Source organism: Crotalus tigris, unplaced genomic scaffold, assembly GCF_016545835.1.
Source record: "Crotalus tigris isolate CLP2741 ecotype Arizona unplaced genomic scaffold, ASM1654583v1 scf7180000018388.308857, whole genome shotgun sequence".
NCBI classification, from domain to species: domain Eukaryota; kingdom Metazoa; phylum Chordata; class Lepidosauria; order Squamata; family Viperidae; genus Crotalus; species Crotalus tigris.
In genome coordinates this window covers 12,488-300,845 of record NW_024096976.1, presented here as the reverse complement: position 1 = coordinate 300,845, position 288,358 = coordinate 12,488, and the positions used below count along the sequence as shown (strand labels likewise).

Genomic DNA, 288,358 nt, shown 5'->3' with positions numbered 1-288,358 from the left:
TCTTGCGGGGGAAAATATACCCCCTTCGGAGCGGGTTCGCAACTTGGGTGTCCTCCTTGATCCACAGCTGAATTTGGAACATCATTTGACGGCTGTGGCTTGGAGGACCTTTGCACAAGTTCGTCTGTTGCACCAGTTGCGACCATACCTGGACCGGGAGGCTCTCCTTACAGTCACTCATGCCCTTGTCACCTCACGTCTGGACTACTGCAACGCGCTCTACATGGGGCTACCCTTGAAAAGTATTTGGAGACTACAGTTGGTCCAGAATGCAGCCGCGCGAGTGATAGTGGGTGCTCCTCGATACACCCACGTTACACCTATCCTCCGTGAGCTGCACTGGTTGCCTATTGGTCTCCGGGTCCAATTCAAGGTGTTGGTTATTACCTTTAAAGCCCTATATGGCTCAGGGCCTGGCTATTTGCGAGACTGCCTACTACCTCATAGTTCCCTTCATCCGCTTAGATCCCACAGGCTGGGCCTCCTTCAGGTCCCATCGGCCAAGCAGTGCCATTTGACGGGGCCGCGGAGGAGGGCTTTCTCTGTGATGGCACCCACGTCTTGGAACCAGCTCCCCCCGGAAATTAGGACCACTCCCACCCTGTTGGTTTTCCGTAAGTTGCTTAAGACCTGGCTTTTCCGGCAGGCCTGGGGTTTATAAAATCTGACCCCTGGATGACTGTTCTTGTACTGTTTGTTTTGTTATGTTTTATGTGTTTTTATTGTTAGCCGCCCAGAGTCCTTCGGGAGTGGGGCGGCTTATAAATTTTAAAAATAAAATAAAAATAATAAATAAATTTGTTTCCTTCCAAAGGTGAAATGTCTATGGAACATTGAAGTCTATAGAAAATCCACACACAGAGATCAATATTTACATTTTGATTCTCACCACCCACTGGAGCATAAAATGGGAGTTATCAGAACCCTACACCACCAAGCTGAAGGCCTGCCTACCAGCAAAGATAGGAAAGAAAAAGAACTAAAACACATCAAGGAAGCCTTCAGAACATGTGGCTATTCCAACTGGGCCTTCATCAAATCCCCCAAAAGACCCAGCAGGAGCTCCTCCATAACAGAAGAGAACAATAAACAAAGCAATGTTGTCTTCCATACGTTGCAGGAATATCTGAAAAGCTCAGGACGATCTTCACTAATACAATATACGTGCATACTTTAAACCCCAAAATACACTAAGGCAGAAGCTTGTCCATCCCAAGGATAAAACACCCTGACACAAACTAAACAACATGGTATATGCAATACAATGCAGTGAAACATGGGCAGATCTGTACATTGGTGAAACAAAACAACCACTTCATAAACGCATGGCACAACATAGGAGAACAAACCCATCAAGACAAGATTCAGTAGTCCATCTGCATTTAAAAAACAAAGCCACTCTTTTAAAGACAGCAAAGTCCACATTTTGGACAGAGAGGATCGCTGGTTTGAAAGAGGGGTCAAAGAGGCAATCTGTGTTAAAATTGAACAGCCCTCTCTCAATAAAGGAGGAGGGATAAGACATCATGTATCTCCAGTCTACAAAGCAGTCCTTTCTGCAGTTCCAAGAAGGCTCCACACCCATTTGCACCACTCAGGTGACCTTGAAGATACAGATAAACCTCCCAGTGGCCTCAATGACTTTCTAAAATAATGCAAATGTCCAACTGTCTGCAAGGAATATAAATCCTTCCATTCCCTACCATCCAGTCAGAGCTGAAGAAGCTTCTTGGATTAGAAGTGAAACATCTTAAAAAAAAACCAAGGAAGTCCAGTTGCCTCTTGAAAAAGCATCTTTGGTCCAAAGGTGAAAGAACTTTGCTTTGTCAAAGAGAAAAAATAGCATGCTAAGAAGGAAGCACAGTGAAAATTCCAGCATGCTTTAAAAAGTAAGGCATTTAATCCATGAAAAAGCCACTAAATTTGGAATTTTCATTATACTCTGCCCACATCCACACTCTAGTGCTCCTGGCTTCAGATATATTTAGAATTGCATCTGCTAGAATTCCCAGCTAGCCTTGCAATTAACTGGCTGGGGATTTAAGGAGTTACGTTCCCAATTTATCTTCCCTCAGTATATTGGGGAAAAGCTAGTTGTGTTTGCAGCAAGTCCAACATGAATAAAAACCTTCCAGCTAGTTTTGTATGTTAATATGCATTTTTTTCATCAGCATTATTTTACATACATTGTTTGTGTGTAAAATCACCTTTTCCTTCATAACCTCACAGCCAGTGACAGATGAAAATATAAAAGTCCTGATGCTACGCAAGTCAGAAGGATCAGAGTTGCCCTGGCAGGTATTAATATAATAAAGCAACTCCTTCTGTCAAAGACTGGAAATGAATGATTGGGGCCATTCTGTTCTAGTTCATTCTGCCAGAACAGTCCATCTATTAATGGCATATATGAGTCAAAATAGATGAGCTTCTTTCTTAGAGAGGCAGTTCTTGCAATGGATAATTACAAATGCTTCCTTTCTGAATGTAAAGCCTTAGCACACAAATCTTCTTTTTCGGGAAAAACTAGTCTCAGTGGAGCTGCAGGTTGAAACACCCTCCATATCTGGGATTACTTCTAATGAAACAAACAACAGGCAGGACCCAGTAGAAAATTTCCACTGGGAACTGTTACAAAGCCCCTTCACCAGCCCTACATTACAACTAACAATCAGCATGATGGATTATAGATCTCTTCTTACAGTGAGAATGATATTCCCAGGAAATATGGAGAGTGCCAGAAGGGGAAAGGCTGATTTACACGATTTTACCAGGTTGGTTCTAGAAAGCAACAAAATCAGATGTCACTCAGAGATTAGCAGTTGATGCACTGCCCTCAGTCCATGAAAAGCCAATTTTGTATGCTGGAATTACACATTTAGGTGTCTAGATTAAGCATCACAAGGGATGTACAATGGTCCCCAATGCAACTCACCACTTGACAGTCACCTTCATCAAACTGGCCCAACAAGTTTTGTTGCATCAAAAAAGGAGACAAGATAGCAAAGATCTCTTTCACTGATCTTGTCCCTTCTTTCCCAAATGGTCCCCAGCATTAAATAGGATGCTAGATTCTTCCTCCCCTCTTCCTTCTTTAATCTCTTAATATGCATACTCTTATTCTGATTTGTGCATGTATTGGACAAGTCCTTATGGAAATGAATTAGTGTTTCAGAGAAAGGTGAGCAATCTGATGGACCAGAGAGATGGATATACTCCATGTTTTTGAAGCAGCAACCCTAAAAATGCAGTGATTATAAAATTTGAAACATTGCTGTGATCCTTGACCAGTGTAGCCCCTGGCTTCCCCAAAAAATCGACCCCTGCTTTAATATATCATTTAGTTTTCTGAAATATACAGAACAGGATTTAAACTGCTTCTCTCTTTTTTTTTTTTTTAAGTAAGGCCAATTATCCATCATATGTGGTCTTCCTCTGGAGTGTCTTGCTAAGAAGCAGGGCAGCCAAGGAAACAGCAACCTCTAGTGCTAAGTACTGCACCCACACCATGCCAAATTTAGCAGTGTCACTGAGTCAATTTCAGTGCTCCAAAATGAGATCATGAAGCTGAACATTTTCTGCCTCTCAGCCATCAGCTCAGAAGCTTAATCTCCAAAGTCTGCTCTGTAATTTTCCAACATTTTCTTCTCCCATTGAAAAAAGGAAAAAGAAGGATAATGTGAAAAACACTTTTTATGTTGTTATTTTTTTACTTTAGTTTCAGGATTGAAGTAAATGTCATTCCGTTGTCTTTTAGTGTTTTGAGCATATTTTAACCCTGGAGATAATCTATTGTACTGCTCATTTTTCCATCACACAAAAGCATCCCTGTCTCCTTTTTCCAGATTGAAAAAGCTTGTGGATGGAATTCAGATTGCTGAAGAGATAGTGGTACTATCCAAAATAGGACACCCTCATAAACACACCTTGTGGCATTCCATAAATAAGTAAGTGCAATAGCAACACACCCACTTGTGAGAATGTCACCAAAATGCTGTTCTTCTCTGAAATAATTTTGAAAAATACATTCTCCTTCATTCACTTCAAGAACACTTTTAGCCTAGTGCTGCAGGTCATAGTGTCAGTATCATGAAATTTGAAACCAGCCATTAAACAGTGCATGAACTGGACAGCATTTTTATATTTCATAAGGGCTTAAAAACATGGTGCAAATTTATTATGAGTGGCAATTACCCTTGAGTAGGTGTTCACTCTTTCCCTGGGTTTTAAATGGCAGATGTAAATTCATAAGCCTAAAGAAGACCCAGTTAAATCAAAACTACTTCCCAACACATTGATTGCTTTCTGGAAATGTTTGATAACATTCCATCCTTCCAAAAGTCTGTTGAAAATCCTTTGTGTGGCAATTGCTGTTTTTTCCCCTTATAACACTTCCCTCCAGAGATAAGTGCCAAGAAAAATAGCCCAATCCAAGTCATGTAATCGAAATATGCTCTCCTAGATGCAAATTTGCTTTGAGTCTCTTTGTGGTATCATCCTATTAAATCATTTCAAGCTTCTCTATACAGCAACTGACTCTGGGAGACCAGCTTCTGCCACAAAGAGGCCCAAAGATGATGTATAAGGAACTAATAACTAACTCAAGCTGGTACCTGCAGGCTTACTGGACTGCAATTCACATCACCCCAATCAATATAGCCAACAGTTGGGAATGAGGATATGTACTCCAGAATATTTGGAAATATGGCAAAGGTTGCTTTACAACAATGCAGAAGATCCTGCAATGACAGAAGACTGAAGCTTGAGGGATAGAGTTCCTGTTTACATGAAAAAGTTTTAAGAGTTCAAATTAGAATTGTAAGCTGCCCAAAGTCACAAGGTTAAGTTGGACAACTATAGAAAATGAATATAAACATACATACATGTAACCTGATAAATCAGGAAAGCTCTTGTCAAAACCCAAGAAATTGATTCTGGTCAATGAAGATAATGTAAATAAATTATGTTATTATTCTAACATATCTTTTAAAGTCTTAATCCTATCCTGTATGATGTAGCATACCTTATAATATTATTAAAATGATACAAAATATATTCAAGAGTTTTATTCAAGAGACAGAACACTAAAAAAAAAAAAGAAGTCTCTAGATCTCGGGTTGTAACTCCATTTAACTCCCTGCAGGAACATTCACAAATGAGAAGAAAAGAAATATCTTTTGAAATATTTCAAGAAATCCTGTGGTAGGCAACTTATAGCAATGTTCTTTTTGGGTGGATCCTGCATTCACTGAAATTTAGCAGCATAATTCTTAAAATTCTTAAAAATTGGCATTGCATTTCCCTGCCATTTTGAGGCACGAGACATATAAAATTGCAGTTGTGGCCCAATAAACTATAGTGATTAAAGTGGTGGACTGGGATATGCACAATGAAATCTATTCTCAGAAATGGAAGTTCATTGAATATGTTTATGCTGGTCTCTAAATTGGGACAGTATGGTTATATGGAGAAAAATTTAAGGAAAGCTGGCAATTGATGCAATTTTGAACTCTTAACAGGAAAGCTGGTAAGTAAATTTAGCCAATAAACAACAAATTGGGCTGAAAAAGTAAAAGATCCCTCAAGACAAACTCAATTCAGGGTGAGCTTATTAACATATCATGTTTTTTCTGCCAATAAGATAGAAGAAACTTGCCATTTTCTTCTTCCAGGATGTCTGCCTGCCCTCCCATCCCAGCTTGGCCCTTTCCTCTGATCTCTTATCAATGTACAAGCCATGTCTGACTTCTTAATTTTTCAAGATCAGCTAAATCATTTCACATATCTCTTTAAAAGATCCAACCCCCTTGCAGTTAAATGATGCAAAATTCTGATTTTACCCACATGTAGTGAAGCCATTTTATATGAATACCCATAGGCCTTGCCCTTCTTTCCCCAAAATTAAGTGCAACCTCCAGCCACTGGAAGACCTTAAATTTATACCTTCTTTCTCAATCTGTACCCTTCCAAATGTGTAGGATTCATGCAGCTCACAGAAATCATAACCATCATGCCTTAAGGCTCCATGAAACATTTGCACTTTCCTATTTGATCTGAGTTTATACAATTTGTCAAATCATATCAGATTAAGGAAGATATAGAAATAGAGATAGATAGATAGATAGATAGATAGATAGATAGATAGATAGATAGATAGATAGATAGATAGATAGATCTTCCTTCCTCATCACACCAACTCACTTTCACCCATCACCATCACTTCCCTTCTCTCAGTATATTTTTGCAGCAATTTCAACAAATCACTTTGATCAAGAGACAGTCAGGGAACGAGGTTGTACACTCTGTTCCTTGGTGTGCTTTCCCTGCATTAAAGGCAGAAAAATGGCAATTTGCTGCAGTCAGCGTTTCCACTTTTCTTGCAGCAGCCTTGGGCAATGAATCAAGGGACAGGGCGGAGGGGAACAGAATGGAGGTAGGAGATGAAGTCAGGCTTGCACCATTTTCTGAGGAGCATCTTATTCAAACAAAAACAAGAAAAACCTAGAGCTGATTTAGGAAGGTTTAAAACCTCCATTTCAAGACAGTAGCAAAATGCAGTTATTACAAGGGGTGGGGTGGGCAGAGGCTATACACTGCATTGTGTGGATCTGCATTACTCTTAGTTTGAATCCCCATAGAAATGAAAAGCTGGCTGTATTTTTGCCATTTCTGTCTCCCATTCTTGTACTTTTTATCCTCCTTTCTGTTATGTTGTCCCCTTTTATGGAAATATAGACATTCATATACATCCTGCAGAAACAGAATATAGTATTATATGGCTGCATTCACACAACTTGCTTCCCTTAAGTACTGATTTATCATGTTTTCAGGATTTTTTTTATATACCACATCCGTCTGTCTGTCTGCCTGCCCGCCTGCCCGCCTATCTATCTATCTATCTATCTATCTATCTATCTATCTATCTATCTATCTATCTATCTATCTATCTATCTAGGCGGTGAACATAGTGTACTGTATATAACACTCTGTCTCCTATTTTCGGCATTTTCTGTGAGATGGGTTGTGCTCAGAGTGACTGACCCGAAGTCATCCAGTTGGTTTTCTAGGTAGGCCCAGAACTCACAGTCTTCTGGTTTCTAGGCCAGTATCTTAACCACTATGCCAGGCTAGCTAGCTAACTACATAGTCTGGGTTCATACAACATGCTAAACTCTCCACTAAGAAACCTAAACAAATACACTGGTTTCTGTTATGTCCCGAGCCTTTGCAAACGGCTCGGGCGTTTGCAGGCAGTCCCGGGCAGGTGCAAAGCTGCCCGGGACCAGACAGGCTGTCGCCAGCGCCGTGCGCATGCGCGGGTGCTGGCGCGGGAAAAGTAACCCATTTACCCGGGAGTTGCCTATATAAGAGGCTGCGAGGCGTTTGGGCGAGGCTGAAGCCATCTTCCTGTAAGCTGAACGCTGAATAAAAGAAACTGAGAACTCCAGCTGCTTCTCGTGTCTGTTTTCCCGCCAAGGACGCAACACTGGCGACGAAGGTGGGATGCCTTGCACTACCTGGAAAGGAAGAAGTGTAAGCTTACCCAAGGAGTCCTGAGCGGCGGAAGAGGAACGGCGTCGACTCGGCAGCTGCCCGCCAATCCGGTGCGCATTCGGGGGTAGGCTGGCTGATAGACCCGTCTCCTGAAGATCCGAAGATGGCGAAAATCGGAAGGCTTTCGGAATTCGACGTCTCACATCCAGAGCGGTGGGAGTCCTACGTATCCAGAATGGAGAACTACTTCAAGGCAAACCAAGTGAGGGAAGATAGCTTGAAGGCCGCCACCCTGCTTTGCGTTTGCGGCCAAGACGCCTTCGAAATCGCAGAAAATCTTGTAGCACCTGTTCCAGTAGAGTCTGTAAGCTACGCAGACCTGAAGAAGCTGCTGAAAGAGCACTTCCACCCCAAGGTGTCCGTTATCTCATGGCGCCACACCTTCGAGCAGAGGGATCAACGGTCCGGTGAAACAGCCAAGGAATACATCGCCGCGCTACGGAAGGCCGCCAAGCCCTGCGAGTTCAAGGACCTCGAGGAACGACTGAGGGACCGATTCGTGTGCGGGCTAAGGCATCGAGAGCTACAACAGAGACTTTTTGCCAAGGAAGAATTATCCTTCCAAGACGCCTTAAGGGAAGTCACCGCAGAAGAAGCAGCAGGCGGCGCCATCAAAAACATGCGGCCGATCAGAAACAGTGCAGAGGGTGCGTCCGTGCACCAGGAAGACGTCCGACGAAACTCCGAGGAGGATCCGGACGAGGAAGTCGACCGTCTACACCCCGCGAAGGAAGAGAACCAGAAGGGAAGCTCTTCGGCTCTGCTCAAGTGCATCGGCTGTGGAGGTCGCCACAGGAGAACCGACTGCAAGTTCCGCTCCGCTACCTGCCGGGCATGCGGCAAACAAGGGCATATTGCAGCTGTGTGTCTGAGCCGACGAAAGGCACAACCCCAAGAAGAACGCCTGAAAGGTACCAGATTCCCCAGCCAGAATAGGGTAGGGTTTTGCGCTTCGCGAAGAAGCATCTGTAGAACAGGCACACACAAGCCCATGAAGAAAAAGCTGTCACTCAACGTGAAGCTACAAGGGGTTCCATTATCTATGGAACTAGACACAGGGTCTGCCCTGTCCATCATTTCATTGCATACATTTAGGAAGATTTGTTCCAGTAGTGGGTCTAAGGCCAAGTTAAGGCCTTCTGATATTGTATTAACAGATTTTCAGAACTCAAGAGTGTGTGTTAAGGGGGAGGCCACCCTTAACGTGCAATACAAGAGCTTTGAAGGTCCACTAGACTTATTAGTAGTAGGGGGTGAACGAACGAGTCTCATAGGACTCGATTGGTTTGAGGCCCTGGGGATACACGTCACAGGACTCAACAGCTTACAAACACTCGACCTACAGGAAGTCTGCAAAGAATTTGCAGATGTTTTCAGCCCCCAGCTGGGCACATTCAAAGGACCACCTGTGTCCTTAAAGCTAGACCCCACTGTCACTCCCATTAGGATTAAAGCAAGAAGGGTCCCTTTTGCTTTAAAAAAGTAAGATTGACACTGAACTAGACAAACTAATCCAACAGGGAATCCTAGAACCTGTTGATTCCAGCCCGTGGGAGACCCCCATTGTCACGCCTCTAAAGGCAAATGGGGACATTCGCATTTGTGCTGATTACAAATGCACACTCAATAAGGCATTGCAGCAACATGCCTATCCTGTTCCTGTGGTCAGTCACATCCTGGCCTCTCTCAAGGGGGGGCGTGTTTTTGCAAAGCTTGACCTAGCTCAAGCATATCAACAGCTGCCTGTTGATGATGATGCTGCTATAGCTCAGACCATTGTGACCCACAGGGGAGCCTTTAAAGTAAAAAGGCTACAGTTTGGAGTAAATGTCGCTCCTGGGATTTTCCAAAGCGTAATGGAAAACACACTACGAGGTATACCAGGGGTCTGCCCCTACTTTGACGATGTCTTGATTGCAGGAGACTCCACACACATTCTAGCTGAAAGACTTAGGGCTGTCCTGTTAAGATTCAGGGAATCAGGCCTCAAGCTCAGAAAAGACAAATGCAAGATCGGGGTGCCTTCTACTGAATTTCTGGGATTCAAAATTGATGCTGCTGGGATTCATCCTGCTGAATCCAAACTAACTGCTATTTTACAAGCACCCAGGCCAAAGTCTAAGGCCGAACTTCAGGCCTTCCTAGGCCTCCTGAATTTCTACAATTCTTTTCTTCCACATAAAGCTAGTGTAGCTGAGCCTCTTCACAGGCTACTAGACAAACAAGCTGTGTGGCTGTGGTCACAAGCACATGAGGCTTGCTTTAAAGAAGTCAAGGCCTTGCTCACTTCTAACAGTGTTCTTGCACATTTCAACGAGTCTCTTCCTGTGTGCATCGCTTGTGATGCATCCCCCTACGGGGTTGGAGCTGTCCTGAGTCACCTCAGGTCTGATGGAACTCAGGTTCCTATTGCATACTACTCCAGAACACTGTCTTCTGCCGAGCGCAACTACGCTCAGATAGACAGGGAGGCTCTGGCTGTTGTTGCTGGAATTAAAAAATTCCACGATTTTCTATATGGCAGGCATTTCACGGTCTTCACTGACCATAAGCCTCTGCTGGGACTGTTTACCACACGTAAGCAGACTCCCCACATCATTTCCCCTAGAATGCTTAGGTGGTCTATTTTTTTGTCTGCATATGATTTTTCATTACTCCACAAGCCTGGGAAAGAAATGGGCCATGCTGATGGCCTCAGTAGGTTGCCTCTGCCAGTAGTAGAAGCTGACCCCGCGCCAGCTGTCAACATTCTATCAATCCAAGCCTTGCCCGAGCTCCCTCTTAGTGCCAGGGATGTTACCGCTGAAACGGGTACAGATCACACACTTTCACGTGTCCGCTCCTGGGTCCTGTCCGGGTGGCCTGAGCACTGCCCTAGTCCTGAGTTTCAGAGTTTCTGGTCCAAAAGGAACGAACTGTCCCTTTCTCAGGGTTGTCTGCTTTGGGGAAACAGAGTTGTCATTCCCACCTCAATGAGGACTAGGGTCTTAGAATCCCTCCACGAGGGTCATCCTGGCATTGTTCGTATGAAGGCTCTTGCACGAAGCCACTTGTGGTGGCCTGGTTTAGATAAAGATATTGAGGCTAAGGTACACGCATGCCACCTGTGCCAACGATCTCGCCCAGAGATGCCCCAAGCTCCTGTGCATAGATGGGAGGAAACACAGTCCCCATGGTCTAGGGTGCACATTGACTACGCTGGGCCCTTTCAGGGCCAGTTCTTCTTGGTCCTTGTTGACAGCCATTCAAAATGGCTTGAGGTTGTGCCTGTCTCATCCACCACCACTGCAAAGACTATTCAGGTACTGAGGGGGATTTTTGCTGCACACGGGCTGCCAGATGTCATTGTGTCCGACAACGGCCCTCAATTCACCTCCTCCGAATTCCAAGCTTTCTTACAGGCAAACCTGATTCGTCATGCCACGTCTGCGCCTTTTCACCCGTCCACCAACGGTATGGCTGAACGCATGGTGCGCATCGCAAAGGACGCCTTGAAGAGACTCACCTACGGGGACTGGCATCACAGGTTGGCTGACTTTCTCCTTTCTTATCGCACCACACCGTCCACTTCTACAGGGAGAAGTCCAGCTGAACTTCGTTGGGGGCGCCAACTTACTACTAGACTTGACCGGTTGCATCCGGACAGACTGCCTTCATCTACCTCACATCCTAGGGCACCTAGACAACTACTTGTGGGTGCCCCGGTTTGGGCTCGCAATTACGGGCCTGGTCATACATGGGTCCCCGCTTCTGTGTCCAGGATCACAGGTCCTCTCTCCTACGAGGTTGCCCTGGACAACGGTCGTGTCCTGCGTCGGCACATCGACCAACTTCGCTCTAGGCGAGACTTTTCTGCTGAGACTCCTGGGTCTTTTCCAGGGGGGAGGGGGACCCTTTGGAGCAAAGGGAAGGGCAAGAGCTACTGCCCACCTCCACTGAGGGAGCCACAAACGGCTCGTCCCAAGGTTCTGCAATTGCTCCGAAAAGAAAGTCATGGAGCTTACCCACACAACAGGCACTCACGCCTACTCCAGCAACGGAGGATACCCGGGGGCATCCCAACAAATCATTCCCCGCAAGAGAACTGGCACACAATTCCCAAGGTTGGCCTGACCTTACCCCAAATCCTACAGGGGGTCAAACATACACAGAGTTAGTCGAGGAACCAAGTCCCGACTACAACAACCCTAGCACAAATCAGGGAACACCTGAGTTTTGGGAAAGTACAGAAACCCACACGAGCCCGAACACAGAATGGGGTTCAGGGAATGGACAGCCTCCTGACAGGTCTTGGACTGACCTAGGAGGTTCTACAGAGACGCCCAGCAGCGGCTATCACTTCAAGGGGCCTGAGGGTCTACAGCTAGGTAGGTCAACCAGGTCACACAATAACAGAAGCCCTGGCCTGACGAGCCCGGTGGGCAAGCAAGCAGGCCAGGCATCGGGGCACAGTCCTTGGAAGACACCAGGACACAATAGAGAGAACAGGCTCACGCCTCCCTCCAGTCAGGGGACTTATGCCAGTAACCCAGAGCTAAGAAGGTCACAGAGAGCAAAGAAATCTCCCAAGTACCTAGAAGACTACATAACATTGCTGGCAAGGCAAAGGCCAGTAAACAGTGGGAGCACTGGGGAGCAAAATGTCATATAAAATAAATGTTGTATGTTGGTAGTAGTTTTAGCCCGGGGGAAAGGGGTGTTATGTCCCGAGCCTTTGCAAACGGCTCGGGCGTTTGCAGGCAGTCCCGGGCAGGTGCAAAGCTGCCCGGGACCAGACAGGCTGTCGCCAGCGCCGTGCGCATGCGCGGGTGCTGGCGCGGGAAAAGTAACCCATTTACCCGGGAGTTGCCTATATAAGAGGCTGCGAGGCGTTTGGGCGAGGCTGAAGCCATCTTCCTGTAAGCTGAACACTGAATAAAAGAAACTGAGAACTCCAGCTGCTTCTCGTGTCTGTTTTCCCGCCAAGGACGCAACAGTTTCTCTTTAGAACTTATAGCCTAACCAGATTCAACATATTGTACAAATATAGCTGAGAGATGTATAATATTAGCCTCCTTTACAGGGAGCTGATAAGGTTGGACAGTAAAGTATGTAAATTTACTTTTTTTTTACACCTATACAGCAATTATGGGAAGGATATATCTACATCAGTATTACACTACTGTTACATTGAGAGCAAACTGAAATGTGAAAGATCTGGATGAGAATGGAATGTAAAACTCACTTCAATTTTCACACACCTCCCATACACAGGGTACTGTAAATGTGAGCTTGTATTTAGAACAGTAGGAATGTACAGTAGGAATCTGAGAATTTGTTTTTGGAGATTTTACATTACATTAATAATAGCCAGTAAGGGTCGGACCAGAAAAAGATACAAAACTGAGGATAAATCCACAGTGATGAATCTGGGGCAATAATATTCAAATTCTTTTGAATCCAGAAATCAGGTAATTGTTAAAAACTAAGTGCATTCGAATTGTATAACTTTTAAACAACTTTTCATCAGAATAAAATTAGAATTGTAAGCCACCCAGAATGAAAGAAAGAAAGAAAGAAAGAAAGAAAGAAAGAAGGAAGGAAGGAAGGAAGGAAGGAAGGAAGGAAGGAAAGAAGGAAGGAAGGAAATCTTTTTCTATAACATAACAGTCCTAGAAATTTCCATGAAGACTAGTCAAACTTGGCTGTCTCAACAGCTATGATAATTTAGCTCTTGTTAGTATGTGGATGAGAAAATACCAGGCTGTAAACCAGAAAGAGAAACCCATACTAATAAAACTACACAGACATGGCAGATTTGAGCTTAGTGAAATCAATATGAAATTAACTTGAAAGAGATTTTTCTTTACAAAAATGAAGAACTATATAGGTACTTAAAGGTTGATTTTGTCATTTGACCTTACATTTACAAAATATTTTGAGAGATATTTCATTGGAAATCAAAGATTCTAAAATTGTCTAGATAGATTAAATAGTTGAATGAGCAATATCACTCTGGGAATATTGCAACCTCTTTTTAACAGTAGTATGTAATGGAATTTCTAAGCAGGTTCTCGGTGAATCTGCTGCAAAGGTTATCATCACTCAGTAACATTATTATCTACAATAACTTGGACTGCAAAATTCATTTTCATTAATTGTGGTGATACATGTCATTTTAGATTATTTGAAAAGACAACTGGACAAATCCATGAAGTAATAAGCAAATGGTGGCTATTAGTCTTGATAACCATTTACTTTCTTCTGAAACAAAGGTGGAAAATCTTAAATACCAGCTGTTGGAGGCAACAGTGGGAGAGGACTACCCTGTCCATATTGATATACTTCTTGGGTATATCTGGTGAGCTATTGTATAGGACAAATTAGTTGGGCTCCTTATTGGATCCAGCACAGATCTTATGTTCTTATGAAAGACTCAAAAGACAGACAGACAGACAGACTGACTGACAGACTGATTGACTGACTGACTGACTGACTTATATAATATAACATATACTGTATATTGTCCATAAGAGATGAAATTGCTATGGGCACCTCCATGACTCCTTTAGGATAATTCTGCATGCCTCAAAAGCATCTTTGAAAATGGCTTTTCTGTGGTTTTCTACTCAACAGACTGCAAATTAAAATACTTACAGTTTCTTAAAGTGATATATGTTGATTTAAACTGGAATTATTTATACCAAAATAGATGGAAATATGTTATTCTGGACCTATAGTTATATACATCTTGAAATAACATATTTATGTATTTATTTATACTCCGCTTTTATTTCCTTTCATATCTGCGAGATTCTGTTTATTCTGTAAAGGTGACAGTGGGAGAATTGTACTGGTAGACCTGCAAGACTGATACTAGCCTTAGCAATCAGCTCAGAGAGGAAACATAGCCAGATCAGTGAATTCTATTTTACTGTAAAATAGAATTCACTGAATCTGGCTATGTTTCCTCTCTGATCTGACTGCTAAGGCTAGTATCAGTCTTGCAGGTCTACCAGTACAATTCTCCCACTGTCACCTTTACAAGCCAATAACTTAGGGAGTGTCTCTCAATCCAATTCACCTTACAGCATTGTTATTGTGGGGACAATAGGAGGAGGAAGGTGTGATGGATATGTTTGCTGCCTTGAGTTGTTTGCAAAAATAATAAAGGCAGGATACAAATAAATAAAGTAAACATGATTTTTTGATATGTGGTTTTGGATAATGAAGGAAAATTTTGGAAAGTACTCTGTTTCATGCTTAAGTTCTGCATCAAAGCCTGTCCGAGAGCTGTCTATGGTCCTGACTACATGATTACGTCTAGCAACTTCTCTTGGGTTTCTGTGACAACCGGCTTCTGTCAACATAACCAGCTTAGCTGGTCAAAGCAACATACACATATGTGGAATTGTTTCATGTGTGATCCTTTCTTAAAAGAATTTGTTTCTTAAAAGAGTTTTTAAAGCACCTTGTCTTGGCATGGAAATATGTTTCTCAGTACTTGCAAATTTTGATATGCAAATTTCATGTATGAACATAGAAACTTGCTGATGATGTTTTAGTTAAACATATACAAACCATACCTAATTAGATATGACATACCAAATTAACTGTAATTTTGATGTAGGAAGGAGATCAAAGAAATGCTTTGTTCTTGCAGTGAAGGGGGAAATCTATCATTCTATCATGTTGTATAAGTTCAGGGACACAATGCAAACTGACATGGGGAAAATTGCCTCCAGCAACACTGACTTATTGTAAAAGCCTTGCTCACTAATAAGGCTCTAGAGCATATTTACAGTATATCTGTGGTATATCAACTCTGTTTCTAACAGAGGTAAGAAGAAATTGAAAAGACAATTGCTAGAATTTTTCTAATTGTCTAGATCAGATATACAAGTTAGATAGACCATTTCTTAAAATATGTTCACATTGGAATTTTGTAACATTTATCATTTTGTAAGGTTTGTTTAGTGTTTATCACTTGTTATTCCAGGATATCTATTTGTGGACATTTAAAGTGTCCAACAATAAAATATTAAATACAAAATATATAATATTATTATTCATCCAACATCCAAAACCTACTGAGAAGGGGAAAGTTGTGATTTCTTCCTTGAAAGCTGAACAAATGGGGTAGAAGTATAAAACAATCGTTGAAAGAGTGCATTCCATAATTAGAATATTTTTAATTATTGATTTATGCAAAAACATTCCAAGTTCCATAACCAAGCTGGGATGGCCTCCTTAGCTATTTTTTAACTATAATTATTAGAAAGCATGGGATGACTAAAAGTGAACTGCCTCTTAAATGTGAGGCAGTTTGGCAATATGGCTAAACAGACGATCAAGAACTGATCCCACAGGCAAGAAACTGGCTGGGCGACTTTAGGCAGTTATATTCTGTCAGTCCTAGGAATAAGGCTAGGGCAAATCACTTCTGAAAAATTTGCCAGGTAATCACCAGAAGTCAACACTGACTTGAAGGTACCAAAACAAACAAACAAATAAAAACAAGCAATCCTTATTTGAATGGGATTGATAAATTTCATTAAACATCTCCTTCCTCATTTTTCCATTATCCCTACACTGGATGTATTACAAAACTTTTATTCTAGGAAAGAAGACCAAACAATGTTGATATGGAATTCAGTGTTTGGACTCAGCTTGACCTTAGACAGATTTTGCCTATTGTTAAGAACATTAATTTGAATTGGCTTAGGGATTCACACATATTGACTTTTTTAAAAAAACAAATTTTATTGGTTTTTTGATTCTTAGAACAAAGTGCTTAAGACACATCGTGGTGCTGGGGTAATCAAACATCCAGAAATAAAACCATATAAGAATAACTCAAATCAATACATTAAATATTCCCTCTCTATTTCCCTCAATTAACCTAATACATTTAAGATAATCTATTTCTAATTTAAATTTCTAAAAATCCTAAACTTGTTTTAAAGCTTTGTGAATTCACAATTAGCATAATCAAATTTGACTTTAAAGAAACAGATTATCAATTCAGGTATCCCTTCCAGATATATTCTAGATCTCAATCTCTTAAATCCTTAATTTTATCACAAATCTCATTTATTTCTTCTTCCACTACACAATATATCTCCTAATTAAAATAAAATATTAGTCTATCCTATACATGTATAATCCATCCATCAATCAATATCTTTAAAATAACAAAATAACAAAATAATATCAAACCTTAAATCATTTCAGCCCATTGGACCAAATTCAAATTTCATCCAGTTAATTATCATACCTTATAACGTCCATATTATCAGGCAAGAACATCATCGTACTAATTTAACATACTCAATTAGTTATTAAATCAATCCAGATCTTAAAATGCCTCTTCAGTTTTCTTCATTCCATTACATAATAGTTTTCATACAAATAAACCTATTATTCCAAAGAATACATTCTTAATCTATTTAAAATATATATTCTAATAATCACTCATTTTTCTCTTACTTCTAACTCTAAATCCTAATCCTTAAATCAATCCATAATTCTACAGTGCCTTTGATCCATCACATATAATTTTGAATTTAACTTTTCACTCTTATTCTGGCCTTTTTTTGTGCCAGGCAGGTTTTCATAACAAAGCTTCCCTTTCAGCCAATAAGTCTCTCTTTGTTGTTTGTAGTATCATTTGAGACAGTAAGAAGCATCCCGTCCTCTGCATTGGGCATCTATTTCTCTTATCCTTAAAGCTTTGTTGCTTTAAAGGCTCAAATCTCAGTCTTTGATTTTTTTTGATCCTCAAAGGTATAGATGAAATGCTTGTAGGGTAAAATAAATTCCTCTTTAGTCTCAATTAAATCCTCTTCTAGTATGTTTTGGTTTGTCGAATAGTCAGATGTTATCTGAAAGTCAGTTTGAAGGTTTGGAATATGGCTTCTGACTCTTAATTCTGTAGAAATCTCTTTCATTGTAGCACATATTTCTTTAGTAGCCTCGTAGATCTTTTCCAATATAAGTTTATAGTTCAATTGTGAATAAGGTTTCTCCATTTAAATAATAATTGAAAAGAGTCACTTTTTTCTTTTAGTGGAGGCTATATTTAATAAAAGTAAAGCAGTATCCACCCCCACAGTTCCCACAGCTGCATCCGCTTATCTTTTCTCTTCAAAAGTAATTTGAAGGCCAAGTCTATCTCATCTCTAAACAGTAACCAGCAGTTGCAATATTAACTTTTCACCACTAGATGTCCTCAATTGATTTAAAAATCTTTTCCAGACACCATTTTTCCCCCTTTTTCTATCTTTTAGAGAAAAAGGTGGAAAAAGAAACAATCTTCCAGTATAATATGATAGTAAAGCTCTTTAAAAAAGTTTTTTTCTGTACCCCAAAGTAGATAAAAATAAAGTGTAGTCTTTAAAAATTTTTATTTTAACCTTTTTGTTCAGCGCCTTTCTTCTCACACATACCAAAGCTGCTTTTTCAAGACGGGGAAATGATTCCAACGGAGCTTTTATAGGCAAAAAAGAGAACAAAGTAGGGTGAAGAGAGGAGGAGAAGGGGTCTCACCCGGATCATCCATGGTGGGTCTATTCACACTTAGATGTTGCTGTGACTTTTGGCTGGTGCAGCAGAGTAATCAGCTATCTTACAGGGTGATCTTTTGCTCTGTCAGCCCTCAGGAAATAGCTGGAGCCATGAGAGAAGCTGCCGCCCTCATGCAGTCTCCAGCAAGCCTCCTCCTCGGTGGTCGCCCCTCCAGGGTGACTTTCGACCCACAAGGGGTCTACTGGCGAAGAAAAACCCAGCCGGTGTGGAGACAAGTCTCTAGACCTGACCGGAGTCGCCGTGAACCGGAACCAGAAGTCCATACATATTGACTTTAAACAGCCTTAAAATTGCATGAATGTCTGACTAATAAACATTTGAAACAATTAATTGATGAACCACAAAACAATAAACAAACTCAATCACTCCAGTTAAAACAAATCCCTCTTTCTGATAGTGTAAGATTTATTTTCTGGAGGCTCATTTCGGATTTTCTGATGTTTCCAATACACTGGGTGTTACAGACTCTTGGGAATAACATAGTTCTATGAGTACTTCGCCTATGTGTCAAAGATTACTTGATACTTAAGGGAAAACCTTTGATTTTTTTCAAAGAAAAAGTCTTCCTCATTATTTCTATCACTTGGGGGTAGTGCCCTCTCTTATCTTTAGATGGTATGGGTGGCAGGATAAATTCTGCAGCCAAAATAACTTATAAAAGCACATGGGAGAATGGGGCACAGGAAAGACTTAAGGTTAACACTTTTTTAGAAAGTAGATTGTTGCTTTGCCATCCTATCACCACACTACCATGTTCAGTCAAGATTATCCTCTGTTGATCTCCAGCAGTGCTCTAAATGTCTCTTCTTCCATTTCATGTCTCTCAGCTCCTTCATAAACAAAGAGCAACAGGAACAATTGGAAAGAAGGTGTTGGGTGGACACCATCTGATCAAGGCCACAGCTACTCTCTTATTCCAAATAGCAACTAAGGCCTCTACTGGACAATGCAGCAAACTACAAAGAACAACCCACAGTTCCCTCTGGAACTCTTATGGTCCATCAGTCACTGAGGACAGATCAATCTAATAGTTTGAGCCTCTCTGCACTGTGGTTACCAGGGCATGATCTGATCATGACAGAAGGCACAGAGAGCTCCTCCAATCCCAAATCACTTTACCAGTACTCTGACGGAAAATCAGGAGTGTGACCACTACCCCATGTCAGGTATTGTATGAGCTGGTACAGGGCCATGGTTGTCAGGGTGGCCATCTCAGACCCTGTTGCCAGGGTAGGTAAAATAAAATCTCCCAAAGCCATGAGCCTAAGGATTTTCACTTTCCACCCTGAGACAGGCAGGGAGATTGTTGTGCAGCAGAGAAGCTGGCACAATAGCAGCAGACACAACTGACCCCTAAAATCCAATTTAAAGAACAGGGTCACACATCCAATATCTGTTAGTCCAATACCCATGAAAGCCATAAGAGATACCTAATTTACAACTGCCACATTCCCACCCATCCTGGAATCTTTAATGATTCCATATCTTAGAATCAACTGAGCACATTTCAGAGAGGGGAACCTGCCAGACCTAGCCAGGTCTTGGTAATACACGCCAGGTCATTCCTCTCATCTGTGAATCATAGATGAAGGATGCTTTATTATAGGTGAACCTGATATTTAGTAGTAGCAGCCAAAAGCCAGGGTCTCTGAAGGTTTGTTAACCAGGAACTGGGATTGAGGTTCAGGGGCCAGAAGATCAGTACAAAGCACTGGACCTGTGTTCCCCAATACTGGCCTGCCCCTAGCCTCCCATCATACATTCCCATACCCATCATCCCTGTGATATTCCATTCCACTTCCAATCTTGCCCCCCAAATCCCCATACGCCCTAACCCATATCCTCTGGTTTTCAAAACAGGACATCCTCCCTATGATCATTCATTCATCTAAAGCAGGGATGAGCAATTAATTTTTCAAGGGATCATACGAGAAACTGTTGTGCAGGGTTGCCAGTGCTTTCCAGCCACCTCCCAGTTGCTGCCAGATATGGTCAGCCAAAGAACCAGATGTGGCCTACGGGCCATAAAATACCAGGTCTGACCTAAAAAGAAGAGTAATCTGAGTCCTCCAGGCACTTCAGCTCATATACTTAGTACCATGAAGGACTCAACAGAGCTTCCTTCCACAACCAATCAGCCATGCCCTCTCGCACAGTGCTGTCACTGGCTAGCCAGAGTCACCTTCCAAACCATACACCATACACACATCCAATCCTCCCCCTGCCCCATAGTTTTCACCCAAGGGAGAATAGTTTAACTAACAAGTGGCATTGTAATATATAGAGATTATGAAAACTCACATTCTTTTTTAACCTTCATGTGATATAAATTCACTACAATCAATGGAAGTGTTCTCATAATAGAATATCTGGATACATTTATATTTACATTTACTTTTATTGTTACTATTCAGTAAAAAAAACAAATTGATTCCATAGCTCAAGTGTCATATTAATTCTATAGTAATAAATATGACTGTGCTTTCGAAAGGAAGACTTAGTATTGAGAATTCAAGGCTTACATAGCAATAAAAATTGAATTAGACTTGAACTTTAACCTGTATTCGTTCATTACAGAAAATCTTGATTTAAGTTAGGTTGATATGGTGGGCTGAAGTTCAGCTATGATAGTGTAACTGTATGAAGTGACAAAGTGAGCTCCATCACTAAATGGGAAAGAGCCCAGATCTCTTTGTTCCCAGACTGACATTTTAAGAACTAATAAAGGAGAATATCTGTAGTTCAGGACTGAAATGAGGGGTCCTTGCTGCTGTCTGAGCTTGGTTGTTTCTTGCAGACATTTAATTATCCAATCTAGGTAACAACATCAGTGCTAATGATGATATGTTACCTAGTTTGGGTAATGAGACATCTGCAAGAAAACAAGCTCAGAAAGTACCAAGGACCCCTTATTTTATGAAATACCCTACACTGGCTCTCAATTATGGAAGCTTTGCTTTTGTTAAGCAAAATTATCAAAAGCCATGTTGTTGGTCATTTATTTCTCATCTGGACTTCAGTTCAAATTCATTACTGTCCCTAGACTTTCAATGGTGTCTCTGGAAGGTGATATCACTAGACAGATCTGAACTACCTACTGGTGCAGAATAGATATTAAAGATATATTAAAGGAATGGAAAGAAAGGAGGGAGAAAGGTTAATTATGTTATAGTTGAACACCCCCCCCCCAAAAAAAAAAAACACTGCTGGATTAAATTTGCTTCCTGGTTGGGGAATCTAGGATAACTATCCAAGCTAAATACAGATTCTTACTGCAAGGTTAAAGAGACAAAAGTAGCTATCAGAAAGCACTAAACTATTCCTTTGATTTCATGAGATTTGTTAAACTAGGTCAAATAATATTTGTCTTTGTGAACCAAAACAATTACTAAGCAATCTTTGCAGCAAAAGCCATTAAACAAGGGCCACGGAAGGTGTATTTTGCCAATCGGTAGAAGGAAAATATCTTGAGTAATACATTTGGTCTTCTCAGAGTTCTTCCTTTGGACCAGAAGTTAAGAAGATGAAAACAAAAGTTTTCATGTTTTATGTCAGTGCGTTTATGCATGTTCAGCTAAATGGCTACCATGTGGAAGGATACATAAGCAGGATCCATGTTAAGGATATTGAGCAGGGGAGTATCAAGGTGCCACTTATAGATAAATTTGGATGGCCTCTAAATATAAAGCTTACATATTTTCCCTGAATTTCAGGCTCAAGACATGGATGAAATACTGTACACATATCTGTTCTGACAACCCTCTTTCCAGTTCTATTTTCAGAGACAGAGAGCTCCTTAGCCAGTTAAAGAGCTCCTTTAAGATAAAAAAATTATTTCTACTGCTCAATCCAGTATTTTCTAACTTAATGCCCACTAATTTCATGGGTTCCAACTGCCATCAGCCCAAAACTCATATGGCTATTCTGGTCGGAGATAAAGGGAATCAGACTTCGACACATCTGGAGACATTTTGTTGGGAAAGGCACACTAATTTTCCCCTATTCCCTCCAAGCTTAAGCATCACCCCTCCTCACCCTTTATCTATCAAAGAGCAGAGAAAAATGGCAGTACTAAAATTTCTTTTTTCCAGCTTGGCTGGAATATCCCACAACTATTAGCACATCACCCTTCTCTCCTTCCCATCCAACCCTTTTAATCTTCTTTTCTCTTGGGCAAATGTTCCTCTTCCTTAAAGGCCTTTTTTCCCTACTCCCTCAATTTTCTTCCATGTCTTTTGCATTCTTGGCCTGCCTCTGTGCCTCACTGCATCTTCCTCCATAAAAGCTTCTAATTCACCTTAGATGCAGGGAGGTGAGTGAAAGTGCAAAATGGTTTAATGGCAGCTGGAGGGAGGTGGACAGAATGGAATAATTCTCCTCTCTGATGGAAAAAGACTGGGGAAAGGAAGAAGAGTGTTATTAAAAAAAAATTCTAACCACTGCAGCCTGCATGTAGCCAACTGTCAATTCTGCTTTCACTGCAGTGCTGTCAGCTGCAAAACATGGCTACCCTTCCCTTCCTTAGCAACATTCTCTCTTTGCCCCCACATGTGCACAATTCTACTTGCCTTACACACACAGAGAGAGAGAGAGAGAGAGAGAGAGGGAGGGAGGGAGGGAGGGAGGGAGGGAGGGAGGGAGAGAGAGAGATGCATACACATTGAGATTTATTCCAGTGAAAGGGTGACAAGAAGTTGGAGGTGATTTGACTGACCTCCCCCGAAATCTACTTCCTAACTTATCTCTCTCTGCAGTTCCCTTGCCGACCTTACTCAAGCCCTATAGCATTTATATCTACTGTATATGTGTTTTGCTTGAGACAGGTTTTAGGAGATAGGATTGAAGTTCTAAAATATCATTTGAATTAGGCACATACTGTACATCTTACTCACTCTCTGAACACACACATGCACACATTCTGTCCCTGTCCTTCTAGCCATCTAATTTTCCTCTTTAAACTGGAACTAGCAAGCTTTTACCAGAGGTAGGGTTTGAAGATAAATAAATGCTGACATACATATGACAAAACTGACAACAAAATCTCCAAATCTAAGGTTGACAATCCACGCAGGACTGATAACAACATATAAACATATTTTCCATAATTTTCAGAATATACATGCATGCTGAGAATCCCCAAAACGTGACTGTTGAGCAATAATCCATTGTTCCAAAAATGTTGTATGTGATGCATAATTCCGATATATAGATTTAAAAAAAACATTGCAGTACAACCTTTAATGTATTTCAGATATACATAAATGTAGCATATTCTGTATTAATCCACATTCATGAATGGCTGCTAATGTGTGCCAAAAGGGGGGGGGGGTCAGTGCCACCTATATGCACACATCATTACATACAATGAGAGGGGAAAGGGGATGGATGGGGGTGGATGGGGAGGAAGCTGTGCATTGTCTGAAGAGAAAAGAGTGTGAAATTAACACATTAGAACCATAAACCATGGATTAATTTACATTCCCCAATACGGAATCACTTGAGTTTTTATCTCTAGGTAAATGTTCTGGAATTCCAGAATATTTTGTGGGGGGGGATGTATCAGCTGATCATTATTGCTCCAAAAGGTTGTGGGAATGGTGGAGATTTTCCTGTTTTTAAAATCCTTTTCCTTCTCCTTTTCAGCAGGCCATGGAGAAGGAAGGCAGGAAGGCAGGAAGGAAGGAAGGAAGTTCCTTGGGTGACCTTGGGCCAGTCACCGTCTCTCAGCCCAATCTCACAGGGTTGTTGTGGGGGAAAATAGAAGGAATCCGCTGCCTTGAGTTATTTGTAAAAATAACAATCATGGGATACAAGAAATAAATAAATAAAAAAGTTCAGGTGATGTTTGTGACTGAAAGAGAGATAACTGAATGGGGATGCTAAGCAGGCAAGCAGCAGAAATGAGCGTGGGGGACAAGATTTGAATAGTGGGTTTTTAGGGAGTGACTAATTAATCTCCCCCAGAATCAAAAAAGGTGAGGGCGGGAGAGAAATCTGCTGGCAAGATTTCCAGAATAGATAGTGAGCTCAGAGCAGGGGCTTGGCATGGGAAGGACTCCTGTAAGGGTTCCTCTGCCTCCTCCCTCTTCAGGTTATCCATAGCCTCCTCCCACGTCCATCCCCAGCCCCTCAGCCCACCCCATCCCTCTGCTGAAGCTCGCTTGGGCTCCAACTTGAGGCACAGCTTGCAGTGACTGGCAACCAGCAAAAACGCTGTGTGCCTCCCTGCCGTTCTCCCTCTTGAGTGGCGCATCACATCTTGGATCTTCACTGGAGATGGCCGACCTCGCTTGCCCTCCAGGGGCTTCCCCACGGACCACCTTTTGCCTGTCCAACCATGGAGGAATCCGGTCCTACCAGCGGATTTTCAATTTTATTCTTTTCAAAACATCTCCGAGGTCAACCTTCTTTCTCACCATTCCTCCCCATCTCCATCTCTCACAGCCTCCACCCCATTCCAGCTTGCCCCTCCACCCCAAAGGAAGAGATTGCGGGATGCAGCCCGCCTACCCCCAGAAGACAATCCGGAGAAGAGACAGAGGATGCTCAGCTTTCTGCTCTTGAGTGGTCGGTTTTATTGGGAAGAACAGAGCTGGGGAGTGGGAGGGTCACAAGCGACCTCTTAAGAATGACATAGAGGAGAGCTCTATCAATGGTTAAGTGGAATCTCTCCATTCAGAGGCAATCTATCTCTGAGTATCGACTCCTAGAAGGGTAAACAGCTCAGGAGGAGGGGGCTATGCCTAGTAGCTAGGGGAGACTGTTGGTGGGTTTTCTGGATTCATCTGGCTGGCGTCTGTTGGAAGCAGAATCGTAGACCTATTGGCCTGACCCAAGAAGATCCGTTTGGATGTTTGGGCTCTGAGACTTGACTTGATGCAAGCTTCTCTTAAGCTTTGGGAAATGTAGAATTGTCTCCATCTGTCTTTTTTCTTCCTATTGGGTTTGGGAAAGAGAGGTGAGGGTGCGGAGAGACCTTGGCTTGGGGTAGGTCATAAAAGAAATGGAGGAGGGAGGGAGTTGTAAGGTGTGCAAGAGAGAGATTTTGAGAAATTTAGCCAGCCTGCTGGGCTGGGTATTGGAGGCAATGAGCTGGCTTTTGGATTTAGTGGGGAAAGTGTTATGGTTGTTACCCTCCCGCATTTAAAAAAAAGGGGGGGAAGGAGGGAGGAGACCAAGGCAATCCTTTTCCTCTCTGATAAAGATGGGAGGGGGTAGCTTGAAGGGATGCACGCAATGCAGTCAAGTAATCCCTGAAATCAGGTTCTCTTCTTTCCCTTCTCCCCACCCCACCCCCAAAATCCAATGTGGTGCGACCTTTGATCATGCTGTAGCCAAGCACATCTACTTAGAAAGGCTTCGGGTGGGGCAAGAATGGGGTTTTGAGTGGGGGTGAATGTGCTCTCCCTCCCTCCCCCTCCCTCCCTCATTCCCCCACCTTCCCCTCCCCCTTCTGTTTTTGCTGCTGCATTTTGCATGAGCTATCTAGGTCATTAGCATTTTAGCGTATGCAAGACTTGACAAAGCTGAGCGCAAGCCAGATGGGCCCCCGCTTAGCTGTCCTTCCCTCTGCTTTTTTTTTTTTTTTTTTTTTTATCCTTGGGGGGAAGGAGGACCGCTTGGTACCTTATCATTAAAGAGACGAATGCAGCAGCCCGAGTTCGTTCCCTCCCTCCTCCTTTCTTTTCCTTTCCTCCCTTCATCTCTCCATCTCCCCTCCCTTCCTCCTTCCCACCCTGGCCTTGGCTAAGCATCTTTGCAGGCAGACCAAACAGCGGCATCTGCCGCAGCAGCAGCAGCCGCAGCATCAGGACCAGCAGGGATAAAAGAGAGAAAACGGAGACCGAGAGAGAGAGAGAGAGAGAGAGCTGGTCTAGGGGGAGGTAAGGGCACGCCAGCCATCGCCTCGCCCATCCCAAGCTGGATGTTCTCCCCCACCCCGCCCCCATCTGCCCCGCTTCTCGTCCTGGCTGAGTGACTAGGGCACCTGCAGCAGCTCTTGTGGGACGGGGGTGGGGTGGGGGTGGGGTGGGGGTAGGGAGGGCGGAGAAACAGGCCCCACCGCCTATTGCAGTGGCGGGAGATCTCCGCGGCGCTGCGAGGAGGCTGATAAGAACAAAGACGCCCTTTCGCAGAGGCAGCTTCCGCGCCTCTCGTTCCCCGCTTTTGTTTGCGGGTGGGGATAGGAGGATGAAGGCTCCGGCTGACCTGCCCGCCAGCCGCAACTCCCCCTCTTTGATTCCCCCCCCTCTACACGCCCACGCCTTGCCAGGAAGGAATGGGTCCTTCTCGCTTTCTCCCACCACCCACCCTGGTCAGCATCAGGACCAGCAGCTGCTGGCAAAGGCCCCTCTCTGCGTGTTCACAGCGGACCTTGATTTAAATGTCCATACAATTAAGGCACGCGGTGAATGCTAAGAACGAGGCTGGAAAAACTTCGGGCCGGCCGGGAAGGGGGAAAATTCTGGGGGTGGAGAACTGCAGGGAAGGATGGATAGGAACTGGAGTGTGTGTGGATGATGCACAATGGGCGCAATTTGGCCAAAGGTTGGTACTTGGATGTCAATAGCCCCAGCCTAGACCTGCATCCTCAGAAAGAATTCCTACTTGAATCCCAGGTAAGTGTGATGCACCATAGGCCCCTTCCTCCCATATCGTAGGACATAAACATGATTTAATTAGGAGAGGGTATATAAAAGTCAATGATTTGGGGCCCAAAGCCCACCCCCACCCTTTCCCTGCACTCTCTCCCCCCCACCCCCTTTTCATTGGCAACTGCGGTACAGATTTGCTGCACATGTTTACTTAGATGCAAGCTCCAACTGAGCTGGAAAGCCTTGCTCTCAAGGAAGTGTGCCCGCAGGATATTCCCTGGTTCCTTCTGCCTCTCAGTTAGCAATCCCCTGCATGATATTTTAAATCTGGAATGATGGCCTCCCTACTTAAAATTACTGCAATGAGGTGGAGGATGGGAGACCAAATCTAATATGCCTGAGACATTATGATAGAGTATAGGTTTATTGTTTTTTTTTTAAAAAAAAAACACTTGTGATGATATATTGTTGGGCATTTAATGATAGCAATAATAATCAGATTCCATGTGCCCATATCTCCAGATATGCCTATTAATGCAGAGCATCACTCCATTCTTAATGATATCTACTCCAATGAGCCAGGAATAGATGACAGTTAAAGCAAGCATATTGGTGCCCTTGCTAGAAACTCTTCCACAGCACCCCCGCTCCCACGCCCCCAACCCCCAGCCCTGGTTATTTTGCAAAGGACAGCAAATCCTGCACAAAAATAAATCCTCTTAGGATTAAATTTGAAGCCAAAATTAATATTTTAGATATGATGCAGTAGCATATACACAATGGAAAAAGAAAAAGAGATCCTTTGCAACCAAGAACAGATACTGTAATGGCTGGATGGATGAAGAGATAAATTATTTATAGTATCTATTTATATGTCAATGCCTTTACAAAATCGTATACTTCATTCATACGCAGTAGATGTGGGAATACCTGAAAGAGACATAGATAAGTATTCTGACAGATGTCATAGATGTATAAATATCTATTTCTAATCATACTCCAAATAAATGAATATTTAGCTTATTATATATAGAATACATATAAAACTACTAAGTCAGAACACAGGTGAGCCAGAGACAAATACTTCTAGTATTTGCAAATAGGGAATTAAATATAATACTAAATCATTTAAAGCAATGAGACAACTGGTTCCATTACACACTGAATATCTATGCCTATATGTATGCATATTAGAGTGATGGTGATGATGGAGATGAAATTGTATCATTGTATCACAATCAACGGCCAAATTTCATAGATACTAGGATGAGAGAATAATTACAGCATTTATTAGTTTCAAATATAACAATAAAAGAAATTATACATACTTACATAACTGCCGTCCCTAACCTTTAAATGTGATTTAGCACTGTGCTGTGCTGGGATAGAATTATATGCTAGTGTGAATTGTAAAAATGCAGTCCTCCATTGCAGGAGTAATATATATGGGTTCTGCCTGATTCCATAAACAGCACATAATGCTATTGCTTCTGCAACTTTTTTTAAAAAAAGATGTTTGAAATATTAATTGAGCTTTTCTAGCAAATGATCTTTCTCTTGCACACCCACAGTATTGCTGTAGATGATTCTACCGCAAAAACAAATATCTTTTTTTTAACTGGCATTTGTTTTTCAGTGGAATGGGGTCAATCAGAATATTCAGAGTATGCTAGAAATCAAAAGAGAGAAACAGCATTTTAATTATTTCAGATCAACATAAAATATACCATAAGAATGCAGGTGAGTTCTCAGAATGGAGTGTGTGTGTGTGTGTGTATTTCTCAAGGTCACTATATGCTTTCTTTCTTCTCATTTCTTATTTTAAAAAGAGGGGAAAAATAAATTGGAAGGAAAGGGGTACCTTCATATATGTATGTATATATGTATGTATGCATGAGGCGGGGGGGGGGGAAGATGTCAGTCTGTTTGGTAAAAACATACTCATTTGTTTCCTTTGTATGGTAATATAGATCCCTCCTCACAATCTCCTCACCCCCAGCAGCTGCCCCAGCATTTCCAATAATGGGACCAATTACCCTCCAGAAATGACCCCCACCCTCTATTTAATTTGTTACAGAGCCCTCCCCTTCTTCCAGCCAAGGAAAGAAGGGGAGGGTATCAATAACTACATAATCTATTGAGCCAAAAGGAATGAAAAAGGAGGGGAATATAAAGATGACGGAAAGACATAAGCTGGCTCCTTGTAAATAGGGGATGAAAAATTGCTCAGGGACATGAAGCAAAAGAGACTTGGTAAGACAAAGCCTGGATGAGGAGGAAGAAAAAAAAGGAAGTTGCCTTCCACAGAAGGTCTGGTTTGTGAACTCCCTCCCTACTTTTTTATGGCTCCTATAGGACAAGGAAAGAACAATTGAATCAGGTTTGGATAAAATTAGAAGGCTTTTCTTTTTTATTTCATGTTTCCACAGTCTGTTTAAGGCAGCCACTGATTTAACTGATTTAAAGTTTCTACTCCCCAAGAGAATGCACTAGTAGATTATACTCTTACTCTAGAATTTCCTATTAAAAGGGTACACACACACACACACACACACACACACACACACTGCTTGGATGTATGTATACACCATTAGAAATATGTCACTGTATCTCTACATCTTCCAACGCTATAGAACGAGCCATATTTTTCACATCCATTTCATTTTTTCTTCTTTCTTTAGACAGGACTTTAACATTCAACATTTTTCAACTGAGTTGCCTTTTTAGACTGAGTCAGCCAGAAAGATACTTTATCCCAGGTTACACTATTTATCCCTTTGACTCAGGCCTGTCTGTTCTGCCTGGGATTGACTCTTCAAAGACTCATGCAAAGAAAGGTGTTTTTTTTCCATCACCCGCCGCTGCTGAGCATTTTAACTAGAAATGCTGGCAATTGAATTTGAGGCCATCTAAATGCAATGTAGAATTATCACTGTCGTCTTAGTCCCCTCATTTGCTGCAATTTAACCACTGTGCAATAACTTAGTAAACATGTGCATGCAGCCTGCCTTGCAGTGGGGATCCAACAAAATATATTTAGATTCATCTTCAGATCAGATCATTTAATATTGCATGATGACCCTCCAATCTTGCTTCCACGTCAGATATCCTTTGAAAGCAGGGGGCGGAGGGCACCAACAATTCAGCCTAATGCAATCTGATTGAATGGAGACTACCATGTTTCAGAGCAAGGCTGCATTGAATGCATAGTCATAGCTAGATGATATACGTCCATATTCAAAACTACATCCATATTGAATTCAGTGAGTTTTATTTCTAAGTTTACTGAAGTTTTACTTAAGGATTGAAGGTTCATCTGTAGGGTAAATTTTATTAAATTCAAGGACATTTAATTCTGAATATGTGTGTTAAGTGTATATATATTTAAGGTTTTGTGATCAAAAAGTGATCCAAATTGCAGAATTTTGCCTGATTCTTCTTACAGATGATTTACATTTACTTATTTCTACCTTCAACATCCTGAAGAGTCTGACATGGCTAGAAAGGAGCCATTGAGACTTATAATTTTTCAAACTCAAAACACTGAAGTTTTCATCAGTGAGCATGAACTAAAAAGATACAATAAAATAACATTAGATAAAAATTGGTTACCCAGAAATCATCAACAGCCGTATGATATCTAAACAAATAACATAAAAACAAATGTTTCACAGGATTTCCTAAATTCCATGGAGATTGGCTAAAGTAAATTTCACTCAGCAAACACCAGGTTCTGGTTGAAGGTTCAAACTCTTCCTTAATTTCAGCTCATTTGGTAAGACTTCCTTGATTTATGCATGAAGTTCCAAGGTCAGCAGAGTGAGTAAAATCATTTCCTGTGCTTGTTCAATACAGTGGGATTTTTTTAAAAATCTAAGATTCAGGTCATATGTAAATGCAGCACTGGGCCGCAAACTAATCTTAATAGCTTGATTCAAGAGTAGGGGAGGCATAGTTAATGCTGGCTTCTTGTACTCAAATTCTGACATTTGCAGCAGGCAGCTAAAGCAAACTAAGTAGGTGGACATTAATACAATGTCTTGAAAAGTATCTTTCCTTTAAAGCTGGATTGTCATGAATGTATTTTCTCAGTTGTCATTACAGATGAAAAAACCTGTTTTTAGCCATTTTACCCTCCACTATCATAAATATTACTTCTTTTGTCCTGAATTAAAATATAAGCTTAGATTGGATCAGAAAATAGTTTATTTCTAAGGTTTGAGAAAAGAACTTTAATTTTTATATATTTCCATCAAACAACATTCCTCCGGCATCCTGCTTTCTACATTAACAAACCAGATATCCCTGGAAAGCTAATTGCCAGGGCACAAAATGGTGGTCTTCTTCTGATTTGTTCTCCAATATCTGATAGTCAAAGTTCTATTGTCTTGGTTGTCTGAGGTCATGTTTATTTTCCAAACTGATGACTTTTAACAGACATTTTCTCATTTTTTCTTGCAAATGCTATACAATTGAGAGTTGCTTTTTGAGGTGGTTTTAGAGCCAAATTCTATGGCAGTACTGTGATAGCCAATCCATTTTACAGCAAAAGGTTCTAATATGGAAGTGTCATCCATTAAGGCAAGCATCAAAGTCTAATATTGATGAGCAACTGCTGGGACCTAAGTTCTCCAGCAGGGACCTTTCCAGGCCCTACCTACACTGGCCAGGATCTTTGCAGTAGCACCTGGATCTAGGATTCACCTGCCCAGATAACATTTTCCACAATGGCCTGAACTGTTTTCCTGGCTAATCCCAAAGGTGAAGACGACCCTTTGTGATTAATCAAGAGTAACTTGCATGGGTTCTGCCATCTGTTTTTATTTAATTGGGCTTCCCAGGCCTGAGCTGCTCATGTACATGGCTTTCAGAAAGCATTAGACATATTTCTGGAAAACGAAGAAAGGATCGGCAGTTTCCTATTAGTCTAAGGCTATGGCTGAAAAATTCTCAGGCTGAGCCTTGGTTTAGTACAGTGCTATCCATTCACCTCCAGCTCATATTTAATCAAGTGGAGTTTATGGGGTTTTTTGGAATGCTAAACTTGGTATCAAATGTTTATTATTCATCTGTTTTTCATGATCATAAATAAATAGTTTGTTTTAAAAAAAACAGTGTCTGTCCTTTTTCCCCCCATGTGCTCTCTTCACCACTGAATTTTAACCTTTCAAAAATAAAATTTGAAGATCTACATCTGAAAATGGCTTGGCAGATTGTCCTAAAAATCTGTTCACAAGAAGAGATATGAAAAGTAAGCTGACAAACACTGGGCTTGGGAATCAGAGCGCCCGATACAGATGGTCAAGATGGGATGAAGCTATTACGCCAAGAGTGCTGGGCTGCCATAAGAATTACTGTTCTAGGAATTGCTTTGAATACTTTAGTGCCCAAAGCACTTATGTTTGTCTGCTTATTGAAAAGCTGCATGTAGGAGAGGAATTTCTTATTATCCAAAGAATTCTCTGTTGAGATTTGATCCAGTGCATAACCTACTATTAACCAGCCTTCTTTATTCTTTATTGTATTTATTTTCCTCTTTTATTGGTGTTGCAGACTTCCCTAGAAACATTTATTTTGAAGGTTTTCTCAGAAGCAGAGCTGAGCAAAGCAAAACAAGAACAAAACAAACAACTGAATTCTTGTGAACTTAATCATGTTTATACAGGTCTACTTTTTTCAACCTGTGCTCAGGAAATCCCACTTCAGATATTTGGATATGGGATCAATTTTCCATTTTGAAACTGGAAAAACAGTGGTGAATAATTAAGAAGATAACAAAACTCAGTGACCATCAAAGTTTCCTTTAAGCAAATGCACTACAGTTTCATGAAACAGTCTATGATCTTTTAAAATGTAAACTTTTCTCTATTTCCATACTTGTGCTTTCCAAATGTATTAGGCTAAAACTCATTCTGGCAACTCTAGCCCAGTACACTTGAGCAGGAAAGATAGGAAAGGCAGGTTTATAAAATGCATTGAATATGGCCATAAAATATTTGCAAAACCCAACCTTTCTTTTTTTAAAAAAAACAATATTTTATTATTTTTGTATAATCATAAATCCTTAATATTTTATCAGTGACATATTGTCTTGGTTCCAATATTTAGCTTACTAATATTAAAGTATTTTCAAATAGTTAAGAAAGTGAAATACTTGGGGATATACTTAACAGCAAGATGTGCAACAATAATAGAAGACAACTATGTAAAATTATTAAAACAAATAAAACTAGACTTGGAAAAATGGAAAAATCTACAACTTTCAATACTAGGGAGAATAGCAATGGCGAAGATGAATATTTTACCAAAATTACTCTTTTTATTTCAAACAATACCTATAAAACTGGGGGGAGGAGAATTATTTGATGAATTAAATACATTGATCTTGAAATTTGTTTGGCAAGGAAAAAAAAGCCAGAATTAGATTGAATATGCTACAAGAAGTGAAAGAAAATGGAGGATTTGGGCTGCCAGATTGGGCTTTATATTATCAAGCATCTGTATCAACATGGTTAAAAGAATGGATAATTCTTAAACATAAAAGATTACTATACCTAGAGGGGCATGACCTACAACTTGGATAGCATGCCTTCCTATGGTATAAATATGGAAGAATAAAATACATAGATATTTTCAAAACCACTATAGAAGAAACACACTTCTACTAGAATGGGAAAAGGTAAAAGCAAAAATTTACATGAAAATACCTGGATGGCTTTCAACAATGGAAGTGTTTGTTCACCCAAACCTAATTAACTAAATTGTAACTTATAAAGACATTTTGAATATTGAAAGGAAACTAAAATCTAGACAAGAACTGAAAGAACAGAGCATTGATCTATCATGGTGGTCTGCAAATTCAAATGAGATATGAAAAAGATGCTAAAACATCTGGATTTTATAACAAACAGACAGAATTTGACTAGATACTATTGACATCAGATGAAAAATTGAATAAGAAACTGTATAAGTATATGTTAAGTTTAAAGATGGAAGAGGAACAAGTTAAAGAAACAATGATAATATGAGCAAAAAACTTTGGTCATAACATAGAGTTAGAAAACTGTCAAAGCCATTGGGAAAGAAACTCTAAAATAACAAAGGTGGTGGCTTACAAAGAAAACCTATATAAAATGTTTACAGATGGCACTTAACACCTATAAGTTAGCAAAAATGTTCAAAAATATGTCTAGCAATTATTGGAAATGTAGATAAAAACCAGGCACATACTATCATCTTTGGTGGACATGCCCTAAAACCAAAAGTTTTTGATCAAGAATACATATATGGTTAAAGAAAATGTAGACTTTAAGCCAGAATTATTTTTGTTAGGTATAATTGTAGGAAATTATGAGAAAGAATGTGTATATTTAATGTTACATGTACCAACTGCAGTGAGAATTGTATTTGCTCAACATTGGAAAGATGAAGAATTACCAGCAGAGGAAGAGATAATTAAGAAAATTTTGGACTGTGCAGAAATGGATAGACTTACACTGAAAATAAAAGAGAAGATTCAGAATACTTTATAACATGGGATACATTTTATCAATGCCAAAAAAACGAGGTAGAGAAAACCCAACCTTTCTTATCCACCAACCTTCCTTCTCTTTAATCACATAGTTCTTGAAAAGAAGTTCCACCTCGGTAGATTGGTCAACAGGCTGCTGCTTGAATACTTGTTTCCAAGGTGGTGAAGATAAAAGAAGTGAACCCTGGAGGTTCTTGGCTTCCAGAACATCACTGGCAAAAGGGAAAGTCATGAATTGTGGTGGGGGTGGGTGGTGGGACTGATAAAAGGAAGCTTCTTGAAAGCTTATATAATTATCTGCCTAGTGTCCCAACTGAAATAAAGAAGGGACTATGAAAAGAGAAGGGAAGGATCAGCTTGACTGTTATGGCTGACCCTCCTGCTGTACCATTACGTTATCATTAACATCTGCACAATCTTAGTAGAATAAGTTGCATGGGAACTTTCTAGTACTAATAGTACTAATAGTGACATTTCTTAGTATAGGTAGATATTCATTTTTGAATAAAAGAAAATGAATACCAATATTTCATTTCTAATTAGCAAGAATAGATAAGACAGTATAAGGTAGGACAGTAAAGATAAAGAAACATCTGATACTGTTCTTTTTGGTTTAATAGCCAACCAAAAATTATTTGGTCAAATGATTTAGTTTAATGCTAGGAATTGTTTAATTTTGAGACTCTTGGGCCCTGATCCCACTTTAAAAACTGACTAAAAGATAAAATAATGCGTCCTGGTATACCAATATGATATATGTTGACCATGTTGAATAACTCTATAAGGCTAAATTTATCCCTAAACAAATCCAATCATGCACAAATTTAAATGAACCCCTTTCTGTTAGCTGTTTTGTGGGAATAATTAAAGTTTTAATTCAAGTTGCATTTCTAATCCTCAAAAAAAAAGAATTAGAATTAAAAGTGATTGAAAAATTATGTCTCTCACTGCCAAAGCCTGACAGCAAAAAACACAAGTTCTAAACAAATGAAGGTGAATATATGTGTCTTAGGATAATGTTGTGGGTCCAATCTGCATCAGTATAGGTGAGAGAGAAGTTCCTTGAGGATAGGGGCTCCATCATGAGTTCAAAAGCTCTGAAGACAAAGCCTCTGGTCCCGGTGACTAGCCCAGATTGCATCCTGCAATAAGTTCTAAATCTTGATTTGCTGTAGTTGCCAAATTATAATTACTGTTACTTCTCTGGAGTTGGGATTAGTGATGCCATGAAGCCTGCCAGTCTTTTCCTGAGGCAAATGCTGTTGGAAAAGTTGGCTACATTCTGAAAAAACAGGAAAGAGATTCAGAATGACAAACACTGAGACTGCTTACATTATAATTACAGTATAATTGTGTTTTGGCATAAGTACCAGCAATGAAATTACAGCAGTTGTCAGCTGACCAGATTAAGCATGTTATGGGATCAAGCTGTTACAGTAGTTTGGATTCTATGACAAGCTAAAATCAGTCGAGAAAGGTTATGGTTAAATGTATTGTGAGAATCTGTTTTAGTAACCAGACCATCACAATAAATTATAATATATTTGTTTGTACAGAACATTTTAGGTGGACAGCAATTGTGTTTGTTAACTAGGAAAAGGGTTAGCATGTTGTCTGAAACCAACTATTATCTTGTATTGGGGCTTAGGGTTAAGGTTCTATGAACCTTTGCAGGACAGGTGTTGCTCAAAATCTAAATTTAAAAATGCAGGCAGAAATTTCCTGAGGTTGTAACAATCTCATTCTTAGAACATTCAAGCTCTCAACTAAGAAAGCTGTTATCTCATGGCCTCACTTACAAGAATACTAACATCTCATTGACTTTCATGTAACACCCACAAAATTTGGTAACACATTTTTATTTCAATCATGTGTATGTGTGTTGTCAGTGCAACAAACATCTTCATGTTCACACTGCTCCTAAACAACCTCTTTCTGGACACAGAACAGTTCTAGTTCATTAGAGATTCCATTCTCCATGCTCAGCAAAGATCTGCCAACTGGAGCAGAGCCAAAGTAAAATAGACTGTAGAATCTGTGGAATCAGTGCTGCAAATAACTTTACCAGGCAAGAATTTTCCATTCAGGACCATGGACAGCAATGGTGCAATTACGGGAGACTGCAGACTAGCAACTGCAGCTTTAGGTTGAAGAGAAAAATAGAAGTTTATAGCCTGGCAAGCATACTCTTGAAAAAAACCCTCACCTTAAGTGCTTTTCAAATAAAAGCACTTTTTTTTGTAGGAACTGATTTCTTTTGGCTGATGGGCATTGGAGGAATATATCATTGTGAAGGTTCTAATGGATTTATAAATGCCACTATTACTACTACTAATTAAATCTTGATCCCCTCCCCACTAAAACCTATTAAAAGCCTTTTAAATTCCATCCATCAACAGAGAAGCATGAACCATTTTAAAGCAAGTTTGCATAACAAAAAAAATATAAGAATCAGATATCTGGAAAAGAGTTTCAGGCTCTTCTTCTTTTAAAGGTTCTTTGATAACTTTTGAAAGTTATCAACTTTTAAATCATTTTTATGTTTGTGAGAGTCCAAAGCTCTTTTCTCCCTTTATTCCTCTTTTCTCCAATACAAATCTTCATCCACAATGGAACACACAGTCTTTGAAAGGATGTAGAAACTCTCATATTTAAGGTGATTGATTATGTTTCATTAAGTCACTGTTGACTCTTGGTGACCATATACTATAGATAGATTTTCTCCATGGTGATTTGTCCCTAGCCTGGTCCTTTAGCTCTTCCAATTGTGCATTCATTGTTTCTATCCATCTTGCTGCTGGTCAGGCCCTTCTTCTTTTCCCTCTCCACTTATATCAACATCCATGCATATACTTGAGAAAGGGAAAGAGTTGAAACACTGAAGAGGTTGACAGGAAGAAGTTTAAATTGGGATTGGCCCATCCCACCTGTGCTAAAAGAGGATGAATAGTCAGGTCCTGTCAGCCTGACTATTCCAGGAGGCGGGCCTTCTCTGCTGTTGCTCTTGTCCTCTGGAACAACTTGCCCCCTGATGTGAGGTTGGCCTCAACCCTCCTATCCTTTCATAAGGACCTAAAGACATGGCTCTGCCAGTTGACTTGGAGACCCAATGGGGGAATAGCACAGTGGAGGTGATTGATCAGCAAACAACAGATCCCATGTCCCCCCCCCACTCCATCCTCACCCTTTGCATGTGTCCTTAGGTTTTAATGTTTGGTTTAAATAATTTACATTTTAATTTGCAAGGCAAAATGAAAAGGCATGGAGCTGCCATTTTCTTTCCATTTTTTTAGGGTTAGCTATTGGCTCTAATAAACCTGGGATTTTCCCGGGCAATTGCTTCATAGAAGCGCAAACTGAGCAACTAGCAACTGAGCAACTAGCAACATATAAGGAACGGCTGCTGGAATTGGGTATGTCTAGTTTAATGAAGAGAAGGATTAGGGGGGACATGAGAGCAGTGTTCCAATATCTCAGGGGCTGCCACAAAGAAGAGGGTGTCAAGCTATTTTCCAAGGCGCCTGAAGGCAGGACAAGAAGCAACAGGTGGAAACTAATCCAGAAGAGAAGCAACCTAGAACTAAGGAGAAACTTCCTGACAGAACAATTAACCAATGGAACAACCTGCCTCCAGAAGCGGTAAATGCTCCAACACTGGAAGTTTTTAAGAAGAGACTGGACAGCCATTTCTCCGAAATGGTATAGGGTTTCCTGCCTGAGCAGGGGGTTGAACTAGATGACCTCCAAGGTCCCTTCCAACTTTATTATTATTATTATTATTATTATTATTATTATTATTATTATTATTATTATTATTATTATCTTTTTAATTTATACATATAGACATATTTTGATGACTGTAAGCTGCAAGAGTTATCCTATGGTAAGATGGCTGGCTAATAAATTTTATGAAAAAAATAGAGGAGAGGGGTAGCGGAAATAGACACAGAGTAGTAGTGATTGTTGAAAATAATCAACTATTAATTTTAATGCAGAGAAAGAATGGATAATGATCCTAAATTAGATTGGACAGTGTTTATACTGCTCAAAATTGATTCATTTTTTAGTGGTCACAACTCAAGAAAGCATATGAGTATGAGACCCAGAAAAAGAAGAAAAGCACTGTGGGACCTACCATACCAGTGCAGGGGACACAATGTATGATCAAAAGGTAGATAAAAGATAAAAATCAAAGATTTTACCTGTCAGAGAATCACCCATTAGATCTAGTTAGCTATCAGTTCATCAGACTGACAGAGGAAAATGGCCAGTAAATTCTGTAAATCCATTTCTTAATTTCAAATATGAGTGGCTCATATTTATTGGCAATGTAAAAGAATGGATGCAATCAAAGTATGTCAGTGTTTCCCAAACTTGACAATTTTAAGGCATGTGGACTTCAACTCCCAGAATTCCACAGCCAGCAATGCTGGCTGTGGAATTCTGGGAGTTGAAGTCCACATGCCTTAAAATTGTCAAGTTTGGGAAACACTGAAGTATGTACATATCTTAAGCTCATATCAATTTGCTAAAATATCCATGTTTAGAACTGCCTTGAGCTAATAGAATTTAACAGGGAAATCTCCTTGTCTTCTGTACTTTTACAACAGATTGCTAACTGGGAGGGGGGAGAAGAGATCACTATAGAATAAATAGCAATTAGTGGGTTATAAATCATTTACACATCTTGGCTTAAACTGCTTTTCACTGTCTTTGAGGATAAATAGAGAAAAACTGGAATACTATATGGCACTGCCTCCTTCAATCAGATCCTCCAAATGTATCCTCTGATGAGCCCACAAATATTAAACGTTTGTCGGGAATAGAGGGCAAATGCCAATGTATTGAAATTAAATGTGTTGAAATTAAAAGAAAGCAGAATCAAGTTGAATTTTAGGAAGAATTTCCTGATGATGTGAAAAATTAAACAGTGAAACAGTTTATCTAAAATGGTGTTAGGATCCTCATTTCAGGGTGCTGTATGTCTTACCTATCTGGAATGAATTCCTACAATGAATAGGATGTTGGATTAGATGACTGACATGGTCTCTTAGATTTTATTGTCCTTTCTGAACAAGTAGTTCTTTCTATTTTTATTGACTTAGCTTATGTGACTATAGTATGATCAGTTTGATAATAACGAATGTATTTGGAGAACTCCACACTGGTTGATCTGATTTTTGAAGGATATTTTGTTGATGGTCATTTTAGTTCAAAGTATAACTGCTTGGGGTTGTGAATCCATTTTAGATATTGCTTTGCTGACTTAATGTTTGTTTTGCCTCCTAGTATATTTTTAGTCTTTTGCTGATTAGCCTTACTAACTTTTAAACATATTTCCTTTTTTTGAGTTTATTCAGTTGTAAATATATAAGGCTAACCTTTTTTCCAATCCCTTTATGATTGTTGTTTGCATTCTAGCAATAGATACGCACAGATATTTAATCACTTTAGGCCATTTTACCACTGGTCTGTAGCCCACTTAAGGTCAGTATTGAATTATAGTAGATTTAGCATTTCTATCCTTTAAAGATATATACACATATCAAGTTGCAGCTAGTCACAATTGCAACTGATTTTATTATTTTTAAATATTAATTTATTGAGACTTATTAGATATTTGCTGTGGTATTTTTTTGCATCTGTTAACTCAGTATCTAAATCCAGTTTAATGCTCTCTGATTCTTTTTCTTGTTGATTTTGTAGATTGCTAGTTTTCTGCCCAGTTAGTTGGGTCTGTACAAAGGCACTCTACTCTTTCCCTTTAGCCAAGAACTTACAGGAGAGAAGAATATTACCTTTGTTTGTAAACATGAATTTTGATTATGGCCAATATTTTTATTTTCAAGTGATCACAAGAAAGGATACGGCATGGCAATGACACTACACATGACAAAAGTTAATGGACAATGATTGCTGAACATGAAAATTTGAAATGTTTGGAGTGGAAGAATTAAAAGTTCCTTCTCTTAGGCTAGTTTAAGCATCCTCTTCCAAGTAGGACAGGGTTCACCTCTTTCAGTTCAAAGATTATACTCTTTGGCTAAAGGGACAATCCTCAGTTTTTCTGGGTGTATGTCAGAACACCCACAGAATGTCCACTGACATGCTATAAGCACCACTTCTTTGGGGCATAGGCATAACATTGCAATTTATTTATTTATTTATTTGACTTATATACCGCTTTAAGTGCAAGCACTCTCTAAGCGGTGTACACCAGTAAGCAATGTATATATATATTTACATTGCCCCCAACAATCTGGGTCCTCATTTTACCTACCCCGGAAGGATGGAAGGCTGAGTCAACCTTGAGCCGGTGAGATTTGAACCGCTGACCTGCTGAACACAGTCAGCTAAAGTAGCCTGCAGTACTGCACTCTAACTGCTGCGCCACTTCATGTAGGAAAGGGGTGAGGCTCTATGGTGATGCTGCAATGTTATTTTCATCAACCTGATCTACTCTTCTTCCAGCCTATGCTTGCATCTTCTGTGTTAGTGCCCTTTGTTCTGCATTTAGTAACCCATACTGACCATTGAGAAAAGATTACTGAACTTGATAGGCTTTGGGCCTTATTCAGCACGATTCTTCTAATCTCCTGGGATGTAATCAAGATATTATTCAAGAGGATATAAAAGTCTTGTTCGCATCTTGGGAGTTTTCATCTCCTTTGATCTGATGACTTTTGACTAGAGAAGATGTCCAAATGTATATTGTCTATATGCCTTCTGGTTTTGACTACCCATAGCAAGAAAATGCACAGACCATAAGAACTTAGCTTAAGTTTTATTGCCTATTTATGTAATTATTTATCAAGCTTGTATGTGGCCCATCCCGCCAAAGGCATCTCAGTCATTATAGTCTTAATAAAACAATCTATATTGTAATCTTTGCATTGATAGTAGATTGATAGTGCTCATACTGTAACTATATCCTGAAATAAATTTTAAAAACCATTACCTATTGAGCAGTGAATAGTAAAAAAGAGTGTTCAGTTTATTTCTTGCAGTTTCCTTCTAACGTATACCTTCTATGCAAAAAGGGTGTAAAAAAGATAAATCATACAACCTGATTTTCAGCTCTGATCCAAACTTCCTAGTGTTTTAATCAGATCTAGCCACCATGTGGTTTCCAACTATTATCTCAAAGAGGATGTAGTTCAAAGGAGAAAAAAAGTTCCTACCTCTGGATTTGTAGGAAGAGAGCCATGTTAGTCCATAGTCATTCAAAATCAAAAGAGGTCTGATAACACCTTTTTTCAACTAATACATTTTATTAAAAGGCATAACATTTTGAGAGCAATGCATAATTCAGTGTTTCCCAAACTTGACAATTTTAAGGCATGAGGACTTCAACTCCCAGAATTCCACAGCCAGCAACGCAGGCTGTGGAATTCTGGGAGTTGAAGTCCACATGCCTTAAAATTGTCAAGTTTGGGAAACACTGGCATAATTTAATAACATTGGTTGATCAGAAAATATGTTCCCAAACTGCTTCTGGTTTTGGGCCGTTCCTGAGTCTCCAGTATCAGAACTAAGATTTTAGAGCTATTGGTTAAATCCTAAACTCAGTTAAAAATACATAGAGGAAATCTGGGCCATTTAGACCTTTCAGTCTAATCCAATTCATAGGACTGTTGTCAGGAGAAAGTGGCAGGAAGAATTTACATAACTCATCCTTGAGCTCCTCAGAGACAAGTCAGGGTCTTTCAAAGTTAGCTAGCTCCATTAATCTCTTCTGGTTCTTTCAGAGAAGACTCTTAAAAGATTCTTAAAACTGGCTCCAAATAATAAAAGATTAGAGGAATAAGTAATTTTGATTCATCATCTTTTTTTAGAAAACCGAGCAAAGAAATTAGGCAAACTTTCAGCAGAAGTGCCATTTTGAGGACAGAGAAGAATAGCAATAGCACTTAGACTTATATACCACTTCATAGTGCTTTGCAGTGCTCTCTAAGCCAGGGGTCTCCCAGCCTTGGTAACTTTAAGACTTGTGGACTTCAACTCCCAGAATTCCTCAGCCAGCTTGGCTGGCTGAGGAATTCTGGGAGTTGAAGTCCACAAGACTTAACGTTGCCAAGGTTGGGGATCTCTGCTCTAAGTGGTTGACAAGGGTCAATATATTGTCCCCCAACAATCTCGGTCTTCATTTTACTGACCTCAGAAGGATGGAAGGCTGAGTCAACCTTGAGCCAGTCAGGGTCGAACTCCTGGCAGTGGCCAGAGTTAGCCTCCAATACTGCATTCTAACCACTGCACCACCACGGTTCCAGAAGAATTTTTTTTCTTATGGATAACGATAATTAATTAAAGATGAAATAAAAATTACCTTTTATTTTTGCAAAAGAGGCTGCACTTTTCAACTTGGCAGAAGAAGATATCAGCTTTTCTCAAACTATGCCCCTTCAGATTATAGACAGGACTTACAGAATCTCTGGACACACACATATACACACAAGCACAAAGAAAAATATGTTCACACACCAAGCATTTACCACTTCAATATGTGTGTCAAGATGGATGGATTGATGGATACAGATTGACAAAGAGAGAGAGATCAGAATTTTTAATAAAGGTCACGAAAAACACTGGAATTTCCAAGATGTGAAATTAGACAACTAACCAGAATTTAGAAACTAATCTAATCTTTAGTTCATTACAACCACACAGAATGGAAACATATGGGTTATTCAAATTAGCTCACAACTATTTGATTAAATCTATAAAAGGTACTGAAAAGGAAGAATTTAGGAAAGATGGAGCAGCCTGCCAAAGGTAGGTAAAGGCAATGTTAATGTTGTTATATGGAGACAAGAGGACAGTAGACAGTTAATAGTAACTTTGTTCAAATGGAAATGGCAGAACAGGATAATAACTAAATATTACTTTTATTGGGGATGTTATTAGAAAAATTGAATTGAAGATTTAAACTTTACAGAAAATTAGGTATATGCTAAAACTTTATACTTTTAGTTCAAATAGCAGGTTAAAAATATTTCCATATCATAAACAGGTAAAAAGGAAATCATAAATTTATGAAGCATAAAGAGCCATTGGAAGGACAATGATGTCATGGTGTGTGTGTGATGTAACTTGGCCCCTTCCCTGCTACCAAAACTTAATAACACTATCTTGAAATGTAATAACTGACACCAATAACCAAGAGCAATGGAAAGTGAATAACATTATCTAAGGAAGGATGAACATTCTAATAGTAATCACTATCCCCATTTCTGCTCCGTATGATGCAGCCTGTGTCTTTTGGTTATTTCAAAGGGTTATGACAGATCAAAACCCAGTTTAAAAGTGACAGAATTCTTACTTTCCCTCTACTGTGGGTGGTAAATGTAAAGGCATATAGTGTTCAACAATGGTCTCAAATAAATGCTTTGGATCAAGACTCCTTATTCTGAAGATTTATAGGAAATAACTGAGTGCCTATGATATCAGTGATAAGGCAATGCTTTCTTCAAGGTACTTCTGCTCTTTGAAGTGTTAAATTAATCAGTTAATTAGGGTGAACCATGAGATTCAGTTGCATTAGGCAATAAGAATGGAGTAAGTTATTTACACATCCCCAAAACCCCCAGCATACTGAACTGAGAGTGCAGGCTGCACCTATTCCTACCATCAGAGGAAAGCAAGTGTACACAGTGACCTACTTTTCTGAGATGATTACGGCTGCATTTTATACTACTTCCCAGCGAAATGGCGATTCTTCAAGCCAAGGCAGTTCATAAAATGGTGGACAGCCATCCCTACTTGCTAATAATTTTTCAGTCGATAGCAAGGCAGTTCTAATTCTTCTTACTGAGCTATTTTTATGACTGAGATTAAAATTTTGAAATGAGAATAACACGTTATGTTCAATTCTGTTTAAGCAGATGTTCTGCCTGCTTGGGTGGCTGCATCTAGCTAACCTTGGGTGATCCCCAGAAAACTAAGCTTCAGGCCAGAAGAAAGAAAAACATATTTGGAATAGCTTTGAATCTGTAGGTCTTACTACTTTTTGTATGCTACTCTCTTCCTTATCACTTGCTTGTCATCTCTGCAAAATCTGTAAGCTCTTAAAGACAACCCTCTTTTCTGCTGGAAATTGCAACATACACAGAGTTTATGTCTTTTTCCTGTTCCATTTCTCCTATTATCTAGCAGAAAAAGATATTTTAAAAAACAAAATAAATCTTGTCTAATACATTAATCATACCATACTCATAGCCAAAGAATTCCTCCTTCTACATGGCCACTACTCTTTCAGAAACATTGTTAATTAAGATGCTCCTACAGCATGTAGTCCGCTTTACAGTTGCACTTCATCCATCAGAAACTATTTGCCAATCAATAGCCAAATATTTCAAACAATGAGATTTTAAGAATTTTGGCCATTAGTGCCATGGAATATTCTCGAGCTTAGCATCTATCACATGGTTTCAAGACATTTTCCATTTGCATTTTAGTATGACTCTCACCATCCTCTTTCTAAAGGTCATATAGCTTCAGAATGCCTCTCCCATTCTCTGGACAAAAGCCTATTGGACCAACAATAAGACAGTGTCCTTTACTGCATCTGGAAATGCCAGATCGGCTTACGGGCACAAGGAAAACTATATAAGCACAAAAAGCCTGCTTACCAACATCTTGCCAATCCAAGGTACTATTTTAATTATTTAATGATAATAATTTTCTTTGTCTTAATATTTCCTAGTACAACGTCAGTAGGTTCAGAATCTCTAGATGCACAGAAGTAAAATGGGCCATATAACTATGTCCCATTAGCTATGTTTCCCTAGCTCATTTTTCCCTTTGCAGAAAAAGCTTAAATGTAGGTAGATCTGTATTTCTCAATGGCACACAACTCTTTGAATAAACTATTCTGCTAAAGGTGGACTTCATGTCTTTCACAGAAGAAACATCAATCCACTCTTCATAGAAAAGAAGTCAATTTTTCATATATGTGAGAATCCTGGTAGTATCTCAAGATGGAAAAGGAATTAAAGGGACTTGGAGGTTTCCTACTGAGAATAATAGAGGCATTTGTGTGCAGATTTGACATGAGATCTTAAGATGAACCTGTGTTCAGTTGTGACAGGGAGACTGACACAATTCACAATTTACTACTAATCATTTTATGATTCCTGTGGGAGTGAAGAGTACAGCTTGAAAAAAAATTATCTCCAATGGATCTCTAAAGAAAATGATGCTCTGGGGAATGTGCGAAAAAATTGGAGTAATGGGTAGTGATTTCACCCATCCTTCCTGTTAACAAGGTGTTGTTAGGAAAAGCAGGATACTAAGGATAGGTACAAGGACTAGTGTTGGCAAAGAGGAAAAACAATTGCCTGGAATCAAACAAGACCATTTTGTAAACACAAGCCAGGTATAATCAATCAGCTAGCATGAGAAACAGACTACAAACAGTTCATTATAACAAAAGGGGGGGGAGTCAGGATTGAAATCTTAGGACATGCACAGAAAGTGGGGGGTGGGAGCAGAGAACCTGATATGTTATAAATATTGTATCAGCAATAAAGTATTTTATATGCCTTGACTTATTCTCCAAAACGTTGGAATTAAGATTGCCGGGAGAAATATCAACAACCTAAGATATGCAGATGATACCACTCTAATGACAGAAAGTGAAGAGGAACTAAAGAGCCTCTTGATGCGGGTGAAGAAGGAGAGTGCAAAAGTTGGCTTGAAACTCAACATTAAGAAAACCAAAATCATGGCATCCGGCCCTCTCAGTTCCTGGCAAATAGATGGGGAAGAAATGGAGGTAGTGACAGATTTTATTTTTCTGGGCTCCAAGATCACCTCAGATGGGGACTGCAGCCAAGAAATTAAAAGACGCTTGCTCCTGGGGAGGAAAGCTATGGCAAATCTAGACAGCATACTAAAAAGCAGAGACATCACCCTGCCAACAAAAGTGCGTATAGTCCAGGCCATGGTTTTCCCAGTTGCAATGTATGGCTGTGAAAGTTGGACCATAAGAAAGGCTGAGCGCAAAAGAATTGAGGCCTTTGAACTATGGTGCTGGAGAAGACTCCTGCGAGTCCCTTGGACTGCAAGGCGTTCAAACCGGTCAGTCCTAGAAGAGATCAACCCCGACTGCTCTTTAGAAGGCCAGATCCTGAAGTTGAAACTCAAATACTTTGGCCACCTAATGAGAAGGAAGGACTCACTGGAGAAGGGCCTAATGCTGGGAAAGATTGAGGGCAATAGAAGAAGGGGATGACAGAGAATGAGATGGCTGGATGGAGTCACTGAAGCAGTAGGTGTGAACTTAAATGGACTCCAGAAGATGGTAGAGGACAGGAAGACCTGGAGGAACGTTGTCCATGGGGTCGCGATGGGTTGGACACGACTTCGCAATTAACAACAACAACAACAACAATTCTCCAAAACACCAGAAGACAGGACAAGAAGTAATGGCTGGAAGCTTGTTAAAAAGGGAACCAATCTAGAAGAAGAAATTTCTGGACAGTGAGAACAATTAATTAATGGAATAGCTTGCCTCCCAGAGTTGTAGGTACTCCATCACTGGAGATTTTCAAAAATAGACTGGTCAACCATTTGATCAGGATAGTATAAGTTCTGCTGCCTTGAGCAGGGAGTTGGACTAGAAAATCTTGAGGTCCCTTCTAGACCAATAATTTTTATGCTCTATATTCTATGTCCTTGTTTTCTTGTAAGTGCCAGATTCTAGAGAAAAAAATATTGGATGTTATGTTTTTATGTATCTGCACTATTTGGTATGGTTACCATATCTATGGTGCAAAAATCTGGATGACACCAGAATTAGAAGCTTTTGTATCTCTTTGATACATCCAGATTTTTTTAGTCTTGGGCAGTCTTGCCTACCATGGAAACCACTGTTGCTTTCCCCTTCTTTGATGAAGAAAATGTTATTTGAGAGAAGGAATGTATGTAGATGTATTAATGGAGAATTCCAAGATGGGCCTGATTTAGCACTATTTCAAGTACAGATTTATGCTCAGAGAACTTTTTCTTGCAAGCTTGCACCAGACTTTTCAGGGGCCAAATAAGAGAATACAGTGTAGTTCTGCTGGATCTGTAACTACATAAGACCCTCCTCTTCATACACATAGGGTTGTTTCCTTGCTTCAGTGCAACAGACTAATAGATGTACTCTGGAAGCAATTGTGTCCCATATTATATTTGCAGGATCCAATCTGGGTCAGTCACTCGGATCAGAGATTTAGTTTTCCGAGCTTTTGGACACATGTTTGAGCTCATCCTTAGGGAATTTCTCGCTAGCGGAGTGTGTAGAGAGAAATTCCCCGAGGATAGGCTCCATCACAAGTCCTATAGCTCAGAAGACTAAACCTCTGGTCCTGGTGACTGATCCAGACCGGATCCTGCAACATTATCCTGGGAAATGTATATTCACCTTCATTTGTATATTATATTTCTCTAAAATATTATATAACAATTGCTTTTGCCAAAACCTCTTTCTGGGATGTCCACTGCTGCAGGCAATTATATTTTGAGAAAAAGGTGATGAGCACCCTCTTGTGGCCAGCATCAAAATAACAGAGATAAACGGAATGCCTCCCATTTTAAATCCAGCTATTCTCTATCTTACATGAAGCCTTTTATATCAGCTGTGTGCGCTGGAGGCAAGGGGAAGTGGATCTGACTATTTTACACCTACACATTGAATTTTCTTTGTAATACAAATAAAAACCTTTTTCATCTTCCAAATACAACTATTTGTAGCTGAAATATTATACTTGATCTGCCACATCAGCACAAAGTAGTAGAATCAGCTGGACCCTTTCAGGCATTGCCAGAAGAATTGGTTCCACTAGGTCAGGCATACCATATCACAGAATGACTCAAAAGGTGCCTTCACAAACATGGAAAGAGAGATGGAGGACCTCTTCCATTGTTATCCTCAAGATACTTAATATATCCAAAGACATCCAGCCTAGTAGCCACTGATAGGAGGTCAATTCTAAAACTGATATTTACATTTAGGCAGGAAAAAACAAAGGTACAAGTACCGATTGGTCGAGAGCAACTAAGATGATTAAAGGCCTGGAGACTAAAACAAATGAAGAACGGCTGCAGGACTTGGGTTTGGCTAATCTAAAGAAAAGAAGAAATAGGGGAGACATGATAGCAGTATTCTAGTATTTGAGAGGTTGCCACCAAGAAGAGGGGGTCAAGTTATTCACCAAAGCACCAGAGGGCAGGACAAGAAACAATGGTTGGAAACTGATCAAAGAGAGAAGCAACATGGAATTAAGGAGAAACTTCCTGACAGTGAGGGCAATTAACCAGTGAAACAGCTTGCCTCCAGAAATCATGGGCGCTCCATCACTGAGATTTTTAAGAACAGGCTAGACAATTACTTGCCTGAGATGATATAGGTCCTCCTGCTTGAGCAGGGGGCTGGACTAGAAAAACTCCAAGGTCCCTTCCAGTTCAATTCTATTCTAATTCCACTATGAAAGCAATGTAATTAGTCTTGAATCTTCCTGCATTTTATTTAAATGATGACTTTAAACAGTGAGAGAAGTAAGAAAAACTTTTTTCAGATTTTCTATACTTTATATAGTGTCTTATATCTCTGTCATACCTCCTTTTATCCACATTTCCTCCAAGCTACACCACAATGATAATAGTAGCTGAATTTATTTACAGTTCCATTCCAAACATGTGGTGTGCCTTGAAAAGAAAAAAAAAGTTGTGGACTGTATTTTCACTGAACACTAATGGACCACGCTCTGCTTTATTTTAGAAGTCAAAATATAGTTTAAGGTGATGAAACACTTATGCATACCATGTCCGTATTATACTCTTTAAAGCAGCTGGGTATTTTTCTAATGTGGCACGGTTGTCTTCTACAGATGTAGAACAAGCCTATCAAAAGAGAGATTGCAGACAGATGCTACATGCAGGCCCATGAGTTTTTGCCTTAAAAAAATGAAGTGCTGCATAGCCCTACCAACTAAAGCTATGTACAATTCAAAAATTGTTCAGAAGTGCTTTGGAATTCATCATCAATACTTGTAGGAGATATCCTCTGGAAATCTCTGCAATCTCTGTTTGATTTACCATCTTGAATATTTTGGTATCATTGTGATTCTGCATTCCTGCCCCAAGAGGCAAAGAGAAAGACTCTCTCAAGACCATCTTGACTTCTTATGATTCCTGTAGCTCCTCTGGCAGCAACACAGAACTATTTTCCCAACATTCTTTCCCAGGAGGCTTCACCTTTCACATCTCTCCAAATGAAAAAAAAAATGCATGTGTAATTTTATTCTCTGTTTCCTTTAATCAATCCATGATAGCAGCTACTCCTTTGCTTGGGGGACTTAGCCAAAAGCTTTGAAAGTCAAAGAATACAGTCTCTGATGGATGTTTTCTGTCTGAGTACTTATTGACCCCCTCAAAATCTCATAAGTTAGTGAGACAAGAATCCTCCTTGTAGGTCATGTTGGCTTTTTTCAGCAAGGCCCACTTTTCTAAATGATTATTTATTTTCTCTTCAATAATATTCTCTCTCTCTCTCTCTCTCTCTCCCCCCCTCTGTGTGTGTGTATTTAATAAATAGGCATGCTGGGCTTTATAAGCCTGTATATTATAGTTCACAGAAGACTCCTGCGAGTCACTTGGACTGCAAGGCGTTCAAACTGGTCAGTCCTAGAAGAGATCAACCCTGATTGTTCTTTAGAAGGCCAGATCCTGAAGTTGAAACTCAAGTACTTTGGCCACCTAATGAGAAGGAAGGATTCACTGGAGAAGAACCTAATGCTGGGAAAGATTGAGGGCAATAGAAGAAGGGGACGACAAAGAATGAGATGGCTGGATGGAGTCACTGAAGCAGTAGGTGTGAATTTAAATGGACTCCAGAAGATGGTAGAGGACAGGAAGACTTGGAGGAACGTTGTCCATGGGGTCACGATGGGTTGAACATGACTTCGCAATTAACAACAACAAAATTATAGTTCACAGATCTTGTTTTGCACTCCTTAAACTCCTTCACATCCTAGATGTGCCCATGGAAATTCAACGATCCTTTAATGATTTAGCACACCTATTTTTAAAAAACAAAATAAAAATTTAAAAATTGAAAACAAGTCAAAATTATTTATTTTATTCATTCATTCAACTTATATATTGTCAGGTGCCATACAACTCCTAGCAATTAACAATGTACAAAATATAAACAAAGCATATGAATCAATAAAGTATCCCTGATAAGCTAGATAACAAACTATAAACCATTTGCAGAAAGAATAAATTAAAAAATTAAAAAATAATTTGCAATCATTAGCAAAAAAACCCAGATATAGAATAAAGCTGGAAGGAACCTTGGAGGTCTTCTAGTCCAGCCCCCTGCTCAAGCAGGAGAACCTATACCATCTCAGACAAGTGACTGTCTAGCCTCTTCTTAAAAATCTCCAGTGATGGAGCGCCCATGATTTCTGGAGGCAAGCTGTTTCACTGGTTAATTGTCCTCACTGTCAGGAAGTTTCTCCTTAAGATCCACCAGGTAGAGCCAGAACTGGCAAATGAGCTGCCAAAATCTCATAAGGCTTTGTAGGAAGAATGCAGAAATTTAATGAGATTTGATAATACAAGATTTCTATTATTTTGATTATATATTGATTTATTTGATTTAACTTTGGCATTGCTCGACTCCAAAACACTTTTACATTTTGATAGGGAAAGGTAAAGTCTGCCATGTTCTTATAACAATATTACTGCAATATGCATCTGATATCTTTTGGGGGATCATGTTGCATTTCACCATTGAGTATTTCTTTCTTTTTTATTTTTGAGTTAGGACAAGAACCTGGAAGTCAGTAGAGTTGGGAAGGGTAAGTCTAAACAGATGGAATGGGTAGCCCTTTCCACTCAATCTCCTCTGTGGGCAGCACTAATAGGAGAAAACTGTAAAAGAAATGAAAGTGAAGGAGAGAGGAGAGGACAAATTCTCTTTCTGTTGCATGTTGTTGCTTTTGTTTGCTTCCTTCTTCCATACTTGTGTTGAAAGAAAAATCTTCATCAGGGTCCAATCCAAGCTGGAAATAAACAACACGGAGACTGCTTTAGAAAGAAGGTTGTAGTTTATTTAAGAGAAGAGCCAGACAGAAAGACGCTCTGGAAAAAAGCTGACCACATCTAGTAGGGAGTGGGTTTTTATACCTTCTTGGGCTTTTGTTTGGTGTTGTTCCTATGGCATGAACTTTGACCTGAGTCTGAATATGCCTTTCTGGTATTCTAATGGTGGTGGGTTAATCCTATTATGTCCCAAAGGTCATATCCTGCTTCCCTGGGGCTGTGGCTGATGACCGTTGGATTTTTTGGTATGAGGGATTGTTGATTCTAGGGATCTTTTTTTCTAATCCCAGCTTCCTGACTCCAATCTTTCTGACAAGATTATCACATCTGCATTTCTGCAGACCTGGTTTCTGTTTGGGGCAGAGAGACTTGGGGGGGGGGTTCTGCCTTTAAGATCCTTTGGGGAAATACAATATTCTACCTTTGGGGAAATCTATTCTGCCTTTTTAATATTTCCCAGAATATTTCTTTCTCTGGATTCTTCCCACACTTTTGAATATTTAATTTAGTTTATGCTAACAACTGATTATGAATTAAAATTATAAACACATTATTTTGCAAAGAACATGTTAAATCCTATAGTGGTAGCAGGGGCTCTGCAACACATAGAGCTGCTGACGCATGTAATTGTCAAAAGATGTTTTAATTGAACATATTGCTGCTTTGAATTTATTGACAACTCTTAAAGCAGAGGTCTTCAAACTTGGTAACTTTAAGACTTGTGGACTTCAACTGGCTGAGGAATTCTGGGAGTTGAAGTCCACAAGTTTTAAACTTGCCAAGTTTGAAGACCCCTGTCCTAAAGCAAAAAAAAGTTATCCTCTGATACTACTGATGACTTTAAAGCAGGCATGTCAAACTCGTGACTTCACATGATGTCGCACAACGTATCGGGACTTTTTCCCCATTGCTGGCAATGGGGTGGATGTGGTTTCAGCGTGACGCATCCGCCCCACAGGCCGGCAGTTTGACATGCCTGCTTTAAAGCCTACACTCTACTCTCTATTAGTCTTTAAAATGGATTGCTTGTTGTTGTTATTTCTCAAAGAGGTGGCTACTGGTAGTAAGGAGAAACAAGAAAAGTATCAGCTTTCAGTTCTATCCAACTCATTGGAAAGGTATCTACTTTTATCTACTAGTTGCAAAATGTCTATTTGTAATTATCTCTTATATGTGTTATATGGATTCTTGTTCTCAAAACAAAAGTTACCAGTAACAAAATAAAAACACTTGTGTGAAATATTTATTTAGAGTGAAGTGTAATCACACCACCAGGTGTCAGTCTGTCTTACACGTAAAGTCAGCTATTTTTCAGAGATGATCTCCAAGCTATTTTGTTCCTAAACATTAGCTGAATGTAAATTCCTTTCCTCTGAGCTAACAAAACAAGAATCTTTCTGCCTTTTGATTCCAGAAGTTGATTTTGCTTCCCTGCACTTATTTAATCAGATGCATGGAAATATGGTGGTTGCTCAGTAACTACTTCTGGAAAAAGAGCAGGTAGACACTTCTTGAGTCATTTTAGAATCCACATTTGTCCTTGAAGCTCCAGGCAGCTACAGTAGATTTGGGGATGTTATGGCTGGTTGTTTCTAAACAGTACTGAAATAGTTTGGTCCCAGTGACACATGCCTTGGTAATCTTGGGGCTTGGAACTGCAATGTGCTCTTTGTGGAGCTTCAGCTGTTTTAAGTACAGAATCCTCTTACAGTGTGATTGTCACAGGCTAAAAAAGTAACAATGATTGTATGAAATGAGGAAAAGCTAACTGAACCTTTTTTTTCCTTTCACCATATGAACCAGAAAGGCATAACTTCATTGCTTCCTACTCATTAAACCTCATTGTATATCCCAGACAGTTGATAGAAACAGAATTTCTCAATCATATAATTCTTACCAAATAATTTTTACCAAACAGACAGCAGGAGACTAAAAAAAAAAAAATCAAGGAAAAAAATGTTGCCATTCCAGGAATTATTGTTCTCAAGATTTCAGAGAAAGGAAAACTATGAAAAGAAATATGGAAGAACGGAATTAAAAAGAGAGCAAGGAGGCTGCTAGTGAGGGCTATAATCATCCCTCTGACCTCAGAATCTTTCCTCTCATTCTTTGCAGAGGTGGCACAACTTTGACTGATACAGCACTGAAGGCATTCTCTGCCATGTATTTGAATCATCTTGCATTTTGGCAATAAAAACTGGTTGTGAGGCCAAACCCAAATGAACCAAGCCTTAAATTAAGCCCTGGATGCAACTCATCTGTCGGGTATCTATTCTTTGGTTCCTTGACAAACAAACAAACAAACAATAACATGCAATTTTGTTTGGAATAGGCATTGGTAGGCATGAACACAGCAATAAAATTCAGTAATCCCATCTCTTTGTTACTATTTTTAAATGTTCCTATTCTATAAGAGTGAAAAGATAAATGTGGGCAGTGCCTGATGCAACAAGGCTGGGTGGGTGTGGACCAGGCCGGGTATGGACAATGACTGGTGTTGTATGAAAAGCAGAGGGTGGAACCAGACCAAAGTGATTCTGGAGCAGGATTTCAAGTACCTGCTGGGTGAAGGGGGGGCTTGAGTGCCATGAATAATAAGAGGAGGGGTGTGTACAACTGTGTGTTTGCATGCACAAAGTAAGCCAATGGCACTCCTGATGAAGCTAAGAAAACACAGAGCTTGATATGCATGAATACTTAAAGCATTTTGGTGCTGACTCAACTATTAGTCAATCTTCCTCAGAACAATTTCCTTTGAATGGCAGGTGTTCTTCAAAGTTGTAAACTGCAATCTTTCTTGGCTGAACTCTGAGATCTCTTTAACTGGAAATAACAAAACTTGAATCAGAGATCATCTGATTGCAAAAGGTGCATGGCTGGATTCACACACTGCATTGAGGTATAAATCATAATGTATAATCCATAATGGCTGGTTTCATACAATACACGACGGCACAATTTAAAAAAAAATCATACTGTGGGTAATTTCAAAGGATGTCCTTTTTTGTAGATCAGGGAACTTTGAGAGACTTTCTGGAGGCTGTGTTCCAAAAAACAGGATAACTGAATGGATGGGACCAGCACAAAAATTAATTATTGCATTTAAATGTAATTCATTAAATTGAATTAATTTACTTCAATGTAATTAATGTAGGTAATTAAATTGAATTAATTCTGATGGACAGCAGTACATTCAAAAAGGGTCTCAGAATCTACCGGTAGCTAGATCACAAGCTGAACATAATCCTAAAGGATGGTACAACTGCAAATAAAACAAACGCAGTGCTAGATGCATATGTCAATATTGCATCATCATTCTTCTCTATGCTGTACTGGTCAGACCACATCAAGAATATTCCAGGCACTACATTTTAGGAATTTATTGACAGACTAAAGAGTGTCAAGAGGACAGGAACCGAGATGATAAAAGGTCTGAAAGGAAGCACTTAAGAGGAACAGTTGAAGTCACTGAGTAAAAAGGAGACAGATGCTGTTTTCAAGTATCAGCCTTCAGTCTCCTATGGGAAAAGGGGCAGAATGTTTCTGAGTTTTTCAAGAAGACAGGATAAGAACAGCGGATTTAAATTACAGAGAAGTAAATTTCAGTTAGATATCAGGAAAAAAAATCTTAACAGTAATAGCAATTCAATAATGGAGCAGACTTCCGCAGGATAAGATAACCTTTATAGTCATTTTTTTACTGTGGGCACAATGGCACACATCAAAAATGAAATTTAGTTGCCCGCTCTCAAAGTGAAACACATACATGACACACACCTAAACATACTATATACAACATATGTATAGACCCATACCCCTACATATACATAACAAATAAATATTAAATACTATCCATCTTGAATATATAATGGAATGAGGAAGCTTGAGAGTTCACAAGGTTAATGCTCTACAGAATGAAACTATGGCTGAATCTGGATGTTCTGCTGTGGATAGGGCTTTTTTTCTCATAGAATGCCCAGAACGGAGTTCCGGCACCTTTTTTGGATGGAACCTTGTAGGGTAGGCAAGGCGGGTTGTATGATGTGTGTGGGTTCCGGCACCTTTTTTTAAAGAAAAAAAGCACTGGCTGCGGATACCATGAAGCCTCCTCCCAGAAGGTAACAAGGAAAACAGATTGTGAAGAGGATGTGTAGTGTCCCAGATAATCTTAAGGACCCTGCTCAAGTAACGCTTCTGTGCTATGTCCTGGATGGGAGGGAGGGAACTGCCAATGATCTTTTCGGCCATCCTCACCACTCTCTGCATCGCCTTCCTGTCTGAAGCAGTAGTAACAGTATTAGTAGTATTAGTAGTATTAGTAATAATAATAATAATAATAATAACAATAATACAAATACTTGAGTATCCTTCAAGCTGACAACATCAAGCACACTGAAGTCAAGAAAAAGATTAGAGGTGAATACATCAAGAGAGTGAAGAAGATCTTAAAGTCCAAACTCAATGGAGGAAATACCATAAAGGCAATCAACACCTGGGCAATTCCAGTCATTAGATACACAGTTGGAATAGTGGACTGGACTCAAGCAGAACTAAAAGCAATGGATAGGCAGACCAGAAAAATAATGACAATGAATCATGCCCTTCATCCACACAGTGACATTGATAGACTTTATCTACCAAGGCAAATAGGTGGGCGTGGAATGCTACAAGTACATCAGATGGTTGAAGAAGAAAAAAATGGCTTTGGAAGAATATCTGAAGGACAGTGATGAAGATGCACTGAAATTAGTATATCAGGAAGGCTTACTGACTACTGGAGAGACCAAACTGGCCTACAAGAAAGACCAAATGAAGAACAGAATAGAGGCATGGGAAGACAAAGCAATACATGGCCAATACATGAAAAAAATAGCTGGGAAAGCAGATAATAATAAAACCTGGCAATGGCTAAGAGCAGGAAAATTGAAGAAAGAGACCGAGGGACTAATTCTGGCTGCACAAGACCAAGCCTTAAGGCAAATGTATATAAAGTCAAAATTGAGAAGACAGCAACAGACAGTAAGTGCTGCCTATGCAAAGAAGCTGAAGAAACAGTGGACCACCTGGTAAGCTGCTGCAAGAAGATTGCACAGACTGACTACAAGCAGCGGCATGACAAAGTAGCAACAATGGTGCATTGGAAAATCTGCAAAAAATATCATTTGCCTGTAAGCAAAAACTGGTGGGATCATAAAATAGAGAAAGTCATAGAAAATGATAAAATTAAATTGCTCTGGGACTTCAGAATTCAAACAGACAAGCACCTGCAACATAACACCCCAGACTTAACAACTGTCGATAAGAAAGACAAAAAAGTCTGGATAGTGGATGTGGCAGTGCCTGGAGACAGCAGAATAGACGAGAAAGAACTGGAGAAGATAACAAAATACAAAGACCTACAAATAGAAATAGAAAGACTGTGGCAAAAGCAAGCAAGGGTAGTACCAATAGTCATAGGCTCCTTGGGTGCAATCCCAAAACAACTGAGCACCACTTGAACACCATTGGCATTGACAAATTTGCTATTAGTCAATTGCAAAAGGCGGCCTTATTAGGAACTGCTTCCATCCTGCGACGATACCTGTAATACCATCAAACATCCACATCTGCCTATCCAGGTCCTGGGTAAGGACTCGATAGGTAGACAAAATGCCAAATCCAGTCTGAACATCTGGCTGACTGTGCAATGATCCATAATAATAATAATAATAATAATAATAATAATAATAATAATAACAACAACAACAACAACAACAACAACAACAACAACAATAACAACAGCGGAACATGAACGCCATGTTCCTGAATGCCGCCATAGACATATAAATTCATCAGCTCCCACGTTCTGAAAAAAAAAACATACCGTATCTGATGTAAAATAAGGTTTCCTTCCCAATTCAGGTAAAAGTCGCGTTGTGTGCTTAGGTTTCACAAGTCTCGAAAACACTGGCCAAAGTTGTGTTGCAATCAGTTTTTATTTCGGACTTTCCACTTAAAAAGAGGATGGATTGTTCATCCAAGAGAATACAATACAATATATGTGTGTGTTTATGTTGACACCGAGGATTAGTGGGGAGGGTCTCCAAGATATGTTATTTTCAAAGATTTTTTGTTCTTCTTGAAAATCTGTTTCCCCAAAACTGCAGACCCAAATCACCTACGTCCAAACGCTCATGTACACGTCCCGGTTCTGCTCCCCGAGCTCCAGTTCCCGGCATTAGAAAGGGCTTAAAAGACTGTACAGAGAAGACCACATTTCCCAATAGGCAACGAGAAGAGAGAGAAAAAAAAATGCTCGCGTGTGGCGCAGAGGCCTCTGGATGTTGTAGTCCTCGTGGGAGGGTTTTCCCCGTAACCATGCTCCTCCTCCTCCTTCGCTCTCGTCCCCGAAGACGGAAGCCTGCCGGAAAGTGAAGAGGAGCGGAGTTGACGAGATGGGGGGTTCCAAAGTGAAGGTGGCGGTGCGGATCCGACCCATGAATAAGAGAGGTGAGTTGCGGGGCGATGAGCTGATCGGGACCCTTCCAGTAAGTGTGAATGGAGGAAGAGAGGAGACTTCCCCAAGCAGCGCCCAAAGAAAAGGACTCCCCCATTCCACACAGATACATTTGCGAAGGAATCAAATGTCGAGGAGCAGGAACCGAGAACGATCCTTTTTTAAGGGCTGTGTGGCTGGGCAGATCTTTCTCCCCTCGGGTTGGCAAAGGTGCCCCTCCTGCAGTGGATTAAAAGCAGACAGAACGAAGGAGGCTTCGGAATGCTTGCGGGAGAGACCCCCTTCCAGGACCACAGGGAAAAGGAAGGACAAATATCAACACCCCCCTCCCAGCTGAGTCAGTGAAAAGCATCTAAAAAGCAGAAAAGACTGGAGGGGTGTGTGGAGCAGAGACACCACTGCCCCGGTGCTGAAGCGAGTATTGAAGGAGTTAACAATGGGTAGAGGGAAGGGTGGCTTTCCCCAGAACTGAAGGGCTGTAGAAGGGGGAAGAAACCTCAGCCCGCATTCTGACTTGAGAAGGTCTGAGGATTCCTCTGTCAGAAAGTCCAGGAGAGAAAAGCCACTTCCCCCTCCACTGTATGGAAAAATATTTCCGCCACTGTATGGGAAAATATTTTGCCCTGGGGCAGGAGGCAGAGAGAAAAACAGGGGAGAAGAGACAGAAGGAGGAGCAGTGGCTGGAAAACTAGTTTGTGCCTCCCGTTGAGGTGAGGGACTCCCTTGCCAAGGTGAAAGTGTGGCCAGGAATCCTAAACGCAGAAGATAGGAAGCAGCACTACCAACCTATGTTAGGAATTGGAAGGTAGTTCTCTGCTTGATAGGCACTGCTGCCCAAACAGCAGCAGGGACAAGGTATTCTATGTCCACCTCCCCTACCCTGGACCAGGAGCGAGAACAGAATAATCTGTACTCATAAAATAGGAAGTCCTTCCTTCACCTGGGACAGGAAAGCAACTGAAGATGTGGGGCCCAAATTTTAAAAAGGAGTGAATAAGCAAACACTCTCTGAATGTGTGTGTAGATTAAAGTCAAATCTCTTCCTTCAAGGTTAAAAAGAACCAAGTAGATCTTGAGCAATTTGGAGGCCAGATGAGAATGAGAGATTAACTCCCTTTATACAATATGTGTCACCTGGTTATTAACTTTCCTGGGTTTGCACAAAACATAACACTACACATTAACCAGATGGCCACCAGACAAAACAAAAATCTACGGTTAAAAATAATTAACCTTCGCAAGTTATGAAAATGGCCTGCCAAGTTGTTAACTGACCTGGTTAAATTAGTTGTGTCAATATCCTCTCATCCTCTTTCCCTTTTTTGTAAACTTGCCTTTTCCCTTTTAGGGTGATTTTTGTACGTTTTTCCAGTTTTCCCTTTGGTATATCTTTTTCACAGTCTCTTGTTTTCACCTACTCACACTTATTTTTACTTTGTAGCCAGATATACAGTATTTGTGCAGCTTCACAAGGGCATTGCTTTTAATTCAGATTGGCAATATTAATCGTAATATTACCCTTAAGAAATCTGCATGCGTGATGATAGGGAAGCACCTAGTGAGGTGCTGTAGCTGCATTTTTTGCTATATGTTTCTTCACAGGTGTCAACTACCTGGATGAGGTAATACAAGCATGGGGATTAAGACAGGTTGTCTCCTAATATTTCAATTGAGGCATGTCCTATCATGGAAGATAGACATGAATAGTTCTTCTTTGGTAATGTTTGAAGGCAGGGAGGAAATTTTCTGGTGTTCTTAAGCTTGTTAAATTAGTTAGATGAGCAAATAAATGGCATTTTCATAATATGTCTTTAAAAAAAATAGATCATTTTATAGCACCTTTTATACATAATACCCTCTTTCCCCCCTACCCTCATGTATGGCCCAGATAATATATAATATCTCAACTTTTCTCCTCCCCCTCCTATGAGAATTAATATTTCAAAAAGCTAGTTGCTAAGCTTTGTGTTTTACAGGATGCTCAAATGCCAAGTAGTCTAAACTTTCTTGTCTGTTAGGTTGGAGAGGCAGAGACTGCACTGGGAAACCTGTCCTGCGCTATGGATTTTCATCCCTATGAAGCTGCTTAGGTCATCTTCTGCATCAAGCAGAAAATGATGTTGTTGCAAGAACAGTGAATACAGAAATTCTTAACTGCTGCAAAGTGTAATGAATACTAATTTACCCAATTCATTCACTACTCTAGGCTAAAATGAGGTTGGATTAGGGTTCATTTGAGAACCCAGCAGTTATACTAATAGGTTGTGTGAACCGCAATAGGATATTGTATGCTACATCCAAGCAAATAATACAGTTTGTTTCATTGGCATAACATGCGAAATGAACACAGTCATTATGTTTTATTCATCTGAGTTTAGAATTTACAGTGTTTCCTGGATCCTTCTTCATCGTGTTTCACTACACTTTTTTTTTCTAACAATAGCAACAAGCCTGATGGGAACAACACTTTTTAAATGTCTCCCCAATGCCATTTTTGTTACTATGAGGTTGTAATTATCTGATTATAGCAAGATGGTAAGTCTGAAACCTTCTTCAAGCCTAAAGAAATGCAGGTCTAGTTCTTATCAATAGATAATAGATAATATTTATCAATACCTTGCCTTTTTACATTTCTGCTTGAGGGCAACTGTCCTTTTGAATAGTTTGCATTTCACATGAGCTTACTGAATTATCACTCAAGTAATTATTAGATGAAACCCTAAACAAAACGGCTTTATCATTCTCTATGGGCCCCATCCCCAAGGCCATAATACCATTTAGAATTTCAGCTGCTGCAAATTTTCCCTGTTTGTAGCTTCTGTTCAAAAAGTAAAAAAAGATCACTTTTTAAGAGTTCAATGTGTTGATCCATTAAATCAGAACCATATCATTCACAATCCATTTTCTTTTGGAGATGGAGAGTTTTGTCGTTCTGGTTTGATCTAAGAATATTCTTTCCATCTAACCAGATGCTCAACCCTCCTCTTTGTTCCCAAGTGTAAAATTGTTAGTATTGAATTAGTGCCTGGCTAAAAATCTGCCAGCTAACATCTTGGGAAAGTGAAAAGAAGGAGGGCGGGGGGGGGGCAGGTCAGAGAATTTTTAGTGGCAGGAAGGGGCTGACTTGCTCCACCCCCCTCCATTACTCCATTATGTCTGTTTTAGCTACACTTGCATATTTCTTTATTAAATTTGTACTCTAAAATTCTACACTCTGATCTCCCAAACAGAAACTTCTCCAATCTTTCTAAGATAATTGTTGACATTTTTGCAGATATAAAGGCCATACTATTGCAGAAGGTCATGGACTGGTTGAATTTGTAAAATTTCTCTATATTTAAACTTGTGAAAGTAAAAGGGTAAATGGATATACATTTATTATTTATATACATTTATTATTAGCTATTTTTTAAAAAAGATAAACTGTTCAAACGGTTAATAACTATGCATGGTATCAAAACAGACATATTTTACATTTGGAATATATGTGTGTGTGCATAGTATTGAATGGAACTGGGAAATTTGTTTGACAGCTGAATTTTAAAAGTAGAAATTGAGACTTGGGGGGGAGGGGCTGGGTTGAGATTCCTGTATCAATTGTGCTTCTGTGTTGAGTGTGGCAAATATCAAAGCTCTCTCTCACTTTGGAGTAAAGATGTCTTATGCATGCCATTGTCTGCCCTAACAATAGCCTTATCTAGAGAAAAATGGTTCAGTTTCCTGGAGCCATATTTTGAAATCTCTCTATATTCATTTCACAAACCTATAAGAAGAATAGTCTAAAATCGTTATTTCTTAAAAACAATGTTAAATCATAGCTTTCCCATTTGAAAAATGGAACTATGCTTTAGTTTATCATAAATGAATCCTTTCCTCTGGTGTAATTTTAAGAAAACATTACCTCCCATGTTCAACTAGTAATGATATGGAATTACACATAATTCTCGACTTATGATCACAATTGGGAAACCTTGGATGCTGAGCAAAGCAGTCATTAAGTGAGATGTTCACATGACTACTTCGCTCAATCACCACAAACATGGCACTCCCAAGTGTGTTCCTTAAGTGATCTTCTGGGTCATTAAGTGGATGGAGTGAAAGGGCTGCCTGCTGGAAGAACATCTCGGCTCCATGTGTAGCTGAAATTTTCCCTCCCCCCCACATGCCCAACAGGCAGCCCTTTGAGAGCTGAGACTTCTCAGCTGAGAACTGAGAGCTGAGATTCCTTCCCAGAGTAATGGCCCCTTTGAGTGGAAGAGCAGAGAGTTAGAGAAAGGAAAAGGGAAGGATGTAGGAAGAGAGGGATTTTCGGCTCTGTATATGCTTGGATTTTGGCTGCCAAGGTTCAGGCAGGCACAGAGCTTAGGGTCCTGCAGAGAGCTCTGTGCAGGTGAGGAAGGAAGGATTTGGATGCTTGGAAATCCAGGCAGATAATGGAGCTTGGGGTCCTTCTCTTCTGCGTTTGTGTAGAACTCCACAGAGACAGGGACTGGGATTTGAGCTCAGTGCCTGCTTGAATATTGAAAGAGGAAGTCCAGGAGTCCTTGTCTCCCTGCCTCTGCTGAGAGCTCTGTGGAGGTGTGGAGAGAAGGATTTTAAGTTCCATGCCTGCTTGCATTTCAGTTGTTGAGATTCACGCAGGCAAAGATCAGCAGGGTGCTCTTTTTGCCAGCCCCCAGAGAAAAGAGGGAGTCCTTCATTGTCGAGTTCCCCACTGACATTCTGAGGAGGCAAGCAGAGAAGACTGCAAATGGTGATTATGTGATTGTGGGGCACCTGGTAATCATTTGTAAGTGTGAACAGAAGAAGAATCCATATCACAAGAACAGGGCCAAGAACTCATATCATAATTACATGACTGCCGTGCGCGCGTGCGTGTGTGTGTGTGTGTGTGTGTGTGTGTGTGTGTGAGAGAGAGAGAGAGAGAGAGAGAGAGAGATTGATTTTGTAATGGTTGGAAGACTTTTACAGGCCATAAAGCCCCTTTTCAAACACTAATTAAGTAACTGGTCTGAGGACTATCTGTATATCTGAACCTGAAAAATTGATTTTGATTTAGAAAAACAGGGCCATTTAAAACTATAGTTTTTGAACTTGGCTAATTTTCTGATTCTTAAACTTTAATACACTCCCTAATAAAGTGGCAAACATATTCCAATCCCCTTTACAATGCATGTTTTAAAAACATAGGAGATAAAAGTGACAATTTCAGTCAAGGCATTGCTTTTATCTCAAGCTACATTCACTGATATACTTTCATCAAAGACCGTCAGCCAGCTCCCTAATTATTTTGGACATCCCTACAACCATATCATCACTAACTATTTGATGTGCTGCTTAATGTGGGAGCTACCCCAACAACATTATGGAGGCAAGACAAATGCTTAGTTATACGGAACTTAGATTGTTAATTTTCAGGTTTTGGATAAAGGAACCATGCTTATGATAGGAGCAAATTAATTTGGGGTTGGTCTTTCACAAGATAGATTCTCTTCTGTTTCTGTTCTCTCCCTTAATTATACAATCTGTATTGGATTCCTCTTTGAACTCTTTACACAAATATCAACAACCCTTTCCTGCACAACTCATGTTCCTTGTGTGTATTTTGCTAATACTGCAAACTTTTTGAACTTCTATGGGCTGTACATCTTTGAAATAAGAACGTGACAAATGTGTGGATGTAACCTGGAATGTTTAATTACAGGAGACAAAACCTATTAGAGGAATTATCCATTTGACAAAATGGCACATTCAAGTTTGCTAGCAAAATACTGTAAGAGAATCCTATGGATTCTGTTCTCAGTTAACCTTTTCCAAACCAAGAAGATTTTGCACATAATGCTAATTGATTCTGAATGTGTCTTAAGTTGTAGGGCAGAACTAATAAAGTCTGGGGAAACTGTTACAGAAGTGAAGCATGTGGCCATATTGTTTCAGAACAGTGATAAAAGCATGTAATTGCCACATTCTTTTATGAAAGTCTCAATGCTCTCTTATGATACTGTAATGAATTAAATATGTCTGTTTTGAAAGGAAACACTTGAAATTTGCTCCCAATATGCCCCAAGTTAACAGCACAGTTAAAAAGTTTTTGTCCTTGTTTAACCCATATGTTTATTAGTGATCTAAAACACTAATGTAAAGAATTCAAAATTTAAGAACACATTCATAATATAGCTAGCCCTCAAATGACTGATGATTTTCATTTAAAGTGCACTTTAAAACTTACTACATTTTCTTAGCTGAAGGATAGATTTATGAGAAGTAAAGATGACTTGTTTGGATTTTATTTTACACTATTGCAAACAATTAGAGCTCAAAATAATATTTCTAAGTATATTCTTCTTCCACAAGTTTGTTGGAGCAGGGCTACCTTTTGGGTTTCTATTTTACCTAGCACTGGAAATCTGAATACAAGTATTGTGTGTTTTCTAGCTGCTGTACTCATACATAATAAATGAACTATTGTAGTCTGAAATTTTAATGGATTGTACAGGGATATCCTTTGTAAGGTGATTAGAAAAAAATGCTGATTGTAAACCCTGTTTTAAGCTTTTTATAAATTCCCCTTTCCCTCAACTTTTCTTTTGACTCTAAATTCAAATAAAATCAGCGTCACAAGCAGCAGATTACCTCACATAGTATTTAGAAGTAGGTCTATTTATTTTTTAATAGGAGACCCTCAAGGTATGCACTGATTTGTAGAGTTAGTCACTGAATCTATATAAAACATTTTCTGAATCCCTATCTTTTTTTCCCTTCCTTCCTTCCTTCCTTCCTTCCTTCCTTCCTTCCTTCCTTCCTTCCTTTTATAGCTTCATTCACCATCTGCAGAAGAATGCTTTTAGCTGGCATTTGTGGCAACACATTTCATAAAACTGAGGCTTCTCTGGATTTCTTTCTAATTCACGGTTGTTGAATCAATGCAAGTTTTACTTTTCAATCAGGGATGGTGTTAAAGGAAAGATATCTCAAGAATAGCATATGTTCACCGAGGAAATAGAGTAGAGATATGATTATCTTCCATACCTTGTTTCTCTAATTAGTAGTGTTACTTGGATCTGCCTTTAAGAAGTTTGTTTTTTTCCCCTTTGGAATGCCAACTGGTATCTATTTGAAGCTGTAGAATTTATTTCCAGAACCACTGGAGCTTTCTATCATAAGGATTTTAAAGTTTCTTGGAAAGTGATTGAAAAGAGTGTGAGATTTTATTTCAGAAGACTGATGATCCTGAGACATTTACTGTTAATTTGCTGTAATTGACAGCTGCAGAAGCCTATTTCATGTATATATCTATTACATTTGGGACAGCAGTTAAACTTAACTAGTGGTAGTTATATTCACCTGATAATGGATGCCAGCATGCTCAATAACATGCATGAGCTTTGTAATTTTTATACGGAGTCTTTTCAGCAAATAGTTCAATGTAGAAATTCTATAGTATTAGAAAATTTTAAAACAACTACTCCAATTACACAATGTTTTTTTGTTTTTGTAATGAAAACAACCCTTATCACTAGGATTTACCTTTGGAAATATCGTTCTTCTTCACTCAGTTTCTTAAATACATTAGTAACATTTCATCTCCTTTTTTATGATGAACACAGTAAATAGAATCATGCTTATACATTATGCTAAGCACTAGTATGATATGTCTAGTTTGGCTTAGTATAGTTAGATTTAGGTTCCTCAAGTCTGCAGATACTGATAAGATAAAATGTATGATTGTATGAATAGAAATGGAAAATGGGGATAGAGAAATAGAATCCTTCTTGGATTCTTTATCACTAGCTTATACCCTGATGTGGAACAATCAGAATAGGGGAGAGAAAATGGCTGCATCATTTTTTATTAGGTACACTTGTACCAGTCTTTCACAGTTGGTCTGTCTAATCAAGTATTATTTATCTGTTTTGGTCTGATTGCCTGTGGTAAATCTATGAGAATATTTGCTCTGTGTTTTCCTACATTATTTCATAGAATTTTCATGTAAGTCTTGTACTTTACACTAAGGAATTCTTTTTGTTCTGGTTGTAACAGTGACAAAACATATTGATACTAGAAAGGAAATGTCCTTCTCCCATTTACCTAACTTAAATAGTTGTGTGACAGCTTTTGTCTTCCTTTCTCTCGATTTCTGGACTTCGCAGTCCTTCAGAATGTCTGCAGATTCTATACAACCAGCTCTTTGGAGATGGAAGGAGCAACAGAAAGAAACCTGCAATAGGTTCCCCAAAATTGATGCCTTCTCTCCATCTGTTCCCATCATTTCCATCTATTGGGGCTCCAGCCATACAAGTAGAATGCAGACCGTTGTAATCCAGCAGATGTGGATGATGCCAGATTTGGGAAAGCTGCTGTAACTTATTTATACTTTAGAACAAGTATAAAGCTGAATATCCTGGTAGGCAATTACAGATAATCGGCACAAATTCATTAGCAAAGTAGAAATGATCAGGTTGTAATACTATAAAACAGGGGTGTCAAAACTGTTGGCTCGTGACATTGCAAGTTTGAAACCCCTTCTATAAAACTATGGTTCTAAGAATGGTATTTGACATGTTTATCCCCTCCTTTTCTTCCCATAATAGAAATAGATCTGCATACAAAATGTGTGATAGATGTGGAGACCAACAAAGTTATTCTTCATCCTGTGAACACTAACCTTTCAAAAGGAGATGCTAGGTAAGTTTATTTCCCTTTCCCTTTTGTTTTGTTTTTAAAGAAAAAGAAAGTATATTTTTAAGAATGAATCATTGTAATAAAGCGTGAGTAAGGAAACTGAAGAGTCTCTTTGGGGGGAAAATCTATTTCTCAATAAACTGACTTTGTTATTTAAGATGAGAGTCATCTTATTTGTATATATAGCTGAAAATATATTTCAGCAAGACATGGTCTTTCTGTGCGTTTATTTATTTCTAGCTATCCATTTAATCAACATCAATTTCCTACTGTGGAGTTAGTCAACAAGCATACATTACTACTCTTTTCAATGTGAGAAGGCTTGGCTCAAATATCTATGGAGATTCTCAGTCATCCAGCCTTGGTTGTCCCAAAGGAACTTTTTTCAAAAGGCAACTGGACTTTGAAAAACAATTGAAAATAATTTTTTAAAGATTAAATCAGATTAGTTCCTCCGAATGTCTATGGAGATTCTCAGTTATCCAGGTCATAGTTATCCCAAAGATGCTTTTCTATGAGGCAACTGGGCTTTCTTGTTTTTCTTTGAAGACATTTCACCGAATGGTGAATGGCCGAATGCAGGAGGTTGCAGAAGGTATTGGTTTATTTGGAAGGCAATGGATAATGTGTTGTTTTTATGGACTCTGACATAAAGATATGTTATGAGTACTGGAGAATAATTAGAAGAGTGTGTGATGAGTTTATTTAGTTCTATTTCCTTGGTTTAGTGCAAAGTAGCATAATGTCTGGCCCAGGTGAAATGCACCTGATTAGGTCTGTTTTAATTTCCTGATCATATACTGTGTCCTTTTAATTGATTGATTTGTTCATTAATTAATTCATTCATTCATTTCCTCATTAATGGGACCCTGGGTTAATAACTATTTCCAGTTTATAGCAAAACCGTATTTTACTGAATCCCTAACTGATTTCTGCAGTGGTTTCATTGCCATAATGCTTGGCAGGTTACAAGCATTTCATGTTTGTTCTGTGGACATAAAATATAGGGAAGAAAAGAAGAACGGGGAAAAAAGCAGGTTAGAGGTAGCAAAGAAGATACACTGAGAATTATGAAGTGATCTATACTCTGGATAAGGAATGGAGAAGAAAGTGATATATATTCTGCTTTAGCACATATTAATATATGTCATTCTAGATAGTAGCAAAATTCTACGTAAGCTGCCTTGGGCTACACCAGAAGATTGTAATCCAAAACATGTAGAAGGTTCTGCTTTGAAAAGAACCATTATATGACCATATAGGACAGTGATGGTGAACCTTTTCGAGACTGAGTGCCCAAAAATTGGCCCCGCCCCCACTCCACCCCTTGCCCCGTCCCCACTCTGCCCCCCCATCCCCTGCCCTGCCTACCCACAGGACCACTCACTGCCTCCAGGGCCCGCCACAGAACACCCAGGCAGCCCAGCAGCGCTATGGGGGCCACACCCTCTGCCTGCGCCCTGCAGCATCAACTGCATGATGAGGTGTGAGGGCAGAGTCTTGTCTATGCTGCCTGGCTGACATGTCCCTGGCTGCGTTGCTCCGTGTGGGCCACGCTCGAGGATCACTCTCCTTCAGGAGGGCTCCTGGAGAGGAGAGGGTCGCAGGGGAAGGCAAAGCTGGGGCAACGCATGTGTGCCCACAGAGAGGGCTCCGAGTGCTGCCTCTGGCACTCGTGCCATAGGTTCGCCACCACTGATATAGGACATAAAATTATTCTTACTCATTTTAAATGTCTCTTTGTTCATGTTCAGTGGGAACATATAAAGCAGAGATCTCTAATTTTGGGGGGCCAGTTGGTTCAGCCTCATGAATGGCTGCCATGCTGAACATGGCCAGTAACAAAATATCCATTTACATTAAGAGAAATTATGAAGTTGTTCCTCACCACATCAGCTCACATTTTTCCTGGGCAAACGGGCTTGCTTCCAAAGGAAGAATGCTCCCTAAAGTGTTTATGTGAGATGCTGAACCATATTAGGAAATGAATAAGACACACTAGGTTGTACTTTATTTTACAGCATGTTAATCTCCCATTTAAGTTTTTAAAATATATATGCATACATGTACACCCAAATACACACTGCACGCTATTCCATTTGGGACTAATCGATTTATGAAAAATGCAGAAAGAAAGTAAGAAATGATAAGCCAAAGAAATTGAAATCATAGATAATGGGAGGGGGGGGGATGCTACTGAATCTGTTTTACAGCAACCTATTTATTATACTTCTCCATTTCTTTCTGTGTTTACAAACCCCTGGAGAATACATCCGTAATCTCCCTCTGTTCTCTCTCTTAAGGATCTCATCAACTCTGTCCAAATTAACTTTCTTAGTTTTCCCCTTTCTCTCAATACGTTTACTCATCTTTCATATTTTTTTGTAATTTGGTCACTATTTTCACTGTATGATTAAGCTAACTGAATATATTTCATTCATATGGGTCACTCACTTTGTGTTCACATTCATTCAGCACCCATTCATGCTTGACTTAATTCTATCTCTTCTTTTCCCTTTTCCCTTTATACTTCTTAAATAAAACCATTCTCACTACATTCAGCTTACTATCATTTTTTTCTTCATTATACAATTTTTATTTAATATAACAAAATCAATAGAACATATGCTTTTACATGACTGTTTTCATTTCTTATGAGAGTATTTTTCATCCTTTTGTGGCAATCATAATTGTATATGCTTTTTTTCCTCATGTTTAGCCTTACCATTCACCTGAGCACAACATGTAACTATCACTAGCCACTGGCTTATACTTTCTGACATATATTTTACCCCTTTCATTCATAACTAAACCTACATTTCATTCATATTTAAACCTACACATTGATCGATTGATTGACTCCAGAAAGATTCCTAACAATTTATAAAACTAGAATAAGACCGTTAAAAACAGTTCAAATAAACAAATACCCATGTTATCCATAAAATACAACCATGTCCAGTTTGAAAAATCATATATACTTAACAAATCAAAAGTTTGGCTATGACCCTCTTTCCATTATAATTTAAAAAAAAAAATACTATCTGGATCTCTTACAGCAGTTCCATAAACTAGAACAGTGGTTCTCAACCTGTGGGTCAGGACCCCATTTGGGGTCGAACGACCATTTCATGGGGGTCGCCAAACAACGCAGTCCGCCATTTCCCGCCCCCCTTTTCCTTAGCTGTGCTACTCCCTTTTATTCTATTGGTTTTTGAAAGCCAATAGAATAGACTCTCTTGAATAGAGTCTAATTCTATTGGCTTTCAAAAGCCAATAGGAATTGTCCAGATTGTCTCTGCCCTGCTGAGCCCGCAAAAGTCCCATTCTGCAAACAGTGCTGCACCAGTTGAGTAGTCCTTGACTTACGACCGTTTGAATAGTCCTCGACTTATGACTGATTGGGGGTCGCGGCATTAAAAAGGTTGAGAACCACTGAACTAGAACATAAGGAGAAAAACATTTCTATAAGACAGCTCCACTCAATTTTGATCAGGGCTGTCTCTTACAAAAGAATACAAGGAAAACGGATATACTTCCTAGGTGCCTTTTCATAAAGCCAGCTTCCAATTTTAGTGTGGTAATGTCTGAGCTGTACACTAATGCTGTTTCAGCTTCTTCCTAAGTAGATGTTTTGAAAGCTGGAGACCATATGATATACATCTGTAGTGGCAGAAATAAAAACATACAATCAAACCTGTGTATATTATGTAGAACTGAAATTGTATGAAATTTGCAGAAATAAATATATCAGACTTTTTAAACTAAATCTGGATTTTAAGCCCATATGACTCTTGTCTTACCTTAGAATCAGATAAATATTTAGAATCATATAACACATGTAAAAGATGTTATATAAATATTTCATTTCTATGATTCTTGCAGCTGGTAAGAGTGCTATTTTTGTCATTATTTTTAATCCCTTCAAGTCAATACCTAGCAACTATCTGGACAAGTGCTGTCATTTTTTTGGCAAGATTTTGGAAATGAGTTACCATTGCCTGCTTTAAAAGACTGAGGGAAAGTGACTGGCTCAAGGTCACTCACTGGTTTCATATCTAAGGCAGGATTGGAACACAGTCTCCTGGTTTATAGCCTGGTGCTTTAACTACTACACCAAAGTGCTTTTCACTTTTGGGGGAAGTGTTACCTAAATTCAGTACTATGCCTTCTTGTGGATCAAGCAGAAGATTTTTATAAATAATTCTGAAGGCTAAGGAACATATCTTTCCCCATCTTTCTTTAATTGAAGCATGGGAAATTGATGTGGGATTTAAACTGGAATGATACGGGGAGGGGGAAAATGGTGGGGAAAGACAGGGTGGTTATACAGATGCAGGTTGCATGCGAAACAGTTAAAAGTGACTCATCATTGATTGGTTGGTTGGTTGATTGATTTATCAAACTTCTGAACTGCCCATCTCCCTCAAAGATTGGTACCCAGTAAGTACCCTAGAGGGGGATAGTAATTGTAATATGGTAAAAACCTCTTAGATGTCTTGAGACCTTGTAAGATAGCCTGAAACCTTTTAATGCTGGCAAATTTCTTCCTCAATTTATTGTGCTGGTGAAATTTCTTTGTAGCATAAAAGTAATGAAATGGGTATTAAAATGATCTGATATTATTTTGTCCTTGTTTTGAATCAAACTTGTGCAAAGCCTGTTTGTCCTTCATAGAATTTGGAAGAGCATTGCTGGCAGATGATGGTATTTATCCAATTAAGACACCTCTAACTTTGTATGTGAAGTTTCTGGGGGTCTGTGATGATGCTATTGGTGTCAATATGGAAGCAAAATAACCAGAATCTGAGAGTCATGAAACACAAGCAGAATTGAATCAAATTTAATCATGAAGACCATGTTTTTCACATCTGAATTCTTAGGAAGATCTTGTACTTCGGGCAGTAACATATGTCTATCCAAATGTCCAAGAAGCCCTTTTATATAGGGAAAATTTCAATCCAGCTGAAAAGTATTTCTACTCTGAACCTGCCAATGTGTTCTGTTCTTCCTAGTCATTGATACCTAGCAAAAATTCCTTCTGTTTCTGGTGAGGTGTCCAGGGAAACTGAGGAAGGAGGCAAATTTGGGAAGGTGGCGCAGCAGTTAGAGTGCAGTACTGCAGGCCACTTTAGCTGACTGTGTTCAGCAGGTCAGCGGTTCAAATCTCACCGGCTCAAGGTTGACTCAGCCTTCCATCCTTCCGGGGTAGGTAAAATGAGGACCCAGATTGTTGGGGGCAATGTAAATATATATATACATTGCTTACTGGTGTACACCGCTTAGAGAGTGCTTGCACTTAAAGCGGTATATAAGTCTCATAAATAAATAAAAATAAATAAATAAATAACTACTGCCAGCAGTTCACATGATTTCCACAAACTATTGGCAGGCCAGAACAAGACCACAAACTTTCTCTTCTGTTTTTTGGAGCTTCTTAGGTTCCACTTCCTTATTGATAGTTTTAGATTGGATAATCCTGATCTTGATGGGAAATCACTGTTTCATGAGCTTGTATTACTCCCCAAAATAATAAAGGGAAAATTCTGGCAGACCAGACGGTCTAAACACCATTTACCTCTTGTCCAATTATTATAAAGCCATAACAACAGCAATTACTATTTCTGAGTTTGTTTAAGCAGAAATGCAAGTATAAGAATCATTGGCAGCAGTGGCAAAACATGTAATTAGAATTCATGGCTCAGGGAGAGTGGGTGCCCAGCTGAGTAATGCCGTGTTTGCACTTGAACTTTCACTTCTGTCAGCTAAGTCTGCTTACTTAAGCGCTGAGCAAAGTTCAGGCATCTAGATCAAGATCACAAGGTTGGTTGTGTGCCTGGAACTTGGACAGCCAACCCACCTTTTAAGTAAATAGCTTGAACGCTCCAGTGTGGATTTGCAAAGCCACAGGGAACATTGCTATTATTGTGAAAGAGATCAACATCCATGTTCTTTGAAATGCAGGAGAGCAGGAATTCCTTCCGAATATAGTATAGGTTGTCCTCGACTTATGACCACAATTGAGCCCCAAATTTCTGTTGCTAAATGAGACAGTTGTTGAGGGAATGTTGCCCCATTTCTTGTCCACAGTTGTTAAGTGAATCACTGCAGTTGTTAAGTTAGTGACACGGTTGTTAAGTGAATCTGGCTTCCCCATTGACTTTGCTTGTCAGAAGGTCACAAAAGGTGGATCACATGACCCCGGGACACAGCAAAGGTCATAAATAGGAGTCAGTTGCCAAGCATTTGGATTTTGATCATATGGCCATGGGGATGCTGTCGTGGTTGTAGATGTGAAAAACAGTCATAAATCATTTTTTTCAATATTGTGGCAACTGTCAGTAAGCGAACTGTTATAAGTTGAGGACTACCTGTACATTATTCTTGGGTTGTGTTGCTACCTCAGATCTTAAAATTACGGCAATAAGTCTTGGATTGTGCATTTTCCTTTCCACAGCTCTCAGGAAGTCCTGGACTGTAGCTAGATCAGTCATAAATGAACCCTATATATTGGGCAATGCTTTTTAGGTGATCAGTTTACACATCCTCAAAAATATAAACAATTGCAGCCATGCAAACTACTTTCTGAAGAATGTGAAGATTCTTTGTCTGTAGCACCAGATACTAAAAAGAAATAATGCACCTCAGCTAAATTGTGATTTTTTAAATTATTTTTGCTTTGGTGGCATTTCATAATATAAAACTTATTCAGGGCTTTTTAAAAAGAACTGTATTGTGTGAGAGAAAGAATAATAGCAGGATTACTGTGCCATCATGTGAAATATAATTTAGTTGCACTCTTCCAGAAAAATATTTAAGAGGCTAGTTGCATCTACCAGTAGATAGGCCCCTTTCTCCATCAGGATGGATGTAGACTCCACTGATTGGGTAATTTAATCCCACCTGCTCAGACTAAGACAAAAAAACTCTGCCACGCCTCCTTCTGGGTGTGACTTCCCAGTTTTTGTCTTAGTCTCGTGCTCAGCAAGACGCTTTTCAGAAGGCTCCTAGCTAAGTTTGATTCTTTCCTTTTTTCTTTTAGGCTATTCAATTAAAATTGGATACTTTAAATTCAAATTGATTAACAATTAGATTAATTTGGCTTTCACTTCCAAATTAAGAGGATTGCGTTGGGGGGGATAGGGACTCTGTCCTCCCTCCCCTGCAGCCCTTTGGGCTTTGAAAAGGAGGCTGCAGGCTTCGTTCGTTAGGGAGCTCTCATTCCGACGGATCTGTAGCCTCTTTGCGATTCCGCCAATTCAGCTGGGTAGCGGAGGTCGGCCTTTCAACTCGGAGACCTCCTGAGTGATTTACTTGCCTCGAGGCCTTGAGGGAGAATTCCTGACTGCAGCTTTATCTGGATCGCAGCAGGGGCTGCGCTACTAATCGCAAGTGCTTGGGGACTGGGGGAGGAATCCCAAATCAGCCTTGTATTCCCCTGCTGTGTAATTGATTCTCCTGTTTAAAATACGACAGGGTTTTGCTTCTCCAGGCCTTAAGGCCTGGCGGCCGCCATTTTGACCGCATGGTCTAGCGCGGCTGCTTCTAGAGGTCCCACGTGGCGGACGCCATTTTGGAGGCCTAATTGAAATTTTTGCATAATCATTGGCAGTTATTCCTGCATTATTGCGGACGCATAGTTGTTGCCTGTGTCACTTGGTCTGTGAGCAGACCTGTTCAGGGGGGGGAGATATTTTTGTATCCACAGGAGTTGTGGTCAAACTTGAGGGGGCTACTCCAGGTGTGGGCCTTGGCTGCATTTGAGCAGACCAAGGTGTTATTAACTGGTCCTAAGGCCTAGAAGAGAAGAGCGAAGAGATTCTTTTATTGTCCACCTGTTTCTCAGTTTAGCCCGTGACCTTTTGTCACAAGGCCTGTACAGACAGCATTAGAACACTGTCTGGCTGTTCTTGCCATTGCCTTCTGTTCAGAGCGAGGATCGGTTTTCCATCTCTGACTGTGATCTGCGTGTTGGGTTCCTCCCCCCATTTCTAGGTACTACTGTCCAGGAATACCTAGACAGCAATGGCAGACAGCTCCTCGCCCCAGGCTTCTCAATCTAGTGTCCCCCCCGCTCAAGCAAAGCGCAGATCTGAAGAATTGAACATGGGGGGGGAAGAAAAAAGCTAAAACCAAACATCTGTCTTCCAAAGATACTTCCAAATCAGCCGGGCGAGAGGCCACAAGGAGACACTTAGCATTGGAGAGAGAATTCTCCAAGGCACAAAGGCTCAGATCCAGTGGGACTGAAACGGTTTTCCCCGCCCCACTGGATACTCCTTTGACAGAACCTCAATTTGAATCATCTCAGGATGCCCCAAGACCTTGGTCTCCTCGGGGGGAAACCGAGCAGGTAGGTCCTCCTCGCTCCTCTCCTTCATCAGCACACCAACCACCTGAGACCAGGTGTGCCTCAACGGAGGTTGGGGTCAGTTCCAGGGACCAAGGGGAAATGTGGTCCCAGGCTCAATTCCAGGCCTTCATGCACCAAGCATTCAGGCAGTTTATGTCATCAACTGAGAGTAGCCAGGTGCAGTCCCATCCTACTCCTCCCGCATCTATTCCCCCACCTCTGGTGGAGCGTGATACTAGACCTAGCTCTGCTGTTTCGGAGACATCCTCACAATTAGGGGAGGAGGGATCAGTGGAACTGGGAGTTGCAGACACTCCCTTGTCTGAGGAGGAGGATCCAGCTCCTGAACAGGTGACCTCTTCCGGGCTTTTCGATCCGGCCATTTTTCGGTCACTCCTCGTAAGGGCTATTGACACGGTAAAACTTACCTCAGCCCAGGAGGAGACTCCTTCTTCCTCATCCAACCGGGAAGCCAACCCTCTGTTTGCGGAAAAGGTCAAGGAGGAACCGCAGATTCCATGCCCACTAGTCTTCAGGTCTACGGTGGAAAAGCAGTGGGCATCCCTTGCTACCACTCCTTCACAGAGCAGTTTAGACAAGAAACTTTACAATGTCTCTTCTTCTTTCGCTTCTCTTCTAGAAGTCCCATCTGTAGACGCTCCGCTGACCTCTCTGTTCTCCAATACCGCCGTCCCGGGGGACATGGCTGAATTCTTGAAGGCAGAGGACAAAAAGTTAGAGTTCTCTTTTCGTAGAGCTCACCAATCTTCGGCTTGGGCCATAAGGGCGGCAACCTCATCCTCCTTCTTTGCATGCTCGGCAATTATGTGGTTGCAGGAACTCCAGATGCTCATTCCGCCGGATCAGGTCAGAGCGCACCAAACAATAGGGAAAATAGTGGCAGCATCCGAATACATTGCGGATGCATCCTTACACTCGGCTAGATGTTCAGCCAGATCCATTGCAGCCTCAGTGGCGTCACGTAGGCTGCTCTGGTTGAAGCAATGGCGCACGGATTTAAAGGCAAAGTGGCGCTTAGCAACATCTAGGTACAGTGGCACCCACCTTTTTGGTCCGGTCCTAGAGCCTCACATCATTGAAGGCAAGGACAAGCACAAGGCGCTGGCCCATCCCTCTAAAAAACCAGATAGACGGCCCCAACAGGACTTCCGTAGGCCATCATTCCGTCCCAGCGGTTCCTGGGATTGGAGACAGCCCTTTCGGGCAGGGCAGCCCTGGGATTGGCCCAGAGGCTCGCGATCCTATTCTTTCAGACAGGATCGGCAACAGGACCGCCAGAGTAGTGCAGCCAGGGGTCAGTTCCAGACCAAGCGTCCCTTCAGGGGATCAGGCAGTCGTCCTTACAGGCGGTCCAAGTGACGCCAAGGAGGACTACCCCATTGGGGGTCGACTGGCACTGTTTTACGACGTTTGGGAAAACACAACCACAGACGCCTGGGTCAGAGAGACCATAAGACAGGGTCTCTCCCTAGAGTTTCGATCTTCTCCCCCAGATCGTTTTATACAGTGCCCGGTTTCAAACAATACATCAAAAACACAATTAATCACAACAGCCATCGCTCATTTATTAGAGATCAGAGCCATAGAAAGGGTTCCTCAGGAACAGATCGGGGAAGGGTTCTACCCCATCCTGTTTGTAGTTCCCAAAGCCTCAGGCGGTTGGAGGGCGATACTGGACCTAAAGGGTCTAAATTACTTCCTCATTCACAGGAGGTTCAAGATGCAGACCCTAAAGTCCATCTTGGCAAGTATCAGGAAGGGGGATTTCCTTTCCTCCATCGACCTGACAGAGGCTTACTTACACATTCCGATCATCCAGGAACACCGCAGGTTCCTGCGGTTCTGTTACGCACACAAACACTACCAGTACCGGGCTCTTCCCTTCGGCCTATCCTCGGCCCCGAGGGTCTTCACAAAAATCTTGGCCGTGCTGGCGGCTCATCTAAGGATGATACCCGTACGGGTACAGTGCTACCTGGACGACATACTGATACAGTCCAAATCTTTCCAATCAGGGCAGTCGGACCTGGCAATCACTATTCAAACACTTCAGGATCACGGGTTCTCCGTGAATTTCAAAAAGAGTCACATCACACCCACAAGACGTCTGCTCCATCTAGGAGCTCTGATAGATTCCAGCCTATGCAAGGTATATCTCTCCCAGGAGCGACAAGTCAGCATCCGGAAGCTGACACTGCAGATCCGAGGGGAAAAAAGAGTACCCCTGGTACAATTATCCCAACTCCTGGGGAAGATGGTCTCTTGCCTGGGCATCGTTCCTTGGGCCAGATTGCACTCCAGGAACCTCCAGTGGTTCCTTCTTCCTTTTCAGAAACGCAACATCAGCACCTCCAACAGGAAGGTCAGGGTTCCCCATCACACTCTGTCCTCCCTCCTATGGTGGACCTCGTCCGCCTTGTCCAAGGGCACTCTGTTCAAGGAACCCACCAGGATCACCCTCACCACAGACGCCAGTCTGTTCGGTTGGGGCGGTCATATTCTGAACCATTTAGCCCAGGGTCAGTGGTCCAGTTCAGACCTGGCTCACAATATAAATTGGCTGGAGCTCAGGGCCATCCACCTGGCTCTCCAAAGATTCTCCCCCCTTGTATCAGGGAAACACGTATTAATCCTGACAGACAACATTGCGGCCAAAGCTCACGTAAACAAACAAGGGGGCACCCACTCTTGGACACTCATGCAGGAAGCCCAGGCCATAGGGCTGTGGGCAGAGTCCAACCTGAGGTCCATCAGGGCAGAGCACATATCGGGGGAGACGAATCAACAGGCAGACTCCTTGAGCAGGGTCACAGTGGATCACTCAGAGTGGAAGCTAGACTCAATCCTATTCCAGGAAATATCACGCAGGTTCAGACAGCCCATCCTAGATCTCTTTGCCTCTCCGATCAATGCACAGCTCCCCAGATTTTTTACCAGGTTTCCGGCGAGGGGGGCGGAGGGAACGGACGCCCTCCGGAGCAGATGGCCGGAGGGCGTACTTTATGCATTCCCTCCTCTTCCACTAATACAAGCGACCATTCGCAAGCTCATCCAGGAACAGGCAGAGCTAATCTTAGTGGCTCCATTTTGGCCAAGACGCCCGTGGTTTGCCGACCTGGTGGACCTGTCAATTTCACCTCCATGGAAGATTCCCCCGGACCGAGTAGCTCTCAGCCAGGGGAACCTCCAACATCCGGATCCACAGTGGCTCCAATTAGCCGCTTGGCACTTGAGCGGGAGAGTCTGACCAAACAGTCTTTCTCCTCTGGGGTTATTTCCGTCATCCAGGCCTCGAGGCGTCCCTCGACCAACAGAATCTATGACGCCACTTGGAGAAGTTTTTGCTCTTGGTGTACCAAAAAGCGGCTTTCACCGCTTGCTGTCTCCATCCCAGACATATTAGATTACTTACTTGAGGGGTTAACTAGAGGTCTGTCAACCAGCACCATACGTAGGCAGATAGCAGCCTTGTCGACAGTTCTCACCTGTGACAACCAGGTTTCCCTGTCCCAACACCCAGCAGTCAGTGCCTTTCTCAAGGGTGCGGCCAATGTAGGGCCCCCCACGGTTCATCGTTATCCATCCTGGGACCTCTCTAAGGTGTTACAGGCTTTAACGTCCTCTCCATTTGAACCTCTGAAAGTTTGCTCCCTTCACTTCCTTACATTGAAGGTAGCCTTCCTAGTGGCCATCACGTCGGCCAGGAGGATTTCAGAATTGGCGGCCCTGTCGGTCAGGGAGGACTTGTGCATGTTCCATGAGGATAGAGTGGTCCTCAGGTTGGATCCTGCATTTGTTCCAAAGATCAATACAGGGTTTCACCGCTCGCAGGAACTAGTCCTTCCTAACTTCTGTCCTAACCCTTCCCATCATCTGGAGAGACGGTGGCATATGTTGGATGTGCGCAGGGCTCTGCGCCATTACATTAAACGAACCTCGACCTTCAGGAAGTCCGAGGCATTATTCGTGTCCTTTCAACCCTCAACTATGGGTCGGAAGGTCTCTTCTTCCACCATTGGTCGGTGGATAAGGATGTGTATTTCCAGGGCTTATATTTCCCAGTCCCTTCCGGTACCTTCACATATTACTGCTCACTCTACACGTAGTGCTGCTGTCTCAGCGGCTTGGTCTACCCAGGCATCACTCGAGGAGATTTGCAGGGCTGCGACATGGTCCTCTCCTTCCTCATTCATAAAACATTATAGGATAGATCAATTTGCAGCAGCTGAGGCTGCTTTCGGTAGGAGAGTCCTACAGCAAATAGTGGGTTCTCAGGGGTCACAAGCCTAGACTCCCTCCCTATAGGGACATGAGCAGCTTTGGTATGTCCCAATCAGTGGAGTCTACATCCATCCTGATGGAGAAAAGAGCGTTGTCTTACCTGAACGCTTTTTCTCAGCAGGATGGTGTAGACTCCACACCCACCCTGTTAGTGTTAATCTAGGCCTGTGTCTTCCTTTTTTGTTTGGGGCCTTGCGTCTGGTAGCTTCGCCTCGACAAAAACTGGGAAGTCACACCCAGAAGGAGGCGTGGCAGAGTTTTTTTGTCTTAGTCTGAGCAGGTGGGATTAAATTACCCAATCAGTGGAGTCTACACCATCCTGCTGAGAAAAAGCGTTCAGGTAAGACAACGCTCTTTTTGCTGTAATGCAATATATGCCCTTGGTATGCTGCTCAGTTATGCATAGTTGTGCAGATCATGATAAGTCAGATTTGCTCTTGCTATCCCTTTTCCATTTTTGCATCTAGAATTTGTAATCTTCATATTTATAATCTATCTTTGCATTTACCAGGGCTTGTTTACTTGCTTATTAATTTATTTATTAAATTTATATGCAGTGATGTCGAACCTTTTAGAGACCGAGTGCCCAAACTGCAACCCAAAACCCACTTATGCATCGTCGGGTGCCGGGTGGGTGTGGCCCATTGGCTGGGTGTGGCCCATTGGCTGGGTGTAACAGCAGACTGGGTAGGACTAAAAAGTTCAATCAATGAATTCCAACTTTGCAAGATCTTTTTTTTTCCGTGAGAAGTTGAAATTGACTGATTGATTGAACCTTTTTTTTTTTGTACACAACAGCAGAGGCCTAAAGTGAAAAGGTTATAAAACTCAGCTGAAGGCCTAGGACTGGGCGGATGGCGCTGAGTGCAGCCTCACTGAAGCAGGTGTACTTTCTAGGTTTTTTTTTTTTTTTTGTCAATTCTGGATAATTGCTTGGCCCAAGAACAAGATTGATTAAAGGCAGCACAACAGTATATACTGTATTGTTGAATGTATTTTTTTTTTCAGAAATTCTTCCTTTGACACTTAGTCTCTGATTACTGTCCCAGTTACAAACATATTTGAGAGTATGAGTATGAGGTATTGTGTTTCAGTGGTTTTCCTCCACAGGCAGTTTCAGTCAGAATTGATGGGGTGGATTGAAGATTCTTCAGAGTTTGATTCTCCACCCACTCCTGTTTAACATTAATATGAGGCTGCTGGTTGAGGACATATCATTTATACTCATTTATACATCTCAGCCTCTAGTTGCTCAAATTATCCCTTCAAGGTTCTGATTCAGTGTCTGAAGGCTGTCAGCATCTAGGTGGTTCCAATCCTGCCTACATTTTATAGGCTTTGAAAACCTGGTTTTTCCTCCAGGCCTTGGGCGAAGAGGATTAGTAAACTTGTCCTGTACAACTGCCTTATTGTTCATTTGCTTTCCATATATTTTTACATAAATTTTATTATTTTATGAATATTTACTTGTAGTGAACAAGTATGCTGCCCTAAGACATTTTTGAGAAGGTAGCTGTATAAATGAATGAGTGAATGGAAGTATTAATAATATAAAAAATTGAAGTTCTTGATTTTTCTATAAGAATAGAAGATAGATAGTAATTATGGATTTTTTTCCCCATCCCCTAGTCTCATAACTAAAAGTTTCTGCTTATAGAATTCATGGCTTGTTATGGATGAAGTTATAGCCTCAGTACTATAGAGTTATTCCTTATGCATAATAATAAATAACTTTGCTCTAGTAGATGCAACTCTTCTTTCTATATTTAGAACATATATTTAACAATGTGAATGTTTGCTTATGAATGTTTGTTTAACAATACATTTCTTAATTTCCAAGAGAACATAAAAGGCTCTGTTGTTTGCTTGCATGGATTTTTGCAATGCTTATGTAGTGTTACTGGAGTTTAAAAGATTAGAGTTGGAAAAAGGTGGCTTTTGAGGAGAGTTTATAAGAGCAGAGTAAAGCCTGCAGGCTTGCACTCAGGAGGCTGGGAATAATGCCTGCCATTCTCATCTGAGCAGAGGAAAGCTTGAAAGAATGGCTGGGGTAGAATTTCCCCTTCCTGAATTCACTGTCAGCCTCCTCCGTCCCCTTATCATCCAGTCCACCAAGACCGTTTGACAATCTACCAACCAGGCTAGTTTAAATGATATATATCTGGAATTGGTGTATCACTACACAGATGTTTGGGAAGGAAATTCTAAATCTGAGAGTAAAACCATAGAGTTATGTAAAAGAACAGAAGAACAGTAGAGTTGGGGGAGGAAGGGCTGCCCTGTATGTTGTGGAATAATGCAACAAAATGATTTGTACCATTTATATTTTGCCTTATCTCATAAAACAATTTAAATGATACATATATATCATTTAAATGCTGCACATATGTGAAGCATGGCAAATATTATCATATGATTTGTAAGGTGGCCTGAATGTTTATAAAGACTGCAAAGAGGTAGAATCACAAGGTTAGAAAACAAATACTTTTTTAAACATTTTTTATTTTTATTATTATGCCTAAAAAACAATAAGTAACAATACAGTGGAGGACGTAGTATTAAGTATTAAAGTTAAGATAAAAACCTTTATTATATGGCAAATAATGTTATGTATTTTGAAGTTTATTAATGCTGCATTTAACTTTAGATCAGCGGTTCTCAACCTTTTTATACGGCGACCCCCGGTCACACAGACGTGGCGCGCATGCGCGGCGACGCCCCCTGAGGGGGAAAAATGGCGGATCACGTTGTTTGGCGACCCCCGTAAAATGGTCGTTCGACCCCAAATGGGGTCGCGACCCATAGGTTGAGAACCGCTGCTTTAGATATAAAATTTAAGCAACCTATACTTCTCAACGATAACATTTTAGAAATCATAGTTAATATTGATATAAACTTTTTGTTTCATCTTAAAAGATTTAAGTTATCTAAAGCAAGAAAGTATTCATAATCTCTAGACAATCCTGTGTAAATAGCACTGTACACACCCCATTTTTTTTAAGGACAAAAAATAACTACTCTTACAGTTGCTAGTCAACTATACCTCTCAAGGTTGTCAGAATAGGGATACCATTTACTTTTTTCCTAACAAAAACAAGAGAAGAGAGCAAATGAACGTCCAAGAATAATTATTCCATGGTAGTAACAATAACAACAACCATCATCACCACCCCCATAACAGGAAACATCTGCTTGTGGTCGGTACAGACTATAACTATGGAATCTGAATGAGGTCTCCTTAGTTAATCTCAAACTTCAGGAAGATGGATGCTTGAGGTGAATGCCATCCCCCCAGAACAAATGAGAATCAATCTGATGTGATGCTTCAGGATACAAATCAAGTCCCTAAAATTCAGGATGTTCCTTGCTTTCTGTATGTTACTACTTAACTAAGCAGCTCTATATTTTCCTCTTTAGTTGCTACTGATAATCTATTGTTGGACTCTGAATATCAGATTTAGTCATCCAAACATGATCACATTAGTGTTTTGCCAGCAAGCTGCCTAGAGGAGAAATGTGCTCGTTCTTTGCTTGTGTATTTTTGGTTTGTGTGTGTGTGTGTGTGTGTGTGTGTGTGTGTGTGTGTGTGTGTGATGTAAGCCCTTGAGGTTGAGGAAAAAATTACTCTCTGTGATTTAAAAACAACCCAACGATTCTCAATATGCCAACACCCCAGAATTTATACTTTGTATAATTTGCTCCAGAAATGGCTTCCTAATTATTTCATTCCTGTCAAGGAATTGTTTGCTTTGAGCAAATATCATGACTTCTATTATTGCATTAGTGCAGAAGCCTTTCTATTACACATTAACCCAATTGAGGCTTTCACACAATAAAGGCTTTTGCAATTAATGTAACCTTGAAAAAAAACCCTCAAAGGTGTGGCTGCCCTAAAAATAAAATCCCTGTAAAGAGACAAATAATTTTGGAGGAACCACATATGAAGAAAATGTTCCCAAACAGGCAGTTTTAGTCAGCAAGCTAAACGCTTATTACCACTCATTTTCTTTTCAAACTGGCAGGCCTTTTGCAGGCAAAAGTTAGAAATTTGCAGCTGAAGACAGAGATTTGAGGCCACATGATATGGTGATGGGCACTGTTCACACTTTCACACAGGCAGTACATGGATAATTGGAGCATGGTCTAAATATGGAAGGAGGAGTTGGCCTACATGACAGATGGTCATCCTTTACTTTTCCTCCATAAACATCTGGTCCCCTTGCAGAGCACACCCTCCACTATGGTAGCGTGTGGCTCTGAGATTGCTATTCTGTGGCAGGAAAAAAAAGAAGGAAAAAGATAACCTTATATTATGAGGAGGTGCCATAGCTTTGTGAACAAGCACATGATGAAAGCCAGGAAGCTGTTTAGTACTGGAATAGAATAGAGCTGGAAGGGACCTTGGAGGTCTTCTAGTCCAGCCCCCTGCTCAAGCAGAAGAAACTGTCCTACACCATTTCAGATAAGTGTCTGTTTAGTCTCTTCTTAAAAATCTCCAGTGATGGAGCACCCACGATTTTTGGAGGCAAGCTGTTCCACTGGTTAACTGTCCTCACTGTTAGAAAGTTTCTCCTTAATTCCAGGGTGCTTCTCTCCTTGATCAGTTTCCAGCCATTGTTTCTTGTCCTGCCCTCTGGTGCTTTGGTGAATAACGTGACCCCCTCTTCTTTGTGGCAGCCCCTCAAATACTGGAACACTGCTATCATGTCATCCCTATTTCTTCTTTTCTTTAGACTAGCCAAACCCAAGTCCTGCAGTTGTTCTTCGTATGTTTTTGTCTCCAGGCCTTTGATCATCTTAGTTGCTCTTTGAATTTTTTCCAGACTCTCAACATCTTTTTTGTAATACGGTGACCCAAATTGTCTGCAGTATTCCAGGTGTGGTCTTACTAGGGTTTTATAAAGCGGTACCAGTACTTCTCATGTTCTTGATTCTATGCCTCTGTTTATACAACCCAGGATTGTATTAGCTTTTTTGGCTGTTGCTGCACATTGCTGCTCATATTCAAGTGATTGTCCACTAGGACTCCAAGGTCCCTCTCACAGTTACTGTTGTTGAGCCAGGTCTCACCCAATCTGTACTTGTACCTTTGATTTTTCCTGCCTAAATGTAAAACTTTGCTCTTCTCCACATTAAATTTTATTTTGTTGGATAGGACCCATCATTCAAGTTTGTCAAGATCTTTTTAGATCCTGAGCTTGTCTTCTGAGGTGTTGGCTATTCCTGCCAGTTTAGTGTCATCTGCAAATTTGATGAGTTCCCCTTCTATTTTCTCAACTAAGTCATTAATGAAGATATTGAAAAGTACTGGGCCTAAGATGGAATCTTATGGTACCCCACTGCTTAATTCTCTCCATTAAGGACTACTCATTGAGTGCAGTTTGTCAGCCAGCTACAAATCCATCTGGTGATGATGTTGTCTATTCCACATTTTTCTAGCTTACCAAGGAGTAGGTTGTGGTCTACTTTGTCAAATGCCTTACTGAAATCTAAGTATACTATGTCCACAGTGTTTCGCTGGTCTACTAATTTAGTCACTTTATCAAAGAATGAAATAAGATTGGTTTGGCATGATCTGTTTTTAACAAACCCATGCTGGTTACTAGTTCTAACTTTGTTTGCTTCTAGTTGTTCGCAGATCTGTTTTTTTATTATCTTTTCCAGAATCTTCTCAGGTATTGATGTTAGATTGGTTGATCTGTAGTTTCCTGGGTCTGTTTTTTTTTCTCTTTCTTGAAGATGGGGACTGCATCAGCCCTTTTCCAATCCTCAGATACTTTCTCGGTGCTCCAGGATTTTGAAAGGTATAGTAGAATGGTTCTGAGATAACATCTGCCAGCTCCTTTAGAACTCTGGGATGTAATCTGTCAGGTCCTGGTGATTTGTATTCATCAAGGTCAGATATATGTTCTCTTACCATTGTCTTGCTTATTTTAATTTTTATTTCTAGTTTATCTTTTACAGTAGTTTTTTTAGTACACTGGGCTAAAATTTCTTTTTGTGTGAAGGCTGATGCAAAGAATGAGTTAAGCAGCTCTGGCTTTCTCCCTATTGCCTGTTACTTCCTTGCCATCTTCTCTCTTTAGTGGATTGGCTGTTTCCTTGACTTCTTTCTTGTTATTAATATGTTGAAAGAACCTTTTTTTATTATCTTTGACTTTTGTTGCAAGTCTTTGTTCATTCTGAGCCTTTGCTTTCCTGACTTCATTTTTGTATTTTGAAGATTTCTTCAAAACCTTTCCTGAGTAACAGGTTCATTAGACACTAGACACTCCCCCCCCATTTTTCATCTATAATTATGTTGAATAATAATGATTTTCCTAAATAAGTCTGCCGTAAACACCATTGTACTTATTCTAACTATTCCAAAACATTTTATAAATATTGAAATGGTAATTATTGCATCAGTCCTGAAGGCAATGATTGATGGAAACTATGCATTTGAAAGGGCATAACATTAGTGCCACAGTGTCATTTAAACAGAAACAGATGTGGCAGCATTCATTAAAATTCCATGTGCATCTTCCAGAAGAAATCTCTGGTGATCATGGATTGCCTACATACATACATATATACATACCTATATTCTATTCTATTAATAAAATAACGAACCAATTTGATGAACATTTTATAACAGCCCCTTTCTGCTGTTAATATTTAGTTATCCTGTATTCGTTGTGTTTATATTTTGTGGAGTATAAGAAGTTTCCTATCCTCCCTACAATAACAGTCTTATGGAGTTAGATTGGCCTAAAATGTGTACCTGTAAACATTCAGTTCTATAAGCCAGTGGGGATTTGAACTTGTATCTTTTCATTCCAGGTCCAGTTTCTTAACCACTTTATAACAATGGCTTTGCATAATGTGGTGTTTAATTCTTCAGACAACTCAACAGTATCCAACAGAAAAAAAATGCTTTTCCCAATTTGATATTCATCAGGTGTCAATAAAGGAGAATATTTGTAGCTCAGGATTGAAATGAGGGGTCCTTGGTGCTCTTTGAGCTTGCTTGTTTTCTTGCAGATGTTTCATTACCCAAACTAGGTAACATCATCAATGCTAGTAGTTTTTGCTCATTTGGGGGGGGGGATATTTTTTCCATGCATCTGTGCAGTTAATTGGAGGTTTGTATTCATGCAAGAAGAAAAATTGTTCCATGGTGGAAGTGTGCCTACAAGCATATTTTTCTAATTTACATGCTCTCTGAAGCATTTGATGCCCATATGTGGTACCAATAAAGGGGATTTGCACTGATGTTACCTAGTTTGGGTAATGAAACATCTGCAAGAAAACAACCAAGCTCAGAGAGCACCAAGGACCCCTCATTTATCAGGTGTGTTGGAGTACAGCATTTGAATGAACTGGGAACCCCAAGGATTGCAACACATCAGAAAGGAGGGTACTAATTCGGAAAAGGCTACTTTAGGAGCCATTTCACAAATAAAATAAGTAAATAGAACTGAATTCTGGTCTGAATAATTTGACTCAGATGTTTTTGGCTCCACGTGACCATTCCTGACTCATTCTCCCACTTTTCAGGAAGTGTGGCATTATTCCTTAAATGCATATCTTTGTGTCAGAGAACTCCACTTAGTACATTCCAACAATGGAGGGGTTGTTATTATTATTTTGCTAGCATCCTGTACTTTAGGGTCTTTTTGAGTTGACAGAGCTGGAAAGTAAAGTTCTCTGTTTAAAACCTCAAGCATCTTCCCTTTATCTAACTCATTATTCCATAGCTCTTAGCTACGTTAATGAAAATTGATGTCTCAGCTTCAATAACAGTTGCTTAGATACTCTAGAAATAATGCCTTTGTATCATTCTATATGAATCAGCTATGATTTTTGCCAAAACTCTGTTAAGAGAATCCCTTTGAATTCATGAAAGCTGCATGGCTATGGAACAGATTCAGTTTTTTTAAGGGACTTCATTTCCATCCCCATACACTCAGGCTTCTGCTGAAAGGAATATTTTTAATTAATGAGATTCTTGGGGACAGCATAAGATACTTTTCTCTTTGTCTTCTTTGACATCTCTGGCCATGTCCCTTCATGCCAGGGACAAAGGCAAAAAAGGTTATTTTCTTTCTCCAAATAATCCAGCATTTTAATGGGTATTTTTTTATTGCAGTATTTTCTTTATAAGTGTGTTTTAACAGAAAGGCAACATCTGCTCTTGGCCAACCAGAAAGCAGCCTTCCTTCCTTTTGGGCTGTAATATTTGCCCTTTTGACAGTAAATCCAGACAAGTGTGCCAACATTCACCCCTGTCTTCTATTTATAAGCATTTCTATATACTTTTAACCAACAGCTTATTCTGTATCTGCTTTGACATTCTCACAGAACCAGACATTCACACTTGGAAGTCTTTGACTGGCAAAAGCAACCTGTCAGTTAGTTCTTCTTTGTTATAAAAGTTGACTATTAAACTTAAAGTCTGGTTTCACCTTCTCCCCACCACAACTGCAGTTTTAGAAGAGTGTTTATAATCCTAAAACAAGAAGAAAAATATTTCAGATTCTTCCGTATTAGCCTGAGGTTTTTGGAATCAGGACAAATAGTTCATGTGCTGGCTTGTACGGTTGTGATAGATTTGGCTTCTTCTAATTTCAGTTTGTTCCTGCAAATAGTCTGAATGTGCCTACACACACATACACACACACATAGCACACTTGGAGCCACTTTCTAGGGAAGACAGCAGCAAAACATTTAAGTTCTTTATACGAAGAAAGGATGCACTGAGTATCTTGGATACTTTCCTTTCTTGCTTTGATTAAAATGCAAGTGTGGTTGAAAGCTATTCCAGGTTAAGATGCCATTTTATTTTGATTTTCTGTCTTTTTAAAAAAAGAATGGTGGGGGAGAGAAGGAAAATGTTATACTTAACACAGGGACCTGGAATTTGGGATGTTATTGAACTTGCCAGATTTGCTTAATGACCACATGATTCACTTAACAACTGCAGTGGTTCACTTATTTATTTATTTATGAGACTTATATACCGCTTTAAGTGCAAGCACTCTCTAAGCGGTGTACACCAGTAAGCAATGTATATATATATATTTACATTGCCCCCAACAATCTGGGTCCTCATTTTACCTACCTCGGAAGGATGGAAGGCTGAGTCAACCTTGAGCCGGTGAGATTTGAACCGCTGACCTGCTGAACAAAGTCAGCTAAAGTGGCCTGCAGTACTGCACTCTAACTGCTGCGCCACCTCGGCTCTTTAACAAATCTGGCAAAAAAAGGTCATTATTTATATGCACCAGGAGGTAAAACAATTAAATGTTTAATAAATAAATAACCTAGCTTTCGATGGCTACATTGCTGCCATCATCGATGATGGCAGCAATGTAGCCATCGAAAGCTAGGTTATTTATTTATTAAACATTTAATTGTTTTACCTCCTGGTGCTCGTTTTTATCTTTTGAATATGTATACACCCAGGAGACTACGTTCCTCAATTTTTATGTTAATTTTTAATATATATATATATATTAAAAGCATAATGTTGCATGACAGGTGCTTGGAGAAAGCTTGATTAAAATTACTTTTCCCTTCTTTGATTCTTCAAAGCAAACTTGTCTACTGTGATAATGTGGGCTAAAGAATTCTGGATGTTGAATTCACACAGCTGGAGGAATATTTCTAAATGGCTTTTAAGATCCTTGTCTCAGAAGTGGAAACAAGACTTGATGATACATATCTTCCAAAGCAAAATTTCTTACCTACTTTCTCCATTAGAAACTGTCCCTAGAAGCAAGGCAGCAAGGAGCATTCTGTGTTCTTTTCCATTGCAAATTAAGAGCTCACATCTGCCAGAAGTAGTTTCTAGCAAGCTGAATATATTACTTTGTGTTGTGTGCATGGAATCATTTTGACCTCAGTTCAACTCAGAACTGTGCCGTCTCTACCAGATCTTCTTCTTTGTCCTCCAGAGCACTCTGGCAAGGAAACATAGTACCTTTTTGACTTGCTAGAAACTTTGCTTCCTTACATTGCAAATACAGCTCTTAGGTATGTACATTGCTGAAATGTGACCAAGTGTAGCTTTGTATTAAGTGTGTGTATTGGCAGTATCATTGAAAAATACCCATTTCTGTACATCCACTTTTGCAGTGATTCTTTTAGTATAATTCTGCAGAAGCTGATTTGGCAACTATATGACATTGTGATCCTTGTTGCAACTAGTTTTACAGTCTAACCTGATTATGAGTCCACTGGTGTTTTCTTGTTTATGTCCCATAATTCAGTTGTTTTGTGCAATCTGGTTTATTTTTTCAGCACCAGATTATTGAAGTTTCTCTTGCACTATTTGGACCTGTATATTCAAAAGACATGGATACAAGTATATTAGCCAGGCCTCTTTCTCCTCTTTTAGGGAGACTCGTGAAAAAGAACAAGGGATTGTATATGGTTTTGATTTCTGTGGCAAAAAGATACTTTGAGGCTTTGTTATAGTGCTGTATGCTAAGTTTTGCAATAAAACAATGGCAGCACTGTTTCTTTCTGAGGGTTTTATTAGTTTGTTTTTAATTGGTTGTGGCAAATTGCCTAATTTGATTTGTGTTTACAAGTGGCAGAAATAAAAGAGAGCTCACAGGAGTCTTAAAAACTAATCCTGGAGTGAGGCTGACCTGTTGCCATGGTGTTGCCTTGGACCAAATGTGGTTCCTGGCTGCTGTGCAAACTTGTGGCATTTCTGTTGCCCTCTACTGTTTTGAGTCTGGGTAGGTGAACAATACTGATAGCCTGCTTAATCTTTCCCAGTTTGGCTCTCTCTGAATGCATTGGACCAATTCCTGTAATTCCCCCTACAATGAGAGTCATGGAAGGAATTAGACAACTGAAGGGCAGATCTGGAGGGTATAAAGTTGGAGAAGGCTTTGGTGAGGAAAAAAGATTACTTAGCAGAAAGGATATTATTATTGCTAATAAAATTATGTGTGGTATGGGAAAAGTGAAAACAGACCAGCCTTTTCCTCTTCCCATTGTGTGAAAACTTGAGGTCATCCAGTGGAATGAATCAGTATGAAATTCAGCAGCAACTGAATTTCATCTCCAGCAACTTCTAATGAATGTGTGGGAACTTGCTTCTATTTGCTCAAGGGATATTGGTCTGGATGGTTTCAAAAAGGAATGAGGCTCTAAGAAGGTCAACCAATGGCTCTTGGGTAAATAGGACTTCCCAGTAGAACTTTCACAATCAAATACTAGCAGCAATAGAAGATAGCAATTGTAGCATATGGATTTCCTACAAGTACCTACTTGATTACTATCAGACATATTGGAAATACTGTGTGGAATAAGGCAAACTGCTGTTGATCCAAAGTTGATAACACAAATATATTATGTGCTATATGACTTATTCCCAAGAACTGGGATACTGTTTCCTCTTTTTATTTGACTGTGAGTTTTTTTCATATATAAGATACCATATAAAACTAGATAACTTGATCACAATTTAATGAGTCACTACTTTAATTGAAGCAGAGTATAAATTGAAATTGCCTGTGCAGAATTTTATATAAGTTTAATAAATATTAAGCAGCAATTAGCTTATTATATGCACACACAATTCAAGTAATTATGTCTTTCTTATGCCATATATAGCAGCATTATTACTTTTATTTTATTATTTTTTTTCCTTTCTTATATAGACAAATAAGTAATACAGTATAAGAACATCAGACCATGGAAGAGAGATAACAAATATTTGGGCAGAAATAGAGGAAAGAATAGGAAATAAACTTGTCTACAAGCCTAGCTTAATATAAAACACAAGGAAGAGTTCATCTCTAAATTGTATAAATGATTCACTAATAGATTAATTGTTGTCACATTAAAGTGGCTCTGAAATTTTTTTAAAATACTTTTTTTTACAATTGAACCCCTTAAATTCCATCCTGCATCGTATGAAGAAATTTTCCCTTCATTTTTTCTTTCTGTTTCCCCATATTTGCCAGCCTGCTAGAGCAGATTTAGCAGGCATTTGGGAAATGTGAGACAATAAGGGAGAATCTATACTGCTGATGGCATCTGTGTTATTGGCAAACTGACACCATTGGACTCCATTTCTGAGTTCTACCTCAAAAAGCAATTTTGCAAAGTTGGGTTCCTTTGAAACTTAGTTTATTTATTATGTGAACTTCTTTTCAAAGAGGCCAAGAAAAATTTAATACATTGTAAAATGATACCTGTAAGTGATACCTGAAAGGTCAAACTGTTATTTGATATGTGTTTTAATAGCACAATTTTTCCATGTCATGTTTGACAATCAGTTAGTTCACTTATCTAAATGTACATCTATTTTCAAGTGAGGTTAAGAGGCTCTGAAGTCCACCTAAAACGGGAGATCATAAAAATAAATTGTGATGGAAGACAAAAGGTGGTTCTCGTTTTAGAATCAACTGGGGCGGCAATTTTTTAATTGCTATTATTTTACAGGGGCTATATGATCAGCCAATAACTGTCACATAATGGTAAAATTGATTAAATTACTTTCATATCATAAGCATTTGAGGTTGCTGAACAGTCTGAAACTTTATGAAGAAGTTGATGAACTGAAGAGTTTGGGGACCCCTGATTTAAATAATAGCTGTGTGTAGGAAACTAAGACATTTTTGGCATTGAAGGCCATGGACTTCTTCAACCTCCCCAAGACTTGAAGGAAATAGGTTGGCACTACTTAAACTACTACTTACACAGGTTTTTAGAAGAAGTCAGACCAAGATTCTATCTTTAATGAAAGCTCTCTTTTATTTTAACAAATCTCCTCCACCACCATGAGATGTCCTGAATTTTATCTGATATGATGGTGTTCAAACATCATGTTCTACTTGTTGGAGGAAGTGGTTGGATATGCTAAGGTTGCAGTGTAGCTTTGGAATGTCTATTTTTTTAAAAAAAAATTATTTTAAAGAATCAGTGTTTCCCTTCTGCCCCCTGGAACAATTAATGGAAGCCTGTGGGTTAGATTTGCAGTCTGATTCTTCCGCTGGGAATATTTTGTTATTAAGTCATTAGAGTGCTGATACTGAGACATGGAGAAGGGAAATAATTGCAGGGTGAGAAGAGAGATTCTTCAATTGCCATGCTGAGGAGAAAATAACACAGCATTGCATTTCCAAGCTGAATTTTTCTCTCAAAGGGATTTAGAATAAGATGAGTTTCCAACATTTTAAAACAATACACTTAACTAGAAACTTCATAATTACCAGTGAATAAAATTGGTAGAAATGCAGCTGAAGCAGTAGTTGCACATTGCAAAATATATCTATAGAGCCACATGACAGCTTACATGATATATATTTAATGTACATCTGTTCCAAATGATCCCCAAAGTATTTTGGACCCCCTGAAGCTTTTAGAATTGAGTGCCCATTCTTGTTTTATGTGCATGCAGCAAAGCTACATAAAACAAGACTTGAGATGAGGACTATAGTCTCTGTACCAAATTTAGACACTTGAATCAATTACAAAAATTCATTTGCAATCCATTACAATTCATTTGCAAAATTTTTCAATTGCAAAGGTTTGCACATATAATCTGATGTTATAATTGCTAGAGGTATTCTTTCATGTATTTAGGTACCCTATTTTGAGATGGGATCCTCCTAGGAGCCACCTGTTTCTTCCTTTTCGTTTGTTTCCCATACTTGTTCATTTTATCTATTCATTATGTCTGTTCATACTTCAAGATTCCTAAGTGTCTTGGGAGAGTCAAAAATGATGTGATTTTTTGCTCACATTAAATTTTATTTTAGTTCCTTTGTTCTCTGCTGTTCACCTGGGCAAGCAACTGTTGCATGATACTCTTGATTCACAGTTGTTTCTAACAAACTCTGAAATTTCCTTTTCTCCCTGTTGATGTTTTAGAAAGCCTTCTTTTTGGGTCAGACTGTTTCAGAAATCTAGAGGTAGTGTGCCAAGCTAAGCTAAGCAAGGACCTTGTTAGCTCTAGCCCAAAGATGGGTATCCAAATGCAAAAAAATCCATAAATATTCCCCGACTTAGTCAATAATAGTTTCTAATACTAAACAGGTGAGAACTTTTCCAGATTTTCTCTGGAACTTCTCAGAATAGTTGTTACCAAGAAATTACTATTCTTTCTACACAAATGCCCATGACATTACGCCCTGCCCATCAGTGATAGATACAAATCTCCAATAAGTTGCACACAGCATGAAAACACCCGCCAATACTGACAGGGCAAGCCACTAGTATATAAAAAGAGAGCATACACCACTTTCTTTTAGTACTGATAATGTTACCTAGTTAAATAATGAAACATTTGCAAGAAAACAACGCTCAGAGATCACCAAGAAGTGCACAGTTTCTCCTTCCTGACAACCTCTTCCTTTTGCCTAGATTAAATTGTGGTTTAGGTCTTATTCTGTAGTCCTAGTGAAAGGTGCTGTGCGTAATAATTATAGAATTATTTCTTCTTGGAATACTAATCTAAGAAATTATTATAGGATATTTTTCTAAGTTTACTTAGGTGTGGGGACTGGAATGTAGGTAAGGAATAGCATACTGGCCATCTAGAGGTTGAATCAAAATATAATCTCATTCTTCCTGGATGAGATTAAACATTCAACTAGTCAAGCCTCCTGTGTCCAACAAAATGTGTCCTGGAATTTCATAAGTAAGTTAGAAGGCTAATAACTGACTAATAGTCTCTGCAGAGTTATTCTATGTAAAATTATTTCAGTAGTAGGAGACCTGGATTGTATCTTCATGGAAATATTCAAGCTCTATGGGTTTGGTCCTTCAGAGCACAATATTTTTCTCTAGAACTAGCAGGCTGGTTGGAAGCTTCATATACAGTAGACTTATAATAAATAGTAAGGGTCTGGAGCTTGGAATACAATTGTTCATATCCCATGTTTATCCCTAATAATAGTTAGGGAGTGGGTGGAAATGCTGGTGCCTGCCTGCTTGCCTGAAGCCATTGCTTCTGTTCTTGGCTTGCAAAAATTATAAGTGCTTGAAGCATTGCCAAACAACAACTTGGCTTGGATGCTCTGTGCAGACTTGAGGACTGCCTGTTTCACAAACCAGTTTTGTGAACTTCCTCGAAAACCCACTTCTTCTGTTTCATTGTTGATTATCTTCCCCTTTGCAGAGAGAGCCAATGGGAATAATTAACAAGATTTTTTTCCTTTAAAACAAGCCATGGAAATCAAGTTAAATTTTACTGATTTGCAACAAATTCTGGTGTTAGGAGAACCTATCTCTAAATGAAATGTGTGTGGCTTTCTGAATCAGTTGGGAACTTATCTCTATGAATAAAATTCAGCCCCTTCCACAGTGTTTACAAAGGTGAAATAAGGTAAGTTGAAAGAACTAAAGATCACTAATGTAGTGAACGAGCAGGTCCCCAATCAGTCAAAAACCTGCCTGACATAGACTAAGGAGACATTCACCTGAGATGGTCTAAACACAAATCTATCAGATAAGGGAATCAATATCTCTTCTTCCTAAGTAGAACATGCCTGATAATTCATACACTGTGGGATGAGCTACATTCCAAGCTTTTGGTTACAGAGGGTAAAAACGTAATTGTTTCGGAATCTTGGTCTTGAGAAGGAGGTATGGGTTGTTTTATCTGGATAAGCCACAGAGGAGTTTTTCCCACTGTTCAGCCTTTTCTGTTTACAAAGCCTTGTTGATTGAGGTATGTAAGAGAAACTAGTTGGAATCGGGATTGCTGGAAAATGTACATGAAACGAAAAAGTGGAAAAGAGCGAAGAGGGAGGAACCCTTGGATTGGGATCCCAGAAGCTTCCAAGGATTCAAAATAGAAAGGCTTAGTTCCAAAAAGCTAAAGATAGTTCTTCAGGACTTTGAAGAAATAGAACTTGTGGGTTTTCTCGCGCCCAGCGGTCTCCCATGGGTGTTGAAGAACAGACACGTACACGTGGTTTCCTCGGGATGGGAGCCTCGAACAAAGACGAAGCATCCCTTTTATTGTGTTATCAGAAGGCGGGTTTATAGGCACCTGGTGACCACCTTACACCAACCACATTTGTTATGACACAGCATATTAGCATATTACACGTGCTAACTTTGTTTTGCACACGCTACTATACAGCTGTTGCACACGGCACCAACAAACACCAAAACAACATTCCCTTGCACCGCACGTTACAAACTTGTTTTTTCACTTTTGACTTCCGCATACCTTGGCCTACTGCAGCTGATGACTCAGCCTAACAGGCCAGATAACCCAATGACTCCAACATCTCCTACTTTTCTGTTTTATTTAAAATAAGGAGGTTGCGCTTTATAGGAAGTCATCCTCAGTGTCGCTTGGCAAAGTGAAGGCTGGTTTGGTTAGCAAGGGTAACTGAACTGCAGTGATAGGTGTAGTTACTAAATTGACCTGTTGGTGGGTGACAGTTCCTGAAGATTACAGTTTATTGCAGAAAGATGGTTCTTCAGGAAATTGCATTATCATATCCTGCTTCCCAGGTGATGGAGCTGACTCCTAGAGTTTGGGTGGGGTATGCAGATCTTCTCTTTTGTCTTCTTGATTGCTCTGGCTCCAACTTTCTGATGGTGTTACATTTGCATCTGTATGGGCCTAGCTCTTGTTTGGGGCAGAGAGATAGATTTGGGGCCAGGTTTGGTTTTTAAAAAGTCCTTTTGAGGAAAAATATATTTTTCTGCCCTTTTTAATATTTCCTTCTGGGGGGGCTAACTTCCATCAATGGAGGCAGCAGAAAAAGATCCCTTTAGTGGCTCCCAAAAGGGGAGCTTGCACCCATAAAGTTCTAAAAGTCAGGCCAAAATTTTGTTAGGTGGAAAAGAAATTTATAGTATCCAATATTCTGTGCCAATCATTTTCAAATGTTGGATGTCACCTTTAGCTTCCAGTCAGGTTTGCATACCTCCCAAATTCTTCACAGCCATGGTTTTCCTTATTACATGACCACTGGCTGCCCAATTTCAAGGGTTGTTTCCTGCCTTAGCTCTTAATTCAGTGCATCCAGGTTTGTAATGTCCAATATGCCAGTCTATTAAATTTTCTTTAAATTGCACGTAATGAGTTCTAGAAATCCCAATCTGAGCTCAATAGTGCAAAATATTTAGGGCATAAGTTTCGGATTTTTCCTGTTGCTTCCTTAGTCAGGTCATATGAATTGCAAATCACCTGAGGGGGCCTAGTTCCCTCCCCCTTGGAATCTGTTGGAAGTTGGTCCCACAAAGCTTTGGTGCAATAGAGCAAAAATCAGCCTGGGGGGAACTTTACTAAAGGTAGATGGAGGGGACTCAAGTATGATTCTGAATGGTGTGTGTGTGTGTGTGCATATGCAGCTATTTCTACAAAACAGGCAATACAAACATTCTGGAAAAGTTTTCCCTCCCACCAGATAGAAGTCCAAGGTGTTCAATACTTGTTCTGCCACATATTCCCAAATGCGATCTCTCCATAAATACATTCAACTGGCTTGTTACAATACAAATGGGGCAAGAAAGAAAAGTTTACAATGAGTTTCCACCCTCCCCCCATAGTCTTAATTTTCTCTTCTGAGGCTTCACATGGCACCACCTTCCTTCTGCAGCTCTCACAGGCATCTGGGGAAATGGTAGGACTTGGGAAGATGCATGGTGGCTTTTTAGTGGATGGCTGGATTCAAACTCAATCCCATAGCTCAAATGGATGGAGGCAGCATCTGGGTGTGTGTGTTCTGCTTCCAAAGGCTTGGGAGAGGGTTTCAGGGCTGAAAGATACAAGAACAAGGTCTCCCCCCCCTTTCTGGACGGACTCTACCAAGAGAGGCAGACAAAAGGTATGGAGAACAAAGGACAGAAATAGAATTGGAAGGGGGGTAGCTTGCAGGCAGTTTGAAAATGCTGAAAACTCCAAATAATTTTAAAAGCCTAAATTTTAAGGTGTGCAACTTGCCAAGGGTAGGAGAACATTTATTCTAAAACAGACCACATAGTTTTAGAGATTGAGAAATGATTATATATTTGGGATAAGAAAAGTTTCATAGTAGCATCACCAATAAGTGATAGGATACGAAAAGTAACTTTAAAAAGTTATTTCCCCACACGAGTAGACTTGAGTTTCAAAAGGCTCTTGTAGATAGACACACAGAGAGAAGGAGGAATACAAACAAACAAACACAATTCTTTTTCTTCACTCTGTTTGTTGGCCAGACAAACAGAGTGAGGTTTTTCCTTTTTGTGGCTTATTTTAAGCAGAATTTCTAGCAGACTTTAAAATTCTTTTTCCTTTGGATTTGAAACAGTTAACAGTCACAGTTTTACACATCCTGGTCATTCATGAAAATACTTTCCTAATTTAACCCACAGACATTTTTAGGGATCCTCCTTCGGGCTATGCAAGGCAATTTAGATATACATGTTTTAAGAGAAGGATCAAATCCCTTTTAGTGGGAAGCAGCAAATCTTTCCCATTGTTTTTCAAAACAATTATTGATGATTTGGTCAATTCCCTAAGTTCTGGGAGGTCGCAACCTGAGGCTTAGAGAATCCTGTCCCCATACTCACGGTAATGTTTTGGGAGGGTGCTTCGTCTAGCTCTGACGACCGGCCCTGAGTTGCAGTAAGCTCTTCCGCTGAGTGAGTAAGAGGGTACCAAGAGACGTAATATTTTGGGAGGGTGCTTCGTCTATCCTGACGACCGGCCCTGAGTTGCAGTGCCCAGAGACGTGCTCAGAAATTTGAATCACGTCGGGGTCACCATTTGTGGGTTTTCTCGCGCCCAGCGGTCTCCCATGGGTGTTGAAGAACAGACACGTACACGTGGTTTCCTCGGGATGGGAGCCTCGAACAAAGACGAAGCATCCCTTTTATTGTGTTATCAGAAGGCGGGTTTATAGGCACCTGGTGACCATCTTACACCAACCACATTTGTTATGACACAGCATATTAGCATATTACACGTGCTAACTTTGTTTTGCACACGCTACTATACAGCTGTTGCACACGGCACCAACAAACACCAAAACAACATTCCCTTGCACCGCACGGCACAAACTTGTTTTTTCACTTTTGACTTCCGCATACCTTGGCCTACTGCAGCTGATGACTCAGCCTAACAGGCCAGATAACCCAATGACTCCAACAGAACTATCTTCAGGACTTTGAAAGGTGAAACTATCTGGATCCATAGGAAACATAGCTAAGCTGTTTCTTTGGAGAATAGCGCTTAGAGATTGGAGCCAGAAGGTAAAAGAAGTACATTGAATTGGCCCTAAACTAGTTTATTTAAAAATTAAAAATATGTGAGAAACACATTCATTCGCGTAAGCATTTAAAACCCACTATGGTCCTGTACCTGCTTCCCTGCAAGAGCAGTATAAAAATTAATAAAATATGTTATGGCAAATTTATATACATGGTTCTGTTGGGGTTTTATCAGTACTCCTCATTTTATTTCATTCACTTATTTGTCTTTTGGTGATTTGGCTATCTAAAGTTAAAGGGAAAGTTTATATTGTTCCTCTTTTTTAAAAATAAATTTGTTTTCTTAAATTTCTTGTTCTGTCCGCAACTCCTGGAAAAAGGAAGGGAAGATGTGTTTCTTTGGCCATGTGCCTCAAGCTAGAAGGGCCAGGAGGTGATGCTGTAATGTGTATTTCCCTTGACATCATTATAATTATCATCACCATTATTACTATTATGACTCAAGTTTTCTGGCAAGGAAGTGCTCAGATTGTGGGATTCCCTGTCTTTCTCATCAACCAGAGTTGAGGAGGAGGAAGCCAGATCAGGACATTGCTGACCTCTAAAGCTAGATAGTGGCACTTGTGGAACTGTTGTGCCAAGGCAGGAAGGCCAAGTTGTGTAAAACCTAAAGGATTTCTGAGAGAGCGGGGATGATGGCCTCTCCCACTTTCATTCCCTGAGCTCCGGCCGGTGCTGCTATGGCAGATAATTAGCATCCCATCTATTTCCTTCCTTTTTCTTACTTTGATACACATTTTAGCAACTGGGATTTTTCTCAACAAGATGTAGCTTATCTACTAACTTACTGTTGAGAAGTTGAAAGCATGATATTAATATTTCACATCTGCCGTGGATAGTTTAATCAAAGCCTAATGTGTTGCTTTTTAAAGATAGAGGAAGAGGATGAGAAAATTGGCTGTGCTTCCTAGCAAGGCTTTGATAGGAAAGTTTCCCTGGGAAACATCTGCCGAATTAACGATTCCCACTTGCAGAATGTTTGCCACCTGTTACTGTAGCTAGCTATGTTTGCAGATAAAGTTAGAATAATTTCTTGTGTCCGTTTCTAATTTGTAGAACACTTTTGCTTGCTTAAAAGTTTACAAATAAATATTCTTTGCGTGTGTGTGTGTGTGTGTGTGTGTGTGTGTATCACTCTTTTTTGTTTAAAGCAGAGAGGCTTTTGGAATATTGGAAAGGCTTTTAGGCGTGATGTATTTCAAACAAGCAAAACACTTACTTTGGCGCTTTGTGCAATACTCTTTTTGAATGAAGATATAGAATTGTTTATATGGAGAAAGAGGCCTTGGTGCTCTCTGAGCTTCCTTGTTTTTTTGCACACGTTTCATTACCCGAACTACGTAATGCCATCAGTGCTAGTAAGGACTATGCAAAAGGAGTCCTTACTAGCATTGCTGATGTTACCTAGTTTTGGTAATGAAATGTGTGCAAGAAAACAAGGAAGCTCAGAGAGCATCAAGGACCCCTCATTTCAACCCTGAGCTACAAATATTCTCCTTTTTTGGTAATTCTGTTACTGGAATTGTTGCTGCATACACTGGGGACAGGAGTGAGATCCCGGGAAAAGATGCAGCTGCTTAAGTAACTGAAGAAAAGTGCTATCAACCAGCACCTTTTGTTTTTGAATCCAATAAGTTGCACAGCCCTACTTGCTAATATTACTTCCATGAACGTAAGTAACTGCTTCTACATACATAGTTGTGTAGAATAGTTAATATCTCCCAGGTCACAGCATTCTCTCTTTCAGATTAAAGATTTTATATATTTATGCCAAAGCCAATGCCATCCTTTTGCAGTAGAAAGGAGGTACTGTAATAGGAGTGCATAAAATTATTCTTTCTATGGAGAAAAGGGATAGGGAAAAGTTCCTCCCTTTTTTAATAGTAAAACTATATTAGAACATTAGATATATCAGAATATTATATCCAAGGAGACAATGATTCAGTTTGGCTTTGTTGATTGTAAGAATCTCATTGCATTGTGGTTGTTTGGCAAAGACAATCTGTCAGTGGATGGGTGGAACCTCAGGAACAAGGGGAAGAGACTTACTCAGTGATCCAGGAACCCAGATTAAAGTGAGATAGGTTTTCAGTGTATTGCATAGCTCTGCAGTTGAAATATACAAAATAAATAACAGAAAATTTGAATAGAGCAAAAGAGAAAGTCTTGGGAGGAGAGATAGAAAGAATCAGTGAAGGTAAGAAATAAAAATCCAACATTAAGAAAAAGGAACAGAATAAAATTAGTGTTTTTAATCTGCCTTTACATTTATTTGAGAGGACAAGAGTCAGTCCTTCATAAATACAATTATTCTTGGTTGGTACGAGAATAATATATCAGATGTTGAAAGCCCATTCAAAGAATAAAAAAAGTAAAAGAAGCTTTTGAAGAACAGATGGCTGGCTGGCTGGATGTATGTTAAGTAAAAATGTTGATTTCTTCAAAAATTGGACTTGTAGGAAAAAGAAAATGGAAATACTTAAATACTCCTTAGAGGCCCAAATACTTTTCATGCTTTGCTGTCTTCTTGCCCTGGAATATAGTTACTTTTTCTCTAAGTGCTGCTGAGTACTGAGCTTTCATTTGATTGTTGCCTGGCCCATCTGTCACTAAAATCTGGACTTGTTTCCTTTTCCCACTCTCTATTTCTATCCATCACTCTCTGATAAATCTTGCAGTATTTCATATCATTAAAAAAAAAACAAGTCTCCTGTATGTAGATTTCTGGCATTTTCTGAAATGACCCACCTATTCAATTATAGGAGTTTGGAAATGTAAAACAAAAATGAAAATATAACTCCAGAAATTTAGCAGGAAAAATCAGAAATGTAACTGCATTAAAGGATTCATCAGCAGTTTCTGTCACACACAGAAGAAATTTTGCCTGTTTTTTTTTTTTTTGCTAAATTAGCTCATCTCCCATAGTTCTTTTTCCTCCCACCAATGAAAAGATGGTTAACACAGAATGACAGAAATAGGGAAGGTTGGGCTGCATTGCAGAGATGGCATAGAAAAATGCAATATCCACAATTTTTATAGTATACTATAGAGACAGCTGTAGTGGGGAAATGTTAATTATAACAAGTTACAGGAGAAAAAGAAAATAGAGCATCTATATAACATATTCCAACAAAATGGATACCCACATAACTTTACCAAAAAGTACCTGACAACTCACCTCAATACAGCACAACCAACACAAATCCTAAAAAAGAATTACAACACATCAAGAATATCTCAGAAACCACCAAAAGACGACTACTACCACATGCAATCAGCATGGCACACAAGCCAAGTAAAGCCCTTCAAAACATCCTAAGCAGACCAAAAGATCCAACAACCCTAGAAGAAAAAACAGGAATCATCTACAACATACAACGTAAGGACTGTAACCACCACCATATAGGACAAACAGGTAGAAGACCTGGCAGAACGCATCCACAAACACCAACTAGCAGTCAGAAGACATGAAGAAAATTCTGTAATTTCATAACATATAGACAGATTTAACCATAGTTTCAATTGGGAAAATGTGACCATCTTAGACCAAGCCAAGTCCAAAAACACCAAGGAATTTTTAGAAGCCTGGCACTCTGACAGATCAGTCATCAATACAACATCTATAGACTATGCAAAAGGAATTATCACCCAGCCCAAAAGGAACAAAAAGACCCAAGCACCTCTCCACCAGCAATCAGCGCCCAGATCAACATAGATTAACTCCAAGGTTAACATCAGACCAACAATCAAATAAACAGTACTCCAAGCAAGCAAGCAAATAAACAGCCCAACCAAAGAATCTGTAAGACCACCCACACCAACACTGAAAGGCAAGCCACTAGTGCAGACATGTCAAACTCACGACGTCATGTGGCGTCACGCGACGTATCGGAGCTTTTTCCCCATTGCCGGCAATGGGGTGGGCACGGTTTCCTGGTGACACGTCCAGCCCGTGGGCCGGCAGTTTGACACCCCTGCACTAGTGACTAGAATATAAATTGACAACAAACTGCATTTCTTACTACCGGTAGCACTGGTGATGTTACCTAGTTTGGGTAATGAAACTGTCTGCAAGAAAACAAGCAAGCTCAAAGAGAAACAAGGACCCTCATGTCAAACCTGAACTACAAATATTCTCCTTTATTAGAAAGAATAGGTGTTAGTTATAATTTGGATTGCTTTTCCCTTCTGTTTGATCCTATGTTTTTATTCAGCTCAGACACTTGCTCATACTGGCTCACTGATTTTTATTACCACTACAATCTGTTGTGGTTTTTAAAGCATTTTTAAGAAGCCAAGTATATTGGTTTCTTATAACTGCCCAAGATTAGCTAAGTAATATGCTTTTCTATAGTACAATGAGAAGCAAAAATTAAGTTTGTATATTTTTAGACAGATGAAATGAATAAACATCAAATAAAACATCTGTAATTCTGATGTCTCCAAGGGCTTTTTTAAAAACAGAAATACTCCGTTTTATTATTTAAGATTAATATTGTTATATATTAGAATGTAGAATATTTTCCTTTTTAGTCTCTTAGCCAGACACACACATAACAAAAAGAGAGAGAAAGTGTGAAGAGGGGATAAGGTCAATAGAACCAGAACAAAATTATAATCTTGAAGTCCCACAAATATATATTTCTCCATTCTAATTCATGTGAAACTAATTCCCAACAAAGAGGGATCTATTTAACATCCTCTTTCGCCAGCTGTTACCATTAAAGGAAGAGCCATATATTGGTTGGCTTTGATGTTTGTATATGTGGGGTGCTTTTCTTTTTTCTTTTTATCTGGAAGGCCTGAAACTCTGCTGCTGTTCAATTCTTTGTGATTTGGGGCTTTGTTTATGACAAGGCTCTATTATTTGGGGCTATAAATGTATTCTGTGTGTGGGGGGGTCGGAGGTGGCTTGGATGGGTGACAGACAGGACCATCGCAGAGAATTGATTAAGAAATATAACACCCAATTAAGGACTATGAAAATTTAAGAGATTATGAAACATTACTTCTCTTGCTTTCCTCCTGAAGTTTGGATTGTATTTGATTCAGTTTTGGACATTCTCCCAGAGAAGCTTTGAATTTGGATGTTTTGCTAAGAGACTTGAGAGGCCTTTGAAGGCTGATGGGGAGAGGAAGGACCCTATGATTGAAGACTGATAGGAGAAAGAATTTGGAGAGAGTTTAAAGGAGTACAGCTGAAAACATAATAGCTGATTTATAAGTGTACAGTGTGAAGGCCTATTACTCCCTCCTTTCAGTCGAAGTGTTGAGATCTAGAGAAAGTGAAAATATTAAACACCTTTAAGACAGAGCCTTGATAAGGCGTGTGTAATAAAGATAGTTGTTTCCTTTGGATTTATTTATTTTCATCATGTTGCTTTCACAGAGATAAGTTGATAAGGACAAGATAAAGGGAGGAAGTGATGTGTATGGACTATAGACTGTGTAAAAATTCTGATTCGAGTGGAAAAAGCTTTAGAAATGGATGTGAGGAAAAAATTGCCTGAGAAGTCACTGACTCAACCAGATAAACTTGATATTCTCTTACAAGAATTAAGAGAAATGAAGATAAATATAAAAGAAATGAAGACAAATATAAAGGAGGATTTGAAGCAAATAAAAGATAAAATGGATAATATGGATGTAAGAATAACAGATCTGGCGAAACAAAGTCAGGATATGACACAAAATAATACAGAAGTGAAGATGCAGATGGGAGAACATGAGAAGGTGTTAAAAAGTCAGACAACTATGATGCATAAGGTGAAAAAGGATTTGATTGAGATATGTGATCGTCAATGCCAATCAAATTTACGTATACGTGGATATCCGGAGAAAAGTGAAGAAAATGAAGCAAAATTGAAAAATCAATTAACAAAGAGAAAATAGATATTGTATTTTTACAAGAAACATATCAAAAGAAAGAAGGGGTGCATGAATTTAGGTTATATTGGGCTATGTATATTAAAAGGCATTTGGTACATCAAAAGCAAGAGGGGTAGCAATCACGGTAGCTAAAAGAACTGAATTTAAGATAAAAGCCATAAAAAGGGATGATATGGGAAGATTTCTTATAATTCAAGGTTTGATTTATGGTCACTTTAGCAAATTTGTATGCACCTAATACAAATAAAAGAGAGTTTTATAATAAGATATATAAAGAAATAGAAGAAATAAAAAAAGATTATGTGATAATGGCAGGTGATTATAATATGGTTATGGATACAGAAATTGATAAATCTAATCCATCAAAAGCAGAAACAAAGTATAATACAGATTTAAGAAAATGTATTAATAGAAATAGATTAAAAGCTGTTCGGAGAGAATTACATGGCAATCAAAAAATATACATATTTTTCTAGTAGACATAAAAATTTTACAAGAATAGATTATATATTTGTAACATCGGGAATATATCTAAAATAATGAAAGCAGAGATAAAAATAATTAAAATATAAATCATGCAGTGGTAACTATGGAAATGGAAATAGATTTTTTTTAAAAAAATGTCATTCTGTTTTCTATCATGCATTAAATTTAGGGTTAGTCTGAGGTTTCATGGCACGCTTGAAGAAATCTGTTTGATGAAAAATTATTTGAGTATTACCTGCTATACCACATTGGAATTTGGATTTTGCAATTTTAAATTCTAAGGGCATTTTGAAGATAAGAATGTATTGTCTGCGAAAATAAATTCCAGAATATTTACGTAGATCTGCTTTTATAGATAATTTATTTAGTACTTTTTCAAAAGAAAATATGAAAAAATAATGTAAACTTACATACCTATATGCCCATGTTATGGTTGGTATTACAGGGTTATATCCACCATTTCTCTTAGCTAGGTGAGAATTTTCCTTTCAGTTGAAGGCTTTTGTTTTTTGTTCTAAAAATAAAATTAATAAAAACTGTGTTCTCATTGATGTTGAAAGAATACAATGGTTAGTTGACATTAGCCTTTTGAACTGCTTATATATAAAGTATAACCCCCATTTAAAATAACCTTGTACAAAAAATAATATTTTTACTGGAGTTATATTTTACTGCTGTTTGTAACCCAGTGAGAACATGGGAGGGGCATCACTATGTAAGACCAAAGTAATAACATCTATCTGTTTTTGGAATGTAGGTGGGTCTAAATATCATTTTGCTATTGGCTTTTTGCGCTTGTTTAAACACTTAGATATCATAATGGAGATTTATTGTTTCCTTGGACTCCTGAGATAAACATGTCTAGTGGATCAATTTGTGTACCATCTTCAAGCTCTATACTATATTTGGCAAGATTATATCAGAAAACCTCATTCAATCTATTAATTGAAAAGAGTCATCTGACATTTTTCCACTTCTGGGTCCATGTTTTATAAAAATTGCCAGGCTCATCTCACCCTTCTACCTTACTTCCAATTTGCTAGGGCTAATTCAGTTGGGTAGAGCTTTAAGCAGATACTCTTTTAATGGAATGGCAAAAAGATATTGATAACTGCTATAAATCTTTTGGCAGAGATCCGATAAGAAACTGAAATTTGTTTATAGTATTATTGGATTTAGATGACTATGAAGAGCTAAGTTGAAGGAGCTCAGTGTATAATTGTACAGTCACTTGATAATGCGTCTCAGTAGTTTTAGGGTCTGGACAATTGAGTGACTTCCATACAGTTTAGTTGTATAGATTGATTAGGAGGTGTAAAATTTAGCCATATGTCTTAATTAAGCCATTCTGTGTAAACTAATGGAAAATTCTTTCTCAGATAGCTTTCCCCCCTATATAAAGGATATATAGGCAGGTTCATAGAATCCCAGTTTGTCAAAGTACAAAAAAAAAAATTCTTACATGAATTGGGGGTGGGGAGAATATTCCAAATAGTAAAGCTCAGTAAGCATAAAAAGCTAACTGCTTTTTGTAGAGAAAGGCGCTTAATGTGATGGACAATATGAAAGGATCAGGAATGGTTAAGGATAACTTTAGATGACCCAGCAGGAAGCAAATGTCTCTTTTTTACTGAAGCAAAAATGACCAGAAAAGGAGAATCTGGTTTCCTCCTGTTTCTCCTCATAGTGAGGTGAGGGAGGAATAAAATATAATGGGCACTCTCTTACACTAGACAGTATATTTCATTGCTGTTTTTTCTCTCTTGCCTGTCCAGATTTTTCAGATTTTACAGCCAATATGAACTGAGTATTGCATTTGAATTTCTGTGAGTGGTGTCAGAGATAAGGATGGCCAACAATTATATCAAAAGGGGGGGGAGGGGAATGAATGTTGGAGCAATGACAATCCATGATACCAGAGTCATATAAATATAACTAGCATTATAATCTGGTTTGCATATTGTTGACTGTTAGAAGGATAAACCTTAGCAAACTTCATGTCATGTGGAGCTTCCAGTTTCTTCCCCCACTTGAGAGGAGTATATAAGATCAGGACTTCCCATGTTTTGTTACTTCAAGCTATGATGTGGCATATGATTCAGACAAGAGTCTTTAAGTCACCCTCCTTAAACTAAAGTCCAATGTAAACTCTGAAGCATTCATGTTATCAACATTACACTTATAAACCACAATTTAAAATCACCCAAAGATGTTATCTCATTCAATCTATGAATGTAGTTTTCTCCTATCTTCATCTAGTAAATATGTTGGGCATATGGCTAGCGGTAGCTGGGAATTATTATTATTTATTTAATGCAGTATATTGATATGCCCCCTCTTGAAGCAGTAAGCAGAAGTAAAAAAATGTAGTTTTTAAAACAATATTGAATAATAAAGCTTTATTCCTATTATTATTGAAAATGGAGAATTATTCTTTGAAAATACAAACCAGAAAGGCATGAGTGAAGAATGGAGCCTAAAATACATTAGAGTAGCTGCCTCTCAAATTTGGTGAGTAAGGGATAGCTTACGAGAACATGGTTGCCTCCATGAACAGAAAGAAGATGGCATTCAGCAGTTCTTTGTAGACCGAGCTCCAACATATCTGAAGGACATTAAACTGGAGAAAACACTTACTGTTACTATTTAAGATATAATGATGATAATGAGAGCACTGTGTCGATCTTGTTGCAAATTTTGGATTCCTTCTTTCGAAATGCATTTGTTTGTTGACCTTGTTATGCTTGTATCACTTCCAAAGAAAGTTCTTGTATTCAAAGCCAGTTGGGTTTCTTTTCACAGTTCTCCAAAACTCAAAGAGAATACATTGCATATGTGGGTTTTCTTGACCTGATGTTGATTAATGTATTTTAAATTTGCTATTTCCTTTGCATTTAAAATACGTACATTTTAATCAGTTTCTTTTCTTCCCCCTTCCTCTTCTGTTATGTCCTGTTGTGTTTCCTCATGGAACTGAAGGAGCCAAGCAAAGGTAAAAGATTTTTATAATACTGTGCAGCATTGGGTGGTGAATCATATTCAATACTTTGCCAAAATATTTTCTACTTCTTTCCAGATGTATTCAGTACTATTGCAAGAGGAAGGGGAAAACATTTGAAACTGCTTTTCCTTCTTTCTCTCTCTTTAAAACAAGCCACATATTTCACTGGCAGCCAAGTCATAAATCAGAAGAAAAAAATTGGAAAACAGTAGCACATATTGAGGATTGAGGGTTGTGGGTAAAAGAGTGCTAGGGGTTTTGGGGGGTTTTGTTTTTTGTTTCTGTTTTTTGTATTTTGGTTTTAGAGTCAGTTTCTCATCCTTGCACAGATTCAGATTGCAGTTGTTGTTCCCTAGTAGTTTCTTTTTATTCTGCAACTGAAGAATTAAAATGCAGAAGACTTTATCTTCTTTCTCATGCCTTTTCTCTAAATATTTATTTTTGCTTTATACATTAGAAAATAAGCAAATAGCCATGTATGGATATAAGAATCAGTGGATTCTTAACATAAATAAACATATCATCTGGCATCAGTCTCAACCCCCAATCAATAGGTTAGAATGGGGTCAGGGACAAATCCCATAACATACATATGTATCATTGTATGAATTAGAAATGTGCAACTATTACCATTAGTTTCTTCTAACCTGTGGCAATTGGAAACTGTAAAAAAAACTTACTTAAATAGAAGTCAGAAGAAATCTGCTCCAGGCAGTGTGTGAAAGCAAAATTAGGAGGCAAAATTAATGTTGCTCAGTCTTGCTCTTCAGTCTTCTCCAGCATAAATATGAGCCAGGAATGTGCTGCAGCTGTCAAAAAAGCCAACACAGTCCTAGATCACATGAAGAGTTAATACCAGTTTATAATGCCTTGGTAAGACCACACTTGAAATATTGCATCCAGTTTTGGTTGCCACAATGTAAAAAAAATGTTGAGACTCTAGCAAAAATACAGAGAAGAGCAACAACCACATAGAAGAGGGAATCAAGCTATTCTCCAAAGCACCTGAAGACAGAACAAGAAGCAATGGATGGAAACTAACCAAGGAGAGAACCAACCCAGAATTAAGGAGAAATTTCCTGACAGAACAATTAACCAATGAAACAACTTGCCTCTAGAAATTGTGGTTGCTTCAACGCTGGAAATTTTTAAGAAGAGACTGGACAACTATTTCTCTGAAATGGTATAGGGTTTTCTGTCTGAGCAGGTTAGACTAGAAGACCTCCCAAATCCCTTCCAACTTTATTATTCTGTTTCTAGGTGGGTGGGTCAGACTACAGCTTCCCTCTAACTTCCATCACTGCTTACAGCAAGTAGTGGTACAAGCTAGAGATGATGGGAGCTGTAATCCAATATGTCTGGTAAATCCAGGCTGAGGAAATCTGTATTGTTGAAAATTAGCTGCTGTACAGGGAGGAACTGTTCAGGTAGTCCTTGACTTATGACTGATTGCTTAGTGACAAAAAAATACTCGTTGGGTAAAATGGATTTGCTTAACGATCACAGCATTCATTTAACAACCATGGCATTCGCTTAACGATCATGGTGTTCACTTAATGCCTCAATTTACAGCTGCAATAATTTAATGATTGTAATTCTGGACTCAATTATGGTTGTAAGTTGAATACTGTAGGTATCCTCATAGCAAGCCTGGAATGGAGTATCATTGAAATTCTAGAAATCAAATCAAATCAAGTGGGCAGACAAGTATTTCAGAACTGTATATGACCAGATCAGCTAATTGGCTTGTTCACTTTACCACAATATCATAGAAAGCTTTTAAATTAAATGTTTATAATGTATTTATATCTCTGCAGGTGTTTGCCTATGATCACTGCTTCTGGTCTATGGATGAAACTAACAAAGAAAAATATGCAGGTATCATTGTAATGGTGAAGAACGCTGATGAGGGGAACAATGACTTTAGCAATCATTTCTCAAAAGAGTTAGAGAAGATTTAAAGGTCGTCTCCAGAACTTAAGAGAGCTTCCTCATTGTGAACACATTTCTAGAAAAAGAAAATAAATTTCAGGACCAGCATCAGATTCCCCTCTCTTCCCCAGAAGACCCTCAACTCTATTTCTGAAGAGCTGTCATGTGATTTCCCTCTATTATAGAGCATAGCATTTAGAAGATACCAAGTCACTTTTGCATTATTATCATACAAAGGAGAACAAAAGCAAGGGACAACCCAAACAAAACAGAAGAAGAAGATGTAGATTATGCTTTTGAGAGGACAGATTGGGATCAGATATTATTGTTAGATTCAGACAGCATGTTAAACCCTAAATTTAAGTTAACAAAGCAGAGTTATTGCACGTTCACAGTATCTCATGCCTAAAAAATATATCATGATTTAACATCATGATCTGGATTCCCATAACGTGCTGAACTATAAATTATTCAGTCTCATTTTAGCCTAATCCTGTGGGCTGAGTTTGAATAAATTAACCATAAAGACTCAAAACTAGGGATAGGATGGGTTCAGATTCCTGTTTAATTAATGAAGGTCATCAATTCCTTACCCAAATAAATTTTGCAAAATGGCTGTGATATAAAATCAGATAACCCCTATACATGCCTCTGTGAGATTCCTGGAAGAAAGTGTGTGATTAGTAAGGTTCTTGGGGTGGGGGGGGGGGTTGCCTGGAATTCAAATAACAACAACAACAATAATGGCAGTGGTTTTCTTGAGGTCAGAGGGTTTTTTTTTTTCATAAGATATGCTTCAGTATAATTCATCCGGTGCTGGCTAAACACAGAGCAACTCCAAAGGAAGTTACTGGATATCTTGGCGTAGTCAAGATGAGTATCTGCTTTGTGCTTTCCACCGTTGAAGGCTCCATTGACTTTGGACACAGATGAAAAACATTAAATGTTTTCACACATTAGAAGTGTTTGAAGCTTTTGAGAGGTTTAACAAAGGTATTTTTTTTTATTCTTCCTCCCCCCATAATCTGAATCTTTTTGTTCTAATTTTAGGTCAAGATGTTGTTTTCAAGTGCCTTGGTGAGAACATTCTCCAGAATGCCTTTGACGGTTACAATGCGTGCATTTTTGCCTATGGACAGACTGGTAAGCATTAGCAAGGTAGAAATTGAAGGGAGAAGAAAATGTGTTAGTTTTGATTATTGAACAAATTAGGAACAATATCAAACAACACATCAAGGTAAAAGAAATAAGTCATAATTTAATTATTCATACTTTCTTCAATTTCAAATGCTGGTTTTGATTTCTTATGCTTTTTTCAGTACAATAGAATGATTATCCTATTTCCTCCCTTATCTGTCTTGAGTGGCTCATATTTATATTGCTTTCAAGCAAGGCTGTCAATATAGCCCAATTTTTTTTTAAAAAAAATGATAACCTTAAGTAATGTAATGCACATCTGAACTGCAATAAAAAGGGAAACAGAAAAATAGATTTGGTGTAATATTGATAGATAAAACTGTTGCAATGGCTCCTTGAGTCAGTCTGAATCCTGGTAGTTTTTTCTTGATAACTATTTTGGAAGTAGCTATTGTCTTCTTTCTAGCACTTAGAGTGCCTGATCCAAATAATTCAACTAGTTCTTGTAGGAGATGACCAGGTTGAGCCCAAGGGCAGGGTCAAATGCATCATCGCTTTGGAATCTCTATGCCCCAATAAGAGACCTAGGTCCAGCCCCCATCCTTGAAATCCATTGACTCTTATCTGGTGCCAATTTGCCTTGATTGTTCAGATCATTGTGTATAGGTAGTATGAAATAAACTTTAATACTTTTGAATTCTACTCTGGTTCCCTGACTTCTTGCACCTGACAGTTTTATGCTAGGGGAGGACTAGAACTCAGATTCCCCATTTCTAGTCTGCTGCCTTTAAACATTACACCAAATTGGTTCTCAATAGAGGAAAGTATGCAATATCGAAAGCTAAATAATAATAAAAAATGTTTACCAATTTATTTATTTATTTAACAGAGTTATATAGCTGCACAACTCACACATAGTGGCTTAATATTAGTTTACAGTTAATGGAAAGGTTTGGGCATGATTGGTTTGGGGTGAAAGGAGGGAGTTTGGGAACTGCAGGTAAGAAGTCCTAATCCAGCATATTCACCTACCAAACTTGAGTCAACCACAAAGCAGTTAACAATCAAAACAAGCAGGTTGTATGGGGAGTAGACTATTCTTTAGATCAGGAATGGGGAACAATGGCCCTTCTATGACTTGGGGACTTCAATTCCCAAAATTCCTGAGCCAGCCATGCTGTCTCAGAAATTCTGGGTGTTATGTGCACAACTCATAAAGAGGCCATTGTTCCCCACCTCTGCTTTAGATGGACTGATTCAGAGTGTAGCTCTTTAGACATATTGAAGAATAAATTAGTTAAATTTTCTAAAATTATCCCCCAACATTCTGCCATTTTGCCATAATTTAAAGCAAAGATAGCCAACCTACAGACCTCCAAGGTATACATCAGAAATTAGCAAGACCAAAATGTTAGATTTTGGGAAGAATTTTAAGAACTGAAATAAAATTCTCATTAATAAAACCCAAATCTTTCTGGATCAAATTGATTTACTTCTATAAGGGCAGAAGTCCTCAAACTTGGCCACTTTAAGACTTGTGGACTTCAACTCCCGGAATTCCCGAGCCAACCAGGGGAAGTTAAGGAGAAAACTATTTCTATGAGTCTCTACTTGGCTCCAGGCATCAGTTTTGCTTTCCAGTTTTAACCCCACAGGAAAGAATGAAAATTTGATCTTATCTATTTAGATGTTATTACCAACCACAACCACTGCAGAGACCAACTGACACTAGCTGCAAAAATGTTGTTCACTCCTCTTTAAAATGCCAAATGAATGAAACCCACTATGCAGGCTTATAAATATGAGCCAGATGTTTTATTGTCATTTTTTAAACAATTATATTAATGTTGACTGTACTCCACATGGCTCTAACTTGGTAAAGATAATACCGTGTTTCCCTGAAAACAAGACCCAACTGAAAATAAGCCCTAGCATAATTTTTCAGGATGCTCGTAATGTAAGCCCCACCCCAAAAATAAGCCCGTTAAAATCGTCAGCCAGAAAGTCGCATTTAGTACCATATTTCCCCGAATATACGCCCTAACTGGAAAATAAGCCCTAATGCGTCTTTTGGAGCAAAAATTAATATAAGACCTGGTCTTATAAGATAAGAGATAAGATAACTTTTATTGTCATTTTTTTACCGTGGACATACTGGCGCACATTAAAAATGAAATTCTGTTGCTTGCTCTCAAAAGTGTACACATACATAACACACATATAAACATGCTATATACAACATATGTATATACCTACACTCTTATATATAAATATTAATCACTGTCCATCTTGAAGACATAGCGGAAAGAGGAAGCTTGAGAGTTCACAAGGTTAATACTGTATGGAACAAAACTGTGACTGAATCTGGATGTTCTGTTTTGGATGCCATGAAGCTTCCTCCCAAAAGGTAACAAGGAAAACAGATTGTGAAGAGGATGTGTAGCATTCCAGACAATCCTGCAGACCCTGTTCAAGCAATGCTTCTATGCTATGTCCTGGATGGAAGGGAGGGAATTGCCAATAATCTTTTCTCACCACTCTCTGCACTGCCTTCCTGTCTGAAGCAGTGATGGTTCCAAACCAGAGTGTAATGCAATATGACAGGATGCTCTCAATCATCCCTCTTTAGAAAGTGGTAAGGACAGAGGAAAGAAGATGTGCTTTTATCAAACAATGCAGAAAATGCAGGTGCATTTTGGGGGAAACACAGGTATGAAGGACAGTAAGGTTAAGAGAAATAGAAAAATGAGAGGGGAGAGGAGAAGGGAGAGAAGGGAAAAACAGCTTGTCTTTTTGTTTTCCATTAGCCACTGAAGATACTAGCTACTATTGGGCACAGAATAATAGTGAGTTAATATTTATGGTAACTATGGGTTGAGGACAAGACAGGAATTTCCTATCCTTGACTCTCCTTGATATATTTTGTTTAATTTATATATAGCAAACAAAAGAGCTGGAGATCCAGGATAATATTTGTTCTGTAGGGATGCAACCAGATATAACCCTTATTTATCTACGGCTTGATTCTTTTTCACATTAAGCAGATAAGCATCTGCTGCCAGTGGTATAACTGACCTTGATGTAATAGCACAGGGAGACCGTTACAGTGCTCCAACTCACCTATGCAATTTGACAAACCAGTTTTGTATGTTTACACATTTTTCCCATGTGATAGAGAAAACAAGATAGTTATAGTAATTTATTCATCCAGCTCAGTCAATAAATTCAATTAGACTTAGCTTGATTTGTAGAACTATAACCATTTATTTACACTCTGTAAGGCATGAAATGTTGGGCTGTAATATTTGTAAAGGAACTTTTTCCCATGAATTCAGAATAATACTTTTGCTTCATCTTTTCATCCCTAATAATGGAAGAGTTACCTAAATCTGCTTGTAGATTTATTTATAAATGTCCTCACTAAAACTTCAGGGGCTTTCCCAACATTTCTAATTTCTTAAAACATGTTTTATTTCTCTTTTATGCAGGATCTGGAAAATCCTACACAATGATGGGCACAGCTGATGAACCTGGACTAATACCTCGGCTCTGTAGCAGTCTTTTTGAAAGAGCCCAGCAAGAGGAGAGCGAAGAGCAGAGTTTTAAGGTGGAAGTATCCTACATGGAGATTTATAATGAGAAAGTCAGAGATCTGCTGGACCCAAAGGGGTAAGGAAGGGTTTGGGGAACACCGAGATTGCAGGCAACCCCGTAATCATTTGGTGGGCGTGGAAGTCTCCTTCTTCTGCATTCCTCACAAGGTCAACATGCATTCCTTCAGAGCAAAACCAGTAATTTTTGTTTCTGGGGATGGGCCTTCTTTCGGTAATTAAGCATATGCTTTGCATGCAGAAAGAGCTTAATTTTATCCTAAGCCTCCCTAAATAGGCCGGGAAAGAGTCTTCATTGGAATTTAAGAGAGCCACTCTCTTTTGCTTCACCACCAGAACTCAGCTAAGTGAATCTATATTATCACCCACTATATGGCAGTCTTCAAGTAGTTCTCTGCCCCCTCTCCCCTCCAAAATTCTTAAAGTCTTGCTGAAATTCCCAATACTGAAATTTGCAGGATTCTAGCATTCTCAGACAAGGTTTACTTAAAACTTTTTTTAAAAAATCCATTTACTTTTTTAAAATAAAGCTTAATTTACTTGTAAGAGTCTGCTGAGTTTTTCAAAAATAGTGTTGACAGTGTTTGATGCTGCTCCTAGGTGTAAAGGATTTCTTATATTTCATGGAAGAATGGGAATCCATGGTTCCATCTATCCTGCCCCTTTTCTGTTAACTATACCCAGTAATTGGCTGGGGTGGGGGAGAAGTGGGAAGGAAAATAACTATCTTAACTATTTGAGTAGGTTTTTAAATCTCAAAATTACCTCAGGGAAATTTAAGGTCAAAAATCTGTTAAATGTTTTAAATAGTCCCTGGAGCAGTATGTTGACTGTTATCTTGATAACATGCAATCTGGATAGCCTCTGTCTTTTTTCTTATCTTTGTGTGATAGTATTTTTGTTGTTGAGAAATTCACCTTGAGAAGAGTGAATTAGTTCCCCCAAGATGGACACTGAAATTGGTCAGCCAAAAGCATCTTTATATGCTGGACACAGTCCAATCAAAATTGAAACCTGATTTGAGGTTAAGAGGAAAGGTCTAAGCAAATGTGAATCAGCATGACTCAGAAGTGCCTCACTGACAGTATTGCATGGACAATATTGCCCATTTACATTCTTGAAATGTAACCTCTTGTTCTATGTTTGCTTTTAAACAGGAGCCGTCAATCTTTAAAAGTCAGAGAGCACAGTGTTTATGGACCTTATGTAGATGGTCTTTCAAAACTAGCTGTTGCCAATTACAAGGTAAAGAAATTCATTATAATAGGCTTACCTAATAATGTTCAGTGGAATGGTTATCATCACCCAATTATTTATATACCTCTTTTCTACAAGAACATATATCCAAAACAGCTTACAGTACGTTAGAAAATAATAGTGAATCAGTTAAGATGTAGCAATTCTAATCTGTTAACCTGGGATTTCTCAGTAAGCAAAATCACTGGAAGGAAGGGTCCAACCAATTCCCCTCACTAGGGATTTTTGCACAGGATCTCTGGAATTGAAGTGCAGAAACAAAGTCAGTGGGAGGGAAAAGAAAACCTCATGCCTTCCCCATCTTGTCCATGGTCTGTTCAGGATTGATGAGAGGGAGCATCATGGTTTCAGTACAGTTAAACAGATCTTTGACAAACTGATCTGTCTGGCCTAGTGATCCTTGTGCTTGGTTAGCAATGGCTTTCCAAGATTAACGGTAGAAGTCACCTGCACATTTTTTACAGAAGATACTTCTCTTGTGTTGTATTTTAAGATGAAGTTTAACAATTGAGATCCAGCATCACCAGAAGCAAAGATAAAGTGTTGTTTGAAATATCATTATCTTGTTTTTAATATCTTTGCTGTATTTGCCTAACCAGTATGTTTCCACCCGCAGTGCCCTTGCAGTTATGAACTGCCTTTTAGGAGGCTCTCATCCTTCGAATGTTTATAGCTGTAAAGCTAACGAGGCACACTAAGATTATTTGTTTGCCCCCATCTTCATTTCTGCCATATAAACCCACGTAATGCTGCAGAAATTTGCTGAATTACAACTCCTGTTGTCTGCAACTAGCATTACTATGGTAGTTGATAGTGGATGATATTTTAGTCTGTTGCATTCTAGTGGAAATTAGAATGAGGAAGGCATCTATAGAACTATAATCTTGGGTATCAGCTCTGATTTCATAACACAGCTCCTAACTGACTTGGCTGGCTCAGAAAGTTAAGAAGGGGTGGAGTTGTTAACATTTGAATGGGAGACCATTTGAATGGGAAATATCAGCTGAAAAAACATCTGAGAAGGAGGGAGTGGTAAAACCACTTCCATATTATTAGCAAGCGTTCTGTGCACCTTGGTGCACAGTCATGCTGGCCACATGATCATGGAAATGTCTTTGGACAACACTGACTCCCTTGGCTAAGAAATGGAGATAAGCACCATCCCATGGAGTTGGAAATGACTGGACAGGGGAAACCTTTACCTTTAAACTACCCGGATGTTTTCATGAGGTCATCAGGAGATTTTATCTTTGCCTTTAAAGAAAGAAGAGAAAGATCTTGCAAAACTAGTTTAGCAAGAAATTGTGGAAGGCTTGTTTGCAGAACTTTAGCAATAGCCTGAAGTGTCTGAGAATATTTGCACTTCAACAATCTAACTGGGACTCACAAAAAACCAAGTCAAAAACACAGGGAAATATATTACACTGAGTATAAATCATGACTCCTGTTCAGAACATGTACACTACTGCAGACAAAAACTCTTCCTCCAACTTCAGTGTAATTTTAGGGCAAATTTGCACATGATGTTTTGATGAAATTGTTCTGTTTGTAAACTAAAATTTGAATACTGCTTTGTTTTGAGTTTTTCAGAGGTTTAAAATAAAGTATAAATTTTATTGGTTGACTTTTGCAGCAAACTTGCTGAGTAGTCTAACATAATCCAGTCATCTCATAAAATCATCCATTTGAAAATGACCTCAAAGGCCATTTAATGGCTGCCTTTGGTGCAGTGTACCCCAGAGACCTCTGCTTAAAAGCCTCCGATACAGGAGAGTCCACCACGTTCTAAAGCCATCTGTCTTAGTTTCTCTCAGCTTGCCTTGCAACAGAGTAATAATAATGCTAATCTACTATATAAAGCTGCTGTAAGATTTAATGAATGAATATATGTAAAGCATGCATCTATGCACATGCGTACATCATGTCTTGCTTTTGTTACACTTCCAAGTTTCAGTAGGAGAATTTCTCTTATTCAAATAAGGACATTAAGCATACTGAATGCAATCAAGGCCCAAATAGTTCAGATGCAATACTCACATTTTAGCTGAAAAATTTTAATATGTCCTAATGAAAATACTAAGCAAAATTGTAACCTGAGTTCCTCAGACCTTACTCCTAGAGGCCCCTGAACAAATGATGTTTGGAACATATTGAAGCCATACAGATGTCTTTAGAAAGTGGTGGACTCTTCTGTACGGGAGGCTTTTAAGCAGAGGTCTCTGAAGTATATAACACCAAATGAGAAGGAGAAGATGTCTTTGACTAGATGACCTCTAAGATTTCTTTCAACTCTGTGATTCCAGAATAGATAGTCTTTCTACTGAACTAGCACCCATGCCTATCAGAGATGTGGGTGGCTAGAGATTCCATGTCACAGAACATGAGGTCTCCAAGGTTGCTTGAACTTCCCTAATTTTTATTTTAGAAATCCATCACCACCCTGGTGACTGAAGATAACTAAAGATAACTAAAATGTTTTTTTTTTTTTTGCTGTCAAGTAATACTTTAATTAGCCAGTTTGACAAAACAGAAGCAGTGTGTTATTTTTCTGATCTGTGCATATAGCATTTAGGATAAATCAGGGAAATATATTATAAAACCATGATTTATGTGGAGCAATAAGAACTTGTTGTGCTCACTGAACATACTGTAGCATTCTCTAGCCTCTTGATAAAACCAAGACTTCAGTGACTGAGACAAGACATCACATTAAGCTGTGGTTTGTTTATGATTTGTTGAATGAGTCACATGGCTTAGTTCATATCTCAAGTTATCATATCTCACTAAAATACAATATGTTTTGTGATTCTTTTATGTAGGATATAGAATCTTTGATGTCTGAAGGCAATAAATCTCGTACAGTTGCTGCAACAAACATGAATGAAGAGAGCAGTCGATCCCACGCTGTTTTCAAAATTATCCTCACACACATATTGTATGATGTAAAATCAGGGGTGAGTCCTGCAATTTGCAGTACAGATAAATAACAGAGTTCTATAAAATCTGAATGAAAAAAATTTTATAAATGCCACATCAAAACAAATATTTTTGCCAGGATTTTATTCCTGTTTACTTGCTTTTAGAATAAATCTTGTTACTCTAGGGCAGACTGGGGAACCTGCAGTCTTCAGATGTTCTTCATCTCATACTCCCATTAACTCCAACATTTTGGTCTAAGGTCGGAGATGATGGGATTAAAGCCTTCCTGAAGATCACAGATTCTCAGCCTCATCATGAGAGGTAGCATAGCCTTTCTAGGAACAACAGTGCTATTTGGACACACTTGCTGAAAACCATGAGTTTTAAAAATAGTGTAGGATACATTTCCAGGTTGAAATCTCAGACCTTGTAACTTTAGGGAGAGTTGCTGTTCTCTACAGTTTGTTTGGGATCTGAACCAAGAGAACATTATTTATTTATGAAAAGTGATTCTTCTAGAGGTTTCAGTGTTATCTGAACATTTCCTAACAACATTTGGTTGTTTGGAGCTTACAGATAATAGATAATATATCCCTCGCTTTCTAGGAGAAATAAGTCACACCCTAAAAAAGGCATCCATAAGCTGTTGTGTTTCTCCATTCCCCCATCCCACTTCCCAAAGCAATAAAAGTAAAGTACATGTTGAAGCCCTGGAGCTGGAACACTTGAATTTTTTTAGCTACACTACTAAGGATTGTCATTTCCATTTTAAAAAGCATTCTTCTATTTTCCCTTACATCCAAAAAAAACCATATTAAAGGAAGAGCATTTTTTGGAGTAGCAGGTACCTCACTTCTCCACATATTTTGAGAACACCTGCACTTAGTTTTAGGAACATCTTATAGTTTTCAAGCCTCTTCTATCTTTACCTAAGTAGGCTAAAATATAATACATGAACTGAAAGTCCCTTGTGAACCTGAAAATGTATAGAGGTCTTCTTCTTTCACTTTATTTGTTTTTGAGTAATGGAATGATTTCTTATAAGCAAAAATATGCAGCCATTATTGTCTGAGTATAGACTAGTTAATCCTGTGTCTTTTCTCTTAATTATTTTGGTTATTCCATTCTTGGAAAATTAAAGTTAAAACTCACCAACATGCAAGTTTGATTTAAAAGCTTTTAAAGCTTTGTTATTTATAGTGGTATGGGGCATGGGGAATTCATTTTGTGTTACATTTCCTTTTAATCTCTTATCCCGTTGTTTTCCCCCACCAGTAAAATCTAGATCAGCTTTGGTCACACGTATTTGTGCTAGATGTTAACTGTTGGCTTGGTGATTAGGGGAGCTGAAACTTATGTAGAAGCCACGAGAGATTTCTCTATAAACTCTTTGGAATAGGCACATTTGTTATACAATAAATAATTTATAATAGCATTACACAGTTCACACTTAACTATCTCTTTAGCATCAAGGGTTTTTTTCCCATTGTCACTTTCCCTTCCCTTCCTTTCTTTTCTCTCAAACTGAGAAAAAGTATGAAGGGTATTTTGGGGTGCTGAGGAAGTGATATGTTATTGGGCTAATGCTATTTTCATTCCACAGACCTCCGGTGAGAAAGTAGGCAAGTTGAGCCTGGTTGACCTAGCAGGCAGTGAAAGAGCAACCAAGACGGGAGCTGCAGGCGATAGGTTGAAGGAAGGAAGCAACATCAACAAGTAAAGTTTACCTTTTTAAGGAATTAAATGTTTTTAAAAGGAGGGTGAAGGCAAAAGTAAATATGTCCTACCGTTCTTTACTTATTCAGAATGACAACAAGAAAAAAGAAAGAAACATCCTTTGACTTTTCCCTCCAACTTTACTTTAAAAGAAATAGGACTTCCTTCTTTGCGTCTCTGAGATCTCAGAAATTATTAGATTAGAAACAAGAGAAAAATTAAGAATTATTTTGTTCTGGGTTCTGTTTAGATTAGTTAATGCTTAGGCAGTTTTATCCCTAAAATCAAAATGCAAATTAATAGAGGGACCATCTATTCTTATGTGTATATCTGATTCTAATCACCATATAATTACAGAATCTTTTTCTCCCAATGCAGGTCTCTCACAACTCTTGGGTTGGTCATTTCAGCCCTGGCAGATCAAGCGGCTGGAAAAAATAAGAACAAGTTTGTTCCTTATCGTGACTCAGTGCTCACTTGGCTACTCAAAGTAAGTGAGTTGTTACTCAGGAGGTCAAGGAAGATAACATTCTCTGTTTCAGGTCTATTTGGAGGGGACACCTGCTGAAAATAAAAAAAATGCAGCTGCTGATTTCAGTAGAAAACCACAGTAGCTCTGTGAATAATTCTCATCAGAAAGCTGTCTTCTTTCCCCAGGAGTAGAATTTCCTAGCTTTTTGAGAGAGTTGGATCCCCTTAGGTGGCTCCACGCTCAGACTTGTTCCTAATCAATAGTGTGCTCTCTTAGTCAATTTACTGGCAGCTGCATCCACAGCTTTTCTACCATAAAAGCTTTACCATGCTTTACCGCTGGCTAACATCAGAGATGTTGCTTTCAATTGTTAGCCATTTGATGTCCATTGAATATGAGTGTGGATTGCAATAGCTCAAGAGATACGGTTGAAGGGAGGTCAATCTCCTGCAAAATGAAAGAGACAGAATTGACAGTGCACTGCAAAAAAAAAAAACAAAAAAAAAAACCTGGCTTGGTGTTTGCGGAAGAACGCAGCAGGTTTGGAAGAACTTCAAACAGGAACAAAATGCTGGCAGGAGTTCAATGACACAATTTTATTGCTAAATTTTGTTTTTACCTGTGGGCTGATAAAATATATTCATACAAATATTATACTTTATATATCCCAATCTGTTAATGCCAACAAGGATTTTTAATTCAATTTGTTATATCAACACCTGGTTCTCCAAGCAAACACTTGCTCTTCTTGAACACTGTTTCCAGTGTTTATGGATACTATACTATTAAACTCAATGGATCCCCTACTGGTGACTTCTTATAAGCAATTTCCCAACTGGCATTCAAACATGTAAAGCCTTTGAATATGCAGTTAATAGTTCCTTTTGGTTATTATAGCTAAATCCTATTGCTAGCCCTTCCCCTCTTCTGTAATGTTTGTCTTACCTCTGAAAAAGCCTGTTTCTATATTTGCTGGCAATGAACTCCTTAAATTCCTCTTTCAATAATAACTGTAGTACAGATTGTCCTCGACGTATGACCACAATTGAGCCCAAACTTTCTGTTGCTAAGTGAAACACTTTTTTAAGTGAATTTTGTCCCATTTAACGACCTTTCTTGCCACAGCTGTTAAGTGAATCACTGCAGTTGTTAGTAACTTGTCAAGTAATCTGGCTTTGTTCGTAAAAAGGTTGGAAAAGGGGACCCCGTGATCCCGTGACCCTGGGACACTGTGACTGTTATCAATAGGAGTCAGTTGCCAGGCATCCAAATTTCAATCATGTGATCATGGGGGCGCTGCAATGGTTGTGTGAAAAGTGGTCATAAGTTACTTTTTTCAGTGCGGTTGTAACTTTGAAAAGTCAGTAAATGAACTGTTGTAAGTCGAGGACTACCTGTACTACATGTTCTTCTGCATCCTGAATTTGTGACCAATTTCGTTTGGTGTATGCTAGCATTATATGAAAGCTTTCCCTCACTGCTGTTACTCAAATTTTGCAAGACAAATTGTCTTTTTTTTCCTTTTAAAAAAAATCCCAATTACCAACGGGTGAAAGTTTTAAGTCTTGACTATATGCACCGGGCAGGGACCTGGATTAATTGTCACTGTGTGAGTCACTATATGAGATGGGCAGCTATACAGATGTGATGAAATAAAAAGGCTTTTGAGAGTTCTTCCCATTTGCAGATTGTTTAGCCTTCCTTCATCATTTTAATCTTTATTAATATTAAGCATTATTTTAATTGCTCTTTTATGTGCCATCTGTTGCTTAACATCAGGATGCTCATCTTTTGTGGATGGTGGGGGTCAGGGATCACACATTCCAAAATTGACAGTTCCAGAACAAAAGAGTAAGTGGGAACAGAAGAAATTTAAAAATAATTAAGTTTGGATTATATTATAGTAATTACATATCTATAATTAAATACATGAATTATGTCAATAGGATTATTTCTCATGTAGTTAATAATTGCTATCTCTGTTACATTAAACTTTGCAATTCGGTGGCAACATTTCAAGTGACAACTTTTGTGAAGCTAAGAGGTTGTGCCAACTGTACTTTAACACTTGAAACCCCAAAACAGTGTTTTAAAATCCCTTCTCCCCTTTCCTATATACATAGGTTATGCTTTTTTCAATATTATAGTGTGAAGTGATATTTTCAGAGATTTTACATTAGGGAATAAGCAGGATGTGAAGTGGCTTGATGTTTGTTCCTGCCAAGACAATTCCATAGAATAAGTATAGAAAAGAATCTATTTCTTATTTAATAGATTTATATCACTAAAAGAAGAAAATATTCTCCTCCTTCCTCATTCCAGCAAATCCATAACTGGATATGGAGAGACTTGGTTCTTCTGTTAAATATCTTGGAGAGGGGTGGAAATACATATTGTCTACGTTTCATCCACTGGGGAAAGGAAACTCAAGAGCAGCATAAATTATAAATGAAGAGTCTCATTAAAAAATAATGACAATATGTATACAAATTAAAGATCTTTTAAAAAGGCAAAAGCCTTGAAAATTTATATGATAAAGTAGCTACAAAACAATTCATCAAAATCTTTTCCCTTCTGTTGAAAAAAAAACCTTTCTAAGTCTAATGTTGGCAAAAAACATATACCAGAAAAATAAGTAGAAAACTATGCAGGAAGACTCTATAGTTTTTAATAGGGTAATACATTCCAAATAGGGCACATAGCTGAGAATATTATTTATCTCCTTGACAAGCAGGTTGACAAATTTGGGGATTTCAGCCCCAAATAAAGTGGTAGAAAACAAACCTATGAGTTAATGTCCTGTGTTATGTTTCTAACATCAAGACAACTGCAGATAGTCCTTAATTTAGTTGTCAAATATACACAAAACAAAATATCAAACTTATTTTAAGATCAAGGGAAACTCCTTTCATTTTTTTAAAGCAACCTTCACTGCTGTACAGGATATTCAGGCTTATTATTCTAAGGCTCTATAAATAACTAACTTCAAATTCATCAACTTTCTTCCACTTTAAAAAAAAATGAATTAGTTCTTTAGGAGCCACAATTCTTTCCAAGTCACAAATATGAATTTCAGGAGCAACAACAATATTACAAAGAAAACTCAATAAAGTGCCAGCACATAGTGAGATATATGAAACTTGGTTTTAGCTTCAGTTGAAGTCAGCTAACAATATTATGAGAGGTCTTGTATAAAGACATTAAGACAAACTGGTTTTGCTTAAGTGAGATTGCTGCATTACATGCCTTTGTGTCATACAGACTGAGTTGTGAGAAGCAAACATAATTGCTTTGGGCATTGATTCAGTGACCTGCCTTTTCTTTCTCCTTTCTTTTTGCTTATTCCAAGCTCCAGGTAATGAAAATGGTCCCTTGCCTACTTTTAAATGGCTTTTTTCACTCATTCTACCCGGTAGCTGAAGTTTGGCCTTAGAAGTCGAGGGCATAAGAATTTAATTTTCTAAGGAAATGCAAGGCTTTTGTAAATATGCAGATGGAGAGAGGGAGATGTCCCAATTATCTTTTTTCAGCAGAAACTGGCATAGCCTGAGAATAGGTCTAATCTATCTAAGACTCTACTGCAGCCAAGTCTATGTGAAAGAAGAACATAATAGATTGGATACAATATCAGTCTTCAGTAGTAAATTTCAGTTTTCCAGAAACTTAATGTCTTATTGAGTAATTTATTGGTTACATGTCATCAAGCTGATGTTGGCTGTAAGTGACTACATAGAATTTCTCCAGGGTGATGTCTTTCAGCTCTTCCAGTGGTGCATCCATTGCAGATATGGATCTATCCATTTTGCTGCTAGTCAGTTTCTTCTTTTACCTTCCACCTCTCCCAGTATTAGATTCTTCTCCAAGAGAGCTACATCTTACATAATGTGTCCAAAGCAGTATAATTTGGACCCTATCATTTTTGCTTCTGGGTTGATTTGTTTCATGATCCTTTTGTTCATTTTTGACTATCCAGATATTCTCCAACACCAGAGTTCAAAAGCTACAATACTTTTCCTATATTGCTTTTTGAGAATCCAGCTTTCCCTTCCATAGAGTGTCACGGGGTACACTGTTCTGATCTTTGTAAGTCTAAATACATTACAGCATCTGAATAGCTTTTCCAGGACCTTCACAGCAGCTGTACCAAGTGCTAGTCTGTAATGTATTTCCCACCTGCTTATTCCTTTATTGTTGATAATTGATCCTACAAGTCTAGTTTTGGCAAAAGATTCCAAAAAACAAGTCAGCTATATTAGAAGCTTTATTGGAGAGAAGAATGAATCCTTAAACACAACAGCTGATTGATGTATCACAGAGCAATGAAGTCTGAGCCTTTATGTCAGTCTGTGCACTAGAATTTGAACAAGGCTTTTTCCTTCTGGCCCATCAGATTTTAGGGAGACTGAGAAATGAATGGAAAGGACAGTAGATAATCAGCAATCAAGAGACACAGAAGGCAAATCCGTTAACCACTTACTTTACAAATGTTTCAGTCAAAGAGGCAAGAAACTTGTGAAGAAGCTTCATTCAAAGAGATACACTCTTCTCCACTACCATGAACTCATTATAAGCAAGGCCTAGAAGATTCTCTTTACTTCCAGAATCCTGCATTTCCATCAGACTAGCACTAAAACACCTTAGGTCTGCAGTTACTGCATTATTGAATTTCCCCAAATGAATAAAGTTTGACACTGCCTTTCTAAGTTAATAAATCCTTAGCTAGTCTCTTGATGGCTTTGAGAGGCAGGCAGTAAATATTTACATATAGTAATATTTTCTAGCTTGAGATGATTCCTGCTGTGCCAGTCTATGTCCTTTCCCTTCTAATTTTTTTAAACGGGTAAAAATCATGTTCTGTAACCTTTTCTCTGTTGGGAGAAGGGGAATCCAGATAGTCATAATCTTTTCCCTTATAATAAAAAGCAGCTTTTGTAAAGAGCAATGTTGAGGTGGGAAACAACAATGGTTAAATTCCATTGTCCTTCCTTGCTTTTCTCTTTCTTTGTTCAGAATCACAGCCTTCCTAATTGTTACTGAGTGTGTTATGGTTTCAGAGAAAAGGAGCATTGAATTCTGTGCTCAACTGCTTGAAGGTTTCAGTCATGCTTTTGAGCAACTGTTGCCCCTGTGCTGAATAGAAGGCTTGGAATGTGGAGTTCCTGGGCTTGGCTAAAAAGCACTGTGATAGAACAGCAAAAGAACCCAATCTGGGCTCAAAGCTGACAGTGCTTAGCATAACATTTGAAATCTAAACAGATACGTTATTTCTAACGATTACAAGGGTAAGGGGAAGCTATCATTTCTTTTGTTTTCCTTCAGGATTTTTATGCCACTGAATGGCTATTTGATTTAATCATCTTGTATAGTTATTCACTTCTGTATCTGCTTTAAAAATCTAATTTGTGTTAACTTTAAAAGAGACATTGCAAATAACTTTCGGTGGTCGGGCCTAGATGTTACGTTTCTTCTTTCGTTCTTTCCTTGAATTTTCATTTAGAATTTGTGCCTGCAAAGTATCTTCAAGAAAGCTTCTGTCCATAATAAAAGTAATCAGCTAAGCCTTATTATGGAGAAGTCTCTAGCATCACAAGCTCAGCTATATTAAAACTATGAAGGCATTTTATTCCCACAGAAGGAAGATGGGAAAAATGCTTGTGAAAAGGCTTGAATACCCTACTATACTTTCTATACTTTAAGCTTAATTAACATTAAAGATTAAATACGCCTGAGGCAGCCTAAAGAAAAAAAAAACCTGGAGTTTATGTGTTTCTTTATTTTGTGAGCCTTTTTTGCTTTGCACTTGATTCCTGTGTCTTTAAGGGTCCAGGCAATGTGGGATTCAAATATGTGAACAAACAGTTCTCTGTGTGGATGCCACTTCCAGAAGTCAGTTCTGGGCCTGGGCCACAAAAAATTAGCTACCGGTTCTGGGTACAGGGAAGGGATGGGGTGGTGCATTCTTATTATACTGTGAGAAGAGCTCAGAAAGGAGAAAGGAAGAAGGGCCGACCAGCTAGCTCAGGGGTCTACAAACTTAGCAACTTTAAGACCTGTGGACTTCAACTCCCAGAATTCCTCATCTAGCCATGATGGCTGAGGAATTCTGGGAGTTGAAGTCCACAAGTCTTAAAAGTGCCAAGTTTGAAGACCCCTGAGCTAGCTGGTAGTGGTGCATATTAATAAACATGCATAAATTCATCATACATTTGTTAGTGCAAAGGGAAAGTGATCCAGCAAAGGAACAGCCACCAAAGAAATTAAAACTGGTACTTTTCCCCTTTTTTCTACAGTTTGTAATATTTTATTAGATTACAGAATAAAATACAGGAATACAAAAGCAAATAGTAGGACACAGTGGGGAGGAAAAAAGGGGGAAAAGTGGGGGGAGAAGGGGAAAAGAGCAGACTTTCTCTGTTGCAGTAGAAGGAAGCATTAACATTGAACCTCAACTTTTTTACTTTTCCATAATATTATAAACTAGCCATTTCTATAACAACAAATGAATCTAATCAGTAGAACCCAAAATCCCCCCCCCTTTTTTTAGTCATCAAGTTTTTGACACCTTGCTAAGCACTGGTGGTACTCAAATATTATCATTTCCTAAAAGTGGTACAATCTGTGGCAAGGTTGAAAAGCTCTGGTTTAGACAATGCTCTTGAAGGACTTTATACATTTGGAATATGTTATATATTATTGCTACTGCTGAAGATTGGATTTTGATTAGTATCTAGCCTTTTGTCTTAAGGTTTAGAAAGTTATGCATTATAATAGGGTTATCTTCATTTCTCTCCATTCTCAGGCAGGGGAAGGTGATGATTACTTGGCATAGATTTAAAGCTGAGTTTTCCACATCTAAAGCAAATGTGCAAGAAATTATACTGAACTTTAAATTAGGGAGTTATGAAAGCTTAAATTCACCACAATAATTAGGAATGTCTCAAAAAGATTTATGAATGATGCCCAGCAGCTATGCACACCTACATTTTGTAGGCAACTTAAACCAGCCTTATACAACCTAATGACTTTTAGATGTCTGAGAACTGCTTGCTAGAACTGTTATCCAACAGAGGTAGGTTGTGCAGGGTGCCTGGTTGTGTGAGGCCAACATAAAGTATATACATATCACCTACTGTCTGCATTTTGTACAAATATCATCAGTAGATATTTTCTTGTCAGAGGGATCAAAGGTAAGTGGTATGGCATCTGCTTTGCTTAAAGTATAATCAGTCCCTTGTCATGGATAGGTTACTCCTTGTTAATCTTGGAGATGGATGACCTTATAATTTTTTTAAATCAAATTCTTATTCTCTGATTTCACATTCCCAGGACAGCCTTGGTGGCAACAGTAAGACTGCAATGGTTGCTACTGTCAGTCCAGCAGCAGATAATTACGATGAGACACTTTCTACCTTGAGGTATGCAGACCGAGCCAAGAACATTGTGAACCATGCCGTGGTCAATGAAGATCCCAATGCCCGAATCATCCGAGAACTGAGGGAGGAAGTAGAAAAACTCAGGGAACAGCTTACCAAAGCAGAGGTAAGTCTTGCTGCACAAAGGGCAACAGAAGGAATAATTCATTTAGTCAATCAGTAGATTATGTCCCTCTCTTCCAAGTTTAAAGCACATTCCAACCCAATTTGCAAATAATGTAACCTGACTTTGAATAATGAAGTTCCCTGTGTACTGAATATGTTTGCTAATTTTTTAGATTTTGCAAATTGCAAAGAGAAGGCCCAGTAGTGTGCTTTCTGCTAGGGCAAGGTTATAGATTGCCTATGTCTCTCTCTCAAATACTCCTCTGATCATGCTATGCCTATTCACCAATAGAATGGCAGAACCTTGCTTCTCACATCACACAGATCAAGGTTCAGTAAGCAGCCAATTCTGAATCTGTGTGCAAGAGATTTTCTTCTTCTTCCCTCCAGGTTTGCTGGAAGCAGATCTACTGTCAAGATAGGTTATATGTTCCGCAAATATTAAATAGTATCTCCAAAATTCAGAAGCATAGCCATATTGCTGTATAAATCTTGCAGACAGACTTCCCAGAAACAAATGCCTGGCATTAGTAAGCAGGCTCAGGTTGTTGGAACAAACATAGTTTATTTTTGTGTAAGTGTCTGACAGCCTCAAGAAGCTACACCTCTGAATCAATCATGAAGACAACTGAGGGATTTTATTCTAGGGAGCTAAGAAGCGGAAGCTGAAAATAAAATTAGCTTAGTCTTCCATAGGAAGATCTTCTTATAGGAAAAAAAATATGGATTGATCAGTTGGTAAAAGATAGTGGAGTATTGAAAAACAGATCTCTGGAAAAGAGAATTCTGATGGAGGAATGTAATGGCTGGCAATCTAAGATGGATCTAGATGATTTGGGTTATTGAAGGTGTATGGCTTAGTAAAGAAGAAACCTAAGAGATAGTGTTACACTAGTGAAGGTTTGTTAGCCTGAGAGGAACTTGAAGATTCCTGAAATATTACAGGGCAAGTTCTCAGAAGCTTGCCAAACAGAACTGCAGGCTTGATTGTGCCTAGCACAACAAAGAGGAAGGGGCTCCAGGGGATCTTTTTTTACCCATTGCAGATGGTTTTTCAGGCTGCATTCCCAGAATCACTAGTCAACCTGAATATAACTTGCAGAAACCCAACATATCTAGACCTCTTTAGGTTGGGGAAGACAGCACTTGCTTCAATCATACCATAGTTTCCATTTACTAGTTCCTAAAAAGCAAACAAACACATACAATCAAATAGAGAGAACAACATTCCTGTGAGATAAAGGAACTTGAAAGTAGGATGAAGCTAGAATTTCTTCTAATGGATTTCACATATATTGCAATAGAAATAGTAATCTAAAACTCAGGTTTGGGGCTCTGCTGACCTTGTGAGAATAAATAAGTTTGTAGCTGTGCATGCTGGGTTTATTTTTCACTCAAACTTCACTTTTCTAGTAACTCCCTGGCTGCCCTGATCCTTCTTGATAAATTTTCCTCTTTATGGAAAACAAGAATTTAGGATGATTTACACCAATGAGACTTCTCACGTACAGCCCTTTTGACCAACGCATTATGGAGTTGCAGTTTGGCAGGGGGTGCTTGATAAAGTTCTCCTTGTAGAGCAAGGCAAATTTGGTAACCTCTAAATCAGAAAGCTTTCCTGTTTCCTATTCTGTTTTCTGCCCAAAGCACAGCAGAGTTTTTTCCTTAGCCCACTTTAATGTATTGCTTTCTGCAGTTTTGGAGCCCTCTGCAGGTCTAATAATACCCATTTTGCAAATCAGATCTTCACCCAAAATTTGGAAGGACCTGAAATTGTAGCCCACATATTTCATAAATATCCTTTCTGTAGTCACTATAATTCTGTTTCATTAGTTCTGAGGACATCTTCATTTGCTTTTTACAATTGAACTGGAACCCTAACATGTCCAACATTGCAACATTTATTTCAGCTGCCATCACTTTACATAGGAAATTATTCTTTTAACTTTTAGGATTCTACTAATATACTTTTTCCCTTTTCATGTTTTATGTTTTTTTAGTTTTCTGTTATATTTGACTAGTCATCAATCCTAATAAAATTTATATACACGTATACATGCATATACATGCTTGCTTATATATGCAAGATTTATATATATGCACATACCTGTATATCTACATGCACATACCTACATGCCTCATCTACATGCACATACCTACATGCCTGATACCTACCTTTTTGCAGTTTAATATTTAGTATAAAATAAGTATTTTAGTTTTTTATTCACAAAACAGTTTTATAATCCCATTAATTAGTTTTAATACTTAGAATCCTTAGCATTTTATAACCTGCATTTATAGCAATATAACTGAATTACTTCATTTACTTTAATTGATTTTAGAAAATATTTATGCTTTTAATTTAAGCCATGTAATCTATTAGAATAATTGCACAAAATGCTGATCAATAACTGTAATAAATTTAATAATAATATGCAATTGTTACACTTGGATTTCCTCTCGATCAGCATTGTAGTAAAATGCTGAGTTGGAAATTCAGATTTCTTTTTCCACCCATATGCAGGTATCCTCTCCCAGTATTACACTCAATAAGGACATAGGTTTCCTGCATGTATTATTCATGATAACTACTTTTCAGTCATATAGATTACAATGATAAGATCATGAAGAATGCATGAAACCTTAATTTGGTGACCCTTCTAAGGAGAATTCCACATTTTGCTTTTTCTTTCTCACCTCCACTTCCCACCCACCCTTACTCTTTTAGGCTATGAAATCTCCAGAATTAAAAGAACGTTTGGAAGAGTCTGAAAAACTTATCCAGGAGATGACAGTAACCTGGGAAGAGAAGCTCAGGAAGACAGAGGAAATTGCACAGGTCTGTATTTTTGTATTTGCTGGCACATAATGATCATTACTGTCACCATTTAAACAAATCCTTTATGAAAGCTCATTATACCTCTGGATAAGCAGCACAATTTATGATCCTATGAATGAATTATTTTTTAATTCCTAAGATGGTCAATTCAAAGAGAGATTATTGTTGCAAAAGCAGTGATCTTCTTCTGAAGATCAAACTTTGGACTGCCAAAATGAAGCCACTTTCATGGCTTTGTTGTTGGCCAAAACTAAATCATTGTTGATACATGTTTCTGGTAGTAACTGACATACTAGCAAATGGGCTGGGTTCTACGGCTCTCTACATTCACACAGCATGTTGTTATCTGTTAAGGATACCGATTGCCAACCCTACTTTTAAGTATTCCCTCAGAAGGCCTCCATGGGATCCAAAAATCAAATAAAAAATTAAAGGACCAAATGAATAAAAAATACTTCATAAGATCTTAGGAAATATTGGTGTTCCCACTTAAAACCTTGTATAGATTTGTTGAGAAAGACAAACACACAATGAAATTGAGCACTCGCCTGAAAATTAACATTCGTTTGTTGCACCACAATTCTACAAAACTCTTGACATTATATATGTGTAAAGCCACACCCTATTTCCACCAGTGATTCCTGCTAAGAACCATTTTCTAAATAAGTTTCATATTGGAATAAACCGGATAAGAAGAAATACTTTGGAGCTTAATCATCATGCATACCTTTTTAGCTTATATACCCAAGGCCCTGGTTTCTCAATTAATGGCTCTTGAGACTAAATTGTACAGGAAGCTTGAACCTCTTTTCTCCTCTTCCCTGGATCACGCACATATTTCCTTTTTTTTTTTTTTTGACAGTGGCTACTTTTGTCCCAGATTTTCTTGGGAAATGATGTTTTTTTTTTTTAATTTTTATTTTTAACCAACAAGACAAAACAGAACAAAGCAAAACATAACACACATACACACACAATATATACTCCTTTTTTTACAGCAATTACGTAACGATAATCTAATATTTACATTTTCCCCTTATTCTTCTTTAATTTTTTGTCCTTATAGCCCCATTATTACATTTTTTCCTTCATGTTCCACTTCTTACTAAGAATAATTCATATTATTATTATTATACATTATTGTACACATATTTTCACTTTTGACCTTTCCATATTATTTCTAGTCTCCAACCAGACATACACCTTGTTCCATACTATATAATACTCTGTGTCTTCCTTTTATTTTATCTCTTTTGTTCATTTGTCCATCTCAGCACAGTCCAGGATTTTTCTTATTACTTCTTCTTCTGATGGTATATTCTCATTTTTCCAGCACTGTGCATATGCTATTCTTGCCGCCGTTATTATATGTAAAATTAAGTACCATATTTCTTTACTATATTTTCTATTTAAAATACCCAACAAAAAGATCTCTGGTTTCCAGTCTACAGGTTGGTCTATTATTTCTTGGATCCATTTTCTTATTGTAGACCAATATTTTTTTGCAACTGGGCATGTCCACCATAGATGATAATATGTTCCATGTACTTTTTTACATTTCCAACATGTTGGCGAATTATTCTGGAACATCTTGGCAAGCTTTGCAGGTGGAAGATGCCATCTGTAAAACATTTTCAACTGGTTTTCCTTGAATGCCACCGACATAGTCAATTTTATATTTATTTCCCATTTCTCCAATTCTATATTATATCCAAAAATTTTTGCCCATCTAATCATTGTGTCTTTGACAACCTCGTCTTCCATTTTATATCTCAATAGGTATTTGTATAAATTGCTAATTAATTTTATTTCTGTTCCATGTATAATTTTATCCAATTCTTGCGGCTGTTTTTGGATTTCATATAATTTTTTGTCCTCTGTATATTTAGATTGAATTTGTGTAAATGTCCACCAATCAATCTCTCTGCCAATGTCTTGTTCCAATTCTTGTTTTGTTTTCAAATTTCCCTGTTCATTTACTAATTCCTTGTATCTAATTATCTTATTTATATCCAATAGGTTTGGGTATTTCAGAGCTTCTGTTGGGGATAACCACATTGGAATTCTTGTATAATGCTTTTGTTTTATTTTTTCCCAAGTCTGTAACAATGCATTCCTAACTATGTGTCTTTGAAAATATCTGTGTATTTTATGTTTTTCTTCCCATAGAAATGCATGCCACCCTGCTTGCAAATCATGTCCTTCTATTGTTAAGACTCTAGTATTTTTCAAATCCATCCAATCTTTTAGCCAAGTTAAGCTTGATGCTTGGTAGTATATTTCCCACTCTGGGAACGCCAATCCCCCTTTATCTTTCATGTCTTGCAAGAGTTTTAATTTAATCCTGGGTTTTTTCCTTTGCCATATAAATTTAGTGATCAATTTATTTAATTCTTGAAAGAATGTTTTCCCTAATTTTATTGGAATAACCTGGAACAGAAACAATATTTTTGGCAATACATTCATTTTGACCGTAGCGGTCCTCCCTAAAAATGAAATTTGCAAATTTTCCCAATTTTCTAAATCTTTTTTTATCTGGTGTAGTATTTTATCATAATTGTCCTCCTTAATCGAGGAGCATTTTGCTGTAAGTCAGATCCCTAAATATTTTATTTTCTTGGTTATACTTATCTTTGTTTTATCTTCCAATTCCCTTTCTTGTGCCTTTGTAAGATTTTTTGTTATTAATTTGGATTTATTCCTATTAATCTTAAGTCCGACTACCTCACCAAATTCTTCTATTTTTTGAATCGATTTAAAGCTGGTTTCTAATGGATCTTCCAAAATAAATACCAAGTCATCAGCAAAGGCCTGGACCTTATATTCTTCCTTTTTAATTTTTAAACTCTTTATTTCTTGGTCCTCTCTGATTTTTGTAAGAAGTATTTCTAATGATAAAATAAATAGAAGAGGAGAAAGTGGGCAGGGACTAAATTATACAGGAAGCTTGAACCTCTTTTCTCCTCTTCCCTGGATCACGTACATATTTTCTTTCTTTTTTTTTTTTTTGACAGTGGCTACTTTTGTCCCAGATTTTCTTGGGAAATGATGTTTCATATGGCTAAATTTCAAATCATATCAGCAATACTTTTTCCTGGGGGGGAGGGGTTAGGCTATATGAGCACAGCCAAAGGCAGTAGTTGTAGGACAATAACATTAACATGTCATTGAATTGGACAAGTCAGTGATTTCAGGATCATTTCTTTTTTATATTGCCGATGTTGTCTTAATTTGATGAGTTAAGTCTAAATGTTGGTATTCGTTCCTTTCTTTTTCAGTAGTTTGGTAATGTAATTTCTGGGATTCTGGATCTGAGAAAAGGGATTGGAACCAAATATGGGCCAAGGGTTGCAGGTTTTTTCATCCAAAATAAAATTTGCAGATTAGGAGAGCAGCTGTGGTCGTAGCCATTCAAAGAGATGGATAGGGCTATAGTAGCCAATCATTGATTATGCCTTTTGTTTTCTTTCTGTTATGTCGGGGGGGGGGGTGAAGAATAATCACACATTGTGGGAGAATATATAATTTTAGTTGTTTTTCTAATGGTAATTGTGTTCCTCTCAAATAGGAACGGCAGAAACAACTTGAAAGCCTTGGCATCTCTCTTCAGTCATCTGGGATCAAAGTGGGTGATAACAAGTGCTTTCTGGTGAATTTGAATGCTGACCCTGCACTCAATGAACTTTTGGTCTACTATTTAAAGGTGAGATACAAGAAAGATGTACAAGGTTGTTTTAAAATTGCTTAAGTGTAAGAAGCTCTTACAGAACTTGTTCCTGAATTCTCCTCTAAGATCCATTGGCTTTTGAAAAGAGTCACATAGAAAATATTTCAAAGTCCACTCTGGATTTGATAATTTTTCTTATGGATCAATACAGATTTGTTGGGCAAAAGCAGATTTTGTGACATTTCATTTCTGTCAAACTGAGTTCTTCAGGATACAGAGCTATTTATTCAGTGTCAGTGTACTCAAACCCAAGATTTTATTGTTAATTGTGAACTGCTTTCAATAGACACTAGGGTATGCATCATTCTTTTTTATATTATGAAAAGCAGAACATTTGTATCAATCATGATTTGATGTGTGCAGTTGCAAATCAAATTCCCCATAAATATATTTTCAATACCATCATCAATTTGTGAATATAATCTGATTGGAGAAAATATATACTTCAATACTTAGCGCTTAAAACACTATACAATATTTCTCAGCAGCTTTATACCAAGTCATTTTTATTGCTCCCCTTGGGGTTGGCTGCCATGGAATTGAAACAGATTTCCCAGTTCTCGCTTTCTAGCTAGTTGCAAGCCATGATTATGAGGAAACTTGATTTGCACAATCATGGCTTGCATTACCACACATATAATTCCAAGTCATAATGCAATAGCAGAAGCATCAGGCAAGGAATGCAACTTCGTGAAGCTAGCTCCTAAATGGATAGGCTGCCATTTAAAGCAAGCCAATAAAATAGTATTATTTATTGCAGACCTTTCTGGGAGTTATGCAACGAATGGCTCTTTTTCATATAATGTTGTTTAGATATGTCAAAGCTGTTTATAAACTTATTCAGACCTGTGAAATTATTTTAAATGTTGCCTCTTTAAGGAGAACCAGTAATCTTATTTATATTGGGCTAGCACCCTGAAGAATGTAAGGATGGGGGTTGGGGAAATCTTTAGTTATCATTGTTCCCTTGAAGCAACAAAAGAGCTGACTGAATAGCTTCAGAGAATTTCAAGGCAGTGTAGGTGTCTAGCTTTGTCAGCTGGCACTCCCCCCTCCCAACTAGTTCCTGATGCCATATCTGTTTCTTTGCTACTCAGCGTGAAGGCCTTCAAAGAATGTCTTGGCAACAAGATACAGGCAGGGGGTGACCTTAGCTATTTGCAAAATATTAAGATTTCATTTTAGTACCCAAAGTACCCTAATTATTAGTATTAGTACCCTAATACTGGTATCTTAGAATTCAGAAAGGGAAGGAGAGAGGAGGGAGGAAATTAGCACAATCATTTCAGCTCCTTTGTGTATTAAGTTTAGACTCCTTCTTTAGGAATGTAGAATAGTGACTTCTTTATTAAGATATGCTAGACTTAACAGTGCTGATCAAATTTATAATAGGATATTACCCCAAGGTTCACCACAATATGAAGTCTCTCTTAGTGTCAGCCCTCCTGGATTCCTGACAGGAAACATGTCAGCAATAAAGGAGAATTGCTGAGCTAATTCTCCTTTATTTTAAGGCTACGTTAACATAATTTTGGAAGTCTGAAGGTACAAATTTCTCAGTCTCTTTTTACAACATGATCAGTTGGAGACTTCCTAAGTCTCTCTCTCCGACAGCCAATTCTACTATATTGTAAAACTCTAATAACATAATTTCACAAATCTGAAAGTACAAACAACCCACCATCTCTTTTTACAGCCTGATCAGTTAAGATGGGTCCTTTCTACATTTCTTTTTTGTGATCCTTAAGCAACTGAAGTATCTTTTCCCCTCCTCCCTCGTGGTCATTCTCACATAACATTACATCTTTTCTGATATCATTTTGCATTTTGTCTTTTTTTTAAAAAAAAAATAATTGAGATCTTACTGTCTGAGTAAGCCTTGTTTAAATGGATTTAGAGAAATAGTTCTACGCATTATTTAACTCAGTATCTTCTTAGCTTATAGTGAATATATATCTTTTAATCAAACCTACTTTTAGTTCTTACATTCCTAGAGAGACATTTGAGAGAATAGCTTCATAGTGCCCATTTCTTTTGCCTTTTAGCATGATTATTGTGGTTCATAGCCTCTGACAGGTTCATCCTATAATAGCATGCACTTCCCTTCCTTCTTTCAATTCAGATATATTGTTCAAGTTTATAATGAGCCACATGCCAGATTGTCTGACGGAAGAATCTGTTCCAAGTGTCAAACTATAAAGAAATAAAAATGACAATGAAGCCCAAATCCATAAAAAGTTATCATTCCAAACAACTGCAGCGAGTATTGTTATTCAACATTCAACAGGGAGGCTGCATCTGGAGGGCCTCAGGTTCCCTGCCTCCACTCTGATTTCCCCTCTTACAATTCAGTCTTTCTATTATGGTCTTCAATGGGACCATTGTTGTATTCTCTGCTTTCAGAAATGAAGCAGGTAGCATCCATAAAGGATGCTTTGATTACTCAGAATGATGCTTCCCTGCAGCCACAAAACAAAACGAGATCCACTTGATATCTTGGTGCGAAGCGTTCAGGCAACCAAGCAGCACTTTCTGATCTGAAGAAAGCATTTCCAACTAATTCACCTTCAGTCAGAAGCTCGAATTCAAAAATAGAAAGATGGTTGTTGATCAATCCCAGAGGTAAGGGATGCTATAAACCAGGAGAGTCCTACCTTGTAACTTTTAAGACTTGTGGACTTGCAACTCCTAGAATCATGGCTGGCTGGGGAATTCTGGGAATTTAAGTCTAGAGGTCTTAAAGTTGCCAAGATTGGAAACCTCTGCTGTAAACTATAGCTTAGCAATTCTAGAGCACCCAGCTTTCCAGGCTTATTTGGCTATGGCTTTCTTATTCTGAGGATTTATGATGAATATTATTAAATGTAATTGAGTTTTTACTATGATGTTTATTTGTTTTACTGTAAGCTGCTTTGGGAAGTTAAAAAAGGTCATGGAATTTTAAGAAACAAGGAAGCATGCTTCTTTTTCCTTTCAACATTCAGACTACTGTCCTAGAAAGACAGGTGAAGATCAGTAATATTAGTAAATTTAATGGCAGGAACAGTATAATTTCCATTATAGTACAGCCAGCATCTTCTTGGATGAATGACTAGCTGGATATATTGTTCTTTATCAGAATTGTGCCCCGATTTAAAAATAATATAGGGGAGAAGAAAGGAAAGCTAGTTCAATAAGAAGTTTGATTTGTCTCTTTTTTTTTTCTCTTATCCTCTCATTGTTTCTCCCATTTATTTCCTGCCATCATACTTTCCTTTTTTTTTTTTTGCTGTTGTTAAAGAAACAATATACAAAAGTGGATGCACTGCATTAAAGCAAATACAAACAAGTACAATCCTGGATTATTTCTATTTTAACTGGTTAGATAGTATCTGTAACTCTGAGGACTGGAAGCTGAGCTTGCTTTTTCCTTCTTCCTCTTCACAGTTCATTTTTTTCTGTTTTGTGATTTTATACAGTAAGTGTAAGGGAAAGTAATGACCGAGTGCACACTTGATGCTAAGTTGTGCTGCAATCTGTTTAGTTTTGCTTTATTGTGATGTGAAACCAGCCATAATTTTACAGATTACAGTTTGCTAGAGCACTTTGAGATAGCTGGACTAAATGAAGAGAGAGTGGTCAGTTTCATATGTGGCAAGTACTATGAATTTCTGTTGGATTTCAGTGGACCTGATCTTGAATCTTTTGCAGGAGCACACACTCATTGGATCTGATAATTCCCAAGATATACAGCTCTGTGGATTGGGGATTCTTCCTGAACACTGTATAATAGATATCACTGGGGATGGACAAGTCATGTTGACGCCTCAGAAGAATACTAGGTAACTGAGTACTGTATTATGTCTATAGAGGCAAGAATTTTGCTCTTATATCAGGATTAAATGAAGCATGGAAGAAGTTCCACAATTGGATTTTGGAACCTTTGTAGCTAAATGAAAGGACCCACGTTTCCACTTGTTGCTTGCTTTTTTCATTCCAACACTTTTCCAGTAGAGTAAATGCATGCACATAATTGGAATAAATAATAGTGCCAAAACTGTGGGCTTCCTTGGCTCAGAATGTTTTATGTATTCAGTAAAGTGAGAGGGAGAACTCATTGAACATCCCTGCCCCCTGCTGCATTGACCAGAAGCCCTGAAACAAGCAACATGCCTAGGACTGAGCTGCAGTTTTCAGCTATGGAAAGCAAAGTGGCACGGGAAATTGCTCAAACCAGTTGTTGCTCCCTCTCCTAAATGTTCATGCTCTGTTCCCTGGTAGCATGTATCTGGTGGGTGCAAGAGAGGCTTGTTTGAGATGGTTTTTAAACAGCAGATGGGACAGTTGTTACAAAGGGATAAGTAGAACTGGAAAAAACGACTACCTCTTTCAAGCAGGAAGAAGATTCTACTCAAAGATTTTCCTTCTCCAGTTGTAGGAGCACTGATATATCTTCCTTGTAAAAGGGAAAAGAAAGTATTCAGATGTGTTGGGTTATCTTCAATTTATTTTGTCATGCAATGTCTCTGCTTTGCTGCTCTGCCTCAAAGGAGGGGGATCAACACAAGTTCTTCACATTATGTTTTTCTTAATCATTGCCATGTGGCATTAAGGACAGGCCAAATTCTTGATGTGGGAATGACTATATTTACTATTTTTTCCTCCAACACAGGACATTTGTGAATGGTACAGCTGTTGTAGGTCCCACACAACTACACCACGGCGATAGAATTTTGTGGGGAAACAACCATTTTTTCCGGTAAGCTGCTGATTCATTTCATTTTCTTCTTTAATTGCTACAGCTTTGAGACATAGGAGTTGGATTGCCTTTGACACCATTTAATATCTGAAAGCTGGCTCTGGAGGCTTAATTCTGCAATATGCATCTGCTGGTCTTGTCCCCTGCTAAAAGTCAAGATAATTTAGCCTTCTTCAACTAGGCAACTGTCAGATATTTTGGAATTACAAGTCCCAAAATTCCTCCAACCAGCAAGATTAGTGGCTATGCTAGCTAGGAATTTCAGAAATTGTAAACCCAGTTTCTTTGTGTCTTTATTTAATGTCGTGATCATAATTTTACAGTAAAATGTTAAACCTTGTACAGTTGCTGAACAATTTTAAAAATTGTTATAGTGTTGCTATACCACCTGGGACCCTTGGGTCATTGGGTCATTGTTTCAGAGATATTTCTTAACCACGACTAACTTGTTCCTTGCTCCTTGTGTTTTGGGCTTTTCTGGATATTTAGATGTTTTAGACATTTCAAGTGAAAATAAATTCCAACATTCAGGAGGAATGATCTGTCACTCCTAATAGCTGTTCCTGCTGCTCTCTTTTCTGTGTCTCTATTATGCACATTTCAGGGCTGAGATATTATGTGATAAGAATGTAAGAAGAGCCTTTAGATCATTTTTTCTGCATCCCTGGCTGAAATTACTTCACTTCTGGAAGCACCCAAATACAGCAAGGAAGAAAGTAGAAATCTTCTGCATTTAATTTATTTTATTTTATTTATATTTCCTATTTCTTAACTGCCTATCTCCCCCAGGTGTCTAGGACAACTGACACCAGCCAGTTTTCTGCGCCCACTTCTTCATGCCTACCACCACTACCACAGCCGACCCACCATTATTTATGCTTGGTGGGCCCTCCGCTGGCTCTCCTCCCCTAGCAATGGTCCCCCAGCGCCCCCTTGTCCCAGGCGATTCACTGAGGGACACTTGTCCCTGGGCAATTTGCTGTGGAGGACAATTAAATGCACCTCCCCATGGCTGAGTGGGGCAGGCAGCGGCCGTGGATGCCGGGCCAGGAGGCAGGAGACAGTTGCTGTGCAAGGCAGTTTCTGTTTGGGGCAACCAGCCGTGCAATACCTCCAGCCAAGGGCCTTCATCAAGGCTAGTAGCCACTGATAACTTGATCCTCCATGAATTTGGAAAGTCGCCCTTTAAAACAACCTAAATAACCTTAGTTACAGATGAAAGCCCGAAAATAATAATTTTCTTCAGGATGATTTTATTCCATTTTGGATGTTGAAGTGAAATTATATTCATCTGAAAGTACAATTATCTGGCTGTTTTCAGTATGATATATAAAAAGCAGTAAAAAAAAGCCAATAGAAAAGAAATCCCAGGTATTGGAAAACATGCTCCTTCAAACAGAAAATGTAATGAACAAGGCTCCACAAACTTCTTATCCCAAGTCTTGGATGAAGAGGAGACTTTTTAAAAGACTTCTAGAATGTCATCAGGGTATGAGCTATATGGATCTCCAGGGAGACATCATTCCAGAGAGCAGATATGCAGCAGATATTGGGTCACAATATCACTATTTGATTGAAGGGACTCAAAGTATACCAACTTGTGAACAAGACAGACAAGCTTACTGAATAGAGAGAAACCATGGGGTATAGGCTGCTGCCTTTCAAATAACTTGGCCTAATGCCCTGAAAAGCTTATAGGTGATAAATAGTTCAATTCACAGATCAGTGGTTTCACATCACATACCAGGGCATGCCCGACACTGTCTATATCACATCTGGATCAGCTATAGTTTCTGGGTGGTCTTCAAGAGTAGCTCCTTGTAGTACACATTACGATAGTCCAATATAATCCTTAGAATATTTCAAACTGTTAGTAATTGCCCAAGATTTTTTTTTAATTTGGAAATTCCAAACATAACTTGTTTGGCATTAATTAAATTAAAATAGAGTACAGCAAAGGGCCCAAATGCAGAAGGAAGTTTAACTTCAAAGACCTAACCAAAATAAATAGTTATCTAGAAGTAACTTAACATCTGAACAAAATATTATATTGGTATCCCCTTTCCCACAAATGAATTCAGACATGAGTTTTGCTACACCAACTTTTTTGAAATATACATAAGCTATGACAAAAGCTTAGTGGAGCTTTGGCAAGGAATTTAGCCAGATCCATGTTCAGTAACAGATATCCTCAAGTTGTGTTAGAATGCAACTTCCAATTTTCCCCAACAGTTGGTGAAAGCTGACCTTCAGGATCTCTGTGTCTCATTAATAGCAGCCATAATCTTATGTCTTCAATGTAGTGGATACTATTATCTTCTCTCATTGACAAGACATCTCTGCATTTGTTTTTCAAAATCAAATGAAACCAGTTTTCAAAGGATGGTGTTTGTTAGCATTTTTCTTTTCTGTTTAAGGTTGAATTTGCCAAAAAAGAAAAAGAAAATAGAAACAGAGGATGAAGACAAAGATAGTTCAATGAAAGGAAGCAACAGCTCTGAACAGCTGGATTTAGATGGAGACAGCTCCAGCGAGGTATCCAGTGAAATCAGCTTCAACTATGAATATGCCCAAATGGAAGTAACTATGAAAGCTCTTGGAGGAAATGGTAAGGAATGTGGGTGCATTGTTTCCACTCTATGGTATGTCATTTTGCAAGTGGTTTCAATCCAAGGTTATGTTATGATTGTGAGATACATTGTATCTGGAACAAGAATTTTAATACAGTACCACCCTCAATAGCTTACTGGGGAAAGTTTTTCTGCTTTGATTTGTCTGCAAAATATAAAAGCAATGGTGGTGCAGTAGTTAGAATGCAGTATTGCAGGCTAACTCTGCCACTACCAGGAGTTCAATCCTGACCGTTTCAAGGTTGACTCAGCCTTCCATCTTTCCAAGGTTGGTAAAATGAGGACCCAGATTGTTGGTGGCAATATGCTGACTCTGTAAATCACTTAGAGAGGGCTGTAAAGTAGTATATAAGTCTAAGTGCTGTTGCTATTGCTTTATGCAATGAACTTCTGTGATAACAAGTTATCATGGAAGATAAGTATTGGGGGCCAAAGCATTCTGGGGAAACCACATTGATGCCACTTGCCTAATGACATCATTGGGCATATGACAAAAAAGTATACAATTTGGGCCATTTATGATTGTGATATAATTTCCAGGTATTATATGATGGATGTATAAACTAGGTAGTGAGAGGCTATATATGAATGTAGCTTTGGTTTGTTTTATAACACTTGAAAACCTACAAATCTATAATTAAAACTTTGTTTATATTATCAAAGAAGATTAGCATTATAAGACAGTTGAAATAGAAACATAATCATAAAGATAATAGCCCACAACTGGTTACATTTTAAAATATCCTAGCCATTTTTAAAATATGTCCTGAAGAGAGAAAGATAACATGCAGTCTTAATAGTTTTTTATACTGATTCCATTTATCCTCCTAGTACAGCTAATTCCATAGCCTAGATGCTGCAACTCAGTCTGCATATAAGCCTAATATCCATGGGTCAAAATATTTTGCAAGATTTTAGTGAGGATAATTTGTTCATACCCCCATCCCCAAGTGTATTGTCCAGTCCAAGGTGTTGGACAAAGATCAAATATTGAATTGAGTTTGAAAGCTCTGTCATACAAAAAAGTATTAAATTGCATATAATCTTTTCTATCTGTTTCTACACCGGCCTCAATTGTCCCCATTTCTAATGAACTAAGCTGCATGTAACTGGTAAGGGGCGAGTATAGTATTAAACAAAGATGTGCTTTTTTTAGTAATTTGGCCTGTCATCCTATATTTTTGTAGTTTAACAAATCCATATTTAGGTATTGATTTATTGAGCCCACCTGAATATCTTTTTCCATTTGACCAGAAAATTAAGAATGATTACCTGGGTAATATTCATGTTGTTTCTTTGGAAACAAGATAGAAATGGTTTGCTATGGCCTCCTTTCAAGCTTTTGTTGACTTCCCAATTGGTTTCCCATCGAAGTACTAATCATATTCAAACCTGCATAGACAAGTTCAATTAAGAGATACTGTCCACTGAGATAAGGCAGCCAAAATAATAATAATCAGCTCAAAAGATTATTTGAAAAAAACCCTGTTGATTATTTCCCTAAACTAAGAGACTAGAAGCTACTCCTGAGACTATGTATTCCATTCCATAATCTAAAAAGCTGACCTCTGAAATTGGAACCCTATCTTTTAAAAGGCCTCTCCTACTAATCTTTCTCCCAGAAAAGATTTATGCTGAAAAAGAAGATCCTTTGAATAGCCATAATAAACTGTTTAGAGCTTTAAAGATGAAAAGCAACATCTTGAATCACACATGAAAAGTAACCAGAATTGAGTGCAAACTATTTAAATGGACATAAAATGGCCACAACAGCTAGCAGCTTCATTTTGTGCCAAAGGAAACTTCTGGAAATTCTTAAAGGTCAATTTTATACACTGTGCATTGCAGCAGTCTAATTGTGATTTGACCAAGTGTCGAAAAGTAAATTTACCACCCAGAGTGAGCAGGCACTTCTTTTCCCTCTTGAGATCCAGAGTTTTGGTGCTGCCTGGGAAAGAGGGTTAAAGCAGCAGCCCCACCCTCTCCTTAATTGGAGAGTTTATCCCATAAAACAAAACAGAAAGCCAGCATGTGTGTGAGTCAAAAAGAGAGAGAGAGAGAGAGAGAGAGTCAAGCCAAAAGAAAGCAAAGAAGCAGGAAAGAGAAACCTTCAACGCAAAGGCAGCAGTTTTCAGACAGTGAAAGAAAACTGCAATTCTTGGAACTGCAAGACTAAGAAGCAGAGCTGAGAGATGCAGAGGAAAAGAGGCCAACCAGAATCTGCAAACCAAAGTAGGCCCATTGCCTGCAGGGACCCAGGTGCAGAGCTCCACAAACCAGCTCCAGAAACAGAGGACTGTGAGTGCTGGGGTGGGGGAGGGGAGAGCAAAGCCCATTCACAAGTCTATAGAGCAGAGGCCCCCAACCTTTTGAGTATCAGGGACCGGTTCCTTGGAGAGAGGTTTTAGGGGCCATGGTTTCATGTGCTGCCTGCATCCCACGGATGGGGCTTCCCTTGTTTGCGCAGACCAGTTTCTGGCATGCTGTGGTCCAGGGACCAGGGATTGAGGACCCATGCTATATAGAGCATGATGCCCAACCTTGGCACGTTTGACCTGTAGACTTTAGGCTGTCTGGAGAATTCTGGGAGTTGAAGTCCACAGGTCTTAAACTTTTCAAGGCTGGACATCCCTGCTATAGAGCAATGAAAAGAGTTTTCACATACAAATGCACTGGGACTGATATAGGAGCTGAAGAACTGGGAGTAAAGAAAACACTTAAAGAGCTAAGAAGTAGTTAATTTAGGAAGGCATAATGCTGCAAACATGGAGATAGGAAGTTAGAGATGGAATGTTGAGATAAAAATAGAACTTTATCAATTAAATAAGATAGAAATAATTGTAAACTTAAAAGTAATATTGTAGAATAAAATAAGGAAATAGAAACAAATACAGAATTAGGATTAAGATTAGATATAAGGAATAAGAGCTTAATTTTGTACAATGAAATTATTTTTGTAGGGAAGAACAAATAAATCTTCAAGTTTGTTATTAAGAAAAATCCCAACACCAAGGTTTGGGTTTCTGTGATATTATCTCTGGTGCAATGAAGCTGAAATAAACTAATTTAGGTAACTATTTATCCAAGTAATCTTTGGGAAACTGAGGCAAAGATCCACTCATACTTCTCTGAGTGTACAACTGTCCTCCTTTAAAAACCAAGCTGCCATCCTATATAAGAAACACAGACTGTGACTCCACACTTAAATTTATTGTAGAGTTGTTTGTTCTAGGGCAGGGATTTCCAAGCTTGGCAGCTTTAAGACTTGTGGACTTCAACTCCCAGAATTCCCCAACCATCAGGACTGGCTACGGACTTCCGGGAATTGAAGTCCATAGGTCTTAAAGTTGCCAAGCTTGGACACCTCTGTTCTAGGCTTTTACCTTGTGACATCTTTCTTCCTCTCTGCTTAGATCCAATGCAGTCCATTTTACAAAGTCTAGAGCAACAGCATGAAGAGGAGAAGCGGTCAGCACTGGAGCGGCAGCGACTTATGTACGAGCATGAACTAGAACAGCTCCGGAGGCGCCTGTCTCCTGAGAAGCAGCATTTCCGCACCATGGACAGGTTTTCCTTCCATTCTCCCAATGCACAGCAACGTTTACGCCAGTGGGCAGAAGAGAGGTGGGTGAAGGGAATGAACTTTGGAGGTCTGGTATTTTTCCTTGTTCTCTTCTTTGGAGAATACTCACCTTAGCATGTGTTTGGATTAAGACAATAGATACGTTTTATACATCAATGAATAAAATAACTTTTTTACCATGTTTCCCCAAAAGTAAGACCCGGTCTTACATTATTTTTGCCTCCAAAAGAGGCATTAGGTTTTATTTTTGGAGGGTGTCTTATATTTTTCATGACACCTGCCTCACCTCCCGGTGGCGGCACCAACAGCCGCATCCAGCAGGAGCCCAAGTGGCTGCTGGCCCACTTCTGCTGCAGCTGCTTCTTGTTTGTGGCAAACCCTGAGATATTGGAATACTACTGCTATCACCCCCTAGTCCTGCCTTTCATTGGTGCAAAAATGGTTAACTGATTGCACCAGAGCAAACATCCTTATCAGTGTGATTATTGCAGTGTATTTCTAAATAAATATTTTCTTTTAAATTCTATCCTCCTTTTTCTCTTTCCCTTGTTTTGCAATAGAGAAGAGATGCTGAACCACAGCCTAAGGAAATTGAGGGAGCAGATTATGAAGGCCAACTTGTATGTTAGAGAAGCCAGCTTCATTGCAGAAGAGATGGACAAAAGGACTGAATATAAGGTCACTCTCCAAATTCCAGCCTCAAGCCTTAACGCAAACAAAAAGGTAAGGCACTAAATCTATTCAGACACATATAGTATGTCATCTGCCAAGATGTAGCAGTCCAGATGAATATTTTCTGTGTATAAAATGGGAGTGGACACTTGCTAGAGAAGGGCAAAGGGCAGTTCACAGCCAGTTTAAACTAGCAAAATCTGAGCAATTAAATGATTTATTTACTTATTGTTATTCAAAACATGCATTTTTTTGTCTGCAGTGGCTCTACATTTATTGATGTGCAGTTTTACTACTGACAGGCCATGTTAATGGAACTAGTTAATGTCATGACTTATTAAAATCCTTTTCTGGGTTCAACTATTATATTGAAGGATAAACGAATCCAGAAACCACGAAACTACCAAAAATCTTGAACTAAAGCTTTGAATTTTTGCAAACCAACTGCTAGGATTTTAACTGACCTGGTTAGGCAAGTTCTGTGGATTGCTATGTGACTATGTAATCTTCACAGCATTCCTTTTTACTGATTTAAGTAAAAAGGCTGCAGACTCACCACTGTTTAATAAAGGGAGGGGAGGCTCAGATTTCAAGAAAAGAATGTGGGAAATATATCAAGTTCTGGGTCCTTCAGTTCTCCTCCTCAAAACAGACTACTGAAATTCAACTAGAGAGGAGAAAATGGTGAAAGAATGTTTAATTTCATAGTGCATATGATCATTTGCTGCTGTGATGTTCCTATAACACCACCAAATAAATCTTACAGTGATGAACTGTTTATCCAAGCATCAGTTCAGTTTAAATATTTATGTTCAGTCTGTCATAATTTTCTTTAAAAAAATGAAAAATGTCTTTTTAAATGTAAATTTAGCAGCTCTGGACCACATGGATTAAATTTCTCCTCCAGTGAAAGATTGTATAACTCACAAATACGCTATTCCAAATAAGATGGTGGTCTTTCTGTCAGATTCTGTTTATTTATTGATATTTGATTTGATTTGATTTTAAAACCTCCCATTTCAAAAAGTGTTCCTGAGATTTAAAAAAAAGAAAAGAAAAGAAAAAAGAAATTTTGGGTGTGAGAGCAGAGAATTCAAATATACTCCCAGGTAAATTTGTCTTGATTTTGAACTGAATATTTATTGTGGCTAATAGAATATGAATAAATCCAAACAAGATACTGAATCTTGATTACAAGTAAAAATGAATCATACTACATAAAGTCTGCCAAGTGCAAAAATGTAATATAACTTACATTACAGTATAATCTCTACCTTGAGGCCACTGACAGAACATGCCCACTTCAATAACTTCCTTGGACTGTGGTTAATCCACAAACATTTAATATAAAGTTTGGCAGATTTGTCAGTTAATGAAGTTAATGGTGAGACAATCGTTCCTTGATGAGCTCCAAATAAAAAATTTCAAAACAAAAGGCTATATTTGACGATTTCACCTCTTATTACACAGACAAATTTGTGCAGAAAAGGTATCTTTTGTATCTTCCCTGGAAGATGTTAGAAGATAATACAATAATACAATCAAGCCGAGAAAAAGCTTGCCAATCTTGAGCTTACTCAAGTTCTCAAGATAGGCAGGTAACAAAAACATTTTTCATTATTTGCATTGATTCTCATTCTCTCTCTCTCTCTCTCTCTCTCTCTCTCTCTCTCTCTCTCTCTCTCTCTCTCTCTCTCTCTCTCTCTCTCTCTCTCTCTCTCTCTCTCTCTCCTCTCTCTCTCTCTCTCTCTCTCTCTCTCTCTCTCTCTCTCTCTCTCTCTCTCTCTCTCTCTCTCTCTCTCTCTCTCTCTCTCTCTCTCTCTCTCTCTCTCTCTCTCTCGTTTTGTAGCGGGGTGCAGTGCTTAGTGAGCCAGCCATTCAGGTGAGACGAAAAGGGAAAGGCAAACAAATCTGGTCCCTGGAGAAACTGGAGAACCGGTTGGTAGATATGCGAGACCTCTATCAAGAATGGAAAGACTGTGAGGAAGATAACATGGTATGTGGAAGAGATGTGGGGATAAACCTTTCCTTAATTGGTAAAACATGATTTATCAGCTTAGTTTTTTCTATATGTGTTGTATTGCTATCTTATTTTCCTCAACTAACCTGGCTAACAGTCTTCAAAGTTTGAGTCCGTTTTGACTCTTGGAGACTGCCTGGATAAATTCCTGAAGTTTTCTTGGCAAGATTTCAGAAGCGGTTAGCCATTGCCTGTTTCCTAGGACTGAGAGAGAATGTCTGGCCCCAAGTCACCCAGCTGTCTTTGTCCCTAAGGTGGGACTAGAATTCACAAACTCCCAGTTTCTAGCCTGATTCCCTAACCACTACACCAAACTGGCTCCCAACAGCCTTGGATAACATTAAATTAAACTCAGCATTCATGGAAGCTATATGTTGAGACCAGGAGGTGAAGGAACATGTATCCATATATGTGATCTTTAGAGAATAGTCTTCTTTTCTTGCTAATTTTTTTTTAAATTAAATATTGGCTGAAAATCCTTTTTTTTTTTTTTTGACTTAAAGTTGGGCAGGATGACAACATTAAGAGAAAAGATAAAAAATATCCTTTTGCTTTTGTATTGCTGGGAAGAAGCAGACTTGAAAAGTGGGAAAGCCTAGATTATTTTTTGGTTCTCCTGGCTGCAATGTTTATACCCTCAGTTATACCCTGAGAATGATGCTGCATCTTGGCATTAGGTTTCTTTGAAGGTGAGAAAATGCCAAAGGTCCTGTAGGCATGAACATCATCACATCCTTTAGACTGGCCATCCAATTACCCATCCACTGCATACAGGCTTGTAAACATGCCAATCAGTAAGACAATGAACATGAAGGTGAGGGAAGAAGGATCATTTTCACTACAGCATTTTTACTTATCTTTCATGTGACATGTTCAGTTTGCAAAGAAAATCTGTGGCTTATCTTGCCCCAAAGCCATGTGAGGCAGCGTGTTATCTCTATTGTACAAAGAGGACTATCCTAAATCTTACTGTGATTTTGTTTTATGAGAGTCTGTGTGCTTCTTCATAATTAATTGCTGTGTCTTTGAAGTTCCAAAAATTGTTACATAAACTGAACCAAAATAATATTATCTGTGGCTTTTAAATAGGGCCATTAGAAGTTTGAACTTTTTTCTTTTGACTAGGTAATTCTGAAGTGCTCCCACGAACTCTTTGTCTTTAAATAAGTTTCAGTTTATTTAAAATAACACATAAAACAAGCCTTAAAGAAAATAACTCAGAACCCTTCTTTTCTTCCTTTATTTTCCCTCTTCTCTCCAAGGGGGTGGAGTAATTAATATTTATATGTTACTTATATGTAAGGATGTAGGTCTATACATATGTTGTATATAGTATGTTTAAATGTGTGTTATGTATGTTTACAATTTGAGAGCAAGCAACTAAATTTCATTTTTAATGTGTGCTACTGTGCCCACAGTAAAAAATGGCAAAGGTTATCTATCTGTCTGTCTGTCTGTCTGTCTGTCTATCTATCTATCTATCTATCTATCTATTTTTTTCTGGTCTGGCAACTTTTCAGGCTTTCAGGTAGAATTTTTTCCCTTCAGTTATTGCCTGATTGTTAAATAAGAGAAAGCAAGGAACCTGTGTTTTGCGTAGGTCACAGAAGGAGGACCAAGAAATGATCTACAGAGCCCTCTCATCCTGGAAATAAACTATTTTGATTCCTCCCCTCAGGACGGTGCTACAGGGCATTTCATGCTAAAACAATTAGACACAGGGACAGTATTTTTCCTCGTGCCATCACTCTGCTGAACATCCAATTCTCACAGTACTGTCTAATTTCTATGTATATTTACCCGTGTTGTATGGCTGTAATTATTCTTATCTTCCTTACTACCTGCTCTTATTGGTATTATAATTATTATTATCAATCATCGCACAGTCAGCCAGATGTTCAGACTGGATTTGGCATTTTGTCTACCTATCGAGTCCTTACCCAGGACCTGGGATAGGCAGATGTGGATGTTTGATGGTATTACAGATATCGTCGCAGGATAGAAGCAGTTCCTAGTAAGGCCGCTTTTTGCAATTGACTAATAGCGAATTTGTCAATGCCAATGGTGTTCAAGTGGTGCTCCAGTTGTTTTGGGATTGCACCCAAGGAGCCTATGACTATTGGTACTACCCTTGCTTGCTTTTGCCACAGTCTTTCTATTTCTATTTGTAGGTCTTTGTATTTTGTTATCTTCTCCAGTTCTTTCTCTTCTATTCTGCTGTCTCCAGGCACTGCCACGTCCACTATCCAGACTTTTTTGTCTTTCTTATCGACAATTGTTAAGTCTGGGGTGTTATGTTGCAGGTGCTTGTCTGTTTGAATTCTGAAGTCCCAGAGCAGTTTAATTTTATCATTTTCTATGACTTTCTCTATTTTATGATCCCACCAGTTTTTGCTTACAGGCAAATGATATTTTTTGCAGATCTTCCAATGCACCATTGTTGCTACTTTGTCATGCCGCTGCTTGTAATCAGTCTGTGCAATCTTCTTGCAACAGCTTACCAAGTGGTCCACTGTTTCTTCAGCTTCTTTGCATAGGCGGCACTTACTGTCTGTTGCTGTCTTCTCAATTTTGACTTTGTATGCATTTGTCCTTAAGGCTTGGTCTTGTGCAGCCAGAATTAGTCCCTCGGTCTCTTTCTTCAATTTTCCTGCTCTTAGCCATTGCCAGGTTTTATTATTATCTGCTTTCCCAGCTATTTTTTTCATGTATTGGCCATGTAGTGCTTTGTCTTCCCATGCCTCTATTCTGTTCTTCATTTGGTCTTTCTTGTAGGCCAGTTTGGTCTCTCCAGTAGTTAGTAAGCCTTCCTGATATACTAATTTCAGTGCATCTTCATCATTGTTCTTCAGATATTCTTCCAAAGCCATTTTTTCTTCTTCAACCATCTGATGTACTTGTAGCATTCCACGCCCACCTATTTGCCTTGGTAGATAAAGTCTATCAATGTCACTGCGTGGATGAAGGGCATGATTCATTGTCATTATTTTTCTGGTCTGCCTATCCATTGCTTTTAGTTCTGCTTGAGTCCAGTCCACTATTCCAGCTGTGTACCTAATGACTGGGATTGCCCAGGTGTTGATTGCCTTTATGGTATTTCCTCCATTGAGTTTGGATTTTAAGATCTTCTTCACTCTCTTGATGTATTCACCTCTAATCTTTTTCTTGACTTCAGTGTGCTTGATGTTGTCAGCTTGAAGGATACCCAAGTATTTGTAGTACTCTTCCTCATCCAGACTCTTAATGTTATTTTCGTGGGGCATCTTGATTCCTTCAGTTTTCACTATTTTTCCTTGTTTGATAGTAAGTGTGGCACATTTGTCCAAGCCAAACTCCATTACAATATCTTGGCTATATATACGGACAGTGTTGAGCAGCGATTCTATTTCAGATGATGTTTTTCCATACAGCTTCAGATCATCCATGTAAAGGAGGTGGGATAGTCTGGCAGATGTTTTTGATGTTTGATAGCCATGTCCTGAGTTATTCAGTATTGTTGACAGAGGAAACAGTGCAATAACAAATAGTAATGGTGATAATGAATCTCCTTGAAATATTCCTCGCTTGATATTAACCTCTCCCAGCCTCTCACCATTGATCTGCAACTGTGTCTTCCATTGTGCCATCGATCTTTGCACAAATTTTCTGATGTTTCTACTGACTCCTGTTATTTCTAGGCACTTTATTATCCAATCATGTGGCAGAGAGTCAAATGCCTTTTTGTAGTCAATCCATGCCACATTCAGGTTGGTCTTCCTTCTCTTGCAGTTTTCCAAGATCATTTTGTCTATTAGGAGTTGATCTTTTGTTCCTCTGCTATTGGGGCGGTTTCCTTTCTGCTCAGGTGGAAAGAGATTGTTTTCAACTAGATGCTGTTGTACTGCATCAGCTACCACACCAGTTAGTAATTTGAAAGTTGTTGGTAAGCAGGTAATTGGCCTGTAGTTACCTGGTGTTGCCCCTTTTGCTGGATTTTTCATTATTAGGTAGGTTTTCCCAGTTGTTAGCCACTTTTCAATTTCTCCTCCTTGTAGTATATTGTTGAACTGCTTGGCAATGAGTGGGTGTATAACAGTTAGATGTTTCAACCAAAACCCATGCAGTTCATCTTCACCTGGTGCTGACCAATTTTTGATTTTCTTTGCTCTTTTTTCTACCATTTTTGTTGTTATTACTAGTTCTTTCATTTCAACTTCTGTTTTATTTGCATCCACCTCTTTTAACCAAGCTGCATCCTTGTTGTATTTCTTTGGGTTATCCCATATCTGCTTCCAGAACTGCACTGTTTCTTCCTTGTCAGGTACTGACTGATTCCTTGCAGTTTCTCCATTGATGGATTGGTAGAAACGTTTCTGATTGGATTGAAATTGGAGGTTCTGCCTATAGTTTGCAATTCGAGCTTCATATCTACTGATTTTCCTGGCTATAGCTGTTATTTGTTGCTTTATTATTTCCAGTGCTTCCTTGATCTTCCTTGTTTCTAAGTGGTATTTCTTGATTAGGTATTCTTTGGTCTTCTTGTTCTTCAGCTTCTTTTCTTTCATCTGTTCTAGCTTGCTTGCATGTGATCTTAACTTGCTGATCTTATTTTCTAGTCTAACCTTCCATTTTTGTGGTGCACTGTTTGTTTGTTTTTCTTTTTGTTGATTTTGCATCCCAGGTATTCTGTTATAACTGCAGCTGTGCTGTACATTAGTTGGTTTGTTTCTTGCAGTGAATTGGTGCTTATACTTGCTATTGCAGTATTTGCATCTTTTAATGCTTGTGCTAGCTGTTTCTTTGGAACAAGCTTCAATGCAGGCAGCCTTATTCTGTTGTTTTTGTGCTGTTCTAGATGCTCAGTTATTCTTTGTTTCAATTCTTTTATTTCTTTAGTTAGAGGGTTTTGTTCTTCCTGAGGAAGAGGTGTCTGGTTTCCAAATGAGAACAGTTGTATATCTCTACTGGATTCTTTCACTGCCAACTCCCCCTGGTTTGCCTCTACATTCTGAATTACTTCTTGTAAGGCTTTGATTTCTTTGCCCTGGGTAAACCTTTGCAGTTCGTCCAATTCTGTTTCTGTAAATACTTTATTTCGTGTTATAAATCGGCGTTGATCTGCTAGTCTCTGTTCTGTTATTTCTGATTCTGGATGTTGTTCTTTCCAGAACTGGTGCATTCGTTTTAGATATCCTCGTCTTGTTGGACTTGATCTGTAGTAACAGATCATTATTTCTTTGTTTTCCATCACTGTGTATCTGCGACGGGTAAACACCTTTTCTTCCAGTAGTTCTGCAGCTGCTGGCCCTGGTTGCTCAGCCAACAGTCCTGAGTCCTGTAACCCATTTTTCACCAGATATCCAGGAACTCCAATATCTAGTGCGGACCTTGTTAACCCGGGCGACGTCTGAGCCGGTATGGCATTCTGAAATTTACGTCTCACCATATTTTTTATGGGAGAGACACTCTTTGTCTGACTCCTCTGATGAGACCTGTCCAGTATGGTTGAACCTCTGGCATAGCTCTCATCTTCCTCAGAGTACACAAGCCCCACAACCACGCATTATTTTTTTATTATTATTATTATTCTGTTGCTTTGCATGTATACCGTGAGCTGCTGCACCGGAAACAAATTCTTTGTGTGTCTAATAACTCTGGGCCAAATAAAGCTGTTCTGTTCTATTCTATTCTATTCTATTCTATTCTATTCTATTCTATTCTATTCTATTCTATTCTATTCTTGCACACACCTATTGTCATCTCTGAATGGGTTCATAATCTGGTTTCCTAAAATAGCAACAGCAAACTAGTTCTGGGCTGTAAATAGAATGTGGGTTGTGATTATTAATAGTTTCTGGGTTGTGATTGGGCTAAGACAAAAACAAACAAATCACATGATTTACTGGTACATAGGCAATTACCTTCAGTATGTCTTCCTGTGCATGCATATAGGTAATTAAATAAGCCTTCTCAAAATGCTGTCCTCCCAGAATTTCCCTCTAGCATGGTCTTTGGAAGGCATATCATTGTGGAAGGCTGGATTAAACCATATTAGAGGCACTATATTAAAGTAACTGAAAATGAACTGGGAAGATGGAGAAAGGGTCTTTCTTACTTATTAAGATGTCTGTTACAAGGGAGAATAGGGTTCCCTCTGCCAAATTGAATTTTTGTCATAAGAGGATCTAATCTTCATAGACATTTGTTGCTCACTCTTTTTTCTTCTCTATTCAACTCAAGGTTATGAGGTCTTATTTTCGGCGAGCAGATCCTTTTTATGATGAGCAAAAGAACCACAGCCTAATTGGAGTCGCCAATGTCTTCCTTGAGTGTCTCTTTTATGATGTGAAGCTGCAGTATGCTGTGCCCATCATCAATCAGAAAGGAGAGGTATCTTTCTACATGATCAATTATTAATCATTATCTAGTCACATAATTACTGTTACTTATTTAAGAATTACAGCTCTGTGCACAATTACTATTGATTCTCTATCTTTTGACATAGAAGCCTCTAATATGGGCAGCTGCATTTAATTGCTTCTTAGTTCTTCCTAATTTCTTCCCAGTTTGCCCCTGAGTTTGTCTTGGTAGGAATTGATCTGATAATCATGTGGACTGTAATAAAAAGGTATGAGAAAGCTTATTTTTGAATCTGGGATAACCCATTCTCCTCCTCACAGATTTCCTGTTGAACCCATGTTGACCAGTGTACAAGAAAACTAGTAGAGAAGACTAGTGTATGACTAGTTCTCATTAAACTGATAAACTTGTTCCTCAGCCATACCATTCCTACAGCAGGTGGAAAAGCAGATGAAGGAATAATAATCCTTCATTTCCACAACTATTTCACACATAGAATTCAGCACATTATTAATCTCATTATTTAAGTTTATATGGAGAAACTTTCACTCTTGTGATATTTTTTCTTTTGTTTATTTTATTTTATTTTTATGTGCAGAGAGAAAGATTACAAAATGGTCATTAAAGAACCTGCTTAGTGTCTCCCCCTTTGTTTGGTGCTGGATACAAGCTAGGGAGGAACTCTACCCCCTCTCCCTTTCCCCAGAGTACCTGTTGGTTCAATCCTTGACAGTCTTAAGGGGTTGCCACAAAGAAGAGGGAATCAACCTATTCTCCAAAGCACCTGAGGGCAAGAGAAGAAGTAACTAATGGAAAAGTATCAAAGAGAGGTCCAATCTAGAACTAAGGAGAAATTTCCTGACAGAACAATTAATCAGTGGAACAACTTGCCTCCAGAAGTTTGAATGCTCCAACATAGGAAGTTTTTAAGAAGAGATTAGACAATAATTTGTCTGAAATGGTATAGGGTTTCCTGCCTGAGCAGGGGGTTGGACTAGATGACCTCCAAGGTCCCTTCCAAACCTGTTATTCTGTTGTGTTATTCTGTTATTCCATTGTGCTTTTAGCCAGACTGAGTGGGGGACCCTGTGATGATTTTTAATATGAGTGTTACTGTATTAAGGGAGGCCTGCTTTAACTGTATTGTTATTGTTCTGTTGTTTGGTATCTAGTGTTCACTGGGAGTGAGGCAGTCTAGAAATCCTGTAAAACAAACAATTAAAACTTCTCCTAAGCTTAATACTCCTTTTAGGTAAAACTCCCTTGAAGGACAATTTCTCTTAACATCTCTGATATTATCACTGAGCTTGATGATCCTTGAAGTTGAAATAGAAGAAAGAAGAGATTACTTTTCCCAGTTTATTACCAGTTGCTCCTCCACTGGACTCTCAGAGAGGATTAATCCCTTGATAATTGTCTGACTATTCTTGGAATATATACAACATGAACATTTGCATTACTGTGTTGGTGCCGCATCTCCCAGCTCAGGGCATAGGAAACTACATGCAAAATGCCATGCCCAATTTTTACTTTTAATTTCTTGGATATGATAAATACATGATAGAGTGATTTCCCCCAGCACTAAACAATCACTTCAAAACATAATATTGCAATAGGCATTACAATAAATCATTTCAAACCCAGTGCAAGGCAACAGCTCAGATAAATACATAGCAACAAAATTTATCAGTGCTAAAAACAGCTTGCAGCCCCAGAATTTAAAGTAGATTACAGACATTAAATTATAGATCTCAAAAAACTTAAGAGAAAAATGAAAATTGAAGGCCAGTATTTCCTGAGGCAGAACAGTGGAAAACTTTGAAACCTTCTGAAAAAATTATGCTGCTGTTTCAGGCAGCATGGTTTGATGAGAATTTTGCTAATGTATATTTATTTTCAATAATGTAGTTTTATTTGCTTCCAAGAAGCTTATGATTATCCCTCCTGTCTATGGGATTTGTGCCCTATCAGGTAGCAGGTCGCCTGCATGTTGAAGTGGTACGTGTGAGTGGAGATATCGGGGAGAGAATTGCAGGAGGTGATGACAGCTTGGAAGGCTGCTTTGAGAATGATCAGCAGGAAAACAAGTTAGTGTGCATGGTGAGTTTGTCAAGAATGAAACTTTGGCAGCTACGTGCCTCTTCGTTTTGACTTGCCATTAGAGTTGGGGGAGGGGGGAAGTGTTGTTTTAGAAGTGTTTAGATGGAGAAATGAAACCTTTATGATTCCTCTGAAGACAGTGAGAGCCTGAAACATTTCCAAGGACACTGTAGCAGATGTGGAGGAAAAGCAGATGGTTCCATAACAAAGTGAAATTGTTTACAGAGACTATGTGAGAGGGTGGGGGTTTGGCTGGAGAAATTATTGTCTAAGTCTATGAGATGGTGTCTGGGAACCTCAGAGTTAATTTTGCTTCCACAGTATCATGTCGTGTATTCAATAAACAGTAAGATTTTAAGAAACAGAATGAACCTGGTGATTTATTTGGATTCTTGAGCTGGATGTTGACAAAGTTCTCTAAAAGCTTCCCTAATTTTGCTTTTCCAAAATAAACAGTTTGATAGCAAAAGGCCTGTCTGTCTTGAACTGGGTGCTCTATGGATTATAATTTTAATTATAATTATTGTGGAGAACCAGTTTGCTGTGGTGGTTAAGGCATCAGGCTACAAACCAAATTAAGGCCCTGAGTTCTAGCCCTGCCTTAAACATGAAGTCAGCTGGGTCACTCTCTCAGTCCTAGGAAGGAGGCAGTGGCAAGCCACTTCTGAAATCTTGCCAATAAAACTGAAGTTGACAGGAGTCAACTTTGATTTAAAAAAAAAAAACCTATTGTGATTGCTGGGTGTGCTGGCTAGGAGTGATATATATTGTGTAATACGTTGGGAGGGCAACAACTTTATGAAGAGTGGCCTTAGCTAGTTTTAGTTTTATTTATAACTGCTGGAGCTGTGAGGCCAAAGCAATCTGTCAGGGTTGGTCACTATTGTGTTTGCTCAATTATACTCTTTAAATGTCTTATGGACAGTCATCCAGGTCATGGTTGACCCTTTTTTAAAGGCAATTGGACTTCCTTTATTTTGCTTGAAGACATTTCCCTTCTCATCCAAGAAGCTTCTTCAGTTCCGTTCTAAAGTGGATAACTAAATGTCTAAGGAGTTTCTTAGTCATCCAGGTCATGGTTTGTCCCATGGGTGCTTTTTCAGAAGGCAACTGGACTCTCTTTGTTTTGCTTGAAGATGTTTCATTTCTCATCCAAGAACCTTCTTCAGTTCAGAACCAAAGAAGCTTCTTGGATGAGAAACAAAACATCTTCAGTTGCCTTTTGAAAAAGCATCTTTGGGATACTCATTTGAATGTACTCATGTACTTATTTTATTGTGGAAATTTTGTTTAAACCAAGAGTTTGATAGCTCAAGGTACATAACTTTCACTGTTTTTTTAAACTGCCACAAAGACAAATATGTCAGTTGTATTAATTATTTTGGAGCAAGGTTGTGTCTTCAGATCCATTTAGTTTCTGCTTTATAGTGAAGCAACCTTTGAGATACCCAACTCTGCTCATAGAGTGACCCCTAGTGGGGCTGTTTATTTCAAGACACAATTTAAGACAGATTTACTGTCTACTGAGGAAGCTTCTGATTTTATAAAATAGGCATTATTCTGAACACTCTGCTACATTTTGTATTGAACTTTTATTGAATGCACCCTGTTAAGTATTTATTATAATGATCTCTGTATGTGTTATGTGGCCCTTTTAATCCCCTAGATTAAAATTCTTCAAGCTACTGGTTTGCCTCAGCATCTCTCCAATTTTGTGTTCTGCAAGTATTCTTTCTGGGACCAGCTGGAACCTGTGATGGTTGCCCCTGAAATGGATCCTTCTTCATCTCCCATCAGCAAGGAGCCACGGTGCATGGTTGTCTTCGATCATTGCAATGTAAATGTTCTATTGTTTTTACTGCTATCTCAGGGTTACAACTTTAATTTCATGATTAAAGTGGTCTCCAGGATGGGTGGGCAAAATCCTTTCTTACTAGTTCTTTCTTACTCATTCTGATATTATGCTAAGCTGTAATGTTGATGTGTGTGTCTGGGGGAGAAATAGAGTGATACTAGCACACATATTATGGTGTAGCATTATGGCTGATCTAAGTTATTATGGATTGTTCAATGAATCATGCTTTTAAAAATCCTGACCGAGTATTATACTTGAGCGATGCTATGCATGTGTTATTTTAAGCTTGAAATTCTATTGGCTGTAATAAAATGGGAATGAGTTACATCAGGGGTCTTCAAACTTGGCCCTTTTATGACTTGTGGACTTCAACTCCCAGAATTCCTCAGCCAGGCACACTCGCTGAGGAATTCTGGTAGTTGAAGTCCACAAGTCATAAAAGGACCAAGTTTGAAGACTCCTGAGTTACATGCTTGGCAACCCATTCTTTGAAACAAACAAACCAGATAGAGATAGTTTAGTATAACATCTAAGTGAAAGATACTGATTTTTTTACATGTTATGTTATGTTGTATTATATTCATAAGCCAGTTCTAAACCGATTGTTACACATCTTGTCATGTATAGTCATTAAGAATTATAATCCTGCATGTCACATTGTTTTGTTGGTACTGTTACATTTACCTGTTTGTGTAATCAGGATTGAAAATAAGGTCTCAGTAAGCATGCAGCTGACTTTATATCAGGATTCCTGGCTTAAAGTGGCATACTCTTTTGCATTGTTCCAAATCTCTCTCTTTTTTCTAGTATTTATTAGGCTAAACTTTATATATATGCTCTCCATATTTATTTAGAATATTTCTAGGATGTCACATAATTGGAATTCTCTGGATCACTTCCATTAAAAATAAAAAATCAAACACTACTTATAACTAGTGGCAGAAATTTTTAAAACTCAGAAATCAGGAAATATCCTTAATTTTTTATCATATAGGTAGAACTTTGAAACTCTAGAAATTCAAAGTTATCAGGATCTTGAGGAATTTTGAAAGTTCTTTAAAAACTTCTATGTCAAAAATCTCAAGAAGCCTGAAATAAAGGGAAAATGATTGTTTACTGAAAAGAATATAAAGTAGGCTGGGCTTCTACTGGAAAAGCATTTTATAACCAAGATTTCAGCACTGGAGGAAATGCCCTTTTCCTTAGTGGACACCCTCTGAATTTCATTTTACTAAGGACCAAAGTTCAGGTAGAAAATGAGAGAGGGTGTGACTCTTCAGATAAGAAAGTCCCAACCATTTAGAACTTTAGAAACCAAAACAAGCATTTGGAATTGGATCTTGGAACAAACTAGAAACAATAGGAAAGACAGTATAGTAGGGTAATATGATTGTTCCAATTAACAAATGTCTAGCCCTGGGAAACATATGTACTATATCAAATGTGGATCAGGCTTACTGTCTCTTTATTTGCGGAGCTCCAGTGTTTTCCATGGATCATTTGTCTTCTGGGGCTCTTAAAAGTACAAAAGGCTATTCTGGAAAAGCCTATCTCAAATACTCAAATTCCTCCCCTTTTTCTATAAACATTAAAAGTGAGTTTTCTAATGTAAGCAAGTTCTTCAAGCCTCTTTTATATAGTCTAGAACATGCCTGAGCTGGGGAGGGTGTGGCTTCTACGTGACACATCTGGCCTGTGGGCTGGCAGTTTGACACCCCTGGTCTAAAACATGCACACCGTGCCATTAAAATTGAAATCATTTTTTATGATGACTTATAAAATTGAAATATTCTGATTTTTTTTTCAAAAAGCCCTTAGTAAAAAAAATAAAAAAGCAATACAAAGTATTATAAAACAAATTATAATTCAATATATTGTTGAACAATATGATATCTCTCTCTCTCTCTCTTCCTTTTTTCCAACACTTTTAAAATACTGTTCATATCTCTTTAACAACAGTTTAAATTAATGTCAGCACCCAAGTAGCCCTGTTCTTAATGCTGAGCAACTATATCTCAGCTGACTCTGGCACTGATCATAATACCCAGCAGATTCAGGTTGTTGAAAGTGATTTTCGATGTAATTTAGGCTGGTATTCTTTCCATTTGTAACATTGCATTCTCCACCACACCATCTTGAAGTCAACAGGTTCAGGAAGGTTAATTTAGCAGATGGAAATGTTTTTAAAGAGCTTTTCATATCTAACACTATTCTAATCATAACAAGAAGCCAGCATAGCAATCCTACATTATTGCCTTTGTACTGCAAATGGGCAATACTAATATACCAAAAGACTGCTGGTTAATTGCCTGTCAAAGCTGTACAATCAGGAAACATCACATGGAAGAGAGAAATGAATTCATCATAATGAAAAGCAATAATAAATCTCCAAAAGTAGGACAGCAAATTCCATCCATTAATTTTGCCATGTTTCCCCCTGTGGTTTGCTTCAGGATTCCAAGCATAAAGCTTTCTAAATTGCTCTCTAGATCCTTCTGGTACTCTATTTATCATAGTGATTTAAGCTTTCTGTTAAGGTTGCAGATCTCAGCTATTGACTGTTCCAGTTCAGATATCCTGTTGGGATTAATGTATGCTAATGTTTACTCCCTTATTTCTTTTCTTTTTTCTATTTCTGCATGTATATGTTACAATAGTAGGGAAGAAAATGAATGATGCATTAACATTTTAATCCTTTTCTGATTAGGAATTCTCTGTCAGTATCACTGAAGATTTTATGGAATATCTTTCTGATGGTGCTCTAGCTATTGAAATATATGGACACAAACAGTGTGATTCTCGCAAAAACCCAGCACTGTGGGATTTAGGAATAATTCAAGCCAAAACACGAAGCCTCCGAGACAGGTAAAAGTGGCACTTAGTTGATGAACACATTTAAAACCTGTGAAGAAAAACAGTGTAGAAGCCAGAGGGGAAGATTTATAAGCAAAATATGAGTTATTGTGCATTTTCTTCCAATGTTCCGATCTATTCCTCTGGCATTTAGAATTCAGAAACCAAAGGCCATAGGGAGCATTAATACCTTCTCTCTTTCTTGTTTGCATTCTGCCACAACTCTTCTCTCTACTCTTTAATCACTGCCTTTCTAAAATCTCAAGATTCTATTATAACTATATTAGGAACGGAGTAATTTTCAATTCAATTCAAAATGCAGCTCTTTTAAAATGTAAATGCCAATGTTGGCAAAATTTGATACTCTAAGTAACTTAGGCATAACCACAAGGGAAACTTAAATGTGTTTTGTCAATGGAAATGAAGCTTCACTGAAACTATTTCCCTTTTTACTGTTTCTTTCCCATGCATGCACACATATGGTATGCTCCATTTCTTGCTTTCTTTCTTGCCCATATATACTTCCTCTTCCTCTCTTTCACAGACATACACTTATACTTGCAAACATCTCTTCTCTTGATGTATAGTTTCCAAAGCAAAGTATAATGTTTGAGCACTTTTCCAAAAGGCATAGTGTTTCATTTGACTCAAAAATTGTCTTTTGCTAGATGGAGTGAGGTCACCCGCAACGTGGAGCTATGGGTTCAGATTTTGGAACTTAATGAGAATGGAGAATACTGTCCAGTAGAAGTAACTCTACCAAAGGATGTACATACAGGTGGCATTTTTCAGCTTAAGCAGGTAAGGTGGTAAAGAAGACCATCAATAATGTCAATAGTTATTACTTTGCCTCTCTTTTTAAAGAAGTGGTTGATTGATTACATAAACAATATGAATTTGGCTTTTGTTAAATGATGTTCAGACTATTCAGAATCCTGTGGTAGCATGAACAAACATAGGCTATTTAGCATCACATTTTTCCTTCCCATTATGTGCTCTACTATTCTAAACATCTCTAAGGGAGGCTAAGGTTATTCATATCACAGAATACTTCCCCTATAGAAAGATTCTTTGGATAACCATTTACTGGATTTTGGAAATTTTAATTTGGATTTCTTGCCCCAAGCAACAAAGTATGTTGTTTTCAAGACTAGAAAATTTGTGTAATTTATATCATTTGCATGATTACAGCATTAATGTTTTACATTTCTTCAATTAATTTCTGTAATGAATGCAAGTGATGTAATTTAACAGATATTTTAAAATAATGACTATCCCTTCGACTTTCTGAGGTTTTACTGTTAGTTTTCTATAGGAAAGACTCTCTGGATTGAAAAAGCCTTCTCTCTAGGTGAATCTGGCCAGCTAAACATTCAGAAGTATTTGCACAAAATAGAAGTCTTAGCATCAACCTTCATTAAGGTTAGCATTGGGCAAGTTAAGACCAGTTGAATACTTGTGCTTCAGTTTATGTACAGAAGGTGAATTAATTCAGTTATGCATGTTAGGTTATAGTTAGGTTATGCATATTAGGTGAAAGCAGCCAATGAGCACTTTATCTTAGAATCTCATTTCTTTGATCAGTTGCCATTAATCACATGCACATGATTGCATAAGCATATATGAGTGAACAAGACAAATTCCTCCATACCATGTTGCCATTGGTCTGACTTTGCTTTCTAAAGCCTACAGCATTAGTTAAAGAGTAGTTCTAGTGTAGCTTTCCCCATCCTGGAACCTTCCAGTTGTTTGGCAATGCTACTTCCAGCAGTCCCTAGCCATTCCAATTCTTCAAGTTGTAGCCACAACACACTGAGAACACTCATCTGGTAAATGGAGTGTTTTTCAGGCTCATCTTTCAGGAATAGCGTAAGAGTGTTTTATTTTGCAGACTTAGGATCAGCTCTTAGTAGAGGATATAGCTCAATAGTTTGACACAAAGTTTACATAGAGCTCAGGTTGCAATGTATCCAAAACAAGTTCAGATACTGCGTTAAAGACATTTGGTGATGATCTTGGAAAATGATGCTAGTCAAAAGTAAGGAATTCTAGACTGGTAAACTAATTGTCTGACTATCATGGTAAGGCAATTTTATAATTTTATGATCTTAGTGTTTTATGATGTAGTCTTAATGCAGCCTGTGTTTTCAATTTGCTGTTGTCTCTCCCTCTGAGCAATTTGGAATGAACGGGCAAATGGTTTGATTAATCAGTTTGAATGGTCAAAATGCTGTTTCCGAAGTGAGACTACCTGATCACTTTTTGCCAGCAGAGGTCCCCCTTACTCCTTCTTCTTATACTGCTTTTTACAATATTTTCTCTGGATGTGTAGGGACAGTCACACCGAATCCAAGTGGAAGTGAAATCTGTACAAGAATCAGGAACATTGCCTCTCATGGAAGAATCCATCTTATCTGTAGCAGTGGGCTGTGTGCAGATCAGACATATCAAGTCACCAAAAAGTCATGAAAATTATCAGGTAGAAGATTCTTGTATATACCAAAAGCAGTTAAGTGTGTTCATGCATACTGGGTATATGTCAATTTTTTCTCTGCTTGAGTTTCTTGAATGAGTGGATCATTCTGAATTACTTGGACAAATAAGCTGGTTGCATTTCTATATTTCCTCTGTGATTTAAATTACAGAATGGAATGGTGAATTAGAACCCACTTTCTTGAGCTCATCAGAGTTTTCATATGTGTTAAATCACATGCATCTGTGTGAGACAGGAAGCTATACTGTTTGAAAGCTGGAGATTGAACGTTCACACCTGTCAGGGAATGGTGTTCTTTACATCTGCTTTCAGAAAGTCAATAATTTGCATATTTATATGTATTTTGAATATAGAGAACCTATTTTGGGTGCTTACAAATTGGCTATGGCAGAGAACTTCTCATTGATCAAGCAGTTACTATGGCAATAAAGCATCCTTTTTTGTGTATGTGTGTGCCTTGGAGTCAACATTGGACAAGTCCCTGTAGTTTTCTTGGCAAGACTTCAAAAGTGGTTTGACATTGCCTCCTTTTAGGACTGAGAAAGAGTGGCTGGCTCAAGGTCACCCAGTTGGTTTTTTGCCTAAGGCAGGACTAGAATTCAGAGCCTTCTGGTTTTTAGACTCTTCCTGGTGCCTTAAGCTTACACCAAACTACTCAAAGTATTCATTTACTAGGAGGCAAATAGATGAGACTTTCCCCATCCATCTCCTTAGACCCACAGGATGGTTTCCACAACCCAAGTTAGCCATTCATCATTTTTTCTGAGCAAGAAGGCAGACTTCTTAACAAAGCATCGGGCTACAACTATCCACAATTTTTGAGGCCTACTAGTATTCAGAATCTGTACAAAAATACATCACTTAGCATACACTCCTATATAATGTTTAAGAGAAACAATGTGATAATTTTTTTTTACATATTCTAATGGCTATCTCAGAGAGCTGTTGGAATATTTTTGGCCCAAAATTGCAGCACCCTCCAAGGACAGTTTTATTTTATGCGACATTGCTCCTAGAAGCACGAAGCCAAAAACACCAGCCTGAAGATGACAAATGAGACTTCGTTGAAACGTCGCCAAGACACTCCCAATTTGATGCGGGAGAAAACCCGAATAACCAAAGACCTACATACAAACGCCCGCATATATATAAAACATATATATATATATGTTTTCTGAGGTTTTTGTGGGTGTTTGTATGTAGGTCTTTGGTCATTTGGGTTTTCTCCCACGTCAAATTGGAAGTGTCTTGGTGACATCGCCATATATATATATATGGTGTAAATTTGGCTGTAAAAGATTTGGAATTTATATGAATTTGCATGTTTTTTTTCTCTAGGAAGAAGACGATGACATGGACAGTTATCAGGTGAATATATTATAATTGGTTTCTTCAGAATCTAAGATTTTTTAGATTATTTAGTCTTTTGTTCATTAGAGAAGTAACATATTATCTGATCAACAATCTCTATAGATTCAACATTGTAGTTACTAAATAAAACTTATTAATGTTATTATAGTCATTACCCAAGTAAAATATATGATAGGAATAAAAATAAATCTGGGCATAGTACTGAGACGGCATTGGTTACACTTGAGCTTTGGTGGGCCTGTGATGTGGATAGAACCTTGGATAGAAAGATGGTTAGCATCTAAATTTCATAAATGTCATAAATATAAATTTAATAAATAAAATAAATAGAGGAGCCATGCTGAATGCCTTGTCATTGATTTCTCATCAGTTTTCAAACCAACAATAATGATATTCTTCTAGACTGGCTCAGAGGATTGGGAATGGATAGCTCAGAAAAAATCCTTTTTGAAGCTGCTGGGCAAGGTCAGTCAGTGGCACAGGGTTACATATCATCAATCCACTGAAGATATCCCAATTTATATCTCAGTTCTGGGCCAATTAAGTGACGGCGCCCAAATTGTCTCAGTGTCTGGAGATTGTGGAATTCTGGAGAGAGTCTCAACTATAAAAAACAAGTGGATATGGATTTGGAGGACTTCAATTGTTAGTATTAGTTTAGGTTGCAGTATCCCTAGTGAAACTGAAGAGCAATTTGGGAATTCTCTTAGACTCCTGGCTCTTGCTGGAAGAGCAAATGTCAGTCATTGTGAGCAGGACCTTTGCACTACAGTAATCCATTTTGTGTATCAACTGCACTCTTTCTGGATTACCCACAGTAATTACGCACAATAATTTGCAGCCTAGTTAGCTCTTGGCTTGGACTATTATTATGCAGTTATATGGAAATGCCTTTGAAGAACACTTGGAAACTGTGGCTGGTCCAGAATGAGGCAGTCCAAATACAGGCATATGGCATTATTCTCATGTTCCACTGCTATTGCACAACTGTACTGGTTACCAATAGCCTTATAAGTGCAATTAAGGGTACTGATAGTTACCTTTAACACATTGCTTTTTTGATTTATTTTTAGTGGCTATTTCTTTATCCTGTGACCTGAGCTTCAAAACATTTGGCATGCATAGGTTCTGACATTGACATTCAGAAGCAAACTATTACTTTTGAATGTTTTGTTTTTTAAAACATGTCATTTCTTCACAGGATAGAGATCTAGAGAGGTTGCGCAGGAAATGGTTAAATGTTCTTACAAAACGTCAAGAGTATCTAGATCAACAGCTGCAGAAACTTGTGGGAAAGCCTGGTAAGCATAAGCAGTTTATTATTTTCCACTGTAACTGCTGCCAAAGTTGTTTGGAAGCTAAAGAAACTTGAAAAATGTTCAGGACATTCCCAGCTGCATGAACAGTCATTCTTGCCCTTAAGATTATGGAAAGCAAGTAGAATAACTCCAGGCCTAATCTGCCCAACACAAGGTGATATAAGACTGAAAGAGTGGTATATATGCATGTAAGGATAGAACAGGCCACATTGGAACTATCATACATGGCATCCTCTCTCTATAACCGTATATATTTTAGAAGAATATGCAAATCATTATTATTACATTTATTGCATTAATACATTAGTACATTTGTTGAAGAGAATTAAAAAATTCTTCCCAAGAATCCTTAACTATGTATGTATTTGTCTTTGCAGTTTAAGGCAAGGGTGAAAGATAGGGCTTTGTAATCTCCAGTAAAGGTCAATAAGTCCTCCAGTCAGATCTGATTTCTGTTGATTGCATGGACACAACTCTGTAGTTTACTTGGCAATAGTAGATACAGTAAGTAGTTTGTGCATATTTATTGACTTCCCAATCTAGGCTACAGCCCTGGTATTTTGGTGATCAAAAGTATTTTGAGTTTCAAGTAAACCTGCTGACCCTATAGGGACAAAGTCAGAAGATGCTGCCATCTTCTAATATGGTTTCCTGAGGTCCCTTCATTGTCGTCATCTTTGGAGGTGTTGTTGAGTGTATAGTAAAACTTTCTTGACCTCTTCCAGACAAATCAGAAGATGATGTTGATCGAGAAGCTCAGCTCTTAGAGATGAGGCTGACCCTTACAGAAGAGAGGAATGCTGTAATGGTGCCCTCTGCTGGCAGTGGGATCCCTGGCGCACCTGCTGAGTGGTAAGGCCTGCAATAAAAAAGTTGTAAACCTCTAGCTTTGCAAAGTGCTTAGATTTGCTTGTGGTGGAAAAAAATGGAAAGGTGCTAGGTTATCTTGCTTGTAGCCATGGAGAAAGTGCAAGTACTGTGCCAATGGGATGAGAAGCAAAAAAGTTCAGTTACCCTCCTGGAAAATGGTGGAAAGGTAAAGAGAAGATTGGTTTCTGAAAATGGTAAGAGTGGGATATTATGGCTGTAAGATATGCATGAGAATGAATGAAATGCCTAGTAAATAGTTAAAGTTGGGCAGGGAGTAAAAGTGAGAAAGAATGTTGTTTTCTTGATTGTTTAATGTAATATATAAGGAATACTAATCATGATGTTAGAGTTATAGGGGTTGGAGGCTTAAATGTGTTTGTACTTGGTTTGTAAATGACACCATGTTATTGATTGAGAACCCAAATACTAGATGTGCAAGTGCAAGATAACTAGTGAGTAATATGTGGCCTGTTGCAAGGAATTATTGCTTGTTGAAAGGTGGGAAAATGTCTGCATATAAGAACTTGTTTCTGCCCATTTTGTAATTTAAAAGTGAGAGTTAATTGTGTCAGGAAAAACAAAGTAAGTTGAGTACAACGAAGTAAGTTGAGGGACATTTAAGAAATATATGTGTGATATAACAACAAGAGATAGGATCAAAAACTTAATAGGTGCCAACTCAGTGTGAACTGAATATAGAAAAGAGTGACCAACGCAAAAGAAATGCAATGAATATTTGATCATATAGACAGAAAGAATGAGGATGACACTGTGAAACAAATCTATGAAGGAAAAGTGAAAGCGTTAAGAAGAAAGGGGAAAAAACTAAGATAATCATGCTTGGATGCAGCTGATAAGCTAGAAAGCTCTGGAGAGGTATAATGAACTAGATTTAGCTATGTTTCCTTTTCTTTTTTCTCATGCCATTTATTTATTTATTTATTTATTTATTTATTTATTCATTCCTTGTTGTGCTCTGCATAATATTATTTACCCTGAAAGAGAGTAATATTATGAATAGGAATATATGTGGATCACATGAAAAGCCCTATTAGGCCATTTAATCCAGCATTCATTGTCACATAGTGGCCAAATGTGCATAGGAAGCTCACAAACATGTCAGGGTTGTTACTTACTTGCAGCTGGTGTTTAAAATCTACTGGCTTTGAGTAATGAGTAGGTAGACATCCAATAGTAGTAACTGAGAAACTACACTCCTTGAATTTGTCCAGTCCTCTTTGAAAATCATCCAAATATGGGACCATCATCACATCTGAGGCAGTACAATGCAGTTGTAAAACTCAACAGAACATAGTTTGTATAATTTCCTACTAAATATGGTTGCCCTTGGTGTTTGCACAATTAATCAGGTTTGATTGCAATGCCAAAAGAAAATCTAATACATATTTTGGAAGCTGCCCCAGGACAACTAAACAGCCTTTGGAATAGTCTCTATCTGAGGTTTTTAAACAGTGCCTGAGTTGAAGAAGAATAGGAAATGTAATAGTAAGTAATACTGAGGATATTTGAGAAAAATCCTTAGTCTCTATGCACTTTCTTTAAAATAGCAGATTTTTTAAACAAAAGTTTAATTACAATATTCTGTAGGAGTTGAATCAATATTTATTGCTACTGCACTTTAGCTGATTTAAAAGAAAAAAAATGAATAGCAATTGCCTGGCTCATTCACTTAAAAGCCTCTCTTTCCTTGTGGTATTGCATGTAAGATTAACCTGGATTCAGCATTTATAAGTCCTGAGTAGACAGAGATATTTTGCAAAATCGTCCTTTCAGAATATTGAAAGTATATCAAAAACCCCTGCAATCTTTGCCATCCCATAAAAGTATAGGAAGGGTTCACTGAATGTAGAATTTGGGTTCCTGAGAATCTTGGTATTCTTAAAAAAAATAAAGCTTCCAGTCCTTATGGCTGTGAAAAGACACCTTTAAATGCGTAAGTAATGTTATTTGTCTTAGAGATGAATCCCTGGGAAGAGTCATTCTTTCTTATGTGTAGAGTAAGAAATATAACTATTGGTATGGAAAAAATGATCTAGATGGCAATTTCAGATAGCATATACTATATATCTCATAGGATCATCATAGTACTACCACTATGTTACACATAGTGGTAGTACTTGCTTAATGATAGGTTGCTTAGTGACAAAGTCTCCCCTCAAAAGCTAGTTATGACTCAGTTCTGGGTTCTGACAACTGCATACATGCACGCACACATACACATGGCCAGTTGTATCATTCCATGGTTACATGACTGATTTACAATGTTTTTTGCCAATTTCCAGCCTTTTGGGTCAAGATGGTTGCCTGATAGAAACTCTGCTCCATTTTTTTTATGTTGCTTAGAGATAAAAAGGGAGCGGGACTTCCATTGTCTAATCAATCTGCAGATGCACCTGCTATCTACTAATTTGAGTGTGATACCAGTACATCAGTCAAAGCTGTAGTGTCATCCTTGACCCAGAAATGGTTCTATATCCCCATAATCTCTATGCCTACAATTGTTTTAGCTATATTTTGGATTTTGGAGAAATGATTGTCAAAAGGTGGCACAACTTACTTCTGGTTCAATCTGTAGAAGGTAGGAACTGTTTTGGGGGCCTTCAGTCATTCACTTGATCAACCTTCTTTTCTCTGCATATCCATGAAAACTAGAAGCCCTAGTTATTTGCTCTCCCTTCCCTGGCAGACATGTATCTTTGCACTTAGTTAGCTACATAAATTACAGCACATAAGAAAATCTAGTTCCTTGAAATGGACATGCATATTTGTGTGCTTGCTGATGAGAATTCTGCCATGACTGAACACTGATCCTGAAAATTACTGATTGTCCTTTACATCTGCAAGAAAAAAATTAAGCTAGAGCTACATTCATCAAGGTTATCGTTGCCTTGTCCTAGAGTTACGCGGGTACTGAATGTAATATACACTGGCTATGCATCATCAGGAACATGTCCTGCATTAACACTCTCCTGCATTGATATGCCAGTGTGGTTCGTGGCTTTTGTTTTCTTTTAGGACCCCTGTGCCTGGTATGGAGACACACATTCCAGTCATTTTCCTTGATTTAAATGGTAAGTTTACCATGGCAAACAATGTGAGATAAGAGCAATATGAAGGGAGGTGAATTTCAAGAAAAGGGATACAAAGGGGATGTGCTGAGTATTTTTTGGTAAGTGAAAAACAGCCCTATAAGCAGTTATAAGAGGTTGAATCTGGGCCAGTAACCAGAACCAAAGATGTACTCTTCCAAGTTTTCAGACTCACGCTGGAGCCCATCTTCATGGAACTATAAGAGGTCCTGTCAGCCATATGTTCTTCTTTTTCTTCTCCTTTACTTCCCTTCTCCAGAACAAGAGCATTTGCTTTGTGCATTGCAACTTTGCCTTTTCATCTTGAAAATTTATTGGAGGCTATCAGAGATGCTGGGCATGTAGTCTAAGTAATGCCCGGTGTTTACTCTTTCAGGCTGTAGCCCTCTGTTTAATTTTTCTAACCATAAAACTCTTCCACTTCTTCTGTTGGAGCAGCCACACAGATTTCTTAACTTCACAGTGGAAGCTCTACATGTGTCTCCTTGTGAGGACTGGATAAGGAAAAGAATAAAAATATTCCATTTTTGTTAGTCAAATTGTTTGCCCAGCTTACAAACCAATGGGGATCAGGTTGAAACTCATATGGCCAATTTGGTCTACTATTGTCTACTTGTCTTATTTGAAGTAAATATTTAAATGATATCTCAATCATGGTATTTCTTTTATTTCTTTGAGACAAATAAATTTAGTGATTCAAGTAGGATGCTTACATGATTTAATCTCACAAAATATCCTCATCATTGGAACTAAGAGTTAGTTATTGTGATTTTACAATTTTATAATCACAGTTGTGCAATCGTGAGTTAACATGAAGTTGCTTTAGACCACTGTTTCTCAGCCTTGGCAGCTTTCAGATGAATAGATCTCAACTCTCAGAATTTCCCAGCCAGCAGTCTGAAAAACTGACAAAATTGAAAAACATAGCTTTAGACAAAAACAGGTAGACCTCGACTTACAACACAACAGGTTGTTTAGCAACCATTTGAAGTTACAAAAGGGACTTACAAACTGGATTTGAAGTGCTGAAGCTCAGGCTCCCTCCTCAGGTCATGTGACCAACCTTTGGGCACTCAGCAACAGTCTCATGAGCACATAATACAGTGTTTTTTGCTGAAAACCAGCACTTCTGGTTTTTAGCAAAATCGTGCCCATAATGAACCATTGGTTCACTTAACAACCTCAATGTTAGCTTAACATCCACACACAAAAATGTAAAATCAGTTTGTCATGACATATAACCATAATGGACAGGCTCCATTATGGTCATATGTCAAGGACTACCCCTACTACACTTGAGCTCCTGTGTGCCTTTGAAACAACTTTTGGAAACTGAACCCAAATCACTTGCATAGCTGTGGTGTCCAAACCTTTCTAAAAATATTATATTGTGCACAGTTGCTTACTGAATCTCTCTCTCTCTGTGTCCCCCCTTTATAGCAGATGACTTCAGCTCTCAGGATAATCTTGATGAGCCAGAAGCTGGTGGTTGGGATGCTACTCTTATTGCTGAAGATGAAGATGAATTCTTTGAGTTACAGATTGTAAAGCACCATGAGAATGAGGTAAGGCAGGACCCAAGCACTGGAGCGGGAAGGGACTCTCAATGCAACTGGGAGGTGTTATAACAGCCTTAGGAAAACCTGCCTGGCATGATCCTTTGGCTCTTAATGGTTCCCACTCCACTAATGTATTTTGAAGCTAGTTTGAAACTATAATTTATCATCTGGAAGTTAAAGGACAAGGAGCAAGTATCTTGTGTGGTTATTTCTTACTGAGATGATCAACTGGTTCCTATCTTGTTGCATATCTATTTAAAAGTGGCAGGAAACCACAATTAATATCGCCTTCTGAAGGCCCCAGTCTGGAATATCAGAGACCTGCAGGAGCAATACTCCAAGACAAGGCAAATATTTTCCAGGAGGAAATGTATGCAATGCTGTGACAGATTCAAATGACAATGGTGTCAAATCATGATGAGATTAAAAACAACTTTGATGACATAAATGAGCACATCTTTAACCTAAACCTACAATTAAAAAACTCTCGACAAAGAATGAACAAACAAACCAAATAACAGAACACAAACCAGAGGACAGTGACCCAAAGAGTGAAGCTACAGATGAAGAGAACCATAGCTTAATACAAACAAAAGAAAACCTGCAAGATTTTGCCATAACAATGTAAATGGAAAATATATCTTATTTTTCAGGGCTTCAAAACAAACCTGAAGATAGGAAAGAAGATCTAACAAAATGGATTATAGAGCAGACAGAAGAATCATTAAAGTTTGGGGGACAAAAAACGCATGTCTTACTTAACTTGTCTCGTCTATTCCCAACAATATTTACAAAAATACAGGAAGAATCCCCTGGCAAATTGAACACACTGACTTGGAAAGTTACTTGGCAAAAGAAGAAAGCTAGAGTTAGATTCAAGAGATTTGATTTGACTTACCAAATGGAGTACTATATGATTAAACACTTGTTTGAATATGGTTAAAAGAATAGATAAATTATGGATATAAAGGGGCCTTACAGTAAGAGGGACAAGATATACAAGTAGCATAGTATTTTTTTTATAATATATGAAATGTAAAAATATTGGGATGGTGTATGTGAATGGAATGTTTGGATATTTAAAGGTAATTAATTTTGAGAAAATTATGACTGATAAGAATGGTTTGAATACAGAGGGGAAATTAAGTTTAAATAAGAATCTTGAAAACAGGATATATAGTGACTTAACTAGATGACTTTTATAAAAATGATTGAAACATAAGCTGATCAGAAAAGATGTTATATGCTGATGTTACTGTTTTTTGTACAAACATAAGAAAAATGTTTATATCCAACTTTATATGTATCAGAAATATTAAGAACTATTTGTTTAATGTTGACAAAAGGAGAATACTACTGAAAGAAGAGAAGATCAAAGCAATATATCATTAATCAGTATATTGATTATGGAATTATAGAATTTAATTATTATTGATTGTTTTTTAAATATATGAACCCAGACAAACACTGTTTACCAAGCACTTAAAGATAGTTATTGTAAAAAAAATCAGTAAAATATCTTTTTAAAAAAGAGATTCTAGGGAGTATCTATCCTAAATCTCTTCCTCTTTCCACAATCCATCTCTGGACTGTGCTGTCTCTTATGTCACCCCACTCCTTGGAATGTGTTCCCTCCTTCCTGGGAACCAGCTGGGTTATTGTAGTCCATCACTTCCATGCGGGGATGTCCTCTTTTTTGGAAAACAAATAAAACATAACCTTACTATGTGAGTTGCCTACTATGTTTGAATTGGTACTAAGTGGCAAAGTGCACAGTCTTCTAATACTAGAACTTCAGCCTAGCTATAATTTGTCTTTATTTTTTTCTGGATGATTTTGCAGGTGAAAGCTGAAGCTTCCTGGGATTCCACAGTTCACAACTGTGCACAGCTTAGCAGAGGAACAATGGCTGAACAGAGAGTCTTCCTGATTGTGAGAGTTACAGTACAGCTCAGCCATCCAGCAGAAATGCAGCTTGTCCTTCGTAAGCGGATCTGCGTCAATGTTTATGGCAAACAGGTACACTATTAAAACCATTACCTTTCTGGATCAAGCCAAAGATCCATCTAGCTGACCATTTGGGCTTCCAATAGCTACTAGCCAGATAGATCATGTAATATCCCAATATTAAATTCTTTAAAATTCTGCCCATCCTGTTTTCCCTTCTCTAGCTAGCCTGCCAGAATTCCAGAAATTGTAAATACATCTGAAATACATCACATTGTTTTATAGATTTCAATGAATACTATGATCCAAATATTTGGGTTAAAATTCAGGGTCATTTTAGCATCCTTTTAGGTCCAGACATGGTTATCCAGGATTAAACTATTGGTAAAACTTGATATTCTCTATACTTTGCTATCTTTTTGCTGCATCAAAGAATCTTAAATATTTTGTGCAGGATCTTATATCTCTCTTAAATAAGGTTTTTTTGTATGATTGAGTGGTTAGGATCATTTATTGCATCCCTGAAGATGGTTATGCTGGAATTCAGATGTACTTTCAAAATATCTTCATGTGTAAAGACTTTCAACTTGTTTTTATGATTTGGGACAGTAGGGAGCAGGGTGTACTATCAATAGTATGCATATTGTTGCAATGAACAGGTCATCTAAGATTCATTCATGGCTCTTAAATTTTAGAATTGTGAAAGATACTATTCCATCAAATATCTCAGCATGAGACTGAAAATACTAGGGCAAAACTATAATTATTATTAAACGTTTAAAGTGTATTCAGCAAAAAAAACAGCTTCCTTTTATCAGAAGATCTTCAATGAAAGCTTAAATGGACTTTAGGATTAATCAGTTAGCCTCCAGTTGTTTGTACTCAGACCTTGGTGGAATTACTGTATTCAGTATGATTGGAATTCATAGTGTTTTTCCATCTACTGAGCAGTTTTAGACTTTAGTCTGGGGTATTCTCTGTAGCCAGATTTCCTTATCTAATTGACTGTTTTTCCTTTCTTTCATTGTTCCTTGCTCCTGGTTCCATGGCAGTTGCTAGAATGCTGCATAGAGGTTCCATGAGGGTAGTAATATTATCACTTTTACAACAAGCATCTTTTTCTGTATGGCTTCTGTGTGTGCAAGAAGCTGAAATACTGAGGATCATTCATGTTGTCAGCATTGCTTACTGCTGAAATAGATAGTTCATCTCATAGTGACTTTTATAGGCAGTATTTGATAGGTTGTACCTTAATGAGCTTTTCTGCATGTTAGCAAAACACGCTTCAGCAAATCTATGCTGCCAGCAGATTGTCCCATCTCTCATCATCCCACATAGTCAATATTGTTTGGTGGCATTTGTAATAGAAACTTTTTTTTTTGCTGTGTGTTGAAATGATGTTGTTGTTGGATCTTTGGTTTGTGCTTTATCTGCTTTGCTTATTTTTGCCTTGCTCTCCAACAGCTCAGTTTTGAGTGAGGGTGAGACAATAGAAAGAAGATGCTTAACCAAATTCAAGAGACACTGATTGTGTAAACATTTCCACAGACCTAGTCTTGCTGGTTTATTACAGCATGTAAATTATAATGGCATAAACTAGCCAATTCCAACCTCCATATGTGTGGACCTTATCTTTCAGTATTCTCAGCAATACCATGCCAGCTAAGGATTGAGACTTACATCTGGTGGGTACCCAAGTGGGTTTTCAGAAACTGACATGAAATTGGGTGATAATTCTAGGGTGCTCAGTGACATTCTCCTTGGGCTACTAAAATTGGATACCCAACATATTTCTTACAAGCTTGAGATAGTTTATATTTACTTGGCCTTATAGCAATGTGTTCACGTGGTAAACTATCTGAGATTACTCTAGAAAGAAATCCAGAAAGCAGTCTCACATGTGTTTATATACACAGGGTTATATCCCTTCCATAATAGAAAGAGGTGTTATGTATTGTTTTAGATCTTTGGGTCATTTTTCCTCTGGCTGGCAGCAGCTTTCCAACATTTCAAATGTGGGACTTTTCAGCTTCTAGAGGTCACTTTATTGGAGAAGTTGGAGATCAAAGCTTCAAAGCATGTTCTCTGCCATTGACCATGGATAGCCAATGCCAAAGATGCTCAGTTGGTGTAGTTCATTACAGCCATTAGCATAAATTCTCTATAAATTTATTTTCTATGCAGCCTGCTAAACTCACTAGGCTATTCTGTCTATTGTCAATACACAGTCCAAATATGTATTACAAACAGTATCAACAATCTTCCAAGTACCTAGTAACTTCTCTGCATTAAGTCAGGAGTCAAGATTTTAACCTCATGAACCTTCCTGTCAGAATAAACAATGTCTCTGATCCTCTTATATCATTGTTTGTAATGATCCCAGTGGCCTGGGATTCAGAAATCAGGCTTGTTGGCAATTCAAAGCATCAGTAATTACAATCTCACAAGTAAATATGCACATGCATAGGGGAAAAAAGAAGAAAAATAGCATGACAATTAAGCAGTCACCTTGTCAGCATCCTATAATGATGCAAGCATCAAGCATAAATAATTTGGGGTCAGTTTCACATATTTACTTCCTGGGAACCTGAGCAATGTTTAACCTCTCTGCCTTTCTTTAATGGGACACAAGCCTGCTTAAATCCACACATATCCCCAATCTTTCCACACAGTGGAGGAAAAACATTAAAGGGTTCCAAAACTGGAGTCATTTCACAATGGGTGAATAACCCGCATAAGGGGGTTTTGATAGTATGATCATGAAAGTAATATGTTTAATTGGGTACAGAGGAGGTTGCTTTATTAAAGGTGAATGAGCAGGTTGTTCATCTGTAATATATATGGCATGAAGATGGCCAAGGGAGTATTTTCCACCACACAAATGGGGTTTCCCAAAATTAAATGGCTCTGTTTTGACTTTCCTTTGGCTAATCTGATGCTGTTTGCTTTTCTTTCATGCTAAACAATCTGCTGCTGATATGAGTATTGGTTTAATCTTACTGAAAGAGAGATACCTGGTTTTAGTATTGACTTATATGAAACTACAAGACCTCTTTTTCATCTCTAGGGTTTTGCTCAGAGTTTCCTGAGAAGAATGTCTTACCGGAGTTCTGTACCTGGCTGTGGAATCACCTTTGAAATTGTTTCAAATATCCCAGAGGTGAATTTAATGGGGAATTCAAATAATAATGCTTCTAAATATGCCCACGCAAATACAAACGACTTTTTTTTTTGCTAGTCTTAAAGGTATACAACCATCCTAAGAGAATCCACATGCTGGATTTTTAACATATGGTCACAACTGATTGGGACAATTTCCCATGGAGGAAACTGCCAGAATTGCCAGGAAGAAACCTCTCCCATATTCCTAGTTCAACATTGGCCATGTTAGGAATATATATCTAGCAGCTCATCTCATCTTATCTTAGAGACCCTGTTTCTTAATACTTAATGCTATCTACAGTGCGTTCAGTTACTTGGAGGTAAAGATTAGTTTCTTTCTACGTCATGACTATTTCTCAATATCTGTGAAGCCTACTCTGTCCCATTTCTGCATCTAGACTTTTAAAAAGTTTTTTTTAAAAAAAAATGCACAGAAACATTTATATTTAAAATGCTTAACCTAAACAAAAATAAAATGAAGAACTTTCAATGGTTGAGTGAATATTGACTATTGAAAAACACCTTATTTCAGTGGTGGGATTCAGACATGTGAACAACCAGTTCTCTGTGTGGATGCTGCTTCCGGAAGTTCATTCTGGGCCTGGGCAACAAAAAATTAGCTACCGGTTCTGCCGAAGTGGTGTGAACCACCATTGCCTTATTTTAAATTCAATCTTTAGTCTACCTGAGATGTGCCAATTTTGTGTGTATCAGAGTGTGTCTGTGTACTAGAGAAAGAAAGAGAACGAGAGAGTATCTCTTCAACCATATAGAGATACTTTTGAAGGGATTTATCCTCCCCACTAGTTCTAAACTTGCCATCACAAATATAGCTCAGCATGTTAAGTGTCCTATGGCCTATGTGTCTTTTACTTTTTATGTGCCAGTGGGTTTGCTAACTTGAGAGGTTTTCTCTTTCAGGATGCTCAGGGGGCAGAGGAACGTGAGGCATTAGCAAGAATGGCGGCCAATGTTGAAGATGCAGCTTCTGCTGCTTCAGAAGTCCATATAGAAAAATACCTTCGAAGTGTGTTGGCTGTAGAAAACATCCTTACTCTTGATCGATTGCGCCAGGTTAGTTAATTGTAAGGGAAATGCTATACAGTGTGGAAACCTCTATAGAGCTCCAGTGTCATTTTGGGGGTACGCTTCAGTAACAAATGCACGAAACCACATCATAAATGAGCAAGGCTGGGTATTGCCTATTCTAAGGCTTATCCTGCAGGTTTCATCTGTTTCTCATCTAAAAATCCCAGGAAATTGTTGCCAGATACTGGCAGTCATAATAATACACTGTGCTGAATTTCAAATGTATGATCCTGAAGGGTTCTGGAGCCATACACCAGCTTTAGGGTATGGAACTATAACATCTACTCTAACTTTATTGTTAAAGGCCTAAAAATTAAAGTGGTCTTAGGAATGTTGATGAACCAAACTATTTTTTTTTATTTTACTTGGATTATATCTCACTTCCAAAGAAAATAGAACAACAAGAAGAAAATAGAACAACAATAGGTCAATTTCCAAAGAAAATAGAATAGGGGGCAGCAATCATGTTTATGCTGAGGGACTGAGGCCAGCCTCACTTTTGGTCTATTACTTTCAACCCAGAAGTGGGTTGACCACTAGTACAGGGGCCTTTTCAATATTTGTAGGGAAGGGGAGATAATAATTCTCTGACTATATTATCATTATAATATTATCATTATATTATCATTATAATATAGTGCAGACATGTCAAACTCAAGGCCCAGGGGCTGGATGCAGCCCGCAAAGTGGTTTCATGTGGCCTGCAAAGCCATCCTGGAAAAAGTGAAGGGAGCCAATGTACAATTTTGTGGTGGGCCATCTATGCTGAAACGAGTTCAGTCTTACCTCCACAAGGCCGTCTAAAAACACCGAGGAACCAGCCCCTGCTGTGTCGGCCCTGCCCCCTGGGTGCATGCTGGGTAGGTGTCACCCTTTGTGAGGAATGAAGAAATGGACCATGCCTTGACGCTTGCCCCGGTTCCACCCCCTTCTGCCAGAGACCCTCAGATCTGCCCAGGCAGGCACCCTTGGTGTGAACAATATAGAGCTGACCACGCCCACCCAGTAGGCCACACCCACTCCATCCACACCCACCCAGTGGGCCACACCCACCCAGCCCCCCCCCCCCCCGAGGACAACCGCAATGCTGATGCGGCCCTCAGTTGAGTTTGACATCCCTGATATAACTTAATTTTGGAAAAAATGGTGTATTGTTTTTTGGACGGGCTTAGTGTTGTCTTATTCCACAGTTGGATTCATGTTGTTATTCAAGGTCTGCATGCTGTCTTAAACTGCATTTATCTGACAATTTGTTCTAGTCTCTGATTACGTGCCTGTCTTAGCTGTCTCCAGCAAGATATATTGGGCTACGTTTTCCATAATTCTAAGCCAGTAACATTCACCTGCATAAATGTTCTCGATGGTCCCTACAGAAATGCCTAACATTCGTTGCACTTGATTCAGTTCAAACTTGCTTTTATTTGTACGTGAATATTAGAGAAAAAATGATCTGTTTCTTCCTTGCAGGAGGTTGCTGTGAAGGAACAGCTAACAGGAAAGGGAAAACTTTATCGGAAGAGTCTCAGTTCACCAAATGTCAATCGAGTGAGTCTATAATACTCAAACTGAAATCCACCCAAAACATAGTTGGAAGAGGGTGAAGAGAAGAAAAGAGTAGCTCCACAATGAGTTTGTTAGGAAGATGAGCATTTCTTCATCTGGGAACATCATATTGGGGTCCTACTGCAGGCATAGGAAGTATCTTCACTTTCTGCTGCTTTGTTGGCCTCTATGTTTGCTGTACGTTTTGCAGATTGAAGACTCTATTTGAAAGTCAAATTTTATTGTTACTCTTTCAGCTATCAGGAAGCCGCCAAGATCTAAATCCATCATACAGCCTTGCTTCTTACAAAGTAAGCATTCAGTTTGTTAATGAATTTCTTTAATGTGTTTGGGAACTTGCACTTTTTCAGAAAAATAGGAATTTAACTATTTGGGAAAATTGATTTTGAAAACCTCTTTACTTATTTTTTACCTATTATGAGTTCTAAACTGAGTTGTTAAGTTTTAACTAAGCTTCATGATCCAAGACGGGATGTGGTTGTTAAAAGACATAATTTATTTTCTGTCAATGTTTTTATACTCAAATCACTCTAAGAATCAAAACTATAACATATTAATTAATTATATTATTTGGTATTAATTTACATTATACGGGTAGTATAATCTCAACCTATAACCACAATTGAGACCAGGATCTCAGCTGTTGAACAAAGTGGTCATTAAATGAAATGCTTCACTCAACAACTGCAATCCAGGTATTTCCAGTTGCAGTTATTAAGCGGTCACATAGGTTGTTAAGAAGAATGTAAGGGTGTGCCTCAGAGAATGGGAGCCCAGTGTAGGCCACATATAGACCATGCACAAGCTGGTGGGTGTATATATATGTGGTGCATGTAGTGCAATGCTACAGCAACCTCAGCCTACTAGCTTGCAATATGGTGCTTGTTGGCAGCAGCACCAGGCCTAAGTCAGGGCCTAAAGTAGAGACCTGGGGCTCTCAGCACTCTCAGCCAGCTGTTACTCCCCCAAGCCTCAATTTCAGCCCTAGCACCACCACTGCAACTGAGGAATCTGCCCAGATTTCACATCTGCCTATGTCATCCCTAATCTAGGCTGCCTAGTGCAAGACTGGGCCTGAAGTAGAGGCCTGGGCCCTTCAGCAGCCTCCGCCAGCTGCTACCACTCCAGGCCTCGACATCAGCAGAGTCTTGTTTTTAATTTCTTTTTTTTTCTCTTTCTTTTTTTTCTTTTTTTAAAGGATAGTTTTTTTAAAAAGTATGGCTATTGTAATGGTGAAGGGGATTATAGCTTTCCTAAATTTCAGCTATATTTTTGGGCATAGATTTTGGATCAGTCTTCTAATGGGCACATGATTAAGTCCACTGTTGGCACAGAATTATTATGTGACTCCCTTTAATATCACAGCAGGGGCTTGGTTCTGTTTTTAGCCAAGGCCCATGTGGAAAATAGTTCAAGAATCCTTGAACAACATTTTCAGCATGAAGAATAATTCATAATCTGAACGTTCATTGTTTTTCTTTCCTTTTTTTATGCATTTGTTTATTTCTTAACCCTTCAACGATATCCATCCCTCATTGCATGTGTCAGTGTCTCAAGGTCGTACCAGAGGTAAAAAAATTCATTAGATTCACCTAATGAATAGGATAAACAAAGTATCCCTTTCTGGAGTGCTTTTCCACGGTCTTCTGTGACTTAACTCTAATCCTAACATTCTGCTTTGGATTTGCTGCCAGCGTGCTTCCTTTTTTCCTCTTTGCTTCATTAACCTAGCATAAAGGTAGTAATCTTTCTAATTGTGGTGGTATGCAATCTTGGTCTGGAAGTGGCCTTGGTTCTGAAGCAGAGAGCTTGCCTGCTTTATCTGAGCAGTTGGAGAGATCTGACTATTGAAATATGTAAATAAATAGCATGCACTGGTACAGATAACATAAGAAAGTTATCTAAATCCAAAAAGTTAGCTGTTCAGCTCAAGGAGTTTACAATCTAAACTTTACTGACAGGAGGATGGAACAAACTGAGAATGAAGAATGAACTCGTTCAAGTGTATGCATGTTGTAATGTACATGAGGACTGCTGGATCAGACAAGAAGCATGGTATCCTGGTTCTAATAGTGGCCAGACAGATTTCTATAGAAACAGCACAAGCAGGCCTGAAATGAAATTTTTTTCCCATGAATTGCCCCTGATAGCTAATGCAATAAAACAATTAAGGATGGAAATCAGAGTGGTGGCTATATTAGTGTTTTGTAGTACAAACAGCAGAAAGTCTGGTTTCACTTTAAAAACTAAGAAATCTTATTAGCATAATCCTTTGTGGATGGCAGTCCCTTTTATTAGATGTATGGAGTATAATCCGATGCATTCTTTTCTGAATATTCTATCACAGGACTATATAACAGGCATTCGATAGACTGTGTCCATGGACTGTATTCTATGGACATCCACCCAATAATATATTTGTAAATCTTTAAGGTGGCATAAGAATCAGTGTTTCTGGGTTATATACCGATTCTCCATACATCTGCTTAATTCATTTACTTAGTTAAATAATTTATTTGCTATCTTTTCATATGCTCAGGACAGCATGCAAAAGAAAATGAAGCCATTTAAACTTATAATCATTCCCACATCTTGTATCAGTGAATTTCAAAAATTACATCACTGTAGAATGAAGTAGTATACCTTTTTTTAAACTTCTATTGAATTTAAAGCCAATCTATTCCAGTTGATCTAGTAAGTATAACCTACCTTAGGGAGCCTGCAATGTGAGATTAGTTTGCTTGGCCAAATTGGCTGTTCCTGAACTGTTCTGTCCATAAATCCAGCTAGGATTTATGCATTCTTATAGATGGCTTCAGCACACATTGAAGAGTTAGAATGACTTCAGTAAATGGCTAGCTTGAAATTCAACCCACAAGGAGATGATTTTTATTCATCCAGTCTTTCAGTGGTGCAGTCATACATCATAAGCCTATGATGTGTCAGATTATACAATGCAGTAGCATATACATCTAGGAGTTTTTTTAACTCCTTCCATTGTGTTTCAAAGAAGGCTTAATTCAAGGTTAGTACCACTTTACAGCATAAACTATAGTTGGCTGGTTTAGGCATGTTATACTGATACAATTTGCAAACTTTTGCAAGACATTGAACTATCAGATGATGGAATATACGTTCCTTCCCTAATAGTTTTGCATTCCCAGACTGGCATTGATTCTCAGGACTTTTACTGAGTTCCTATTGCCTACTTTGTATGAATAAAGGGTGGCCTTTGTTTTGTTGATTACCAGCCGCAAGCAATTATGTCAAAATGAAGTGGTTAGCCATGCAGAATTCAAGACAGTGAAAGTGGAAAGGAGAATTGCACAGATCAAATAAAATCCTGATTTATTTTTTGTAACTACTGATAACCAAAGAGAAAGCTAAAGATAGTATATGATAAAGGGAAGTTTCTGTGCCCATCAGAATTTAACAAATATGGCCTCAGTAACCACTGTAGGTTTTACTGTTTGTTAATATTGTTTTTATAGTCTTTAGGTGTTGTTTGCCATCCATTTGTAGAAGGGTGACAGTATGCATCCATCAAACAAGAATATAAGTAATAATAAGTTACTGAATGTAGAATTCATAGTACTGGTTTTGCCATTTTTTAAAATATTCTGTTAATAAAATTCCATTTTCATGGCAGAATAACGCAAACAATGTTTTCAGAATGAGTGGATTCAGTGGACCTCCATTTAAACAGATACCTTGTTTAGCCCCCAATTCAGTTTGAGCAACCCTGGTTGTTGCTTCATTTTTTTTCCAGATTAGGGATCCCTGTATACCAGTTTCTCTGCTGGAGCAGGCAGGATCCAGTTAAAGAAGCATCCTGTTTCCCATATTATCCAAATTTGAGAGTGGTGGATGGACCATGTAGGAAATCTGCTCTGAGTTGCATAATGAGGCAGTTCTATAAAAGGGATGAATGACAGATGGTGGGGCTTTTGTAGGAAGAAGACAGAGAATTATAAGGCTTATTTGGAAGATGCCAAGGTACCTCTGTAATGACTTTGTCCCAATGTGAGACAGAGAGCATGATGTTCTTAAATGGACTGATGAGAATTAGTTTAATGAAGTCTGACCTTGGTGCCCAGTCATTTGGCAAACATTTCTCCAGACAAGCAATGAATAAGTTCTTTCCTTGTTACAAGCTTCTTGTATAAAACATAGCCATCCTTCTTTCTCTTTTATCTATTTCAAAAGAAGAGAGCATGGGGGGGAAACCTAGGCAGGTTGAATCAGAAAGAGCATGGACTTCTCTAAGAACTAACTGAAAGTGGGTTGTTCAGATATCAAGTGTTGTTCTTGGTACCCACTACTTCTTGAACAAACAACTTCATTCATAGTAGAATCTTGTGGCTGCATTGCAATAAAATAATTTCAGTTGGTTGCCACTGTGAAGTAGGTAGAAATTTCTTGCATTGTACTTTTCCTCTTTCTTTTGGGTGATTCACTTGCAAAAGCCACAACTGTTGTCTAGGTTTCATTATCTAGTGGTTGTTAAATTACATCCGACAGACTTTCCATAGACTTTGAGATAGCCTATAAGATTAGAAGATGGTAGAGGACAGGAAGACCTGGAGGAACATTGTCCATGGGGTCGCAATGGGTCAGACACGACTTCGCAATTAACAACAACAACAAATAAGATTACACTGAAAAAAGATAACTCTGTCCTTTTTTCAGAATGAATGCTTGCCAACTCAGTAACTCCTTTAGCATTCTAGTGCAGGTATGCCAACTGTTACAGACGCTTTTTCCATTGATTGCTATTGTACAGACAGAGGCTGTCTTATTAAATGCTGCTTTGGAGTGCCCATTCTATGCCAACAACCATAAATTAATAATGAAGGGCCAGAGGTTCTATTAGTGGCTAGTATGTAAGTTCAGTCTCTCTATTAAACATGCCCTGAATTTTAGTTCTGACACACGGCTCCAGAGAGTATTAGATGTTCAACCTCATTGCACTGTTTATCCTCAGTCTGAATAGTACATCTCCATCAGAATATTAAATGACAAGAAACTATACTTCTCTCAGGACAGAAAGTTCTAAGAACTTTTGATATAAGTCTGTTCTTTTAGAGAACACAACATAGGAAGAAGTATAGCACAATTAACTTTACTAATCTTTCTGAAGTTATGCTTCCTCTGGATATGTAAATATCAATGCCCAGAATTCCCTAGCCAACATGATGGTAGCTGAAAATTCTGAAAGGTTGATGCAAGGTCCATGGGGGGTGCCACAACGGGGAAAGCTGATATACATACTTAATTATTACATTCACTTAGTTAAACTTAATGTTCTGTAAATAATATTGCCTGAATGGATGTCTTCCATTCAGGCCCTGATCAGACCAAGATCTGTTTAGATTTGGCTACAGTTTACAACAGGGCATTTTAGATCTTAACCTATGTTCAGAAAAGCAAAAGGAGGGCCTGTACCTTTCCTCTGCAGCATGAGATATCAATAGGTTTCTGTTCTTGTTTCATTGTATGTTTCAGCATTTTTTAAACTCTTTGAGTGGTTATTTTCAATGTGATCATTGTACAAATATATATTTTTTTAATAATTCCAGAGTCGATGGGAAAGCCAGCAAGATATTTCTCAGATTTCAACAGAGTCCAGGTCCAGTGCAAGTCTCCATGATTCAACTCAGCAAAATGGCACTACAGACCAAGGTAAAAGCTTCAGGGCAAATCAGTGATGTGAACTAACAATTGCAGCTGTAGATTCCTCCTCCCTTCCCTGGTTTTATATAGGAGTATAAGATTCTTTTTGGGCAAAAATTTTGACAAATAATTTTGGCAAATAATTTTCTTTTGAAACTTTCTTTTAATTTCTTTGGTGAATGAGCACCACATTGGATAGACAGTCATGATTTAATGTCATGAGCAAGGCCAGGGTTCCCTTTGGCAGAAAGACTTGCACAGAATTTATTTCTTTTCCCACCAAAACAATGGAAGGAAATTGTTTGGTTGTTTCTTGGCAGCCAAATTCAACATTAAGCAAAGCCAACCCATACGTTTAGAAATAGTTCAAAGTAGACTTCAATAATATTGTGGATGTTCAAGAGACAAGTAGCAGCATTGTGAATTAGTTTGTTTATTTGTCTGTTCAGGACTCAGTAGCCTGGCTGCCTCTTACCTGAATCCTGTGAAGTCCTTCGTGCCTCAGATGCCAAAGCTGCTGAAATCTCTGTTTCCTGTTAGAGATGAAAAAAAGGGCAGACAGATGTCTCTCCTTGCGCAGCAGGTACAAGAGCATCCTATTTAGAGGGTTGCAAGCAAGAATAAAAATGAAACTGTTCACCAATGAACAACTTTAGAATGGATTCCTGAGGTTAGCAAAAGATTGTTCAACTACAGTGTTGTTGTTTTTTTAACTTACCATGTCATACTCCATGTGTACATTTCAGCATAATGTACAATTTGGGAAGCAAAAAAACAATGTAATTCATCAAGACTGGTTGCAAATGACTCAATAGATTGTAGTTGGTGCTACAGTTTCGTGAGGTTTTTTGGCTTCTCCATCCTGGTGCCCTTCTGGATCTTATGATGCTACTGTTGTGTTTTGAGAATTGTAAACTTAACACATCTGAAAAGCATCATTTTAGAAAACCTAGTTCAGAATCACAAACTATGCACTGAATAGTTTCAGTCTGATTCCATTCACTGATCAAAACATATAAGGATCTTTTTGGATCTCTACCATAGGAGAAGTATAAGAGAAAGAAGTCATCAGAAGAAAACTAAGATATGGTTCCATATCTAAATATTTAAAAGCTGCTGAAAGATTATCAGCATCTTTAGAATAGTAAACATCTAACTTGGAATAGAGCCATCTATAAAAAGTTACTGACAAGCTACAAAACATCCCACAGAAAGAGTAGCTGGGCTTTTTAAGAAGGGAATAATGTGATTAACACTGGCCTTTTGAATGTCCCCAGCAAGTTCCTGAGGCATTCAAGTGACTTAGCTGACATTTCTGTTACACACGTTTTGTTTGCTTTTGTTTGTACAAATGTTTTAGATGGACTCATTTTTCATGTTGGGTTTGCTCCTAAGCTTCAGTATAGTAAAAGGCAAACTTGAAATTGCAGTGAGCTTAAACATAAATATGTATGTTTATTCCGTTTGTGTCTCACCTTTGTAAGAGAAAGAAAGAGAAGTTCAAAATAGTGAGATTTCAGTATAATCTTTAATTGTATTACACTTGCAAACATTAAAAGTAGCTATTAGAGTTGCCAAACCAGCATTTACAGTAGCTATTTTAGAAAGCTGAAAGAAAATTAATTAGGACAATTTAGAGCCCCAGCTCTTTAGTAGCAGTCAAGCGCCAATTCTGAGCTAACTTTCAGGAAATAGTAATGCAGAAGAGCATCACAAAAATGGTCTTCAGTTCTCAAGCAAATAGTTCATATTTTTTTATAGAAAATTGGGGGAAATGGATAAGTATATTAAATGTTATGTCACCTTTTCACAGGCTTAGTCAATAGCTACTTTAGTATTAATACTTTCATTAACAGAAGTGATAAGGAACACGAGCTTCAGCTCATCTGTTTGCAATTCCTGAAGCCAGCTTGAAACATGATTCCCAAAAACTGGAAGCACATTTGCTTGCCATTTGAATGTGGAAGTCATAAAAACAAAAACGTAATCTATAAAGCAAGCAGTCATAGTTCTAAAAAGTAACCCCAAATTTTCTCCATCTGAATGCCTATGATGTGGTCCCATCCTCTTTGTGGGCCCATCTTCTGTAAAAGTATTAAATGTGGCTCTTGGATAGCAAAAAAATATCTACTTCTGTTTTTCATATTTGTTAACAAAATTGAAGCATTCATAGGCAATATTCATTCCTTAAATTTCTTTTGAAAAGAAAAAAATGGTCTTTTTAAAGTGTAACACATTTCAACTCCTGTTTTGATTCCTCATAGATTTTCAATAACTTGCAATTAAACTTTCAGAAAATTTGCTAAATAAAGAGTAAGGGAGGTGATCTTGAAATAAATATTCAAAAACTACTATCTAGTCAAAGATAGAAATTTTAAAAAGTGACAGCAGAAAAAGATCGAGTGGTCTGCCCTTCGAGGGTTTTTTGTTTTTAATTTACAGTATGTATTTATTGTTTTTAATTTTAATTTTACTTTTTATTGAATGATGGGCATGTGTTTATCCCAAGTATGTTTAAATTCAGTTGCTGATTATTGATCCACTTTCTCCACTGGAAGTTGGTTCCAAGTTTCCAGTACTTTCTAACATTACTTTTGAACTTCCCTGCTGTCAGTTTGAAGTTACACCCCCATGTTCTTGATTTTTTTTTAAGTCTTGGAGTCCTAGTGGACAGTCATTTAAATATGAGTCAGCAGTGTGCTGCAGCTGCCAAAAAAGCCAACACAATTCTAGGTTGCATTAACAGAGGGATAGAATCAAGATCACGTGAAGTGTTAATACCACTTTATAATGCCTTGTTAAGGCCACACATGGAATATTGCATCCAATTTTGGTCACCATGATGTAAAAAAGATGTTGAGATGCTAGAAAGATTGCAGAGAAGAGTAACAAAAATGATCAGGGGACTGGAGGCTAAAACATATAAAGAACAGTTGCTGGAATTGGATATGTCTAGTTTAATGAAGAGAACGACTAGGGGTGATATGATAGCAGTGTTCCAATATCTCAAGGGTTGCCACAAAGAAGAGGGAGTCAAGCTATTCTCCAAAGCACTTGGGGGCAGGACAAGAAGCAATGGATGGAGACTAATCAAGGAGAGAAGCAACCTAGAACTAAGAATAAATTTCCTGACAGCTAGAACAATTAATCCATGGAACAACTTGCCTTCAGAAGTTGTGAATGCTCCAACTTTGGAAGTTTTTAAGAAGAGATTGGACAACCATTTGTCTGAATTGGTATAGGGTTTCCTACTTAAGCAGGGGGTTGAACTAGAAGATCTCCAAGGTCCCTTCCAATTCTTCTATTCTATTCTATTCTATTCTATTCTATTCTATTCTATTCTATTCTATTCTATTCTATTCTATTCTATTCTATTCTATTCTATTCTAGGGAGACAATGCAAATACCTCCCTGATTCACTGGAGTGTAAGAAATAGGAGAAGAAGTAGGATACCATCAGACTTACAAGATTCAATTATTATTGACAATTTCAGTAAAATGTAGTTCTGGTCTTCCTGTAGAGTTTCTAGTCTGATCTACCTAGTAGGGCTATATGAATACATATTTATCAACTAAGGCCTTTTAGTATCTACATTTTAAAGTTTCAGATCCATAAATCCAAATGAGGAACAGCATGTGCAAGATCCATAAGGGACAGTTCATGCATAGCAAATATAAAGTATGTCTATTTTAAAAACACTTAGATCATATGTTGAGTATTTCTTGTTCCCTTCATTTTCACCTGAATTAGGCATCTTAAACAGTAAAATAACAAACCTTTTTTTCAGAGCATCTGGCAAGAAGAAGACACTTAAATTTAGAAGGTGGTATAAGACCATTAATGACTAGCCTTTATCCATCCTTCACTCTGAATATGACTGTAACTCAATTTATTCTGAGCAGGTGTCAGCCAGACAATTCCCCAATTCCAAGTCAGTGTGGTCCCTTGGGATTTTAGAAGGTTAGCTTTAGATGAGAAAGCAATAACATGTATAATAATTTTCTCAGAAATAAAATTCTGGACTTGGAAGTTCATTCTCAGGTGCTAGTTTGCTTCTGAACAATTCATGGTTTTATTCATTTTCCAAACCAAATTGAGAATAGGGCTTCCTAATGTATGTCCACCGAAGATTCCTAAGCATCCAGATATAAATACTCTCCTTACCTCATAGTTGCAAATTCCCATTTCTACCACGATCACCAGCATTTTCTTTACCACCTTATCTTGTGAGGATTATCGGAGTGAAGCTGAGGGATGGGAAATAGAATCATGGCTTAAAAATAGAAGTGCATTTTCTACTTGGCAATACCCAAATGCACTAAGTGCTCATCATAAATTTTACTATTGTTGCTGGAACTGATGTTTCCATAAATCACATTAGATGAAAGTGCTGGGTGCTTAAGTGTTATCAATAAGTTTAAATAGTGCTGCTGGTGGAATGGAGGGCATTCTGTTGGCTTTCCTTGAGTCTGTAATAGAGTTGTATTCAATCACCATAAGTTGATGATGATCATGATGATAACAGCATTTCCTGTGGAATCTCTTTCTCTAATCTGGTCTCTAGGATCAGCCCCAATCCCAAAAAAGTTATGTATAAAAAATTTTGTGGATGATGGTGGTCGTGGGTAAAAAGAAATCATCTCTGTGTGTGGAATAATAGCTTTCAGGAAGCCATGTTAGACTATAGACTTTACTTGACTTACCTGTTGTCTACATGCAAAGAATATTTTAGATGGCAAGGATGGTAGAGAAAGAAAATAATTGAATGTGCTGAGTACATAAACTGGCCATCAGAAAACAGTTCAAGTCCTAAAAAGACTGTTGAGGATCCTACCAAAGCCTGATTGTAAAAATCAAAATTTTCAGGCTTGTCATAACCAACCAGCAGCTGTCCATTCTTGAGAATCTACTGCAGCGTGTATTAGAAAGTCTTCAGCAAAAGAAGCACAAAATCTGAAGGCAGGGCAATCTGATTATTGCAGTGATGAATCTCCTGGTATAGAAGCAGGCAGCATTTTGAGAATTCACAGGTGCCAATTTGTATTCTGGCCTTTTGGAGTGTTACAAGAAATTGGGACTTCAGCCCTCTTTTGCTTTTGGCAGAAGTTAGAGGTAAAAATGTAACAGGGGGACTTGGGCAACTAAACTACTCCCTTTTCATCCTTTAAAAGCACAAACCTGTGAAATGGCTCAAAATGTGGTCCCCAAATGGCTGAATGTTATTTTTCAAAATTGTAACATGGTTTTAAGTGTGGGAATTAAAATAGTTTGCCTCCATCAATGTTCCAGAGTTCACCTCTACCTTTAATTGGAGCAGGGGGAGATGATGATGATGATGATGATGATGATGCAGTAAACTTGTATGTCACCCAACTCTCAGTGACTCTGGATGGCTCATAATAAAGATATAATAAAGATATAATAAAATCAGTAGAATGTAAAAAATAAAGATTAAAAAATGGCAAGCATGATGAAGTGTGAGGGTCTCACTCTCCCTCACAGGAAAAAATTGGATTTGACACAAAAGCATTGCAGTCTTGGAGAGATTTTCAGAGGAGTGTTTGATGGGCATATGCTTTGTTATCTTTTCATCCCGCTGTTTAATAAAATATTTCCTAAAACTTTGCTAGTATATTACTGAATTTTATGTTACAAGGAAACATAAAAGTCTAACGACTTTCATACTGCTTTGGAACTTTTTATCTAATTTAATTGTTCATTTATTTATTTTATTTAACTTACATGTTACCTGACAGTTCACAGCATAGAAATAGCAGAATCTATATGTAATCTAAATGGAGAACAAGTAGTAACAAGAATTCTCAGTTCAAAAAATGAAACTACACTAAATGTCCAGTCTTTTCAACTCAGGCAAACAGAGACTGAGAATAATTGGAAAGGTGCTTATGGGGGAGGCATAGGGGAGTATTACCCTTCAGTATTATTGTTACTAGCAATAGCTACAATAAGTATAGTCTGAAATAATTGGGAAATACTGTGTTCTCATTAGGCTCAGGTTTTTAACTCTGATATTGAGCAAATCGTAACAGCTTAATTTGCACATAAAGTCATAAAAGAATTTACTTCAAATAAGCTCAATTTAGCATTATAAGGGAACTGGGCAATCAGGTGTCATTGTGCCAAAACTATGATGCCTGTGAAATAAATAACTTTCTACTGTTGTTTGAGTAATTTTTCAGTCATTCAGAGATTAATACAAAAGGAATGTCTTTTCTTATTGCAGCCAGTCCCACGAATTATGGTTCAGCCTGCCAAGATTGATGCCAATCCTGCAAAAGCCCAACAGGTGGGTCCTTTTGAACTGTCCATGGTGCTGAATGACTACATTATCGTTACATGGAAATGGGAGGCAACAGTAATAACAAAACTACTATTAAAATCAGTAAAGAACTGAGTTCTCCAAAACATGCAGAAAGCTTTTATGGTTATTTATATGCTGATGGTGCAGATTGGAGACATTTGTCTATGAATTACCCTTACTAAGCCCCCATGCATATTAAACTTTCAGTATCAGAAATGGAAATTCCAGTTTATGCCTTGATTCTGCATGAGCCAGCCATTCTAACTGCTTAGTTTTCACAGAAAGAAATATCTAAATCTTGCTGAATTATCACTATCCTCTTGTTGTAATGTCACCACTAGTGTGTGTCTAGAAGCCAGCAAGTGCACAACTGCATTACAATGCCAAGTAAGCAGTTGTAGGTATGCAACGGAGTAAGAAAAAGGAAACCAGGTTTGGTGGCTGTATCTCCTTATCTCAGATAATAGCACATTTTACTCTGCATAATATCAGGTGATTCACAATTTTTGTTATGATTCTTCCTTTGCAAATATCATCTTGGAGTCTATTTACTTGCTTCAGTTGCTTCTAGTACACTATAGTTAATTCTTTCTTTCTATCCTCCAAGGTTCTCTTTTAAGGGTTGCCTATCTGCTTCTGCAGAAATACTCCTTTCCATGTGGCCTTAAATCAAAGATCTAAGGTTGCTGATCGGAATAGAGAATAGACATGCATCAAAGTTTACCAGGAGACATTAAAAAAAATATCTCATAATCTCAAGAGTTTGCTGAAGGCATGGGCTGGCAAAAGCCCATGGGGTTTTTTTTTTCAAAATTGGCTGGTCTACTTCATATTTATTATATTGTGTGGGTATGTATGTGTGGGTATATATATCATATGCATATTATGAACTGTTAAGCATAGAAAGGGTCATTAATTCTGGAAGTTGTGTATTTGTGGTATTGCGGTTAACACTTTGGGAAGGAAGCCATCCTTGGCATATGGAGTTACACAAGATGATACTTGACTTAGAAATGATGATTTATATCTTCTGTGAGTTAAGCCAAATAACAGGGAGAGACTTATAAATCTGGCTTGTTTCCCCACTTCACATAAATTGCCTCTTTCAAACAGCAAACATATCTTTCTGTAATATAAATGATCTTTTAGTAAATAATAGGAGTCACATTTCATATGCTATATGCATTTATATATTAATCCTACTAGACCTTCAGCCTATTAGCTAGACTGCCACCTTTGAACCTGTTAATAGTCTAGCATAGAAATAAGCCATACACTCATTAGTAAGTGTTATTCATACTATTTATTTCTAGTACTTATTTATTAACATATTTTTATCTTCCCCACCACCCTAAGGAACTCAAAGTGGGTTACAAGTTATAAAATGCATAAAATAAAACAATAAATGAGCCATTAACTAAAGTATGCAATTCCACAAGCTGATACATTTATCTATTTTGGATATCAGTGTATCCTAAATTGTTAATTTTGAATGTCCTTTATTCCAAATCATGCCCTCTTCAGAGTATGAGAATTCTCACATTTTGAGTGAAGCTTTCTTTATTGGGATGGGGGAAGGAACTTATGGACACTTGGTATTAATGAACGCAAGACCTTTGAGTTGTATGTATAAGAATTCCTGCATGATATGCTGGGACTTCCTTCTCCTTGTCCATCTACTATACATTCAGTAGCAATTGCAGACAATATGCTAGCCTTATGAGATAGACTAGACAGGAAACATGACCAGATCAGCTAATTTTATTTTATTGTAAAGCTACATTAAAATGAAAATAGAATTCTCCCCCCACCCAAGCTCCTTAACAGCTAGAGAAACTCTCCTGTTGTGGACCCACTTTCTAGCCACAGGCTATGTTACTCGGCCAGTCACTTGGCAGTGTCACTTTGCCCAGTCTCCAACATACTATTACACAGTGGGGGGGCATATATGCTTCCTGGAAAAAAAACCAACAGCACAAGGAAGTACAGGGAGAAGAATATGCTTTCTTTGTTTCTTTAAATTACAGAAACTATCTTAGAATCCTAGATGCTGGGCATCAATGGACACCTCTGACTAAGCATTGTTAGAAATGGAATAAAAAGCAGATGGATCTTGGAAGGCTGTTCTTGTTTGCCCTTATACAAATCCATCTTTCATCTTCAACTTCCTTTAAAATATAAATCAAAATGTTGCAAGCCTCTCCAGATATGGTAACAGAAGATGAATTAGAAAGAAACAAATGTCCAGTTTATCTTTATTGTATTGTTTTATGTTTTCCAAAATGTAACTTTGACAATCTCTGACCCTTTTCTGCTTTAGCTTACCCAAGGACAAGGAAGCAAAGGACCTTCTGAGGTGGCTTTGCAGTTGACAGAGTTGGAGAAGAACCTTGAAAGATCAACCAAAGTGCCTTTACAGCAGTCCACAGTGGACATCCAAGCACAGGATTCTCAGGAGGGTCCACCAAGTCCCTTGAGTGAAACTTCTAGTGGATACTTCTCACACAGTGTTTCTACAGCAACCCTTTCTGAAGCTCTTGTATCAGGAAATGACCCCCATCTTCAACCCAGTAGTCAGACCTCCATCACAAACGATGTCCCCCCAACTTCAACAACTCCTAAGGTAGTTTCTTCAACAGATGGTCCTATAAAATCATGTTCTGATTTAGCTTCTCAGTGTTGCCATTCTCTTTCAACGAGGGATCCAGTTCTCCCTGGCCTTAAAGATGATCAAATTGACAAGGACAATGACAAAGTGAGCCATAATGGCAACTTAAAATCAAGACCTGTAGATTCTGCCATTGCTCTAAATGAAGATCAGGTTTCTATCTCCCTAGTTACTGAGGATACAAATTGCTATTCTAATAAGAAACAAATACAATTGACACAGACAACCATCTTATTACCATCGGAGAACCCTCTTTCTGTCACAAAGAAGGCTCCCATTTATAAAACAGGACCTTCAAAGTCTCAGGCTACAGTTGACCTGTCTTCTCAGTCCAGCACTACAACTTCTCCATTCAAAATCCAAAGAGTACGAACATCAGAACTCAAGTCTTTCTCCAGTATGTTGAGTGGTGATTCAGGAGCTTCTTTGTGTTCAGAGGAAGAAAAGAGCAGACAGAATTCAGAAGACTCAGACCAGAACAACAGCATAGATGCTGGTTCTGAAGAGAAATTGGATGCAGCAGTATCTGACTCAGAAGAAGCCAATGAAATCCCAGATTGGCTGAAAGAAGGTGAATATGTAACTGTTGGCACAAATAAAATGGGCACCGTGAGATATGTTGGTCCAACAGATTTCCAGGACGGAACCTGGGTTGGAGTCGAGTTGGATTTGCCATCAGGTAATTGTTGAGAAATGTTGTAAGGTGTATAGGAAATGTTTGTGACTGGCTTTGATAGTTGTTTTTGTTTCCCTCAATCCACATGTGATTCCCTCAGGCCTTTATCTCTTATTGAAGTCTGTCTAGTTTCTTTCACTGTTCCCTAGTTTAAGTCAGCCACGCATAAAATTTTTTCTTAAGACAGGTAGAGCAGTGCAGGTGGGAAAAGTCACCAGTATGGTGAGCCTTTCTCCTTAATGTCCAGTATTGTTTGAAATTCTGCCACCATCTACTTGGATAGGTTCGTTATCCCATGAAACGGTCTATAGTGAGAAAAGGAATGGGCCTGCATTCAGATGCAGTTCTTTCAACAAGAGTGATTGGAAATAGGGTAACTCATCCAGAGCACACATGGAAATATGGCTTGATTGTAAAGCATTTTGTTACTTAGTGGCAGAACCCACATTTTACATCCACAATATTATGGATGGGTTCACTTTGCCTGGTTCAGTTTACAACAAAGATTGCAGTTGTGGTAAGTGCCTGATGAATTAGTGATAGTAGCCAGAAGAGGCTAAGAGAAGTGGGCATATGACCAGAAGTTCTGATTGTGAAAGAGCAATTCCATCAGGGTTAACTTTGTATGTTAAATTTGTAAAGAAAGATTGAAAACATATGATTCATTTATTTATTTATTAGGTTTAAGATAAATAAAGTAACTCTAGGTAGTGTACAATTAAAACCAGAAAAGTCATATAAAATATTATATCAGTAAAAGAAAGTCAAGGATAGAATAATTAAAGTTAAAGGGGAGGAGGGCCTTCGGGGCACTAACTAAACCCAAGGTTGCATAGTTCTCTGCTAGCCCCATATGAGTCTTCAAACTCCTCCCAAAGACCAGGAGAGTGGGGGCCTGCATTGCCTTTTGGGGGAGGATAATCCAAAGGACAGGGGCTTCTGAGCTTCCATATAAAGATGAAAGTCTTGATAATAAATGCTGAATACGCAACATGTTGAGAATATGCCACATATTTGTTTTAGGACAGTAGCAGTTCTCTGAATTAATTTATGCAACTTCCATCTCAGTTAGCAGGAAGGAGAGGCTTACTTTCCTATGTAATTTTTATGGAACCCAAGAAGTGTCATTGGTGGTAGAGAAAGTAATACACAGATTCACTAGGAAGGTCTTCTATGTGTGATGTAGCCAGATACTGCCATGGGGTGCTATGTCATCAGACAACACATTTTATTGAACTACCCATTACCCAGCATCCACAGGGCAGTATCCTTAGCCAAATGCATTTATTTTATGACTTCATGAAACAACCCTTTTCAAAGAAAATCTTTTATCTCAAAGGTAAAAATGATGGCTCAATTGGAGGCCGGCAGTACTTCAAATGCAATCCAGGATATGGGCTCCTTGTGAAGCCAAGTCGAGTCAAAAGAGCTACAGGTTCTGCAAGGCGCCGGAGTGCTGGAATGAAATTGCAGGGCACAACTGGGACCGGAACTGAGCATCGGCGGAGCGGTACATTCTCAGGCTCTGCCTCCAATTTGGCTTCTTTGACTGCTTTAGCCAAGACAGAAGGAGGATCACTTCCAAGGACTGAGAAAAGTAAAAAGAATACAGAAAACAGGAAATCATGGGCTACTTGAGAGCATCACCCGATGGGCATGTCTGCCTGGCTCGCAACACTACTGTGTGAAGTTGATCCTTCCTTCCTTCCTTCCTTCCTTCCTTCCTTCCTTCCTTCCTTCCTTCCTTCCTTCCTTCCTTCCTTCCTTCCTTCCTTCCTTCCTTCCTTCCTTGCCATTCTTTGCACTACTAAGCCAGTTAGGAGAAGATGGTTGATGTGTGTCAGAATATATGTGTATTCTTAATTTTTTTTACTGAAATTTGTTGACCTTTGTCATGATGGAATAACATGAGACTCTTGGTGCAAATGGTGACCTTTCCCAGTGTAGTTTTCCAAATCTCTCCTTTCATTCCCCAGCCATTCAAAGGAAACCATCTGTAAGAGATGTTGGCAGGGCTTATTTTCTAGAAAGACTGCCAAGTGCTGCTTACTATCAAAATGTTGTCATTCCAAGGTTCACCATTAAACCACAGCAAACCAATTAGAATCAGAATTTGGCAGATCACAGCCTATTGGAAAAAGTGCCTGTCTTTAAGACTTCATTTATGATCTTTAAACTGTTTTTGTTGATTTCAGTGGAAAAATATTACCCCTCACTCTACTGGAATGACAGTTGGGGACTAGGCTACATCCATGTTGCTTTTCTTAATTCTTAATCCAACCTGTGATTACAGTCTAATATATCTGACCTTTTCCAGGAGAAGGCTTTGCTTTTTTCTCTTCTAGTGGTTTATTGCTATGGTTGGTTGCAGAGTCAGCCAGATTTTTAGATTGGATTTGGCTTTTTTATCAACCTATCATGTCCTTCCCAAGGACCTAGGGTGGGCAGATGTTGTCGTTTCATGTTGTTAAAGGTATTGTTACTATTATTATTTTCAGCATTCCCTTCAGTGCTGTTGTATTTATAAAGTAAACCTCAGCATGTGGCCTTCTTTGCCTTTGTTTTAAGTAACATAATGCAAAGAGGGAATTCAAAACCCTAGACGTAGGGTGGGCCTTCCTTATGATCTGGATTTTCCCCAGTCATAAACCTGGGTAAACTATCCTTGTCCATGTTGCTAGAGCTGTATATTTATTTGTTATTTATTTTCTTTTTAAAAAGAAGTATAGGGAATCCCTTGCGACTTACAATCAACCCAATAACTACCATTGCACAGAAACACACATAGAACAGGATAATCTGCTTCTTTCCATATACTCACATTGTCTTCTTCCTATGGAAGAAGAGGGGGTGAATTCAAAATGAATATATGTTATAAATGTCTGCAGGATTTTGAGGTTACAACTTGAATGGTGTGTGTAATTTTCATGGGTGCAATTGGAGCTTATCTGCATAACTTTCAGCCAGAGATGGCTTCTCAATGGCTTGAAAATCTCTTTTGGAAAAGTCCCAACAGGGAAATAAAATTAGCTTTATTGCCCAGATAGAATGAGGTTTAGCTATTTTTAAAATGAGGGTAATGGCTCACGGTGAATCAGATGCTTTGCCTGCAGTAGGTTTCAGGTTGAACCCAGCTACACAGAGGGCTGAGAAAGGTCCTTGTTCAACAAACACTCTGGAGAACAATTGCCAAGAAGCTGTATTACATGGGCCAGGGATTTGGCCTTGGATAATCTGGCTTCTGATGCTCTTGTGAAAGAATGCAGGAATGTCCAAAGTAAAATGGTTGGAAATTGAGCAGAGGGATTTTATGGAGAGCATTAGGCAATGGCAGTCACATCTAAATGATGCTAATAAGAGCGAAAATCTTTTGGCTCCACGAATGTAGCTAGCCACCAAAAGATAACAGACACTGAGAAGGAATGCTGCTGGACTATCTAAGGGCTTGCTTAGCAGCATATAAATTCTCATGACCTATATTTTTATATCCTCCTTCCATATGCTGCTAATAGACTCTCTTTGTACTGGTGAGCTTAAGGAAATTGATCTAACTATTACATCTTAAATGACTTCCTTCTGTACTAATCTGATTTTCTAACTGAAGAAAACTGTTTTACAATTAAAGCTGCAACTAAGGAGATTGAGGAAATTGGCAGCAAAGCTCAGCAGTTTCCAGAGAGCCGTCATTTTCTTGCTTTCTTTGCGTATATGGAATTGGAATATTTTATGGTTGTAGAACATTTACATAATTTGAAGCAGTCTTTTGTTCCAACAAAACAAAAATCATTTTTAAAAAAAAAAAAAAAAAACCTTAAGATCTTCCTGCTGATCCAGGCAGGATGAAGTACATTGAAGCCTTGTTAATATCAATGCGCTAATAATGCTCTTAGATTTCGGCCCTCCTTCAGGACTGTTTTATTGGGTGGGTGAAAAACACTAGAACAATGGTCAAGCACTGTCCTGCTTAATTACAACTTGGATGGCTACTTTCTGATTAACTGCCTACTGTTGTATTTTAATTTTTTAAATATTTTTTTATGAAAAGTTTACAAAGAACATAAAAATTAACATAAACTAATAAAAATAGAAAGCAGAAAAGATACACCAGAAAAAGAAAGAAAAAAGACAAAAGAGCAGAAACGGTTTTGGGGTTTTGTTTTTTTTTTTGATATGCAGGCCTTTTCCAAGTCATTTACATGCACTTTATCCTAAAGGAAAACAGAGCTAGCCCCACAAGAAGTATTGACAGGCTGTGGACAATTTAGAGTTTGTTTAGGGTAGTGATTTTCAAATGTTTTCAGTCTACATTGTAGAACCTATTGTTTTTTTAAAAAAATTAAAAATCCCAGGATCCCTATCAAGTGCTAGAAAACTGGCTGCATGCGAGTGAACCTTTTTTTTTTCTTTTTGCCCTTAGCCTCTCACATAACCCTATCAAGTTTTCATGAAATTCTAGGTTTCCATGGGATGCAGGTTGAAAAAAAAAACCTGCTTTAGATACTTGTAAATTTGGGTTCACTATAATCTTTGTACCTGCTCGCTCGCTCTCCATCTCCAGTGCGGAATTACAAACTACGTCGTCCCCCAACAACATAATCTGTATTTTATTCAGCAATCAAGGCACACTATCTATAATGCAGACTAGCTTTCAAGAATTATTTGAAAAAATAGTGAAGAAAGAGGAAACAAGAAAGTGATTCCCACTGGTTTTCTGGACTGGAAAAGTGAACTTTATAAGATAGGGCCTTCTTGACCAATAGTGAGATTCTTCTCTTTCCCTTTCTCTGAATTAAGCTCTATTTCTCTTTTTAAAGCAAACAGAGGAGGGATGGAACTGGTGGAATAAGCTGAAGAGGTTTCCCCAGTTTGAGTAATCAGGAAGCTGTGTTAACAAACCCTTGTTCAAATGGGTTTTGAAATATTGTTGATGTGCTGCTAGTACTACTTAGAAAAGAATATTCATTTTGTTTCCGTCCATTAACTTCTAAAGCAAAAGTTTTTTGAAGTGCTCTACTAAAATCACCATCCCAGACTTCTCTGCAACTAAGAAGTCTGTCTTAAACATTAAAAAAAAATCCAAATAATGTTACCTAATTGATTTACTACTGCATTCCTTTTGCACATGATTTGCATCCAACAATTTTAAGCAAAACAATATTATGACGGTTGTGACAGGCATCTGTGACACTGCTTTGCAAGAAATGACATGTAATTCCAATAGCCACAGCTGTTTCATTTTAACCAGGCCACACCATGGTGCCTTAGTTCAAAACTGATTGACCATTACTCCTCCCACGTGCCTACTACTTCCCTTATTTTGCATGGCAATTGATTCCATACAGCAAGCTCGTTTTTTTTCAATGTGTATGGTTCAGTATCCCATTCTGAATGTTTTGGTTGCCATCATCTTCCTTTGTTAAAGTTTGTACCTTTGTGGAAAAGATTTGAAGATTAGAAATTGTTGAAAAATGTGCATGTGCACCATAGAGCCTTCATAAAGAGACTATGTTATTTCAGTCTGTCGTAAAATGTCAGAGCAGAGATTGACCATATCATGTGATGAGCAACATTAGTAGGTCAGCCATGCAGTTGGAACAGTTTCTTCTAGTGAAACTAGGGTAATGGCTCTGTTTGGAAACTGACAATATACAAAAATCTTATATTGAGATAGTATGGAATTGTCACTTAAATATTCTTAGGATCCAACTTCAAATTCTCATTTAGCCCCAAAGTTCACTGGGTGCCAATGGAAACCTCTATCAGATCTTTATCGAACAGGCTGCTTGTCACTTACTTCAAGGCAAACTGGAATTTAAATTAATCAATGCAAAAATTATATAATTCTCTTTTACATAAGTCTTCCTTTTATATTAGCACATATTTTTCATAATCTGGATTGCTGCCGATTAATGTATTGCATCCATTGATCTGGCACTGTTACATGCTAGGCAATGTTTAATAATGACAATTGGCACTCAGTGGAATGTAACATCCTGTATGATTCTAAGGCATAATCCTATCTGTCTTGAAAATCGAGAGAAAAGATTCTTCATAGCATATGCAACATCTCTTTACGGTTCTTCATTCCTTTTCAGTGTCACAATGCCTTTCTTTTGGGCAGAAAAGTGGGATAAACTAATAATTTGTATCAGCATCTGAAAGACATTTTTACTGAGGCCAAAAGCCACATGGAACTCTATTCAGCATGACAGTATTCGCAGGACCTCTCATGACTGTCATGACTGTGCATCTAACTTAAAGTTCAGTTAAGGTATCCTGAGAGACCTACAAAAAGATGACCTTTTATTTGGAGAGCAAGTTCACCTTCCAAGCAACTCTACCCACTAGGCTACCCAAAGCATTTCATTGCCTGGACACTAACTTCCTGTTTTTGAGGAGCTGTTTCTCAATTGTCTTTTCTGTTAATTTGTCATTTTGTAAATGTTGGGAGCCTGTATATAAAGAACAAATGTTGAGACTGGTTTTCAGAAATATTGTTGCTTGTACCTTTTTAAAAGATGCTAAAATCCAAAGATTCTTGTAATGAAGTGTAAAGTTTGTAATGGTCTCTCTTGTATTATATACTAAACTTGTAATATTGTACCATATCTGTGACAAATGTTATCTAAATAAAATACTTTCCTTCTGTCAAGCCTTGTTCCTCTTTCTCCCCCTTCTTTTCTTAGTCGATTGATGCAGAATTGTTGGTTTAAGTGGATTGGAATGAAATATTCATACAATACACATAGTCCAGGTTTCTGCTTGCTTAAAAAAGAAATGCAATTATATTGCCCTGCATGTATTCTATAAAGTGAACAGATTTTGCACTATTTTTTCTTTCTTTGCATAGTTTACCTTCAGGCCCTATTCACACATCTATACATGTAACTCTGCTATCTTAGGGTTCTCAACTAAAACTGCTTACATTTTTTACATTTTTCTTTCCTATGAGGGATTAAAAATCTACCCAATAATGCAAGATAGATAAAATTATAATTCTATTGTTTATATTTTTCAAGATAAAAGCCATGTTGATGAAACTAAATTCGCTCATCATGCCAGATTGAGCTGTGGTGCTATGGAATTGTGCTTTTCGTATATTATTTTTCTTTAAATTAATTTTAGATTTTACTAATCAGATTCCCAGCCATTTTCTAATTATATACAAACTGTATATAATGTCTTTTTAAAAGAAATACTCGTTCTGCTGGACTGAACATAGCTTGGGTTAAATAACTTACAGCTATACCTATATATTTCTACAGCTATACATAAAAAACCTGTGTGCATCACACTACAAATTTTCCCCTTATGTCTGTAACTTCTTTTGCCTCTTTTGTAAGCTAAATAACCTCCATTCTTTGCAAATATGGTTTTCTTAATGAAGTTTGCTCGTCACAGTTGGCATTGCTGTTTAGTGGTTAGAATAGAATAACAGAATTGGAAGGAACCTTGGAGGTCTTCTACTGTAGTCTACCCTCCTGCTTGATCAGGAGATCCTATACTATTTCAGTAGTGGCTTTCCAGTTTCTTCTTAAAAGCCTCCAGCGATGGGTCACCCACAACTTCTGAAGGCAAGGCCTTCCGCTGGTTAATTGATCTATTAGGAAATTTCTCCTTAGTTCTTTGTTGCTTCTCTCCTTGCTTTGTTTCCATCCATTGTTTCTTGTCTTGCCTTCTGGTACCTTGGAAAATAGGTTGACCTTCTCATCTTTGTGGTAGCCCCTCAAATATTGGAGCACTGCTATCATGTTGTCCCAGCCCTTCTTTTCACTAGACTAGACATACCCAATTCCTGCAACCGTTCTTCATAAGTTTTACTCTCCAGTCCCCTAATCATCCTTATTGCTCTTCTCTACACTCTTTCCAGAGTCTCATCTTTTTTATATTGTGGTGACCAGAATTAGATGCATTATTCCAAGTGTGGTCTTACCAAAGCATTTTAAAGTGGTTTCTAAGGCACCAAAGCTAGAAACCAGGAGATTCACTTCTAGCGTTAGTTAGCATGTGTTAGCATGAAAGCTGGCTGAGGGGTTTTTGGCCAATCACTCCCAGCCAAACTCACTTCAGAGGAGTATTGTGGGGAAAATAGGAGTATTGTATATTTGTTGCCTTACAAAAATAATAAAGGTGGGATACATATAACAAATAATGTAAGCCTGATATTAGCAGATTAATTTCCTTCCCTAAAGTCAACATTGGGTTGTTGTTTTTTTGCCTGACAATTGCCACATCAACATCCTAACGATGTCCTGATGAATCACTGGTTGCTCATGCCCTGTTGTGCGTTCTAAGTTAGGACTTCTCGCCAACTTTCAGTACTTAATACATTTCTTTAAAGCTCATGTGTTGTTCCATTAATCTGACAAAAGCTTTAACCCCTTCTCTAACGTATATACTAAAAATAAGTACAATGTCAGTTTGCTTTGCTTAGTAAACGGGTGCTGAAGGTTTAGAGGTTCTCCTCTCTCATCCTATGATTCCTAAATTAAGTTTAATTAATGATCCGGAACATTGTCAAAAATCAAGGAAGTTTGTATTTCCACTTCTAAGTTAGTTAATATTCAAACAATTTGCAAGAACTTGTTTTTGTGAGATTCAAACTAATTCTTTAGTGAGTTGTTTCTTTCGTTATGCCTAATTATTCATTTAAACATGATTTTTAATATGTATGTATGTATGTATGTATGTATGTATGTAAAAATAGCCTGACATTTCCAGGATTTCCACCCTATATCACTTCTCCTCTCCCATCTTCTTTATATAAAAAATAGTACTGCAGTTATTTCCCAGTCCTAGCTACATAGCAAGTTTTAGTGACCAATTCCATCGTTATGTTAAAATAGCATCAATTCCATACTGAAATTATTTTTAAAAATCTCTTCCAGGGGGTAACATTTGGTTTCCCCTCTACTTGGTCCAGTGGTGGGATTCAGCCAGTTCGCACCACTTTGGCAGAACCGGTAGCTAATTTTTTGTTGCCCAGGCCCAGAATGGACTTCTGGAAGTGGCATCCACACAGAACGGTTGTTCACATATTTGATTCTCACCACTGACTTGGTCCTACGTTTTGTCAAACTACTGAACATATCTCTTTAAAGTTTATAAACCATTTGCATTTGCTAAGAGTAACTGTATAATAAACATCACTGTAATATCTCACAACACAGGGGATCTAATGTTCAGTTCTGCAGTTCTCCATAAATACTTTACTGCTAACTAGATGGAGCAACTCTCATACAATATAAAGTAGCTTTCCTACATGTTCGTACCACACTTCTTTTTGTATGGTGAATCCAGGACAGCTTCTAACAACCTGCAAGCAGAATCTCGGGGCTAGCCGTGACTTCTGGCTATGGGACTAGAATAGAGAAGGCTGGCTATAGATGTTCTTAAAGCAACTAAAGTTTACAAGTACCTCCTCACCTTCTGCAAATTGTTGAAATCCTGTCTATCCCATGTTTGGGCTCCCCATTATATGGCAGTCTTGTCTTTTTTGATATGGGTCCTATAGACATGATCGATATATAAAATCTTATAATAAACAAACAACTAACTGAATACTGTAGACCCATGTAATCTGCCAAAGAGGTGGCCGACCAGGTTCTAGCTAGAAGAAAATCTTTTTGATGTGACTTTGTGTTTTACCTTGTATAAAACATTTTCCAAAAGCAGAGCTTCTTGGGGGAAAAAAAGGACATTGAAGCAGGTTTTTTTCAGTTATACATTTTAATTTTCTAGTAGGTACAATACTAAAATAAACACAAATTAAAAAAAGTTTATTAAAACAAAACTGTACAAAAAAGCAGTTATACTACAATTTAATTACAGAACAGTCTACTGTCCAAAAAGGCACTAATAATCCAGAATAGGAGATACAATGATACAGGACTCATTTGTTTTTAAGCTAGTTTTTAATCAATACAATAGAGCACTTGTTTCTTTCCCCATTCACATACAGAAACAAGGACTTCTTCCACAGTCAGTACACACTGGTATAAATATGAGCCCTACTTAGAAAGATGTAGTGTCTCTCTCACCCCTGGAAGAAATGATAAGGGTCAACACTATGAGGCATTAGCTTTAAAAGGGAGAGAAAGGGGTTCCACCTGCAAATGAAGAAACATGGGAAACTAAATGAGAAAGCTGGATTTTATCAGTCAAGGAAATTTCAATATACAAAAGGCTCTCACGTCTTTGAGTAAGAGCTTATACGTAACTTATTTTTTAAGGTGAGGAAAAAATTCTCAACAAAAGTTACGCTGGAAAAATGTTTTGGAATTTAACATCCTGCATGTTCTCATATAACCAACTAAGAACAGGATAGTTCTCAATACTCCCACATATTTTTTCTAAGGAGTAAGCCTCTTGTATTTTCTGAGGTATTAACCATTCTGAAATTCAAATATGCTTTAGAGGCAAAGAGGACAGATGCAGGTTTGTGGGAACTTGGCTTGCACTTATCAAAGAAGAAATAAATCCCTTGACAGATTAAACTAACTGATAAACAAGTGGCAGTTCCACTAATATCTTTCCAAAGAGGGAAGAAACATGAAAACTGAGAAACATTAATCAGATATGAGATAATCCTAATTTTGCTCTCTCATCATTCTACTAGGTTTTTTTTTTTTACAAAATGTCTTCCTATTTAGATTACTTGCTTTTTTAATAGAATGGTTATGGGATTGCAAACAAATATGCACAAGACACTTTGAGCACTTAAGACCATCCTACTTTTGTTCAAATCATGGCTACACTAGTCTGCCTTTCAGTTTTCAATTGAGTAATAATCTCAACCTGGCCAAATGCCTTTGCCCTCAATTCTTGAGCTCGTACTTAGGAATTCCCAAATGTCTACTAAAGCCTGTCTGATTGACAATGATTTTTTTTCTTGCAAGAATGCGTTCACAAAGATAGTTGGGATCTCAAACCAAAGATCGCCAAAAGTCTTGACCAACTTTAGCCAAGTGCCAGGTTGCTTCAGGGAAATAGAAATTCACTGACAAGATTCAACCACTTTGGAAGCAACTATGCCAAGTCCCAACAAAGCACATGTTGACACTGCTAAAAGCAGTGAGTTATCAAACCTTTGAGAGTTTCTGTATCTCTGCAAAACCAGTGGCAGAGTATACCCTGGAAATCGATCATGAGGTGGGGGGAATTAAGCAGGATGGGGAAGAAGAGAGAGAGACTGCAGCTTTTTCAAAACTGTGTCATACATAGAGAAGACAGAGACAGAGATGAATGTTAAGAAAAATAAGTAGCAAAAGAAATTTGATTAAAAAAAATTCTCTCACATCCTATACTACATCCTCCTTCTGCTTAGCAGAAAATTGTACGTACACAAAAATACAAATACACAATTTTGTAGAACAGTCTGATTTTAATATATTTATATATATTTATATTTATATGAGTGGCAGGTTAATTTATTATATGGAGCTTTTTGCACTTTTGGCTCATATGCAACAAGGCTTATAAATTCAGCTTTAGCTTTTCATTCAGGTTTTTATTTTTATTTTTCTTCTTTATATAGCTTTTTAAAACAATTGTTTTTTTTTCACATTTAAAGCAGCATCCAATCTGCAATAAGAACTGGTGGCAACAGCAAAGGGGCTGGGTGACAGACAGTCCAGTGTTGTTTGTGTGTGTATCTATGCATATGTCAAAAAGGACACAGAAATAAAAGGGATTGTGGCTGCAAGACAGTGAGACACAAATTACCTCTTGAGGTAGGCTGAACTCAGTTATTATGGCAGGCCAAAACAACACCAGGCAAAGTGTCGGACTGCCACCACAGTAGGAACATGGAGGGAAAAGAGACTGGAATGGAATGGAAGCTAGAAAATGCACAAACTTGGCTTGCCCACAAGCTATAGCAACCTGCAATTGATTAAGCTGCGATGTATTTCAGCTCATATACAAGCTCACAATGGAAGGAGAAAATAAATCTGGTCCCTCCTTATCCTCTTATGCAAGACATATTCACTTCCAATTCCTAGTATAATGTTTAATGCCTTCTCTCCCCATTATCTTAAAACATTGTTCTGGAATGAAAGATAACAGATTTCTTCCTACACTCCTGGTTCCTTTCAGCGCAGGAATCCAGCCAATATAGAGATGAAAGTACTAATTGAGGGAAAGGGAGGGAGGAGTCACTCTTAGACCTTTTTCACATTCATAGAAGATTGCTGGGAATTGTTTATAACTTCTGTTCTGCACATAACAGGAAATGTAGATGAGAAGTACAAAATGCAACCTTCCAACAAGGCAGCACTTTTTTGCAGGGGAGAATAAGAATAGGAAAGAGGTGGACATGGACCTGCTACAGCACTTTTTTACAGCAATTCTTTTGTTAGGCTCTCTCATCATGGTCATTCCAAGATTATAAAACAGTCAGGCAAGTGGTCAACAGTTGTGTTTGATTACAATTCCAATGATTCCCAGCCCACAAGGGCAAAGTCAATTGGAAGGGGGGGAGAGAAAGAGAGAGAGAGAGAGAGAGAGAAAAAAAAGCAACTATGGTTGCTATCCAGTTTGTTCCAGAAGCTAATTCACATTCTAGGCTGCCACATTCTCCCATATCAGAAGGACAAATATAAACAAGACCAGAGTCTCCCATATAAAACCAGGTTCAGTTAGGCACTTTTAGAATTGGATACTAAACATGGGAAATAATCAAGCAGATTCTGAGCATCCTGAAAAATCAGGGAAACTGCTCACTGCCATCTGCTATGGAAGTCAGCTCTTTCATTCACAGCAAATGGACCACAGAACTCACTGCTGAAAGTCTCTTTCCAAAGCTAGTCTTGTTTTGAACACGGGAGGGTGGTAAATGGTCTTGTACAGTAGTTAGAATGCAGTATTGCAGCTACTTCTGCTGATTCCTGGCTGCCAGCAGTTTGGCAGTTCGAGTCTCACCAGCTCAAGGTTGACTCAGCCTTTCATCCTTCTGAGGTCAGAAAAATGAGGACCCAGATTGTTGGGGGCAATATGCTGACTTTGTAAACCACTTAGAGAGGGCTGTAAAGTACTGTGAAGTGGTATATAAGTTTAAATGCTATTGCTATTTAGGCATGAACTTCTAGGGTATAAAGCTATTGCTCCCCTTCAACAACATCACAAAGCAAGGCAGACTTCCTCAGCTTGATGCCTCTAGATAAACTGCATTTCAACTCTTATGGGACTCTGTTGTGCTAGCTGGAAATTATAGAAATTGACATCTAACACAACTGGACTTGTGTTAAAGTTGAGGGGCTTGGCTCTTTGATCAAAATAGGAATTCGCTTAAATACCCTCTTGAGATCTACATAGAACATCGGAATTCTTTGCAGAATTATCTCAAATACAGAACAAGTTGATCTTAGGAAGACAATAGAGTATGATTATCCATAACAAAAGTTGCAAGAAGTTATGAAATTGATAACCAACAAAACAACTGGGCTTCCCTATATTAGAACAGTACCAGGCCAAAAAGTTAGCGTTTCCTGCCAAAAAATCAACTTATCAACTAAATCACGTTTTGATCACAAGCTTCCTATGTATCTAGAAAAATGGCTATTCTTAGTCTCACATAGAGCAAGTAACAAATCACTAGAAGAAATATTTTTCCTGGACAACAGATGCTACCAGCCTTTTGCACTATTTTCTCTAGCTGGGTGATTGGCTTAAATTGTTTGCACAGTTCAATATATTTTGCTCAGTGATCAAAGGCTGAAACTCATAATCATTATGAATATTCCATGTTCAGAGGAAATATACTACTGAATGCCAGTTGCTAATGAACTCACAACATAGTAGGAACAGAAATATTAGTTTGTTTGCAATTTCAGTTAGTACAAGCATGGGAGGAAACTGCTCCACTGGAAGAAAGCTGATGTTACTCATAGAAGTTGCAACTAAAATTTTATCAAGGGGGTCTTTTCACGAAGGATGATGTCAACCACAAGCACAAGGAAATCCACTTATTGCCTTAAAAATCTTTCCAGTCCAGGATACTGAAAAGAAGAGTAAATAGTATAGAGTGTTAAAAACCAGCAGCATTATTTTATTAGGAAGCCCTTTTAAAACATTTGCTTCTAGTAAGGAATCTCTCATGTACTTGTACTAATAATTTTCCAACAAGTTTCGATTTCTCCAATTCTATGTCTATGACTAAGAATGAATGAATGGAAAGTAAAGCAACATTTATAAAAAGGTGCAGGATACACAATATGAAATGTGGGGGGAACAGGTGATGTAAAATGTTGTTGCTCAATTAGAGCTCTCTTCATGTGTCTTGATTCACAAATTTCAAAGTTCACAATTAGGATTCTGACTGGAAATCATGGGATTGTAGTCCTCATATTTGGGGACAGCATCATATTGTAGAAGGCTAGTCTATCAAAATCATATCTCAAACATTACATCATTCAAGTCTGAAGCCAATCTCAAAGCACAACCTCTAAATCTAACACTATAGAAGGTAGAACTGGGTATCTTGGACGCTCAAGAACTGAGAGCTCCTCTTCCGATAGCAGCAATATTACTGTGATTTCTCAAAACCAGGCAATTCTGTAGTATTGAAAATATCCCAAGGCTACACCATTCATCATTTCATGAGAAAATATAATTCAGATTGTAAGCAGGAAGCTAGCTGAGAATTCAGACATAAGGGATGCTTATAGCTCAAATTGCTTAAGATGATTTGCAAGCCTTACTTGCTCATGGAGCAAGTAAGATATTCTACTTTCTTAGTATCTCAAATTCTTCAACTATTCATAACATAAGTCAGACACCTAATGGATTGTGTTGAAAGATCAGAATGATATATACAAAGCACAGGTAAAAGCTTTTGTCAGAGACTTCATCATTGAAAGATAAGAAAAAATCAATTTGGGGGTTCTGAACATCCAAAGCAACAGATAATCCTAACTGAAGAAGAAAAGCCAATCACAGTTTAATTGTCAGTAACAAGAAACTTAGCCCCTGAATTCAGATAAAATGAAAGAACATTAAAATGTGGTAAGAACTTATAACTTGACAAACTTGGATCCACATGTTTATGTCCTTTGAACAAAGCTTGTATTTTATCTTATCTAAATGTGTTTTCTAGTTTACTGTTTCATGATACATTTCTTGCTGAGATCCTCTTTTTAAAGATTCAAAATCTCTTAACAAGAGGCACAATTCTTCTTGAATTAAGATAATTGTAGGCTATTTATTGACCTAATGTTTTAACAAGTTCAGCCTGCATACTGAAAGCTTGTCCATTGCTTCCTGTTACTTATCTGTATGTGCAATACATAAAAGGGCTGAATCCAATAACTGTTTATCATAATTGAAAAGTGCTTCAGGCCAAGCCATGAAGACTTATGGCCTATCAGGAAACTGTACTACTAGATAAGCAGGGAAAGGCTACAAGTTAATAGAAGACACTGACTAAAATTGAATGATATAATTTGCAATGGAAGCCTTATTCAAGAATCTTGCTGTTTTTCTGTTTATACTTGAACTAGCTGGTAGTATCCTGCTAAAACTATATCCAAAGAAAGAATAAAACCTCAGTGAGCAGCAGTACCAAAACAGTAATGGGAAGCTCAATAGCAAAAACCATGATGACTTCATTTCATCAATGCTTCTCAGTTTAGGATATTACTATTGTAGCAATGAGAATATAAATTTCTGCTGCAATAGCTATATTTTACCAGGTCATTTAGCCCACAAAACAAAGTTGTTTCACTTCTTTGTTACCTGCCAAGGTGAGATACGTTTGCTTGTAAATGTCACAAGAAGAAATTCTCTCTGCAGCTACCAAACAACTCCTACATTTTTCCCTGAGTCTAAGGTCAAAACTCCTCATGGAGTTTACCTGCTCTCAATAGACAAACAAGACAGACAACAACAGTTTGCTTCTGCTTTAGTGATCAACAGTTGATTTTTAAAAATTACATATAATATAGCCAATGAAATGTGCAAGGTTGAACAGCAAAATATCAGCAAAACTCTAACATTTTAATTGGAGTCAAATGGCTGTGATGAGAAGCCATCATCAAGGATCCTGATGGAGAAAATGTGTGATGGAGATAGTAACTAGTCCCTGCCCTAGATCCACTGAGGGAAATAGAGGACATATATAGAAGGCTTCCCGCTCAGCCCTTAGTAATTATGTTCAGAAAGATCAGTTGATGGGAAAGATATTTCTTTGCTTCAGAGCTGACGAATAGGTTACATTAGATCAGGGGTGTCAAACTGCCGGCCCACGGGCTGGATGCATCATAGTGAAACGACGCCCACCCCATTGCCGGGCAATGGCAAAAAAGTCCGATATGCTGTGACATGTCACGTGACATTGCAAGTTTGACACCCCTGCATTAGATAATCTGGCCAGCATAAGGAAGCATCCACTATTCTTAAGCAGAAGTTTAACAGCAGAGGGCTGCTCCAGCCCCTCGAAAAGATGGCATTTTATTTTTCTTTATGGCCAATCGCTTTTTCAAAATGTATTCATATCAATCTATTTTCAAAATTTCTGCTACTAATTATATAGCTAAATCCTATTTATGCAGTTACTGAAACTAGTAGGTGCCATACTACATGAAGCAACAGGATCTTGGCAGATACTCCCTCTTTATGTAAGACATCTGAGCATTCAAGATATATACAAAGAGGGAAACCATGATTTCAAATAAAGTACTAGAGAATGGCAGAACTGTCACCCAACTGCCCACACCAAAATGAGAAAAGGGGCCTGTCAAATTTAAGAACATCATGTCACATTTCAATATTCTGAAGATTTTAAGCTTTTGGCCACTTCTCTAAATTTTCTATCATCTGCCTTGGCAAAGCACAGATGGAAACAAGGCCACAAACAAACCACATTTCCAAATGTTGGGAACTGTGGCCCCAGCAGGGACTATATCGTGGGACTGTCAGCATGTCAGTTTCATTTTGAAGTATACTAGTTGTTCACCAATGCACAGATAGCTCAAAGGGCACAATGAATGGGGAAGAATTTCTGTGAACATTGCAATAAGGTGAAGGTGAAAAGAGCACAAGAAAGAGGAAAACCACATGCTACGATCAAGCTGGTGAAAATATGTCTTGCTTTTCAATCACCACCCTTCCTTCATTTCAAAACAGCTTGTGTAGGAGAATCACATGTTGCTAATCGGCCAGGTCCATTTCATCAGAGATGTTCCTCATAGACTATGTTCAAGGTTTATTATTGGATGACTGTAACATGAGCTTACAGCATGTTATTGTTGATTTCTCCAATGATATTTATTTTTTAAAAAATGCTCAAAATACAAATATATATATATATAGTTAAGAAAAAAATAACAAAGTGCTACATATGATCAAGATAAACCAAAAAACCCCTCAAATTTGATTTTTTTTTGCTATATAGAAGTAGATTCATCTCACATTCCATCAGTATTTAACCACTAATTCTAATTTCCTAGATAGCCAATATCTGAATCCAATCTCAGATTGCCCTAACAATAGGAAAGTAAAAAAATAATCCTGTTGCCCAGGAGCACAAGAGCCACTAAATCATTGGCTCATGGCAACATCTAGTTCCTGCTGTAATATGGCTTCCAAGAATTAGTTAACCTGCTCAGACAGGCACAGCTTTCCAGCTGCTGAAGGAGAACAAAACAAAGACGCAAAGAATGTATGCCTAGTTTAGAGAAGTAAAAACATCATGATGTGTTATCTTGGAGAGACAACATCACAGATAATAGATAAGGATCACTGCACTCTCTACTATGCAAATCATGGAAATTTACATGTATGCATATTTTCTGTAACTCTAGTGAAGAGGGATATTGCGAGTTACTTCTTAATCTTTCCCTAGAGTGCACCATACTTTGGAGATAGGGTGTTGCGAGTAAGCAATTACAAACTTTTCAATCCAAGTTGTCTGAAACTTCTGATTACAGGCTGAATTGGAGAGCATTCTGTTGCATCATAGAATGTATGTGTGTGTGTGTATAAAAATAACTATCCACTTCCACAATGCTCATCCTTTGTATATAAATCATGTCTTGCTCCAAGAATAGGTATTCTTTGTGGGGGTGTCTGAGAGTATAATTGTATTTTATGTGGGTTTAAATGCGAATGAACTTGTCAGGGCTTATTTATGACCAAACTGATAAAAGAATTGTGAATGATCCAATCACACCTACACACCTACATCATTCCTTAGCCACCATCTGCCTTATTGACCTCTTATTGGAAGGAACACAGCCACAGTGAGTCTCACTGAGAGACATAGCTTCTTCTATAGATGGAAACTTTGGCCTAACTGGGGAAACTTAGAATTGAGGAAAAAAATGTGTGGTCCCATAACACAACTTGCAAAGAAAAGAGGAAGGTTATGTTGACCACATCAGCAGCAAACGTCAATCAAAACAAGCTGGTGGACTTTCCCCTTCTCATTCCCAACCAGCCAGGACCTTTGGAAAACGGTACTAATCCTATGGAAAAGCAGTAAAGATGATATTGCTGCACTGCCAAGAGAGGCCAGCTTATTGGCACCTGGTAACAAGATGTTGACAACAGATCTGAGCTTTATCATTACCCCATTCTCTGTCCAAACTCTCAACCCAGTGGACATTTTTCTTCAAACCACTGAATCTCCATTGTCTCCTTTTGGCTTTATAACAATAACAAGAGGAAATAAAAAGTGTTAACACCAGGAAGTCTGAAGGATAATCCGAGTTTGTATTGTTGTTTTTCTATAGATTTAGCCTAAGGCTTGGAATCGAGGGCTGCCTACGACACCTGGAAGCACGTTCATGGAATGCTAAAGACAGAGCAGCAAAGGTTTTCATCTAGCTGAGGGGGGAGCACTGGGAGAGGGAGGTCAGTCGGCTTGGTTAATTATCTGACTGGGAGTTAATACTGAGAGTTTATACGCAGAGTCAGAGGGCACCATGCCATCTTCACAGGACAAGACCCTAAACGGCAAACTTGACGTACAAGAGACTGCAAAGTTATATTGTAAAGAAGGACACATATTAGGGACCAGGAAAAAGGCTGCTAAGGTGCTACGTCTAAAACTAAGTTACTTTCTCATCTGGGAGCCCTCCCCCTCCATCGCGTCATCAGTCATCATCCAGGGCCTCTGTTTTGATCTCGCTGGTTCCTTGCCGGGCCAACGCCAGAATGGTGTGATTTACCGCTGCCATCTCCACGGCTAGTGAGATAGGGTCTTGGTGGTCGCTATGGCTAGTGCTGTCATCCTACATAAGTGGAGAAGGAGAAAGGAATGAAGAGGGAGGGGAGGAACAAGTCTCATTAGCATCTTCAACAATAATGTCATCCAATTTTAAAATATGTCTCATAAACAGTCCAATGTTTTCATTCAATGGGCTGGAGAAATGGGGATAAAGGGATTTATTTAAAAAGAACATATCACATGCTGAACAGGCATTGGCTGAAGGGAAAATGGGAAGGAGGAGAGAGGGTATTTGGAGAAAGCCTCATACTGGACAGATGAAAATGAAAGAGGAAAGGCACCCAAGGCAGCTTCCTAGCCTCAAGTTATTACGAGGCATAAGCCAACCTACCAACCACCTGGAGAAAACCTTTGGAAACTCTGACTTTGTCCTATAGCTACAAACAGAAACCTAAACTTTTGAAAATGGGGCAATGATATGAAAGCTGAATTAACTGTGCCATTTCCACAATAGAGATGGCCTTCAGCTGTTAAAGTTGAAAAGTGCCCTGCTGACAGAAGAGTTAGGGAGTAGGTGAGATGATTTGAAGTGGTTTTCTGGAAACAGATTCTGCAAGAACTCCAAATCTGTATAAATGTAGAACTACAGCCTTATTCCATCACTAAGCTATTGTACCAACTAAGATGTACAGACGCAACTCAATTGTAGATAAATGTCTCTGTTAGACAAATGAATACAACTGTGTATTTATAGAAATTCATTGACTAGTGGGGGCTTTTTCAATTAGAGAAGACAATGACTTAGCAGCAGATGTTATCTGTTTATGTGTTTGTATATGAGAGAGAGAAAAACGGGGAGGGAGAAAGGATTTAACAAATTTGTGGCTGCTTCTATACCATTTCAGCAGTCCAAACTCTTTCACTGGATTTTATGAAGATCCAGAAAACAACTTCCACTTATAATCCCTTCTATTTCACCCCACTCCCCATTTCTTCTACCCTTTGTTAATCTGCAACAATCATTACAAGGGAAAAGAGGAAGACCTGTAATTAGAAGCACCCTCTTCTTTTCTCAAATTATTCTTTGAGAATAATTTCTAGATATTCTTTTAGTTTATATTATTAGATTTATTATAGTTTGTTGCTACCTAACTATAGGATGTTACCCAACTAGGATACTTACAAATCAAAACAAACTAAAATTAAGAAGGTACAGGGCATTATCTTTTGATTGCTTCTCAAGAGGAAAATGGGAACAAGCTGCATGCCTTAGGGAGCCTATAGTGAATTTCTCTTTAAAAAAAATTACTGAAGAGTCAAATCCTAATTTTATTGCCAAGCAAGGCTCAAATAATGACTTGTTTTGTAATGCATTGGCCAAGTAAAAACAAAAAATATTTTCTTAAGAGATTTAAATAATTTTTCTCCAATTGGCACTATCCAAATATATTGTCTGAGAATGAACACTGTTGCATAACACTCATCAGTGGGAAGTGATGGGACTGGTAGTCCAACACTGTTGAAAGGTTTCTTGCTGGAAACAGAGTGATTTGAATTATGTTGAGAAGCAGATGGCACTTGTGGCTGGGGGGAATCTTTGCACAGATCCATCTTGTGTACCAGTGATGCCCATTCTGCGACCGAGGAGCCTTGCGCATAGTCAGTTATGCCCTGTCATTTTCTTGTTGGGATTACTACAACATGGTTTTCATAGGGTTGCCCTTGAAGACCATCTAGAAATTGTAACTGGTCCAGAATGTGGCAATGCATAGAGTTCTGGGCACCCTATGGTATGCTGGGGGCTCAAACTGTTCCATAGGGTAGGCACCGCAACTGATTCAGACTTCTGAATCCTATAAGGCGAAAGGGTCTAGAAGGTCAAAAGGAAAAGCCACTATGAAGGAACAGTCAGATAAAAGGTGCCTGAGTCTGCCTCAAGAAAGTTATTGAGAAAACATCTCAGTGCATACAGAGATAAAGAAAGGGAGGAGGAAGCACGTTCAGACTTGAAAAATTCTGTTACAATAGCTATTACAGTGAAAGAAGTATTGACCTACTTGGCATTAGTTTCTCAGTCTGTCTACCTTGTAACCTCAGTGCATTCAGCACTGCGTGTGCCGTTACATTCTGAACCAGTTCAACCTTCCAAATATTTTCCAAGGACAAAGCACAATGTCATAGCCCAACCAAGAAGTGTCTATGGCCTGAGTGATTATGAGCAGAGTCTCTCAGGAATGGATGCACTTGGCATAATTTTATTAGATTTAAGTTAGATTCTGTGATCATTGTTGTCTTCTCTATTTTGAACCTAAGAAAGCTGAAGTTTGAGAAATCTAAACAGGCCAATGCATAAATGTGTTGATTTAAAAACTGGGGTGGGGTGGGAAGTAGGCAGTGGTGAGATTCAGCCAGTTTGCACCAGTTCAGCAGAACTGGTAGCTAATGTTTTGTTGCCCAGATCCAGAATGGACTTCCGGAAGCGGCATCCACACAGAGAACTGGTTGTTCACATATTTGAATCCCACCACTGGAAGTAGGGATGATATTTTTAAAAGGTTTATGTTTTATATTATCATAGGCCTTCTCTAAATGAACAAGGATAATTTTGAGAACAAAAGGACAAAACATTGACCTGCATGATCCTTGCCTGGGATGAAGCAGCAACACTTCACTTACTGTTCCATCTCATACCTTTTCTATCAGACTTCTGTAATATACCTTTCCAGATGCAATTAATAAACTAATCACCCTGTAGTTGTTATCTTTTTCTTCATACAGAAATAATAACTGCATTCTTCCACTTGCCAGGCACAAATGAAGTTTTCATTCATTCATATCCAACAAATCACACTCAAATCACATCTGTCCAGCCACATGATGAGTACCATCTGAAGGCCCATTACCCAGTACTACAGTATATCAATATCAGCAATCCCTTTATCTTGTCTACCCATATGGTTTTCTTGGTAAAATATAGGAGTCATTTACCACTGTCTTTTCCCATGCAGTATGAAATTCCTCTATCATGGCTACCTGATGAAGGTGCCTGTTTGCTGTAGCCGGGCAGTTGAGATGATTTTCACACCTTGGATGACCCCACTGGGAGTTTATACTCTTGGAACCCACTGCCATTTTATTTATTTATTTATTTGTATCCTGCCTCCATTATTTTTACAAATAACTCAAGGGAGCTCCTTCCTCCTCCTATTTCCCCACAACAACAGAAAACCTGTAAGGCAGAGAAAAAATGACTGGCCCAAAATCATCCAGCTGGCTTTCATAGCTAAAGCAGCACTTGAACTCACAGTTTCAATTGGCCCATTGTTCTTTGCCCTTCCTTTCCAGGAATATCTGCTCCCCCTCCCCCAAACTCTTTGATATATTGTATTACAACCATTCCCACTCAAATATTTAGATTACTCTTTCTAGCTAAATGTCATCCAGATCATAGTTATCCCAGGGGTGCTTTTTCACAAGGCAACTGGACTTTCTTGTTTTTCTTTGAAGACATTTTGCTTCTCATCCAAGAAGCTTCTTCAGCTCTGACTGGATGGTGGGGAATTTGCTTCTTGGATGAGAAGCAAAACGTCTTCAAAGAAAAACAACAAAGCCCTGTTGCCTCTTGAAAAAGCACCTTTGGGATACTCTTTCTAGCGTTCCCTCACTTCAGTTTCATCCTAAACTGATTTATCACTTTATTTTTAATTCCATTCATTTTGCTGGAAGCTCTGTGGCTCACTTCACTCTCTGCCAAAACGATTCTTTACTTCGATCAAAATCACATTTTCTCTGCTTTTTTAATCTAAATATTTTTCTTCCTCCCATTGATTATATTTCTTTGCAGCTACTTGTTTTCCTCTACACACTAGTTTTTTCTCATCTTCATTTTGGCAGCAATGTTTCCCTTAGATAATACAAGCTGTAGAAAGAGAAAAAAATGATATTCTTTAAGCTGACCCATGTGGTATTCATCCATTAAAGCCAATTATGCCACTTGATCAGCATGGCTCCAGATGCCCATGGTATAACACCTGCACCTCCAATTTCCTACTTAAATGTTCTTTAATTCCCTATGCAATATGAAATTAAATTCCTTGGAGTGCTGATTCTTTGAAAATAGGAGGGCAATGTACTGTATATCCTTCAGCCACACGCAGGCTTTTAAATTTTTCTAATGGTTTCCAAATGTATTGAATAGTTTGCCACTGAAATTTGTTTGTGGATTTTACTGCAAAACTGGATAGCAAATGTTAACACTAGTATAAACTTAGGAGTTTATATTTATTATCTTTAAAGGGTGTTTTTAAAAAATATTTTAATCAATTCTGTTTTCTCTCAGCTCCACCCATTTTCTTAGAGGCAGCTTCCACACAAAGTAAAATGTGTTTCTTAGCCCTCGCAAAGTTGCCTGTCCTAATTCAAACTATGCAAATTTTACACTTGCAGTTTTCCAAGCATTTCTATTATTATAAATATTCTAATTAATGTATAAATAATATTTTAATAAATATTTAAGGAAGCATCTTCTAGTTTAAAAATCTATTATTCATTGCTCACATTTGCAGTAGCCAAGTATATATGAAGGCACAAGAGCCCAGTGGCATAGCACATGCAACATTTAAAAAAAACTGTCTGAAACTCTAGAAAATTAACTGCTGTAAGCAGGTGTTGATAATACTGAGCTAGAGGGATCAATGGTCTAGTTCTGTGTTTGTGGAATATTGACATTCACATAATAGAATTAAAATGTTATAACTATTAATCTACCTTAAATTAATTATAGCAACTGCATAACACACTATCTTGTACTAGTTTGTAATTGTTTTTATGTTTCTAAAGAGCCCTAGAGAATAAAATCTGAACAGAAAAATGAAACAGTCCAGCACATGTTCAGCAGCAAATGGCTTAATTTAATTAATATATTTTAAGAATGTATATATTGTCTTAAAGGCTAATGAGCCTGTGAAGACAATAGACATATTCAAATGATTATAAAAGAAACTCTCAAACCATATTCCATAATACTGTTCAAAAGAAATTACAGTATAGAAGAATATTTTCAGTAAAAAAAAATGAACGTAATCTAAAGCCCAAGAGTCATTGCAAATAAATTAAGAAAAATGTATAAGGCACCTGCTCCCATGTCTTAATTCTCTTTAAAACACAGCATGAGAGAAAAGTTAATTTTCCTCACCATGATGAAAGACTTGCTATAGCTTGTTGGTTAAAATGGCATCCTCTAAGAAGTGCTTTCCTTCTGAACAGGTCAGCTTGGCTTCATGTAGGAAGGAAGAAGTCCACTATATGGATGGTCTGCCTGCAGTTTATAGGCAGGCAGCTTTCAAAGGCTTTATGTGCCCATGGTTCTTCTCCTTCATCTCCACTGTTATTCTTGCCCAATGTCATATTCATTGTATTAAAATATATCCATCTGGCTTCTCAACATATGATGACTCATAGAGTTAACTCATGCCTAAATGACAAATCATAGAGCTTTTTCATAGCTGCTGCCAAACTAACTGTTAAAAGAACCTTATTATCAGCAATAAAGTTGTAATGGATGGAGAGAAGTATATCAAGTACCTGCAAGTTTTACCAGAAATCCTGGATTTACTTGTGTGGGGAAGGAAATACAATTAAAGCCTTTTCTCCACACACTGCTACTCTGACTCTGAATATGTGCGCTAATACCACAGCTGAAGTGTTGATTTACCCAATCTTGAACTGGAGCCAGAAATTCAACTGGTGTAGAAAAGATGTTACCTGTTTGATCATTTTGCCTCAAATGATATACTGTACCAGCTGAAATTTCTAAATGGCCTTCAAATCTGAGCATAATTAGATTCTGTGATCATTGTTGTCTTCTCTATTTTGAACCTAAGAAAGGTGAAGTTTGAGTAAACTAAACAGACCAGTGCATAAACATGTTGTTTTAAAAACTGGGGTGGGGTGAGAAGTAGGGGTGATATTTTTAAAAGGTTTATATGTGCTCTCTCCATACAGAATGATGTGAATCAAAAGGTTAAGAAGTAGTCATTACTTCTACTGAGATTTATACAATATTATCTCCCATTGTATTATTCCAAAACCCTCAAGAAAAGAACATGATTTTAGATGAAAAAACTGATCCTAATTCATTTATTAACCCACTCTCCCACCCATCTCATTAGTATTTTTTTCTGTTAAATGCTACAAGCAAATATTTGATAGAATTTAACCACTGACGTTTCCCATCTTCATATGGGCTCTGTATCTCTTGTTCAATCCTATGAGAGAACATCAGAGACAGTTCTACAGTATGTTCTATCCAACAATCCATTTACCAGTAGGATTTGCAATTTTAATCTGTGTGTGTCTCGTTAAATGAAGAAAAAATATTTCTTCATCTTGATCAAGACTAACAAATAAACAAGAGAAATGTGGTCACCAGGTTACTAGAACCAGAATGAATTACTAGGCAGTGTAACATGAGCTCATGAAGGAACAATAAAAAACCATGGAAACTCAATAATTGATTTCTGCTTGTAGTCTTAATTAGATTTACAAAAAGGGTACAGAAACAGAGAGTTGGATATGGCCTTACCAACCTATTGAACTTATACCCTGCTTCAAACAATAAATCCAGAACTAGAACATTCTTACCCAATGGCTGCCCAATATATGGCATATTTAACAAGATTAAAGTTCTGTCAGTCTATTAGCTGAGTGAGAACTTGATTACAGAAAAATTACAGACAAAGAAGCTGGATTACAATAGATGACTAATTTTTTCCTAATTGCCTTCATTACATATTCAAGTTAAAGGCTTATATTTTATTTGTTTTTATTTTCCATATTTCCACTAAAAACATTCAAAGAAATTAAATAAAAAGTATGTTTCATGTGCAAAATATATCATTTCCATTAAAAACACACTGATCACAATAATGCCATCTGATCTGACCTAGTTAATGGAGGAACCACAAAGCTAGAAGAATCTCAACAATGGAAGAAAACCAAAGGGATTATCACAACTCTAAATAACTGTTATATTTGTCTTAACGATCAGCCAAGAACTATATGTGTCTAACTCAAACATGAAATGTAGTTGAAGCGCCTCTTCTGTGAGAGAGCTCTTTTTCTATTAATATCCTCTTATTTTCCACTTTAGCAATCAGTTTCCCTTAGAAATTAAAAAGAAAAGTATTCATTTCATATATTTATATTACCAAAATGTACCTAGAGTAGTTTTAAAAATAAGAGCATAAACTAACAGAAAGTATGGGGGAAAGAGGGGGAAAATAAACAACAAAATATGAAGACTGGATGATAGATATGGCCTATCAAGAATGTACAGGCCCTACAGCTCAGAGGCAGAACACCTGCTTTCCATACCAAAAGTGCCAAGTTCATGCCTTAGCATCTCCTGAAATGGTTAGGGGAAAATAAGTGAGACCTAGAATATCATTGTAAACCAGTACTTCAACAACACTGTGCTAGATGGACCAGTGGTGAAAGGCACTTCCTATGTTCCTAAGAATAAAAGCAATTTTTAAAATAGTATCTCAAGAGCAGGGACAAACTATGAAGAAAGCTTTATCCTGCCTTAAAAAGGTAAACATGTTGGCACCAGGAGGTTAGATGGAATATTATTGGTTGGAATTGAGCTGCCATATTATCCATTTACATCAATGCATTCAATTCTGGGAAGAGGAGCATGCAGCTATGCATTCGTTGCATTGTGGGAAGGGTGGGTAAGGAGAGAGTAAGACTTGTAGATCTTTATGGTATAAGCAGGGCTGTGTGTTCCACATCAAATGTGTGATTCAGAAATTTATACTGAAACTTAAGCAAGTGGATATGCTTTTATTTGGTATGAATCATTAACTATTTTCTTTCTAAGACTGAATTGTAATTTTTTGCAAGGAGTACATGGTGGATATGACATGGACATCAAGGTTACGTAAACAATGACATCGGAGGGCAAAAGATAATAGTTGTTAGAAAATGAAAGAGGATTCATCAAATTGGAGGAGAGATGCTTGGCTCATCCTGCTGTTCCTCATACTTCATGGGCTGTTCAATGAACAGCATCACTAAATTGACCATGCATATCTGCCCTCAGTCCAGAATGGTGTGGACAGAAAGGACACATTCTTAAAAGAGTTTCAAAAAGGATGTCTGGGGATGCACACACAGCTCTGGTTACAAGGGCACAGGAGAGAAACAGACACGGTGTTTACTATGCATGGTGGTGCAAATTGGGGGAATTCATCATGCCCCTGCATTTGGCAAATATGTGTGAACAGAGTATCAACTTGCTTGTTTTGAGCAGATCCTCCTGTCTTCTTCTAACTTCTCTGCTTCTCTGCCTCCCTCTGTACATCTTCCCTCCTCCTCCCCATTGCGTACTTGCCAAGTCTCCTGTTGTATGACAATAAATCCATATGGGTGAAGGCTGGTCCATGGGGGGAGAGGAATGCTGTGTTTTTCTGCCTCCCCCCATTGCACAGCAGGATAAAAGGCCACATAATCTTAGGAGGCTGAAGGATGAAAGACCCCACCACTCCACATTCCGCCCCCAAACCCAGAGGAGGAAGAGTGGCCTACAGGGGGACTCTCCATATTGGAGCCCCCTGACTTAGCTCACATACTTACCTGCTCTGAATAGTCATTTCCGTCTACGTCGTCACTGTTGGAATGGCCTCCGGGACTTTGTACATCTATCCCATGACTCTCCAGGATTGCTGCTTCTTCGAAAAAAGCAAATTGATCCCTGAATTATCTGCTGCAGGGTTACCAATAAGGATGAAGATGAAAAACCAGAATCCTCACAAGCGGGGCATCTTGTTTCTTGTAAGAACCTCAAAGAAATACTCAGAACTATTTTTTTTTTCAGCTTAAATTCAGCAACAAGAAAAAATTAATTCTGAAAGCCAAATTCTGCCAAAGAAATGTGGCTACATAGATTTACTCAATTTGCAGAATTTCTCATATAGGCTTGAATAACTTCTGATTTTATATAATTTCCTGTGGTCTTACTAGTGCTGGGGGACAGCAACTGTCTTTTATAAGATACTAAAATATCTTTCACAACTGCCTCTTTAAATTTAGAGATTTCAGCAAATGCTATTTATGGATTCATAAGGACTGGAAACTTTCCCTCTAAATCAAAACAGCAATTCTCAACAGCTGCATTCTGCAACTGGCATCATGGTTTGGATTTTTTTCCTACACTCCTGTAGAATCAGGTCACACATGGAGCTCGTCCTACCAAATAGGCTTGCATTTAGGAGCCCCTTCTTAAGAAAGGGACAAAATGCACATTTTATTAGTGAAACCATAATCAAAGGAGTAAAGCAGCATCCTTCTCTCTCCCTCTCTTATTTTCTATGTAATGATTGGGACTATCCCTTTTCTGCAGTTTTAATTCTGGCTTGATGGTTCTTACAGTAAACCCACACCCTAAGTGAAGTCCCCTTTTCATCTTCATTTCAATATGGTGCAAACCTCTTTTGTGCATGTAGTTGCACTGTTAAAAAAGGAAAATGAATTTGGTTGGAGGAGTATAAATGCCAATTTAAAAGAAAAAAAATCAGTTTCTATCCAGGGTCATCAGCCTTTGAAAATATTTTATAACCCCAATTGGATTTCTAGCTGGCTCCAATCCCTCGACTGCCGAGCTTGCAATACCTGTTCCTTGCAACAGAAATATTCTAGAGTGAAACTCACAAGTTATATGAACATAACAAGATGCTTCACTATTTTTTGTGACATTACAAAGAATCTTAGACTCATCCTACTTTATTGGTCTGCTATCCATACCATTGTTTGGTTTTTAGCTTTCTCATGCTAATGGACAACATCTGCCAGCTTCCTTCTGATGTGTGTGTGTGTGTTTCCCAGGCACCAGCTTGCTATCTCATCCTAAGGAAGTATAAGAACATAAGAAGTTCCCTGCATGGATCAGCTCAAAGGTCCATCTAGTTCAGCATTCTAGTTCCAACAATGGCCAGAGACAGATGCCTCCAGGAAGTCCACAAGCAGGACTTGAAAGGCACTGCTTTTCTCTGGTGGTTGTAACCCTCAGCAACTGGCATTTCAAAATACATTGCATCTAAAACTGCAGATTCCAAATCACCATTCCAGCTAACAGCCAATAAAAACTCTTCTGCTCCATTATTTGGTTTTGTACCCTATGAAAAATAATGTAATTTTGGGTCAACCACCATATTGTGTTAAATTGTCAAAAGTTTGCTTTTTGTTGTTTGTTCTCTCTTGAATCTGCTATCAGTCAATTTCACTGGAAGAACCTGAACTCTTAAATTATTAAAAAAGTTCAGAAATCTGAGGGAAGATTTATACTTGAGGTTTTTCTCTGAAAGCATACACAAATTAAAAATTCAAAGCAAAAAGAAATTAATTTATGTAATTAATTGCACATTTATATGTTAAATATTTTATATGATAGATAGGCACATTTAAAGCTCCTTTTCTGCATAATGTGTTAGAAAATTGTAATTTGTTATTTACTATTCTATATCCAAAGCATTTCAAACTCTGGAAAGTGCTGGATACCTGTATTATTTATCAGTATACAAGAAATGCTAATTAAAGTGAGGACTTTTCTTTAAATATTTATTTTCTCTAGCAGAATATTAGGCGCTGTATGGTATTATATTTGTGACTGTGGTGAGATGATAAAGAGGGAGAAGGATGTGAAGGAAAACTAAATTGGGGGACAGAGATGGGAACATGCCACTGTTCATGGCATCAGAAGGGCCTAATCAGAAGACACACCAGTATATGGTTGAGAGTGATCAGCTGTAAGAGACATACCATGGGGACTTCAGCAAACAATTATGCAAAGCTTTCTTCCTGCCCAGCTGTTGTTGCAGCCATCACTCCCCAGTTTAATTTTTTTTTAACCAGCAACAGCAACCCAAAATAGGCCGGTGGTTGCTTCACCGGCACATGGTTATCACTAATGCTTCCTCCGTCCAATTTTACCAATTCACTAAATATCTGCAGGAGATACAATTAAGGTGGAAGGAACAAAAATGCTGCTATTCCTGCCAGCCAACTCTATGTTTAGAGATTATAATGGGGAGCATCCATTGCTCACCTGCTTCTGTTCCATTTGCATGGAACATGGAGCTACAGTCAAGGCATGAAAACGTAAACCAGTTTCAGATCATAGGTATGTGGAATATTTTAGTTATTCCTGGCCTAGAATAGATTTGGACAACAGGCTAAGATAAGCTTTATAAAGATTTATGTGTCATACAAACTTGTTCAATAACTTGAACAGTCTCTGCTTCATTTTGAGGACACTGGGAGAAATAAGGCAGGTTTTTCAAAAATAATCCAACCGCAAGGAAAGCTTTTCACACAAATTGTTGGTCCCAAGCAATGTGGTACATTGTAGAACATTTTGAGGTATGTTTTAGAGTTCATATGTAGCACTTACTATTCTACTGGCCCTTATTGCCACCCTAAGTATATTAAAATTCATTACTTTATGGCCTAATATTCCCAGATAATCACAGTGGTGGACTAAATATATTTCATCCGTTGATCTTTTCATCAGAGCAAGTGCAGAGAAGTTTCCAACAAAACTGGAAATCTCTAGGTTTTCTTGAAAGGCATGATGAAATTCCCTCCCTAAGGGACTTAAAGATGCTATATACACATATACCAATGCTTTTTGGCGGCATGTTAACATTGATGAACTGTTTAGTGATAATAAAGGAAGAGAGAAAATTTGTTTTGACCATGTTGTCAAGCTTTTACTTTAAAAATATTATCAAGACTCTGTTTTCCTGTTAAGAAAAGTCAATCATGTTCCATCTTTCTTCAGCAGTTCTTCAAGGCTGTCTGATACATTACCAATATTGGCTCGCCTTTTGATTTCCTTCCTTCTATTGGCAAACCAATTGTACACTTTGAGGGAAGTAACTCGCTCCAGATCTGACAGCTTCTTTCCTGTGCAAAATAAAAAAAGAAATATGCTGGTATACTTGCTTTTAATAGTTCCAGGACAAGATCTAGAATAGAATACCAGAGTTGGAAGGGATATTGGAGATGGTTTTCCCAAACCATATGAGAGTTTATTTTCTAAATAAAAATAAAATAAAAAATAAAACCCAAACCTAAAAGTCCTTTTAATAGTTTTTGGAGACCTGTGGACTACAAAGTGAGTATAACCACATCACACATGTAAGAGTACCCAGGACTCAAGAGGACAGGAATTTTAGGACTTAAATTAGTCGTCTTGTGTTTCCCACTAAATTTAATAAACAGCAGCAGCTCTGAGATCCTCCAAAAAGAAACTTAGAACCGCACATTGCTCACCTACTTTATTTTCACAACCACATGCAATATTTAAATCCCACCCTAGTTTTTGTCCTTCTGAAGCACCTGCTGGATATTATATTAGTCAGTGCAACTGCCAAAAATATATTCTGCCCTTCTGAAGGTAGAAACAGATGAACACTATAACATAAGAAGAAGAAATTTAACACTGTTAATTCAGCACCTTCTGTTTTTTAATAAAAAAAATGGCTTGACATATTTTGAGCTTCACAGTTCTCTTTCAAACAGGCTTTTCTGTTTTGAAACACTCTCAAAAACCAGATGTTCTCTCTCCCCATGTACCGAATCTCTTCTTTCCCTTTTTAAATTTTTAAATTTTAATTTACAATTTTTAAATTTAAATGGAAAATAGTCCTGAGATGGTAGATTACTGCTGAAAGTGAAAATGCATTGGGTCATTTTTGAAAATAGTAACTGGCCTTTGACAGCATATTTGGGTACTGTATTTCTTTTTCATTTTGTCTAGGATTCATGCAGTTTCTGTGTTAACACATGCATGGATGACTGAGTTAGAACTAATAAGGAAAAAATATATTTAAGTAAACAAGGCAAAATATATATTAAGAGAGAAGGGAAAGGGGAAGGGGAGGGAAGAGGAGGGGAGGAGAGAAAGAAGGGAAGGGAAGGGAAGGGAAGGGAAGGGAAGGGAAGGGAAGGGAAGGGAGCAATATATCTCCTTGGCTTCCTTGTGTACCTGGCTTCTGAATAACTGCATTACAGGCATTTGCAATTTCTTCTCTCTTGGCCTCATCAGGATATTGATTCTCATTGAAGTAGCTACAGAAAGAAAGAGAGTGTATTCATCTTAGAAATCCTATTCTTTGTACCCATACAAAATAAAGACAACAAACTCAAGCCACAAATCTTTAAGCAACCCTGTATAGAGGAAAAAACATCACCAATTTTAAATATATGAAACAGACTTGTTTAAACTTTTCAGCAGAAGAGCGGGCTGTGAAGAATAATGCTCTTCAGTGCTTTGGATTTGAAAGGGGAGAAATATAACACTATATAACTATAGTGCATATGAGCCAATGGTCAGAGTTCAAGTCAGAGGTAGGCAACCAGAAGCACTTCAAGTTCTTCTTCAAAAGGAAATTCTGCTGGTGATAAGTATATAAAGAGAATTAAGAAAACTGTCACCATTAGACATGATTTATATCAGTCTTATAAAGAGATTTACAAATTATGAATTAGCATTATTTGCAAATGTTACTAGCAAAATGTGACAACAGCCATCACATTCATCATGGACAAATGCATAAATATCCATGTAAGGAAGAAGGCGGAAATGTGTCTCCACAGCTAAAATATGTGCTAACATATAACTGACCACTTAACAGGTAGGCTGGTGAGATTTATTAAAAATTACTTAGAGGTTCTGATGTACAAATTTTTGGGGCATGGGGCTTGCAAACTCCTAAATCAGAGGTCCCCAATCTTTTGGGCACCAAGGACCAGTTACATGGAGAGAGGTTTTTCTGTGGACCGGAGGGGGCATCGTTTTGTGTGCTGCCTGCATCCTGTAGATGGAGCTTTCCTTGTTTGTGTGAACCGGTTGCTGGCATGCCGTGGCCCAGTACTGGTCCATGGACCGGGGGTTGGGGATCCCTGTCCTAAATGGAATTATCAGAACATAGATCTGTCCAACCTCAAGATCAGGTTAGAGGCATGGGTTGCTTTCTACCTTCTGGGATATTTCAATCCATTTCTGGATTATATTGTTGAATTTATATTCCAGCTTTTTACTTACACCATTAATATTTTTAAAATGTGCAAATTTTGTTATCTAATCCAAGGAATCTGGCTAGAAGTTTGGATCAGCAAGGACAAGTCCCAGCAAAATTCAGTCCATCTGCATGTTGATTTTTCAACCTTTTCATCTTCTTGGTCCAGAGCCCTCCAGCCTCCTCAGCTATTTTGGATTATCCCTCGGGTGTCTTTTTAGTCACCCTCATTCACTAGTGCCACACTTTCCAAACTGGAGACACTGTTACATAGAGCTATGCTATCCAGAGAATTAAGTCACTGACTATGCCTCAACTGGCTTTGCTAACGCTTATCCCACTGGACCCAGTAATTTTTTTGGAGGGCGGGGGAGTAGTAGAGAAGAGCAGGGCAGAATGAAAGGAAGTGAAAAAGGCAACAGATGAAGGCAGCCAGAACTTCTAGTTCATAAAACATATGTTTCTCACTAAGCCAAATATTAATATAGGTGCACAGAAGTCCTACTGCTCCTGCTACAAATAACAGATGTGGGGTGTTAAAGAAAGTTAATTAATTAACAGCTATGGAAAGTATCATTTTTCCTATTTTTATTACTTGAGAGAATGGAGACGCATTTCCCAAAACAAAGAACACAGGACGGAAAAAAGAAAAAAACCACTATAACCCAGTTTTGAGATTGGCTTTTGTCTCCATCGACTCTTGTGATTTGTGGGATAGACATTTGAGAACTCCTTTTGTGTTCCCCAGTCTTGTCATGGGTACCTGCTTATTCCATCCTTTTGGCCACCTAATAATTTCACATCATACAAAAAAAAAATCTTTCCCACTTCTACTAAAGTTGCAATACAGTATTTAGCTCAAAATATTACACATGTACATAAAAAAGAAGAGCCAGTTTGGTGAAATGGTTAAGATATCAGGCTAGAAAGTCGGAGCCACTTGGGTGACATTGAGCCAGTCCCTCTCTCTCAGCCCTAGGAAGGAGGCAATGGCAAATCTCACCAAGAAAACTGCAAGGGACTAGCCTTCAAAGCAAATGAATTAGAAATATATGAAAATACAATTTTCATGCAGATCTGAGAATCACTTTGTTGACTGGGGAACTATAGAGAATGAATGAATAAGTGAATGAATGAATGAATGTCAAGACATGCAAATACCAAAGTCTGGAATGTGACTGATATAATCTGTTTGTCCCTCTTTCTGTTAAAAGCTTATCATGTTTTTCCATTCCTACCACTCTGAAGATTTTCTCCAACTGCCCTTTTATACCACTCACAGAAATTATATGGTTTATCAATATTTGAATAGTGCCAATATCAATATGAACCCAAAACCATAAAAACATTTTCTGAATGTTAGAAAGAGAGGTTGTGAGATATAAAGGCTAAAGATACGTGAGTGTTGACACCATATTAAACTTGTCCCCACTCCCAAATATCTATCAAAAATGATTAGACTATGCTAGGCTCAGAATGCTTTGAAGCACACACAAAAAAAGTGTACTGTATGGATAAGTAGATGGGGTGGGGGAAGGAAGCAACAAGATGAGCAGAATGAATGATTACAAAAGCCTGGGGATAAACCTTCAACAAATGCAATTGTGCTTTCTAGACAAAAGGCGCCCGTCAGGATGGCGATGGCTGATTGCAGAGAGAATCAAATGATCTTTTTTGTGTAGGGTGACAGTAAAGGATGAAAATGAAAAGTGGCCAAAATATGTGAGCTGGACTAGAATGTGAAGCAATGGTAAAAACACTGAAATATCCTTGAAACAGTTCATTTCTATGATTTATGTGGGACGTAGAAATACTGCCAACTTGTAGAAATCTGTACCATCAGGGACAGTATGAGCAGAGCACTGGGAAAATGCAACTCTGATTATTGGTTAGGAAAAATAATTTTTGGTTCTGCATTAATGCACCCTCCATTGTGTGAAGTGTTACCATTCATCCTGAATACACAAAATTCTGCCAGAAAATTGCACATTTCCAACATAAAACCTTGCTTTTTCTAAATGCCTATGCAGATTTTCAATCATCCAGGTCATAGTTATCCCAAAAGTGCCTTTTCAAACGGCAGCTGGACTTTGTTTTTCCTTGAAGCTTCTTCAGTTCTGACTGATACAACACCACCTATCTCCTGTTTACAACAGTCCTTTTAACAGTTCCAAGAAAGTTCCGCATCCATTTGCACTATTCAGATGATCCCGAGGCACAAATAAACCTCCAAGTAGTCTTAACGACTCTCAAAAAGAGTGCTAATGACCAGATGGAGGAATATAAATCCTTCCATCCTCTACCATTCAATCATTCAGCATTTTACATCACCACTGTTTTGTCCATTTCTATATTCTTGCCTCCAGAAGTAAGGTTGAATCCTGCTAAGTAAGCAGGCCATAAACTTTCTAGTACCTTCCTTCCTTCCTTCCTTCCTTCCTTCCTTCCTTCCTTCCTTCCTTCCTTCCTTCCTTCCTTCCTTCCTTCCTTCCTTTTTGTGATTCCTCAAGTCCTTTAATTCTATTGACATCAAATCATAAAACCACAAAAGGAGATTGGTGTATTAAATCTTCAGGAGGCTTAAATATATTTATTACTGTTTTAATCCTTCTTCACTCTCAAAATAAGGGCCAGGAGAACGGAGTCCCAAATCTTACTCCTAATCTCATTAAGTGATATTGTTATAAGTCTTGCCCATGTGGCCAACGGTCATTTAAACAATTGAAAAATGCTCTAGACTTGTTTGTTGTCGGAATTATGCAGACAAATTGCTCCACCAACTAAGAACAGCTATGCATCTCCATGAACAATTTAACAATAATAAATGAATGAATTTGTGCCTAAAACTATTTTCACAATGATCAGGAACTGATAATTATCAGGAACTGCTGAATGACAGTAATTATCATACACTATTATTTTTTAAAGCTTTAAAGAGAGCAGGCATGTAAGCTTAAGATGGCAAAGTGGTATCAATTTTCTAAAGATTTTCTAAAGATGGACAAGGAATGTCACATTATTTACAATGTGTTATTTACATTTACATTCCATTCCCTGAGATAAGCTTTCACATAACTTCATTTTCAAACAATGCCAACAGTCTATTTTGATGGAAGATATAAAGGATACATATTTTTATGCATTTGTAATACTATTGGAAGATATGAGCCATTAATTACTACACTGTAAGTTATATCAGGAACCTAGAGCTAGAGTCATCATACCCTTGTTAATCTAACTGAATCAGTTTGGTTTATTAAATCAGATTAAAAAATCAAACCTGCTGATTGATCTAGATATATATGTAACAAAAAAAGTTTTATTGTTTACAGTGGCCACAAGGAAGATACAAATGCACATGCTGAAAATAGTACTGTTAATATTAAAGGGGTTGTATTGAATTGATATGGATTGTTGTAATTTTATATGAATTTTTCTAAAATGTGTGGTTGCAAATAAATGTATAAACTTATTTTGCAACAGTTGAAACACTGAAACACTGAACTAATTTACAGTATATCAAGATGATGATATAAACCAAGCATGATACCTGCCGAGGCTCCAAGTTACAACTTTTTACCATAAAATAGTAGTAAAAAATCTCACATCTTTTCAGATTAAAAAAGAATTAACATCCAGGCATTGAATGCGCACAACAGCAGGGGAAAAAAAAGAATTAAAAACATTATCTAGGGTTCTTGATATGTTCCACTCTAACTCTCACCATCTATTGTATGTGTAGTTCCTATATTTACCTTTCCATGACAGCCAAACATTCCTTTCTCCAGGTAAACCGACTGCCGCGTCGCAAGCGGAAAGTCCCAGAGGTAGCTGTGACTGGCGGAGGAGTCTGTCTCCATTCTGGCTCTTCAACTGGAATAGGGGCTGGTCTCATGCTTAATGTAGCCCCTGGAAAAAGCAAAGCAGAAAGAAAAATGTTTCCTAAGGAACTAAAAATAACACCCACTCCTCTTCCCAGGCTGGCTGATGACAGGGAGCAACTCCCAGTGGGATGAGACTTTGTTTCTCTGAAATTAAAATTAAGATAACTAGCAGTAAAGAGAAACACAGCCCTGTGTGTATAACAGAAGAGTTCCCAATAAGGAAATTAAGTCAAAGAACAGTGCAACAGCCTGCAAGTTGTCATGTCAAGTCTCCTGATACCTCATTTTCAAGCAACAGCTAATATTACAATGCAGAATTCCAAAACAGAAGGTTCCATTACCATTTAGAGATTGGGAATAGCACATACATATTCAGTCATGCATTTTTTGACTGAATGCCTATAAATATGATGGGTAGTGGGAAGGAAATTCTTAGCATTCTGAGGCTGTCACTCTATAAGTGAAAGACAGATTCTAGGCACTGTTACTTAGCCTAGCTTTCCTAGCAAGCAATTAACAAAGATGGTACACTTGATCCCATGGGTAAAATAAACTGATCTTGGCATGAAAGTAGTATTTTTTTCATGATGTTTCTCTATTCAGTACATCTTACCAACACAGGATTTCTAATGCATCAGATCATGCTGTACTACTATAATTTAGTGTGATGGCTTATAACATATTGTAAGTAGCCTGGTAAGTATAAGCGATACTTGTGTTCTTTCCCCCTCACATTTAGAGACTATTCCTGTGAAGTTCTTACATGCTCTCTCTCCTCTGTTAAGTACACCCAAACACAAAGACTAATTATTACCTAAGATTATGGCAGCATTACCTCCTTCCTTGTTTGCACCTCCTTTCATTAAGTACTCCCTCTAATGTACAGAGCATTTGGGGTTTTGCATCTGAACAGCTGGAATGTTCATTAATATTCAATAACACCTTAGCAGTTTAGACAACAGCATATTTAAGCATATGAAAACACAGATATTCAAGCTAATTAAAAAAGCCAGAGACAGTCAAGCTACTTCAAATTAATAATGACTTTCAAATGAATCTATATTTACTACAGATTGCTTATGTTTCTTGTTTTGTATACTTCATGTTTAACAGGAGCCCAACACACCCAGAAGATACAGAATATATGTTTTTGATATAAACATTCAGAGATGTTGTGAATACCTGTGCCAACGACATTAAGAGAAATCTCTATATAACGGTGTATGATATATACTGAATCTCAACTTTTATATGGATTTATCCAGCCTGCATTTCCAAAACACTGCAAATTAGAATACAAATATTCACAAAATTCAACATTTTTCTTAATGTTGTCATGTAATCTACAATTCTAAAACAACCACCAAATATATAAATTAGGACAAAATAGTTGAAAAATATTCAGAAATATTTATTTATTAAATGTGTATGCTGACCAATTCAAGGCATGTAAATTCATATAGGAAATTTAAATACATATATTTATGTATTTATGCACATATTCATAAATATGTATACAAAGAGGAATGTACATAAAAATGTGTACAATTTGATGGAAGAAGGGACAAATTTGCAAGCTAAAACTGAATTTTTGGTTCATTGTTCATTTCAAAAAAAAAATTCCCAAAAATGAGATTTACAGTTTCATCTACTCAGCTTCAAAATTTGTTTTAAAATAAAGTATTGGTAGCCAAATGCAAAATACTGAAGGAGGCTCTGAAAAGCAAAACTTCTCTCTGGAAATCTTTTTTGGGTGAACATCAAGGCAGAATGGGAAAGAGAGCAAATTTCTGTACCATTTAGCTTCTAGGTAACAGACACAAATAATTCCATGAGACAAGCATTTCAAAGATGCTTCTTAGCTAAAAAGGAAGACAAAACAAGATCTATAAATTTTCTTCAGCAATATTTCTGCTTCCATGTAAATCAGTTATTATTGACAGGTCTGTTTTCTGAACACACAACACGTTTTCCCTGCTCTGCAGTTCTTCCTCTTAAGTATTAGAAATGGCCATGCAAAAGAGCAACACAGCCAAGAGATTAGATCACTTGGCTACTACCCTGAAAGCTTTGCTGCTTCAAAGCCTACTTTTAATTTAGTACGTGATGACTCTGACACTGCACTCCCTGTAAAAGGAAAAACATGCCTGCCTGGTAGAACCAAAACCCACTTTTCTAGAAAAAAGTAGGATATTTGGCAGCCACCACACTGCTTATATACAGCTATAGTTGCTGCAGCTCTGCTGGAACACACATTCATAGTTCACTTCCTTTTGCCTGCACCATTTTTTGGGGAGCAAAGATCCAGTCACATCTGGGTTCATCACCAACTTCCTTTTTCTTCCAACTTCCATTTCAACATTGTTCTAGTTTCTGTTCTCTTCTTCCTCTACTCTCCTTGGCTACTTCTACCAACAATTTTCATGGGTCAATCTTCCCCTGAAAGGGCTGGCTACAACTTGGAAGTACTCTTGCTAGAAAAACAAGTACAGCAAAAGTGAGGGGAACCTTTGCTTAGCTGAGGTTGGTGTCCAGTTTTGTGTAAACTATTAGGATTCATTTTTGTTGTAAAAATATTTGTAACAAACAAGCAAATGTGCAATAGGATTATGGCATTTTAGTTTAGAAAGCAGACAAAAGTTTGGACATTAGAGGAATGAACAAAAATTACAATGTAGACTTGTAACAAAATATTCTAATACGGATTTCAGTGAATCCACTACTTTCCCAATTCAGTTTCCCAATTTCTCTCCCCAACCACCAAAATTAGCTATTGTCACATGGATATTAAATAAACCCAGTTTTCATGGCACTATCTTCTGAAGTCACTTCCTTTCCCCCAACTCCATATATTTTTTTGCATTGCTACAATTGTCATATTCCTTTGGCTTTGCCAGTACTATAAACTTAAAGTTGAGGCTTCTTTGAAACAGTGGTGGTTTCAAAGTTTGGAATTAAAGGGAACAAGTGAAGCCCCAGGCAAAACATCAAGTCAAATCTAAAATTATAAGACTTGGGTCAAATCTGAAATTATAAGACTTGGAGCTGTGTTTTAATCATGAATCCATTGCTTAGAAAAGAATTTATAACCATACCTGTTATAAGTGTGAACTGATGTGGAGGTAGCCAAGCTTTCTAAGAATTCTGTGGGGTTCTTCATGTGCTCATTAATTTCTTTTGTGACTATTCTATTCCTTTCCAGTTCTATAAAAATGGTGTTGTTGATTATGTTACCTCATATGTCAAGATTCTTCTCCAAAGTATATATTTTGTTCCCTCCCTTTCTTCTCCATTCTCTTCTACCATATGTGAATTGCATGTCACTCCCCACTAAAATAATAGTGCTATTTGCTGCTTCTCCGTATTGATTGATAGTGGAAGAATGAAAAATATAGGTTCTGTTTAGAATCTTTTATTACTATATGCCTTGGATCTTAAACATAATTTTTCTCTGGCATATCCTGACATTCTTCCAAAAACCAATGCCCATGTACTTCTGGAAGTTTCTTGGCAGTCCAACAGAAACCTGGCAGCCTAAAGGAAGAGAAAGAGATGCATCCACAATAATGATAGTACACATTAAATCCAAGTCTTTGTATCCTCCAGATGTACATTTTTATATTTCCCATAAAGGTAATGCTGAACAGGAACTGTGGAAATTATAGTCCAACACGCTTAGAAGCAGCAATATCTTGGGGAAATATGCATTTCAAACTGGAGTCCCCCATTTATTTACTTATTTATTAAATTTATATACCACCCATCTCACTCTGCAAAGTGACCCTGGGCGGGTTTTAGGCCGATTGGTAGTGTTCTCAGGTTAGACAAAATATAAATATAAATTAAAAGAGACACACAGAATCTCTTTGTTGGCTCACTGTCCTTCCCCTGATATCTTATTCCGTAACTTCACTCTTTTTCTCCTTTAAAAGCTCATTGCATTTCCATGGGGACTAGAAGGAATGTTGAAGCTAACTTATTAGAACCCATCCCTGAAATCCAGAGGGAGGAAAAAATTGATCCACAAAAATTTGAAAAGGAAAATCACAAGGAAGGGGACTTTTAAAACCTTTGTTTAAATGGGTTTGATAGGAGAGTGGGAGTGGGAGGGAGTATTTCTATTTCCATGGTTAGCCTGGCCCTTAGAAACAGTAGGCCAGACAGGGTGAATCACACTCAAGCCTTGCTAAAACATTAACAAACTGAGCAAATTTCTGTCTTATGGAAGAAGAATGTCTTCTCCTCCCCTTGCAGAGAACAAAACCATACATGTTCAAACAAGGAGAACATGGGATAGAGCCCAAGGAGAAAGCTTAGCATTTGCTATGTCTGGGCTGCAAGCTAAAGCCATCACATCTCTATGTCTGCTTCAATTGGTGATGACCTGGAGAAAGAGACGGAAAGTGCTGCCAAGGTTATGCACTCATCGACTCATAGAGGCTGCCCGGCTACCTATTTGCCAATAAGACTAATCAAGCCAGACCAAATGAATTAACATTCTGGATGTCAAAACAAGGGTACTGCAACATCTGTCAGAGAGTCTTAAAAGTCTACCTTTGTAGTAGCACTCAAGTCTGAATACAAAATTCTGAGAAAATGTACGCATTTTTCCAACGGAAAGATACTTAAAAGAATTTACTATTATTCAGCTATCTATAGACTTCGTTTACTTTTGCTCTCATAAAGTATATAATGATAAAAGAATTATCAACCTAGTCCTATACATTGGTCAAAGATGTGTCTTATATAAGTAATTTTGCAACCAAAAGCTAATAGCTGAGTTTTGGGGGTCCCCCCCCCCATCCCTAGCAATTCTTCTTCCTTTTGCATACTTTTTTTAGATTTAAACATGAGTGCTAGGTCTTTCTTAATTATGTCTGTTTGATAGATGGCTGTCATTTGTGCTTGCTTATCAAATATATAATTGAAACTCAAATGTCCAGAGATTCTATACTGTATCTTTGCACAAAAATGATATGCAACACTGAAAGTCCATAATGTTCATGGGATGCCTACCAAGGGAAAAAGGAAAGACAATTTGCAACAACTTAACTAAAATTTAATCTTAGCAAGGTAACCTCATATGCATATAGACAGGAATTAAAAGATAGGCTTCAAACAAAACAGTATTAACAATGACAATAACATCTCCAAGCTGGAGCAATTTAATTTTTCAAGTTTTGAGAATAAAGCAACTATTTGGCAAACTCTCCATATTCATACATATCCTGCTATTGTCGTGTATAAGTAGCATTATACAAAGTGCAGAAAAGAAGTAAGCCATGGTATGTCAAAGAAATAAAGGTATGAAATAAGAAAATACAGATTAATCTAATTTATATCAAAGCCATTCACTGTATTTCCCTATATTTTTTGTTTCCTGAAAATTGTCCCAAAGGTGCTTTTTCAAAAGGCAACTAGACTTTGTTTTCCCTTGAAGATGTTTCACTTCTCATCCAAGAAGCCTCTTTAGTTCTTTCAGGTATTTCCTGAAAACCATTCTTCTTTTCACCACATTGGCAAACTGCGTCACACATGCTTTTTGTCTTAAAACTTTTCACTTCTCTTATCAATTCCATCCCATCATGACTTTCTCAGTTTGTCCATTCCTCTCAACCCATTTACTCTTCTGTTAGGTATTTGTTTTGTGATTTGATCCTGATTCATTTCATCAGTTCAATCTATTTCTTTTCACCCTGATGACTCACTTTCATATTCAATCCATATTCATTCAGCACTTACTGTATATGTTCTTGACCTTATCCTCTTCTTTTACCACACATGTTTTTAAGTAACCATTCCCATTACATTTGATTTACTTTTATGTTTGTTCTGAAATATCCCACTCTTACTTCCACGTAACAAAATGAGCAAAAGCAAACTCTTATACACAGCATTTTTTCACCTCTTTCAACATTCATTTGACTCAATAAATTATATGCTACCCCACTATCTTTCTGCCAGTAATTTCATGCCTTAGAATATCTCCATTCATTTCCCATCTTTCATAAATACTTTACCAAGAAATACAGCTTTATCTTCTGGCTCTAGTTTTTAAACATTTAAATATGATTTGCAATTGTTCACTTAATTTTCTTTATCAAAAGCAACTACCCTAGTGTTTGATATATTAATTTTTAGTTCATGTTCTTTATATCATAAAAATAACAGTCACCAAAAATCTTGGTATTTCCTATACTAACTATTACCAACACAGAGATTTCTATTTTCATATTGCGCTTGTCTTATGAGGAGATATAATGAACCTAATGTCATGGTTCCGACAGATGAAACTCTTCAAAAGAACTTTGAGGCATTGTTTACCTTAAAAAATCTTTTATGTGAGAAACAAAGTATCGGCACTACATAGTCGAAACAAAAAACTAAATTCCCCTCCCCGGATACAAAGTAACAAAGCACAAGTTCCTCCTCCAATAAACAGTCATAAATCAAATTCCCCAATTAGCTCTCCAGCCTGCCAAAACTCTATCAACTCTGGGCCCAATGGCCTTGGGTTCCCACGGCTGAATTATTATTGTTATGACTAGCTGGACTCTCATCCACATTCCCCCTCCCAGCATCAACTAACTCTAAAAGCAATAGAGAAAAATGGCTGCATTTCCATCTGTTGTCAAAGCAAGAACATCTGATGTTAGCAGTGTTGACACCCTACTTTTCTATTGCAAGGACACTAGCTGAGAGAAGAAAATCATACAACTGCAAAAAATCACCAAAAATCTTATTAAGGAATGCACAGAAACAATGGCATTAAATTACAATACCCCCCCCCCAAAAAAGCTTTGTTTGGCTCTGCTTTTTGAAGTTTGGGAATCAAGAATAAACAAGGAAATTCAAGGCAAGAAGAATTTCTTTTCTGAAATATTAAGCAGATGAAGTCTCACTGAAGTTTCATCTCCTTCAGTTGAAAGCCATCCAATAATACATATTGCTATGTACCTTCACAAGTTTTTGTTCTGCATCTTCTTCAGGCACTCTAATGAAGAATGGGATGTTATCTTCTGAAACTCTCTTTCTATCATTGAATAGTTCAAGTTGTCAGAAGTTGTTTTATTTGTTAGAAGGTTTGAATAAAAGCTGCATGGCCATCTGGCAGGATATCTCAATAATAGATTTCTTGCATCTGTCAGGGTTGAACTATATGACCACTGAGATCCTTTCCAAATTTCATTTCAACTCTGATTTTTTTATATTTTAGGACATCCATCTCTCTCCTTGCTCTACACTAAGAGTGAAAATTACAACCTGGGTAGATTACATGCATGTGGCCTTCCAAAAGAGCTATTAAAGAAACCTTAATCTAATCTAATAATTTGTACTTAGGACAGGACATGATAGCTAAATAAATATTTTCAGGTTATCCATGGGATTGCCACTTCCTGAGAATATTGCCCATTCCACCAGAGCAGATAGGTAGGCACACTCCAGGTCCCTTTCCTTAAATTTGTCACCTTGTGGGTCCATGGAAAGGTAATTTTCAATTGCCCCTGCCCTATAGAACGTCCTCCCACTGGAGATCTGACAGGGTGCCACTCTTTTTACCATCTGGAAAGCAATGGGATAAGGTGAAATCCTAATGGGACAAGAATGTGATGGGTTGCATCAGAAATATGTGGTTGCAGTGCCAGAGTTTTTTGTTTTTCCTAGTTTTTGTTTTATTGTTTTTGTTTTAGCTATATATTTTGTTTGAATTATTGCACTGAAAGCTGCCGAAAGATTGGTTTTAAGGTGGGCAGGTATACAATAATAAATAAATGCTCCTGACCATTCTCTCTTCTTAAAAACAATTGTGTTCTTGCAGAAGAAGCTACTTAGTCTAGTCAACAGACCACTCAGCTACCACTAATCAAGGATGTGAGCTAAAACAGAAAGTGGTGGGAAAACACACAACTGCTTCAGTTTCTGTAACCTGGTCTCTTCTACATGTGTGGCAATTTAGTTCTATAAATTCCCAGCCAACATGACTTTTGGTCTTGACATTGTGGGAATTGGAGCCCAACATACCTGGAGAGCACCACGTAGGCCAAGGGTGTCAAACTGCCGGCCCGCGGGCCGGTTTCATCATACCGGAGCTGTGCCCACCCCATTGCCGGCAATGGCGAAAAAGCTCTGATACATTGTGCGACGTCACGTGACGTCACGAGTTTGACATGTCTGACATAGGGAAAGATTTTCTTAGCCTAATTAAAATAATAACCTCAATTATAGTCAAGCCTATTTGCAAAGTGCTCCAACCCCTCAGCTGCTACTTTCAAATAATAATTTTTGACAAGCTGAGACTGGAGAAAGAGTATGGGGAGACTGTGTGTTCTATGCTGGTTGAAGCATGGCGAAGCCAACAACACTCACAGCCCTGTGACAAAACGCATAGTTTAGAAGAAATGATCTTAGCTTGATTTTATTTACCTGGATTTGATTTCTCAAGCTGATACCATCGGTAAAAGGCCCTTTTCTTTTGCTCACTCAGGTCTGATCCCTGTTGCAACAGCCAGTGGGAGATCCGACTCTGACTGATGCCTGCATGGGAGACAAAGAGAAACATGGGAGAAGCAACCATCAGATATCTCCTTTCCATACAGCCAATTGTGTTCTTTAAATAGCAAAGCACATACTTATGCACAGATGCTTTAAGCTGCTTGCAAAGAATCTGAACAAGGCTCAGTGAATCTGTCATTTAGCCTGTAATATGAATTCCTGAAAAAACCTGTTTGATTTGATGAAAGAAAATCTCAAGTTTCCAACATAAAAAGGCAAGATAATACAATCTAAAGACATCTCAGAAAGTGGAGAATAACTATGAACACTGTAGAAGGGACAGTGGTCAGGAAATATGGCTTCAGAGCAGCCACTGAGAAAGTAGAGTTGTCCCTCCATCCATCAGGAATTTACAGAACAAGCTAAATAATTAATAAGTCACCAAGTTCTTTATCATAATATGTTTTTTTCTCTTCCATATGCCACCAATTGAACAATACACAATTCTTTTATCTTTCTTGTTAATGTTTTTCAATCCCATCTCCTAAAATTTTTGTGCTTGAAAGCACAACTCTTTTATATTGCCATTTTTAAAATCTGCTGACAAAACATTCTCTAGCATGAGTTAAAAACAATAATGGAATAAGGCCTTGTTTTCTGAAGCTGCTCCCATATCTTTGGAGCCCTTCTCTTAAAACACAAGCTTGTGCATTTCTTATAAGTTATTTAAAACATTTCCTGTACAGGATAGTTTCAAGCGGGTATGGGCTGCAATTCTTATCCAATATATCTTCTCAAATTTTTATGGAAGATAAAATTTGTTTCAACACAACACAACGCAACTCGAAACATGCATTGCAATTCTATATAGCCTTACTCACAACTTTACCACTCTGCTTAGCAAGATGCATTCCTTACAAAGTGCTTTTAAAAGTGCAGCCTAAATCTTGTTTATTGCCATACTTGTGAAGGAACTGCTCAAAAGAATGCTATCAAATCTGCTTCCTCGTGATTTCACATCTTCCTTTGCCTCTGCTTTCTTTTTCTTAATGCCACTAGCTGATCACTCTGATGGACATCACAGCCAGCTTGACTGTCCTTGGTTTGGTGTTATTGATGTTGCAGAGGCCATACATTTTAAGCTCAGAAATTCCTGTAGTTGGGAATCTTTAATGCAGAGAAGGGTATAGGCTTTGCATCAAAGGATCATTCCTTTGATTCTTTAGTTCAGATAGCAAAAAAATGGAAAAGTCCTCTACCTCTGTCAAAGGCCTGTTTGTCATTACCTGTTACCATTACCTGACTTTAAGAATATGCTGAGAAAAATTTAACTGGAAAAGCAGAATTAAAATGTTTAAAGGAATGTAAATAAAAGATTGCATTGGCTTGATCTGGGATAAAGCAACCTTATAACTTCCTGTGATTATAAAACTTCCGTGCTGAGGTCTATAAACATGCTTATGCTTTTAAAGAGCAACCTGAAACTGCAGATAAAAATGATTACACTTCTCAGTTATAGTGGTTAGATTGCACTCTCCTCCTTCAATCAGTAATCTCACCATTTCGCTGTCTATGGGGAAGAACACACACACACATACTGTACATTACAAAAATACCAACCTTTTTTTTTAATATAGAAAGCTTTGAGCTCTTAAGTTGAAGAGACCTAATTTTCAAATGACATTATTATGATTAATTGCTCCGACTGCTTGCAAAGATAGGGAACGATGGAGTGAGAGGAGGAGGAAAAGGGAGTTCAAGATATGAGCTTAGAGGACATTATGAACACGGTCCACCAGGAAATGGAATGACTCACTCAGCTGTTCATTTTGCACTGGTCAGAATGAGCAAAGCAGGCACATGGAACACCAGAGAGAGAACAGCAGCCAGCCACCATTTAGCGCTGGCTGGGTCCAAAATGCAGGGAGAAAAACAGCCAAACAGCCCCTTTCCCACACATACAAAGAAGGTGGGATATTTTCCTAGATGCCAACTTTACATTTTGCAGTGGGAAAAAAAGGAAACTGAGAAACACATAAGGGGTTGGCACATGTGAATACATCTCAGCATATTTTCAAATAGAATAGAATAGAATATCTTTATTGTCATTGTGTAACTCACAATGAAATTAAAACTATATTAGAGAGAATATAGTCAGTTTAACAGAATTCTATCACAATGTACCATCTTTCAGGACTACAATTCCTATAATAAATAGCCCACATATCTAAAGGGGAAGTTTCTTTAGTCACTCCCCCCCCCCCGAATCTTGAGCCTTTTTTTGATAATGAACAGGATTCAACATTTTATAAAATTCACATTTGAGGAGACACTTTCCTTTAAAGCATATTTCAATGTTCATTTTAAATTTTACCTCCCTATCCATTTTAAAATAGTTTCCTAAAATATCCCTTTTGCACAAAACACTTTTTGGCACTGATTACACTGAATTCCTGTAACGGAACCTCTAATTCTATCTCCCACTTTCTGCTCCCAACATATGTTATGCTCCAATCTGACCTCTAGAGGGAGCAAGCACTAAAGAAAGAGCCGAATGATGACTGAGTGTTCTGTGCAAGCTATTCTTAGCTGTTCATATTGTAATTTGCCTTATCTGTATATTAATAACACTATGCCCAGCCCGCCACTGTCTTGTTTATCTCATAACCCAATCCCAAAAATATAGTTTCTAAAAAGAAAAACAAAGCTTCCAAATTACCAGTTCTATGTAGGACTTCTTCTACATAGGATCCCTTTAGAAAGTAATCATACAATTGTTTTTACTGGGACAAACAATACCAACTCTGTCCCTTTTTAATTTAGATATATTTTTATTTTATGGCTTTTGAGGCTTTTTTCTCTATCCATTTTCTACTTTTAATCCTTCCAAGAAAGTCATCAATAAGAACAGGAATGTCTCTTTATATTTTGAATGAAAGTCCTAATAAACAAGTGGGTAAAATTCACCCTGAATGGTATAGTTCATTGACATGCTTGGCACCCAAGTTGGCATCTTTAGATAGCTACTAACCCTCCACATCCTCCATCCTGCTAAGGCAGTTTATACTCCTCAAACTTCCTTTGAAACCCTTCTCTTATAAGTTGCTGAACTTGGGGAGAGTAAGATCAGGAATAGAGAGAAAGAAGATGGGATCCTGTGCTGGAAGTCAGGATGCAGATAGAGAAAGTATCTGGAAAGCAAATGGTGGGAAAGGGGAATAGTATTGGATAGTATTCTAGCAGTGGAGAGAGACTCAAAGGGTGCAAAGAAGAGCAGAAAAGAATAGAGGAGCCATACAAAAAGAAAGAAGAGTGTGAAGATGGCAGCAGAGAGATAGATACTATTTACTGAGGATGTGTCCTCACACAGAAATTCCATATTGCCACCAGCCTGATGCTAGATAAGCCCAAGTCTATTCTAGGTGATTTCCCTTTTATGCTGACTCCAGTCTCTCTTTCTGGCCAATTCATGATCCATGGAAGAGGAGCTTCAGTGTCAACAATAATATATAGGCCAACAATATAGTGAGCTCCAATTGGTCTTTTGCAGAACTGACTCTTTAGATCTGGTTGCTGAGTTCCTTACCTTCATGACCTTTTGTATATTGGCTGCCAGACAGATGGGACACTTCTTTTAGTGAGCTATTTTCTTTCATTTCTTATAGTTTGGTTATGGGAAAGAGTAACCTTGTGAAGGCTGGTATTTCCATTGCAAAGGAGAAAATAAGAATTACAGCAAAATTTTCTGAACAGCTTCTCTATAACCTATGCTACTTTTGACTAGTAGGCAGTGACAACATGTAGCATTAAACAATTGTAGTCAAGGAGTAAAGTCTCTTCCTTTACTGAAAGAGTTCAGATGGCCCACTGGTAGCTGGGATACAATCCCTCTTACCGATATTAAGTCCCAGCCAGAAGACGGAACTATCCTCCACCATGTTATTCAAGAGCAGTGACAGGATGGCCTCAGCCGTATCTGAGGACACCTTGCTGGTAATCATGTTCATGCAGGGCTATTGGGTGAACGAAGCTTTTCTGCCCTCTATAAATCAAGCAGACTTTTCCTTTTCTCGGAGTTTTTCTATGTAACAGAAAATGCTCTAGGTTTCCTGGTCAATTTCACCCTCTTTCCTCACTCTTCAGTGGTGAGGGGACAGTGAAATTGACCAGACTCAATCAGGTTTGGATGTGGAGGACTGGAGAGAATCTAGGCAGGAAAGAACTTTCTAAAGCCTTTCCAAGGTAACTAAGAATAAGTATATTTTGGCAATTTGTAAAAGGGTACAGGAAAGTAGAACTGAAAATTCTGGATGACTGGCATGGGAAGGCTTAAAATTGTGGAATGTTCCTTTAAAAAAAAGACGTTTACTGCAGAGGAAGGGATTTATATTTTCTCAAAGATTACTACAAGCAACAAGAATCGATCTATTGGTTGAAAGGGAAAAAAGACGTTTACTGTAGAGGAAGGGACGTACATTTTTTCAAAGATTACTACAAGCATCAAGAATGGATTTACTGGTTGAAAGGGAAGCGCTTTTATGGAAGCCTATGTGGCATAGAAAGAAACCCAGAATTAGACTGAAAAAGAAAACTAAAAATGTTTAATGGAGTAAAAGGCAATGTTGATTTTATGGATTATTTTAAGGATAATGATCTAGAGCTAGAACTAAGAAAAATGCAATTATATACATGCGTGTTTAAATTAGTAAGTGTTTAAATTGATTAGGTGATTTTTGTATATAATAATATGATCTGATAAGGTATGATAATTAATTGGATGGAATTTGAAGTTTGTGTAATGAATTCAAAGGAATTAAGGTTTAACATTATTTTTTTTCTTTTTTCTTTTCTCTTAATTAAGTCAGTTATAACTATATACATATGTGTTTAAATTAGTTAGACACTTTTTTTGTTGTATGGAATGGTTTGGATAAAAGAACCTTGGCTCTATGGATTGTACTAAGGATAAAAAATATATAATCATATACATATACATACATACATACATACATATATGTATGTTCTGGAGTTGAAAAAAATGAGAATGTAATTTTGAAGTGCTTAAAGTGATTAGATGATTTTTGTCTATAATAATATGATCTGATAAGATATGATAACTAATTGGATATCTGAAGTTTGAGTAATGAATTGAAAGGAATTAAAGTTTAACATTGTTTTTTTTAATTAAGTTAGTTATCACTGGAAGAAGAAATGAATGAGATTGGTGATAAGAAGAGGGTTGAGAGAGATTAAAAACTTCAATATACATGGTAGAGATATTTGAAGTGATAATTTGTTGATGTAAAACAATATTTGATTATGGTAATTTTAAATTGATAAAGCTTTAAAACAGGTGGAGTAGTAACAGAAATTTAAGCTAGAAATGGAATATATTAAATCTATTATGTTATTTGTGAGAAATAGAGATGATAGTGAATATATTAAGTTGAGCTGTTTATGTATGTTTTTTTTTAACCTTGAATTGTTTGTTTACCCAAACACCATGGTGTGTCTAAAGTACTCTTTGTTAAAATTAAAAAACCAATAAAATATATTTAAAAAAAAAGTTCCAGCTTATCATCTTCTTCAGAGCCTGTCAGTATCAGCTCTGATTCACAGCAATCACTCCTTCACATTCAGGAAAAGGGACTGGTTGGTAACATGGGGAAGGAAGGGAATGGATGGCAGAGAAGCCAACCAGGCAGGAAATGGAAGTTCCATGAAATTGCTGAAGTCAAGGCAGAACTGGAAGATCAAGAAAAATCTCTGTTGGAGCTACCTGGAACCTGTCAGATTTGCAAAAGAGATCCCAGGATCATGATTTGCTCAAAAGTTTATCTGTCCACAATACAGTGTTGTTTATAGAACAAAGATTTGTTATCAGAGAGTTGACAGAAGGAAACCTTTTCTCTGACCTCACCACAGAAATTATATTTTAAAATATGCAAAAGGAAACCTTGATAAGTTTGAAACATTTTGGAACTAAGTGCTTTGGACTGATAAAACAAAGATTGAATTGTTTGACCACAACTATACAAGATACATTTAGAGAAAAAGAGATGAAGCATTTAAGTCAGTGAAGAAACTGAAGACAAAAAGAGGGTGGATATTTCACCAAGGCAACAAAACATGCCTCCAAAGCAACCATAAACTACTTAAAGGAAAGAAAGATAAGGGCCTTGAAATGGTCTTTGCAGTCCCCACAGCTGATTGTTATTGAAAAAGGGAAGAGACTTAGGAATATTTCTTAGTTAGAAGAGCTCTCCAAGGAAGAGGGGCAAAAATTCCAAAGCAAGAATAGAAAGGATCTTAATGACCAAAAGTAATACAGTATTTGGAAACTTGTTTTGCCAAAAGAGGCATTACAAAGCATTGACTAAATAGCTGTTCAAGCTTCTGCACATAACTTTCGTATTATGAATCTGCAACAATTGCACATAAATAATAAATATGCATTTAAATCTGCCAAAAGACGTTGTGTTTAACTATGCCCCATGTATAGGAAGTGTCAGCTTCTGTTCACTTGGGTATTCACTGAAATATTAAATTTGACTAGGAATGCCTAAATGTCTACCTTCAAGTGTTTAATAATTTGAATATAACAATAAAGCCTTCACTTCTGAAAACAGTCTGCTTATTATTTACTTATATGATTGGCACATAGGAAACAGGGCACTAATTATGGCCTAACTGAACATTATCTTCTTCTGAACAGCAAGGAACGCACATTAAAAATATTCTACACACTTATATCACAAGTTCAAAGAGCAACGTATAACCAAAATAAGCTACAAGGTTTCAAAAGTGAAAGTTTCAAAGATTATCTGAGTACTCTGCATTTTTGCAGAAATCACTCTGGATATATATTACTACATTGTGTGAGGAAGATCAGTTGCAACTACCATAGCTGGCATCTAGGCCATTTTCAGGCATGGAAATACTGTTAGCCTATTATGGGTCATTCTTCTGAATCTTAGATTGAATCCTATATTCCAGGGATAAGGAATCTATCGTCCTCCAATTGATGGTGAATAACAATTTCTAGCAGTTAAAGCAGGGATTATTATGAAAGATCCTGGGAGAGGCAATTGACTAAAGTCTAGTAGATTATAGATTCTTTCTCTATATATATATATATATACACTGTACAGGTAGTTCTTGACGTACGACCATAATTGACCCCAAAATTTCTGTTGTTAAGTGAGATATTTGCTAAGTGAGTATTGCCCTATTTTACAACTCTTCTTACCACAGTTGTTAAGTGAATCACTGTAATTGATAAGTTATTAACCTGGTTGTTAAGTGAATCTGGCTTCCCCATTGACTCTGCTTGTCAGAAGGTCGCAAAAAATGTTCACATAACCTTGGGACACAGCAATGGTCGTAAGTGTGAACCAATACCAAGCATTTGAATTTTGATCATATGATCATGGAGATGCTACAAAAGTTCTAACTGAAAAACAGACATAAGTCACTTTTTGTTGTAACTTTGAATGGTCACTAAATGAACCATTGTAAATTGAGGACTACCTGTATTTATCTCCTTCATTGCCTGCATTTAGTTTTGGGAGCCCTATGACCTAGTTGGGTGAGTTTTCCTATGTGTTACCCTACATTATGGATTTTAATCAGTAGAACAATCTGCCTCCATAAGTTGTGAATGCTCCAACACTGGAAGTTTCTAAGAAGAGACTGGACAGCCATTTGTCTGAAATGGTATAGGATTTCCTGCCTGAGCAGGGGGTTGGACTAGATGACCTACAAGGTCCCTTCCAACTCTATCATCATCATCATTATTATTATTGAGCAAGACTGGAATATAAAGGATTTTAAGTAAACAAACATAATCCATTAAAAATGCAATAGTATCCCTTGCATTTGCTGTGACTGAAGCAGTTCAGGATTAGCAGGCCTCTTTCTCCTGGCTGCAAGACCACAGAATCTTCCTACTGGAACAACTTCCCAACTTGCAGAGGGATCCTACGTTTGTTTGGTTCTTTCTTTCACTGGGTACAGAAATATAGCAGCTCTGATCCTGAATCAACCCCATCGTAGTTTCAATGGAAGACAAGAAGTTGTTGGAGATCCTGCACACATCCAGCTTGAATGCTTGTTAGTACAGGTAAATCCTCAAGTTACAATCACAGTTGAGCCTAACATTTATGTTGCTAAGTGAGACATTTGTTAAGTGAGTTTTGCCCCATTTTATGCTCTTTCTTGCAACAGTCATTAATTGAATCATTGCAGTTCTTAAATTAGTAACACAGTTGTTAAGTGAATTTGGCTTCTCCATTGACTTTGCTTGTCAGGTTACAAGAGATGATCACATGACCCCAGGACACTGCAACCATCGTAACTACGAACCAATTGCCAAGTATCTGAATTTTGATCAGGTGACCATGGGGAGGCTCCAAGTGTGTGAAAACTTTTTTCAGTGCCACTGTAACTCTGAACAGTCACCAAATGAACTGTTGTAAGTTGAGGACTACCTGTACTCACATGTTTATTCCCCTAACTATGGTGGCGCTGCTTCATTATTTCAATTGAAGATTTCTAAATTATCCTGGAAGCTGTTGGAGAAGAACACCAACCAGATTTTTAAGTTACTATAGTATCAGCTATTCTTTTTCTGTAACATTTCAGATGTTAATGAGAGATCTGGAAGAAATAAAAGTGAAGAAATTGGAGTAAAGGAAACCAGTACAATCCTCAACTACTTTGAAAAAGGAAATTTGAAATTCACAACTGTTCATAAGTAATTATCTCTTAACAACTTCTTGTCTTCACAAGGCATATATCATGAACATTATACATATATCTACATACCTGACACATACCTATGAATTTATTTCTGTGTCCTACAGATGTTAATCCTTAATTCTGTAAGGTTTAAAGCATACAATTTCTCTTTAAAATCTTCCCAATTCCTCCAAAAATGAACAATTGGGACAATTTTTTGGCCTCTCTGGGCCATAAAAGGAATGCTAATGGGCCATATTCAATATAAGCCTAGCTACGTTAACCACTGATATTTGGGGAGTCATTCTAATAAAGTAGCAGATTGCCTATAGATAATCCTCGATTTAGACAATTGGGATGCAATTTCGATCGTTAAGCAATGCAGTCATTAAGCAAGTCATCATGTAGCCAGACATGATTTTGTGACCACTTTCACCACAGTTGTTAAATGCATCACACAGTTGTTAAGTGACTCATGTACTTTTTAAATGAATCTGACTTCCCCAATTAACTTTGCTTGTCAGAAGCTGGTTGGGAAGGTTGCAAATTGCAATAATGCAAGCCAGTTGCCAAGTGCCTGCATTCAACCTTGTAATTGCAGGGGTGGTATGATGGTCATCACTTTGAAGATGGATTATAAGTCATTTTTTTCCAAGGCCATTGCAACTTTGAACCATTATTAAATGAACAGTCATCAAAATTCTAAGCAACAATCTCATTTCAATCTCTCCAACTACTAGTCACCAAAGCTCTCTGACTTGTTTTATACTATGTCAGCTTTTGAACTAACCATGCAACAAAATCAAGCAAAGGCAACTAGAGATAATTCTTGGATTACACCTTCTTCTGAGATTCCTCAAAACATAAACACTATCAATAGCAAAGTAAGTGACGGATTTACTAAATCAGATTACTGATCCATGTAGACCAGTATCACCTACATTAATTGGGAGAGGTTTTTCTAGCACTGCTACTTTTAAATTAGATGTACAGGAAATTGAACTGGACTTTAAATCTGAATTTAAAACATGTACTCAACTGAGTAATGCCTCTGATGCACGGAGTTGTTCTCTCCTCTTCCTGAAGTTTTGAACTGAATATAAAGCGGTCTATAAGTCTCATAAATAAATAAATAAATAAATAAATAAATAAATAAATAAATGTGTTTTTATAAATGGCTACCAGTTTATTTAAAGAGTAAAGAATCTCCGCTTGGAGAACCAAGTTTCACATTGTTAGAATGTTGTATTAAGACTGAGAATATTCAAATTCCTGCAAAGTCAGGAAACTTATTAGGTTAATTTTAGATAGTCATTACATCAGCCTACTTTAGATAGGAATTATGACAAAAATGAGGTGCAAGAAAGAACTATGTATGCTAGCTTAAAATCCTAGAATAAAAGGTGGAATATAAATATACTTATAAAATTACTACTTATGTCTGCATATTGTTATTTGTATGGCATCTTTATTATATATGATTATTACAAACAGAGCAAGTTGCTGGGTAAGAACACACTGATTTAAGGCTGCAACCTACTGTAGCAAAATTTAAGTTAAATAGATAATGATTCAAGTTAAATACACAATAATTTAAGTTCATTACACAATATTCACTTACATAGTATTATACAATAATATTGTTCTGGTTAAATACAAATTCAACTTAAGAACAGGCCTTGGGAACAGAATTCATTCTTAAACAGGGGATTATTTGTAAAAGGTAAGCAATGAGAAACCAAGAATGTGCGGGAGTAGTATTACCCACATAGCTTAAGTAGAAAGGTCAAATTATGGATGTAATATACCAAGTATAATTAAAAACTTTTCCAGGTAAATATCCTGAGAACTGAGGTAGTGTCTTCCCTAAATCGGTTAGTCCAAAGGTTGCATTTTTTTTGCACTGAAACAAGATCACCACATGTGATTTTTAGAATTTTTTAAAAAGCCATTTCAAAAGCATTTGATACTCATTACAATATTATAGGGGAAAAATCCTGCTAGCATGAGCCATTGAAGCTGAGGAAAAATTAGGCAGGATGAGAGAAGGAGAATAAAAACACTGATTCACTGAGGAAGTTTCATGACATGTATGACAATGGATATTAAATCAAAGGCATATATTATATCTACCCTGACAGGTAGGTACTGCAATGCAGAAAGCCACGCAATATGCCAACACCTGCACTAGCCAGCAAATGAGCAAGATGATGTAGCAACACTTCAGAATAGAAAAGGGGACATTTTCAAGCTCTTACCTGTAACCTGTGCAACAACTGCTTGCGAAATCCTCCGGTTGGCCAGGAAGGCTTTGATTTCCTCTTTTATCACGCTGCTGTCCCTCCTATCAAAATGAGTGGGGTTGGAAAAATAAAAAGAGAAGAGAGAGAGAGAGAGAGAAAGAGGACCAAAGTAGAATTTGAAGATGCATTTGTGGAGAATGATGGGGAGGGGGTTGATATATTGCCCTTGCCAGCAGACATTTCTTTTAATCAGTGTCACTGGTGGATCAAAGCATACAAGGAAAATGGATGACTCACAGTCTGTATAAATTCATGCAAGCCATATGGAATGTACAAAGTTTCATTACAGGGGATGAATAAATCTCTGCAACTAACATTTTGGGGGTGGGAGGAAGGGAAACAGCAGCAGTAACAATTTCTATCATTAAATGAGACTCCCACAAAGGAAATATTGCTAAAAAGAAAGAAATCAGAGCAAACCACATTAACACCTAGATTTAAGAACCACATAGTGTACCTGAAGCAAATTGCCACAATTATTAAGGGAGAGTTTACTTTGTTTTATTTATTAAATGTATTAGAAGTAGGGACAATTTGAATGTTTCTGGTGTTACATATAGAGTGATTCTACCCCATCTTCCACTTGGTGTGGAATGCCTAAAGCTGTTTTGTATGAAATAAGAGTATTATTCTGTCCAGCCCAAATCAAGCTCACAGTAGTTCTCCAGGTATTCCAATAACGAAGTTTCTACCTCTGTTTAACTAAAATATTCTTTATTTTGGTGTGGAGATCTGTGGCATTGCAATCGGCACTTTTCTATAACCAACATATGTTCATCACTCAGTTAACGGTCTCCCTGAAATTCACTAAGGGGAACTAAAGAATATGCATTGCACACATCAGTGCAAAACTGAACTTAAAGCTGATCTGTATGCATGGGTGTCTGTAGGAGTGAGAAGCAAAATGGAGCAAGAAACTCCACAGACAGGTCAGGAAGACAGAATTGGCTATTTCATAATTACTCCTCATAAATCTATCTGCACTAGACTATTAAATCTACCCTAATTATCACTGTAACCGTTCATTTTCTTAATGATAGGAAACAATATTCACTATGAAACAATAATTATAATGGATTTGTGAGAATGGACACTGGGTAGAAAACATGCTTTGCTGAGTAATAAACAGAAGAGGTAACAGACCAAAATTTTAGTAACTGATATGGTGAAGCAGCCAATAGATATATAAATCTGCTGTTCCAACATTGCATGGCCAAAGAGTAAAAGTCATATCCATAACTCTGTGCACATCAGAATTCTTTAAATTTCCATTCTTTATAACTGAGTAAAAACCATACTTCAGTAGTACTTTCAGTTATCTTAAAAGTAATTCTAAATTTGAGTGTTATCTTCCTCAATTCTTTGTTTCTCTTTATTCTGGCAAAATCAGATAAACCATGTAAAATATCTTTTAAGGTACATAAATATGATACTCTGGATAATTTATATATATTTGCTGAGTTCAATTTTGGGGTTTGCATAATTATAGGAAATACATATTATTTTATGGCTGACTCATACATGTGGGCTTTTTTCTTAAGTATGTCTGATTATTTGCTTATATAATAATATATGCACATTGGGCCTTTTAAAAACTCACATTCAGTCCTGGCCTATATTCTGCTGAACTCCACAAAGCCACTGTCTTCCAAGCCCAGTGCTTGGAATCAGAATTTTATTTTTAAGTATCTATTTTCTTCATTAAACCAAAAAAGATCCCCACAACAGCTTTTCTTGACCTATTCTAATAGAGCAGCAGTGTCAAACTGCCGGCCCACGGGCCGGACACATCATCTGGAAGCCACGCCCACCCTATTGCCGGCAATGGCAAAACTCTCCCGGTACGTTGCACGACATCACGAGTTTGATATGTCTGTAACAGAGGATGCTTAAAAGCCACTAGGTTGAGGAAACTGTTATGCTTGAGCCTTTCTGCACCTAAGCAATGCATTCAAAAGTTTAAATGACCAGTTGCCATGTCAGAAGTGTCACTCATTGGTAGTTTCACCAAGTCAGTTTTTGCATTAGATAATCATCCAAATCCAAACTAAGGCTGTGAAGAATGCACCAGATGAATAAAGATCTAAGATCTCCCTTCAACTGGCTAAGACAATTAAGTTTTGATCTGGGAAAATAAACAAATCAATTCAGAACTATCCAACGCTCTGAAGTGTTTTTGCAGGGAACAGGAAGAAAAAGAAGCTGGGAATGGGTAATTTTTTTATCCATAATATACAACTTTGCCTACCTCATCAATTCTTCTACTTTATCATCTACATCCAAGTCCTCCTCAGAGGCTTCAAAGCTATATGACCTTTGAGCCATGCTATTTGCCAGAGGGTAACGTGTAGGTGACATCTTCCCATTGAAGGCAGACAGCCTCTCGTTACTCTCCCTCCCATTTTGATTGGTAGTGCAAGGTTGTGGGGAGGTATCATAACTGTTGCTAGGAGATGGGGACATCCCAGAATGCTGGGTCTGTGTGGAAGCTGTGGCTGTAGAGGAAGACGCTGGAACATTGTTGGTGCTGTTACTACAGGATCCACTCCCATAGGCAGAGCGCCGCCCAAACTTGTCACTGTGTTCCTGGTCAAGACGGTCAAAGGTTTCCAAAGCATGGAGGATTTCGTGCCGTGTCATACCAGTACGCCGCAGGCGTTGAAGTAGATCTATTTGCTCTATGGTAAATCTGGGTTCATCAGTGTAGTGAAACATGGTTTCCAGCAGACTGGGGGGGAAAGATGAGAAACATATTTCATTTAAGCACGTCCACTAAATATAGGTGCAGTTTCCTCTCCCCAGCATATAACACTATCAGCCACTGTACTCTGATAAGGCACAAAGATATTCTACCCACTCTTCAGAATGAGCCTCATGGCAAGCATATTTATTATTCAATAATTAATTGTTTTTAAAGTTAAGAGTTTCTCTTTCTCTATCATATTTTCTTATTCCTGTTTTTCCACTCCAGAAAGCCCACATTTCCATGATAGTACAAGTATAGGATGCCTTAGTGTCAATCTGTTCAATCACCCTGATAAACCTAGGTCCCTAGGAAATACAGAAAATGAACAAATAAATAAAAACAATACATAAAATCTTGCATCTGAAATCCTAGAGAGCTGCTGACAAATTAGACAATACTGAGCAAGCTGGATCAGAGATTTGATTGTATTATTCTGTTCCCATCCTTTTTATGTCTGTTTATTTAGGATTATAAGCCTACAGACAGATATTTGTCATTGTTAATTGTACATTTCATACTGTACATTATATTTTAGTTCAGTTTCTTGAAATCAATGATTATCAATAGAAAGTCTGACCCTTTTTTTAAAGCAAGTTCGCACATCAATACAGTAACCTGATTTTGCAATTCCCCACAATTTCAGAAGCAATGTTGTTTTATTTATATTAGCATTTTAGGTCAATTTTCTACCCAAAGGCCTTCAGAATAAATATTAAAATTAATCAATAAAATATACATTTTTAAAAAGAAAGAAATGTGCCCGGCAGCAGAAAAAAAATCACAAAATTACAAGTAAAGCAATAATCCAATATACTGGGGGGGGAAATCATTCAAACTTTGACTTATTAACGAAATAGAAGATGCGATAGTAACAGAAAGAAAATTGTAAAAAGCGTATCTTGCAAAAGCTATGGATGGAGAGGTAGAATTCTATCTTCCTTCCCTAAAAAACGGGGGGGGGGGGGAAACCCATCAGAAAACAGTTTTCCTCTGTTTTTTAATCTCAAGGCCTTTTTTGTGTACTATTTTTTAAGATTGAAAAAACCATGAAATAGTTTAATTTTAAATAGCATATAAATCATACCATACTATATTTGAAAACATTGACACTAAGTCAAGAAATACATGAAAATGTGAAAAAATAAATAAGTCTGAAAGTTTTAAAAAACAGGTGATCATAGAATTTCAAATTCAACAATGACATTAATATGACAAAATGTATTTTTTGAACATTGGAGATCCCTCCCTTTCTCCCCCTTCCCTCCCCCCTCTAATATTTTTCTCGGTCCTACCTACCCTCCTAGTTGTTGTTTAAAAAATGAAAACGGTGGATGCTGGAAAGAATAATTTTCCTACCCAGAAAAAAAATATAATTTGGGGTGGCAAAGAGATTTTCACTGAATTAATAACAGGAGAGAGAGGAAGAAACAAGACTTCCCAGTTCTGATAAATGGGTGTTTGTTAATTAGGCAGCCATTTGGTGAATAAAGACATCCTACTCGTGGCAGCCATTTTTTGAGCATTCAACAGTTCTCTAAATTCCAAACATGTCTGTTGTTCTAAAAGGACTATCAATCTCTATCCTAATGACTACAACAGTAGAAAGCACTTATACTTTGGGGTGGAATTTCTCCTTTTGTCTGTTACATCAAATTGAACTGGTGTTTAGAAAAGAAATTAAGAATTTGAAGAATTACTACAAGGATGGAAAGTACCATCTCAGCTGATTTCATATAAAGATGCTCGTTATCTTACACCATTTTTCTGGACATAACTAATGGCCAATATAGCTTAAAAGAGTCTTCCACTGTGAGGCCGAGCCTAAGACTACATGGCAAGTATTCTACTTATGGTGTCACAACTCCCTCACAAATACATTACAGTATTCATAAGTGGAAATAAATCCCTATAGCTTACTGGAGAAACACAACTGTTTCATCCTTTCCAACAATATCAGAATCAAAATATATATTGTCATAAATTCTGGAGGACTTTTAAATTGGAACAAATAATTTTCATATAGGAAAAGATGAAACATTTTTTAAATGATCCATTTCTCAATCCTTCAAAAATCTGATAGTTACAAGTTAATTAATCAACCAAGGAGCGTCCTCTCTTTTCTTGCAAATCAAAAACCCACTCTAAGGAAACATGATGGCCCTTCCAAAATTTCCCACTATCTAAATCCATAAAATGACATCCTATTTCTACTTTTGATACAAAACCCCAGAATTTTTGTGAACACCACTTTAAATAATATATCAACTAGATTCTGAATAATTTGTGATTTATTCCAATATACCAATAAGCCAAATAACAAAACAGCAATAATGGGTAATGGAAGACACAGGAAACAACTTCAAACTTAATTAAAGTAAAGGACAGAATATATTACAAAAATACCAGAATTCAGATGTTTCACATTTTTTGTTTATTTTATACATGATTCAAAATATACCTTATAGAAAAAGAATTTTATACTTGTGGACAGATTTTTTTTAAAAAAAATCCCACTTCACCAGATACAACCTTTATAGATAGGAACTTTGTCAGCAACTAAAGAAATATGTTGGCAAGCAGGCACTTTTGCTGTTCCTGAGTACCATGCTGAAATTGTGGGGTTAATTCATTCATTTTGAAAATGGAACATTAAAAGTAAACGTATGGAATGGATTGATGTTTTATTGACAATTGCCATTGTCAAGTAACTGAAATGGAAATTTGAAGCTTGACAGAATCTGAGCTGGTATAGCAGTAGTTAAACTAAAAAAGAGGTTATAGTGCTTATATTACAGAAGCAGGAAAACACACACAGAGAACCATAAATCATGTTTACAAAAGTGATCTGTTCAATTAAGTATTACGATAATTACATTTGGATAAACAAACACAGATTTTTGATATACACTATTTTTTACTTTTGTAATTTGTAAAAATAAAAAAGTGAATGGATGCCAGGGACTTTGTGGATTTTGACAATGATTAGCAGCAAAGCTCAGCCACAAATTTGGGATAATCAGACTTAATATCTGCTAGGAAAAAAATGTTACAGAGCTATGTGACACTTCAGATTCAAAAGCAAAAAAGACGGCATTTGTTTGCAATAATGTAAACAAAATCTGTGCTGTCCTGAGATCATGCTGCTGCTGCTGCTGCTTCTACAAGGAGCAACTACATATTTCCAAAAAATACACAACTGCTTTAAGAAATAGCAGACATTCCTGAAGCACTTATCCGTCTTTGAATCCAATGTGCTTGCATAGCCCTAAAATGTAGAAAACCAAAGAAATGAAGGCATAATAGATTCAGTCCTTAATACGCTTACTCTAAGTCCCCCCCATCCACCACCACCCCAAAAAACATAAGTTATTTCTTTTGAAAAATATGCATAGGACTACATGAAGATGCTGGATTTATTGGCAATTTTAAGAGTGGCTTGACATGTTTCCTCTTAGAATGTTAACAATTCATCAGAAAATGTCATCTAAATTCTGAACATTATCATTTTGCACACATATACACACAATGCTGACTTTTAATTACTATTTTAGAAGGAGAGAAATCCATTACCATTTCCCAATTATGCAATTTTGGACAATGTGGGTAAATACTGTGTATCTGTGTTACAGATACAAAATTAGCTGCTTCTTTCACTGTGTTGACATGAACTTATTCTGCATTCTGTTTTTAACAAGGCGCTCTCTCTTTCTCTTTCTCTCTCTCTCTCTCTCTCATACAGAGAGAGAGAGAGAGAGAGAGAGAGAATTTTTCAAGCCACAGAGGAATCCCAGTTTTTAATGATGCCCTACTCTTTTGAAGCACTCAGAAAATGAAGAAGAAAATTGCATGGTGGAGATAGAAGAGAACACTCTTCCCAGCAATGCCTTACCTTAAACTGACAGCAATTCTACTTGTAAACTGCATGCAAATCCCTAATGTAAAGGTGTCCCGTGTTTAACAAGCCAATTTACGAGGCAATTCTGCAACCAGACATTTAAGAATAATGTGATGCTCCTTGTTAATTAAGGGACATGCATCCCCATTAGCAGTTTATCACTATATAATGTTTGAAGCCCTTCTAATTCGCTACAACTACTTTAATTGTATTACTTTAATTTGTTTCTTATGGGAGAAGGGTGAACTGTTTTTTTCTTTGCAGGAATTAGCCCATTAAAAAAAGAAAAAGCAGGATCTGCTTGTTTGTTTTTTGATTTAATAAGCGAAAAGCAGAACAGTTCAGATTTGCAAAATGTCATTCCGCTTATGAAACAAGAGCAGAAACATGTCAAATTTAACCATCTCTGAAAAAAAAAATTCTCACAATAGAAACAGCCAGGATTCTTAATTTCTTCTCATATTTTTGCGTTATTTACTAAAGTTTGTCTTTCTTAAATCAGAGTGAATATGTATTTTTAAAAGGAATGATGGAGATTGAGAATTTTCAAAATTCATCTATCAAGAAATTTTTGTGGACTTATTTCTTAAATTGTAATTATTATAGTTCCGTTCCACCTACTTGCCACAGAGAAAAAAGTGAGAATTATAGGTAGCCCTCGACTTACAACAGTTCATTTAGTGATATTCAAAGTTACGATATCACTGAAAAAAGTGACTTATGACCATTTTTCACACTTACGACCATTGCAGCATTCCCATGGTCATAGGATCAGATGCTTGATAACCGACATAACATAACATTTATGACGGTTGCAGTGTTTTGGGGTGATATAAACACCTTTGGCCGCTTTCTGACAAGCAGGGTCAATGGGGAAGCCATTAATAACCATGTCACTAACTTAACAACTGCAGTGATTCACTTAACAACTGTGGCAAGAAATATTGCAAAATGGGGCAAAATTCATTTAACAAATGTCTCACTTAGCACCAAAAGATTGGGCTCAATTCCAGTCGTACGTTGAGGACTATCTGTATTCATTAAATGTGCTGAAAATCTGGTTCCTCCTCTAGTTTTCATTCAGCTCAGTGAATTATCATTAAAAGTACTAAAACTGTTAAGATGTTCCATATATTGGTTACATTATTTATTTATTTGTGAAATTTATTTACTGCCTACCTCACCTTTCCTGTGGGGCTCTTTTGGGCAACTTACAATAATAAAAATGAAGAAAAGGAAAAGAGTACAAACAGAACAGAAGCAAAATAATAGAATAAAATAAACAAATGACAAAGGAACATGACGAGAATAATATATCAATATGTTTTCCTCTTCCCTGATTTTTTTTTTCTTTTGCTGAATTGGGTGTTTTTACTGTATTGTGGAAACATGATCTTAGACTGAGAGATTACTGTATTAAATCCCGCTGCTTTCAAATACTCTTTGATGATGATGATGATTATGGTGATTCATTTAGCCCAGGGGTTTCCAACCCCTGGTCCGTGGACTGGCACTGGTCTGTGGCATGCCAGCATCTGGTCCACACAAACAAACAAAGCCCCATCCATGGGATACAGGCAGCACACAAAACCACACACTTTCCAGTCCGTGGAAAAACCTTTCTCCACGGAACCGATCCCTAGTGCCCAAAAGGTTGGGGATCTCTTCATTGTTTAAAAGAAATGCCAAGACAATTTCAAGTAACCAATCTAAGTAAGCAGGATAGAAAGAGTTTTGACACATTTCCTCTTTGGTGCTGGAGAAGGCTCCTAAGAATACCATGGTCAGCCAAGAAAACAAACAAGTAGTAGATCATCACAAATAATCAATCCAGAGTTCTCACTTGAGACACAAGTAGCCACTTATGGACATATTATCTGAAGATCTCACTCTCCAGAAAAGGCTCTAATGTTGGAAAAAGTGGAAAGAAGGGATGAAAAGGATAGCCAATAGCAAGGTGGATAGACTCAGTTATAGCAGTGATTGGTACAACTTTGGAAGACCTGAAGGATCAGGTTAGGGACAGAATGTCATGGAGAAAATCTATCTATGTGGGCACTAAGACTCAATACCAATTTGAGTCAGTACAATATATGTTGCTGTAGACCAGGGGTGTCAAACTCGCAATGTCACGTGATGTGTCACGATGTATCGTGACTTTTTTTCCATTGCCTCCAATGAGGTGGGTGGGTCGCCATGACGCATCCGGCCCATGGGCTGGCAGTTTGACACCCCTGCTGTAGACGATGTATAGCAGAACAGTAGCAGGAGGCTGCCACTGCTCTTCTGTCCTGTGTGTTGGCTTCCAGGAGATGTCAACTTGACCACTATGAGAAGCTGTTTTAGTTTCAACAAAGTGGTTGAGTTTATTCTTAATCTTGATTCATTCCCAGGTGATTAACCCTTCTAAGAAGGTTTCTGTGCCAGAGGATCGTTGCAAGAGCCTCTATCAGAGGAATCCAGAGAACAGGTTTACATTAAATAGCCGTAGGAATGTTGTTGTTGTTTTTAAAGAAGATGTTTATATCTTCTCTTGTCAACTTTTCTCCCTTTAGCCCACTTTGATGTTTAGACACCAGTCTCTTCTCACAACTGTTCAGCCCTAAAACTATAAAACAAATCAGGTCTGCCCAGCTGTCTCTCCAAAATGTTCTGTTTAGGCATGCAAAGCAGGGTGCTACAAATGCAGAAATCTGTTGTACACTTTCGATCAAAGCAATGACAATTAATAAAAACAGCCTGAGACACCTGAAAAGAAATCCAGCATAATCAAATGCTCACCAACAAAAAACTTGTACAACTCAAGGCAAGAATGAAATAGCAATAGAATAATAGAATGGAAGAGGCATTCTTTTGTCTTGAAGTCCTTCAGCTACTAGTACAAGTGGGGTTTGTGTTGCATAATACTATTTTGCCAGGCAGACGTTGATTTCAGATTTCACATCAAACCCTGTCCTGAACTAATAACAATTTAAAATCCACTTTGTTTGGGCTTTCAAAATCTATCATTGGCATACTATTACTCAGAGTTGTTTGTATCCTTCATGGCATTCCACATGGCTACTGGCCTCATCCTTTTACATTTTTGCAGTAGGGTTGAATTGCTACTAGAGTGTTCTTACTGCTTGTTTTCATCCTTCTGAGTTGACCAGTACCTACCCAAGCTTGCCAGTGGGAGGGCACAAAAAGGGCAAACAGTCAGAAATCTTATTCTTCCTTGGACACATTTGCTTTTTTGTGTGTGTGTGGGGGGGTGGAATACAGAGATTGTGCAGGGTGGGAAAGAAACTATGTTATGGAAGGATGGGGTGGGGAATTTGTAAAGGTTGGCTATTGGAGGGGGAGAGAAAACCCAGAAGCCAGAACAAGGCTGAGATACCCATCAAATGGGAAGTAGAAGAATTGCAGTTCAAAGAAATGTTACAAAACTGTGTTCATAGTCAGCAATTTTGGAAGGCCGATACAAAAAAGTCCCCTATGTATCCTGTGTTCAAAGGACCATTGAAACTACCGCTCATGTCTTATTATATTGTACACTCTATAAGGATCCTAGGATCTACCTTATAACTCCTTACCTGATAAAACACCCGAGAAATTCTGATCTTTTGTATGCTTAGTTGTTGTCAAATCAATATGATTCAGTCTCCTTGAACATAGCCAAATTTTGCATATTCAGATTTTGATTGCCCATTGATGAAGCCACCATTAATTATATTTTCTGTTTTGTTTACTTATTTTTATTTTAATGTGGTTTTATCCATAAGTCTGATCTGTGACTGTAATAAAAATTCCCTCTCATTGCCTTTACTGTTTGGTTTTAGAGCAGAAGCTCTAGTTAAGATCCAAGAAATAATGGAGAAATGTGGTATAAGCACTGAGTTTAGATCACGGGTGTCAAACTCGATCGCATCATGACTTTTTTTTGCCTTTGCAAAGTGGAGGTGGGCGTGGCCTGTGCATGACACATCTGGCCTGTGGGCTGCCAATTTGACAAGTTTAGATTGTGCTTCTTGGATTAGAAGTAAAACATTTTGAAGGAAAAAACCCAAGAAGATCCAATTGCCTTTTGAACAGCACCTTTGGGATATACTAGCAATGTTATAATATTGCATCTCTCCTCTGGAAGTGAAACTCTGCCTGAAATTATAGTTGATTAAAATACAAAGCTGCAGGAAGCAACTTGATAATCTTGGGTCTTGGTCCTCCCTTCAAACATCATGCAAAATCATGGTCCTAACTACAATGCAATGGGATGTCTCTATTTAGTGCACAGCCATTGAATGTCTCCAGTAGAGACATTCTTCAATTATGTAAATCCACATCAAGTATGATATAAGTGCTTAGTGTTGCTACAGACTTCTCCCTCCACCCCAAAAAGCTAGTCCTTCCAGATATGTTGGAAATACAGAACCCAGAATTCCTAATGACAATAGTCTGGGAAAGAGTAGAACTGAGCAAAACGTCTGAGAGGAAGACACTGCTACATTATTTTTTTAATACGATATACTTAACTGTTTAAAAACAAAACTCTGGTTAAAATGTTTTTCTTCCACCCATTGATCATAAGTATCTATAAAAGCTGACAATGGCAAAATAGGATTTTCCCCTTAACATACAAAAAAAAAAAAAAACCTTCATGCTGAGGTTTCTAAAAACAAAATGCTTTACATATTCTGAAAACAAACAAAAATTCCTTCAATGCCTCATAAATACTGCTTTTATACATATATAACCATCTCCTGTGCTTTTCAAGATCCAAGGAAGTAGCTAACCAGCTCCCAAAGCCTCATATCATGACAAAATGAACTTCGAAGTCTCTGCCAAGTTGTGACATGCCAGTTGATTCTCATGAATGAGGGCTTCACCTCTTTGGTCAATCCCACAACAATTTAGATCTCTTGAGGAAGGGGATGCTTCAACCAAGAGACTAAATCCTGCTTCTAGTTTTCAACTTCATACGTTCATGTTGTTCATATGTAAAGTCATGAAATGCCCAGAGATTTGAATGGCATGCATATCCACGAAAGAGGGAAAAACATAGAGAAAGTGCATCAATATAAGCAATTTGTTAATGGTTTCATGGCGTGTAATTTTAGGGTTCACTTATCCATTCTTTGTTCGACCCATGAAACCTAGAGTAAAATTGTCTTAAATCAAAAAGAGCACATACAATGCCTTTCAAAGCAATAAATGGTGTGTAAATAGGACAGATTATACATAGTAATTTGCAGACATTTTATAACCTAGGAATCCTTTTTCCTTAGTCTGACTAGATGAGGGTCCCCTCTACCACAAAACTCCACTGAAGAAGAATCTTCGATACGCCCCAAGGTATTCTGGATTCACATGAAGCAACAACCAACAATCAAGTTTCACCACTACCACAGGTGAAATTAGAATTACATAATGAAATTGCCAGATTCAACCTCCAGCACCTTCTTTTAAAAAGAGCAGGGAGTAGATCAGTGGAGAAACTCATTCCCTGGCTAATAATTGAAGCCAAAAATATACTACTTTGTCATTCTAATATCCTATCATAAATAATAACTGGGGATGTGGGAAATCATTGTCTAGTACATTATCAGGGCAATAAGTAGGGGAAGGAAGACAGTTTAGGCAAGTTGAACAAATGATCTGATCTGGAGTAATTTTCTAAGAATAAAGAGGAAGGGAAAAAAATCAGGCAAAATTAATAATTCCTGTCTCTGATTGCTTTATCCATTTCTTAATGATCTGCCAGGAGAAATAATCAGCATAAGAAAACAGTTTTTTCTTGTTTGCACAGGTGTGTATTGCATTTTCAAGCAAACAGGTTAGAATTGGACTGCTGGAACTAATCATCTAGATTTGAAAACCTCAGAGCCTTCTTCCGGTATAGAAGAAACTTGCAGCCTGTGGAACTCATCCTTATAACTAGCAAGCACTATGAAACCTTTGGCTTGGGCAAAGTCTGAATAGTGAAAGCCAAATGCTCTGCCCTTGCTATTCAATTAAGTGGTAACCTCAGCTTTTGCTCTGCAAGAAACATTATAAACCTTCCTTGATTCCCCTGCTCACAGCAAGGGGAAAAAAGGACTGACAAATTCACATTCTAGACTCCACTGTATTTCTAGGGCATGTTTCAATGTGTAACTTAGTTGGGCTAAAAAAGAACTGAACTTTAAGAGCTGAGACATATCAATGGCTACTTTCTTAGTTTATAGCCTAGCAGAGATTTGAATACACAGTACTGCAGATCCAAATAAAACCCTTTCCTTTTAATCTCCCTGCACTATAAACAAATGAAGTGTTTATTACTTAAGAGCTATTCAGTCAAAATCCTTTGTTTTTATGTCTGTGAATCACAAATACAGACATTGCATGCTGTATCTGTAGAAATGTGTAGAAATGCAACACAAATATTGCATGCTGCATGTGTAGAAATGCTCTAGTTGAAATTCAACTCCTTTCTGAACTATTTTTAAGCCATCTGTAAAATGGAAATATTTATAACAAACAAATGTAGGTCATTCACAAAATAAGTTTCTCCCAAAATTTCATATTGAAAAATCATATAAATTTAACAACCAATATGAGTGAGCTAGTCCTCTCTAGGCTATCTAGAAAATATTTCTTTGTTGTTGTTGTTGTTAGTTGCGAAGTTGTGCCTGACCCATCGTGACCCCTTGGACAATGTTCCTCCAGGCCTTCCTGTCCTCTACCATCTTCTGGAGTCCATTTAAGCTCACTCCTACTGCTTCAGTGACTCCATCCAGCCACCTCATTCTCTGTCGTCCCCTTCTTCTATTGCCCTCAATCTTTCCCAGCATTAGGCTCTTCTCCAATGAGTCCTTCCTTCTCATTAGGTGGCCAAAGTACTTGAATTTCAACTTCAGGATCTGGCTTTCTAAAGAGCAGTCAGGGTTGATCTCCTCTAGGATTGACCGGTTTGATTGCCTTGCAGTCCAGGGGACTCGCAGGAGTCTTCTCCAGCACTTTAATTACTGGCCTAGTGGCTGGGATACATCCATGTTGTATTTGTATTTGTATTTAATTTTATTTATATGCCGCCCAATCCCAAAGGACTCAGGGCAGCGTACAGAGTTAAAACAATCATAAAACAATAAAATAATACAGTCATACCGCGAGTCCGATCATATCCCGGCCCCCCCTGGGGACATCAGCCCCAGGCCTGCCGGAACAGGAGAGTTTTAACGGCTTTCTTAAAGGCCGGCAGGGTGGGAGTAGTTCGAACCTCGGAGGGAAGTTGATTCCACCAGGTCGGAGCCACCACAGAAAAGGCCCTTCCCCGAGGGCCCGCCAGCCGACATTGTCTGGCCGACGGGACCTGAAGGAGGCCCAATCTATGGGACCTCACCGGTCTCTGGGAACTGTGCGGCAGAATACGGTCCTGTAAGTAACCTGGCCCTATGCCATGAAGGGCTTTAAAGGTGATAACCAACACCTTGAATTGCGTCCAGAGACCCACAGGAAGCCAGTGCAGCTCGCGGAGGATAGGTGGCACGTGGGCGTACCTTGGCGCGCCCACAATCGCTCTCGCGGCTGCGTTCTGAACTAACTACAGCCTCCGAACGCCCTTCAAGGGTAGCCCCATGTAGAGCGCGTTACAGTAATCCAGTCTTGAGGTGACAAGGGCATGAGTGACTGTGAGTAAAGCCTCCCAGTCCAAATAAGGCCACAACTGGTGCACTAGGCGAACCTGTGCAAAGGTCCCCCTGGCCACAGCCGATAGATGTTGTTCCAAATTTAGCTGTGAGTCCAGGAGGACACCCAAGTTGCGTGCCTGCACTGAGGGAGGTAAATTTGCCCCCCCCAGGACTAATGATGGACCATCCAGTTGGCCTTTGGGAGGCAAGACCCAGAGCCACTCGGTCTTGTCAGGGTTGAGTCTAAGCCTGTTCATCCCATCCAGACCCTCACATCTCCCAGGCACCGGCACATCACGTCGACTGCTTCACTGAAAGGACACGGGGTGGAGATAATTAGTTTCATCCAAGGATCACAAGAGTTGGGACGCCAGCACCTTCTCTACAACCTTCCCCACAAAGGGGAGGTTGGAGACGGGACGAAAGTTCTTCAAAACAGCTGGGTCCAGGGAAGGCTTCTTGAGGAGGGGCCTCACCACCGCTTCCTTTAAAGGTTGCGGGAAAGACCCCTCCATCAAGGAGGCATTGATTATCGCCTGGAGCCAGCCTCGTGTCACCTCCCTACTGGCAGAAACCAGCCAGGAGGGGCACGGGTCCAATAAACAGGTGGCGGCATTCATTGCCCTCATGGCCTTGTCCACTTCATCAGGGGTCACAGGCTCAAACTCGCTCCAGATAACATGACTAAGACCAGCCCCTGGCAACTCGGCTGGCACTGCCCAGTCAGAGTCCAGGTCTCTCTGAATCTGAGCGATTTTGTCTGAAAGAAACTGAACAAACTCCTCAGCTCTCCCCTGCAAGGGTTCCTCCTCCTCCTCCACTTTAAGAAGGGAGCGGGTCACCCTAAACAAGGCGGCCGGGCGAGATTCTACGGACGCAATAAGTGCGGAAAAGTGATCACGCTTTGCCGCCCTTATCGCCACTAAATAAGTCCTAAGATAGGCTCTTAATAGTGATCGGTCAGATTCAGAGTTACTGGCCCTCCAACGTTGCTCTAGATGTCTCTTGTGGCGCTTCATCTCCTGGAGCTCCTCAGTAAACCAAGGCGCCCTCCGGGGACCACCACCACAGAGAGGTCGCAAAGGCGCAATTCGATCCAGGGACCCGGACGCCGCCTCATTCCAGGCCGCAACCAGGGACCCGGACGAGTTGTGGACAAGGGAGTCAGGTATTTCCCCAAGCTCCTCCTGGAACCGATCTGGGTCCATTAGGCGCCTGGGGCGGAACCACCTAGTCGGCTCCCTCTCCCTGCGATGGGGGAGTGATGCTCTGAAGTCCAGCCTCAATAGGAAATGATCTGTCCATGACAAGGGCGAGATCTCTATTCCCCTTAATTCCAGATCATGTCTCCATTGCCCCGAGAGAAACACAAGGTCGAGTGTGTGACCACCCCTATGAGTTGGATCCTGAATTACCTGGGTCAGGTCCATGGTTGCCATGGAAGTCATGAACTCCTGCACCGCCTCTGAGCGATCGCCGAGTGATGGTAGGTTAAAGTCCCCCAGTACTATGAGTCTGGGGAACTCCACCGCCAACCCGGCTACTGACTCCAGCAACGCAGGCAGGGCTGTTGCAACGCAGCTGGGAGGTAGGTACGTCAGCAGCAAGCCCAACTGAACCCGTGAACCCAACTTCAATAGGAGGGACTCACACCCAACAACCTCTGGGGCAGGAATCCCACGAGGACTCAAGGACTTCCGAGCGATGACTGCCACTCCCCCACCCCTGCCCTGATGTCAAGGCTGATGAAGCACCACAAACCTGTCCGGGCACATCTCCGAGAGGGAAACACCCCCCTCAGGGCCCAGCCAGGTTTCGGTTATACATGCCAGGTCCGCCCCGCTGTCCAATATTAAATCACGGACAAGGGGGGCTTTGCTGACAACGGACCTGGCATTAAGCAACAGCAGCCTACAATTAGGGCCCTGTACTCCCCTGTCACCAGTACTACAGGATGAGCCTTTTGAGGGGCCGGAACAAGGAATCGCTCTAACATAGCGAGTCCTCGTTCACCAAAGATGGCCTGCCCCTCGGCTCCCGCCATATCTGCCCATCCCAGTCATGACCGGGATGCTCCGACCTTCTCCCCTCCCCGGAGTACCCCCACCCTCACCAGCCTTCTCCCTTCCTGACCGGACTCGCTTTCCATACAAACCAAGCCCAAGGGTAAGTCCTGCCCCCCCTACTTTTGCTATTGCACTCAGCAGAGGGGGTACCAGGCTCCGCCCCTGACTCCACCATTCTCATACCCCAAACACTCAATACACATTCACACTCAATTTATATACATAAAAAATAAAAATATTCACATTCATACGCCCTAAATACAATAATAAAATTTGTACATAAATTTTGTTGGAGGAATATTTATAAAACTTACCAAAATCGCTGTCACACTACCACATTTCTGAAGTAAAATACAAACCACACCATCAGCATGAAAGGGCATGAAAGGTAAAACCCATATTCCTCTTGTGGCTTCCTAGGTCAGCCTATCCTAACCTGATGCCCTTTGATGTATTAGACTAGAAGTACCATTATTACCAGCCAACAGGAAATCCTTAATTCAGCAGAAATCTGCAAACTTAACAGACTTACTAGCTCTCAAGCTTTTGACTACAGACAAATAAAAAATAGTTCATGTTGTACTTACACCACTGGAAAGGTTCTCAGCATAATTTACATGGGGAGAGGAAGGTCAGAAAGCCTCTTGGAGGTCTTCAGTATTTGTTATCATTCTGAAACAAATAAGAAGGCAGTGGTTTAATTTTTACATAATTTCTTCGAAGTTATTTTTCATATTATTGCACACATCAAAATAAATACCTCACAAACAAGCAATCATTATTTCATTTTCTACCAAAACTCCTATAAAGCCAGAATTTGTCTTAAAATAGACAGGACTCTGATGGGTAGAAGGGTCTTTTTGAAATATTTTACAGTGCCTCACAACGTAAATGCATCTGGACATGATGGGTTGCAAAGCTGTAATTACTGAATAAAACACAAAAGTAAAATACTAGTTGCTCAGAAAGATGTATAGGTTTAGAATGACAAATCAACATAAGCTGACATCATGACTTGAGGTGCACAAAACTATGTCATTTTAAATTTGTTTTGCATCACTTAGAGAAACCAGACATATCTCACTTCAAAACTGTTAATGCTTTATTTGATTCTGTGCTATTTTGGGTACCCACAGGTACTGATCTCTGAAAGATCCAGAGAAATCTACAACAGTGATTAAACAGGGCAGAAATAAGATATCACAAGCAAAGAATGGGAAGATTGGGCATATCAAGTCTAGAGGGGGAAAAATAATGATAGTACATTTTAACAATTCTCCAATATTTGCAGAAAAATGGCAAAAAGGACTGTTTTTCTGATCACCTAAGAAGTTAATAAGAAACATGAACAAGATTTCTAATAAACATTCTGCAAAGATATCTAAATTTCTAGGGACATTGAACCGACACAACAGCTTTCTACCTTGACTTTGACTAGACCGGAATAATTTTTTTCAAGGGACTACTACAAGAGCTCATGGCTAGAATTTTTTTTTTATTTCTAGAGCAACATTATGAATCTCACATATGCCAATAACTTTAACATGATTGTGATCAATAGTTTGTTTTGCTTTAAAAAAGAAGACTTCACAAACATCAGAAAAAGTCCCCCAGCTTGATCAAGCCATAGAATCCACAAACATTTCTGCTAGATCTAGCCCAAAGGCCATCTAGTCCAGTGTTGATGGGCATTCCATTCAGTCATGTCCAATTCTTAGCAATTCTATGGGCAAGTCTTTCCACATTTCCTGTTCTTGCATTGCTTCTTTGAGTTTTTATTTGGCAGCTTGGTTTCCTATTACTGCTAACTCTTCTCAATATAAGTGTTTTCTCCAGTGAATTCCCCTGCATAACATGGCCAAAATAAGTGAAATGCAGTTTTGTGATTTTTTCCTTCCAGTGATATGTTTGGTGTTTGGCGCTCCAGTACTTGCTTGTTGGTCATCTAGTCTAGTATTCTGTGCCAACTAGTGCCCTCAAGATACATTTGGAAGGTCAAAGACCCAGATTAGAAGGTATGCATTTCTATAGAAAGAAAAATTGTTGGTACTAATAACACACATCCTTGATATCCTGCCTATTTAGGAAATAGGAAGATGTGCATCCATTATATTGGCCAGTTTCAATAGTCACATTTGTAAGGGCTGTTTCCTACATTATCTGCCATATTTGCCATGTAAATTCCCTTGTGTAGTAGCTGAGCTGCAAACATTCTAATAAGTGAAGGAGAAGTTGCAAACTCAGGTTTAAAAACAGTGCAGCACCTTTAAATGTGAAAATCAAATCTCAGTTGGAGAAAATATATAAGAATGCAGACAGGGCCCTCTTCCCTGCCAACAGCCCAAAGACAGAAAACAGAGTCCACACACCCATAGTGACTTCCAAACTTAATGTGAACTGAAGAGTCAATTGTTCACTATATCATTTGATTTCCAAAGAATCCAGTAGCTGAATACAGGCTGTATGATTTTTGGATATCCCTCCCTATAATGGCATTTCAAAACCATAAGGCCTCAACCTTTTCAGTCTGACAAACAGAATTTAAGTTTGTCTTCTTAGCATTAACCAGGCAGAACAGCAAGTATTATTAATCTGTATGACTAATGCAGAGGTTAAACCTGACAAACCTTTGTCCTGTCTGAATTATTCATTAATGAAATTAACTTGTTAAAGTGGGGGGGGGGGAAAGAGGAGGAAAAGGAGAAACAGAGACTGAAAGAGGAAGTCAGCCTCTTTCACAAATAGTATGCAAAGAGTGGAGAAGAAAAGAGGGAGGAATTCCGTATTCATATGAAAATCGTGGCAGCAACTATAGGGTAGAATGAACAATCTCAGCTTAAAAGCTGCTCTAAAAGACAGCTCAAATTTACAATGGATGAGCCTTCATGGCAATCTGTTTTTCCGATATTAAAAATCTCATTTTCTCAATGCCAAGGACAAGTGGAAGCGTGAGGCACTGGAGTATCAACTCGGCATTTGTCTCATTTGACATTAAATCATTCTCATTTTCAACTTGCATTTTCTAATATCTCCTTGGGAGCCACTTCAGTTTTTTGTTCATTTCTCTCTGACTGCAATTAAGATATTTGAGTACAGCATCTCCACCTTTGTCTCCACCTCACATACTTCCTCTCAGAATACCTTTTTGCTTTAACCAGTTTCTGATCAGTTAGAAGACCAACAAGTGCAGTCTTCCCATTAAGATTCACTGGCCAGAAAAATTAATTCACCTTAAACCAGAGTGGAGGAATGTAGTACGTATGGAAGAATCAGCTCATATTCATTAAGATTCAAAAGACAGTTTCATGATGAAGACACCAAAAGGGATTTCTTATTCTAAAGAAGTTACAGTACTCTCATTTTTGTCATAGCTAGACTGTGGCCCTGAAATCAGATATCAGATAGTAATACCTACCCTCCAGCTCAGGATCCCAAATTTCAAATGATAAGCTTTTGGGGAATGACGGTGTGTCCTCTAAAATTTTGCAATAACATTATGTACTTGAAATGTTATTGTATAACAATACAATGTATAAATAGACACAACATTCTCCTACCAAAGATTTCACACAGCAGGCATCCTACTTTTCTTTGCTACTTTTTAGTGCCACTTTAATGAGTATGTGAATTAGTTCAAAGACAGATACCACAAATGCCCACATTTATTAAGAACACAGTATGCAGGAGGTTTTAAAAAAAGAAAAGAATACAAGTTTCTAGTCCTTAATTTACACAGAAGAATTTGACAATGACTGAAAAAGACCAAACTGCATTTCCAGAGCAGAAGGAAGGAATCAACAGGATCCAGAGCATCTGGTGCAGAATTATGTTTTAAAAAAGAAAAGCAAATAGTTTATATTTCATCTATTAGCAACAGTCACAATTTTAAATGTATATTTTTATAGGCAAATATTTTGGTTTATAACTACCAAAAGGTCTAAAGACAAAGATGAAATCCAAATATAAGCATGCTAGTTCTACTTGCAAACTGCTATCCATTGCCTCCAGCAAACAAGATTGTTCTTATTTATTAATCAAGGGGTCTGCAGCGTGTGATTGAAAAGTCAAGAGAATGGACAGGACAGAGGGATCAAAGCACATAAAAATGGGTGAAGCTTCAATGGCACCAATGGGCTGCCAACTTGACTTTTTTTGACCACATCTAGTGAGCACCATAAAACAAACTGGAAAAAGACAAAACTTATTTTGCTGTCTGGTAAGCATGAGAGCTGGGAAAATACTGCCATAGATCTTGTCAGGTATCACTTTTTGCTGTTTGTGTGTTTGTGTGTAGGAGTGGGCTTCTTAATTAAGTTTGTGTTGGCTTGGGTTTTTAAAAATTAATGGAATATTTAACTGCACAGTGTAGTTTTCCTTCTGTGAAATATATCAAATTCATATTTTGGCACAAAGGAGTCCATATCCAACCGCTACATTCTTGCGTAGGTTGCTTGTCTTTGTGACTACAGCAGAACTTACCTACTACTAGGAGAACACCTAGATATTCCATACATTTAATTTCCCAAATTTTCTGCATCAGCTTTCCTATCCATATGACAACACTGACTGCACCATAACAAGACTACAACCTTGGTAGATATAGGATGACAAATGCTACCTTATGTCACCTTAGACTAGTGGACCATAGAGTTGAAGTACCATTACTTTTTCAGCTTAGCTTCCTATGGTCTTTTATAACTAAATATTCTGGGAGTGTACTTAAGAGCTTCACCAGACAAAGCATGTGCTCTGGAATTGAATTGTGGCCCCTCCCAGGGCAAGAACTATCTTCTAAAGCAGTACAGCAAAAGCTTCTCAGCCAAGGAAAAACAATCCCTTAAGTGGCTATTGATGCTTGCTCTGCCAGGCAGCAGGAAATCTAAGATACTAATAGGACCTCTAAATGGCTACACTAAGTGCTGGAAGGTACTGATCCCCTTTGGCTTCCTCCTTCAGGTTCTCTGCTCAGTTTTGGACTTTGGTTTAGAAGATACATACAAGACTTTTCCCTCCTCCATGCACTGGCACATTTTCAAGAGAGGTAACAAAATATTGGAAATCTATGGAGATTCTCAATCATCCAGGTCATAGTTATCCCAAAGATGCTTTTTCACGAGGCAACTGGACTTTCTTATTTTTCTTTGAAGACATTTTGCTTCTCATTCAAGAAGCTTCTTCAGCTCTAACTGGATTTATATTCCTTGCAGACAGCAGTTCATTTGCATTATTTTAGCAAACCATTAGGGCTACCTGGAGGCTTATATGTCTTCAGGGTCACCTGAGTAGTGCAAATGGGTGTGGAACCGTCTTGGAAGTGTGAAAGGACTGTTTTGTAGACTGGAGATAGATGATGTCAGATCCCTATTGAAAGCTTCATTGTAGCATGAGGTTCCAGTTCTTCTAATTGATTAATACCTGTTAAGAACTGTTTGCCCCCCAACTGAGCCAAATGTTAACTGGTACCATCTCAAAACCCAAATATTGTTAACGAATAAGACCCATCAGGCAATTAACAGTCATCAATGATCACTGAAGTATTTTGGTATGCTAGTGAAAGAAATGGACTGTTTAAATCTTGACTCTATGGATTTTTTAGGAAATTATTGACCAGTTTCTCTCCTTTTCTAGGCAGCTGCCTTTACAATGACATGTAGTAATCAACATGTATTAACAATTAATCAATGGAACGCTTGCCTCCACAAATTGTGAGTGCTCCGTTACCAGAGGTTTTCAAAAATAGACTGGACAATCATATGACCAGGACAGTACTGTATAAGGTCTCCTGCCTTCACCAGGGACTTGGACTAAAAGGCCTTTAAAGTCCCTTCCAGCCCTCAATTCTATCTTCTATGTATGTTAGTCAAAAAATAAAATTCTTTAAAAGAATTTTTTTTTAAATCTGAAGCTTTGTAAGATCTCAGTGTTTTCATGGAAGATTACATGAGATTTCAAGCATGCCAAAATTTCATGTAACTCATGAAAGATTGACATCAACATCAACTATGTTTATTTTAAAAAAAATCTTGGGTGCTTACCTCCCGAAAATATTGCCAATTCCTGGCATATAATAATAATAATAATAATAATAATAATAATAATAATAATAATAATAATGTTGGAAGGGACCTTGGAGGTCATCAAATCCAACCCCCTCCTCAGGCAGGAAACCCTACACTATTTCAGACAAATGGCTGTCCAGTGTCTTCTTAAAAACTTCCAGTGTTGGAGCATTCACCGCTTCTGGAGGCAGGTTGTTCCACTGGTTAATTGTTCTAACTGTCAGGAAGTTTCTCCTTAGTTCTAAGTTGCTTCTCTCCTTGATCAGTTTCCATCCGTTGCTTCTCGTCCTGCCTTCAGGCGCCTTGGAGAATAGCTTGACTCCCTCTTCTTTGTGGCAGCCCCTGAGATATTGGAATACTGCTATCATGTCCCCCCTTGTCCTTCTCTTCATTAAACTAGACATACCCAATTCTAGCAACTGTTCCTTATAAGTTTTAGCCTCCAGTCCCCTAATCATCTTTGTTGCTCTTCTCTGTACTCTTTCTAGAGTCTCAACATCTTTTTTACATTGTGGTGACCAAAACTGGATGCAGTATTCCAAGTGTGGCCTTATCAAGGCATTGTAAAGTGGTATTAATACTTCACGTGATCTTGATTCTATCCCTCTGTTAATGCAGCCTAGCACTGTGTTGGTTTTTTTGGCAGCTGCAGCACACTGCTGGCTCATATTTAAATGATTGTCCACTAGGACTCCGAGATCCCTCTCACAGTTACTACTATTGAGCAAGGTACCCCCTATACTATACCTGTACATTTGGTTTTTCTTGCCTAAATGTAACCTTACCTTTTTCACCATTGAATTTCATTTTGTTAGATAGCGCCCAGTGTTTAAGTCTGTCCAGGTCCTCCTGTATCTTAAGTCTGTCTTCTGGAGTGTTGGCTATTCCTGCCAGCTTGGTTAGAAAGATGGGTATTGTAGCAGACAAAATATATATATACAACCACTCTTATTTCTCCAACCAGGTACACTCCAGATGTATTGGATCACAATTACTAGGTAAAATAGATATGGGCAAAGCCAGCTGGGAATAACTAAACCCAACTGGAATTGAGCTTATGGTTGAAGGTACCAATATCTAATACCTTAGAGCCCAAGCTTCAAGCCAGGTTCAGTTTTAGGCAGAGCAAGTTAATCATGATCCAGCTTAGAAAATGTTTTTGATGGGGCCTTCTAATAACAGTACTGCTCCGTTAGCCATTTGCTATCCAGTGCAAGGCTTACCAAAGCTGACTCTAGAAAGTCGCCTACCATTTTAATTCTACTGCAGTGCTTCATAGCAATATTAAATCAAGTCCTCTGGAGCTTGATGGGAAAATCAATAGGGCAGGCACCATAAATCCAAATCAACTGGGCAGACAAAAAGGAGGAACAGTAGAAACTGTGGATTTTGCTGGGATGCCTGACAGCTGCATAAAGATACTAGATGCTGGCACTGTTTGTAAAGTAGCAAGCTCTTAGTTCAGTGGTTCCCAACCTTTTCTATACCCCGCACGCTTAGAACGCTTCTGATATATTCTTGTACCCCTTACAAAAGTTTGAAATAACAGCAACAAATTATGTATATACACTATAATTTTGAAAACCCAAGTTTTTGCACCCCCTAGAATATCGTCTTGCACCCCCAGGGGGTGCCAGCACCCCTGGTTGGGAACCCGTCTTAGTTGGTGAGATCAGAAAAGAAAATAAGTACACAGGTAATCCTCGCTTAGCAACTGCTTAAAGGTAACTGTTTGAAGTAACAGCAGCTTAAAAAAACTAACTTAATTGACCAGTAATTGAATTTATGACCTTCACAGCATCTTTTTCTTGTTATTTTCCTTGCTTATTTAGCCCATATTAAGATGTCCTCAAAGAGAAAGAACCAAAGCCAAAGAAAGTAGCAAGAAGCAAAGGAAAAATGTAAGCATAGTCACAATTACATGACTACTTTGCTTAACAATTGAGTTGCTGGTCCCAGTTGGCAGTTGCTAAACGAGGACTACTTATACTCATATTTACAAACAGGCCAATCTACAGTACAAAGGTTAAGCTATCTTATGTGTTTACAAGCAAATCTTTTAGTTGCAATTTAATTAAAATGTGGCAAGTCCAGCAACAGAAATAGAAAATTGGTTTGGGAGTCAGCTCCGGTCTGTGAACTGTCATTTAACAACTCCTAATGCAGGCTATATAAGGGTCACCCAACATATATCTCTGTCCCCTAAAAGCAGCACATAGGCATATCATGAAAAGAACCGGATGCAAAAACCAGTTAAAGCACAGACAATTCCTCCCTAACTTTACATAACTGACTCCTTTATCCTAAGTAAAATTTAACATTGGGTTATTTTGGAAGGGAGCAGCAGAATGCATTTCAACAGGGGCAGGCTAATAAAAGCACAAATATGGCAGCACTTTGAAATGCATAATTTAACAAGAGGACAGCCTGCCTGGATTCATAAAAAGCGAAGGTCATGGCTGACAAATCTATTTGAAATCTGGTTTTATTATACGACCAAATAGTTAGAGCAGACGAGAATGAAATGGCAGACATACATTATCAGGGTCTTTGGAAAGAAAGCATTTGTTTTGGTACCTTAGGTTAATTTACAAAGTCATAAAAAACCTATCATGGAGTTGGGGGTGGGTGGCCAGGAATAAATGGATTAAATAACACTGGCCAAAGGGGAAGGAGGTGACGTCAGGGAGCCAAAACAGTTTGAAAGGAGGAGAAAAAAGGTCAGCTTGCCGTTTTGTTTACCTTGTTACATTATAAAGGACTCCAAGGAGAATAAAAATATCTGTTTGCTATTGGCTGTACAAAGGCAGCAAGGGCTTGGGACTTCATATCAGGTACAGGAAGGAAACTGTGTAAAGGAAAGAGGGTTGTAAACGCAGAAACAATGTTAGTTTCCTGTAAACCAGGAAGGGACTGCATGTAGAATTAAAACATTCTCCACAGTGAATATAAGCAGATAAACCTAGATGGATTAACTATCATGTCCACAACAGGCTGGAAAGTAATGCACCAACAGCAAGCGACCTGACTAGAAGAGACAGATTGGAAAGCTGGGTTTGTGGCTAAAGATACAGCAGTGATTCTTCAAGGAGGAGATGAGTGTTTCTTCTCTTCCTAGAACTTTCCTCCACCCCCCAGAAAATTCACAATTAGGCTTTAAAGCGAGTCCCATTGTTCCGTTACTACGAAGAACAGCAGAGCTTATTACTGATCAGTTGCTGACTGGAAAAATAAAGAGTTGCTTCCATGCCTGGCCTAAAAAGAAGAGATGAGATCTAGGAAAAGATTGAGGACCTGGGGACCACAAAATGGTTAGGTGGTTCTCAGGGCCTGACCAAAAAGATGCTCAGTGGTGAAGCCAACAAGCTTGAAGACATTGGTTCAAATCCTCCTCTGCCTTGAACTTTAATGCACTTCTGCACACACACTTACACTAGATAAATGTAGCCTGACCTGAGAATGCTGCACTATTTCTCAGTAGCCGGTTCACACATTTTATTCTCAAAGCTAAGCTTCATTTTTTCAGATTAAGTAACAAACAGCTGAATCACTCTTGAATGTCTCTTTTCAAATTATGAATATTGCACATGCAGCCTTGGTATACTAAAACAGGTTATGGTTTTCCTTTGAGTTGCCAATACGTATATTTTATTTAGTTTAATTTCAGAGCAGCAAGCCAAACTCTTTGTTGCAGTAATCTCTTCTTGGTTTGTTTTACCAAGGAAAAGATGGTATTAAAAGACTGCTTGCAGACAACACTTCTTCACAGTAACTCAGACAGTGCCAAAATTCTGGCTTATTGTTAAATGCCAATACAGCCAATAAAGTCAATAAAGCCATTGAAAAAAATGTGAAAAAGTCTGTCTTCATCACTTCCTTTTTCATAGGTCAGGAAAAATTTACAGAATTGTTGAGAGGACAAAAAACAGGGTCATTATAATTAGAATGTTCATATCAACTAATCTTCACCACTGTATTCAGCACAAAAGGATCAAGAATAATCAGTTGTACTAAATGCATATGCTCTTTACTGCCTGGTTAATATTAATAGCTTAACTGCTACTAGCCAGAAGAAAAAGTTGCAAACCTACAACTGAAATTTAAAGAATAAAATAGTGTAGCTAGCTTTCTTTAAGCAACCTCTGGCTTACTGAAATAGTAATTTTATAGATGATGACAAGAAAGTTAGTGGGTACAACTTGTGAACCAACAGTAGACAGGTAGCCTGAAATTCTACTGCCCTGTTTCTTGTTTATATTAAAAGGGGCATTATATGAATCAGTGGAATGGAGTTCCTTATAAACTGGTAGTACACTAAGACATAGAACCTCTCTTAATAATTGATCCCGTTGTTGAAATGTTTTACTATATTCATTTTTCCTACAACAATTCCTTGATAATCTTTGGACTTGTCCCAGTTTGTGTAAGTCCTTTTCAAAATATGATAATCAGAAGGTCACAATATACAAGGTGGGGAAAACTTTGAAAAAATGTCTACAGTAGCTTTTCATTTTAAAACACTTTCTTGGATCAATTACAAGTGTTTGTATGTAGAACTACTCAGATTCATATATGCTTTATGTTTTTTGCCCCTTTCTAAAACATTAGTAGAAATGGTCTTCCATATGGACAATCTTCCCTACCAGAAGTCCTCCAGATGTTAACTTCAAAGAACATGTCCATAATGGATTATGAGACCTGAAATCTAATACACTAAAAGCAAATACTAGATTAGAAAAGTCAATGCTAATAGGGGGCAATAGCCAGTATGAACATGGTTACTGAATGCATACACTTGGGCCTAGTAAACAGAGATTTTGCCAAGTGCCACCAAAGGTAACTGCAGAAAGAAAAGAGATATCTCCCACACAATAAAAGTTACATCCATTCTCATGAGCAAATCAAAGCATAATCATGGTAAAGCATTTTAAAATAAACTGTGAAAAGTGCATTCTGAGGAATGATCACTAGAGTTCAATCTTGGAAAATAGTTAATTAGTTAATGAAATAGCTAAGTTTTCACCTTAAAAATCAATATTTTAAAACTCTTTACAGCAGTGTTTCTCAACCTTGACAATTTTAAGGCATGTGGACTTCAACTCCCAGAATTCCACAGCCAGCATTGCTGGGTGTGGAATTCTGGGAGTTGAAGTCCACATGCCTTAAAATTGTCAAGGTTGAGAAACACTGCTGTACAGTATAACCAGATTAACTAACTGGAAACCCAGCTTTCTCAAGAGCTTTTTTTTTACTAAACTGCTTTAGCATTCTACACAGGGTAACATGTTTTTATCAAAATGAATTTGTAGTTGGCCTTCATGTGAAATAAGGTTATTTAAAAGTCCTTTACTTTAAATAGTGTATTCAGGGCTTTTCAACTGGTGGTGCGTACCACTTGTGGTACATTAATGAGTGGCAGGTGGTACGCAGCCCTGCCTAGCCAAGTCTAGTGGGGGAGGGAAAGAGCCAGCACAGGCAAGGACTTACAGTAAGAGAGTCCTCTGGAGCTGCAAAGGCCCCAGGCTCACTTCTGGCTCACCCTCCCCCATGAGAAAGGAGGAGGGGGCGGAGACAGGAGAGCCTATAAAACAGCGGTTCTCAACCTATGGGTCGCGACCCCATTTGGGGTCAATTGACCATTTTACGGGGGTCGCGAAACAACGTGATCTGCCATTTCCCCCCCCCAGGGGGCGGCGCCGCGCATGCGCGCCGCACATGAGGGCGCCGCCGCGCATGTGCGGCGCGTCCGTGTGACAGGGTCGCCGTCACACGAAGATTGAGAATCGCTGCTATAAAAGGAGGTAGTTTGGGCAGGAGAGAGAGAAAAAAAAGCAGCAGCATTGGGAGGAGGCAGAGTCAGCTGCACCGAAGGGGAGGAAGAAGGAAGAGAAGGAGGAGGGGGAGGGGAGGGGGGAAGAGGAGATCAAGCAGGCTGGCCATGAGCGGATCTACAACTGCTGTGGCAGCCACCTGTGCTGGCAGCAGCAAACAGGCAAGAAATGCAGCGGGGAGGGGTCACCCTCCAAGAGGAATGAAAAAAGGCAGCAATGGCTGGAGGTGAGGAGGGAAGGAGATGGAGAGTGGAAGGATTCTTATGTGCTTTTGTGACTTTGAAGTTCTGGGATTTGTGCAATGAGGGCTTTGTGTTTTTAAGGAGTGTTTGGCAATTTCTATTTGGCTGATGGCTGTTGTTAGCTTCTATTGCTCTGCTGTTGTTAGCTGTAAGTTTTGCTGCAAGGGATTTTGAAGTATTTTTCTCCTAAATGGATTTTGCCTGTAGCATTCCTTTACTTATGAATGGAGCCATTTGGGGAGGTTGCCTTAGCCGGCAGCCAGTACTTACATTTTTTTTTCTTCCTTAAGTGCCGGCTGCACTCCTTACTTTCCTTTCTAGCCAGTAGCTACTTCTTAAAGGGGAATGTGTCTTTTTAAGCTAGTTCACTCAGCAGCTTGTCTTTTCTGTCTCTGGAGGCCTTTCCTTGTTTGATCAATATATGGAAGAGGGAAAATATGGGGGGGGGGTTTCAAATTCTCCCTTCAGAAGGAGATGGGAATGAGAAAAAGGGAGGCAGGGAAGAGAGGGAGGAAAGGAAGTCCCGCCTTAGCACTTGGCCACCAGCAGCTCTGCCATTGACTTTGCTTGTCAAAAGGTAGCAGAAGGGAATCACATGACCCTGGAACACTGTGACCATTATAAATATGAATCAGTTGCCAAGCATCCAAATATAAATCACATGACCCTGGGCATTCTGCAATGGTCATAAGTGTGAAAAATGGTCATAAGTCATTTCAGTGCAATTGCAACTTTGAACAGGTTTTGGTTTTTTTTGGTTTTTGACACCTTGCTAGGTGGAACTCGAATATTGCCATATCCTAAAAGTAGTACAATCAGTAAAAAGATTGAAAAGCTCTGGTGTAATTAGATTATTTTATTCATTTATTTATATTCTGCCTTTATTATTACTTTTATAAATAACTCAAGGTGGAAAGCATACCTAATATTTTTAATATACCATGCATTAAAGATATAGTATATTGAATTACAAAATGATATAACAATTTTTCTATGTTGTTTGTTTCTTCACACTGGTATTAAGCACACTGTTTTGCGATGCATGTTTTAGTATATTACATTTCCATTTAAAAAGGGTATTTTTAGTTCATGTCGGCCTCTTCTGTGCATTTGCAGGAATCAACAAAGCATTCCATTGGTACAAGGGAAAAAGACAGCAAGTAAGAGAAAAGACTAATCCCAGGACAAACAGAAGCCATTTCTGCTGCTAAATGTATAGGCCCCCAAAGACGTAGCAGTAAATGAGCTATTCTTAATTTGCATGTTAATAAGCCTACCATAAATTTATGCTGGTAGGAATTTGTGCTAAAAATAACTTCAAAATTCTGGACATGTTGAAAGCAGCACTAAGTCTCCTGAAATAACAATAATCATTTCACATTACATCACTCATGTCACACCATTTTGTTGAAACAAATGCAGTTTTAAGAAATGTATCTTAAATCATTTTCTTTGCCTATGATAAAAGTACACAGCTGAGTTAATCTTTCTGTCCTCCTGACAAAAATATATATACATTTTTTGCAAATATCATGCATCTTCTCTACACAGCCAGATCAACAAAGCTCCCACTCCAAGATGCCATATAGCCCACTTCCATCCTGCAAAGCCCCGCAGTTCACTGATTTTCAAGCACTTTAATTATTCTAAATTTATATATATAATATACATCATGCCCCTTTGTTGCTATTTGAGCAATGAAAGCTGTTACAATGGGGAGTCTTTTCCCCCCCTTCTTTTTTGTAAAAATACCTTTTATTTGTCATTTGACTATGAATATCTGGTTATTTTGGTTATATCTGGTTGTTTTGGAACACCAATGATGTACTGACTTTTGTTAATACCTTACCAGTCAATTGTTATTTTAAAAACTGTCTGATGAATATAACTATTTCAGATAAAGCAGGAAGTATACAGTATTAGCATGCTTTTGTGAAAGAGGAAACTCACTGTGTTTGAAAATAGAAAAAGAATTATAAAAAGGTAATTTCTTCACTATGATTCATGCATTTCTTCAAAACATAAATTAAGTAGTTAAGATTATTGTCTTCCTTTCTCACTAGTTGCAAGTGGTAATATTTAATATTCAATTTAGCTCACATTAATTTTAAAGGCTGATAACTTTTAATTTTAGTTGGTTTTTTTCATTAACTTTTTCCATGACAGTCACAGTTTAATTGTTTTTTGGCTTTGCTGTAAGAAAAAAAAAGGGAAATGGGAAAAAATAAAAAGACTATGTACACAAGGCAGACATTTGCTCAGAAAGAGATGTAGGATCCAACATAATCTGCCTACTTGAGTGTGAAAGGCAAAAATTATAGGAGCTACAGGCAGTCCTCGTTTAGTGAATGCCTCGTACAGTGACCATTACCATGTAGGATGGTGATGACAGTAACTTATTATTATTTTTATCTTTTAATGTTTATTGGCTTTTAATGTTTGTAAGCCGCCCAGAATCATAAATTAAAATAAATACAACTTTGTGACCAAGCCTCACATTTACTCCCCTCAGAAATTTGTGGACTCCTTGGTGCTCTCTGAACTTGATTGTTTACCAAACTAGGTAACATCATCAGTGCTTCCTCCTGGTCTACCAGTTTGTTCTACTGAGATCTGAGAACATTCTTCATAACAAGTTAGCTCCACCGCATATTGCTGAACATATCTGAATAAATGTGTACATGGCTACAATACAGACTTATAGTTTAACATTTAAATATCTAATCAGAATGCTTTAAAAACTTATCCATAATAGAAGCAGCAGATTTTGCATGGGAACAGGCACTTTGGCTACAATTGTAATATTGCCATAAAAAAATAAAAGTAGTAGCAATAGCACTTACACTTATATACCACTTCACAGTGCTTTACAGCCCACTCTAAACAATTTACAGAGTCAACATATTGCCCCCCAACAATCTGCATCCTCATTTTACCAACCTCGGAAGGATGGAAAGCTGAGTCAATCTTCAACCAGTGAGACTTGAATTGCCAAACTGCAGGCAGCCGGCACTCAGCAGAAATAGCCTGCAGTACTGCATTCTAACCACTGCATCACCATGGCTCTTAGTATTTATTTATAGTCCGCCTTTATTATTTTTACAAATAATTCAAGGCGGTCAACACATCTAATCCTCCTTCTATTTTCCCCACAACAACAACTCTGAGGTGAATTCGGCTGAGAGAAAGTAACTGGCTTAAGGTTACTCAGATGACTTTCAACAGATTGATATATTAATATTGCTGTGTCCTTGATCAGAAGTAATTAGCAACAACTTTACTTCTCTGAAGAATTTGATGGATCTTTCGAGAGATGACTGAGAATAGAAAGCTATTTACATACTTAGCCAGGGAAAATTAAAATTGTTTTACTTATTGAAATATGTGAGCTATATTAAAATAAAACTTTGAAGATGATTAAGTGCATGTTAAATTTACCTGCATACCTGCATCATTTTGTAGTTTTAGTTCTGCAGTGAGGAGTAAATTTATAATTAAAAGGACTTTGGGGAGAAAAAAGGAATTGTTTGTCAACTAGCTTACTACTAGCAATTTAGTAAAATGTATTTTCCATAAAGTTCTATGTATTCTTAACAAGTAATCAACACTGTTGCCAAGATGCTTTGAGATAAGACATTCTTTTTCCATTATTCCAATGGGAATGTATTCAAACTAAAAAGACAAAGACACTGGGAGTATTTTGGAGAGACCCAATATTTACCTATTCCATGAGTCATTCCTCAATTAAAGTAGGACTAACATGCATTCTAACAAGGAAATGTAAATTATGTAAGCAACTAATATATTGATATGAGTATTCAAAAGGAATACCTTAGAACTAATGGGCAGGGGAGAGGAGATAAAAATATCCAGCTCAGTTGCCTGTCTGAAAATGCAGCGATCTGTTTTTCCATGCATTTAAATCATGTTGTGTAATTTTTCTCAACCATGCTTACAACGTCCATATGAAGCCATGATACCAAGCTGCATATTTCTGTCCCAGGAAAATTATACCAGGCTGTTGATTCCTGTCTGTCTCAGTGTTTGGAGGCTATGGGAGTTTGAATGGACAACCACAGGTTTTTACTCAATCCTGGCAAGACTTTGTGTTTGGGGCCTTCAAGATCCAGGAATTTATTGTTGGGGTGAAGCACTCTGGAGGTTCTTTTGGACTCATAATTCCCACACCAGCTATAGCTGGTACAAAATGCAGCAGTGTGAGCAGTTATGTGAAATCCAAGATCAGAGCCATTATACTTCTACTCTGCAAGCTGCGCAAGTTGCCAGTTTGCTTCCGAATTCAATTCAAAGTGCTGATTATGATCTATGAAGCCCTATGTGGCATGAGGGTGAGTTATTTGAGGGTCCACCTCTCCTCTTGTTACATCTACCTATTCCATCAGCTGCAGCAGAAGTTTCATCTGATGGGATTCAGGAGGGTCTTTTATGCCATGGCATCTGCCCTTTGGAATAACATCCCTCCTAAGGTTAGATTGGCCTTTTGGAAATCCCTGAAAATATGGTTTTGCCATTCAGGCCTGGAGGGTCCTCTGGAGGTATGAAGCCTGCAAGGTGTTTATTGTTTCTAAGTTGTTAGTTAGCACTCTCCTGCATTTTATGTTTTTGGTAAATTGTTTTAACTTGTTTTTAAATCTTTTTTTACTTATATGATTTTTTGTTATTGTAACCTGTGAGCTGCCCAGACACTATAAACTGAATAAACAAATAGCGATACCAGAGTCAATAACATGGTGTCCACAATATCCTGAAATGCCATCTAAGCACCATGAAATTAAGCAAGGTTTTAAAAAACACTTGTTCTTAAAAATGTCCATTATCTCATTCCAAGGAAGACCTTAGTATTCTTACATGTTTAAAAAGGGTTGATCCTTGTCCTTAATGGAGTGGTAACATCATGCCAAAGGAGAAAAAAGAGAAAAAGGAGCACCAGATACTCTCATGAACAGTTTCAGAGAACCCTAATTATTGGTAAGGGTCTCTTGAGACATGATTTGGAGAAGATGCTCAACAGTGCCAGCCCTATCAACTATCCTGCTTACAATCCAATGAGACTACTAGAAGAATCACTTTTGTTCACCTTGTTCTATAAAATGCATAGCTCACACTGTGATAGGAGACATTAAAAAACTGCAAGCCAAGGAAGCCATTTTGACTACTGTATGCAAGTTGGAAAAGGGGCATTTCCTGATTTTTATTTTTTTTTAAAGCATAAGATTTTACCATCATGTTCGAAAGAAAAACCCCATTTATGATTAGCAATGAAAATAAATAGGAAGCAGCTTTAAGAATTGCTTTCTATTACAAAAAAATAAAAATAAACACAATTTCCAGCCAGTGCTACTGATATAATAATAAATTAGCACTAAGTACTCCATTAGATCCAAAGCTCTTATGCCTGGGTAGAATTTCCCTTGCCATTCTGCTCACCCTGGGCATATCCTTCCTCTCCAACTCCCTAGTGGGCATGCCCTCAGGGAGATGGACTGATAACTAGCTGTTATTCATTGCAATGGCAAAAGGAAGTTTTGGATTAATGGATTAATTTGAAGGACAGATCACCAACAAGGCTCTAATCATTTCCCGCTGCTTGTTTAGGGCTATATGAGCAGGCCAGGTTGAATGTGAACACTGCCATCCAAAATATCTTTACGGTATATATCACTTGATCTTTAGATTGTAATCTCCCCAGGGCATGCATCTAACTTCTAATGCTTTGTAAAAGGGCTATATACACATTGATGCTATATGAAAATAAGGGTGGAAATATGAATGATAGTAGAAGTTGTACTCAAATCTAAAAAAATCACATTAATTTTGAGAAATAATATTAGAACACTAATGCCATCAGTGTTCTGTCTACTAGGGAGTGTTATTTGGTGGGACCGAGGAAGAGAACCTCTTCTGTCATGATGCCCACCCTTTGGAAAATATATCCTGGAAATTAGATTGATTTCAACCCTTCTGAATTTCAGGAAGGACCTGAAGACTTGGCTATACCTGGGGATCCCTAGTAGTGAGCTTTGGCAATGGCTAGATTAAAAAAAATGTGTGATTTCTGCAAACTATGACTATGTTTTATTGAATTTTTAACTGTCATTTTAGTATATAGCAATAGCACTTATACTTATACTGCTTCATAGTGCTTTACAGCCCTCTCTAAGTGATTTACAGAGTCAACATATTGCTCCCAAGAATCTGGGTTCTCATTTTACCAACCTTGGAAGGACGGAAGACTGAGTCAACCTTGAGTCACTCAGACTCAAACTCCTGGAGTGAGCAGTGAGGTATGCTGCAGTACTGCATTCTAATCACTGTGCCACCATGGGTCTATATAGTAGTTATATGTTGTTGTATTTATATTTTTATTATTTCTCTTCCTGTTTTAATTGTTGTGAGCCACTCAGAGTCATACTTGTGAGTTGGGTGGCTGTACAGATGTGATATACAAATAAGGAATGAACTTGGTGAGTTACGGACAGGCCACACAGAATTTTATATCATCACTGAACAGGTACTAATTCCAAGAGATCAGACAAAATTCTATTGGACTTCAAATGGCAGGAGGAAACAGTCTAACATTTGAAATCTGCAGTACAGAAATAAAGTAAGGTGGTCTAAGTGAATTTGGCTTCATTCTATGTTATTCTATGCAAGTTCCTTAATGTGAGATTAAGTGCATGAGAGTCAAGATTCATCATTGTGTCTGTCTTCAAGTCTGATATTAGTTTCATTGGCTACCAGTCTATTTCTGGACAGAATCTAAAATATTGGCTACAATAAAAAAAAAACCTAGGTTTATTCAAGGCAAGTATTTCCTTACCTATTACTTTCTTACACGGTTTCATGACATATAGCTATTAAGAAAACTGTACATGATCAATGACCAATCCCAATTCTGCTCTCTAGTGGATTTTTCTCCTTCGAAGTTACTCCCACTAACCTATTAATCGGAATCAATGAAGCTGAATAAACCTGATTTGTTATGACTAGTGAAGACTAAAGGCCAGATCCTACTGTGAAATCCCAGGAAACCCCCTCTGTAAGCTTAATGAATGATTAAGGTTTCTGATAAGCTAACATAATAAAGTTTGGAAAATTATAGCTAAGAAAATCTCAAACAGTTCCTCCTATAAGCTTAGATACTTGTTTATTCAGGTTGATGTTTAACAATTATTGTAAATAATATGAATAGTAGCTGTGTGCCTATTTCATTAATTTGCAATAAAAAGTTCTAGCAATCTGTCCTAACTGCAGGGTTGGAAGAAAGAGCTCCCCCTCCCAGCGTGTGTGTCACTCACCATTATTACACCTATTGCAGGAGAAAAGCCATGTTAGTCTATGGGAGCCAAAATCAGGAGGAGATTGATAGTATCTTTTAAGGCTAACAAACTTTATTAAAAAGCATAAGCTTCTGTGACTTGTATCTCATTTCATAAATTGCAAAAAATAGTTAAACTGATACAAGATTTAACTTGGAAGGGACAGGGGCAGAGGAAGACAGAACGCTTATGCAGTTGGAGGTTACATGTACAACAGATTACAAGTACCTCATCAATTAACAGTTGTAATGTGTTAAAAGCTTATTGAATTTATTAAGACCTTCTGAGATAGCATGAACGTTTTTGATATGAGTTTCAGAGCTTTTTGCTGAGGTTT

At 38.2% G+C, this 288,358-nt stretch overlaps 2 protein-coding genes across 12 annotated transcripts; one reads left to right on the top strand and one right to left on the bottom strand.

The window, feature by feature from the left end:
* The first annotated feature begins 57,687 nt into the window (after positions 1–57,687).
* Positions 57,688–202,183, top strand: KIF13B (kinesin family member 13B). Of its 5 annotated transcripts, XM_039351970.1 has the most exons (41): positions 57,688–57,825; positions 66,424–66,517; positions 107,748–107,760; positions 109,587–109,647; positions 110,752–110,844; positions 114,327–114,507; positions 115,607–115,694; positions 118,526–118,660; positions 120,229–120,341; positions 120,720–120,831; positions 128,140–128,352; positions 131,080–131,190; positions 134,759–134,893; positions 138,608–138,738; positions 139,569–139,655; positions 142,073–142,263; positions 145,699–145,909; positions 146,429–146,591; positions 148,390–148,536; positions 154,780–154,929; positions 156,871–156,999; positions 158,666–158,836; positions 161,562–161,719; positions 162,376–162,508; positions 164,040–164,186; positions 165,540–165,569; positions 166,774–166,873; positions 167,617–167,743; positions 170,798–170,853; positions 172,312–172,436; positions 174,273–174,449; positions 177,445–177,537; positions 178,461–178,613; positions 180,096–180,173; positions 180,428–180,481; positions 181,740–181,760; positions 185,771–185,873; positions 186,314–186,447; positions 192,110–192,172; positions 194,508–195,534; positions 196,871–202,183. In XM_039351970.1, the coding sequence occupies exons 1-41, from the start codon at positions 57,771–57,773 to the stop codon at positions 197,167–197,169; spliced, it is 5,862 nt and encodes a 1,953-aa protein (XP_039207904.1). In that variant the 5' UTR covers positions 57,688–57,770; the 3' UTR covers positions 197,170–202,183. The 5 variants fall into 5 exon arrangements, 4 of the variants coding, with proteins under 4 accessions (XP_039207904.1, XP_039207902.1, XP_039207901.1 ...); XM_039351968.1 differs by lacking the exons at positions 57,688–57,825; positions 66,424–66,517 and adding an exon at positions 107,470–107,603 and having other exon boundaries at positions 172,315–172,436; XM_039351967.1 differs by lacking the exons at positions 57,688–57,825; positions 66,424–66,517 and adding an exon at positions 107,470–107,603.
* Positions 202,184–205,241: 3,058 nt separating this feature from the next.
* HMBOX1 (homeobox containing 1) lies at positions 205,242–269,245 on the bottom strand. Of its 7 annotated transcripts, none has more exons than XM_039351959.1 (10): positions 269,137–269,245; positions 254,445–254,924; positions 252,152–252,237; positions 241,086–241,196; positions 232,533–232,686; positions 227,745–227,827; positions 226,565–226,660; positions 223,334–223,428; positions 222,998–223,099; positions 205,242–214,760 (listed from the first exon to the last, which is right to left on the bottom strand). In XM_039351959.1, the coding sequence occupies exons 1-10, from the start codon at positions 269,157–269,159 to the stop codon at positions 214,623–214,625; spliced, it is 1,368 nt and encodes a 455-aa protein (XP_039207893.1). In that variant the 5' UTR covers positions 269,160–269,245; the 3' UTR covers positions 205,242–214,622. The 7 variants fall into 7 exon arrangements, with proteins under 7 accessions (XP_039207893.1, XP_039207895.1, XP_039207896.1 ...); XM_039351961.1 differs by having other exon boundaries at positions 223,334–223,425; XM_039351962.1 differs by having other exon boundaries at positions 223,334–223,422.
* Between the last annotated feature and the right edge of the window lie 19,113 nt (positions 269,246–288,358).

Excerpts from the sequence above, each read along its gene's own strand:
- KIF13B (XM_039351970.1), top strand. The coding sequence starts at position 57,771 with ATGGGGGGTTCCAAAGTGAAGGTGGCGGTGCGGATCCGACCCATGAAT. Across the intron at positions 181,761-185,770 it reads GTCTCAAGGTCGTACCAGAG|AGTCGATGGGAAAGCCAGCA; the intron begins GTAAAAAAATTC and ends TAATAATTCCAG. Across the intron at positions 195,535-196,870 it reads CGAGTTGGATTTGCCATCAG|GTAAAAATGATGGCTCAATT; the intron begins GTAATTGTTGAG and ends TTTATCTCAAAG.
- HMBOX1 (XM_039351959.1), bottom strand. The coding sequence starts at position 269,159 with ATGCTGAGAACCTTTCCAGTGGT. Across the intron at positions 241,197-252,151 it reads AGTTGTTGCACAGGTTACAG|GCATCAGTCAGAGTCGGATC; the intron begins GTAAGAGCTTGA and ends TCTCCCATGCAG. Across the intron at positions 226,661-227,744 it reads TGCAGTTATTCAGAAGCCAG|GAAAGAAGCTGTCAGATCTG; the intron begins GTACACAAGGAA and ends TATTTTGCACAG.